This window comes from Copadichromis virginalis, linkage group LG16, assembly GCF_057382275.1.
Source record: "Copadichromis virginalis isolate Kocher_CV1m ecotype Utaka linkage group LG16, C_Virginalis_male_GT1.1, whole genome shotgun sequence".
Taxonomy (NCBI): domain Eukaryota; kingdom Metazoa; phylum Chordata; class Actinopteri; order Cichliformes; family Cichlidae; genus Copadichromis; species Copadichromis virginalis.
This window is the reverse complement of record NC_140633.1, coordinates 30,332,203-30,592,876: the sequence shown is the minus strand read 5'-3', so window position 1 is coordinate 30,592,876 and position 260,674 is coordinate 30,332,203. Positions and strand designations below refer to the sequence as shown.

The window sequence follows — 260,674 nt, the reverse complement described above, 5'->3', positions numbered from 1 at the left end:
CTCACTCACTCCCTCACTCATTCATTCATTTATTCAATTGGTATAGTCAGTCCGTCTTCTCATGTTCTGTTCATCCTGGCTTCACAACAAACATCATCCACATCCTTCACCAGCCTGCGAGTCCTGAGTTTGAGTCCTCTCTTCCTTCCACACATCACATTGTGTCACATATATAGAGACTGTTTATACATAGGGCCCAGAATTCTGTGCTAACATGAACCTTGTACAATCTGTGGTGCCAACTCATAAACAAAAACACACTTGCTGTGTATATAGTACTGTCAGGCCTTTATTTTTTAACAGCAGCTCTGTGGAAAGAAGGTAGTTTTAAAGCAGCATGAATCTATAACCTACTAAGCAATCACTTCTTTCTTCCCCTGTCTTTGAATTAATTTGCAAACTGTGAAACTGATATTCTGTTAAATATAGACATCATCATGTCAGTTATATTTTCTGAATTAGCCTTGTGATATAAGTGTACAATGAGCGAGACTACAGAGGCACCCGAAAAACTGGCTAAACTTTGAGCCACAGTAAACACGTCACTCTTGAGACTCAAACATTTTATGCTTGAAAAAAGGATATAAATATGAGTCTGTTACTTGAGAAACATAAACCTATTTACTGTAAATGACAATAAATTGAACAATTTACATCTCAATGGAACGTGTTAGAGATATGGCATTATGACACCTTAAGTTCAAACGATAAGATGACCTGGATTAAACCTAAAACCAGAAGTGGAAATGCATTTTAGTTTACATCTGAAAAAATGTAAAAAACAAGAAACAATAATAATACATTTTTAAAAGGTAAAATATGTGTTAGTTGTCTTTAGATCTTTGATAGTCTAAAGGTCAAATTTAAGTAAACAATAATGCTTTTTACTGAGACTTGGTTGCCTTAGTGCATTTATAGTTAATGTTATGAGGCTTTCATTTGCTGTCATGTACAAGAGAATAATGTACATTTTTGAAATTTTATTTTGCTCTATTTTTATTTGGTGAACAAGAAACTCTTAATTTTGAAGTTCTTTTATCCAAATCCAAATTCTAAAAAGCCAATGACACAGATAAACAATAAGTGTTACATTTGCACTGATGTTTTTTCTAAAGGTGTCAACATCAGGACGAGCAAGTTTAATTATTAACCAGTTTAGATACAAGACTCTCTGAATGTTTATATCACACAACTTGAGTCTTGATGTCAGCAGGACATTGATGGAGAAAAGGCAGAAAGGTGTTAGCCAGGAGAAACACACCAGCTGAGAGAGCCTCCTTCCTAGTTAAGGCGAGGAAGGAGTAGAAGAGAAGGGAGTTACTGTTGAAATACTATTATTGCATTGATTTTTGTTGGGTTTTTTTTATGCTATGGGATTGAAAAACTTCAAAAAACAACAGCACAATTTTATGCTTGATATGCTAAACAAAACTTTAATTTTTAAAGTAGTAAATACTACAGTATGTCAAGCAATGGGGATATTTGATCAGATTTTAAAAATTCAGAATTATGGTGTCATTAATGTACAGAGAGAAATTTACATATAAATTTAAAAACAAAAAAAAAAGCCAAATAAAAGTAGGTAACAGTTCAATTACTATTACTATTTTTCCAAAATAATAATAATAAAAAACCCTATATAAATACATAAATACTACTGAAAAAATACAACCTAATAACACTGATCCTTATATTTATACATGTAATGTGTTTATTGAAAAAAAGAAACATTAAGCATTGTTAACTGACCTTTGTGATAAACTGAGATGTAACACACAGGGATGCCTGCACTAACCAGCCCTTTACAACAGAATATTTCATACAATATTTTGTTTACTTTAAACCTAAAACACTTTGAAATAAACCTGTTTAATCAACTTGCACATATATCAGCTAATATACCTTGAACATCAAGACACAGCAAGGCAAAGAAATGAAAAGTCAATTTGTGATGATTTCTGAATGGTATATAGATGAATTTTACAACAGTACTTAAAAACTCATGCAGAATCCTTTTTCCTTAGACAAGGCAAACATGACTAAATGTTTCTGAATCAAGTGCCTTCAGAAAGACTTGTATTTATATTGCTGCATCTGTTTTGAATATTTTTGAATTATTTTAAATAAGGAAATCTAACCTTAATGGAAATCATTTCCCTTTCAAATAAATTAAACTCAAGATTCTGTTTCGTATTTTGGTGAGTTTAAATCCATACATGAGAGGATTCATAACTGGAGGGATGATGAGAAATTCAAGAGCGATGAAGTTTTTGAGGCTTTGGGATAAATCTCTGGAGCCAAAGCGCAAGTACATCGCATCAAAAGCCAGTACAGTGGCATTTATGATCACAGAAGTCAGATGGGGCACACAGGTCTGCGTAAACTTTACTCTGTCCTCTCTGGACCTCACACATGTTTTAATAATATATATGTAAGTGCAAATTATGAAAAGCCAATGAAAATGATAAATGACAATTATCACATATGCACTGATGTTATTTGAAAAAGTGTCAGCTTCAGGACAAGCAAGTTGAACAATTAACCAGTTTAGACATAAGGCTCTCTGAATCTTTATACCACATAACTTGAGTCTTGCTGTAAGCAGGACATTAATGGCAAAAACACAGAAAGGTGTCAGCCAGGAGAAACACACCAGCTGTGAAAGCCTCCTCTTAGTCATGAAAGAGTGGTAGTGCAGAGGTCGACATATAGCCAGATACCTGTCAAAGGCCATGACAGTTAAAATAGACAAATCACAGCAAGCAAATGAATACATGACAAAACCTTGTAAAAGGCACCCTTCATAGGAGATTCTGTGAGAAGATGACAGTAAATCTGAAAGGAATTTTGGGTAGAAACCTGTGGTCCCATAAAGTGCATTAATGCAAAGGCTACTCACGAAAATGTACATAGGTTCATGGAGGCTTTCATCCAAGACAATGAGCAGCACAAGAGAAATATTGAAGAACAAAATCCCACAGTAATACAGTAAAGTAACTGAGAAGAGGGGTACTGTGAAATTCATCGTTTCATTAAATCCTGACAGAATGAAACTTCTTTCATTAGACTGATTATCCATGATCAGAGGGCACATCTACCTTTTTAAAATAACAACATAACAGAGCACTGAGCTGCTGCGTCTGTACCTGACTAATGTCTGCTGTCCCTCTTCACCTCCCATTAATTATAGAATAAAATAAAATACTATATACAGTACAATAAATAGAATAAAATATACAATAGGATAGAAATAGAATGCAAATGCTTTATACAACTGAGTAAAAATACAACTTTGTCAGAAAAAGAGTATTGCACTCAGTGTGTGTGGATGTGTGTGTTTGATCAGTTAAAGTCTTTGTTGTGGAGTCTGACAGCAGTGAGGAGGAAAGACCTGCGAAATCTCTCCGTCCCACACCGTGTGTGCCGCAGCCTGCCACTGAAGGAGCTGCTCAGTGCTGTCACAGTCTCCTGCATGGGGTGGGAGATGTTGTCCAGCAGGGATGAGTGTATGTTTCTGTTCTGTGTCCTGTTTGTTTCTATATGTGTCTTTCTGGCTGCTGTTACAAGCAAATTTCCCCTTGTGGGACAATTAAAGGATTATTCTATTCTATTCTAATGCTGTTTCTATCAAACTATTTTTCTCCTACAGTTACACAGAGGCCTGACAACAATATTATACATTCACATTATAATGCAGCAACCTAATGTCATCACATCATATCACAACTCCACACTGTGTATTTAAGCCCTCAGTTCCCAGTCTTGTCATTCCGTCCATTCCTCATGTGTGTTTTCAGTTCAGTCCATCCAGTCAGCCAGCCAACCATTAATTTATTAATTCACTCACTCCCTCACTCATTCATTCATTTATTCAATTGGTATAGTCAGTCCGTCTTCTCATGTTCTGTTCATCCTGGCTTCACAACAAACATCATCCACATCCTTCACCAGCCTGCGAGTCCTGAGTTTGAGTCCTCTCTTCCTTCCACACATTACATTGTGTCACATATATAGAGACTTTTTATACATAGGGCCCAGAATTCTGTGCTAACATGAACCTTGTACAATCTGTGGTGCCAACTCATAAACAAAAACACACATGCTGTGTATATAGTACTGTCAGGCCTTTATTTTTTAACAGCAGCTCTGTGGAAAGAAGGTAGTTTTAAAGCAGCATGAATCTATAACCTACTAAGCAATCACTTCTTTCTTCCCCTGTCTTTGAATTAATTTGCAAACTGTGAAACTGATATTCTGTTAAATATAGACATCATCATGTCAGTTATATTTTCTGAATTAGCCTTGTGATATAAGTGTACAATGAGCGAGACTACAGAGGCACCCGAAAAACTGGCTAAACTTTGAGCCAAAGTAAACACGTCACTCATGAGACTCAAACATTTTATGCTTGAAAAAAGGATATAAATATGAGTCTGTTACTTGAGAAACATAAACCTATTTACTGTAAATGACAATAAATTTACCAATTTACATCTTAATGGAACGTGTTAGAGATATGGCATTATGAAACCTTAAGTTCAAACGATAAGATGACCTGGATTAAACCTAAAACCAGAAGTGGAAATGCATTTTAGTTTACATCTGAAAAAATGTAAAAAACAAAAAACAATAATGATAGATTTTTAAAAGGTAAAATATGTGTTAGTTGTCTTTAGATCTTTGATAGTCTAAAGGTCAAATTTAAGTAAACAATAATGCTTTTTACTGAGACTTGGTTGTCTTGGTGCATTTATAGTTAATGTTATGAGACCTTCATTTGCTGTCATGTACAAGAGAATAATGTACATTTTTGAAATTTTATTTTGCTCCATTTTTATTTGGTGAACAAGAAACTCTTAATTTTGAAGTTCTTTTAAAATAAAATAAACCCAATATCCTGTTTCGTATTTTGGTGAGTTTAAATCCATATATGAGAGGATTCATAACTGGATGGATGATGAGAAATTCAATAGTGATGAAGTTTTGGAGGCTTTGAGGTAAACGTGTAGAGCCAGATATCATGTACACTGGATCAAGAAAAAACAGGAAAGTCATCAAAGAGATCAGGTGGGGCACACAGGTCTGCGTAAACTTTAACCTGTCCTCTCTGGACCTCGCACATGTTTTAATAAGATATATGTAAATCCAAATTATAAAAAGCCAATGACACAGATAAACAATAAGTGTTACATTTGCACTGATGTTTTTTCTAAAGGTGTCAACATCAGGACAAGCAAGTTTAATTATTAACCAGTTTAGATACAAGACTCTCTGAATGTGTCATGGTCCTGGGTCGGTGACCCAGCGCTTTTAGTTTATTATGATGATGATTATTATTGTTCGAGTTCTATGTGTTATATCCGGTCTGTGTCTCTGTCTGTCTATGGTGTCACCCCGTCTTTATGCGAATCTGTCTGTTTAGTTCTGTGTCTTGTTTGGTTCCCTGTGTCTGAGTTTCCTGTCTCATTGTGAAGGTCTCTGTCTGATGTGAGTGTGTTCAGTTTACGTTTCCTCTGTCCCATCAGCTCTGATTTCTCCCAGCTGTGTTGCCCTTCTGTCTCTCATCCCCTGATTACTGGTGTGTGTATTTAAGCCCTGTGTGTTCTCCTGCCTGTTGCTGGTTCGTCTGCGTTACGCCGTGTCAGTCTGCGTTACGCCGTGTCAGTCTGCGTTACGCCGTGTCAGTCTGCGTTACGCCGTGTCAGTCTGCGTTACTCTGTGGTCCACGGTGTCCTGTTCCTCGTCCGTGTCTCTCTGCCTCTCACCCCATTCTGGTACCCTCTCAGGTTTGTCATTTAGCTTTCCCAGTTTAGGTCTTTAGTTTTGTCTTCCCTCTTGCCTGTTTTGTCATCTCACCACTGTGTAAATATAACATCACCAGCATTATCATCTACTGCCTGCGATTTGGGTCCTTTCTCCCGTCAATACCACACGGCTCGCCTCGGCAGCCGTGACAGTACGAACCGGCCAAACATGGACCCAGCGGCATTCGCACCTTCCAAGGAGCTTCGGGAGGAATTAACCGATTCAGTTTCAAGATGGACTAATCTGTGGCTAGAGCATGAGGGGGAGGAACTTCGTCATGCTCTGGAGGCCCGACTACAGCGGCTAGTTTCCAATCACCCCTGGCTGCTGGATTCACTTCACCCACTCGTACAGGACTTCATCCTCAACACACTTCATCTTCACCCCCCAACTGCGACAGCTGACCTGCCTGGCTTACTGGAAGATCCTCTCCCCAGTCCACCAGAGGACTCTCAGCCGGACAAAATGCCGCCCGTTCAGTCGGCTTCTCCCTCCTTCCGGGCAAAACGGCGGTCACGCCGCCGTCATCCTTCGCTCGCCAAGCAAGCCCTCGGGGTCAGTGAGAGTGACTGTTTCATTTACATGCAGCCCCCCAGTGGCCAGCTCACACCAGCCCAGGCTTTTTACAAAGCACTGGGAATCATCCTCATTCCACCCAGCCTATCCACCCCACAGCAGGAGCAGCCACTTCAGAGCTGGCTCATATCACCGCCCGCTTCCCCTGCCGCTCTTGCCCCTTCTCCCAGGTGGAAGCGACGTCCACGCGGCCGTCAGTTACCGGCAGATTCTGTGAGTCAGGAACACAGTGTTTTTTCTGTTCCATCTGAGCTTGCATTCATGATCACTCTGTCAGTTGATCCTGAGTCTAGTAATTCAATGCCAGTCAACTCAGGTTTATTCAAATGTGAAAAGATTAATTCAGAAACGGTTAATTCTTTGTCAGATACTCCAAGGTCCGTTAACACATGCTCTGAGGATTTAAAGGACTGCTTTCATTCTGCCTCTTCCGAGTCCTGTGTTATGCTAACCAGGACTTTTAATCCGGAATCTGAAAATAAAAAAGACTATCTACTAGAAGCTCGGTTAGCCGCCCGGCCAGAAGCTCAGTCGCCACCTCCACCACATTCAGCCTCACCACCCATAGCTCAGTTACAGTCACAGCCAGACTTACTGCAAACTATGTTGCAATCCCTAGCCCAGTCAGTAGCCCAGTTGGCAGAAGAATCATCAGCCTTATCATCCATTCAGTCTCCCACTCCACCACCATTGTCATCACAACCATTATGTCAGTCACCCTCAGTTCAGCCTCCTGTTCAGCAGCCACCAGCCCTGCATCCTGTGTCAGTTTCTCCACCTGTACAACAATACAAGTCAATTCAACCTGAAAAACACTGTTCTTCGCCCATCCATTCCAAGCAGAGAGACAAATCTAATAATGTCAACATTCCTCAAAGGCTGGCCAGTTCTGAGACTGAGATGCACTCCAGGGCCTCCATTGAGGCTGGGTTTCAGCCCCCAGCTGACTCTGGACCCCTGGAGGTTAAGAAGCCAGCTGAGGACTGCACCCGGGTGTTGCTGCCTGAGCAGAGTCAATGCTCTGTGCAGCTGCAGCCTGCTATGTGCCTGCCAGAGGCCCATGCGCCTGCTGGTCCTGTTCTGTGCCTGCCAGGGGCCCGTGTGCCTGCTGGTTCTGTTCTGTCCCTGCCAGGGGCCCGTGCACCTGCTGGTCCTGTTCTGTGCCTGCCAGAGGCCCGTGCGCCTGCTGGTTCTGTTCTGTCCCTGCCAGGGGCCCGTGCACCTGCTGGTTCTGTTCTGTGCCTGCCAGAGGTCCCTGTGCCCACTGGTCCTGAGACTGTTCTCGCTGGAGGGCCCGAGGAGCCCATCCAACCTCCTGCCTCGTCAGCTGGAGGGCCCGAGGAGCCCGTCCAGCCTCCTGCCTCGTCAGCTGGGGGGCCCGAGGAGCATCGTCAGCGTCGCCAGCTCCGGCTTCATCCTCCGCTTCAGCTGCTTCATCCTCGTCTGGCCCAGCCTCCGCTTCGCCTTCGTCTGGCCCAGCCTCCGCTTCAGCTGCTTCATCCTCGTCTGGCCCAGCCTCCGTGTCTTCGCCTTCGGCGTCGCCTGGTCCAGCCTCGTCTGGGTCTGTGGTTTATTGGCCACCTTCCAGGCCACTGGTCGGGCGTCATCTCCGTCGTGGACGGCCCCCAGACCCCCTTCGCCTGAATCGCCGCCGCTGCATTCCGCACGGCCGGCCTCCGGACCCCTTTCGCCTGAGTCGCCGCCGCTGCCTTCCGCTGCCTTCCGCTGCCTTCCGCTGCCTTCCGCACGGCCGGCCCCCGGATCGCCGCCGCTGCCTTCCGCACAGCCGGCCCCCTGAACTGTTTCCACGTCGCCGCCGTTGCCGTCCGCACGGCCGGCCCCCTGAACTGTTTCCACGTCGCCGCCGTTGCCGTCCGCACGGCCGGCCCCCTGAACTGTTCTTTTTTGGACTCCTCTTTTGTTTTGGGGCTTTCTTGTGCTTCGGTGTTTTGTTTCGAGCCCTCCTTCCTGGACCCCCGCTGCCCGCCCTGTTCGGGTTGTTTTCTGTTTTGGGCGGTTTTTGTGTTTTTCTTTCATTTTCTTGTGTTGGGCTGTCTGGTGCCAGCCCTTGAGGGGGGGTACTGTCATGGTCCTGGGTCGGTGACCCAGCGCTTTTAGTTTATTATTATGATGATTATTATTGTTCGAGTTCTATGTGTTATATTCGGTCTGTCTGTCTATGGTGTCACCCCGTCTGTTTGCGAATCTGTCTGTTTAGTTCTGTCTCTTGTTTGGTTCCCTGTGTCTGAGTTTCCTGTCTTATTGTGAAGGTCTCTGTCTGATGTGAGTGTGTTCAGTTTACGTTTCCTCTGTCCCGTCAGCTCTGATTTCTCCCAGCTGTGTTGCCCTTCTGTCTCTCATCCCCTGATTACTGGTGTGTGTATTTAAGCCCTGTGTGTTCTCCTGCCTGTTGCTGGTTCGTCTGCGTTACGCCGTGTCAGTCTGCGTTACTCTGTGGTCCACGGTGTCCTGTCCCTCGTCCGTGTCTCTCTGCCTCTCACCCCATTCTGGTACCCTCTCAGGTTTGTCATTTAGCTTTCCCAGTTTAGGTCTTTAGTTTTGTCTTCCCTCTTGCCTGTTTTGTCATCTCACCACTGTGTAAATATAACATCACCAGCATTATCATCTACTGCCTGCGATTTGGGTCCTTTCTCCCGTCAATACCACATGGCTCGCCTCGACAGCCGTGACAGAATGTTTATATCACACAACTTGATGTTAGCAGGACATTGATGGAGAAAAAGCAGAAAGGTGTTAGCCTGGAGAAACACACCAGCTGAGAGAGCCTCCTTCCTAGTTAAGGCGAGGAAGGAGTAGAAGAGAAGGGAGTTACTGTTGAAATACTATTATTGCATTGTTTTTTTGTTGGGTTTTTTTTTTTATGCTATGGGATTGAAAAACTTCAAACAACAACAGCACAATTTTATGCTTGATATGCTAAACAAAACTTTAATTCTTAAAGTAGTAAATACTACAGTATGTCAAGCAATGGGGATATATGATCAGATTTCAAAAAGTACAGAATTATGGTGTCATTAATTAATGTACAGAGAGAAATTTACATATAAATTTAAAAACAAAAAAAATGCAAAATAAAAGTAGGTAACAGTTCAATTACTATTTTTCCAAAATAATAATAAAAAAACCTTTATATATAAATAAATAAATACTACTGAAAAAATACAACCTAATAACACTGATCCTTATATTTATATATGGAACGTGTTTATAGGAAAAAAAAAAAGAAACATTAAGCGTTGTTAACTGACCTTTGTGATAAACTGAGATGTAACACACAGGGATTCCTGCACTAACCAGCCCTTTACAACAGAATATTTCATACAATATTTTGTTTACTTTAAACCTAAAACACTTTGAAATAAACCTGTTTAATCAACTTGCACATATATCAGCTAATATACCTTGAACATCAAGACACAGCAAGGCAAAGAAATGAAAAGTCAATTTGTGATGATTTCTGAATGGTATATAGATGAATTTTACAACAGTACTTAAAAACTCATGCAGAATCCTTTTTAAAATGAAATTCTTAGTCAAAAACATGAAAAAAATGTTGTTTTCATTTAACATTCGTGCTGGATTGAGCAAATATGTCATATATGACAAATATGTGTCATATTATGATAAATATAACAAAGAATATTAGTAAAATTAGTCTAGTCCAAATATATGTTTGCCTTAGACAAGGCAAACATGACTAAATGTTTCTGAATCAAGTGCCTTCAGAAAGACTTGTATTTATATTGCTGCATCTGTTTTGAATATTTTTGAATTGTTTTAAATAAGGAAATCTAACCTTAATGGAAATCATTTCCCTTTCAAATAAATTAAACTCAAGATTCTGTTTCGTATTTTGCTGAGTTTAAATCCATACATGAGAGGATTCATAACTGGAGGGATGATGAGAAATTCAAGAGTGATGAAGTTTTGGAGGCTTTGGTGTAAATCTCTGGAGCCAAAGCGCAAGTACATCAAATCAACAGCCATTACAGTGACATTTATGATCACAGAAGTCAGATGGGCCACACAGGTCTGCATAAACATTACTCTGTCCTCTCTGGACCTCACACATGTTTTAATAAGATATATGTAAGTCCAAATTATGAAAACATAATGAAAATAACAAATGGCAAATATCACATATGCACTGATGTTATTTGGAAAAGTGTCAGCTTCAGGACAAGCAAGTTTAAAAATTAACCAGTTTAGACATAAGGCTCTCTGAATGTTTATACCACATAACTTGAGTCTTGCTGTAAACAGGACATTAATGGAAAAAAGACAGAAAGGTGTCAGCCAGGAGAAACACACCAGCTGTGAAAGCCTCCTCTTAGTCATGAAAGAGTGGTAGTGCAGAGGTCGACATATAGCCAGATACCTGTCAAAGGCCATGACAGTTAAAATAGACAAATCACAAAAAGAAAATGAATACGCAATAAAAGCTTGTAAAAGGCACCCTTCATAGGAGATTCTGTGAGAAGACGACAGTAAATCTGAAAGGAATTTGGGGTAGAAACCTGTGGTTCCATAAAGTGCATTAATGCAAAGGCTACTCAGGAAAATGTACATAGGTTCATGGAGGCTTTCATCCAAGACAATGAGCAGCACAAGAGAAATATTGAAGAACAAAATCACACAGTAATACAGTAAAGTAACTGAGAAGAGGGGTACTGTGAAATTCATCGTCTCATTAAATCCTGACAGAATGAAACTTCTTTCATTAGACTGATTATCCATGATCAGAGGGCACATCTACCTTTTTAAAATAACAACATAACAGAGCACTGAGCTGCTGCGTCTGTACCTGACTAATGTCTGCTGTCCCTCTTCACCTCCCATTAATTATAGAATAAAATAAAATACTATATACAGTACAATAAATAGAATAAAATATACAATAGGATAGAAATAGAATGCAAATGCTTTATACAACTGAGTAAAAATACAACTTTGTCAGAAAAAGAGTATTGCACTCAGTGTGTGTGGATGTGTGTGTTTGATCAGTTAAAGTCTTTGTTGTGGAGTCTGACAGCAGTGAGGAGGAAAGACCTGCGAAATCTCTCCGTCCCACACCGTGTGTGCCGCAGCCTGCCACTGAAGGAGCTGCTCAGTGCTGTCACAGTCTCCTGCATGGGGTGGGAGATGTTGTCCAACAGGGATGAGTGTATGTTTCTGTTCTGTGTCCTGTTTGTTTCTATATGTGTCTTTCTGGCTGCTGTTACAACCAAATTTCCCCTTGTGGGACAATTAAAGGATTATTCTATTCTAATGCTGTTTCTATCAAACTATTTTTCTCCTACAGTTACACAGAGGCCTGACAACAATATCATACATTCACATTATAATGCAGCCACCTAATGTTATCACATCATATCACAACTCCACACTGTGTATCTAAGCCCTCAGTTCCCAGTCTTGTCATTCCGTCCATTCCTCATGTGTGTTTTCAGTTCAGTCCATCCAGTCAGCCAGCCAACCATTAATTTATTAATTCACTCACTCACTCACTCACTCACTCACTCACTCACTCACTCACTCACTCACTCATTCATTCATTTATTCAATTGGTATAGTCAGTCCGTCTTCTCATGTTCTGTTCATCCTGGCTTCACAACAAACATCATCCACATCCTTCACCAGCCTGCGAGTCCTGAGTTTGAGTCCTCTCTTCCTTCCACACATTACATTGTGTCACATATATAGAGACTGTTTATACATAGGGCCCAGAATTCTGTGCTAACATGAACCTTGTACAATCTGTGGTGCCAACTCATAAACAAAAACACACTTGCTGTGTATATAGTACTGTCAGGCCTTTATTTTTTAACAGCAGCTCTGTGGAAAGAAGGTAGTTTTAAAGCAGCATGAATCTATAACCTACTAAGCAATCACTTCTTTCTTCCCCTGTCTTTGAATTAATTTGCAAACTGTGAAACTGATATTCTCTTAAATATAGACATCATCATGTCAGTTATATTTTCTGAATTAGCCTTGTGATATAAGTGTACAATGAGCGAGACTACAGAGGCACCCGAAAAACTGGCTAAACTTTGAGCCACAGTAAACACGTCACTCATGAGACTCAAACATTTTATGCTTGAAAAAAGGATATAAATATGAGTCTGTTATTTGAGAAACAAAAACCTATTTACTGTAAATGACAATAAATTGAACAATTTACATCTCAATGGAACGTGTTAGAGATATGGCATTATGACACCTTAAGTTCAAACGATAAGATGACCTGGATTAAACCTAAAACCAGAAGTGGAAATGCATTTTAGTTTACATCTGAAAAAATGTAAAAAACAAAAAACAATAATAATAAATTTTTAAAAGGTAAAATATGTGTTAGTTGTCTTTAGATCTTTGATAGTCTAAAGGTCAAATTTAAGTAAACAATAATGCTTTTTACTGAGACTTGGTTGTCTTGGTGCATTTATAGTTAATGTTATGAGGCCTTCATTTGCTGTCATGTACAAGAGAATAATGTACATTTTTGTGTTGTGAAGTAGTGGACCCTTTAACGTAGTCCAGCTCTATACCGCCATAATAATCCAAACACTCATCAGATTTACCTGTTTCGCTGCGTTTGGTTCGCTCCGCCGTGGCCTGTGAAGGGGGTATCCCTGGAGTGGACTCAGATCTGTCTCTGGGCAATTCACTTTCAAGAAAAATCACAATTACAATTACAACAGTTATCACTCCTAACACTACCATTGCTCTCCACTTTCCCCATAACCCCAATTTGGTTATTTCTGTCATCGCTTTTTATCCAATTTAATTTCACTTGTTCTTTTGTTCTTTTGCTTTTTTATTTACTTTAGTTTTTTGTTGTTATTGTTGTTATTGTTTTAACCCTTTATCTTCTGAGTCGGGTGATTCTCTCTTTCTCTTCTTTCTTCAACTTCCGGGGTAGACTACCCTTCAGTCGTTGCATGGATCAGGGATTTATTCTGTCCCTGGGCTGGGATCCATGTGGGGGGTCTCAGCCGAGTTCCCCCTCTTTTCCTTTGCAGAGAGCCTTTCCGACCTCTTAGGCTCTTCCGCTACAGCACACTGGCTCCAGTGGTACCAGGTTTCGCCTTTCCCTTTCAGTCGGACCGCGTGTGAGGTCCTGGTTTCCACCTCGAATGGACCTGTCCACCTGGGCTCGTTCCACTTTCGTTTGTAGACCTTCAGTCACACTCACTTTGCCTCTGGCACCGTCTGCTCCTGTCCTTGGCCTGCAGTCACCGGTGATGTAAAACTTAAGACAAGAGCTTTCAGTGTTTTAAATTGCTTTAAATGTTCAAATGTAGGCATTTCTTGTCTTAAAGCTGGCACCCCTGCAGTGGGGCCAGGAAATTGTCTCCCAGTGAACAACTCATAAGGAGTAAACCTGGTGGACTGATTTACTGAGCATCTAATGCTCGTGAGCGCTATTGGTAATGCATCAACCCAATCCATTTTAGTCTGTGCACAGATCTTAGCCAATTTATTTTTTACATTTTGATTCATTCGCTCAACCTTACCTTGAGACTGTGGATGATAAACTGTCCCAAACCTGTGTTGCAACCCTAACATGGATTCCACTTCCTGCAAATGTTTATTCTTAAAATGTGTCCCATTATCTGATCTAATTCTCTCTGGGAATCCATGCCAGGGAACATAATTATTTACCAAACACTTAATGACTGTTGTGCTGTCTTCTCTCCGGGCTGGCCACGCCTCTGGCCACCCTGTCAAACTATCCACACATACCAGCAGGTATCTAAAACCCCTCACTGGTGTCACCATGTCTGTGTAGACAATCACTATTTCCTGACCCGGCCTCTGTGTCAGGGGAAACTTACCCATCTCTGGTTTCACTGTAGGTTTAGGATTGTGTTGGCCACAGATAAGGCAGGTTCGCACATGTTCCCTCAACATGTCCTTCAGGAATGGGTGCCACCAATGAAAGAGATTCCTCTCCATCTGGGCGACACCCACATGCCCAAGGCCATGAGCCTCTCTGATCTTTTTCTCTGCCAAATCTGCAGTCAGCACTGGTCTTCCATCTGGCCCCCTCCAAATGTTGCTTACCTTTATGGCTCCTCTCTCCTTCCAGAGTGACTTTTCTTCTGGAGAGGCCTTCTCTTGTTCTTTTATGATCTCTTCGCGTTCCAGCCCTGGATTTTCTTCCCAATCCATTCCCACACTTACCATTTGTCTGATCCCCGTGTAGCCAACCACCTTTTTGGCTGCTTCATCCGCTGCTCGATTACCCCGAGCAACCCAAGTGGCTGAATCATCGTGTCCCTTGCACTTTATGATTGCTACCTCCAGGGGTCCTTCCAGGGCTTCTTCCAGGGCCTTCATCTCCTTCTCATGTTTGATTGGTTGTTGATTGGTAGTGAGGAATCCCGCTCTCTTCCACTGACTCAGCTCCACATGTGCAGCTCCAAAGGCATAGGCTGAATCAGTGTAAATGTTTATCCTTTTTCCTTGAGCATATTTCAGAGCTTCAATCAGTGCAACCACCTCTGCTCTCTGCGCTGACTGCTGCCCTTCCAGCTTTGCTGCTTTGATCACCTCCAGCTGCTCCCCTCTCTTACTTACCACTGCATAGCCTGCCTTGAGCCCCTCCTTCTCATCCCTAAAGCAGCAGCCATCTGTGAAGAGATCCTCTGCTCCTTCCATGGCTTCCGCTTTGAGATCTGGTCTCGTTTTCTCTTCTCTCCAGACCGCCTGGGCGCAATCATGCGGTTCCCCTGACCCCATTTGGTCTGCCATGTTTATCCCTTCATGTATGAAAGTCAATTTTGGAGCCTCCAGCACTTTGCTGAGCCTCTGTTGTCTAAGTGGGGTCATGGTGAAGGCCTGTGAGTTAACATAAGCCACCACGGCTTATGTTAACAACACAGTTTTAACAACTGTGTGTTGTTAAAACTCTCAGTGGGTGTCCTCTGACTATATGTGCTACTTTCTGGATGGCCTTTGCCACTCCAGCTACATGCTGAGTGCATGTAGGGTGCCTTTTCTCCATGTTGTCTAAACATACACTAATGTACATTAAAACCTGTCTGCCTCCCCCTTTTTTCTGAAACAAAACGCCATTCACCACCCCTTTTGTTTCAGAAACATCTAAGAAGAAGTCCCTGTTGTAATCTGGCACAGCTAAATCTACTGCACGAGAAAGGTCCTGTTTCAAAGAAATGAAGCATTGTTCAGCTTCAGTAGTCCAGTTCAACTTAGCAGTCAGGTCCCTCATGCCATGCTGCTTCACCAAATCACGCAAAGGCTTAGTACGGCCCACATAGTCTGGAATGTACTGCCGGCTGTAGCCTGTGAGACCTAAAAAAGAAAGCATCTCTTTCACAGTCTCCGGTCGCGAGAGGGAGAGAATGGCACTTCTATGAGCAGCCATCAACCCCACCATATGCTGTTTCACCTCTCTCCCTAAAAAAGTCACCTGTGGTCTCACCAACTGTAATTTGTCTTTACTCACTTTAAAACCCGCCTCCGCCAGTCTCCTGAGCACGGACATGGTGGCCTGAAAGCAAGCATCTGCCGTGGGAGCGGCAATCAGGAGGTCGTCCACATATTGAACCAGAGTGCAGCCAGCCGGCATCACACACGGTTCCAACATCTGCTTCAACACTTGGTTAAAAATCCCCGGTGACAGAGCAAATCCCTGTGGCAACCGAGTATACCTTAACTGTTGACCCCTGTAAGAAAAAGAAAACACATCACGCAGAGAGTGGTGCAAAGGTAAACAAAAAAAGGCATTTGCCAGGTCAATGCATGTAAACCAACGCTGCTATGGGGAGAGATTAGTCAATGCAGTAAATGGATTAGGAACTGCCACAGTTTTAGTTTTCAAAATTGCATTAATAGCCCACAAATCATGAGCCATACGGTATTTACCTGTGCCATGCTTTTCCACTGGCAAAATGGGCGTGTTCCATTGAGACGTGGAAGGCTCCAACACCCCCACCTTTAACAGCCCTTCAATAGTCTCTGCAATGCCTTCCTCTGCCTGTGGTGAATGTCGGTACTGCGGACGCCATATTGGAATGTCAGATTTAAGTTCAAAGGTCACAGGCGAACAGGTGGTTAAGCCAACATCCGTAGGCCCCTGTGACCACAGTGTGTGAGGCAACTGTGAAAGGCCTTTAACCGCCTCTGGATGATCTGTCAGTTCCCTGCCATGTGTCCTACGTATGTGACGATGTTCCAATATAGTGTCATCTGTGTGGGATGTTGAAATTCTGTAAGTTTTAGTACTTGGGGAGAAGGAAACATCAGGAATCTGTGTGAGTTGCCAATCAATTGCTCGTGAAGCTACACGTATCATGGGACCCAAGTCCTTTGCTTGATGTCCAGAATGAACCGCTAGAGACACATGAGGCACAGATTCATCACCCATTCGGAACCAGCTCTTTTGTTCCTCCGCCAAGTGGACCAGGGCTGCTACCCCCTGCGGTCCAACATAAATACCCCTGGTAGAGACCTGCCATTGTTTCCCTTCCAGGAATTCATGGAACAGGTCTTCGTACCACTCAGTATTTTCGCGATCGTAAAAAAGTGTCACGTGGTATGGGTCAATAGGTGGAGCATACACGTCCAGGGCCATGATCCAGGGCCGCCAGAGCTGGAAGTGTGCCAGGATGCCGTCAGAGGTCGTCAGCCGGGCCCAGTAAATTTCTGCTGTACGATCAATGTCCTCAGACAGCAGCCACTGTCCTCTCGTACTTGTGGCCACACAAGGAAGCTGTGTGCCATCCTTCAAAGTCATTGTTAAACCATCGGGCCCACAAATGATCACAGCTCCCAGTTTGATGAGCAGGTCTCGCCCCATCAAGTTCACAGGCACCTGCGCTGAAATAACATATGGATGAGCCACTGCTTGCTTTCCAATTTCAGTCTTTAACGGAACAGTCACTGGCAATGTCATTGGAACCCCAGAGAAGCCAACCACGCTGACCTCGTCCCCAGATAGTTTAATGTTCTCAGGAACTTCTTGGATGGTTGAATAAGTAGCTCCTGTATCAACAAGGAATGGCAGAGTCAGTCCATTCACCGTCAGTGAGAGTAAGGGGTCTGCCTTTCCCCCCTCTCCTCGGCATCCCTGTGGGGTGTGTCACTGCTGCCAGTCCTGGCTGCCCCAGCCGGCCCCCCAGGTCGGCATTTGAGGTCTTGATCCGGGGACCATGTGTGGGTTTGGAGCCTGATAGTATGGACCACCCCTTCCTGCTTGAGGCGGGCCCATTTGCTGCTGTATTTGTGGCTGCTGTGGACAGTCTCTGGCCCAGTGCCCAGGCTGACAACACACCCAATAGACACCTCTAGGCCCACGACCCGCTCCAGGTGCTCCCCTTCCATACCCCAGGGTGCCTCTCACACCCACCGAGCCACCACGACCTCTTGCCCTTCCTCTACCGGCCCACACATTACCTCCCCAGCTGGCCATGGGTGCACTCTGCAAACCATCATAATATGTCCAGGGATTCATTGGATAAATATTTGGGTTAAAAATCCCCCAGGGCGAGCTGTGTGCCTGATGTCACTCTATCAAGTTATCTCAGCCAACCCGCGCCTCCATCAATGATGGGTGGGAGCATCTGCCCCAGGGATGTAACATCCCCTACCCCGTATGGTTTATATCTTCTTTCACCTCCTGTTGCAACCACTAGGGGCATTCCTAATGCAGAACTGGGGTGTCGCAGGACTTCCCCCTGGGGATTTTCTGCCGCTTTCATTTGACTTCTTCTCCACATCGGATGACCTCCAAGCTCTCCTCCACTGCGAAGCCATTGGTCCTCCATCTCCTCTCATTCTCTTCGAGATCCAAATGCGGGCCATCCTCTTGAGTCATCTTCATCCCCTCCTGCACTCTGAATCACACTATACTCATCTATATCCTCTTCCAGAGTGCCCTGTATCCATCCATCCCAGGTGTCAACAGCTCTTACCTTAGGTGTTTGCGCCTTAAAATACACCTTCTTCCTCACATCTGGACCTAAAACACCACTCCCTTTAGCTTTTACCTTTTGCTTCTTAAATTTTTCCCAAAATTGTTCTTCATCGAACCGTGTACTCACCATGTCCACCAGTTTCTCTACCTCTTCAGGTAATAATTCCAGAGGAGTCCTAGCTGTTGCTCCGGCTGCACCAGGCTGTTCTTCCTCTCCTTCTTCGTCCTCCCCATCTTTTTGTTCCAAGTTGGTCTGAGTATGACCAGCAGGTAGCACTGTCTTTGTAGGTCCTATTACTATATTTTGTTGCTGCGGCTTAGGGCGGTGCTGGTCCTCATAATCACACTCCGCCTGCCCTCCAGTTAGGCGCAGCACCGTTCCCTCTTCATTCTCCATCCTGCCATCCTCAATACTCAATGTTGGATAATTACCACAATATGGTGGAGGACGTGCTGAAAAAAGAGGGGATGTGGGGTGAGGGTGTGGAAGACCACCAGGTCTCAACTTACCTTCCTCTTCCACAGGTTCCCTCATCCAGTGCTCCAGTCCTTGGCAGCTGATTCCCCATACAGCCAGCCTGGCTCGTTTCTCCTCCTCCTCTTTTATTTGTTTCTTAACTCCCCTCTTCTCCAAAGTATGTGCTCCATCCAACTCTCTCCTGAGTTTCTCCTCCTTCTCCTCGGATGCCTTGGCCGCTTCCAATAAAGCCTTTGCGAGAGAACATCGCATATCACCTTTTATTCCAGCTTGATCACATACACTCATTATTTCCTTCCCCATTTCCAGTATTTTATCATTCTTACCTGTCAGATGTCCAGTCATGGTGATCTTCAATGCTTCCCCTAATTTCTCTTTTTGCTTATCAACAGTTTTCCATTGCATTTCTCCCTCTGTTGGACTCCTCACTCCTTCTCTAATTGTCGCGCTGACCTAGTAGGTGTGGCTGTTATTCCTCTTTTCCTCCTCCTGCCCTCTACCTGTTCGGTGCTGCTGCTTACCCATGGCCGCTGATTAGACCTTGGGTGCAATCAACAACTAAGCACGGCCTGGTGTGCGCCGCCCTGCCAGGTGAGCCACATTAGAGCAATCAAGGGTGGGCGTGCCGAGTAAACCTTTAAATGCATGCAGCAGTCATTTGACCCGGGTGCAACATACTGAGAGGACGGCAAACAAAGCACTTTTCCACTGTGAGGAAGACTTTGAACAAGACAGGCTATCGGTAAGCTCTTGAGTTCACATTTTGCTTTTGCAGATGTATCTGGGACTATGGAAGCTCAGTTGTGCAAATGTTTTACGCTTAGGGAAATAGTTGCTGCATTTAAGTTTAATTATATTGACAAAAATGAATGTTTAAGTTTGAATAAATTGTTTGTGCAGTTAGTGTTCCCACATATTTATGTTAATTAATATTAAAAATAGTTACCCCAAATCCTTGGGTGGATTGTAAAACTAGTGAATAAATGTTTGGTTTTGATTTAAAGAAAATAATTCTTTGTAAAGAAAATCCTTAGTTAAAGTCTATTAAAATGTTTGTGAACTCTAAAATGTATACTTTAAAATACAATTGTTTATAAAAAAGTGTTAAATGCAAAGAAGACACATTGTGTATATTTATTTAAGAACCACAGTTAAATTAACACAGTTAACCACATGGTAAATGGCTTTACTGAAGTGTATTTTGTTATTTCATCTGTCTTCTGTGTAATTTATCTGAATGGTTAATGAAATGTTCTTTATTTTTGTGTTGAAAGGTTTTTTTACCTGCTGCTACCTACCAGCTATCAAACTAGTTGGTCTAAATAAAGTTGAGTGAAATTCAAAGTCTGGTCTTTTTCAAGTGTGGACACCTCACAGTCAGAGGAACACTTGACACTAATAATCTCCTTTTGTTCAGCCATTATTTTTAACTCACCTGGAATTCCGTTACTTACCACCAGATGTCGTCGTTTGTTTTCATCGGGACCCTCCGAGCTCCTCCTTACTACTCCTCCTTCGTTTCACCTACGAGCCCACCCCTTAAGGCTGGCACTCACACACCTTCTACTTCTCACAGTCCAGTTCTCAACTCACAGCAGGACACTTCCTCCTCTGCTTATTCCGGACAACGCCCTAAGCGGTACACAGAGCGGGTGCCGTCCGCTCTTGTACACCTCACAAATTATTCAAATTGCGCCACGGACTTGATACCGCAGTTTCTCTTCCCCTAAAAAATATAAAACCAAATTAAACCCCCCAATTGACTTCACAGTTTGCAACAATTCGCGACACGGCCTCCTGCCGCGATTTCTGCACACCACAAACACACACTTTTAGACACGAATTCTTTTTGTTACTTTAATTGACTCCCGTACTTCAGACGAGACGCCGACTCTAACGGCGCTTTCACACAACTACAGTCTACACACACTGCAGTCAGTGGGCTGAGCCAAGCAGTCGTTCTCTCACTAACAAAGCAACTTGCCCCCACTCTCATGCATGTTATCAACCGTGACTAGGATCCAACACCTAGCTTTAGTTATTTAGGGCGCCCCCGGTGCCCAGGTCACCAACCCGGCAAATCCCAAGGACGCGTCCGACCAAGGGTGGAGTTGCCAAACTCGGAGCGCACATGGCCCTTAGCCGGCGACAAAGCCTTTCAGCCCCGCTTTCTAACTAATAGTAACACAAGTTTCCTGCTTTAACGCACGAGGACGAGCACAGCACCGCCACTTTTTTCCTAATAACTAAGACGGATCAGACACCGCCATGGATGAAACACAGATTCTATTAATCCGTAACAAACGTCTCCTGCTTTAACGCACCGAGATGTCCTTACGGGGCGCTAAACATCAACCTGAGTTCTTAGCAAAAGTCTCTTGCTTTAACGCACTGAGGCGGACGCTAGCCGCCTTTTTTTCTACTGAGTGAATTTACACTGTGATACGTTCAACTTAGCGAACAGATAATTTAGAATTTATTCAATATGCACACTTCAAAAATAAACAGGTGGTGCTTACCTTTTAGATGATTGAGCCGGCTCTCTGTTCGCCTCGTTTCACGACCTCAGCACTGCCAATTCGTCCTCTCTGAACCTCGAGCGAATCCCGGGTTTCGGCACCAAAACTGTTACTTTTTCACAGTTTCACCCGGTTCGTAGATTCCTCAGGCCTCCAGAAAGAACACTGGGGACTCAGTAGTCAATTCACAACACTTATTAATTCACACTCATTGACCACACTTATTGATTATACCTATTGATTACACCTTCTAGAAGGGAGATGTACAGGACCCTGGAACTCCTCTGCAGATCTCAACTCCTTTGTCTGTTACATGCAGTTTTGTATCAGTGACCCCCCTTCTAAACCCTCTACAAGGTGCCATAAAACTAAGTACTATGTTTACATACTTTCACTTGTGTGTGTGTGTGTGCGAGCCTGTGAATGCCTACATGTGCGCGTTCCCGCGTGCCTATATGAGTGCTCGTGTGTGACTGTGTACGCATACCTGTGTGTATGTGTGAGTGCACACGAGTGAGTGTGCGTGTGGATGTGTGTGCGTGACAGTTAAAACACTGTGGGTGTAGGTAACTCCCTAGAGGTCATAAAACCCCTCTCCCTTCCAGACCACAGTTACCCAGTTATAAATGTTGAGACCCCCACCCTAAAACATCCTCTGGGGAATTTCCACTCAGTGGGGGAGAGGCCTCCTACAATCTACTCCTAAGTTCACAACACAGTGAGGCCTTTATTACTTTAAATTCAAATTCAAATTCAAATTTTATTTGTCACACACACACAACCATACACAGTATGACATGGGGGTGAAATGCTTGTAGCTGTACAATGCCCGACCATTAAATGACAGAAGAAAAGTTTTACAATATTTACAATTTACAGTTTACTACAAAAATTTACAAATTAACTTAGGAATTTACAGTAAAGAATGTGCAAATAGCAGAAGAGATTATAAAGATAAGGATGATAAATTATAGGAATTATAGGATTATAGGAAATGTGTGGTGGTGCGTGTGGTGACGTGTGTGAGAGTCCAGTCTTATAGTGACGTGTTTGGGAGAGTCCAGTCCTACACCTGGTTCAGGCCCCGAATAGCCTGGGGGAAGAAGCTCCTCCCCTTTAAGGGCAGTATCAATGTCTCTACAATAGTTCTACATTCTATGATAACACATTTCTAAACTCTAAAATAAGCTAAACATTCTACACTATGTACAAGTCTAACACATTGAACATACACAAATAAAACCATTTTCAGCATGTAAACCAGAATAACAACAAACTTCATTTTTACATAAACTAATCACCCTGTCCTTAACACCCGCTTACTCTCTGAGCTTATTTTATATCTATGTGAAAGCGCTATATAAATGCAATCCATTATTATTATTATTGACAAACACCTTAATGAACACTTAAGCTTGGGGTAATAAGGCCTTGATCTATAAAAAATGAGGACACAATTAGACAACTCAGTCACTGAGAGGAAGATTTCCTATATTCATGCAATTTATTATTTTTGAATAATCGTGTGAATTTTTGTATTGATGTACTTGTCTTGATTTCATCTGTACAGGTGTTCCACACACTAACTCTGACTGCAATGCTCTGATATTTTACATTTGTCCTTACTACTGGCTTGCTGAACATAAGGATTTCTCTCAGGTCATGAGTATTTGGTCTTATTTGGAACAGGTTCTGAATGTTGTGGGGCAAAGATTTATTCGCTTCTTTGTACATTGTTTCCGCAGTTCTGAGGTCAACCAAATCTTTAAATTTGAGAATATTTAATTTGATAAAAAGTGGATTTTAATGGTTCTCTTGAAGTAGCTTTATTTATTATCCTTCTTGCTCTTTTTTGCAGAATGTATATTGGATGGGTGTGTTGTTATTTTCTGTTAAGATAAACTGAAGTCAGGATTCTGTTTCGTATTTTGGTGAGTTTGAATCCATATATGAGAGGATTCATAACTGGAAGACTAGTGAGAAGCTCAATAGCAATCAAATTTTGGAAGATTCGAGATGAATCTGTGGAGTCAAATCGCCCATATATCGACTGAAAAACCATTACAAAGAGAAATATGATCAAAGAGGTCAGATGGGGCACACATGTCTGCATAAACTTTACCCTGTCTTCACTGGACCTCATGCATGTTTTAATAAGATGCGTGTAAATCCAAATTATGAAAAAGCCATGAAATATATAAACAATAAGTGTTGCATATGGACCAGTATTTTTTTTTAAAAAGGTTTTCAGAATCAGAATCAGAATCAGAATCAGAAAGGGTTTTATTGCCAAATGTTGAGCAGGTTTACAACATTAGGAAATTGCTTTTGACTTCAGGACAAGCAAGTTTAACAATTAACCAGTCTGGACATAAGACTCTCTGAATGTTTATACCACATAACTTGATTCTTGATGTTATTGGGATATTGATGGAGAAAATGCAGAAAGGTGTCAGCCAGGAGAAACACACCAGCTGAGAGAGCCTCCTCATAGTCATGAAAGAGTGGTAGTGCAGAGGTCGACATATAGCCAGATACCTGTCAAAGGCCATGACAGCTAAAATGGACAAATCACAGGAGGAAAATGAGTACATGATAAAAGCTTGTAGCATGCATCCTTCATATGAGATGTGATGAAAAGATGACAGTAAGTCTGAAAGGAATTTTGGGTAGAAACCTGTGGACCCATAAAGTGCATTAATGCAAAAGCTACTAAGAAAAATGTACATAGGTTCATGGAGACTTTCATCCAAGACAATGAGCAGCACAAGAGAGATATTGAAAAACAGAATCACACAATAATGCAGTAAAGTTATTATGAAGAGGGGTACTCTGAAATTCATCGTGTCATTAAATCCTAATAGAACAAAACTTTTTACATTAGACACATTATCCATGATCAGAGAACTCAAATGCCTTATCATTTTAAAAATATGTGTGTGTGATTATATGTGAGTGTACAGAAAATAGAGCTACTGCATCTACATCTCTATCATTATCTGCTGTGCCTCTACACCTCCTCTTAATTATTGCCTTTTGTTCAACAACAAAACACACCTGGGAATTCAACCTCTGTTGATCTATTTAAAAAAAATCCCCTGAAAATCAACAAAGCAATACTCTGGTAAGTGACTATAGTAAAAGTACCTTTTGAATTTACAGAAATAAATAATAATAAATGTGTTTTGGGTGTCTTAAAGGAAAATAAATGTAAACAGAAGGCAAGATCTATGCTTCCGGCATGATGGCGCCTGTGTTTGGCTTCGCCGCTGCCGGGTGTAGTTGGTCTCGCTCTATTGTCGTGTTTTTTCTTTCTACTCTGCTGTTTTTTTAACTGTTTTAATGATGTACTGGCTGCCTTGGTCTACGATCGTCTGACGCTGTTATCCATCCGTTCGTCAATGACGGCCAAAGATGTTTTTTCTCCTTCCTTTTGTGGGACTTTCCATTCTCCACACTTTTCTCCGCACTCCTTTGGTACCTTCCACCCTTTGCCTGTGACTGGATCTTCGGCCAGCGCTTTCAGCGTTCCCCGTAGACTACGGAGAAGAAGAGGAAAGAGATCGGGCATCCAGGTGAAGCTTAGGCTCCTCTGGCGGCGGGGACGAATTGGAAAGCGATGTCGGGCGTTTTCCGTTGCCTACGCACATGACAGCTATATGGAGAGGAATCTGTCTCCCAAGGCCCTACTTGGATATAGGGGGCCCGGCTCTCCAAGGCCGTATTATCTCAGAAGGGTTCATCCAGACTCTCCTGCCGACTGGCTCTTCATCCCCTCGGTGAGTGGAATATATGAACGTGAAGGGTCTGGTCCCGAGAATTTACGCCCTTTAATTCGAGAAACTCTAGCTTCTTCCAACAACAATGTTTTCACCCCGCTGTCTATGGCGCTCTTTAATGCCCGATCTTTGACGAATAAATCGTTTGTGCTTAACGATTTTATTGTTTCTAAAAATCTGGACTTCCTGTTCTTGACTGAGACCTGGCAACGGGGGTCGGATTATTCGTCTACTATTGAAATGTGCCCAAATGGCTTCTCTGTCATTAGCCAGCCTCGAGGATCTGGTCGTGGAGGAGGCCTCGCGGTGGCATATCGGAGCCGTTTTAACTGCCGTTCAGTGAAAGTTGGACACTTTCTGTCTTTTGAACTGCAGCTCATCAAAATTGGAAAGAAGGATCCTTTTTACTGTGCGTTGGTCTATCGCCCTCCTGGCCCAAACAACTCGTTTTTAGCCGAGTTTAGTGATTTTCTGTCCTCTACTATGAGGTTGTCTAAATTGCTTCTTTTGGGAGATTTTAATATGCATATTGATGATGAGTCCGACCTCTTTGCTAGGAGTTTTACCAGTATCATGGACTCTTTTCATTTTATCCAACATGTATCTGGCCCCACACATAACAAAGGCCATACACTGGACCTTGTTTTTTCTTTGGGTCTGAATATTGATTATATCTGTTCTAAGGACATTTTTATTTCTGACCATTATTGTGTCTTTTTTAATATGTCTTTTTATGAGCCTATGTCTCCTGTTCATCGGACAGTTATTTCCCGCACTTTAGACTCCTCCACAGCACAGAAGTTCTCTGATGTTTTTAATTTAACATTATCCCCACAAAACGATGTTGATTTTTCTATAGATCTATTCAATTATCATTGTCTTTCGATCTTAGATGAAATCTGTCCGATTAAAATGAGACCTGTGCCTGTTTCCAAGTCTGTACCCTGGTTAAATGACAACATTCGTCTTATAAAACGTAATTGTCGTAAAACTGAGCGGTTATGGAGGAAAACTCACTTAAATGTTCATCTCCTCTATTTAAAGGATCTTTTAGCCTCCTTTAACAATGCTATTAGAGTTGCGAGGGCTGCTTACTTTTCTCAGTTGGTTGCAAGGAGCAGAGGTAATCCTAAAGTTTTATTTGATACTATTACTAATATTATTACTCCTGCTCCACCTGCTGCTATTATTTCTTCTGTTGAAGATTGTGAAACTTTTCTTGCTTTCTTTTTAGAAAAAATTAGCAACATAAGGAAAAACCTGTCTTTTTCAGCGTCTGCGCTGTCTGCTCCCACGCCAGCTCGGCCTGTTGTTTTAGAAGGTTTTTCACTTGTTTCACTACCAGAGCTGGGAAAAATAGTTAGTGCAACAAAATTATCCTCTTGCTCTCTTGATTTTTTACCTGCATCATTATTTAAAAATGTCTTTTACTCTACTGGTCCCTGTATTCTTACTATAATTAATACCTCCTTGGCCTCGGGCATAGTCCCTGCCTATTTCAAAACTGCTGTTATACATCCCTTGTTAAAAGAGCCTATGCTGGACCCATCTCTCACTAGCAATTATAGACCGATCTCAAAAATTCCGTTAATTGCTAAGATTCTAGAGAAGATCGTGGCTAAGCAGCTTACAGCAGTTTTAGATAAATATAGTATTTTCGACAAATTTCAATCTGGCTTTCGTAAAGTTCATTCCACTGAAACAGCCCTTCTTAGAGTTTCTAATGACATTTTGTTACAAAGCAATGCAGGTAAATGTTCTGTTCTCTTAATGTTGGATCTTACGTCGGCCTTTGATACTGTTGACCACTATATTTTACTTAACAGGCTGAAACACTGGGTCGGTGTCTCTGGGACTGCATTGAAATGGTTCTCCTCGTATCTCTCTGAACGATATTCTTCTGTGGCAGTTTCTAAGTATAGATCATCTTCTGCGTCCCTGTCTTTTGGTGTGCCACAAGGCTCTGTGCTAGGGCCATTACTGTTTTTAGTTTATTTACTCCCTCTTCAGCACATTTTGAGCCCTTTTGAGGATATTTGTTACCATTGTTATGCAGACGATATCCAACTCTATATATCTTTTAAACCGGAAGAGGCTTCTAAGCTGCGGCTTTTAAATGTGTGCTTGGAAACCATTAAAGGCTGGATGGCTGAAAACTTCCTCCAACTAAATGACAGTAAAACCGAAGTCCTCTTATGTGCCCCAGATAGACATATACCCAGTATAATAAATGCTCTTGGTCCTCTTTCAACGTTTGTAAAACCATCTGTCAGGAACTTAGGGATTATCCTTGATCCTGCTCTTACGTTAGATAGTCATGTTAAATCTCTTGTTCGGTCTTGCTTTTATCATTTAAGAAATATTTCTAAATTGAGCTCTATTATATCCTATACCGAACTGGAGATTGTTATTCATGCTTTTATCTCTTCACGACTGGACTATTGCAATTCCCTGTTTACTTGTTTAAATAAAGGTTCTTTGGAGCGTCTGCAGATCGTTCAGAATGCTGCAGCAAGACTTTTGACGAAAGCTTCTAAATTTTCACATATAACACCGTTGCTCATGCAGTTACATTGGCTTCCTGTTGAATTTAGAGTCCAGTTTAAGATTTTGGTTTTAACTTTCAAGGCTCTTCAACAACAAGCACCACCATATATCATTGAACTTTTACAGCCCTATGCCCCTAGTAGGTCTCTGAGGTCGAGTAGTCAGGGCCTACTTGTCATTCAGTATACGAGACTGAAAACTAGGGGTGATAGAGCTTTTGCTACTGTGGCCGCCAGACTGTGGAATTCCCTTCCTCAGGACTTACGATCCGCTGATTCATTGATTACTTTTAAAAAACAGCTAAAAACACATCTTTTTAAAACTGCCTTTTGCTAACTTTGTTTGTATTTTGTCTTTTTAATCTGTTATATCTTGTAAAGCACTTTGTGATCTCTATCTAGAAATGTGCTATATAAATAAAATTGTACTTACTTACTTACTTACTTACTATTACAGTTTGCAGGGGTAGGGTACAGCTGCTGTTGTAAATAGCATGACATTTTTATTTTTAAATTGCATTGAAGACCCACAACTTATGCTTGGCTGCTTTTGTTGATTTTTGCTCTGCATTTGGGACTATCCAGCCTTTTGTTTTTCATTTATTTGTTTATTTTTATTCAAAAGCAAATGAAATTGAGTGGCGACGTTTCAAATAAATGGTATCATTTGTACAAACAGAACTCATTGCTATCAGCTGGAACAGTATTACTAATTTTAATTGCTTAAGTACCAGCGCTCCTTTAAGATCGTCCCAGGCACAGGTCAGGTTACTCCTTTTCACAATTTGCTTCACAAGGAAGAGAACATAAGCATTTGCTTTTTTGATATACAGTGGTTTGTAGCCTGGTGTGATGACAGCCACTTAATTTGGGATGTAAAGAAAACCCAAAAGACTGATTTCAGAGTAAAGGTGTGCAGAGGCCTAGGTCAGAGAGTTTTTCAACTCCCACCTCTGGCAGAGCTTTAGTAGCATTTTGATAATTACCTGAGAATAAAATTTTAGACCCAAGGGTATTATAGTTAAGTGTAACTAAACTAGGTGAGAAAAAACATGTTAGTCAACCAGAAAAAGAAGATAGTCGTCAGAAAAAGATGTAACGAAATTAAACCCCTTTTAAAATGCAAGACAGAAATGAATAATGTACAGGAAATGTGTTTAATTTCAGTGTGTGTGTGTGTGTGTGTGTGTGTGTGTGTGTGTGTGTGTGTTTTTAATTTAGACATGTACAAACCAAAAGAAAATTCTACTTATATTTCAATTAATGAAGACAGTCTGGTAATATGTATATTGATTAACACTATACTGTACATATGTAAACAGATTTTTTGCCCCTCTCTGCAGAAACACTCATGACTTTAATCTCAAAGCTAAACTTTTACCACATATAAAATTCAAAACTCTTTTTCTTATTTTTGTTAGTTTCAGTCCATACATGAGGGGATTCATGATTGGTGGGATAAGGAGAAACTCCATTGCCATGAAATTCTCAACATTTTGTGCTATTTCTTTTGAGCCAAATCGCATGTATAACATATCAAAAAGAAAAGACAGAACAACAACCGTTAAAGAGAATAAATGTGGTACACATGTCTGCATGAATTTGTTCCAGTTTTCTTTGGATGACTGACATGTTTTGATCAGATGTACATAAGACCAGAAGATAAAAACGGCATGACCAAAATAAAAGGTGTAATTAAAAGCAGGAATAATAACTTTAGCTACAGAGGCAGAGCAAGCCAGATTAGAAATTAACCAGTTTATACAGTAGATCCTTTGTATGTGTGAGCCACATAACCTTGATGTTGCTGTTGTTATCGTGCTCATTAAAAGAAGGTAAAAGGGAATAAGCCAAGCAAAAAATACAAAAATACAAACTCTTTGTTTAGTCATCAGAGAGTGGTACACAAGAGGTCGACATATAGCCACGTATCTGTCATAGGCCATGAGAGCTAGGAGAGAGAAGTCAGCAGCAACTGAAGAGTGCAATACAAAACCCTGTAAAAGGCATCCTGCATAAGAGATGACATGAGTGGTGGACAGAAGATCGTAGAGAAACTTGGGATAAAATGCAGCAGTCCCATAGAGTCCATTGAAGCACAGATTGCAGAGGAAGATGTACATGGGTTCATGAAGGCTTTTATCCACAATGACTGTGACAATTATCGTCAAATTTACCAGCCAAATCACACAGTAACACAGTAAAGTGAGAACAAAGAGAATGACCCTGTAGTTTGCAATATCACTTAAACCTGAGAGAGTAAAAACAGTAATTACTGAAACATTATCCATAATAAAATATTAGTTTACCTTACTAGGTGTCATTTCAAACTGAGAGCAAATGACATTTTTACAAGTTAAAGCCAGGGTGTAATTAAGTCTGTCTGTGTACTGTCTCCCTGACAAAGTATGTCACCAGAGGTTTATATACACTTCTTGTCAGCCACATTTATGTAGTTAGTATGATGTAAGCGATGCTTTCACTCCTTGAGTTGAGTTAAAAATTAATTTCTTTGTATTTTATGTAACTATTGAGATCTGGGAAATGACTACAAACAGGTTTGAGCAAACGATGAGCAGTGAGATAAATTAATGCATTTAGTTTAAGAAGAAGAGCTTGCAAGAAGAGCTTTAGCAGCATCCCGAGGAATTTTAGGGGGTGATTCATGAGTTTCAAGCTTGTTGTTACAATCTATTCAAGCTCTCTATATGCAACAAGACCTTAATTTTCAGTGTAAAAGACAACACAGTGATTAAGTCTATTATACATTTGATAAGCAACGCATTCTTCCCTTCCCTCAAGAAAACATAATACAGCTGGGTTATATTGAGTCTTGCTTTTCTTTTTAGATTGTAAAAGAAATGAATCCAGTGAAACATATTTTGTAAATGAAAATGTATTTTACCCTAACAACCAGGCCTCTTTATAATGTTTAAACCTGAAAAGAAGCAGAAAAAAACATACTTACTGCCTGAAATTTTCAACAATAACCTCAGAATACTTTTGAATACTGTTTACACAGTGTAAAACAGCGACTTTGGACTGAGAGTATTATAGGTAACTACAAGTAAACTAGATGCAACAAAACTTTTCAGTTTTCAAAAGGAGATATTAAACTTAATGTTTGCATTTACAAAACAAACAAACAAAAATAATAATGTGCAGGAAATGTGCTTAGTTTCACTCATTTTTTTTATTTAATTGTGTAAAAACCATTGAGTCTGTGATGTCTATATGATTTTAAGTGTTTATAGTTTAATATACGTAATGAATTTATGCAAACTAATGAAAGGTAACACTTTATAACATGATCTGCCACTATGGCGGAAGTACCCTGTACAAGTGCAATTTGAGGACACCAAAGGTAGGTTTTTGCAAGAAACAGCGAAACAAGAACACCGTAAGTACACTGTACTTTCTGGGGCGTGGGTCTTGTTAAGGTGCAGTACCGTGTACTTGCGGGCATTTTTCAGGCAACAAGTCGGGTTTTTTGCAAGAGACAATGAAACAAGTAAGTACTAGTAATGTGTGGATCGATACTGAAATATTGATTCCTCTGATGCCAGTCATTTATGTTCTAGAATCGATTCTCATATTAAAATATCGATATTTTAGTAATTTAGGGTAGATTTGTAGTTTATCATTAACAGGAACACAGTGGAAAGAAACTATATCATTAGGACTGTCTACATTGGAAGGAACTACTTCCTCTTCTGCCTTTTTATAGTCATGTGCAAATGTGGTTGTATAAATGTGTCTGCATGCAGACAGGAAGCTGAGACAGCGTACTTGCGTCGTCTCAGCTTCCTGTCTCTGCTGAGAGTTCAGGCAAGCCATCTCAGCTGTCTACGGCGGCCTCCACTTGAAGCTCTATCAAACCATCTTAGCCTTCTGTCTCCACTGAGATCTCGGGCGAGCCACCCCCATCCTCTGCTGGAAGCTCCGGTGAGTTCATTGAGCCAACTGAGGACTAGTGATGCGCAAATCATGAACAAATCACTTTACTGACTCATGAATCATTCACAAGCCCAACTGACTCACTGACTCATCCCTGTTGCTGTTAGCAGCAATATATCTAGCTTCTAATTAAAATTGTGAAGAAAAACACAACATCCAGTATCTGAACAAAAAAATTTCTGCTCTGAACTGGAAGAAAAAACCCTGAGTAGAAGCTCACATCAAGAAAATAGCTCCTCGGTTCACAGTAGCATCGCTCTGCTAACATGCTAACAGCACATTCGAGCTACTCACCCCCTCCCTTCTTGTGTTGAATCGTAAGCGAAAGCGAATCACTCAGGACTCGCTCACCCCCTCCTTCCTCTGCTGAATCATAGAGCTAACGAATCACTCACTCACTCACTCACTCACTCACTAACCCCCTTGCTTAATTGCTTAATTTTAGAAATGTTTTTGCTCTTTTTTGCTCTATAAAATAGTTGTTTTCTTTTAGAATCATTCATCTTAGCAGTAGGATTTACATGAAAAGAGAAACAAATTAAGTTTGAGTGAAAATGTAAATTTTTTGCACTTTGGTGAGTGACTCATTAAAACTCGATTCAGTAAAAAGAATCAAATTTACCATCACTACTGAGGACTGCACCCTGCTGTCGCTGCCTGAGCAGAGCCAATCCCCTTCACAGCTGGTGAAGGGGATTGGCCTGGTGTTAGTGTTCCCCTGTCTCGTCAGGTTAATCAGGTCCAGCTGTGTCTCCCACCTGTGTGTGATTTCCCAGTGTCCCTCTGTGTATTTATAGTGTGTGTCTGCCTGTGTTCCTTGTCGCGTCATCTGTTTCTTGATAATTCCAGCATCTCTCTGCCCTTTATTCCAGCTCTCCATTCTCTGCTCGTCATCCCTGGTGTCACCTCCTTATGTTTTTCCCTGTGCGTTATTCCATGAGTTATGGTTTCAGGTTTTGTTTGCTATTAGTTTCCCCATTTTAGGTTAATGTTTAGTTCTGTCCTGGCTTTTCTTATTTTCACTGTCCACAAGAAAGCTCCCATGTATCACAGCAAGTGCCAGCATTTTGGGTCCTTCTTGACAACACCACACGACTGCTGCCCCAGCCGTGACTGTTGTGCCGTCGACCTTGGGTTGCCACCCTGAAATGCATTGTTTCAGCCGGTGTTCTCGCAACTAACCTCCTGAACTGTAGAGGAGCAGCCACTCTACTATCAGCCCCTCCCGGATGGCTGAACTTCTCACCCTATCTCTAAGGGAGGAAACCCATTTCCACTGCTTGTATCAGTTTCAGTCACTACCCATAGCTCATGACCATAGGATGAGGGTAGGAACGTATATCGATCGATAAACTGACAACTTCGCTTTTACATTCAGCTCTCTCTTCACCACGATGGAGTGGTGCAACATCCGCATCACTGCTGCTGCAGCACCAATGCATCTGTTGATCTACCACTCTCTTCTCCCATCATTCGCGAACAAGACCCCGAGATACTTAAACTCCTCCACTTGGGGCAGGAACTTATCCCTGACCCAGAGTGGGCACTCCACTGTTTTCTGGCTAAGGACCATTGCCTCCGATTTGGAGGTGCTGATTCTCACTCCTACCGCTTCACACTCAGCTGTCAAGGTACAAGGTTCAAGGTTCTTTATTTGTCACATGCATAGTTATACAAGTATAACACACAGTGAAATGTAGCCTGACACGCTCCTCGACATGTGCAAAAAAATTGGGGGGGGGGGGGTGTAGAGGAAAAACATTATATATATATATATATATATATATACACACACATATAGTATATACATTGGGTGAATGTGCAGCAGTAGCAGCAAGCAGGTGAATTCTGTACATTAATATGAATAGACATCTGACTATTTTACAGGATAGACAATATAAACATATTTAAAATTAAAGGAATTGAAATGTACATTGTGCCTTGGTTTAGTGTCTGGAAGAATCCTGTCTCAGTCAGTTATAGATGATGTGAGAGGGCGGGTGTGTGTGTTTAGGGCACGGATGGCTTGGGGATAGAAGCTCCTCTTGAGTCTCTCTGTCCTTGCATCTCCTGGTGTAGGTGTCCTGAAGCGGGGGGAGAGCAATCCTGCAGCAGCGTTCTGCTGTACGGATCACTCTCTGGAGAGCTTTTTGGTCCTTCACACAGCTGTTCCCAAACCACGATGTCATGTTCTGTGTGAGGATGCTCTCCACAGCGCCTGTATAGAAAATCCTGAGGATCTTTGGAGAGACCCTGAACTTCCTCAGTTGTCGTAGGTGATACAGGCGCTGCCTAGCCTTTTTGGTCTGGACCTGAATGTGGGCAGCCCATGTCAACCATTCCATTGTGAGCTGGAGCCAATAACCTGATGAAGCCAACAAAACCACATCATCTGAAAAAGCAGAGATGAGATTCTGAGACCACCCAAGTGTAAGGCTCTGTCACTTGGCTATGCTTCCTCCGCGAAATGTTACCTTGTTTGGTTGAAATAGTTAAATGCTGTCATTGCTTTACTTAAATTTGTAAGTCTTAGTTCAAGCTTTAGGATAAAAGACATTGTTCTGTTTCTGTTCCCCTCCCCAGCCTGTTGAATGGTGAGGGGGGGGCTATAGTGTAACTGTAGGAACATCCTATGTGCAGTGTTGGGAAGGTTACTTTTAAAATGTATTCCATTACAGAATACAGAATACATGCCCCAAAATGTATTCTGTAACGTATTCCGTTACGTTACTCAATGACAGTAACGTATTCTGAATACTTTGGATTACTTAATATATTATCATGCTTTTTACAACAACGTGAATGTACTATTGCTGTGTGATTTATTACTATTACTGAAGGTCCACGACTCCGAACTGTAGTAAAGGGACCTCTGACTAATACAGCGGGGTCCCTGTCGGCTTGTAGCCGAAAAATAGCTTTACTTTGTTGTGTGGGTCAACTTTTCTTGCGAGAGACAGAGAGAGGCGTTGAAAGGCTGCTCCAACGGAACTTATTGTTTTCGGAGGAAAACACGAACACGGTGTACAGTCGAGTCTTAATAGCTTACTTACAACTGGGCTCGTCAGACACTCTTCTTGGCTGAAGTGGTTATTATTATATTTACATGCTTCCAGCTCCCGTTTTTGCTCGATGACAACTCGTACCTTTCCACTCCCCTTTTTCTCCCTCCTCGCACTCACAGACCCATAACGTGTATGGCAGTCCATTCTCCCTGCAACACGGACTACACTGCCCATGATGCTACATTCTTTAGAGCTATGCTTGTAGCATTCTGCCTGTTAGCTTAGCACAACAACAACAACAACAACGAAAAGGCACTCTCTCACCCAGGAAACACACAGTCGCAGAGAGAAAGAGAGCGTCACCCTGTAACCATGGCAACCGTAACGCTGCCGCCTGGAACGACAGAACGTAGCTGTCAAACAAAACCCAAACAGTCCTGACCCGCGACGAAATGAAACAGGAAAGTACCGCAGTGTAATCCATTTATTTCAACAACGTAACTGTATTCGGAATACCACCTTTTTAAACGGTAACTGTAACGGAATACAGTTACTCATATTTTGTATTTTAAATACATAACGGCGGTACATGTATTCCGTTACTCCCCAACACTGCCTATGTGTGTTCTGCTTTGTTATTTAGTGGGGATGTTTTAGTTCTTACTCTTTATCCCCTCACCTGCGTTTCTGTATGGTAGACCGTTACAGGAATTGAGCCATATACATCGTAAGGGGAGATGACCCTTTTGTGAGCAGGAAGTCCAACAGAAACACCCACATTCACACACACTCACTCACTCACTCACTCACGTGCACACACTCATTCACGTGCACATACACACACACACACACACACACACAAACATACACTGAATGCCTTTGTTTTATGATGCACCATAGGGGGGGTTTTACAGTGGGTTATGTGTGACCACTGAGTTAATAAAAGAGCTGCGAGAGGGGGCCGAGGTTTTTGGAGCTGTCTGGGATCAGGTGAGGAGCTTGCAGCTCCAAGACCCTGGTCTGATAAGCTCCCCTTGCAAGTTAAAATGGATCGAGCTCTGTCTTGCTTTGTTCACGGGAAAGCAAGACAGAGTCTCTAAACCAGCTGGGCCTGCAAAGCGCAGACCCAACAACCTTATCGTGGTGGAGGGGTTTGTGTGTCCCAAGAATCACAGGGCTATGTTGTCCAGGGGCTTTTGCCCCCTGGTAGGCTCTCCCATGGCATACTGGTCCTGGGTGAGGGACCAGACAAAGAGCAATTTAGAAGAGCCCTATAAGTACAAGACCAAGGGAACAGTTCACCCTGCCCGGAATAGGGTTACCGGAGCCCGCCTTGCATTTTCTGCACAATAAGGCGCACTTAAAATCCTTTAATTTTCTCAAAAATTGACAGTGCGCCTTATAATCCAGTGCACTTTATGGTTTGTATCTGGGGGTGCTTACTGACCTCAAACCGATTTTATGTGGTACACAGTGCTCAAAAATCTATAAAAAATGTTTTTTGTACAACTTTGGTAAGCTACAGTCAGAGCATTACTGCTGCCATTGTCAGGAGCCTCACTGAGTAATGGTAAATGGGCTGCATTTGTACAGCGCTTTTCTAGTCCCTATGGACCCCAAAGCGCTTCACACTACATTCAGTCATTCACCCATTCACACACACATTCCCACACTGGCGATGGCAAGCTACATTGTAGCCACAGCTGCCCTGGGGCGCACTGACAGAGACGAGGCTGCCGGACACTGGCGCCACCAGGCCCTCTGACCACCACCAGAATCAGAATCAGAATCAGAATCAGAATCAGAAAGGGGTTTATTGCCAAATGTTGAGCAGGTTTACAACATTAGGAAATTGCTGCGGTGCTTCAGTGCAAACATAGTGTCATAAATAGCACTTAAATAGACATGAAAAAAATAAAAGTAGGGATAAGAATTAAAAGTGCTACGTAGAAAGATATGTGCATGAGCTATACATGAGATATATACATGAGAATAAGAATTAAGAGTGCTACGTTGAAAGATATATACATGAGTGCAGGTGGTGATCAGTGCCAATCATGGAATGATGCAGTGAACACAGCGTAGGGTCATGTGTTAGTAGCGGGAACAGTCATATGGTTATTGTTCATGTGTCCAGCAGCAGAGGGGAAGAAACTGTTCTTATGGCGAGAGGTTCTGGTGCGAATGGACCGGAGCCTCCTGCCTGAGGGGAGCAGGTCAAACAGACTGTGTCCAGGGTGAGAAGGGTCAGCTGAGATCCGAGCTGCACGCCGCAATGTCCTGGAGGTGTACAGGTCCTGCAAAGATGGGAGTCTGCAGCCAATCACCTTCTCAGCAGAGCGCACAACACGCTGCAGTCTCTGTTTGTCCCTGATAGTGGCTCCAGCGTACCACACGGTGATGGAGGAGGTGAGGATGGACTCGATGATTGCAGTGTAGAACTGCATCATCGTCCGTGTTGGCAGGTTGAATTTCTTCAGCTGCCTCAGGAAGTACATCCTCTGCTGGGCTTTCTTAATGACGGAGGTGATGGTGGGCTCCCACTTCAGGTCCTGGGTGATGGTGGTACCCAGGAGGCGGAATGAGTCCACAGAGGTGATGGGGGTGTCAGTCAGGATGATGGGGGGGAGTGGGGCTGTGTGCTTCCTGAAGTCCACAATAATCTCCACTGTCTTCTGGGCATTCAGCACCAGGTTGTTGTGGCTGCACCAGGACACCAGACGTTCAACCAGTAGGCAAACGTGGGGTTAGTATCTTGCCCAAGGATATTTGGTATGCAGCCAGGAGGCAGCCTGGGATTGAACCACCGACCTTCTGATTAGTGGCTGACCTGCTCTGCCACCTGAGCTACAGCCACCCCGGGTAATCCGGGTCCACACTCCGCTTCGGGTCCCAAAGTCAAACCAACACTGCAGCATCACTAAGAGTTACTGTCATGGCTGTGTGCAGGCAGGCAGTAGAAGGATCCAATATGCAGGACCTTCAAAAGCAAATAGTGCACTTTAAACAGAAAGTCCACAAGAGACGCTGGAGCTCAAATCCGATCAAGTCAGATCAAGTCCAAATCCAAATGCTCACCAATGATGCCGGGGCTCAAAAACAATTTAGGAGGCCAACACGGAGGTTGACATCACAGGAACCCATGGCAGAAAAGTTCAGGGGGACAACCCCGAGGTCGACAACACAACAGTCCATTACTGAGCCAGTCCGGAGGCTGGCCGCGTGGAAGACAGCGGTAGCGACACAGGCGACGCAAATCTGGAGGACGACCATGCGGAAGGCAGTGGCGGCGACACAGTTCAAGAGGCCGCACATGACAGCGATGATGTCCAGCCAGCGGCCTGGAAAGTGGCCGGTGATGTTGAGGTGGCAAACGTGGACAAGCTGGCCGTGCTAGACGTGGACAAGCCAGCCGTGCTAGACGTGGACATGCTCTCCGAACAGGACGTGCCTGGATAGCAGCGAGGCAGCTGCAGGACTAGACGAGGCAGGACCAGACGGGGCAACCACAGGCGACAGAACTGGCCCAGACAGTGACTTGGCAGCCGCAACCAATGGAGCAGGTGGTGGCGCTGCAGGTGACAGTCTGGAAACCGTAGGTGTTGGTGCTGGAGGCGACGGTGTGGAAGCCACCGGCGATGGAGCAGGTGGTGGCGCTGCAGGCTGGATGGACTCCGTGGAGCCTCCAACAGGAACGGATGACTAAACGGGCCCCTCAGACCCTCCAGCCAAAGGCAGAGGATGGCTGGAACGGCTCCTTCAACCCTCCAGTGAAGACGGACAATGGCTGGCGCAGTTCTCCAGAACCCCCAGTGGGAACAGAAGCAGAATCAGCAGCCACAGAGTCCTCTGGCAGACACGAAGTAGAACCAGCAGGCGCAGAGTACTCTGGCAGAGACAAAACAGAACCAGCGGACACGGAGTCCTCTGGCAGAGATGAAGCAGATGGCTGGAATGGTTCTCCTGAACCACCAGTGGAGACGAGAAACGGCTGGAGCGGTTCTTCTGAACTCCCAGCACAGAAGAAAAATGGCTGGAGCAGTTCTCCAGACCCCCAGTTGATGAGACACTCCGTGGTATGGGAGCCGCAGAGTGCTGGAATTGCTCACCTGAGCCACCAGCAGGAGCAGATGCAGGCCAGAAAGTGCGAAGACCCCTGGCTGAGACGAAGCCGGGGTTACCAGCTTCGGTAGGTAGCTGAGCAGGTGGTGGAGCAGATGACAAAGCTAATGGCTGAGCTGCAGGAAGAGTTGGTAACTGAACTAGAGACAGAGCTAGAGACTGAACAGGAGACAAAACAGATAGCTGAACTGTTGACCAAACAGATGGCTGAGTTGAAGACTGAACTGGTAACTGAACAGATCCTTGAGCTACGAACTGAGCTAATGACTGAAGTATTGGTTGTAGTAGTGATTGTGGTGGTTCTCCCGAGCCTCCAGAGTGTTACCTAATGAAAATTATATAAAACTATTAATCCACTATAAACTAGTTTTGACTGTGCTATGATAGATGGTGGGCATCTGGTCTTGTATGCTCATGTTCTCCTGAATTTCCTCACAGAGATTCAGATTTTTTAAGATAGAAATATAGAAATAAACTTGATAAATATGTTTTGAGAAACCAAGTATAATGTGTCTGAAAGGCCACAACTATGAAAATACTAGAAGTCCGATTTTAACTAAGTAACTTACTTAAAATCAGATTTAGAAATTTTAACTACGAAAAACACAAAATATTATTGTAAATTTTCTTTTTTTGTGTTCCAAGTTACATAATGCATCTTCTATCTATAAACTATAGAGCAGGGGTTTTAAACTCAAATACAAAGTGAGCCAAAATTCAAAACTGGAACAAAGTCGTGGGCTAACATTTATATTCATTGAAAAAAAAATCTTCCTCCAGATATAAGAATGAATCTTTTCTTATGGACTCAAACACGTTTTGCTGAAAAACTGAATATGGAACAACCAAAGCTTAATACTAAACAATATATATATTAGCTGTATAATACCAGTAGGCCAGCTTTGATAATAATTTGGTATGGCTTCGCGGGCCAAATGTAATTAGGCTGTGGGCCAAATTTGGCCCGCGGGCCAGAGTTTGACACCTATGCTATAGAGGTCATGTACATGTTACACTGTCTATTGATTAACAATGTAATTCAAATTTCTCTTAAATTAAATATGTACATATATGAACACTTTTTCCCCTCTGTGCAGACACACCTATGACTTTAATCTAAAAGTTGAACTTTTACCACATATAAAATTCAAAACTCTTTTTCTTATTTTTGTTAGTTTCAGTCCATACATGAGGGGATTCATGATTGGTGGGATAAGGAGAAACTCCATTGCCATGAAATTCTCAACATTTTGTGCTATTTCTTTTGAGCCAAATCGCATGTATAACATATCAAAAAGAAAAGACACAACAACAACTGTTAAAGAGAATAAATGTGGTACACATGTCTGCATGAATTTGTTCCAGTTTTCTTTGGATGATTGACATGTTTTGATCAGATATACATAAGACCAGAAAACAAAAACAACATGGCCAACATAAAAGGTGTAATTAAAAGCAGGAATAACAATTCTAGCTACAGAGGCAGAGCAAGCTAGATTAGCAATTAACCAGTTTACACAGTAGATTCTTGGTATGTGTGAGCCACATAACCTCGATGTTGCTGTTGTTATCGTGCTCATTAAGAGAAGGTAAAAGGGAATAAGCCAAGCAAAAAATACAAAAATAGAAATTTTTTGTGTAGTCATCAGAGAGTGGTACACAAGAGGTCGACATATAGCCACGTATCTGTCATAGGCCATGAGAGCTAGGAGAGAGAAGTCAGCAGCAACTGCAGAGTGCAATACAAAACCCTGCAAAAGGCATCCTGCATAAGAGATGACATGAGTGGTGGACAGAAGATCATAGAGAAACTTGGGATAAAATGCAGCTGTCCCATAGAGTCCATTGACACACAGATTGCAGAGGAAGATGTACATGGGTTCATGAAGTTTTTTATCCACAATGACTGTCACAATTATCGTCACATTTACCAGCCAAATCACACAGTAACACAGTAAAGTGAGAACAAAGAGAATGACCCTGTAGTTTGCAATATCACGTAAACCTGAGAGAGTAAAAACAGCAATTACTGAAACATTATCCATAATAAAATTCCAGACTGAGAGCAAATGACATTTAAACAAGTTAAAGTCAGGGTGAAATGAAGTCTGTCTGTGTACTGTCTCCCTGACAAAGTATGTCACCAGAGGTTTATATACTCTTCTTGTCAGCAACAATGAACTGGTTAGCATGATGTAATCGGTGCTTTCACTCCTTGAGTCGAATAACTCAGTTTTACTTTTAAAATACAAGCTCTTTGTAGTCATTTCCCAGATCTCAGCAGTTGCATAAAATACAAACAGGTGTGAGGAAATGATGAGGAGTAAGATAAATTAATAAATTTAGTTTAAGGAGAAGGGCTTGCAAGAACAGCTTCAGCAGCATCCCGAGGAATTTTGGGGGGTGATTCATGGGGTATTGAGTTTGTTGGTACAGTCTATTCAAACTCTCTACACATGCATTAAGACCTTCATTTTCGGTGCAAAACAGCAACACAGTGGCTAAGGTTGTTACAGTTAAGTACAAGTAAACATTGTACTTAAACATATGAAGGTAAACTTCAGAAAAAAAACTAACTGAAACCTTTTTTTCACTTACAAAACAAAATCAAGTAAAATTAGTATTTTTGATTCACAAATGTAAAAACCAAAAGGAAGCTCTGATACTTGTATTTCAATCAGTGCAATATCTGCAAACTAATGAAGTGCATCTAGCCATATAACATACAGGTCACAGTGTTTGTTTATCAACAACAATGAGATATGCACATACACAAAAACATTTTTTTTGTGTGCAGAGAAATTCATGACTTTAATCTAAAAGCTGGTTTGTCATGGTATGGGTTCTGGGACCCAGTTGTTTTTGTAATTCTGGGTTTTGTATATTCTTTGATTGAGTGTTTTTCTTTAAGTTCTTTTGCATTTAGTGTTTTCTTATTCCCAGGTTTTATTCATGTGCCTCCTCCTGTGTTCCATGTGTCATGTCTAGTTGAGTTTTCATGTCTGCTCTTCCCCAGTTTCAGCGTCTAGTCCACGTTTCTGTCTTTCTCTCATGTTTCCTGTTTTAATTTGATAGTTCCCCATCTTGCGTTCAGTTTTGCTTCCTCACAGTTTCATGTGTGTTTGTGTAATTAGCCCCAGCTTTGCTTCCCTCCTGGTTCTCATCCCCTTGTTATCCTTTGAGTATTTAGTCCTTTGTCTTCCTTTACCTGTTTGTGTGCGTTTTCTCCATGTTTTTCCTAAAGTTCCAAGGTTTTTCAAGTGTTCCAGATTTTGTTTTTATTTGCTTGGTTTCCCCAGTTTAGGGATTCTCATGTTTAGTTTGAGAGCTCTTCAGTTGGAGTGGTGGTAGTTCGTAAGAGATTAAAGGATGACCCCAACCTCAGCAACAGGACCAGTCTCAGCACCGACCAAGTGTGTTTGCTTTTGTAACTGTGTCTTAATTCCACCTATTTCATATACAAGGGTCAGTACTACAGGCAGAACGATGGGTGTGCCATGGGTTCCCCAGTTTCTCCTATACTGGCCAATTAGATGGAAGAAGTGGAAAAGATGGCTTTGTTATCCTACCCTGGAACACCACCAAGTCATTGGTTCAGATATGTGGATGACACCTGGGTGAAAATTAAATCTCAGGACGCACTGGGGCGGACCACCAGGTGGCTCCACCCACACCCAGGGTTAGGGGAAGTGAGGGGATGAAGGTTTTGGCGCTTTCTATGTTCAGTTGTGTAAACGCTGCCTCACCTCACAGTCTAATGCTTCAAGCTGCCTTCAGCCTTCTGTTGCTACTCCTTCAAATACTTATCAATGATGTTGTGACACACTAATGTGTGATCCCATCAGAAGTAGTACTTAAAAGAAAGAGAGATTTGTCACTGAAGTGAACTATGTTTAATGAGGTAGTTGCACCCCCCCCAGCCTCCGGGTGGCGCATTGTTCAGTGAGACAGAATAGCGAGGTCATAGGTCCTCCTCTCCAATATGGCAGAAGCGAGGCAAAGAGAAACTTCACCAGTCGTCTCTGTCTCATCATTTTCCTGTTTTGCAGGTTTGTAACCGGTAAAACTATATTAAAACGGTTGTAAAATATTGATAAGAAACACAGCTAAATGTGAGGGTATAAATCAGCGGGTAAACCCTGTTATTTGTTACGTTTTATGAAGTAGAAGGACTGGAAAAAAATGCCAAAGCCTAGCCAGCCGCGGGCGCCATTTTGGTTTCCTTTCTCCACTTATTTCAGGTCGTTTTAGCTGAATAAGCTCCTTGTCGTGTCCTGATTTTGTGAATATGAATGTTAATCTGCTGTTGGCAGTGAAGAACGACTGTTTACTGGTTCTGAAAAGTGATTTTGAGAATGTTAAAGCTAAAGCTAAGCCTGCCAGCATACACATGACTCTTTCATGTATTTGTGAGCTACTAAGCTAAATTGGTTTAAGACCAAGCACTGGTATGTTGGTTAAAACAATCAGAATACATAGGTATTTGGGTTAAGAGTTAAATCGAGGTAAAAATGTATTTGAACATGCATTTCATATTGTTTTGAATTGTCATTCAGAGAGAATAGCCGAGTAAATGATTTGAAGGTCACTACACGTGAAGTACTCTTGTTTCCCATGAAAAGATCGTGGTATTGCAGCTTGAACATACAGACGGTTTTATTGTTATTTCTGTTGTATATAGAGAATGGTGATGCTGCAAGTGTCACGGCTGGCGGAGGGAGCCGTGTGGTGTGGAGGAAAAGGAGGACCCAAGATGCAGCAAACTGATGATACGAGTGATGTTTTATTTACAAAGGTGGTGGTGACAAAAACAGGCAACGAGGTATGAGTACTTTACAAACGGAAACCTAAACTGGGAGAAACTAAGTGACAAACCTGAGACCATACAAAAGGGGTGCGGGGCAGAGAGACGCAGAGACAGGAACACCATAGAACGCAGAGGTAGACGGATGAATGCAGACGAGCCGACAACAGGCAGGAGAACACACAGGGCTTAAATACACACCAGTAATCAGGGGATGAGGGACAGGAGGGCAACACAGCTGGGAGAAATCAGAACTGACGGGACAGGGGAAATGTAAACTGAACACACTCACATCAGACAGAGACCTTCACAATAAAACAGGAAACTCAGACACGGGGAACCAAACAAGACACAGATCTAAACAGACAGCTTCACAAACAGATGGGGTGACACCATAGACAGACAGATACAGACGCAGACTCAGAGGCAGACCGAATATAACACAGAACTAAAACAATCATCATCATCATCATCATCTGGAAAATGATAACAAACTAAAAGCGCTGGGTCACCGACCCAGGACCATGACAGTACCCCCCCCGCAAGGGCTGGCCCCAGACAGCCCAAAACAAAAACAGACGACCAACCCAGGGCGGGCGGCGGGGGACCAGGACGGAGGGACCAACACCAAACAAAAAAAAACTCCAGTGACCCAAAAGAATTGACCAAAACACAACACACACTGGAGTCCCCGAACAGGGTCCCAAAATATAGTTCAGGAGGCCGGCCCGGAGGCTGACAACTCAGGAGCCTAGAATAGTTCATCTCCGGGGGCCGACCATGCGGAAGGCAGTGGCGGCGACGGGGAAACCGTTCAGGCGGCCGACCGTGTGGACAGCAACGGCGGCGACGGGGAAACCGTTCAGGCGGCCGACCGTGCGGACAGCAACGGCGGCGACGGGGAAACAGTTCAGGCGGCCGACCGTGCGGACAGCAACGGCGGCGACGGGGAAACAGTTCAGGGGGCCGACTGTGCGGACGGCAACGGCGGCGCGAATGCAGGTCCGGGGGCCGACCGTGCAGACGGCAACGGCGGCGTGTAGGAGGTCGTCCACGCAGCAGGCGGGGGTGGCAACAGAAGTCCGGAGGGCGGCCACGGTGGTGATGATGCCCAACAAGCGGCCTGGCAGACGACCAACGATGTGAAGGTGGTAGTAGGGGACCCGAAGGCTGCGTGGCCCCTGCAGCCCCAGGCGAAGCGGAGGTTGGACCAGACGAGGCTGAAGCCGATGCGGAGGCTGGTCCAGGCGAGGCTGAAGCCGATGCGGAGGCTGGTCCAGGCGACGGCGTAGGTGAAGCAGTAGCTGGACCAGGTGATGCTGATGAGGATGCTGAAGCAGAAGCTGGACCAGGCGATGCTGGACCAGGCGATGCTGATGCTGGACCAGGCGATGCTGATGCTGGACCAGGCGATGCTGATGCTGGACCAGGCGAGACTGAGGTTGAAGCGGAGGCCGGACCAGACGAGACTGAGGTTGAAGCGGAGGCCGGACCAGACGAGACTGAGGTTGAAGCGGAGGCCGGACCAGACGAGACTGAGGTGGAGGCTGGACCAGACGAGACTGAGGTTGAAGCGGAGGCCGGACCAGACGAGACTGAGGTTGAAGCGGAGGCCGGACCAGACGAGACTGAGGTGGAGGCTGGACCAGGCGAGGATGAAGACACGGAGGCCGGACCAGGCGTGGATGACGGCAGCGGGACGGCTGCAAAACCTGACGGCAGCGATGCTGCAGGAGGTGATGTGGAGATGTGCTGGCTGGGTCCTCCAGGACCGTCAGCAGGTGTGAGGATGTGCTGGCTGGGTCCTCCAGGACCGTCAGCTAACGAGGCGTGGTGCTGGGTGGGCTCCTCGGGCCCTCCAGCAGACGGCACTTGAGGCTGGCTGGGTTCTCCTAAACCCCCAGCAGAAGACACTTGAGGCTGGCTGGGTTCTCCAGAACCCCCAGCAGACGAAACTTGAGGCTGGACGGGCTCCTCGGGCCCCCCAGCTGACGAGGAAGCGGAAGGAGGCTGGACGGGCTCCTCGGGCCCTCCAGCTGACGAGGCGGGAGGCTGGACGGGCTCTTCGGGCCCTCCAGCTGACGAGGCGGGAGGCTGGACGGGCTCCTCGGGCCCTCCAGCGAGAACAGTCTCAGGACCAGTGGGCACAGGGGCCCCTGGAACACACGGGACAAAACCAGCAGGCGCACGGGCCTCTGGCAGGCACAGGACAGAACCAGCAGGCGTACGGGCCTCTGGCACAGACAGAACAGAACCAGCAGGCGCGGGGACCTCTGGCACAGACAGAACAGAACCAGCAGGTGCGGGGACCTCTGGCAGGAATAGATCAGAACCAGCAGGCACACGGGCCTCTGGCATGAACGCAACAGAACCAGCAGGCACACGGGCCTCTGGCAGGAACGCAACAGAACCAGCAGGCACACGGGCCTCTGGCAGGAACAGGTCAGAACCCGCAGGTGCACGGGCCTCTGGCAGGAACAAGACAGAACCAGCAGGCACGGGGACCTCTGGCAGAGACAGAGCAGAACCAGCAGGCGCACGGGCCTCTGGCGAACACAAAGCGGACTGCGGCTGCACAGAGCAGTGACTCAGCTCAGGCAGCGACAGCCGGATGCAGTCCTCAGCTGGCTTCTTGACCTCCAGGGGTCCAGAGTCGGCTGGGGGCTGGAACCCAGCCTCTGGGGAGGCCCTGGAGTGCGTCACAGTCTCTGTACTGGCCAGCTGTTGGGGACTGATTACTGCGTTATGTGGCGTGTCTCTCTGCTGGACATGAACAGGTGAAAAACAGTGCTTTTTGGGTTGGATGGACTCTACCAACTGAGCTATCGACTGGGCTATGGACTGTAACATAGTGTCTAATGAATCTGACTGTGACTGTAACTGGGCTATGGGTAGTGAGGCTGAATGTGATGGAGGTGGCGACTGAGCGGCTAACTGAGCTAGTGGCTGCTGGGCAGCTAACTGAGCTACTGGCGGGGCAGCTGACTCAAAAAACACAGCCCCGGAACAAACAGTCACACAGTCCAAAACAGAAAAAGGGTCCTTCTCACTCACCACAGCCGGCAGTTCCGAAGTCCTAATCTCCGGCTGTGGGGTGACGCGCCGACGGCGCGATCGTCGCTTCCTCCCGGGCAAAACCTCCGGCGGGCCGGGCAAAACCTCCGGCGGGCCGGGCAAAACCTCCGGCGGGCCAGGCAAAACCTCCGGCGGGCCGGGCAAAACCTTCACCGCCGGGCTGGGTTGGGAAGCGGTAGCGGCTGGTGGGTGAAGGTGCAGCTCGTGAAGAAGGAAGTCTTGTGCTAGCGGGTGAAGCGAGTCCAGCAGCCAGGAGTGGGCAGAGATTAGCTGCTGTAGCCTGGCTTCTACCGCGCGGTGAAACCCTTCCCCCTCGTGCTCGAGCCACAAGTTGACCAACCTTGAAACAGTGTCAATTAATTCCTCCCGAAACTCCTGGGAAGGTGCGGATGCTGCTGGGTCCATGTTGGTCGGCTCGTACTGTCACGGCTGGCGGAGGGAGCCGTGTGGTGTGGAGGAAAAGGAGGACCCAAGATGCAGCAAACTGATGATACGAGTGATGTTTTATTTACAAAGGTGGTGGTGACAAAAACAGGCAACGAGGTATGAGTACTTTACAAACGGAAACCTAAACTGGGAGAAACTAAGTGACAAACCTGAGACCATACAAAAGGGGTGCGGGGCAGAGAGACGCAGAGACAGGAACACCATAGAACGCAGAGGTAGACGGATGAATGCAGACGAGCCGACAACAGGCAGGAGAACACACAGGGCTTAAATACACACCAGTAATCAGGGGATGAGGGACAGGAGGGCAACACAGCTGGGAGAAATCAGAACTGACGGGACAGGGGAAATGTAAACTGAACACACTCACATCAGACAGAGACCTTCACAATAAAACAGGAAACTCAGACACGGGGAACCAAACAAGACACAGATCTAAACAGACAGCTTCACAAACAGATGGGGTGACACCATAGACAGACAGATACAGACGCAGACTCAGAGGCAGACCGAATATAACACAGAACTAAAACAATCATCATCATCATCATCATCTGGAAAATGATAACAAACTAAAAGCGCTGGGTCACCGACCCAGGACCATGACAGCAAGTTAAAAATACATGTGATTGTATAAATAAATATGGCAGAAGCGAGGCAAAGAGAAACTTCACCAGTCGTCTCTGTCTCATCATTTTCCTGTTTTGCAGGAACATTTAATCTGTTTTACCGGCCCATACTCTGGGTCGGTTACAGATTCTTGGTGGCCCGTACGGGGATTGGTTCCACATCATCAATGGAGCTGATCCTCACACATCCATAAGACCTGCTGCGGAGCTGATGGTCCAAGGAGAGTTGGTGTAAAGCGGAGGAGCTGCTGTCCACTACAGAGGGAAGATCCAGTTTAGAATTACCCATCGCAGAGCAACGAGGAGGACATCATGGCTGACGGTGTAAGGAAGAGCCTGGTGTGGGACATCAGGAAGGGCCTTTTCGCACTGATGCCGGATCAGCTTTTTGAGATTGCTGCAAAGGTGGGTCCAGTACCAGGCAAGGATCTGTCAGAGCTGTCAAGTGATGATGCAGAAGGAAGCTTCGAGTACATCAACTCCTTCATCTACAGCGAGGCAATGTTAGAAGCTGAGGACAGTGGGATGGGGGAATTGTTAGCGCTAAAGGACATGGTAGATGAACTTCTGAATCCTACCAACAACCAGACCAGTGCCGTGGAGACAGATGTGGAAACACGGACGTCAGAGCATGCACCCCACCCTACCTCAGAGCCCAGCCAGTTCAATGCAGCTCAAGTAAACATGGATCAGTCTGACTCTAGCCTTAACATCCCACAAGAAGAACTCCTTAAAATGATTTCGGACTATGAGAAGGTTGGTAGGACATTGCAAGGTTTAGTAAAAACTCCTGCACTACAGCAAGCTCAACTCACCTCACAAAGTAATGTTAGACCTCCCCCAGGCCCTGTAGTTTCCCTCAAAGACCTACCTTATCTTCCGAGACGTGAGTTCAAGGTTCAGGGAGGCCAAGTAGGGGATCACATGTCAGACATCAGCTACAACAGTGTGTGTAGGCAGATAGAGGAGGGTCTAAAAGAGAATTTTACAGAATCTGAGATTGTTAGAGGGGTGTTAAAAATAATTAAACCAGGCAGTTTCAAGGACATGTTAGTTAATAAAGATGACATGACAGTTGCCGGGTTAAAAGGATTCCTGCAGTCCCATCTTGGAGAAAGGAGTAGTACAGAGCTGTTCTAGGAACTGATTTGTGCCAAACAGAGAGAAAATGAAACAACACAACAATTTCTCTACCGCATAATTGGCTTAAAACAAAGAGTTCTTTTTGAGTCCAAAAAGACTGATTCTGAGATTAAATATACCCCAGAAACAGTTCAAGGTGTCTTCTTGCACACAGTTTATCAGGGGATCGGACATAAGGACAATGATATTAGAAGAGAGCTGAAGCCCTTGCTGGCGAATCAGTCAGTGACAGATGAGATGATTCTGAAACATGCAATGAAAGTGACCAGTGAAGAATCTGAGCGTCACCGGAGATTAGGTTCCACACCCCGAGCAAAACAGTTCAGTGCTCATGTTGCCCATGTGGATGAAGGGAAAGTCAAACTAACAAAGAGAGAGGTTGCAGATCAAAAGTCAACAGCCGACACAGTAAAGCAACTGGAAGAGAAGATTGATGCACTCACTAGAGTAGTAGATTCACTCGCAGAAAAAATGAAGAAAGAGTCTTCTAGCAGTACAGCTAGACCAGCTGCAACAAAGACTGAGAGACTTTATGCATGTTCTACATGTTCACAGGTGGGCTCTAAAAATTGTAACCACTGCTTCTCATGCGGCGAAGAAGGCCATAGAGCGATTGGGTGCCTCAAACGTCCAAAGCAGCCGGGAAACGAGGGCCGGTTGCTGCGGAGGGACCAGCTGTGACCGGGGCAACATCTGAGTCCCACCTTGACACAGAGACTGAATCATGTGACAACACCAAAGTGCACCAAGCTAAACTCAAGACACAGAAATCCAAGAAGAGCAAAAATGAGCCACTAAAAACCACTGTAAGCAACAGAGAGCCAATAGTAAGACTAATAGGAAAAAAAGCAACAACAAAATGCCTTCTTAATGGGTTAACGGTGACCGCTCTTGTAGATACAGGGGCTCAGGTTAGCTTGATAGACCGAGCTTGGAAAAATAAATACATTCCAGATGTCAATGTTCGTCCGATAGCAGAGCTCATAGAGTTAACTGACTATGGGAAAGTGCCAAAGATTTATGCAGTTAATGGGGAATCTCTTCCATTTGATGGGTGGGTAGTATTAACTGTAAATTTGCCAGGCAATGAAGACCCAGAGCTTTCCATGAATGTGCCGTTTCTAATTAGCTCAGTGCCCTTAGACACACCACTCATAGGGTTCAATGTGGTGGAAGTGTTAATCCAGGGAAGCCCAGCACAGGCTGCTTCTAACTTAGCTAAACTACTTGGGGGTGCACTGTCTATTCCAGTCGATGAAGCACAGGGAATGGTACATTTCATCCAGACACATCAGGAGAACACAGCTCAGGGGCGCTTGAGGGTGGGTTACAGAGACACAGTAATTCCTGCTGGCAGCACAACCTGGGTAAAGTGTAAAGTCCCACCACAGCTTGACCCAAGTGAACGTTTAGTCTTGTTTGAGCCTGAAGAGAGTTCTGTCCAGTTGCAGCAGTTAGGATTAGGAGAGGGACTCTTAGAGATCCAGCCCGGCAAACTACCTTATGTAGCTGTGCCTGTAGAAAACCACACTAGACATGACATTGTTCTAACAAGAAAGACTGCTATTGGTAGCGTCCAGGCAATTAAGAAGGTGATAGAGACAGATTCACCCATTGAAAACGACGCTAAAGTAGAGGCAACTACTGTTTGTCAGGCAGAGACAGGTTCCCCTAGAACTTTGTGGCAGCCACCAGTAGATCTAGGCCATCTTGAGAAACAGCAGCAAGACATTGTGGAAAAGATGTTATGGGAGGAGTCAGGCGCTTTCGCTAAAGATGCTCATGACATTGGTTGTATTCCTAGTTTGCACATGTCACTCAACCTCAAAGATGACGTCCCAGTGCAGAGGGCCTACTCCTCTGTCCCAAAGCCTTTGTTCTCCGAAGTGAAGGAGTACATTCAGGACCTCCTGGCCAAGGGGTGGATTGTTAAATCCAGGTCACCGTATGCTGCTCCAGTCGTCTGTGTCCGAAAAAAAGACGGCTCGTTACGCCTTTGTATAGACTACCGTCTGCTGAATCAGAAGACCATTCCGGATAAACACCCTCTTCCTCGGATCCAAGACCTGACCGACACTCTGGGGGGGCATTCATGGTTCAGTATCCTTGATCAGGGAAAGGCGTACCACCAGGGCTTCATGGCGGAGGGCTCACGCCACCTCACAGCCTTCGTCACCCCCTGGGGCCTTTATGAGTGGGTACGAATACCCTTCGGCCTCTCCAATGCACCTGCGGCTTTTCAAAGAAGCATGGAGGAGATGTTAGATTCGCTCAGAGACAATTGCTGTATCCCATACCTGGACGACATCTTATGCTATGCACCAACATTTGAAGAGCATGTTGAGGGTGTGAGACAAGTTTTAAGAGCACTCCAGAGGCACGGAGTAAAACTAAGACCCGAAAAATGCGAACTGTTTTGCAAAGAAGTAAGGTATGTTGGCCGCCTTGTATCTGCCTTGTATCAATCCTTACCCCCTTAGAAGGGGTAAGGATTGATCCAAAAGACTTAGAGGCAGTAGAATCCCTAAAAACGAAGACACCTCAAACAGTTGGTGATATAAGGCGTCTACTTGGCTTCTTAAGCTACTACAGAAGCTACGTCCAAGACTTTTCGAGGATTGCAAAACCTATCTATGAACTGTTAAAAGTAAAACCGGACATGCCAACCTTCCCATCGCGCCAACTGAAGACTAAAGGTCCCCAGTTGTCATCCAAGGCCCCCGTTGCATGGACTAGTGAACACCAGCATGTACTTGAACAGCTAATTACCATGCTTACGAGTCCCCCAGTTTTGGCCTACCCAGATTTTAACTCACCGTTCTGCCTCCACACAGATGCCTCAGAACAGGGCCTCGGTGCTGTTCTCTACCAGCGCCAGGATGGAAAATTACGGGTAATAGCGTATGGGTCCAGGACATTGTCACCAGCAGAAAAGAATTATTGTCTCCATAGCGGCAAGCTAGAATTTCTGGCACTTAAATGGGCAGTGTGTGAGCGTTTTAGAGACTATCTGTACTATGCTCCACACTTTACCATCTATACAGATAATAATCCATTGACCTACGTTATGAGTACTGCCAAGCTTAATGCCGTGGGCCATCGCTGGGTCGGGGAACTGTCAGACTTTCACTTTGAGATCAGATACAGGCCTGGCCGGGCCAATGTTGATGCTGACACATTGTCCCGTCTCCCTCTTAACATTGACATGTATGTGGGTGAGTGCACTGAAGAGTTATCACCTGAGGTGGTCCAAGCAGCCTGGGGTGGAGCTAGAGCAGCTCGAGAAAGTGATGTTGCATGGATTGCTGCCCTAACTATCGCTGAAAATGCAGCCCGGGAGCCACATCCAGTTTTCCCTGCAATCGACCAAGATGAGCTAGCTCAAGCACAAAGAGAAGACAAAACGGTTGGAGAAATAATGAGGCTAAAGGAGAAAATGACAGTCTTAACAAATGACATCAGAAACACAGTGACTAAAACAACGAGGAAAATGTTGCAGGAGTGGGACAAATTACATTTCAAAAACGGACTGATGTATAGACAGACAGGTGACAGGCAACAACTAATCCTCCCCGCAAAGTACAAAGAGACGGTGTTAAAGCACCTGCATGATAACATGGGACATATCGGCACAGAGAGAGTACTGGCACTGGTGAGAGAGAGGTTCTACTGGCCGTACATGAAACGGGACATAGAAAGCTATGTTACCAGGAAGTGCCAATGTATCATTAGCAAGAAGCCAACAACCCAAGTACGTGCTCCAATGGGCACCATCACATCCACCTCGCCTTTGGACCTGGTCTGCATCGACTATCTCCACCTGGAGCCCAGCCGGGGGGGATATGAATACATTCTTGTCGTCGTGGACCACTTCACCAGGTTTGCCCAGGCGTACCCCACCAAAAACAAGTCTGGGAAGACAGCAGCTGAGCGAATCTTTGGAGAGTTCATTCCGCGCTTTGGGTACCCAGCACGACTTCACCACGACCAAGGGCGCGAGTTTGAAAATGAACTTTTCAAGACACTGAGGGAGAAATCAGGTACTGGACACTCGAGAACATCCCCATATCATCCTCAAGGTAATCCTGCCGAGAGGTTTAACAGGACACTTTTACAAATGTTAAGAACGCTAGGTGAAAAAGAAAAGGAGAATTGGAAGGATCATTTGCCACACATAGTTCACGCTTACAACTGTACGCGCCATGAATCCACAGGTTTTTCCCCCCATTTTCTACTGTTTGGGCATCACCCGCGCCTTCCGGTAGACATTTTATTTGGTCTAGTTGGGGAGAAGCAGATAATGTCACACAAAAGCTACACAGACAGGTGGGCGAAAAGAATGACAGAAGCGTACAGGATAGCCAGTGAAAAAAGTAGGTTGTCTAGTATCAAAAACAAGTCTTTCTATGATAAAAAGCTGAGGGGTGTAGTGTTACAGCCTGGTGATAGGGTCCTCGTAAGGAACTGCAGGGAACATGGGGGACCAGGGAAGCTGCGATCTTACTGGGAGAAAACCATTTATTTGGTTAAAGGGCAAATAGGTGATAATCCAGTTTATGCAGTCTATTCGGAGGGCAGTGATGGAAGTAAAACCAGGGTCCTACACCGTAACCTCCTATTACTGGTTAACGACCTCCCAGTTGAGGCTCCGCCTCCGAGATCTGAGCAGGCACCTAACAAACCGATTAGACAGAGAGAAGCGGAGTTAAGTGAACAAAACAGACAGAAAAGCGATTCTAGTGACTCAGAATCTGATGAGGATGCAGGAGGGTACTGGTTTAGGTTCCCCAGAGAGGCTAGACATGTTGAAAGAGACGTCCATTATAGTCAATCTGGCGTACCCCCAACAAGCCAAAGCCCTGAGGACCAAAGGAACCGCTTCCGGTTACCAACTAGAGACAGTGAAAGAGAAAGAACCTCCAGCGAACATGAACAGACAGGAAGGGACAGTCAGATGCCCCCTGTCCCTGAGGTACAGGCACAGCCAAATTGTCTGGAAGAAAAATGTGAAAGGTCCACTTTACCTGGGCAAGCGCTACCACAGATACCAGCAGGTGACCCACAGACTGAGTTAAGAAGGTCAGCCCGAGAAAGGAGACCTAGACAAGTGTTTACTTATGAGTTACTGGGAGAACCGGCTCTACAGCCACAGGCCATAGTATCTGCACTAGCTGCGCCATTCTTTCCATACCAGCCATGGACACTAACACCTTTTGTACCATTTAGCCCAGGGTTTGCATCTTGTGTGCCTTATCCAGTTGGGCCATATACTTACCCTGCACATATGCCATGTTGAGTATTTGACTGTATTACTTTTGAAAATGTTTGTATTTTTGAATGTCAGGAGCCATTTCCATTTGTCAGGGAGCGTGTGACACACTAATGTGTGATCCCATCAGAAGTAGTACTTAAAAGAAAGAGAGATTTGTCACCGAAGTGAACTATGTTTAATGAGGTAGTTGCACCCCCCCCAGCCTCCGGGTGGCGCATTGTTCAGTGAGACAGAATAGCGAGGTCATAGGTCCTCCTCTCCAATATGGCAGAAGCGAGGCAAAGAGAAACTTCACCAGTCGTCTCTGTCTCATCATTTTCCTGTTTTGCAGGTTTGTAACCGGTAAAACTATATTAAAACGGTTGTAAAATATTGATAAGAAACACAGCTAAATGTGAGGGTATAAATCAGCGGGTAAACCCTGTTATTTGTTACGTTTTATGAAGTAGAAGGACTGGAAAAAAATGCCAAAGCCTAGCCAGCCGCGGGCGCCATTTTGGTTTCCTTTCTCCACTTATTTCAGGTCGTTTTAGCTGAATAAGCTCCTTGTCGTGTCCTGATTTTGTGAATATGAATGTTAATCTGCTGTTGGCAGTGAAGAACGACTGTTTACTGGTTCTGAAAAGTGATTTTGAGAATGTTAAAGCTAAAGCTAAGCCTGCCAGCATACACATGACTCTTTCATGTATTTGTGAGCTACTAAGCTAAATTGGTTTAAGACCAAGCACTGGTATGTTGGTTAAAACAATCAGAATACATAGGTATTTGGGTTAAGAGTTAAATCGAGGTAAAAATGTATTTGAACATGCATTTCATATTGTTTTGAATTGTCATTCAGAGAGAATAGCCGAGTAAATGATTTGAAGGTCACTACACGTGAAGTACTCTTGTTTCCCATGAAAAGATCGTGGTATTGCAGCTTGAACATACAGACGGTTTTATTGTTATTTCTGTTGTATATAGAGAATGGTGATGCTGCAAGTTAAAAGTACATGTGATTGTATAAATAAATATGGCAGAAGCGAGGCAAAGAGAAACTTCACCAGTCGTCTCTGTCTCATCATTTTCCTGTTTTGCAGGAACATTTAATCTGTTTTACCGGCCCATACTCTGGGTCGGTTACAATGTTCGCTCGCTCTACGGTAGAGTATCACTTCCTGTTCCTGCTCAAACACAGTGGTGTTTCTGAGTAGCTTATTTGCTTAGCAATTTAATTCACAGCCTTTAAATACATTCTTCTTTCATAGTATAATCTTCACGTGCTTCATCCAAAGCACACTTTCTGTGTACTCACTACCTAAGTTATAGCCAAAGTATTCACTCACTGTCTCTGTACTGTTTCGCTAGCTTAGCTTAGCTCGTAGCCAACTCGTTAGCACCATGGCTACTTCACCTGTCCCTCCTGCACTTTCTTGCTCATTGTGTCAGATGTTTAGTTACTCCTCGGCCTCCTTTAGCAGTAATGATATCTGTAACAAATGTAGCATATTTGCAGCTCTGGAGGCCAGGATTACTGAATTGGAGACTCGGCTTCGCACCCTTCATTCACCCGTAGCTAGCCAGGCCCCTGTAGCTGGTGCAGCCGAAGATAGCATAGGCCCCGCTAGCTGTTCCCCGGCAGACCCCAAACAGCTGGGGAAAGAGGGCAGCTGGGTCACGGTGAGGAGGAAGCATAGTCCTAAACAGAAGCCCCAGGTACACCACCAACCCGTTCATGTGTCTAACCGTTTTTCCCCACTCGGCGACGCACCCGCCGGGGGTCAAACTCTGGTAATTGGCGATTCTGTTCTCAGACATGTGAAGCTAGAGACACCGGCAACCATAGTCAATTGTCTTCCAGGGGCCAGAGCAGGCGACATTGAAGGAAATTTAAAACTGCTGGCTAAGGGTAAACGTAAATTCAGTAAAATCATAATTTACGTCAGCAGTAATGACACCCGGTTACGCCAATCGGAGGTCACTAAAATCAATATTGAATCGGTGTGCAACTTTGCCAAAATAATGTCGGACTCTGTAGTTTTCTCTGGTCCCCTCCCCAATCAGACCAGGAGTGACATGTTTAGCCGCATGTTCTCCTTAAATTGCTGGCTGTCTGAGTGGTGTCCCAGAAATGATGTGGGCTTCATAGATAATTGGCAAACCTTCTGGAGGAAACCTGGTCTTGTTAGGAGAGACGGCATCCATCCCACTTTGGATGGAGCAGCTCTCATTTCTAGAAATATGGACAAATTTATTAAACCCCCCAAAATATGACTATCCAGAGTTGGGACTAGGGATGGGTATCGTTTAGGTTTTATCCGATACCGGTGCCAAATCGGTACTTTTGAAACGGTGCCGGTGCTCAAACGGTGCTCAAACCGGTGCTTAAAGAATGGAGAACACAAAATTGGTCCAAAAACCTCTCATGTTCAGCTGTTTTTTGTAAAAATATAACAATGTTAGCCTTTTCTGCAGCTATGGGGCATATATGGTATCACTCTTGGCTGGAAGCAGTGCTTAAACAATGGAAAAAACACAAACTTTGTCCTAAACCTCTCATGTTTAACTGTTTTCTACTTTTTCTTTGGTCATTTTAGCCTTTTTAGCCAGGGTGAAGGGAGTATCTGCCATCAAACAAGAAGACAGCAGCATGTAGCTATGATGATGTTTGCTAGTTCACCTTACATGCATTAATGTAATAACGTGGTTAGCCTACTCACGCAGAGAAGAACGGCTGCTGCTGCCATCATCATCCGTCATCATTTCTGCTACACTGGCAGGGCTAGGGGCCAGGACTCTCCTCTTCGTGTTTTTGGGGGATGTTGCATAACAGGCAACCCACCCGCAGTAGATGTGCTCGGTGTGAGGTCTCGCAGCAAGCTATCAAATACGGCGCATTTCTGGGCTTTTAAAAAAAACGCTATGCGTCGCCAGGTGTTTCATCGGATTTGAGGTGTTACCTCCTTTGACAGTATCACAGTATCAGCTTAAAGCACTTGTTGCAGGCTGCTGAGTTTGCATATTTTGCTATGAAGTACAGCCAGACTTTTAACCGCTTCGCCTTGGACATTTTTAATCTGTAGCTCTGCTTTAACAGAACGTACGTATGTACCTGGCCCCGCCTACTATCCTCGGAAACGTAAAATGATTGGCTAGAATCTAAAGTGTATCACAGCTCAGGAAAAAAAAGCACCGAAATAAAGCACCGAAATGTGCGCTGCTTTTCGGTCTGGTTACTACCGTTTATGTCAGAACCGGTGCCATCATGGCACCGGACACCGGTACCCATCCCTAGTTGGGACCAGGAAGCAGAGTTGCAGTCTTACACGCCTCTCTGCAGCTTCTCTCCTCCTGCTACCCCCCCAAAAACGCATCTCCATAGAGACTGTGTCAGCTTCCAAAAAGACAAATAATAAACTAAAAACCAGCAACAAACAACTTAAACATAAACAATTACAAAGAAAGAACAATACAGTATCCACATCTGAACCAAAGAGTAAAACAGTGAAATGTGGATTATTAAATATTAGGTCTCTCTCCTCCAAGTCTCTGTAAGTACATGACTTAATAACATGCCTCAACATGGCATTTAATCTGTTATTAGACTCAATTGGTTTCTCTCAAAATGTAAAAGAACCCACCCACCACTTTTATCACACTCTACACCTTGTTTTAACATATGGCATAGAAACTGAACATTTAACAGTGTTTCCTGAAAACCCTCTCCTGCCTGATCATTTCCTGATAACATTTACATTTACAATAATTGATTACACAGCGGTGGAGAGTAGACTTTATCAAAGTAGATGTCTTTCTGAAAACGCTGTAACTAAGTTTAAGAATATAATCCACCCACTGTTATCATCTTCAATGCCCTGTACCAACACAGAGCAGAGCAGCTATCTGAACGCTACCCTAACAGAGGTCGATTATCTCGCACACAAGAATTTCACTCACATGTGCTGTACCAATGTACCTGCACATGTGATGTGACAATAAAAGTGATTTGATTTGATTTGATTTGATTTGATTTGTTAATAATTTCACCTCCTCACTACGTACGACTCTGGATACTGTAGCTCCAGTGAAAACTAAGGTCTCTAATCAGAAGTACCTGACTCCGTGGTATAATTCTCAAACACGTAGCCTAAAGCAGATGACTCGTAATCTGGAGAGGAAATGGCGTGTTATAAATTTAGAGGATTATCATTTAGCCTGGAGAAATAGTTTGCTGCTTTATAAGAAAGCCCTCCGCAAAGCCAGAACATCTTACTATTCATCACTGATTGAAGAAAATAAGAACAACCCCAGGTTTCTCTTCAGCACTGTAGCCAGGCTGACAAAAAGTCAGAGCTCTTTTGAGTCAACCATCCCTTTAACGTTAACTAGTAATGACTTCATGAACTTTCATCATTAGAGAAAAAATTACCAGTAATCATCCCACAGATGTAATATTATCTACAGCTACTCTTAGTACCACTGATGTTAAGTTAGACTCTTTTTCTCCAATTGATCTTTCTGAGTTAACTTCAATAATTACTTCCTCCAAACCATCAACGTGTCTTTTAGACCCCATTCCTACAAAACTGCTCAAAGAAGTCCTGCCATTAATTAATTCTTTGATCTTAAATATGATCAACCTATCTCTAATGATCGGCTATTGCTTTGCTAATCCGTCCACCTCGCTTCGGTAGGCCCTCTCGTCATTCCCGGAGATGAGTCCTACCACCACTGTGTCGTCAGCGAACTTCACAATGGAGTTAGTGGGGTATCTGGCCGTGCAGTCCGCGGTGTAGAGGAAATAAAGAAGAGGGCTAAGCACACATCCCTGGGGGGCCCCTATGTTCAGTGAAAGGGTATGAGAGTACACATCCCCTATTCTCACCGACTGTGGTCTCGCAGTCAAAAAGCTGTGAATCCACCTGCACAAGGATGTGCTGAATCCCAGATCCCGGAGCTTATCCGTAAGGATGTGGGGCACTATGGTGTTGAACGCTGAGCTGTAGTCTATAAACAGCATTCTCACATAGTTCCCACGTCCCTCATCTAGATGGCTCAGTGTGGTGTGCAGGACCTGTGCTACAGCATCTCCAGTGGATCTATTTGTCCGGTATGCAAACTGCAATGAGTCCAAGTCGGGAGGGAGGAAAGAACTAATAAAGGGTTTCATGAGCCTCTCAAAACATTTCATCACTACAGATGTTAGGGCCACTGGGCGATAATCATTTAGGCTGGCTGGGCGGGTGTCCTTAGGGATCGGAACAATCACTGATGTTTTAAAGCAGGTGGGGACTACCTGCCAGGGAGGCATTGAAGATGTTAGTGAAAACTGTAGTTAGCTGATCTGCACATACTCTTAGCACACGTCCCGGTATGCTATCTTGGTTGCCCTCAGAGCTCTCCTCACGTCATGCTCAGAGAGTATCAGTGGTGCTGGTTCAGCAGCGGGGGCGGGTGCAGGGCTCTGAGATTGAAACTGAGGCGCCTCAAAACGCGCAAAAAAAGCATTGAGTTCATCAGCTAACTCCGGTTTCGTACATCTCACCGTGCTGGGTTTATAAAGAAGAAGAAGAAAGTTATACGAATAATTCATAATGTTAAATATAGAGAACATACAAATAAATTATTTATAGAATCAAAATTATTAAAATTGGGAGATTTAGTGAAATTACGGACATTATTAATTATGTTTAAGGCTAAAAATAATATTTTGCCTTTTAAGTTACAAAGAGTATTTTTGATGTGTTCAAGGGGAGAAGAGAATAGAAGGAAATTTTATTTTAAACATCAGTTAGCCAGGACTACACAAAGATTAATGAGCACAACGGTTAGGGGTATAAGACTGTGGAATTCACTTCATTATAATTTAAAGAATTGTATAAATTTACAATGTTTTAAAAAGTGTTATATGTTTAAAATGATAACTCAGTATGAAGAATGCGAATGAATGTGATGTTGGTTTGGGATTCGACCGGAGAGAAATGTCATTATTAGTTTGTTCCTGATTTTTGGTGCCCACCGGTGATATAAGTTCGATGGTAGATAGGGGGCAGGGTTTAATAAGAATATTTTCTTCTTCCTGCTCCTTTTCACACATGGTTGTTGTGTTTTGTGGACAGAAGATGTGGTTGTTTTGTTTGATTGTAGTACCAAGTGTGAAATAAATAAAAATGAAATGAAATGAAATGAAATGAAATAATCTGTGATTGTTCGTAGCCCGTCCCATATACGTCGGGAGTCGCCATATTGGAAATGCGACTCCACCTTGTCCTTGTAACGCCTTTTAGCCGCTTTCACAGTCTTCCTTAAACCATAAGAAGCTGCTTTATAGTTGGTCATATCGCCCGATGTGAGCCCCATATTGTAGGCCGTGGTCCGTGCTTTGAGAGCTCTCCTGACAGTAGAGTCAACCCAAGGTTTTTGATTGGGAAAGGTCCGAATTGTAGTCGAGGGGATGATGGTATCCACTAGCATTCCAATGAAGCTAATCGCTGTGTCCGCAAACTCGTCAATGTTTGCGGAAGTATCCTGGAATACGTCCCAGTCTACATCACCGAGTACGTCCTGCAGCGTCGCCTCTGATTGGACAGTCCAACGTTTGACCTCTCGCGTCACCGGAGCTTCCTGATGAAGCCTTTGTTTATATTCCGGGGCGAGTAAAATGGCGGCGTGGTCCGATTTCCCAAAAGCCGGTAGGGAGATGGCTTTGTAGCCGCCTTTAAATGGACTGTAGCAGTGGTCCAGTGTGTTGTTTCCCCTGGTGGGACAGGTAACATGCTGGTGAAAATTAGGCATATGGCGGCCGATGTAGTGACAAATTTATCACAATGGACTCTGGAATATTAACATACCTAAAACCTGGTGATGAAGTCATGGCAGATAGAGGTTTTACAATTAAAGACTTACTCTTTGAGAGAAAAGTTAGATTAGTAATACCCGCTTTCACAAAAAAACGTAGACCGCTAACTGAGGAACAGGTAACATACACACGTCGGATTGCAAATGTAAGAATCCATGTTGAAAGAGCAATCAGACGCTTGAAAGTCTACAAAATACTTTCACAAATTGTTCCTATAAGCATGGCTCCTAAAGTAGACAAGATACTGAGAATATGTGCTGCTCTAGTGAACTTAAGAGAGGATCTCATTCGTGATACACAATAATTGTGTATGTTATGAACAATTGTGGACTCGGGGATATTAAGATGGTCACTCAGGACATAAAGTTGTGTAGTGTAATGTAATTATTTTAAAATTTGATGTACATATATGTAGAGAGTAAATAATTCCAGGTCTCACTTTTTATCTTGTGTTCTAGATGAAAGGTTATGTGATACAGTGTGTGTGTGCGTATGTATGTATGTATGTGTATATATAAAACAATTGCAATCAATCAATTGAACAATTATTACTTTTTTATTCAACCACAATGTGATAAATTTCTTAAATGAAAAAAAAATTTTTTCTCAAATCTACAATAATTAGTTGTGCATTCTTGACATTTTTTTGTGTTGGAAGATTACAGAAATACAGAACTATTCACAACATTTAATGTTGTCAGTTTGTCATTCATTTCCCACCATATGTTACAACTACGTACATTTTAGTTGTATTGAAATATTTAACAGATTTCATATTGAATGTCTCCTTTCATTCACAAGACAGAGACCAAACTCTGCAGACATGTTGGTGTCTGACTGTCCCATTTATAGTTGTAACATGTATTAAACCTTGCCCATTATCTTCAAGTATCTCTCATTTAACTGAAACCGTCCTGCTGCATACTCCTCTACAAGTCGAGGTAAGAAATATGAGAAGTAAAACCCTCTCAAGCGTTTTACTTGTTCCTTTACAAATGCTTCATCATATTGCACTGTAAATGAAACATGCTCAGTAGGTGTCCAGATCACAAGTGTGGCAGTCTTGAGCCCTGTGCAAAACATTGTAAGTTGCACTTGCATGTAATAGCCTCTGCTGCCAGTTTTCTGCAGCTGCAGTTCTCCATCTACCAGTTTGATATCGCTGCATTTCTGGGTAAGCTGCTCCGTGAGTGAAGGATAAGTCTGCACAGGACATTTTATTTCTAGAAGCACATCTGAGTCAATGACCCGTCAGGACTCGCAGAGAGCCATGGCTCCTGGATGCTAATAACACTACCCATGTGAAGGATGTTCATACCCTGTTCTTTCAGCTGATGACAAGCTTTAACTTCATTTTCTTTACCATAGTTTGTTTCATAATTCCCACAAAAGGAAGGGTACATGTGCTCAGATAAAAATTTGTCATTTTTTGTGGTGGCACGTACTGGAACTTTTTTAGCGGAGCTTGCTGTAAGTCTGATTTTCCTGCAGTTGTGCCACAAATCAGATGCACTTTGCTCTTTTGTTTCTTCTTGTAATTGTTCTGCTTGCTCTTCAGAAACTTGAATGTATACCTGGTAGAATGCCCTGCATGGATTACAGCTTAGTTTGTAACTGTGTGCTTGGTGTGGCTGAAAAAATTGCTCATCAACTTTACTGTTGCGGTGAGGACCTGCAGATGGCGAGGCATTGTAACACTTTCCAATTAATGTGTTCTTGAGGAGGAAAAGTGGCTTCACTGGTGCTTTGCTAACACTGTCAATAAAGTCTTGATGTGTAAGGTGATATGGTGTGTTAGGGAGAGATTGTGTCACTGCAGTCCGGGAGTTCACATCGTACTGCTGCTCTGCCCTGTGATGTCTGAAGTTTATCTGGCTTAGACGTTTAGGTTCAAGGTTCTTTGCTGTCCCTGCATTCCACCTGCGCTGCTCGTCTGTACACGCAAGCCCTGTCTTTCCACTGATCGCAGCATTCTGCACCTGTAACAAACATTAATAGTTTTTTCTCACTGTCAATACTCAAGATTTAACATAATGAGGAAGTTTACACTAACAAAAGCAGTACACGGTTGGTGTCCTGCATGTTATAGATATGACCCTGGGTCAATACACCTGAATCATATCCAAAACAGATATAAACACTGGCAAAGTCACCCATATTATCCATTTCATATTAATAGTCAGTTACTTTTTGATGCAGAAATATACATCCACAGTCTAATTTTTTTCAAAGTAGTGTGTGTGTACAAATATACATATATATAAACAAACATGTATTATACTACTCTGTGTCACTTCTTATAACTATAGTTGTTCTTGTCTTGTAAATTTGACCTTAATGTGCAGTCTTTTATTTTTTTTATATTTTATCTTCATGTGATTGTACAGCATACAGCCCACACAAAGTTAACGAGTGGCTTTCACATGTAAACAGTGCTCCACGTAATACTTGGCTAGATGGCAGTAGCGTGACTCCTTAATCACAGCCTTTGACCAGTCCAGTGTTTCTGTTTCAGGTAATTAATAATGTCGATGTAGCTGACATCGGGCCATAGTTTCATGTCATCTACCCACTCCGTGAGAAGTGACGGGTGAGGCACTGCAACTGAACTGTCCTCGCTGCTTTTTAAAACATCTCTACTGTGTATCCACCTTCGATGTGTTGCCATTTACTCCAGGTAAAACAAACTGCAGTGAGAGAAATCTTTATCAACAGTGAAGGTGTAACCCCGCAACTGTCAACAACAGCGCAAGCGGAAGTAAAAAACCGGCTTCCGCTATGAATCGGGGTAATGGCGCGAAATCAGAAATACTGTGGATAGGAGACACGGCACGGAGGAGATTGATTGACAATGGTCTACAGCCGATCAGGACGAAGAACACAATGCGCTGTAAACCCCCCCCCAAAGAAAAATCGCGAAACAGTGAGGCCGCGGAAAGTGAACCGCGTTATAGCGAGGGATCACTGTAGCGTGTTCAGTTTTGCTTCCTCAACATCTTGTGTGTGATTAGCCCCAGCTGTGTATTTAATCCTTTGTCTTCCTTGTCTTGTTGTCATTGCATCTGTGTTTCCTCCGTGTCTTCCCCGATACTCCAAGGTTTCTCTAGTGTTCCGCTTTTTGTGTTTATATACTTAGTTCAGTGTCTTGTACTTCTAGCTTCCTTAGTTCTTTTGTATTTAGTGATTTCTTGTTCCCAGGTTTTATTCCTGTGCCTCCTCCTGTGTTCCATGTATCATGTCTAGTTAAGTTTTCATGTCTGCTTTTCCCCGGTTCCAGCATCTAGTCCACGTTTCTGTTTTTCTCTCATCTTTACTGTTTTAGTTTGATAGTTCCTTGTCTTGTATACAGTATAGTGTATTCAGGTTTTCCTCCTGGTCTCATGTGTGGATGTGTGTGTGTAAGATTAGCCCCAGCTGTGTTTCCCTCCTTGTTGCCGCCCCCTCATTATCCTTTGTGTATTTAGTCCTTTGTCTTCCTTTACCTGTTGTTATTGCGTTTGTAATTCCTCCATGTTTTTTCCCGAGGTTCCAAGGTTTTTCTAGTGTTCTGATTTTGGGTGTATTTGCATAGTTTTCCCCAGGTCAGGCATTGCTCTGTTTAGTTATAGAGCCATGTTTTTCCCTGTTTTGTTTTTCTGCCTAAATAAATGACATGCCTTTAGTGTAAATTCAGATTCCGCTTCCATCATGTGCTCTTGGTTCCACATTCTCCTCTCTCCACACTGTGACATTGTTATCTATCTATCTATAAATAAAGTGGGATGCAAAAGTTTGGGCAACCTTGTTAATAGTCATTATTTCCCTGTATAAATCGTTGGTTGTTACAATAAAAAAAATGAACAAAATCAGGCAGGTGCATTAATTTTGGGAACCACAAAAAAAAGAAATGAAATCAATATTTAGTAGAGCCGCCTTTTGCAGAAATTACAGCCTCTAAACGCTTCCTGTAGGTTCCAATGAGAGTCTGGATTGTGGTTGAAGGTATTTTGGACCATTCCTCTTTACAAAACATCTCTAGCTCATTCAGGTTTGATGGCTTCCGAGCATGGACAGCTCTCTTTAACTCACACCACAGATTTTCAACAATATTCAGGTCTGGGAACTGAGATGGCCATTCCAGAATGTTGTACTTGTTCCTCTGCATGAATGCCTTAGTGGATTTTGAGCAGTGTTTCGGGTCGTTGTCTTGTTGAAAGATCCAACCCTGGTGCAGCTTCAGCTTTGTCACTAATTCCTGGACATTGGTCTCCAGAATCTGCTGATACTGAGTGGAATCCATGTGTCCCTCAACTTTGACAAGATTCCCAGTCCCTGCACTGGCCACACAGCCCCACAGCATGATGGAACCACCACCATATTTTACTGTAGGCAGCATGTTTTTCTTGGAATGCTGTGTTCTTTTTCCTCCATGCATAACGCCCCTTGTTATGCCCAAATAACTAAATTTTAGTTTCATCAGTCCGCAGCACCTTATTCCAGAATGAAGCTGGCTTGGCCAAATGTGCTTTAGCAAACCTTAAGCGGCTCTATTTGTGCTGTGGGCGGAGAAAAGGCTTCCTCTGCATCACTCTCGCATACATAAATGCGCCGAATGGTTGAATGATGCACAGTGACTCCATCTGCTGCAAGATGATGTTGTAGGTAGGGCTGTTCGATATAACGATATATATCGGATGACGATATAAAAACATCTATCGTTTAATTTTACGCTATCGCAAAATAAACTGTTTACGGCAATATTTTTTCATGGTTTTGATGGTCACTCTAGTGGCTATATTCATTTCTTAAAGTTCTCTCTTTCTCTTATATTTAATATAACCACACTACAGACGGACAAGCGCCTGTTTTATGCGTTGTGGTTATATATATATATATATATATATATATATAACCCTGAAAAGAAGCAGTAAGAACTGACTAACTGCTTGAAAATTTCAACAATAACCTCACCGTACATTTGAATACTGTTAACACAGTGTAAAACACCAACTTTGGATTAAGGGTATTATAGGTAAATACAGGTAAACTAGTTGCAACAAAATATTGCTGTTAATCAAAAGTAGAAATTAAATTTAAATGTTTTAAATAAAATTGAAAATTGATTTTGTATTTGCAAAACAAAAATAAATACATTTAAAAAATGTTCACTTTTTTTTATTAAACGTGGAAAAACCAGATGAACACTCTGATGCAAATGCTTATTGAGAAAGTGTTGTCTATATGATAAAAGTGGTTGTAGTCAATATATGTAACAAATTTATATATTTTTTAATTTTTTTGCAACATTTGCAAACTAATAAGAAATGTATAAACATATAAATCCACTGGTTAACTAGTTTTGACACTGCTGTAATAGATGGTGGACATCTGGTCTTGTATGCTCATGGTTTCCTGAATCTCCTCACAGAGATTCAGATCTTTTAAGATAAAAGCATAACAAGAAATAAACTGTTCACGAATATAGTTTTAGATACATTTGAAGAAACTAAATGTAATGTATGGTACTCATGTGTGGAAGGCCACAGTTGTGACAATACTTGAAGTCTGATTTTAACTAAGAAACTTAGATAAAAGTAGCGTTAAAATGCAAACTAAGAAAAACACGAAATATTATTTTAAATTGCCTTTATTTGTGTTCCAAGTTAAATAATGCATCCTATATCTCGAGACTAGAAAGATTATGTACATGTTACACTTTCTATTGATTAACAATACAGTTCACATTTCTCTTGAATTACATATGTACATTATAAACAGTTTTTTCCCCCTCTCTGCAGAAACACTCATGACTTAAATCTAAAAGCTGAACTTTTACCACATATAAAATTCAAAACTCTTTTTCTAATTTTTGTTAATTTAAATCCATACATGAGGGGATTCATGATTGGTGGGATAAGGAGAAACTCCATTGCCATAAAATTCTGAACACTTTGTGCTATTTGTTTTGAGCCAAATCGCATGTATAACAAATCAAAAAGCAACGACACAACAACAACTGTTAAAGAGAATAAATGTGGTACACATGTCTGCATGAATTTGCCCATGTTTTCTTTGGATGACTGACATGTTTTGATCAGATGTACATAAGACCAGAAAACAAAACAGACATTGCCAAAGCAAAAGGTGTAACTAAAAGCAGGAATAACAATTTTAGCTACAGAGGCAGAGCAAGCTAGATTAGCAATTAACCAGTTTATACAGTAGATCTTTGGTATGTGTGAGCCACATAACCTCAATATTGCTGTTGTTATTGTGCTCATAAGCAGAAAATAAAAGGCAATAATCCAAGCAAAAAATATCAAGATACAAACTCTTTGTTTAGTCATTATAGAGTGGTACACAAGAGGTCGGCATATAGCCACGTATCTGTCATAGGCCATGAGAGCTAGGAGAGAGAAGTCAGCAGCAACTGAAGAGTGCAATACAAAACCCTGCAAAAAGCATCCTGCATAAGAAATAACATGAGTGGTGGACAGAAGATCGTAGAGAAACTTGGGATAAAATGCAGCTGTCCCATAGAGTCCATTGAAACACAGACTGCAGAGGAAGATGTACATGGGTTCATGAAGTTTTTTATCCACAATGACTGTGACAATTATCGTCACATTTACCAGCCAAATCACACAGTAACACAGTAAAGTGAGAACAAAGAGAATGACCCTGTAGTTTGCAATATCACTTAAACCTGAGAGAGTAAAAACAGTAATTATTGAAACATTATCCATAGTAAAATATTAGTTTACCTTACTAGGTGTCATTTCAGACCTGCATAAGTAAATTAAATTTTTACAAATTAATGTTAGACGGGAAAAGAAGACTGTCTTGCACATACCTTGCAGGGTTTGGACCCAGGGTTGATATAGTGTTTGTGGCAGGAACAGTTGCATAGTTAACATGATGTAAGTGCTGTTTTAACTCCTTGAGTGAAATAATTAATGAGCCTAGGGGACCCTAGGGTCTAAGGTCCTCAGACTCAGTGTCACAGCCCTCCTGCTGAATGCTATTGAAGCTCTGACAGAGGTGGGAATTGAAGATCTCTTGAACCAAGGACTACGGCAGATATGTCCAGTGAAGTTAAGAAAAAAAGAAAACAACCTTAGGTTTCTTGTCAGCACTGTAGCCAGGGTGACAAAAAAGTCCTAGCATAATATTAATTAGCAATGACTTCATGGATTTCTTCACAAATCTTTACCTTTAGAGAATAAAATTACTGAAAGACTATATTTCATGATATAATCATATTATATAATTATTATTTCAATGCTATTGATAGTTATTTAGAGTCTGTCTCGCCAATTGATTTTTCTGAGTTAATGTCAGTGATTACTTCCTCCAAACCACCAACTTGTCTTCCTACAAGACTACTCTACGAAGTCCTACCAATTATTAATGTTTCAATCTTAAATATGATCAGCCTATCTTTATTAATCAGTTATGCATTAGTTATTATTAACGTTATTATTTGTCTTTGACTTGTCTTACTCCCATCACCCCCAATCGGTCACAACAGTTGGCTACCCCTCCCTGAGCCTTTTCTTGGCATTTCTTCCTGTTAAAAGTTTCTCCTTCCAACTGTCGCCAACTGCTTGCTCATAGGGGGTTATCTGAATGTTTGAGTTTAGTGTAGGGTTTTTACCTTACAATAAAGCACCTTGAGGGAACTGTTCTTTTGATTTGGCAGTACCTTTTCGCCATCTTACAATGCTGTGATTGCAGCCAGTACCCAACTCTCTGTGAATGGTACTCATGGCCATTGATCAGTGGGTTTTGGTCAGTGGTTGTTGATCAATGGTCATGAGAATTTGAATAATTATGATTAAGGAACTGACCTCCCAGCCCATTGTTCCTTCAGTGGGCTGGTTTCAGTCATTATCAGTGTTGGGTAAGTTACTTTAAAATAGTAACTTAGTTACATTACTAGTTACTTCTCTCAAAAGTAACTCAGTTACTTCAAGTTACTCGTTACTTTCAAAGTAACTAGTTACCAGGGAAAGTAACTTTGGTTTTACTCAGAATTCTCTTGTTAATGTGTTGCTTCCATAACTTTGCCAGTCTTCTAGCTTGCTTACTTGCCACAAGTGCACTGTGCCACCTACCAATAGAAAGGAAAAGATAATGTGCATATTTCCACGAGAGAAATCCCACGCCTGGACTGTCATTGACTGCTGCCATGATTCTAGCCTACGTCACAGCGTCATGTGCGCCTTTTACATCCAACACAAAAACTGCAGTCGTGGTGCTTTCGATTGTACTCAGAACTCGGAAATTCTGCCTTCTGAATAGGAAGATGTAGGCAACACCAGACTGCAGATGAGCTGCATACATGGCTGGACTGGGACAGAAAATTGGCCCGGGCATTTTGACTAGAGACCGGCCGCCATTATAGGAAAAATCATAAAGCCTTTGAATGAAAATAAACACTGTTGTGACAGTGATGTACACTGTTTTGATGGTATATATGCATCAATCTATCAATTGTTTGTTGTAAGATTCAGATAATTATTTTTTAAAAGCTAGACATTTTAAATGAGAATAAGAAAGAAAAGTATTTCTTTGTGCCCCCCTCTCCCTGTTAATGCCCTACCTGGCCCCCTGGCAAAACTTTGCTAGATCCGCACCTGCACAGTTACCAGCTGTCAGCTACCTAAAAAAGGATCCTGGTGTTATTTATCTCTCAGAAACAGTTCATAACTTCCCTTCAACTCATTCATGTCACCTAAAAGGTAAACCTGTTTCTCCATCACCTGTTCAGCTCTGATGATTCAGTAAGGACATCTCCTGGTTTCCTCTTCATGTTTCCCTCTCACCACATATCCAAACCGATATCATGACCAGCAGCTTTTTTGCAGCTGTGGCTCCAGCAAACATCAGCTGATACTAGAAATTAATATTAAATAAATTCTAACAACAGCTGATCAAGCTTAAACGTGCTGCTGTTGTTTAGCGCAACATCCGCTGGTTTCCTCTTTCGGCGCAAAGTGGGCGATAAACAAACAAGAGAGCCGATCAGCTGATCATTGATCAGTTTTCATGATTGAAGTAGAAATGGGAGAGGGAGGGGGGAGAATGAAAGAAGAAGAGGCGGCTGTGCAGCAAAGACACAGAATAAATCCAGCTTTGTGCCTTTTTCATTGTAGCTGAATTACGGGACAAACTGTTCCTTTTCACCTCAATAAGAAACACGTAATATTTTCTCTGAATACCAGACGGGACGGTTGGCAACTCTAATAACTTATGAACAAAATAAAGTTCAGCATCATTAACTTCATAGCACCCACCCAGCTGTATAGAAACTCTGTCATGCTAGCTAGCACGCAGTACGGAAAAAGTCAGCATAACGAAAATAAACTCCACCTAAACTTGGTTCATATCTGATCCAGAGAGACTGCAGGTCATAACTTCTTACCTGAAGTTCAGTTCACACTTGGACCGGCAGCCGCCTCGGGTCTTTTTTCCTTCTGCGTCCCTTTTCCTTCATCCACCTGCTGGCCTCCACCACTTTGTAATGTTACTGAATCTGTGGAAGCTCCGCGATAGCCACCACACGAAGTAACGAGTAACGACCCTATCTAAATCCCAGTAACGACTAACGCGTTCCTGATTTTGGCATAATAACTAGTTACCGTGCTCGTTACCACAATAATAACGTAGTTACTGTAACGCGTTACTTAATAACGCGTTAGTCCCAACACTGGTCATTATGCAAATTTACTGTTTATAAGATTTGGGGAAACCTGCAGTCAGCTGAGACTGAAGAAGTCACTTGGATGAGTGACGAAACGTTTCTCCCACAAAACGCTACGTCCAGATGAACAGAATCAACTTTTGGAGATATGGGGCAATTACTTTTTCCACGTAGGGCCAGGAAGGTTTTGAAAGCTTTATCATCAATATTAAATTAAGGAAAAAATTTGTCATTTCAAAACGTTGGGTTACTTAATGTAATCCCTGGTTCTTTGATAAGAGAGTGAGGTGTTTCACTATGGGAATCGTCTCGACGTGACCAACTACGGAAGCTCCAATGACACCACGTCTGTCTATGACAGACCTGTCGAGCCGTGCTCAGGGCTCCGCCCCCTCATACTAACACAGCCGACCAGCTCCTCCTAACTCATTCCAAGCAGATTTCTTTCTGTGCCTAAGCAAGGAGGGATGTGTTGGTGAAACACCTCACTCTGTTATCAAAGAACCAGGGATTACGTTAAGTAACCCAACGTTCTTTTTCTAACTTCGCTCGGTGTTTCCCTATGGGAGATATGGCCCACTCCCGGATTGCGCCAGCTCCCGAAGCTACTTTCCAGTGCTACTCCAGGATCTCAGGTCGAACCTGAGGCACCCGAATTCAGCACCGTCTGAGCCAGGGATGACTGTCATGGTCCTGAGTCTGAGGACTCAGTGTTTTGTGTTTCCTTATGCTTTTGTTCATTCCGAGTGTGTATTCTGTTGTGATTTTGCCATTTGTTAGGTTTCTGTTCTTTGCCTGCCTGCTCCCACTTCTCGGTGTTCCCTCTGTCTGTCCATGGTGTTATTGTGTCTGCTCATGAGTCTGCCTGTCAAGTTCAGTGTCCTGTCTGGTTCTCTGTGTCTGTTAGTTTCCTGTTTTATTCTGAAAGTTCATGTCTCATGTCAGTGTGTTCAGTTTTACCTCTCCCCTGTCTCGTTAGCCTTATTGCTCCCAGCTGTGTCTCCCTCCTGTGGCCCATTCCCTGATTACTCCCCGTGTATTTAAGCCCTGTGTTTTCCTGTGCTCTCTGTCGCGTCGTCTGTTTAGTTCCATGTCAGTCTGCATTATTCTGTTACCTGGTATTCATTCTGCGTCTCTCTGCCATCTCTCTTTGTGCATTTCGCTCCTCCTCCCGTGAGTGTCTGGTTTAAGTTTTGTTCTTTAGTTTTCCCAGTTTAGGTTTGTTTACTCCCCGCTCTGCTCTTCCTGTTTTGTCACCTTCTCACCGCTGTAAATAAACACTCACTCGCACCCCAGCCGGTACCTGCATTTTGGATCCTTTTTTTCAATACACCACACGACTGCTGTGCAGCCGTAACAATGACTGTGCAACATCCAGCCGATAAAACCGGACAAACGTGTGCGGCGTAGCCCAGCTTGCTGCCGCACAAATATCCTGGACTGATACTCCTCTGAACAACGCCCAGGATGTGGCCACACCCCTAGTGGAGTGTGCTCGGAGTCCCGGGGGGGGCCTGCAAGCCCTTACAGCTATAAGCCAGAGCTAAGGCCTCTACAATCCAATGAGCTAGCCTCTGGCGTGATACGGGCCTGCCCTTGTGAGGGGAGGCCCAGGAAACAAACAGCTGATCCGACTTCCTGAATCCAGCTGTTCTGTCAACATAAGTCCCCAAGGCCCGGACAGGGCACAAAGTGTTCAGCCTCTGCTCCCTCTCTGAAGCGAATGGAGGGGGTGAAAAGCTAGGAGCTCTACTGTAGAGCACCTGTATGACGTTTCCAACACTTTAGGGACAAAGGCTGGGTTAGGCCTCAGGAGTGCTTTAGTGAGTCCCGGGGCCAACTGTAGACCAGAGGGGTGAATAGACAGAGCCTGTAATTCACTAACTCGCTTGGCTGTGGTTAGAGCCAACAGCAGAGTGGTTTTAAGAGAGAGAAACTTCAACCCCACTGCCCCAATAGGCTCAAAGGGGTGGTGGGAGAGGGCGTCTAAAACGACTGACAGATCCCATAAAGGGACCAGTGGTCCATCTTTCACGGGCCAGGCCCAGAGAGCAACCTGGTCTGGATGGGGATGGTATATCTCCCCCCTGCGCCTGAGACAGAAGGTCCCTGCGGATGGGGAGTGGCCATGGCTCGTTCACCAGAAGCTGGATGATTTCTGCTATCCAGTGTTTGGATGGCCACCGTGGAGCTATTAAAATCAGAGACAGCCCCTAATCCCTCACTCTGATCAGTGTTGGGGAGATCAGGCTGAGGGGAGGGAAAGCATACAGCAGAGTTTTCGGCCATGGATGGGCCAGCGCATTCACACCCAGTGGCGCGTGTGTGTCTGGCAGGGAGAAAAACAGAGGGCACTGTGTGTTTTCTCGCAAGGCGAAGAGATCTACGGCAGCCCGGCCGTATCTCTGCCAAATCTGCTCCACCCCCTGTGGGTGAAGCCTCCATTCTCTGAACAGTGGATTTCCTCTGGACAGGAGGTCCGCCCCCCTGTTCAGAATTCCTGGCACGTGAGTTGCCCGAAGGGAGAGGAGCCGAGTGCTGCTCCACATAATTATTTCCCTGGCTAACCTGTGTAGCTGCCGGGAACGGGTGCCGCCCTGGCGGTTGATATAAGCAACTACAGTGGAGTTGTCTGTTTTCACTAAAACATGTTGACCCCGGAGATACGGCAGAAAATGCCGTAAGGCTAGGAGCACCGCGTGGAGCTCCAGCACATTTATGTGATTCAGAGCGAGTCTCTGTGACCAAACGCCATTCACTGCTCTGCCCATCATAGTTGCACCCCAACCTGACAGGAATGCATCTGTTGTCAGCATCACCCTGGATGATACTGCCCCGAGCGGTACCCCCGCCGCGAGAGCTGTCGGGCTCCTCCAAGGCCAGAGAGCCGCGATACACGGCTGCGTTATTTTTACACCACAACTGAGATGTCGGTGAGGGCACAGCTGCAGAGAAGCGACCCACCGCTGAAAATCTCTCATCATAAGCAGCCCCAAATGTACCACCGATATCACCGAGGCCATGAGGCCAAGGAGGCGGAGACAGAGTCGGAACTGCACGACTTTCCCCAGCTGAAAACGGGAAAGACAGTGAGTGAAGGATGCGATCCTCCGCTCTGAAAGTGCGATACGATAAGAGATGGAGTCTATTCTGAGCCCCATACTCTGTAAACTGTGCGGGTTCCAAGTGGCTCTTTTCCAGGTTGATTGTGAACCCAAGCTCCGTGAGGTGATTCACTACCACCTCGGAGTCTTTGATCGCCTGCTCGCGCGATCGTGAGCATATTACATTACATATTACATATTCTATGTAAGAGAATATTCTGATGCCGCTGTTCCTTAACGGAGACAGCGCTGCCTCCACACATTTGCTGAACACCCTTGGAGCTAAGGATAGCCTGAATGGGATAGTTTGAAACTCGTATGCTACGCTCTGATAAGCGAACCTGAGATATTTCCTGATAAATGGCGATGTGAAAATATGCGTCTGATAGGTCGATTGTAACAAACCAATCGCCTGTGTGAATTGAGCGGCAAAGCGTCTTGTGTGTGAGCATTCTGAACGTGTACTTTCTCAAATGCTTGTTTAACACACGCAGATCCAGAATAGGACGGAGCGACGTTCCGTCCTTTTTCGGGATGAGGAAATAGCGGGAGTAAAAGCCCTGCTGAGCTTCTTCGCTCGGAACCGCTCCAATCGCCTGTTTGTGTAACAGGGAGGATATTTCCTCCTCCAGCACATTGGCTGAATCACGACTGGCCACAGAAGCCAACACTCCACCAAATCTCGGTGGTTTTGCCGCAAACTGTAGTCTGTAACCATGGGAAATGGTTGACAAGACTCAGGGATGAACTGCGCATGCGCGCCACCGCTCCAGCCGCGCTGCGAGTGGGCCTCTGAAGACGCGGTAGCGTGACGTCACCCCTGTCTCCCGGAAGGAGTTGGGGCTCTCCCCCTCGGGAAGAGCGTGAGCTCCCCCCGCTGGGAACAAAGACAAATTGCAGTGATTTTCTTTTGTTTTTATTTCAAGGTTCAAGGTTCAAGGTTCTTTATTTGTCACATGCATAGTTATACAAGTATAACACACAGTGAAATGTAGCCTGACACGCTCCTCGACATGTGCAAAAATTGGGGGGGGGGGGTGTAGAGGAAGAACATTATATATATATATATATATATATATATATATATATACACACATACAGTATATACACTGGGTGAATAATGTGCAGTAGTAGCAGCAAGCAGGTGAATTCTGTACATTAATATGAATAGACATCTGACTATTTTACAGGATAGACAATATAAACATATTTAAAATTAAAGGAATTGAAATGTACATTGTGCCTTGGTTTAGAGTGTCTGGAAGAGAGTCCTGTCTCAGTCAATTATAGATGATGTGAGAGGGCGTGTGTGTGTGTTTAGGGCACGGATGGCTTGGGGATAGAAGCTCCTCTTGAGTCTCTCTGTCCTTGCCCGGAAGATGCGGAACCTTCTACCAGATTGCAGAAGTTGGAACAGTTTGTTGCCTGGATGGGACGGGTCCTTCAGTATCTGCGCTGCTCTAGTCCGGCATCTCCTGGTGTAGGTGTCCTGAAGCGGGGGGAGAGCAATCCTGCAGCAGCGTTCTGCTGTACGGATCACTCTCTGGAGAGCTTTTTGGTCCTTCACACAGCTGTTCCCAAACCACGATGTCATGTTCTGTGTGAGGATGCTCTCCACAGCGCCTGTATAGAAAATCCTGAGGATCTTTGGAGAGACCCTGAACTTCCTCAGTTGTCGTAGGTGATACAGGCGCTGCCTAGCCTTTTTGGTCTGGACCTGAATGTGGGCAGCCCATGTCAGGTCTGAGGAGATGTGGACACCAAGATACTTGAAGGACTGCACCCTCTCCACTGGAGCTCCATTGATGATGATGGGCTTGTAGTCTCTGTGCTGACCCCTTCTGAAGTCCACCACCAGCTCCTTGGTCTTGCTGACGTTCAGCTGGAGGTGGTTGTCCTGGCACCACGATGCCAGATTCTTCACTTCATCCATGTAGGCCGCCTCATCGTTGTTGGAGATGGCACCCAACACCACTGTGTCGTCAGCAAACTTCACAATGGTGTTGGAGCCATGGGTGGCCACACAGTCTGAAGTGTAGAGGGAGTAGAGCAGTGGCGAGAGGACACATCCCTGAGGTGCTCCTGTGTTGATGGTGATGCTGTTGGAGAAGCACCTGCCCACCCTCACCACCTGAGTTCTGCCAGTGAGGAAGTCCAACACCCATGCACACAGACGGCTGTTAAGTCCCAGATCCCTGAGCTTTGTGAACAGTCTGCAGGGCACTATTGTGTTAAACGCTGAACTGTAATCAACAAACAGCATTCGCACATAGTTACCCTGTTTCTTGTCCACGTGGCTGAGAGTGGTGTGTAGGACGTGGGCGATGGCATCCTCTGTGGATCTGTTGGATCTGTAGGCGAACTGCAGCGGATCTGTGGTGTCTGGGATGGAGGAGGAGATGATGTTCTTCAGCAGCCTCTCAAACACCTTCATTACTACCGAGGTCAGTGCAACTGGCCGGTAATCGTTCAGGGATGAGGGTTTGCTGTTCTTGGGCACAGGGATGATGGTGGATCTTTTGAAGCATGTGGGGACCACAGACTTCGCCAGGGACTCGTTGAAGATGTAAGTGAACACACCTGCTAGCTGGTCAGCACAGCAGCGCAGCAGACGGCCGGTGATGCCGTCTGGCCCCGCCGCTTTCCTTGTGTTCACTCTCCTCAGTGCCGCTCGGACGTCATGCTCCGCGATGCTGGTCACCGGTTTCTCGCTGATGACGTCACTGTCCCTTATTTTGAAACTTGGGGGACATTCTGCCCTTGGCAAACTGCCTGGCTGCAGAAATGCACGTTTTATTTATTTTGTTACCCCCAAACCACAGTGAAGTGTCTGATGACTCTGGGCAGTGCTTGGTGACACAGACAGAGTGCTTAGAAGTGTTTGGTGACACTGCGCCATTTGTCCACAAGTCTGTCCTCCCTGAACTGCAGGAGGAGACTGAGAGGGTGCTCCTGGTGAACTGGAAACTTCCGGAGACCCTGAACTTTGGAGTGATTTGGTTACTCCTTCTAAAACCTTCCTTCTCTTTGGGGAAGAAAAGAGGGGTGACACAGAATGCTGCAGGTGTGCTAGGCTGACCGCTTCTTTTTCCCCTCTCCGGGGTGTGACGGCTTGTTCTTTGCAGCAACTGCTGCAAAGGAATGCTTGCCCCAAGGTTCTCTACCTTGGCCTGGTGGGCACCCTGCTGGCCTCCTGCTCCTCTCTGCATTCTGACCCCACTCTGTCTCCCTCTCACAGTTGCTGCTGTTGCTGCAAAGCCAGCTCTTGGCACCTGCTGGGGCTGAGAGTTAGGTTTTCTGGGTAAGCAGAGGTTGAATACTTCTCCCTCCTGCTTTCTGCGGGTGCTTGTTTCTCTCATTCTCTCCAGGGCTGGGCCAAAGAGACCCTTGGTTGGGTCATAGGCTGCATCCATGACCTCAGCCTTCTGAGCATCACCTAGGCCTGACAGGTTTAGCCACAAGGCTCTCTCACCCGAGACTGCAAGGCCCATAACGCGGCCACACCCTTGGACTGCTCCCCTGGAGGAGCGAAGAATGAGATCATTAACCATGCAGATTTCATCCTAGAGGGCTGGGTTCGGGGAACCCGAGTCAAGGCCCATGTCTTCCAGAATTTCTGCCTGATATGCTGATAGCAGTGTGACTGCATTAAGCGAGCATACTGACTGTGCAACATATTTGTACGTCCTTTGATAAATAGATGCCGTGAGGCGATCTATCTTGTTGGGCAAAGAAATGCTAGAAGAAGCTGAAATTGCCCTGCGGTTAGGGTGAAGGTGATACGCCACTGAAGGCTCCACTGCTGGGGGTTCGGTCAGCCCCAGTTCACCCATCCAGCTGAAAGTAAAGACTGGTTCCATCAGTACCATCATTTGTACTAAAATGTTTTCAGAAGTGTGTTTTGGGTGTCTTAAGGGAAATGTAAATAGAAGACAAGATTCATTATACACTGAATAAAAATATAAATGCAACACTTTTGTTTTTGCTCCCATTTCTTATGAGCTGAACTCAAAGATCTGAAACATTTTCTTCATGCACAGAAGACCAATTACTCTCAAATATTGTTCACAAATCTGTCTAAATCTTTGTGAGCAATTTTTGTAGTTTGCAAGGATAAGGTTCAGTTGATACTATAAATAGTATAATGTTTGGTTTTAATTAGAGATGGCACGATACCACTTTATGTCTGATACCGATATCATAAATTTGGATATCTGCCGATACCGATATGAATCCGATATAGTGTGTTTTTTAATCAATAAAACTGTTTATTAATATCTTGCTGCATTTTGTATGAGTTCATACTCACGTTTAAATAAACAACAACACTAAATCTATTCTGTTATACCTGTATGTAAAAAATACACTGCACCCAAAATATTTCATAGTTCAGCAATATCAATCTAATAAACTTAAACCTACTCCATCCTTCCTATTCTGGTATTTTACAGAGTACTTAGCAGAAATATTAAGCAACCTAACTAATAGGGTTGCAAACTCCCAGCAAAAAAAAAAAAGGGGCCCACCCTCATGATGCTTAATCGACGTAATCAACTTTAATTTGATGCAGTGTGAAAAAAAATGCACAGAATTAAATTACTTTTCAAGAATAATTAAATAGATTCAACATCTTTGCAGACTTGCAGACTGCACAGATGGTGTCTTCCCAAAGGAAAAAGTACTAGCTCACTAGGGTATATTAGACTTAACAGTTACTATATACAGTAATGGACTTCTATACATTTTACATCAGATTAAAACTTTGGTTTAAGATTCAGATAATTATTTATTAAAAGCTAGACATTTTAAATGAGAATAAGAAAGAAAAATATGTCTTTGTGTCCCCCTTTTCCCTGTTCATGCCGTATTGGCCCCCCTGGCTAAACTTTGCTAGATCCGCCCCTGCGCAGTTACCAGCTGTCAGCTATGTAGAAAAGGATCTTGGTATAGAAAGTAATATTAAATAAATTCTAACAACAGCTTATCAAGCTTAAACGTGCTGCTGTTGTTCAGCCGCTGGTTTCCTCTTTCTGGTGCAAAGTGGGCCAAAAACAAAGACAGACGGACTCGCGACAGAAAAGCCGATCAGCTGATCATTAATCAGTTTCGTGATTGAAGTAGCAGCAGGAGAGGGAGGGAGAGAGAAGAGGCAGTCGCTCCATATATCGGTTGTTAAGCTTAACGTGGGAATGCTTTACAAACATTCAGAGACGAACTTACACACTTGCTTTACTTCTCTCTGGGATAACTTCCTCGGAGATGAAATGCTGGTTTGGTAGGGCAGCTACAAATACACACAGCTGCTCTATCATGTGAGCACACTGCTCCAACGTGCTACAGTTATGAGCCGAGTTACGGTGTGTCGCAAGTTTTGTGAGGTGCTTTTTTGATATTTAATGGATCGGATTATATTTTTTATTTCCCTCCAATATCCGATCCAGTCATTTATGTCAGTATCTGACCGATACCGATACGTAATATCGGATCGGTCCATCTCTAGTTTTAATACCCCCACAATGTATGCTTAGCTGCTTTATATTGATTTTTATCTCGGTGTTTAATACTATTTAGCCTTTTTATTTTAATTCAAAAGCTAAAGCAAGTCTGTACACTCCTCGAATAAAGTGTGTCATTCTGTTTTAATAAAGACAACTCACTGGGTTAAAAATCAATAACACTCGGTTCCAGTTAGTTGCTTTCAACTGTTGGTGCCAGTTCATTAATCCTTTTCACAATTCATACAAATGATTGATCAACTAACTACTGGTGATGGCCAGAGGGGCCGATGGCGCGATATGGCAGCCTCACTTCTGTCTGCCCCAGGGGAGCTGTGGCTGTAGCTTGCCTCCACCAGTGTGTGAATGTGAGAGTGAATGAATAGTGGAATTGTAAAGCGCTTTGGGTGCCTTGAAAGCGCTATATAAATCCAATTATTACTTAATTTTATATGTAAAGAAAAAGACTATTTTCAGACTTAAGGTATGGAGAGGCCTAGTTCAGGAAGGTTTTTAACTTGACAGAGCTTCAGCAGCATCACAAGTGTGGCTGGGGTCATTAAGCCTGAATGGATTGTGTTTCTCACCTCTGTTGCTGAGGTAAGGAACATGTACTGATCTGTGGCCTGTACAGTTGTAAGGGCCTGTTGTGGTGGCAACCCTGAACAGTGAACCCCAGGTGTGAAGTGAACCATCAAGCTCAAAAAGAGACTGAAAGAAAAAAACAACACTATTATTTTAGTAAATAAATTAGTGGCTGAGATTTTCAGTAATTACCCGACAATGCAATTCTGGACCAAAGGTAGGTATGTATAACTATAGGTGAAAGAAAACATCTCAGTCAACCAGAAAAAGAAGCTGGACTTCAAAGTAAGATGTAACTAAATAAAACTCATTATTTTATTAGAAAAGAAAAAAGTGTAAATAAATGAATGTACAGGAAATGTGTTTAGTTTATATGTTCAAACCCAAAGGGAGGTCTGATGCTTATATTTCAATTAATGAAGACAACCTAGAAATAATATGCATATGTCACAGTGTCTATTAATTAACAATGTAGTTCACATTTCTCTTGAATTAAATATGTACAAATATAAACAGACACACTCATGACTTTAATATAAAAGCTGAACTTTTACCACATATAAAATTCAAAACTCTGTTTCTAATTTGTGTCAGTTTGAATCCATACATGAGGGGATTAATAATTGGTGGAATGAAGAGAATCTCCATTGCCATGAAATTCTCAAAACTTTGTGGTATTTCCTTTGAGCCAAATCGCATGTATAACATATCAAAAAGAAAAGACACAACAACGACTGCTAAAGAGAATAAATGTGGTACACATGTCTGCATGAATTTGTTCCAGTTTTCTTTGGATGACTGACACGTTTTGATCAAATGTACATAAGACCAGAAAACAAAAACGGCATGACCAAAATAAAAGGTGTAATTAAAAGCAGGAATAATAATTGTAGCTACAGAGGCAGAGCAAGCTAGATTAGAAATTAACCAGTTTATACAGTAAATTCTTGGTATGTGTGAGCCACATAACCTCGATGTTGCTGTTGTTATTGTACTCATTAATATCAGGTAAAAGGGAGTAATCCAAGCAAAAAATACAAAGATACAAACTCTTTGTGTAGTCATCAGAGAGTGGTACACAAGAGGTCGACATATAGCCACGTATCTGTCATATGCCATGAGAGCTAGAAGAGAGAAGTCCGTACAAATTGAAGAGTGCACCATTAAACCCTGTAAAAGGCATCCTGCATAAGAGATGACATGAGTGGTGGACAGAAGATCGTAGAGAAACTTGGGATAAAATGCAGCTGTCCCATAGAGTCCATTGAAGCACAGATTGCAGAGGAAGATGTACATGGGTTCATGAAGGCTTTTATCCACAATGACTGTCACAATTATCGTCAAATTTACCAGCCAAATCACACAGTAACACAGTAAAGTAAAAATAAAGATAGTGATCTTGTAGTTTGCTATACCACTTAAACCTGAGAGAGTAAAAACAGTAACCACTGACACATTATCCATAATAAAATAGTTTACCTTTTTAAGGTGTCATTTCACACTTCCAACAAGAGAACATTACATTTGTAGAAATTAGTGTCACAGTAAAAAGAAGACTGTCTGTCGACTGTCTCCCTCAAAGAGTATGTCACCAGAGATTTATATACGCTTTGGGTTAACGGCATATGTGTAAAATATGTGTACACACACACACACACACACACACACACACACACACACACACACACACACACACGTAGAAAAATATTTAGTATACACATCCAGAAATGCATATACTATTATATATTGTACATATATTTATTAGTTTCAGATGTAGCCATTCTTGTATTTTGCTTGTTTACATTATTGTATTTTGCACAACTCTGTTGCTTGTGAAGCTCGCACACAAGAATTTCACTCACATGTGCTGTACCAATGTACCTGCACATGTGACGTGACAATAAAAGTGATTTGATTTGATTTGATTTAAAAGACACCTGTCCACAGCCTCAAACAGTCAGACTCCAAACTCCGCCATGGCCAAGACCAAAGAGCTTTCGAAGGACACCAGGAAAAGTATTGTAGACCTGCACCAGACTGGGAAGAGTGAATCTACAATAGGCAAGCAGCTTGGTGTGAAAAAATCAACTGTGGGAGCAATCATCAGAAAATGGAAGACATACAAGACCACTGATAATCTCCCTCGATCTGGGGCTCCACGCAAGATCTCACCCCGTGGGGTCAAAATGATCATGAGAACGGTGAGCAAAGATCCCAGAACCACACGGGGGGACCTGGTGAATGACCTGCAGAGAGCTGGGACCAAAGTAACAAAGGTCACCATCAGTAACACACTACAACGGCAGGGAATCAAATCCCGCAGTGCCAGACGTGTTCCGCTGCTGAAGCCAGTGCATGTCCAGGCCCGTCTGAAGTTTGCCAGAGAGCACATGGATGATACAGCAGAGGATTGGGAGAATGTCATGTGGTCAGATGAAACCAAAGTAGAACTTTTTGGTATAAACTCAACTCGTCGTGTTTGGAGGACGAAGAATACTGAGTTGCATCCCAAGAACACCATACCTACTGTGAAGCATGGGGGTGGAAACATCATGCTATGGGGCTGTTTTTCTGCCAAGGGGACAGGACGACTGATCCGTGTTAAGGACAGAATGAATGGGGCCATGTATCGTGAGATTTTGAGCCAAAACCTCCTTCCATCAGTGAGAACTTTGAAGATGAAACGAGGCTGGGTCTTCCAACATGACAATGATCCAAAACACACCGCCCGGGCAACAAAGGAGTGGCTCCGTAAGAAGCATTTGAAAGTCCTGGAGTGGCCTAGCCAGTCTCCAGACCTCAACCCCATAGAAAATCTGTGGCGGGAGTTGAAAGTCCGTGTTGCTCGGCGACAGCCCCAAAACATCACTGCTCTCGAGAAGATCTGCATGGAGGAATGGGCCAAAATACCAGCTACTGTGTGTGCAAACCTGGTAAAGACCTATAGTAAACGTTTGACCTCTGTTATTGCCAACAAAGGTTATGTTACAAAGTATTGAGTTGTATTTTTGTTATTGACCAAATACTTATTTTCCACCCTGATTTACGAATAAATTCTTTACAAATCCTACCATGTGGATTCATGGATTTTTTTTTCACATTCTGTCTCTCACAGTTGAAGTGTACCTCTGGTGCAAATTACTGACCTCTGTCATCATTTTAGGTGGGGGAACTTGCACAATCGGTGGCTGACTAAATACTTTTTTGCCCCACTGTATAATCCAGTTTTGAGTTCCCTCCCCAGACACCTTAACGCCCACTAACATCCTGGGCCATCTGACCTCAGGAAATCACATGATAAGGTGGGGTCAGGTTTCACAATGAGCTCACCCGAAATTCTGGCTGATTGGGACCCACACCCGTTTTCACACCTTGGCTCATGTGATTAGAGCAGGGGTAGGCAACTCCAGGCCTCGAGTGCCGGTGTCCTGGAGGTTTTAGATGTGTCCATGATCCATCACAGCTGATTTAAAGGGCTAAATGACTCCTCAGCATTTCTTGAAGTTCTCCAGAGGCCTGGTAAGGAACTAATCATTTGATTCAGGTGTGTTAACCCATTGTGCGATCTAAAACCTGCAGGACACCGGCACTTGAGGCCTGGAGTTGCCTACCCCTGGATTAGAGGATAGGGGTCCTTTTGAATAGAATAGAATAGAATAGAATAGAATATCTCTTTGGGGGGATACTCCCACTGGGTTTAAATCTGGGACTCTCCCCCATTTGACCTTAGAACTGAAGAAGCTTCTCAGATGAGAGGTAAGACGTCATCTAGCAACTTAAAGAAGTCCAGACGCTTTTCTTTGCAAGCTCCTTAGACTACGATGACCTGGATGACTGAGAACCTTCACAGACATACAATGCATAAACTCAAGCTGTATTCCACAGATGTAAGACATACATTCTAGGTTAACTAGTGACTTTAAATTTGCTCTAGGTGCAAATTTGGATGTGTCTGTGTGTTTTCTGTATTTGAACAGAAAAGACTACTGCTCCCACCCAGACCCTGAGCTAGATAAGCAGAAAGAGCTGAATGGACGGACAAATTATGCGTGAAAATCTGTGACACGTATGACTCAAACTTGGGTCTCTGGTGTGAGCAGTAAAATATCAATTTCATTCCATGAAACAACTTCCACAAGTTTTGCTTTTTAAAATTCAATTCACTTCTATTTATGCAGCGTCAAATAACAACAGTCACCTCAAGGCACTTTATATTGTAAGGTAGACCCTACAATGATACAATAGAGATAACCCCAACAATTATATGACCCCCTATGAGCAAGCGCTTTGGCAACAGTGGAAAGGAAAAATTCCCCTTTAACATGAAGGAACCAGGCTCAGGGAGGGACAACCATCTACTGCAACCAGTTGGGGTGAGGGTAGGAAAATACTGATATGTGCACGTGGACGTGAATCCATAGTTATATGACTGGACAGATTAAGAATTGTTTTCAGGAGCATGAAGAAATCGTTAAATTTACATCCAAAAAGACAAATCAACAGATGAAAAGGCCATGACTACTTCACAAACTGATGTGAGAGTGCATTGCACCATGGTAACACAGGCTCATTTTAAATGACCAAATAATTACTACCAAGTTCAAATAATATATTTTCCTTAGCACAGTCAAACCTTATGTTTAAAGACTACTGACGGGCTATTAAATTCTTCATTTAAAATACATGATTAATTATTTAAAACAAATTGGTTTGGTTTGGGGAAAGTCAGGGTTCAAATACAATAGTTGTCACTTTTTTCAAAAACTGTGGATAACATATATGGCACTGACATGAAATAGAAAATACCTTATTGAAAAGTTTAAGGTTTCAGTTGATGCTGTGGTATAGTGGCTAAAGGGCTTGTTTGTGTGGCTCTCCAGAGTGGTGTTGCTCTCTTAATTGCTCTCTAAGGGGAATGAAGTTAATGACCTGTTGACCTCTCATAACATAATTGCTGTTATTCCTTGGGAAGAGCAACACTAGAATCCTCTGAAGAGCTCATTAATAAAGTTTAACTCTTATCCAACATTGGTCTCAACAGGTAAAAAGTTACTGTTTGTGTTTTGACAGCTATCCCATGAGGCCAACAGACCTTGACCACTGGATCATAATTAGCTGGCTCTAACCATTTTCCCTGAGGCCTACTGTTTTCCAGCAAGGGACCCAATGGAGGTCATGCTGGAAATTTGTAATTATGGCACTTGTATTTCATCATTGTGACTGTAAGTTCCTAAACTTTAATTTCACAAAGATGTCACATACACACAAGCACACACATCTTTGACACATTTACTATGTACTTTCATTTCACAGAAGAACAATAGTTTGCGGTCAGGTGATTTACTTTCAGAATAAAAATATTACTTGTTAAATTATTTGACCTAAATAAATTATCTCATAATTACCAGTTAAAATATAAAACTTGGGTTAAATGCCCGCACATTCAAGGTGTGTACACTGTGTGTACAGACTGTAAGCAATCACTTCCAGTACATAGGGTTAAAGCTGAAAACTGGTTCAAAAAGCACTCCACTGAAAAATGAAAATGAAACAGGTGCAGATTGAAATGAATACTACAAGTCTGACCCCTTATCACTGATTTCTGTTACCTGCTGAAAATAAAGCTCAGGCTGGACTGAGGTCAGCATATATTCATTTTTTTACATCATGCTGCCGTTGTGTTAGCATGTGTTAGGATGCCTGGGTCGTTGACCCAGGGTTATGAGTTTATATATTATTTATCATTTCTATGCTTTGGTTTCTTTGTTAGAGTTATTTCTTATGGTTTGACTCTGTGTAATCCTTAGTTGCTGTCTCCCCTGTCCGCTATATCCCCGTGTCCAGTCAGTGTCTGTGTCTGCCCTGGTCCCACGTCTCTGGTCCCTCTGTTGTAGTGCCTGCATGTGAGTCTGTGTCTTTTGTTCAGTCTGTGTTATGTGTTTCCTGTTTTACTTTGAAGGTCCTTGTCTTATCTCAGTGTGTTCATTTTACGCTCCCTTGTCTCGTTAGTTGTGATTTCCCCCAGCTGTGCTCTCCTTCTGTGTCTCATTCCCCTCGTTACTTCCCAGTGTATTTAAACCCTGTGTTTCTCTGAGTCAGTGTCATGTCGTCCCTCATGCTGTGTGGATCTCCCTGTGAGTTTTGTTTATGAGTTTCCAGTTTAATTTAGTTTGCTTTTTATGACTTTCCCCTGCCAGAAAATAAAGCTGAGGTTTTTTTGTGTTTAAACCTCATGCCTGAGTGCCTGCATTTTGGGTCCAACTCCTGCCTGCCACACAGCGACTCATGACAGCATGTTGTCTTTGCAGATACTTAGTAAAGTGCAAATTGACCAAAATAACTGCTGACTACATAAAAATCAATCCACATACGACTCTTAGGCCTATCTCTAGTGACCCCGAGGGACTTTGACAAAAAAAAAACAACTAGAAGAATGTGAATACTCTTCTTCTACTGGAACAAGAAGGCATAAGAGATGAGAACAGGCTGCTGTTGAAATGCTACTACGCAAGTAACCCCAGTGCAAAGGGTTACATGAAGAGGATGTAGAACCTATGAAATCTTCAATACCCAAAGGAGCACTACAGACAATCCCTAAGCTGACCATCACTGAACCCAACCAGCTGATCTACAGCATGAGAAGACTAGATCAAGGTGGCACAGAGGGAAGTTAGCCAATTATCAGAGTTGCAGAAAGCTGTGATGAAAAAGGTGCCTAAGAAGTACAGAAAGCTGCCCATACCTGAGGTTTTGGAAACTGCAAAGCAAAAACTCACAGCCAGCCTTGGCCAGTGTATATATATGTATATGTGTATGTGTGTGCGCGCGCACACACACACACACACACACACACACACACACACACACACACACACACACACACACACACACACACACACACACACACACACACACACACACACACACACAGGGGCAAAAAAGTATTTAGTCAGCCACCTAAAATGATGACAGAGGTCAGTAATTTGCACCAGAGGTACACTTCAACTGTGAGAGACAGAATGTGAAAAAAAATCCATGAATTCACATGGTAGGATTTGTAAAGAATTTATTCGTAAATTAGGGTGGAAAATAAGTATTTGGTCACCTCAAACAAGGAAAATCTCTGGCTCTCACAGACCTGTAACGTCTTCTGTAAGAAGCTTTTCTGTCCCCCACTCGTTACCTGTATGAATGGCACCTGTTTGAACTCATCATCTGTATAAAAGACACCTGTCCACAGCCTCAAACAGTCAGACTCCAAACTCACCAAAGAGCTTTCGAAGGACACCAGGAAAAGTATTGTAGACCTGCACCAGACTGGGAAGAGTGAATCTACAATAGGCAAGCAGCTTGGTGTGAAAAAATCAACTGTGGGAGCAATCATCAGAAAATGGAAGACATACAAGACCACTGATAATCTCCCTCGATCTGGGGCTCCACGCAAGATCTCATCCCGTGGGGTCAAAATGATCATGAGAACGGTGAGCAAAGATCCCAGAACCACACGGGGGGACCTGGTGAATGACCTGCAGAGAGCTGGGACCAAAGTAACAAAGGTCACCATCAGTAACACACTACAACGGCAGGGAATCAAATCCCGCAGTGCCAGACGTGTCCCGCTGCTGAAGCCAGTGCATGTCCAGGCCCGTCTGAAGTTTGCCAGAGAGCACATGGATGATACAGCAGAGGATTGGGAGAATGTCATGTGGTCAGATGAAACCAAAGTAGAACTTTTTGGTATAAACTCAACTCGTCGTGTTTGGAGGAAGAAGAATACTGAGTTGTATCCCAAGAACACCATACCTACTGTGAAGCATGGGGGTGGAAACATCATGCTATGGGGCTGTTTTTCTGCCAAGGGGACAGGACGACTGATCCGTGTTAAGGACAGAATGAATGGGGCCATGTATCGTGAGATTTTGAGCCAAAACCTCCTTCCATCAGTGAGAACTTTGAAGATGAAATGAGGCTGGGTCTTCCAACATGACAATGATCCAAAACACACCACCCGGGCAACAAAGGAGTGGCTGCGTAAGAAGCATTTGAAAGTCCTGGAGTGGCCTAGCCAGTCTCCAGACCTCAACCCCATAGAAAATCTGTGGCGGGAGTTGAAAGTCCGTGTTGCTCGGCGACAGCCCCAAAACATCACTGCTCTCGAGAAGATCTGCATGGAGGAATGGGCCAAAATACCAGCTACTGTGTGTGCAAACCTGGTAAAGACCTATAGTAAACGTTTGACCTCTATTATTGCCAACAAAGGTTATGTTACAAAGTATTGAGTTGTATTTTTGTTATTGACCAAATACTTATTTTCCACCCTGATTTACGAATAAATTCTTTACAAATCCTACCATGTGGATTCATGGATTTTTTTTTTTTCACATTCTGTCTCTCACAGTTGAAGTGTACCTCTGGTGCAAATTACTGACCTCTGTCATCATTTTAGGTGGGGGAACTTGCACAATCGGTGGCTGACTAAATACTTTTTTGCCCCACTGTACGTGCTGTTCGGCGTCCTGCATTTGAGTCCTGTCACATTTTGAAGCGGCCTCGGCCGTGACAGGGGCTGCATTTCAGTCAGTGGTGATGGGGCTCTTGCCCATTCCCTCTTGGAATTAGGAATCTAGAAAAGTATCAGAGGATTTTGATCCCAAATACACGGTCAATGTAGTAAAAGCATACATGGATAGAAAAACAAACAAACAATGAAATCAGTCATGGACTGGGCCTAATAATTATTGAAGTGTTGTGGGATCATCTTCACAGAAAACAGAACAAAAGACAGCTAACATCCAAAGAAGAGCTTTGAATGTCTATCAAGAAGCCTGGAGAAGTATTCCTGCTACTACTTTGAATACTTTAAAAAATACTTATCTCAGACTGTGTTGAAGAATAAATGTGATCATAAAACAGAGCTCGTTAGAATTTTCTGAACAAAATCTAAAGAAATGAGGGGGTTACTCTAGACTAGTACTGCAACTGGTCCTTAATCATTTGTCATAGGAACACTTTTCAAACAACAATGCGACAACTTTGTTTAAAAATGAATGTATCTAATTTATCAAACTGTTGTTTGGTTTCCTTGTGCAATAAGGTTACAGTAATAATAAAATGACACAAAAAATTTTTCTAAAAGAGACTTTTTTCTCAATAAATGTTCATTTTCTTTCTTAGAGAAAATCGTTAAGTTGGACCCTGCAAAAATATTGTGGACTAAAAACATGATGAGATTGTTTTTTATTTCATCATGGTAGAAAAGATAGATATAGAAATATAGAATTCCTAAAATATATTAAATTCAAACATTTGAACTGTCAGCAAATCACACGGCAGCAATGTAGAAGGAGGAGTCTTCTCCAACATCCTGCCTTAAATTTTGTAGCTTTCTAAAGCAAGTGCACTTACAGTAAAGGTGCCAATATTATAGTTAATGATGTTTTTACATATCAAGATAGCAAAATGAATACGTCTAGTATAGTTGTGTTTTCTCTGACTGGTTTCAGTGCAACTGTGAACTACAGAGTCACACTTTTCTCTCTCACTTTGCTGTGTTATTTTCTCATTTTGATGGTAAACATATCTCTTATTTTAACTATAATATCAGATCAAAACCTACATGAACCCATGTATATATTTTTGTGTTCCTTGTGTATTAATGGACTTTATGGGACTGCTGGGTTTTTTCCCAGATTTGCCTTTGATCTGTTGTCTGACACACATCTAATCTCATATGTTGGATGCCTTTTGCAAGTGTTTGTTATATATTCAAATGCAAAGGTTGACTACTCTACTTTAGTCCTAATGGCTTATGACAGATATTTGGCCATATGTAGACCACTGGAGTATCACTCTGTAATGTCTGTACGAAGGACTGTGGTGTTAGTCACTCTGTCCTGGCTTGTTCCTCTCTGCTTTGAGACTCTCGTCATAAGCTTAACGTCAACACTTAAATTATGTGGCTCCAACATAAACAAGCTTTACTGTGAGAACTGGTCAATTGTCAAACTTGCTTGTGGTTCAACAAAAGTGAATGACATTGTCGGGCTGATTTTCATCACCTTTTATTGTTGTCATGTTGTCTGCATTGCATGTTCATATGTGCAGCTTGTTAATGTAGCTTTAAAATCTCGAGCAGGTAGGAAAAAGTTCACACAGACTTGTGCGCCACATTTATTTTGTCTGCTGAATGTCACGACTGCTTTGCTTTTTGATCTCATGTTCTCGAGGTATGGATCAGCATCTCTGCCACAGCATTTAAAGAACTTCATGGCCATTGAATTCCTCATCATCCCTCCTATTTTAAATCCAGTTTGTTACGGTTGGGTCCTGACTAAAATTCGAAGGCGAATGATATTTTTGTGTAGGCTAGCATATCAAAGATTCGGTGTAAAAAGCCAATAGTATTAAAAGATTGACACTGATATTCAGATAAAAAAGGAAAGTATGATACATGTTACTAGTATGATAACATTTAACGATGGATGAATGATTGATTTGATTAATGGCCACATAATGTCTCATGTTTCCATTTCATTATAATTAGAGTTCTAAAAGTTCAGTATGGAGTTATGTGATGTAAAAGTATCAAATGTAAATTTATGTAAAACCATGTCTTATTTTTAGCTATGATTTGAGCATTGTGATGAGAGACAGATGCTTAATTTCTTGGATTCTGGTGAATTCTTAAGCACTACTTTATTATGTGTCAATGTAAAGTACAATATGCACATAATAATTCTTATTTTTATCTAAAAGTAAAGCAATTATTCTCAACTTTTCTCATTTAATATAATTCCTGCAGAGTCAGAACACATACACACATTCTGTTTGGACACGAAAGGTGTGACAAGTTGATTCCGTTTGATATCGGGGGGAGGATAACCTGCCTAAATGTGCATGTGTCATCTATTCATGAATTCATTTATTAAATGCTGGACATTAGCTCACATGTGCATCAGCAACATTTGTTCAAAAGATATCTGTCTGTGTACAAAGAATCAAGCACATCTCAGCTACCGTACTTTCTCAGCTACAGTCACACTGTAAAAAACTGTGGCTGGAGACAGTGACACAACCAAAACGATGTACAAATAGTTTGTAATGTCTCCACTTTTTAAGTGGTCGGCTTGAACAGTCGTAACAATAGGGACCAGGTCCGAAACCAATACCGGTCAGTTTCCGTCTTTAAAGCACTTTGATGAATAAAGGCGGTGATAAAATGAGGATTAAACAGCAAAAACAGAGAGTCTGCTATTGGTTTCACATTTAACATATCAAGATGGCATTTGTGATAAATATGGAACGCCAGGACTGCCATAATGAATTAATTAAATACACCATTAAATAATTAATTAAATGTGGCAATAATTAATTAAAATTGGAATTAATTAATTAAATAAATAGTTATGACACATGTAATTAATTAATTATTGACACATTTAATTAATTATTTATGTATTTCACATTTTAATTAATTATTGACACATTTAATTAATTAATTATTGACACATTTAATTAATTATTTATGTATTTCACATTTTAATTAATTATTGACACATTTAATTAATTATTGACACATTTAATTAATTATTTAATGATATATTTATTTATTTCATTTTGGCAGTCCTGACGCCTGGCTCTCATCATGAAATAATTTTATCTGTCAGCCTCACCCATCAAACTCAGGGGGCGGGGTTAACGCTGACCGAGTCAAAACCATTGCTTTGGCCTGGTGGCCATTGTTTCTAGCACACAACAACCGGCATGTGGAAGCTAACAGAACTGAGCTTTGAAAAACCCTGTTTGTGTGTTACCAAATACCGTTTTAATATTTTTTTAGCCGAGAATGTAGTGGTTTAATCTTCATGTGTCTGGTCGGTTTGTCAAGATACAGCCTCTTTGCAAAAGTGTTTCGATGATTTCGGAGATGTCGTCCCAGTCTCACGGCAAAGCGTGGGATAGACCCGCTCGCCTCGCAAGCAATCCCACCGACAAAGCGCAGGCCCCGGTACACAGCTGTAGTAACCCCCGCTGACTTCTTTTACTGAGGTTATATTTATCGATGTTTTATTTCCTGATGTTCTTATGTGTCCTACGTGTTTCAGTCGCCAATTCTGAATTATAACTAACATTAAAAACATGTTTAAGGAGGAGAGAGAGCAAATAAATCTGTTTAACATCTGATCTTTGGGTTTTTGTTCAGTAATCAGCGTGACCTGTGTATAAACACATAAAAGAGATAACATTGGTGTTTCCGTCATGTAGTAACTGCTGGCTTTAACTGTACAAAGGTTGTTCGACACTATGAAACACATACAGACTTCATGATGTTCGGCTAATATTTTTATTGTGAATATTAATCATGCTGACCTCGCTCTGTACACCACGCAGCGAGGTCAGCATATCCACGATATCCTCAGCTCCATGAGTTAACACAAAGTTTCCCAGCTGACTATCTAACTGCCAACTATTCCAGAGACGTGAAAATATACAGCATAAAGAAAAGTGTAAGAGACTCAGCAGCAGATTAGAATAACAGTTATACATTTAATAAATCACCAAATGAATCCAAGAAACGAGCAAACCTGTTCCGACAATTTGAATTTGTATTCCCTCAGCTGCAGACTCGCTGCTGTTTAAATGTTTGAAAAGGAAGATTAGATATAAAAAACGTCAAACATAGACTCAGTCTGCCTTCACATTTGATATGAGGCCAGCACGTATAGTGGCCTCAGCAGGCTATTACTGAAATACACGTGCTATATCATAAACTATGATATAAATAGGGAGGTCCTATTAACATGTTTAGTTTTACAGGACACCTTCCTGCCTTTAGTCTCCTTCATGAGCAGTATTAGTTTTCTTCTAACATCCAGAAGTCTGCACAATGTGTTTCATAGTTTGTAACAAGCCTTTGACAGGTAAACATAACATGACCGAAAAAGCAAAAAAAAAAAAAAAGAGAGAGAGAGAGTGTTGACATAAGAAGAGAAAATGCTCTCAATTATGGAGACAGACAAATGGTTCATTTATGTTTGATGTGTGTTTATTCCTCCCTAAATATCGTCGCTGAAGTTTGCCATGCATGTCAGATTTTCCTGCGCATTTTTATACCTCTGCCAACAGAGAGAGAAAAAAAATCACATTCTAACAGACAGCTGGTGCTTAGAATACAGTTGAATAACTATTAAAAAACAGATGATATTTAGATGATAGTTCAGTCTAACACATGTGCCAGTGAACCATTAAACGTCTGTGAAACTATGCAGTTATGAAACGTAACTTTAACCTCAGCCAAACCGATTTGCTCAGTTGTAAATAAAACAGCGAAGTAAACGTGACCCGACAGACAGAACCTGAGTGAATGAAGTCCAGCGTTTAACCACTGAGAGCTAAAACTCAGCTGAGGTTTCAAAGCTGTGTGCCGGTGATTGGACATCAGCCGCTGATAAAGCTGTTCGCCTATAAAGTGCTCTGTAAGGAAACGAGCTCCAGCAGCTCTGCGCTCGGGGAAAACACTATATTTACTTATCTTGTGCAGAAAAATGCGCTGACATTGCTTTATATTGAGCACCAGCTGCCCAGTTAAACTGTGACTATCACCAGGTAACGTAGGCGTGTTTCTTGAATTAGCAGCAGGTGTTAAACAGCTGACAGATGAGGAGGAGGATGCATGCAGGTAAACTGAGGGTCTGTTGAGCTGATCGCTGGTTTCGTGAGAAAAATGTCAGCTCGTTCTTTATGTTACAGAAGCACAGAGACACAAGACCAGGCGGAAAGAGACGATCGTTCGGTGAAAATGAGAATCTGCGAATGCAACATGTGGAACACGGAGAGTGGAATATGTAAACAAACCGGTTAACGTACCCCCTGGGTGCACTCTGCATGCTAACTGTTAGCAGAGCTAGTGAAATCTCTGAAAACATCTGAGCACTTTTGCAAACATGTTCTATGTTGACAACCTGACCAGACATACGGCGCGACATTCGCGGCTAAAACACTGTTAAAAGTGTAGCTGGTGACAGAAAAACGGGGTATTTTAAAACTACACCACCACCATTGCTGCCTGTGATTTGATCTGCATTCTGGGATACCTGGCTGCCCCAAGTCTACACAAGCAATCGATTTTCTAGGATCACCTGTTTTGACTTACTTTGCACGGCAACCAATCAAATGTTAGAGAAGCTGCATGGGCAGCGTTAACCCCGCCCCCTGAGTTTGATGGGTGAGGCTGACAGATAAAATTATTTCATGACGAGAGCCAGGCGTCAGGACTGCCAAAATGAAATAAATAAATATATCATTAAATAATTAATTAAATGTGTCAATAATTAATTAAATGTGTCAATAATTAATTAAAATGTGAAATACATAAATAATTGATTAAATGTGTCAATAATTAATTAATTACATGTGTCAATAATTAATTAAAATGTGAAATACATAAATAATTAATTAAATGTGTCAATAATTAATTAATTACATGTGTCATAACTATTTATTTAATTAATTCCAATTTTAATTAATTATTGCCACATTTAATTAATTATTTAATGGTGTATTTAATTAATTCATTATGGCAGTCCTGGCGTTCCATAGATAAAGATATAATATGTTGCCTTTCTTGAAAATCCGTTGCTAACTGCATCAGATATGTAGTACTATAGGGCCGGACTCACAATGTTGGACAACACAGAATTCACACATCACACAACTCTTTTGGACACAACAGGGTCAAATCTAAACAAGGACCATTTATAATTTGTAGATTTATAACCAAACAGATGCAAATAGTTTATTTTAGCTTTCTACTGACAACAGCATGAATCTGTCACTGAAAGGGCATGGGTAATGTAGTCACAAAAAAGGCAGATTACAGTACTTTTGCTTTTTCTCAGTCTCTCTGAATCTCAGGTGGAGGTTTGCAGGAGAAAAATTGCCGAGTAATAATCAAGCTCCCTCGTGCTCCTGAAAACGGCTCATGTGCTCCTTCTGCTAATGTTGCTTTTCTCTCTGCCTTGAAGTCACCTTGGTAGTTATCTGAAGACTTCCTAACATGTTCAGTACCTTAAGAATCTCCTGGATTCATGGAACATTCCTAACATTGCAACCTCCCCACTGCTGCCTTCATGTAAAATTTGGATGCAGCTTCTGGGTCTGAATAGTTAAGTGCTTTAAATCTGCATTATTTTTAATAATGGCCACCAGGAGGTGATACCTGTGGTTGCAAAAAGACATTTACATGCATGTGGGGAAAAAAGCTCCTCAGACTTGACTCTAAACACTTCCCTGCTTAGCTTAGAGTCTTAGTCATTGATTTTTGGGTCATGTTGAATAAAATTAAATAAACTTTGTATATCCCCTGTTTCAGAAAGAAGGGATATTTGGGCTATTCTCAGTCAGAGTCAGGCCTGTTCCTATCTTATCACATCTGGTTTCAAAACCAAGGTAGTGATTGGACTGGTGATGGGGGAAATGTTAATCCCAAGGCTTTAAAATGGGACTGACGAATGGTAAATGTTAGCTGTATCCATCTTTTATTCTGCTTGTTGACACTGGTATTTTAAAATTTTAAAATTTTAAATTTTCTTCATAACTAAAAAATGTTTTCATGTAGCCATTTTGTCACATCTCATTAGTGCTTTCTAAGTAAATTGCAGCCAGTTTTAGTTAGAGATGGCACGATACCACTTTTTTATGTCCGATACCGATATCATGAATTTGGATATCTGCCGATACCGATATGAATCCGATATAGTGTTTTTTAATCAACAAAACTGTTTTTTTTTTTTTAAATATCTTGCTGCATTTTGTATAAGTTCATACTCAAGTTTAAAACAAAAACTACACTAAAGCTATTCTGTTATACCTGTATGCAAAAAAAAAAAAAATTCATAGTTCAGCAATACTGATCAATCTAATAAACTTAAACCTACACCATCCTCCCTATTCTGGTATTTTAAAGAGTACTTAGCGTAAATATTAAGCAACCTAACTAATAGGGTTCCAACTCCCAGCAACAACAAAAATAAATAAAAAATAGGGAACCACCCCTCACACTCCACCTCATGATGCTTAATCAACGTAATCAACCTTAATTTGATGCAGTGTGAAAAAAAAAAGAAGCACAGAAATCAATTATTTTTCAAGAAATATTAAATAGATTCAACATCTTTCTTCAACAAAATTGCAGACTGCACAGATGGTACCTTCCCAAAGGAAAAAGTACTATAGCTTACTAGGGTATATATATTAGACTTAATAGTCACTATATACAGTAATTGACTTCTATTCATTTTACATCAAATTAAAACTTTGTGTGTAAGATTCGGATAATTATTTATTAAAAGCTAGACATTTTAAATGAGAATAAGAAAGAAAAGTATGTCTTTGTGCCCCCTTTTCCCTGTTAATGCCCTATCGGCCCCCCTGGCTAAACTTTGCTAGATCCACCCCTGCACAGTTACCAGCCGTCAGCTACGTAGAAAAAGATCCTCGAGTAGAAAGTAATAATAAATAAATTCTAACAACAGCTGATCAAGCTTAAACGTGCTGCTGTTGTTCAGCCGCTGGTTTCCTCTTTCTGGTGCAAAGTGGGCCAAAAACAAACCAGAGAGACAGACTCGCGACAGAAAAGCCGATCAGCTGATCATTAAGCAGTTTCATGATTGAAGTAGCAGCAAGAAGAGGCAGTCGCTTGTTAAGCTTAACGCAGGAATGCTTTACAAACATTCAGAGATGGACTTACACACTTGCTTTACTTCTCTCGGGGATAACTTTGTCGGAGATGAAATGCCGGGTTGCTAGCGAAGCTCCACATGCTATCCAGACCACTGACAGGTCCCGCATGCCACAGCCGCTCTATCACGTGATGCATACTGCTCCGACGTGCTAACGTTCTGAGGTGAGTTACGGCGTGTTGCAAGTTTTGTGAGGTGCTTTCGTGATATTTAATGGATCGGATTACATTTTTTATTTTTCTCCGATATCCGATCCAGTAATTTAGGTCAGTATCGGACCGATACCGATACGTAATATCGGATCGGTCCATCTCTAGTTTTAGTACAGTGGGAGTGAACGCTGGTCTGTAGGTAGGCCCTAGTGTGGCGGTAGCTGGTGAAATGAAACTGTACTCCTAAGGTTGTCTATTTAATGTTTTTTCTCTTTGCTGGTCTCAACGTTTCGCTCATATAATACACAAAACCTATTTAAAAGATTAATTTGTTATATTGTATTCAGTGGTAACGACTAGGTTATGTATTTGAGGCCATTATTCTTTGACAATGGGACTGTGTGTGCAGTCTAAGTCCATTGCAACTAACATGGTGGTAAGTAGACAAGTAGAGGCTGCCCACCTAGTCAGAAGTTTGTTTTTTGTGTTGATTTCGCAATAACTCAATAAAATCCTAAATATCTACATTTTTGTTGCTCTTTAGTTTCTTTATCAGGGAAACCTCACCTGTCCTTTCTTTGATTTTTGGCCCAGTTTATTCTGTACTAGAGAAAGGTTACATGAGACTGGGATGCATTTTTTTCATTCCTCCATTATTAAGGAGATATTTCTCCATTAAATACTATTACCTCTCTCTTGCTTCCTCAAAGGAAAACACTTTAAGGTCTTGTAATTAGTCAGTGACAAACATTTGTCTATTTCAGTGTTACTGGCTGTTTACAAGCTGAGAATATTTTCATTTATGAAATAAACTCTAGTAAACATTATTTTTGACTGTTATTTTCAGTAGAGATGATTCTTGTACACACTGTCCTGAGGTTTATTTCAATAAAAATAAATTTACAAATAAGAAAATATTTTTATTTGTTCCTTGGTGTTAATATTACTGGACTTGTAGCAGAGAGTTTGGCCCACAGCTACATCAGCCTGGAGACTGCTGCTCCCTAAGCATCACACACACTTAATGTCCTGGGGATAAAAGAGTGCCCTGGACTAATGGTCATTAGTCCAGTAATCATCATGTTTACTTGATAATCTTTTATTATATTATTATTGTCTGTTAGTAATAGCATGCTAATCACGTTTGCAGGGAGTTGTCTCAAAAGAAAGGTCTCCAGAGAAGTTTTTTTTCTTTCAACAAAAACACACAACTCAGTCATGCATGATGTTTGCTTTACTTTTATTACATACTTGCATTACATACCATTTTAATAGTACAATCATTTAAAATAATTCACCAAAACAAAGAATATTGTAACCATAAATATACATTAATTAGTGTGAAAATGTATCTTTCAACATATTCATAAACGCTTATAAGCTCTGAATTGATACATTAAAAATATACAGGAGTGAGCACTGTTTTGTGGAGGCCACAAATCGACCAGATGGAGTTTGCCATTTTGCAAAATAACATTTTATGTATATGGCTAAAAACCGGCCGCATATGTAGTAGACTAAAGATGGAGCAGATGTCATAGGTTCCTGAGGTGTGATTTTATTTCATGCTTGCACCTTCAGACCTAAGATGTGGAGGATCATACCTATGTTTGAGAAGGGTTCCCTTTCACCAAAGAAGCAAAAACATGCAGGAAACATGCCACACTACAGTCATCTTAATAAAATGTCATCTTCGTCTTCTTCACCTCATTCGTCATCTCATGAATGGAATCAGGGCTCTGACACACAAAAATGTGAATAAATGTGCTACTTTATTTCTGATATTGTCATTATTATTGATTCTTAGCCAATTAAACATGCGACCTTTCAGAATTCTGGCAACAAGCCAGATAAACAAAAATAACTGGGCTTTACTTGAGTGAGCAAAAGGTGTCCCACAGGGTTCTATTTTGGGATCTGCTTTATTTTCTGTTTTATACATGATTTGAGTAAAAGCTTTCTAGAAAAAATAAATCTTTATGCTGATGACACTGTCATATAAACATTTGCACCTTCTGTAGAGCAAGCAGTGAATGCATTTCACTTATTACAATCCATTTTTCTGCATTTAAAATTGGTTTTAAATGTTCATAAAACAGAATTTATCGTGTTCTCGAAAGCTCACCCACGGATGTTTGATGATCTTAGCATTGGTACAGATGTTGGCAAAACCATTGAAATGGTACATGCCTACAAATATTTGGGTATAAAGTTTGATGACAAGTTTCTCTCTAATGTACACATTGCTAGTCTTATTATGAAAATTAAAGGGAAAATGTTTTTTACTTTAGAAATAAATCTTTTTACCCTTTTGCCTGTAATTGATTATGGTGACACACTGTATGTTTCCTCTTCAGTTCTCAGTAGTCTTCATGTAGTCTATAATGCATCACTATGTTTTATCATAAAGTCTCTGTCATGGTCCCTGTGCCTGCCCAGCCGGCCTCACAAGTATAGCCTTGTGAGGCCGGCTGGGCAGGCACAGGGACCATGACAGTCTCTGACTTACCACTGCGTTCTTTATAATTTGGTGGGTTAGCCATCACTGACCATTCGAAGAAAACAGCACTGGTATTTTTCTTCATAAAGCTGTTTTAGGTAATCTTACAGTCTCCCTGTCCCACTACCAAAAGTTACCAGCTATACTCTTCGAAAGGGTTGCTTCCTGATGTACCTAGAGTTCTGACAGATATGTCAAACATTCTATGCACCTTAGACAAGGAATATAGAGAAAAATCTAAATTTACTTTAATTATTATGCTTTAAAAAATGTAAAAGCATAATAAGGAATAAAGTGAAGGAGACTTATTGATGTTTACTTTAAGAAGCCACTCTGTGTTCTAATGTTTTACATCAGCAGGCCCAACCCCGTACCGGTCCATGAGTTTGGTACCGTGTCGCAAGAGTTCAGGCTCGAGTGTGTTAGGATGCCTGGGTCGTTGACCCAGGGTTTTGAGTTTATATATTATCTATCATTTCTATGCTTTGGTTTCTTTGTTAGAGTTATGTTTTGTCTCTGTGTAATCCTTAGTTGCTGTCTCCCCTGTCCGCTATATCCCTGTGTCCAGTCAGTGTCTGCCCTGGTCCCACGTCTCTGTTCCCTCTGTTGTAGTGCCTGCATGTGAGTCTGTGTCTTTTGTTCAGTCTGTGTTATGTGTTTCCCGTTTTACTTTGAAAGTCCATGTCTGATGTTAATGTGTCTGATTTTGCTTCCCCTTGTCTCGTTAGGCCTGATTTGCCCCAGCTGTGTTTCCCTCATGTTACCCTTGCTCCCTCTGTGTATTTAAGCCCTGTGTTTCCTTGGGTCTGTGTTGCAATCTACCTATATCGTCACCTATTTTTGATGAGCCAGTTTTCAGTGAGCCTGCTCCTTTGCTTTCCTGTGCTCCTCCACCCAGGGAAGCTGCAGTCCAGCCATCTCCTGCACCTGTATCAGTTCCTCGGGTGAGGGGGGCTAGGTTGTTGGCCTCAAACTTGGCTAGCGATTTTTGTGCTTCCTGCGTTTGTCGTTATAACTTCTTGCTCCGGTTTCCAGGTCAGCTGACCCTCCGCTCCTGCTGGAGGGTCCTGCAGCGCCGTCGCCTGCAGCGCCACCACCTGCGGCTCCCACGCCATCGCCTGCAGCGCCACCCTCGTCTGGTCCAGCCTCCGAGTCTGCGCCCTCGTCTGGTCTAGCCTCCGAGTCTGCGCCCTCGTCTGGTCCAGCCTCCGAGTCTTCAGCTTCGTCTGGTCCAACCTCCGTGTCTTCGCCTTCGGCGTCGCCTGGCCCAGCTTCCGTGTCTTCGCCTTTGGCGTCGCCTGGTCCTGCCTCACTCCGTCTAGCTTCGTCTGCGCCTGAGGTCTCTATGCCGTCTGGTCCTGCACGTCCTGTCCGGCCACTTTCCAGGCCGATGACACAGGAAACACCAGTGTGAATTTCATAGTTTTCAGGGTTTTTAAATCTGTTTTTAGTGTTATTTTTTCTATCGTTTTTATCATTAACTCGGTGTCCCTGGGTCTTTTCCCATGTGTTATGAATAAATCTTCTCGTTTTGGTACCTGTACTGGTTTTATTTTGTTGTATTTATCCGTGACACCTTAAAGGCCAGTCCGTGAAAATAACGTTGTGGATAAACTTGTCTGCTGGGAATAAAAAAAGTTGGGGACCGCTGTTTTATATTGTTTTTTGTTTTGTTTTTTAAAACTGTTTGTTGTGGTTTTATACTTATACTTGTAGTATTTTTTAGATGTTTTGTATGGCTGCTAACTTGACCACGTCTGGCTTATAAAAGAGAAGTTGGGCAATAAAGTCTCATGATCAGTACTATTCCAAGTAATCCAAGTGTTTGGAGTGGAACTGGGGTGAGCTTAGTGCAGGCTTTTTGATAACAAAATTTGCTAGCACCACAGTGCTTTTTATTTAAACCAGGAGTCATTTTACATTATTGACCACATACAACATAATTCCATCTTAAGTGAGCAGAATCAGTTCTTATTTCTCAATAACCTATAAAAACCACAAAATTGTTCCTCTTTTATAAAGCTATAAAACATAAATTACACATTTACACAAACTACACTAGGACTTCCTCTTAACACATTTAAGCAGCTTGTCTGCTCCCTTTTTCATAAGGGAGATAAGAAAAGGTGTCCTGCCCACAGTTGTAGGTCCACATATTTGATTTAGCAGATGTTTATGCTGGATGTCTTTTCTGATGAAAACTCTACACAACAGAACCACTAAACAAAGGGCCCAAATCATTTTGCATATTATTGCATTTTTTTAATTTACAATTTGGACTGGATCCCAACTTTATTTTTAAACACAGTATAGATTATACCATTCAAAAGATTCTGCAGAAAACCAACCAATCCATCCATCCATTTTCTGCTGCTTAACCTGTTAAAGCTGTACTGTGTTGTGTTGATTTTATGAATTTAGAATGCATGATTTTAAAAAAAGTCAGATATATCTGTTAAAGAAGAATGCCATTTTCTATTGCCATTATTGTCATTGGCCCTCAAGTACACTCCCACTTTATTGCTCCTCCTCTGTGCTGCAGCTATAAATGTTAGCAGATTCTTTGGTCTCATTCAGTTGGGATGAAAGGAGCTAATTTCTGAGCTTTGGTCTTGTAAAGTATAAAACTACTCTTTGTTCTTTGCTTACTGATGCGCGCATTGTGTAACAGGTATAACAGCTGTTGAGAAGGAACATATCATAATGAGGTAGCATGCATGTCTAAAACAGATTTGAACAGAATAATAGAAACTTTGCTAAACCATCGGGATTGGGTACTCTTATTCATATCGAAAAGAATCAGAATCAAAATACTTTCATAATCCCTAAGGAAATTGGACCATTCATATCATTATTACTGATCAAACTTGTTCACTGTGCAAATTATGCAGAAAATGGGAAACTCAAGTGAGACTGTATCATTTGTGCTGGCTGCTTATGGAAATGTTGGAGCTTTAAAATACATGTATTTTAGTATAATATTGTTCTGGTATGTCTCTATATGTGTGGCCAACACAGTCCTTATTGTGGTCATACATGTGGACAGAAGACTGCATGAGCCAATGTATATACTGCTTAGCAATTTATGTATGAACGAAATAAATGGCAGCACATCGATGTATCCTCTTTTGCTCTCACAGATGTTTTCAGACAGCCATGAAGTGACCTTGCCGTGGTGTTTTCTCCAGATGTGTTGTATGTACACAACTGCTTCTGCTGAGTTTTGCAGTTTAGCAGCAATGGCCTATGACAGATATATCTCAATCTGTCATCCATTACGCTATAATGTGATTATGAACACAGAGAGAGTGTTTATTATAATTCTACTTGTGTGGGTTTATTCATTTCTTATTTTTATATTCTCATTTTCATTCATCTTCAGTTTGACGTTCTGTGGAAATGTTGTTAATAATGTGTATTGTGACCACAAATTAATAATTCGACTTTCATGTTCAGTTTCAGTCCACAGCTTTATATCTGACATATTCTTTCTGTTACTGAGTATTTTCATACCATTCAGTCTCATTTCAGTCTCTTACATGAAGATTTTGGCAGTTTGTCGAAAAACATCCACAGAAAACAAGCAGAAAGCCGTGACTACTTGCACCCCTCAGATCGTCTCTGTGTCAAACCTGTTTGTCGGGTGTATTTTTCACGCTATCGATTCCAGTGTTTTAGCTGCTCATGTGCCAGGTGAAGTCCGTATAATTTTATCTATATATCTCCTTATTTGTCAACCAATGCTCACCCCATTTATGTATGGATTTAATTTGCCAAAGATAAGGCAATCATGTACAATGCTTGTGTTTAAGAGAAAATCAATGTCTTTGTTTAAAAAGAGACTGTTTTAGAGCATCTGTGGTGGAATAGCATTCATCAAACATATTATGGTTTGTACACATGAAGAAAATAAAATCTGATTATGTCATGTATTTACCTTTATAAAAGGCCCATTTCATTAATTCAGTTCATTTTGTTTTGTTTTGTAAAAGCTACTGTGCAACCTCTAATTTCCACTGAATTCCTGACATAATCTGCAATGGTTGATGTTACCCTCAGACAGGAAACCAAAATTTTGTTTATTACATTGTCCTTAGAATAGTTTTAGGTGCTTCTCTGCTTCAACAAAAATTATTCAAGCAATCATATAGTTATCAGGAAGTTTCAGCAGTAAATGCTGAGTTGCTCATTTGAATCAGTGAATCTGTGTTGACCCCATGCTCTACCATAAAATTATACCAACTTACAGGAAATGAGTACAAGAATTTCTTACTGGAGGAAAGAATGTGATTGTACTGTTTGGGTCATCCCCTCAGAAATGTAACCAGAGAGAAGAAGATCAAATCAGGAATAAAATAACTACATCATTTTAAACTCACTCATCAAATAGGAATTAAGAAGTGTTAATCTGAGTATTGTTAAATCTGAGTATTAATGAGTGAGACATTTAGTGGATTCATTTGTATCTGATTGCTGATGGGGTCTGTATACAGAAATCATTACACTGGTTCAGTTAATCAGAATCAGAACACTTTCTTAATCCCAGGAGAATTTATGCGGTCACAGTTGCTCCAAGACAATACGAACAGTAACTAACTAAACTAAATGAAATGATACGATATAATACAAGTTACAAAATAACACAGTCACAAAATAGCTCAATAAATACAAATAGCTCTAATTATAAATATCCTGGTATAGTAGACAAAATTACATATATGTGGCGGACACTGAGTTGCCCCTATTACTATATTGACTTTGCAATTTTCTCTGTAAACGATGTGATATTAAGGGTGTGCGACTATCGTAGTGTGTAGTGTGTTGCAGATCAGTTTGAGTCTGTTATATCTGCAACCCTCAACCTTCTGCCCCATCATGCAACAGCATAGAGAATTGTTCTGAAATACTCAGTGTAAACATAAGTGTACTTCCATGTCTGTGCTTCCTTGCCCTCCCTAACACTAAGGCAAAGAATGGCTCCACCTGGGGAGAGCAATTGGCACAAATCCATAGTCTCCTTCTCTCTGGATATTCTTTTTATAATGAAACGAGTAAAAATGAAATGAAAGCAGGGAAGCTGCTGCTGTGTGTGGATGAACAGCAACCCTGAGTATAAATAAAAGATGCTGAAATGCAGAAAAATGTCATCAGGTCTGCCATGGTCATTTACAAATACCAATTAGTGTCTCCGATAGGACATGAATTGTCTGGCATTTTGGCTAAACTAAACTCCTACTGGGAGAGTTCATTGCTGAAATTGGCACAATCAGTGACAGCTTCTTGGGGTACGATTATGAAGAAAAGTCTGGCTGATCTGAACCCGAGGGGTATTCTGTTCTTGGACTCCTTTGCAAACTACAGCTTGTCTATAACAAACATAATGCTTAAAAATAAGGGTATTCATAGATGAGCATGGCACCAGGACACATTAGGCCATAGGTTGATGATCGATTTTGTAATAGTTTCACCAAATTTGCAGCTGGATGTTCTACACTCTGGAGAACAAGATGATAAAAGATAATTAACAAGACCGACGAGTGTCAACCACCTCCTCTACATGGATGACATCAAGCTGTATGGCAGGAATTATCCATACCACTAGGATCAACATGAACGATATCAGAATGTTGTTTCGACTTGGAAAGTGTAGTTGATTTTTTTTATATGAAAAGTTGAGAATGTGGAAATTCAAATCCAATTTTGGACCACTTAAGAAACATTTGAATTTCCCTTGAGAAGAATAAAAAGGTTATTATCCTCTACAATTCTGAAAACCTGTGGAATTTATGGTAGTTAAAACAAACAAAAAACTCTGCCAAAGAGGAAGAATGCCATTGTCTCTAACTCTGTCTGGACCTCAAATTTAGCCGCGCCCACCTCATTCTCCTCCTCAGTGCTGCAGCCATAAATACTAGCAAAAGAGGTTGTCTTGTTTAGTTGGGAGATGAAGCTGAACTTATTGTTATGTATTCTTAGCATGTGAAGAATCTCTGGAATTGAATCTTGTAAAAGTATAAACCTGTTTGCTTTTTGTTTTGTGATTCCTGATGTTTGATTATTATTAGTTTGTCTTGTTCATTGTGTGACATTATGCAGAAAATAGGAAACTCAAGTGAGAGTGTATCATTTGTGCTGGCTGCTTATGGAAATGTTGGAGCTTTCAAATACCCATATTTTATCATAATATTGTTTTGGTATGTCTCTATATGTGTGGCCAACACAGTCCTTATTGTGGTTATACATGTGGACAGAAGACTGCATGAGCCAATGTATATTCTGCTCAGCAACTTATGTGTGAACGAAATAAATGCCAGCACAGCACTTTATCCTCTTTTGCTCTCACAGATGTTCTCAGATAGCCATGAAGTGACCCTGCCGTGGTGTTTTCTGCAGATGTGTTGTATGTACATAAGTGGGCCTGCTGAGTTTTGCAGTTTAACAGCTATGGCATATGACAGATATATTGCAATCTGCCATCCATTTAGCTATAATGTTATTATGAACACAGAAAGAGTGGGTATGTTGATTCTGCTTGTGTGGATTTTTTCATTTGTTAGTTTTTTACTCTCATTTTCATTCATCTTTGGTTTAAGGTTTTGTGGAAATATTATTGATAATGTATATTGTGACCACCAATTAATAATTAGACTTTCATGTTCAGTTCCAATCCAAAGCTCTATATCTATGATATTCTTTACGTTATTGAGTATTTTCATGCCATTCAGTCTTATTTCAATTTCTTACCTGAAGATTTTACGAGTTTGCCGTAAAACATCCACAGAAAACAAGCAGAAAGCCGTGACTACTTGCACCCCTCAGATCGTCTCTGTGTCAAACCTATTTGTCGGGTGCATTTTTCACTCTATTGATTTCAGCCTTCTAGCCCCTCAGATACCAGATGAAGTCCGTATAATTTTGCCTATGTATCTCCTCATTTGTCAACCAATGCTCACCCCATTTATGTATGGATTTAATTTGCCAAAGATAAGGCAAGCCTGTAAGATGCTTCTGTTTAAGAGAAAATAAATCTTTGTTCAGTAAGAGACTATCTCTCTATCGACAGCATCTCTGCCGTGTAGGAAAGTAACATTCAGCAATCTTCCTATAATTTGGAGATAAGCTGATTTTATTTTCTTAATGTATTTGAATTTACAAAAGACCTATGATATTCAAATTATTTTCTTTATTTTGCTAAAGCTACTTTGCAACATCTAATTTCCTCTAAACTCCAGGGCTCCAGAGTCTCAGCTTTCAGTGCTAATAGTATTAGTCTGGCAAGCAAAGCAATTAAATATACAAAGTTATATCTACATTATTTTCAAGCTGGAAACCACAGTTGACCTAACCTGTCAACTGATTCGCAATTGGTGGCATGTACAATCTCGTGGCAAAGCAAGATTCTTGGGCTCATGTCATATCCATTTCAGTCAGTTAAAATCTAAAATTTTTATCTTTGAGACATTAGTTAATTTAATCAGACTGACCTAAGATACAATGACTTTCCCCTCAAAGAAGATTTTCCCACAGTCATCAACACCATCAGAAAAATGGCAGTTAGGCTCTTTGATACATATTTAATCACTACACTGGTGAGGAGGAGAGAGGCCAGGAAACTACATTTACAATTTACATCACATACCACCTCTTACCTGATTCAGGGTTATAAGAAATAATTTTATTTAATTTTATTCTTTTTTATTTATTTTTTTGCTGTTGTTTAATATTTCATTTGTCCATTCTGAACTAACAACTGAACCGGAACAATTTAGAAATGTACAATGAAATTCGATAAACTACCTAAAAATAAAACTTAGTTAGCACACTTATTCATCAAAACATACACTTGCGTAAACAGTAAAAAAAACTGTCAAATTAGTTCTTTCAAAAATAAAGCACTTATATAAGAAAATTGTGTAAGAAGTACTTTGTAATATATCTTGCACTGAAACCTTTGTCTAATAAAAAAGACTTTTAAAAGAAAGAAAATTGTGCAGAAAAAGAAACACTAAGTTGTCTTGCACTAGATTTGTTATTAATGTATAGAATGTCTGAGTTCAGAGGAGAGTTCAGTGTGAATCTGGGATAAAAGCACTTTTCTTCTACATCATGTAGTGGTTGCTTCAATGGACCTTTAACATTTGTTGGCATTCATACAGCTGATGGGCAAGGTGAGGTGGGTCCTTTAGCATGTGGCATACTTTCTGCAGACCGTGGTCATAAGGTCAACACAGATGTAGCAAACTTGTCCACTTAAACTACGAGTTTCCTTCTTTGACAGTAACTTGTTAGATTTATTCTGAAACCAGAGTAAAACGCTAAACATCAAAATTGGTCAAATGAAATTACAAATATTAGACTTTGATATTTTTGTGTAGGCTGGCATATGAAATATTACAAACCATTCATCTTTGAATTTTAGTCAGGATCAAACCATAACAAACTGGATTCAAAATAGGAGGGATGATGAGGAATTTAATGGCCATGAAGTTCTTTAAATGCTGTGGTAGAGATGCTGAGCCAAACCTCGAGTACATGAGATCAAAAAGCAAAGCAATCGAGATATTAAGAAGACAAAATAAATGTGACACAAAAGTCTGTGTGAACTTTTTCCTGCTTGCTATGAACATGCAATGCATTCACTTTTGTTGAACCACAAGCAAGTTTGACAATTGACAAGTTCACACAGTAAAGCTTGTTTATGTTGGATACAAATAATTTAAGTGATGCTAAGCTTATAATGAGAATCTCAAAGCAGAGAGGAAGGACAGGACAGAGTGACTAACACAGCAGTCCTTTGTACAAAGATTAGAGAGTGATACTCCAGTGGTCTACATATGGTCACATATCTTTCATAAGACATTAGGAGTAAAATAGTCTGCTTTTGTGTTTAAATTTAAAACAAAATCTAGAAAAAGGCATCACACATATGAGATTAGATGATTGTCAAAAGCAAATCTGGGGGGGAACCCAGCAGTCGCATAGAGTTAATACACCAAGAACACAAAAATATATACATGGGTTCATGTAGGGTTTGACCTTATAGTTAAAATAAGAGTGTTTACCATCAAAATGAAATAATAACACAATAATGTGAGAGAGAAAAGTTTGACTCTGTAGTTCACTGATGTACTGAAACCAGTCAGAGAAAACACAATTATACTAGACGTATTCATTTTGTTATCTTGATATGTAAAAACATCATTAACTATAATATTGGCACCTTTACTGTAAGTTCACTTGTTTTAGAGAGATGCAAAATTTAAGGCAGGATGTTGGAGAAAACTCCTCCTTCTACAGGGTGGGCCATTTATATGGATACACCGTAATAAAATGGGAATGGTTGGTGATATTAAAGTCCTGTTTGTGGCACATTAGTATATGTGAGGGGGCAAACTCCTCAAGATGGGTGGCGACCATGGTGGCTATTTAGAAGTCGGACATCTTGGATACAACTTTTGTTTTTTCAATAGGAAGAGGGCAAAACTTGCTACAGTGTAGCACTCGCCGCATGTCACTGGAGAGTGGCATTAGTCGAACATCCCTTCGGCGGATATTAGCTACTCACAAATGGCACCCTTACAAACTCCAGCTACTGCAGCATCTCAACGAGGATGACCCAGAATTTGCAGAATGGGCAAAACAAAAATTGGAACAGGACCCTCAGTTCACACAGAAGATTTTGTTCAGTGATGAGGCAAACTTTTATGTGAATGGTGAAGTTAACAAACAAAACCACCGCTATTGGTCTGACACTAACCCACATTGGATGGATCCCTTCAAGACTGTTGGAACAACAAAAGTGATGGTTTGGTGTGGTATATGGTGTACAACGATAGTGGGTCCATTCTTCATCAATGGAAACCTCAAGGCCACTGGATATTTGAAATTGCTACATGATGATGTGTTTCCTTCTTTATGCACTGAAGCTGGCACGTTCCCTGAGTTTTTCCAGCAAGATGGTGGACCATCACATTATGGGTGAAAGGTCCGAGCATTCCTAGATGAACAGTTTCCTGGAAAGTGGATTGGTCGTCATGGGCCAGTTGAATGGCCCCCAAGGTCTCCCGATCTGACCCCCTTAGACTTTTATCTTTGGGGTCATCTGAAGGCAATTGTCCACGGTGTGAAGATACGAGATGTGCACCACCTGAAACTATGGATACTGCATGCCTGTGCTGGCATTTCTCCTGGAGTGTTGGTATCAGTGTGTGAAGAGTGGGAGAAGAGGGTTGCATTGACAATCCAACACAATGGGCAACACATTGAACACATTTTATAAGTGGTGAGAAACTTGTAAATAACTCATGAAAGAATAAAGTTAGGTTGAAACCAAGCACACCGTTGTTTTTCTTGTGACATTACCAATACGTTTGATGTGTCACATGACCCTCTTCCTATTGAAAAAAAAAACCAAATTTGTATCCAAGATGGCCGACTTCTAAATGGCCACCATGGTCACCACCCATCTTGAGGAGTTTGCCCCCTCAGATATACTAATGTGCCACAAACAGGACTTTAATACCACCAACCATTCCCATTTTATTACGGTGTATCCATATAACTGGCCCACCCTGTACAGGGAGTGCAGAATTATTAGGCAAGTTGTATTTTTGAGGAATAATTTTATTATTGAACAACAACCATGTTCTCAATTAACCCAAAAAACTCATTAATATCAAAGCTGAATGTTTTTGAAAGTAGTTTTTAGTTTGTTTTTAGTTTTAGCTATTTTAGGGGGATATCTGTGTGTGCAGGTGACTATTACTGTGCATAATTATTAGGCAACTTAACAAAAAACAAATATATACCCATTTCAATTATTTATTTTTACCAGTGAAACCAATATAACATCTCCACATTCACAAATATACATTTCTGACATTCAAAAACAAAACAAAAACAAATCAGCGACCAATATAGCCACCTTTCTTTGCAAGGACACTCAAAAGCCTGCCATCCATGGATTCTGTCAGTGTTTTGATCTGTTCACCATCAACATTGCGTGCAGCAGCAACCACAGCCTCCCAGACACTGTTCAGAAAGGTGTACTGTTTTCCCTCCTTGTAAATCTCACATTTGATGATGGACCACAAGTTCTCAATGGGGTTCAGATCAGGTGAACAAGGAGGCCATGTCATTAGTTTTTCTTCTTTTATACCCTTTCTGTGGAGTACTGTGGAGGACGCGTTTTTCTTGAAGGATGCAGACTTCTTCCTGTACCACTGCTTGAAGAAGGTGTCTTCCAGAAACTGGCAGTAGGACTGGGAGTTGAGCTTGACTCCATCCTCAACCTGAAAAGGCCCCACAAGCTCATCTTTGATGATACCAGCCCAAACCAGTACTCCACCTCCACCTTGCTGGCGTCTGAGTCGGACTGGAGCTCTCTGCCCTTTACCAATCCAGCCACGGGCCCATCCATCTGGCCCATCAAGACTCACTCTCATTTCATCAGTCCATAAAACCTTAGAAAAACCAGTCTTCAGATATTTCTTGGCCCAGTCTTGACGTTTCAGCTTGTGTGTCTTGTTCAGTGGTGGTCGTCTTTCAGCCTTTCTTACCTTGGCCATGTCTCTGAGTATTGCACACCTTGTGCTTTTGGGCACTCCAGTGATGTTGCAGCTCTGAAATATGGCCAAACTGGTGGCAAGTGGCATCTTGGCAGCTGCACGCTTGACTTTTCTCAGTTCATGGGCAGTTATTTTGCGCCTTGGTTTTTCCACACGCTTCTTGCGACGCTGTTGACTATTTTGAATGAAAGGCTTGATTGTTCGATGATCACGCTTTAGAAGCTTTGCAATTTTGAGACTGCTGCATCCCTCTGCAAGATATCTCACTATTTTTGACTTTTCTGAGCCTGTCAAGTCCTTCTTTTGCCAAAGGAAAGGACGTTGCCTAATAATTATGCACACCTGATATAGGGTGTTGATGTCATTAGACCACACCCCTTCTCATTACAGAGATGCACATCACCTAATATGCTTAATTGGTAGTAGGCTTTCGAGCCTATACAAGTAAGCCTATACAAGTAAGACAACATGCATGAAGAGGATGATGTGGACAAAATACTAATTTGCCTAATAATTCTGCACTCCCTGTATATTGCTGCCATGTCACTAGCTGACAGTTCAAAGGTTTTAAAATTCATACAGTTTAGGAATTCTATATTTCTATTTCTTTATTTTCTACCACAGTCAAAGGAAAGCAATCTTATCCTGTCTTTAGCCTACAATACTTTTGAAGGAGCAAATTAATGTTTCTCTCTGAGAAAGAAAATTAACAACATTTATCGAGAATAAAAAGTCTCTTTTTTAAAAAAATGGGAAAAGTGTGCCATTTTAATAATTGTTCATTAAGGGATGGATTCTTACATGAGGAAATCAGACAACAGTTTGATAAATATATTACATTAATTTTATAAAAAGAATTTGCATTTTTGTTTAAAAAATGTCCCTTTGAAAAATTATTTCAAATGATAAAATGCTTTTACTACTTTAGCAATGTATTTGGGATCCTTGTTTTACTGAAAAATGAAGATGTTGCCAAACATTCCCTGTGCAACCTCCCCACTGATGCCCCACAGACTTTATGTAAACGTTTGACAGCTTCTGGGTCTGAAAGTGAAGTGCCTTAAACCTGTATTCTTTTAAATGGCCCCTGGAGGATGACGTCAAGGTCAAGTTCGTGCCCATCAAGTTTCAACATTGTAGCAACATTTACCCGTAATGAAACTCTTAGACTCGTGTTCCCCAACCCTGCATGAACATATAGTTTACAGGTATTTTTAAAAACAACAACAACAACAACAACAATAATAATAATAATAATAATAATAATAATAATAATAATAATAATAATAATAATACTTATAATAGTATTAAAATGTAATAAAATAATAAAAGTGTTAAAATGTTAAGAGAATTTAAAACAAATAGTTTAGTATTTACAGTTTGTGTAAAACTGTGCAGTGAGGATTTAAGTGGTTTGAAGTGACAGTGTGTAGAGTCCAGCAGTTGTAGTGAGTGTGTGATGGTGTGTGCAGAATGTCAGCAAGCCTGATGGCTTGTGTGTAGAAACTGTCTCTATGTCTGCTAGTGTTTCTGAATGCTCCTGAACTGACTGCCGGATGGCAGGAGTGTGAAAAGTCTGGGGCTGGGGTGGCTGGGATCAGAGAGAATCTGTTGCATCTTCCTCATGCATTGCTATCTATAGAGATCCTGCATGGCTGGCCGTTCAGTCCTGGCGATCCACTGAGCTGATCTCACCACCCTCTGCAGAGCTTTGCGGTCCAGAGCGTTACAGCTGCCATACCAGGTGGTGATGCAGCTAGTCAGAATACTTTCAATGGTGCAACAGTAGACGTTTGAGTATTCTGGAGTTCATTCTGAGTCTTCTCAGGCGCCGTAGAAAACATCTTGCTTTTGTGATAACACCTCGCTGATGTTGATGCCTAGGAATCTGAAGCAGCTGACTCTCTCCATCTCTCCTCCTCTCTCCATGTCTGTGGTTCCAAAAAGACAGCTGGTAAAACTAAAATGTAGTGCTAAGGTTGCCCATTTGATGTTTTGCTCTATGCTGGCCTCTCTCTCATATAATAATAATAATAATAATAATAATATTAATGGATTACATTTATATAGCGCTTTTCAAGACCCTCAAAGCACTTTACAATTCCACTATTCATTCACGCTCACATTCACACACTGGTGGAGGCCAGCTACAGTTGTAGCCACAGCTGCCCTGGGGCAGACTGACAGAAGACTGGCGAGGCTGCCATATCGCGCCATCGCCAGTCAGAACTTTTTTTGTGTTGATTTGCATTAACTCAAAAAACTTTTTATAGTAACTATATTTTATGATGCTCTTTAGTTTTGTAGTTGTTTTATCAATGAATTATCAATCATTTCTTTGCTTTTTGGTCTACTTTATTCTGTAAAAGTTACATAAGATTGGGGAACTTTTTTCATTAAATATCTCCGGTAAGGAGATATTTCTCCATTATAGACTATTATCTCTCACTTGGGTCCTCACATGTAAGCATCTTAAGGTTTTCTAATTAGTCAGTGACAAATATTTGTCTATTTCAATGTTACTGGCTGTTTACAAGGTGGGAATAATTTCATTTATGAAATAAGCTCTAGTATACATAGTTTTGACTGTTATTTTCAGTAAATATGAGTGTTGTACACATTGACCTGAGGTCTATTTGAATACAAATATATTTAAAAATAACAAATGCCCACAGAAAATATTTTTCTTTGTTCCTTAGTGCCTGATGTTAGTGGACTTCGAGCAGAGAGTTTAGCCCACAGTTACATCAGCCTGGAGACTGCTGCTCCCTGAGCATCACAAACACAATTAATGTCCTGGGGATAAAGGAGTGCCCTGGACTAATGACCCTGAGGCCTAATCAACATGTTTACTTGATAATCTTTTAGTATATTTTTATCTTCTGTTAGAAATAACATGCTAATCACATGTGCATGGAGTTGTTGTGAAAGAAAGGTCTCCAGAAAGATTGTTTGTTTTATTTCAACATATACACACAAATCAGTCATGCATGATGTTTACATCTTTAACTGAAGTCAGGGCTCTGACAGACAAAAATTTACATAAATGTGGTCATTTATTCTTGATATTATCATTGTTATTAATACTCAGGGGATTAAACATGCAACATTTCAGATTGGACATGCAACCTCTAATTTCCTCTGACCGTGGTTCAGGGGGTTGGGAAGCTCATCTGTAACCGGAAGGTTGCCGGTTTGATCCCCAGCTCCCTCTGTCCTGGTCGTTGTGCCCCTGGGCAAGACACTTTACCCTACCGCCTACTGGTATTGGCCAGAGAGGCTAATGGCGCAAAATGGCAGCCTCTCTTCTGTCAGTCTGCCCCAGGGCAGCTGTGGCCACAACTGTCGTTTGCCTGCACCAGTGTGTGAATGTGAGAGTGAATGAACAGTGGAATTGTACAGCGCTTTGGGTGCCTAGAAAAGTGCTATATAAATGCAATCCATTATTATTATTACTCGTTACTTCAGTAATGAGTAATCTAACTAATTACTATTTCTATTGTTACAACGCTGTTACCTTTACTAACAAGAGACCTGCAGGTATCAGGCTTGGGATGTTCTCCTTTATAGTGGACAGAAATTATTTTTTGGAGTGGCACAAATCATTTGTGTGGCATCTTATTTAATGAAGAACACCTGATTGTTATGTAAATAGTTTGAAATGATTATAAAAAAAAAGGTAGAAGGTAAATGGCTGCAAATAACTTTGTTTGCAAAAATTGTGCATAGGATTTTAAAATTTACAGTTTATATTTACATTTAAAGTTATGAAATATGATTCATTAAACATGTTTGTAGTTGTTAGAGTAAAAAGTATAACTTTTTCTATTCTGAGTTTATGTTTTTTTCTGATTTTAGATCAGTTGTGCTAATACAGTATGTCAAACTGAAAACATAAATGGAATTTATGTTTTCGCGAGGTTGTGCTGAAAAGAATGATACCAAACAAGGGAAAGTAAATAGTTTTTAAAGGTGAAATGTAGAGGGAAAATCAAAAGTAGTCATTGGTGGTTCAGGCCGAGCTGGATCGGATAGCGGTGTAGAGGTGGCAGAGGCTGGACCAGGCGAGGATGGTGCTGGACCAGACGGCGGCGTGGCAGCTGTGGATGGTGACGCTGCAGGTGACTGTGTGAAAGCTGCAGGCGATGGAGCAGGTGTTGGCACTGAAGGCAAGGGTGTTGTAGCAGTTGCCGGAAGAACTGCAGGCGACGATGAGGAAACCGTAGGTGATGGAGCAGTTGGTGGCACTGCAGGCAACGCTGATGGCTGGACGGGCTCCTCGGACCCTCCAGCAAAAGCAGGCTGGTGAACGAGCCCCTCGGACCCTCCAGCATAGGCAGACACAGGGCCTGGCAGACACAAAACAGAACCAGCAGGTTTAGGGGACCCCTGGCAGGGACAGAACAGTACCAACAGGTGCGCAGGTCTCTGGCGGGGACAAAACAGAATCAGCAGGTGCGCAGGGAGCTCTGGCAGGTTTGATGCTGACTGGAGCTGAGTAGCACATTGGTTTGGCTCAGGCAGCGACAGCAGGGTGCAGTCCTCTGCTGGCTGAAACAGTTTTCCAACACACCCAACAGAGGATGAAGGTGGATGAGTGAACTCACTAGAGCTCTCAGCGAGTGCTGACGGCTGAGACTGCTCAGTTGAGTTCCCAGGTGAAGCTGCTAGCGTCTTAACCTCTAGGGGTCCAGAGTTGGCTGGTGGCTGACACCCAGCCCTGGAGGAAGTAACTGTCTCTATGAAGGCCAGCTTTAGAGAACCAGCAGATGTTATTGTATAGAGTGTTCCCTGCTTAGGATGAGATGGTGAGGATGGTGGCTGAATCAATGAGTGGGCTGACAGCTGAGCTAGCCGCAACTGAACAGGGGACTGAGGCAGCAGCAGCTGAACAGGGGACTGAGCCAGCGGCAATTGAAGTAATGGTTGAGGTGAAAATGGTGGTGGAGTTAGCGACTGAGCTACAGGTAGCGGGGCTGAAGACTGAGATACAGAGAGCAGAGCTAAGGGCTGACCTACAGGGAGCAGAGAGGATTGTGGTGGAGGTGTAACAGGAGGTGGAGTGGCTGACTGGATGGGTGACAACACTGGAGGCCGAACTGGTGGTAGCTGAGCAGGTGAGACTGCAGACTGAGCTAGTGGCAGCTGAACAGGAGGTTTGGGAGACTGAGCTGAGGGTAGCTGAGCTGATTAGGTGATAAATCAATCCCATGTCTTTTGCTGTACAAAACACAACCCCAATAAGTAATCAGTCCTACAGTTCAAATCAGAAATATTGTCCGTCCTACTCACCACAGCCAGCCGCTCTGAAATCCCGGGATCCGACTGTGGCGAGGGGCGTCTTCCTGTTCGAAAGCTGGGGCGACGGGCCCGGCAGAATATCCTCCGTCGGGCCAAGTAGCAAAACATTAGTTGCTAGACGAGAAGTGGGGGCGGGGAAACAAGGTGAAGCTTGTCCAGAAAGAAACCCTGTGCGAGCGGGTGAAGTAAGTAAGTAAGTAAAGTTTATTTATTAAGTGCTTTTCACAGACAGGCAGTCACAAACCACTGTACACAAATATTAAAATAAACAATACAATCAATAGACATTATACACCATGTAAAAGGTTAAATGTATGATGCAAAAAAATATAAATAAAGTAGATCAACAAAAGGCTTGTTTGAACAGAAAAGTTTTTAACTTCTTTTTAAAAGAATCAAGAAAACTTAATTGTAGTAGTAAACTGTTCCACAGCCTTGGTGCAACAGGCTGAAAGTGTCATGATCCTTGGTCTTTTGACACAGCGTTTTGTGTTTTCTATTGTTGTGTTGTATTTTGGTTCTGGTTTTCTATTTCTTTAGGTTTTGTTCTTCCTCAGTTTAGTGTTTAGTCTTTTCTGCCTGTGTATTCCTGTGTCAAGTCCGCGTTTCTTAGTCTGTGTTTTTGCATGTGTGAGTTTCTGTTTTATTTTGTAGGTCTGTGTCCCTCGTCAGTGTTTCTAGGTTCACTCCCCTTGTCTCGTTATGTCCAATTACTCCCAGCCGTGCCTCCCTCCTTTTTCCCATTCCCTGATTGCCCTGTGTGTATTTAAGCCCTGTGTTTTCTTGTGTGCGTTGCTGGTTCGTCTGGGTATCTCCCTCCGTCATCGCTGGTTGTCTTTCTATGTCTCCCTGCGTCTCTAAGTTTCAGGTTTGTTTTCTATGCTTAGTTTTTCCCAGTTTAGGTTTTACTCAGTTCTGTTTTTCCGCCACCCTCACCTTTGTTTGTACATTACTCTCCTTAAATAAACCTAGATCCCACCAGCAAGTGCCTGCATCTTGGGCCCTTCATTAAGCGTGACAGAAAGGCTCTGTCCCCTTTTGTCTTCAGTCGTGTACGGGGAACAACCAACAGACTCTGAGTCTGTGAGCGGAGATGACGAGCATTAGTGTATTTTATAAGAAGCTTTGATAAATAATCTGGGGCCTGGCCATTTAGTGCTCTGTATGTTAAAACAAGAATTTTAAAGTGAATTCTAAACTCTATTGGGAGCCAATGTAAAGACTATAAGATGGGAGTAATGTGAGCACGTTTGGTAGAACGAGTTAGTAGTCTGGCTGCTGCATTTTGTATTGCCTGGAGGCGAGAGAGAGAGATTTATCCAAGTGTGGTAGCACGAGGTGGGAATAAAATAAATACTCTTCACAGTTTGAGAGACAACGACACCCTGGGAATTTCACCCAGAAAATACTAGAAGTAACACTAATCATCAGAAAGGCGCTTAGGTTTGTTTATATTCAGTGCAGAGATGAGGTTCAATGATAAAACAGTTTAACAATTTATTTATAATTATTTAAAACAGCATATAAAAGCACAATAATAAATATAAATATACAAACATTCTAAAAAAAGAACATTCAGAGCCGAGGCTTACCAGTGGAGGGGCCGGGATACCATGCACCAACTCAAAAAAAGAAAAGAAAACCCACCCATACACCATTGCAGCAGACTATCACCCACTCACACTAATAAACTAAAAAAAAGACAGGTGTGTAACACTCAAAAGATCCCGCCACCAAGGCACCCCCAGTCTCCTACACGTCAGGCCCTCCGCATCTGAATAAAAGAAAAAAAGAAAATTATAATATATTACAACAAAACCAATATGCAGCACTTGGGGATAACCCAACTGCAGGACCACACTGGTGATCCGCAGCTAGAAAAAGGGCCTCCCACCAGTGGCGTAACAAAAACCCAAACTACAAATCAAAACAACTGAAAAACAAACATACAACCTAAATAAAACTTTGGACGGAATCGCCGTATTGCTCCAACTTGCCGTCTGCCCGACTATAAGTTAATCATCCAGTCAATCAATGTGCACGCCAGCCGACTCCCGTAGCCGGCATGCATGTGGCCGCTGTCCACGCCGACGTCCAGTAAGGCTACTGGTCCCTCACTAAGGCCCACACTTCCAAGTAAACAGCGTCACGAATCATGAACGGAGTGGCTCATAGGAGGCTTCTACAGCTATGACCAGCCGCGATGAAGGCTTCAGAAGGGTAATCCGCAAATGATCTCTGTAACACCAAGGGAAGTCAGGTGACCAAAAAGGAGATTACAGGTAAGCGATTCAGGAATGCTCAAATGGCCACTAATTATACTAGTGCCCCCCTAATGCGCCAGGCCGAAAGTGGGTTGAACCAAGACATAACATTCATCCTGCCACACAAGCTAGTGAACAGGGAATTACAGTAATCTAAGCGTGATGATACAAATGCATGAATGAGTTTTACCAGTTCAGCTGAAGACACCTTATGTCGCAGTTTAGAGATGTTTCTTAAATGATAGAAACAGGAATGAGACAAAGATTTTACATGAGAGTCAACGCCCAGAGAAGAGTCAAATATTACTCCAAGATTTCGATTATTTGACTTGACAGAAGGACAGAAAGTGGCAAGAACCTGACTAATTTTAAAATGTAGCTCAGGAGGAGCTATGATCATGGTCTCGGTCTTGTTAGTATTTAGAACGAGGTAGTTGCTTGAAAGCCAATCAGAAACTTGAGTTAAGCACTGGACTAAGGTGGACAGCCTATCCAGCTGATGAGGCTTAAAGGACATATGCAGCTGAATGTCATCAGCATAAAAATGATAGGTCGCATATAAAAAGAAAATAATAATGGACATAAAACTTAACCCTGTGGAACCCCACAGGTCTGTGCAGCAATGTCAGAGGTGAACCTGTCAGTCCTAACAGAAAAGGGCCTATCTGATAAATAGGAAGAAAACCAGTCTAGGGCAGAGCCAGATATACGAGCCAAAACCTTAAGCCTGTTAAGTAGCATTTTGTGGTCAATGGTATCAAAGGCTGCGCTAAGATCAAGCAAAATGATCCCAGAACAATACCCTGCATCAGATGCCATTAATAGATCATTATAGACTTTTAAGAGAGCGGTCTCTGTAGAGTGCTGCTTTTGAAAGCCAGACTGACAAGCAGTGTTGGGTAAGTTACTTTAAAATAGTAACTTAGTTACATTACTAGTTACTTCTCTCAAAAGTAACTCAGTTACTCCAAGTTACTCTTTCAAAGTAACTAGTTACTAGGGAAAGTAACTTTGGTTTTACTCAGAATTCTCTTGTTAATGTGTTGCTTCCATAACTTTGCCAGTCTTCTAGCTTGTTTACTTGCCACAAGTGCACTGTGCCACCTACCAATAGACAGGAAAAGATAATGTGCATATTTCCACGAGAGAAATCCCATGCCTGGACCGTCGTTGACCGCCGCCATGATTCTAGCCTATGTCACAGTGTCATGTGCGCCTTTTACATCCAACACAAAAACTGCAGTCGTGGTGCTTTCGATTGTACTCAGAACTCGGAAATTCTGCCTTCTGAATAGGAAGATGTTGGTAACACCAGACTGCAGATGAGCTGCATACAGGGCTGGACTGGGACAGAAAATTGGCCCGGACATTTTGACTAGATTTCCCACCATTATAGGAAAAATTATAAAGCCTTTGAATGAAAACAAACGCTGTTGTGACAGTGATGTACACTGTTTTGATGGTATATATGTATCAATCGTTTGTTGTAAGACTCAGATAATTATTTTTTAAAAGCTAGACATTTTAAATGAGAATAAGATAGAAAAGTATTTCTTTGTGCCCCCCTCTCCCTGTTAATGCCCTACCTGGCCCCCCTGGCAAAACTTTGCTAGACCCGCCCCTGCACAGTTACCAGCTGTCAGCTACCTAAAAAAGGATCCTGGTGTTATTTGTCTCTCAGAAACAGTTCATAACTTCCCTTCAACTCATTCATGTTAACTAAAAGGTAAACCTGTTTCTCCATCACCTGTTCAGCTCTGATGATTCAGTAAGGACATCTCCTGGTTTCATCTTCATGTTTCCCTCTCACCAGATAACCAAACCATATCATGACCAGCAGCTTTTTTGCAGCTGTGGCTCCAGCAAACATCAGCTGATACTAGAAATTAATATTAAATAAATTCTAACAACAGCTGATCAAGCTTAAACGTGCTGCTGTTGTTTAGCGCGACATCCGCTGGTTTCCTCTTTCGGTGCAAAGTGGGCGATAAACAAACAAGAGAGCCGATCAGCTGATCAGTTTTCATGATTGAAGTAGAAACGGGAGAGGGAGGGGGAGAGGATGAGAGAAGCAGAGGCAGCTGTGCAGCGTAAAGACAGAATAACTCCAGCTTTGTGCCTTTTTCATTGTAGCTGAATTACGGGACAAACTCTGTTCCTTTTCACCTCAATAAGAAACGCGTAATATTTTCTCTGAATACCAGACGGGACGGTTGACAACTCTAATAACTTATGAACAAAATAAAGTTCAACATCATTAACTTCATAGCACCCACCCAGCTGACAGAAAAAGTCAGCATAACGAAAATAAACTCCACCTAAACTTCGTTTATATCTGACCCAGAGAGACTGCAGGTCATAACTTCTTACCTGAAGTTCAGTACACACTTGGACCGGCGGCCGCCTCGGGTCTCTTTTCCTTCTGCGTCCCCTTTCTCCAGCCCGAGAACGTGTTGCTTTCTCTCATCCACCTGCTAATGTTATTGAATCTGTGGAAGCTCCGCGATAGCCACCACACGAAGTAACGAGTAACGACCCTATCTAAATCCCAGTAACGACTAACGCGTTCCTGATTTTGGCATAATAACTAGTTACCGTGCTCGTTACCACAATAATAACGTAGTTACTGTAACGCGTTACTTAATAACGCGTTAGTCCCAACACTGCTGACAAGGGTCAAGAATGTGTAATTTACATAATAGGGACCTGAACTGATTTTCAACAATTTTTTCTAGTAATATACTTAAAAAATGGCCATTTTGAAACAGGTCAATAATTACTAGTGGAGCTAGGATCAAGATTCTGTTTCTTTTAATAGAATAATAGAAGTGAGCTGAATAACCAGAGGAGACCCAATACTAAGCGCTGTAGCCGATTAGCTATGGCTTGGCGAAATTCTTCCCCCTCGTGCTCCAGCCATAAGTTGATTAATCTATCCACCGAGTAAATGATATCCTCCCAGAGATTCTCGGGCGGGTCGAATGCTCCTGGGTCCATTGTGGCTGGTTCATACTGTCACATCCGCAGTGGCAGACGAGTGGAGGTTGGAAGTAGGATCCAAGATGCAAGCGCTGGCTTTGATGAGAGTGAGCTTTATTGAGATGGTGATAGAACAAACAACAAAGGAGGTAAACTGAACAAACTCACATAAGACATGGACCTTCAGAATAAAACAGGAAACTAAAAGACACAGGACCAGACAAGACACACGAGCAGACACAGTGACACCATGTACAGACAGAGGGAACATAGGCAGGCATAAAACAAAACTCTTAACACATAGCAAACCTAAACAAAAGACATAGCAGAATATTTTGTAGGTCTGTGTCCCTCGTCGGTGTTTCTAGTTTCACTCCCCTTGTCTCGTTATGTCCAATTACTCCCAGCCGTGCCTCCCTCCTGTTTCCCATTCCCTGATTGACCTGTGTGTATTTAAGCCCTGTGTTTTCTCGTGTGCATTGCTGGTTCGTCTGGGTATCTCCCTCCGTCATCTCTGGTTGTCTTTCTATGTCTCCCTGCATCTCCATGCGTCTCTAAGTTTCAGGTTTGTTCTGAGTCGTCATATATATCTATATCTATCTATCGATCTATCGATATATCTATATATATATCGATATATCTATATATATCTCTCTCTGATCCATCTCATTGACTGTATGATATTAAGCAGAAAATAGGAAAGTCAAGTTAGATTTTTTTTTTCATTTGTGCTGGCTGCTTGGAAAATGTTGCAGCTTTAAAATACATGTATTTTGTAATAATACTGTTCTGGTACCTCTTGATATGTGTGGCCAACACAGTCCTTATTGTGGTCATACATGTGGACAGAAGACTGCATGAGCCAATGTATATACTGCTCAGCAATTTATGCGAGAATGAAATAAATGGCAGCACATCACTGTATCCTTTTCTGCTCTCACAGATGTTTTCAGACAGTCATGAAGTGACCCTGCCATGGTGTTTTCTGCAGATGTGTTGTTTATACACAGGTGCACCTGCTGAGTTTAACAGCCATGGCCAATGACAGATATGTCTCAATCTGTCATCCATTACACTATAATGTCATTATGAAGACAGAGATCATTCTGCTTGTGTGGGTTTTTTCATTTCTTATTTTCATACTCTCATTTTCATTCATCTTTAGTTTGAAGTTTTGTGGAAATATTGTTGATAATGTGTATTGTGACCACAAATTAATATATAAACTTTCATGTTCAGCTTCAGTCCAAGGCTTTATATCTATCATATTCTTTGTCATAATTTCATACCTTTCAGTCTCTTATGTGAAGATTTTGAGAGTTTGTCGAAAAACAATTCAAGAAAACAAGCAGAAAGCTGTGACTACTTGCACCCATCAGATCGTCTCTGTGTCAAACCTGTTTGTTGGGTGTATTTGTTACTCTATTGACTTCAGGTTTTTAGTTTCTCTGGTACCAGATGAAGTCCGTACAATCTTGGCTATATACCTCCTCATTTGTCAACCAATGCTCACCCCATTTATGTATGGATTTAATTTGCCAAAGATAAGGCAATCATGTAAACGTTTTCTGTTTCTGAGAAAATAAATGTCTTTGTTCAGTAAAATACAGTCTCTGTTGTCTGGTGCAGAAACATAAAGCAACTGATTTCAGTGTCTACACACACACACTTAACACCTGATGTTCGGCCCCGGGCTGCTTTACTAATTGTGACATGAAATTATTTCATTGGTCAGTGTACATTACCTTTGGAACACCAGATGTGATATGAAAGTGGTAAGAGATTTCATCACTAAGTTTTAATTGAGGACAATGGAAATGTTGCAAGATAGTAAGTAGCACATTACATTCAGCATGCAATTATTCTCAGCTTTGCTCTTTGGCAATGGACAACATGGCAGCAATGCCACTATGTGACATGCTCAACACAAGCTCTCTAAATTTTGAGGGGACCACTAAATCAGGAGCACTGTCTACTTGTACCCCTTTAACTACACAGGCCCACTTCCTCAACAGCATACTAGGGTGTCCTGGTGCCACATGCACCCTATGGACAAATGGTGGTTTGCACAGAAGTCCATGAGCAGAACACAGTTCAGGTTCAGGTCGGGCAGGCTGTTTCTCCCATTCACACCCTTCCAAGTCACACTGTCTTTGCCAATATGAACATTGAAATCTCCCAGTTGGACAACAGATTCACCAGGTGAAGCACACACAAGGACCCCACCCAGGGACTCAAAGAAGGCCAGGTACTCTGTGTCAAGGAACAGGTTGTCCCCGACCTGAATGACAGTTCAAAGGCACACGGAACAAACCCAGCTATCCTTAGCTGCCACCCGGCATGCAGAACAACTGATACCTATGGTGCATCGTGGTATTGGGCCTACAGGAGGGTGATCCCATGTCCTTCTTCGGGCTGCACCTGGTGAAAGAGCTAAGGCTAAGGCACCTTCCCCAGGCCTGGTTCCAGTGAGGGGCCCTGGTAACTCTATCCTGGCCAGGTTAAACTGTTCTCTTGATGTTGTGCTCATAGGGGTTCCCCGCCCAACAACATAGCTCCTGAGATCCCTGGGACACACAAACCTCTCCACCACGATAAGATAGTGATTAACAGAGGGGGCTACTGTTATCTTTTGATAAGTGTTTTTCTACTACATGTTGACAACATTTTGACTCGCTTTAGCAATTTACAATTTCAACATTTATCATAATTTTTTGACAATGTCATAAATGGTTGTTGTTTTTTTAAACACACGGCAACAACTTGAAAATGACAAAGTAAATTGAGACTTTGATGAAATATACACTGTAAGCACAGGTGTACTGTGCTGATTGTCAGTTTTGCTCTCCCCGACTATGGCAAAGAATGACTCTACTTTGAGAAGGTACAAATCTCTGGATTTTATTTTTCTAATGAAATCATGCAAAATTATACACCTGGGTTGGGAAAAATAAGTGTATTTGATAGCTCCAGAACTGTCCAGCATTTTTACCTAAACTAAACTCAAACATGTTTTAAAGACAACTGGAATGAAGAGTGGCACAGATGTATAGTGAGGGTGCACTGGGAGTGTCTGGTAAAGGCCCCAACCTTTGAGATCTTCAATTTGACTTTGATGGTGTCAGGATCTCAACTTAAATGATATGGTTTTGTTGGCTTGTATATTTGACAGTTGAGTTCAGTGGGTCATAGTATAACGTAAAATTAGACTGCTGGACTGTTCAAAAAATTTTATGGTGAAATTTTAAATTTTCCTTAAGAACAAGAAAAAGGTATCTTGATTTCTTTGATGTAATAATTTTACAATGTATATTATTTAACACAAAAAAAAGTGAGAAATAACTTTCAAAAGAAAAGAATGCCATTAATTGGATCTCCCCCTCCAACTCCTCCTCCTCTGTGTTGCAGCTATAAATATTAGCAGAAGCTTATTTTTGTCTTGTTCAACCTGGAAGGAAGCAGCTGAGTTTATTGTTATGTGTTCTTAATATGTAAGAATCTGTGTAATTGAATCTTAAATCGTTTAAAGTATAAAACTACTTGCTGTTTGTTTTTGATTGCTAATGTGGACATTGTACAACAGGTGCAACAGCTGCTGAGAAGGATCGTGCCTTAATCAGGTAACACGTGTGAGTAAAACAGCATTTGAACATCATAGTAGAAACGTTTCTCAGCTATATTGATGTCTGGTATTTCTTTCCATATATCTAATGAATATAACATATAATTATTACTGATCTATCTTATTCACACTGTCATATTATGGAGAAAATGGGAAACTCAAGTGAGACTGTATCATTTGTGCTGGCTGCTTATGGAAATGTGGGAGAGTTAAAACACCTTTATTTCATTATAATACTGATATGGTATTTCTCAATATGTGTGGCCAACACAGTTCTTATTGTGGTCATACGTCTGGACAGAAGACTGCATGAGCCAATGTATATACTACTTTGTAATTTATGTTTGAGTGAAATAAATGGCAGCACATCACTGTATCCTCTTTTGCTCTCACAGATGTTTTCAGACAGCCACGAGGTGACTGTGCCGTGGTGTTTTCTGCAGATGTTTTGTTTGTACACAAGTGCTTCTGTTGAGATTTGTAGTTTAGCAGCCATGGCCTATGACAGATATATCTCAATCTGTAATCCATTCACCTATAATGTTATTATGAACACAGACAGAGTTTTTTTGATGATTCTGCTTGTGTGGGTGTATTCATTTCTTAGTGTTATTTTCTCATATTCATTCATCTTCAGTTTGAAGTTTTGTGGAAATATTATTCACAGCGTGTATTGTGACCACCAATTAATAATTAGACTTTCATGTGCAGTTCCAATCCAAAGCTTTATTTCTGACATATCCTTTGCCATTGTGAGTGCTTTCATACCCTTCAGTCTCATTTCATTTTCTTACCTGAGGATTTTGAGAGTTTGTCAAAAAACATCAAAAGAAAACAAGCAGAAAGCTGTGACTACTTGCACTCCTCAGATCATCTCTGTGTCAAACCTGTGTGTCGGGTGCATTTGTTACTTTATTGACTTCAGGTTTTTAGTTTCTCGGGTACCAGATGAAGTTCGTATAATTTTGCCTATGTATGTCCTCATTTTTCAACCTATGCTCACCCCATTTATGTATGGATTTAATTTGCCAAAGATAAGGCAATCATATCAAAGGTTTCTGTTTGAGAGAAAATAAATGTCTTTGTTTAAAATGAGGCTCTTTCAGAGCATCTTTGCTCTGTAGGAGAATAACATTCAGCAGATATATTTGAATTTTAAAAAACATGCAATACTTTAAAGTAAAATTTCAAAAGCTACTTTGCAACATGTAATTCTAAACAAAGCAATTTATTAAACACTCCAAAATTGTGTCTTTTTTTTAATTTATTTTAACTACCAGGCTCAGGTCACAGTGTAACCCTCTATAGTATTGTATTGCTCTTAATCAGGAAACAAAATACTCCAAAGGCCAAAGATGTGATATTCAACCCCTTTTCATGAAGTTCCACATAGAACACAGGAACACATAGGCCTACAATCACAATACAGATTAACTCATGCATGAACATACAAACAGAACCCCAGTTATTTTGTAATGAGAAAATCAAAGAACTGGATTTCTTTGCCTAGTGCCAATTCCACACCCGCGATAATGTGGCAGCTGCACGAGGCTCTAGTTCCAAAGTGGTTGCTGCCTGTAGTAATGGTAATCCCTGAATGAGATAGTGGGCACTAAATTTCACTATATGTTTAGATTAGTTTTGGTAGGACAAGCATAGTGCAGTTATAAAATCAGCTAAAGCAAAGACTGAGGTGTGGGAGGCCATGGAATAAGACGTAGGGCCTACTGGGTGCAATCTTTGCAAAATTTAAGTTCACTCAGGAGAAGAAAACAGTCCTCTACTCAGACAGAGAATAGTGCTGGTCGGGTGCCACTTACTTTAAATTAAGATACCAAGATAGCAACAGACTCTGTGAGGGCCAATCTGCTCCACTGTGTCACTCAATTCTGGCCACACGGACAGGATTTGACCAACCTGCAGACAGCACATCATCAAACAGTGGACCGACTGTTTAGCAAACACTTCCTTTTCTTGATCTCCAAATTTTAAGAGTGGCTCTTACACAGAAAGTACTGAACTGGACAATAGCATTTTCCCCAAAAGAAAAATATGTCAAAAAATATGTCTTGTCATATATGCTTCATTCATGGTGTTACCTGTTCTGTGAATTTATACTGGTAGGGGATAATGATGGTAATTCCTTCCTTTGCCATTTTATAAATGTGAGATTGTGTCGAGCTGACACAATAGCATGAGCTGTTTATAGCATGACAGACACCAACCAGCAACAACCTTACAGCCACAGAGTTGCAGTCTTACACGCCTCTCTGCAGCTTCTCCCCTCCTGTTAACCCCCCCCCCAAAGAAAAAAAATTTCCATTGAGACTGTGTCAGCTCCCAAACAGACAAAAAACAAACTAAAAACCAGCAATAAACAACTTAAACATAAAAAATCAAAAAGAAGAACAATATAGTATCCACATCTGAACCAAAGAGTAAAACAGTTAAATGTGGATTATTATATATTAGGTCTCTCTCCTCCAAGTCTCTGTTAGTGATGCGCGAATCATGAACAAATCGTTCAATACTCGAGAATCACTTTACTGACTCACGATTCACAAGCCCAACTGACTCACTGACTCATCCCTGTTGCTGTTAGCAAACTAATTTCATTAGTAGAAATATATCTAGCTTGTAATTAAAATTGTGGAGAAAAACACCACATCCAGTATCTTAACAAAAACATTTCTGCTCTGAACTGGAAGAAAGAACCCTGAGTAGAAGCTCACATCAAGACAATAGCTCCTTGGTTCACAGTAGCATCGCTCTGCTAACATGCTAACAGCTCATTTGAGCTACTCACTCCCTCCTTTCCTGAGCTGAATCTTAGCGTAAGCGAATCACTCAGGATTCACTCACCCCTTCCCTTCCCTTGCTGAATCATAGCGCAAACGACTCACGCAGGACTCACTCACCCCCTCCCTTCCTGTGCTGAACCATAGCGCGAACAATGGGCCTTTCTCAATATGCGTATTTGTGCATACTTGCGTTTTCGTGTACTCGTGATACGTCATCAGTCGGAGACCAAGTACTGTTCCAATTCAAAGTACGCATCAAGCTGAGAACGCGAAAAAGTCACGGATGTGTTCTCGCTCTGCCCGTTTTATCGAGCATGCATCAGTGGTGACTTGTGTGGACTTGGTACAGCTAAATATCCCAGAATGCATTTCATCCAAAACTCAAACGCGGCAATGGCGGACGAGCGGGGCTAAAAACTTTTAAATATTACTCTTTCTGGGTCACAAAATAAACTTAAGTTCTTTTCAAGTGAGAATGTAGCTGTGTAAACTTCAAATACCTGCTCGATTTATCAAGATATCATATATTTCCAAATGCGCTCCGACGTTTTCGGAGACGTCTGTGACCTGCCAGCTCCATAGCAGATAGCGAGGATTATTACAGCCGGCGAGAACAGCGGATTCCCGGCACATCGTTTTCCACCCCCCTGCGGTCTTTTCGCTACTCAGGTTAAACAAACACCAAACCCCAGTAGCTGTCTATTGTATTGAGTGTCCACTAAAATAAAAATAAAAGCGTTCCAACATCTCACCTGCTTGTTTTTATTAAGGTATGTACACGTATGTACATGTACTGTCAGGGCTCTGTGTGCAGGCGGATGGAGAGGAGGATCCAAATGCGAGACTCTGAGACTGAATTGAAACTGAGAACCTTAGCTTTATTGCTGGTGCTAAACGACAACGTGAACTGAACAATGACACTGAGAACTGAACACACAGGCATAATTCTGAGGGTACGACACGACACCAAGCATGGGAAAACACAGGGCTTAAATACACAGGGTAGTAATGAGGGAATGGGCCACAGAAGGGAGACACAGCTGGGGGAGATCAGAGCTAACGAGACAGGGGGAACAAAGCTGCACACACTAACCTAAGACAAAGACTTTCACAATAAAACATAAAACATGAAACACTAATAATAAACATCACTACAACAAGAGAATGAGAAAACAATCCAAAACACCAAGATAACTGAAACACAAAGTACCAGAGAAACAAAGAATAATCCATGATGCAAAAGTAAACCAAAACATAAACTCAATTGCTGGGTCCAACGGACCCAGAACCGTGACATGTACACTATTTTTATTAATAGAGATTTCATTACTGAGGTTAAACATGATATACAAGTCACTTAGATCACTTCTAAATGTTAATGTTTGGTTTATTTCAGTGTTTTATTTGTTCCTGAGTAAACCGGTTTGGCTGTGATTAAAGTTAAGCTTCATAACATATTACTCATAGTTAAATTAAGAGGGGACGGCAGTAAAAACTCCGGACCTGTGACATCATCAAGTACGCTGGTGTTCCAATTGTACAAATCGCGAGTCCGTGCTCGTGTTCTCGGCGAGTCCGTACTCTCAATACTCAATACTTGAGAATTGAGAAAGGGCCAATCACTCACTCACTCACTCACCCCCTTCCTCCTCCTGGCTCACAGCTTCTTCTTCTTGCTTGCCAACCAATGTTAAGGCGCATTACCGCCCCCTGGCTCACAGCTCAGTGGACATTTAGATAAGAAAATATATATTTGACACATTTAAGGAAAATACTAATAAAATAAAAATAAACAAAATAAATGTTCCCTTTAGAATTTTTTTTTTTGCTTTTTTTTTGCTCTATAAAATAGTTATTTTCTTTTAGAATCACTCATCTTAGAATCAGAATCAGAATCAGAATGGGTTTATTGCCAGATGTTGAGGTTTACAACATTAGGAAATTGCTGCATTAGGAAATATGCATGAAAAGAGAAACAAATTAAGTTTGAGTGAAAATGTACATTTTTTGCACTCTCTGGTCAACTGACTCAGTGACTCAAATGATCATATTACAAATGATCTTCTTATGGCCTCTGACAGTGGACTCATCTCTGTGCTTGTCCTGCTAGACCTCAGTGCAACATTCGATGCTGTTGACCATAATATCCTATTAGAGTGATTAGAACATGCTGTAGGTATTACAGGTACTGCACTGCAGTGGCTTGTATCATATCTATCTAATAGACTCCAATTTGTGCATGTAAATGGAGAGTCCTCTCCACACACTGAGGTCAAATATGGTGTTCCACAGGGTTCACTGCTAGGACCAATTCTGTTTACGTTATACATGCTTCCCTTAGGCAGTATCATTAGAAGACATAGCATAAATTTTCACTGCTATGCTGATGACACCCAGCTCTATCTATCCATGAAGCCAGATAACACACACCAATTAGTTAAACTGCAGGAATGTCTTAAAGACATAAAGACCTTGATGGCTGCTATCTTTCTGCTTCTTAATTCAGATAAAACTGAGGTTATTGTACTCGGCCCTGAAAATCTTAGAAATATGGTAACTAACCAGATTCTTACTCTGGATGGCATTGCCTTGGCCTCCAAGTAACGCTGTGAGGAATCTTGGAGTCATTTTTGACAAAGACATGTCCTTCAACGCACATATTAAACAAATATGTAAGACTGCGTTCTTCCATTTGCGCAACATCTCTAAAATTAGAAATATCCTGTCTCAGAGTGATGCTGAAAAACTAGTTCATGCATTTATTACTTCCAGGCTGGACCACTGTAATTCATTATTATCAGGATGTCCTAAAAGCAACATCCTGGGACTAGAAAGAGAGAGCATATTTCTCCTGTTTTGGCTTCCCTTCATTGGCTCCATTTGTTAAATCCAGAATTGAATTCGAAATCCTGCTCCTCACATACAAGGTCTTAAATAATCAGGCCCCATCTTATCTTAATGACCTTGTAGTACCGTATCACCCTATTAGAGCACTTCGCTCTCGCTCTGCAGGCCTACTTGTTCCTAGAGTATTTAAAAGTAGAATGGGAGGGAGAGCCTTCAGTTTTCAGGCCCCTCTTCTGTGGAACCAGCTTCCAGTTTGCATTCGGGAGACAAACACTATCTCTACTTTCAAGATTAGGCTTAAAACTTTCCTTTTTGCTAAAGCATATAGTTAGGGCTGGACCAGGTGACCCTGAATCCTCCCTTAGTTATGCTGCAATAGACATAGGCTGCCGGGGAATTCCCATGATGCATTGAGTTTTTCCTTTCCAGTCACCTTTCTCACTCACTATGTATTAATAGACCTCTCTGCATTGAATCATATCTGTTATTAACCTCTGTCTCTCTTCCACAGCATGTCTTTATCCTGCCTTCCTTCTCTCACCCCAACCGGTCCCAGCAGATGGCCGCCCCTCCCTGAGCCTGATTCTGCCGGAGGTTTCTTCCTGTTAAAAGGGAGTTTTCCTTCCCACTGTCGCCAAAGTGTTTGCTCATAGGGGGTCATATGATTGTTGGGTTGATGGTAGCATAAACACTCTGCTGTCTCACCAGCAAGTCCTGCCAAAAAGTTCTCCAGCACAATGGCATCCAGCAACCGATCCTCCTCTCTCATCAGACCAAGCTCCAGCCACCTAGCTGTAGCATCCCAGAGCTGACAGTTATACTTGCCTTCATCCAGCTAACCAGGAACAAACGGCAGTGTACCTCCAGAGAGGCCCAGCCAGTCTAGGATCGCTGTACTTAACATTATTAATATATATATATATATATATATATATATATATATATATATATATATATTATAAAGATTTTAGAACAATGAAATGTCCCAAGTACGGCTGGGCTATATCACACCGTTCACGGTAATACTGGTGTAATTTTGGGAAACGACAGGAAAATGAAATATCGTGATAGAATATGGGTAAAACGCGCATGCGCAGTGCCTATGTTTACATACGCACATGGCGGCGACGCAGAATAAGAAGAGCGAAAGTGGAACGTTAAATTAAACAGATGAACCAGAATTGGTTTGTAAAAATGCTGCAACTTCAGTGATGTGGAACTGGCGCTCGAAAATCTGTCAAATGTTTTAGTACAACTTTGCTAAGCTACGAAGCCGCACCGCTTGATGGATTGTCGGAGCATTACGGCTATATTAGGCAGGCGCCTTGCAGAGTGAGGAGCCAATTTCCACTGGAAATGCCTTTTGGTTAAACTGTCAGCAAGGAATTTGCAATCGCACTGTTACATTTTTATATAACTTTAATGGACATAAAAAAACAGCTGCTTGATTAAGTGAAAATACATTGATGGGTTTTTTTTGCACTAATAAAGTTGTGGAGTTGTAAAGTATTTTGTGTAGTGTCAATTATATCGTCAGTTATATCATCAGTTATATTGTTATCGCAAATTTTCAAATGTATATCGTGATAAATATTTTTGGTCATATCACCCTGCTCTAGTCCCAAGTACTGATTAACGAAAGGGAATACTGATACCTTCGGTTAAAATGTTTTTTGAATACATGTTGACAACATTTCGGCTCACCTTTGCATTATTACAATTTGAACAGTTCTCATAATTTTTTTGACAATGTCATAAAACAGAAGCACACAGCAACACCTTAATCAAAAATGACAAAGTAAATTGAAACTTTGATCAAATATCCACTCTAAGCAAAAATGTACTTTGATGATAGTCATGTTTTGCTCTTCCCGACTAGGGCAAAAAATGGCCTTGGCAAGGTACAAATCCACAATCGCCTTATCTCTGGATTTTCTTTTTCCAATTAAATCCTACAAAATTATACACCTGGCTTGGCACAAATCAATGTATTTGATAGCACCGGAATTGTCCAGCATTTTGACTAAACTAAAATCAAAGATGTTCAAAAGATGACTGGAGTGCAGAGGGGCACAGATGTATAGTGAGGGTGCACTATGAGTGTCTGGCAAAGGCCCCAACCTGTGAGATCTTCAATTCCCAAAACTAGCAAGGAAGGAAGGTAGTCTCATTTTTCCTCCTGGAAGAGGCTGGGAAGATCAAATCTGAATTGACTATGTTTCTCACCTCCATTGTTCAGGCAGCTGCACACATTTGTAGTTTCAAGGTAGCTGTTGCCTGTTGACACAGAAATACACAAACCAGAGGTGGACATGAGGTGTCAGTCCCATTGCTACTAGCCATTTGATGCACTTAGCACTAGCCACAACAACACTGATCGCAAGATGTGTGACTTGTTCCTGGTGGGACTTCACCAGGCCTCCACATTTTTATTGTTTATGTTCATTGTTTTTATGGATAGAATTTCTTGGCAGATTCAAATGCAGGATGCTTCAACTTTGGTGGTGTCAGGATCTCAACTTAAATGATATGGTTTTGTTGGCTTGTATATTTGATAGTTGAGTTCATTTGGTCATAGTACAACATAAATGACAACTGGATTTGAATGTGTAAGCTTAAGTTAAGTTTTGGACTACTTAACCCTCTGGGGTCGACGGACACGCCAGTGCGTCAAAATCAGGTGACAAATTTACGACGACACAGCAAAAAGATGCAGCGACCCAGAGTCTCCATTTCAACTTGGGTCGCAAGTGTGGACTTCGAGCTATACACCAGTTTTTAAACTGCGTTGATAGGCCACGTAAAAACAGAGTTATGATAAAAAAAATACATGCCATGTGTTTTTTCTGAATAAAACAGTGGTGTTAACAGCGGGAAGAAACGGTAAAAACAGCATTTTCTACAGATACTGCTAGCAAACACTCTCTGCTTGCGAGTGAAAAAAAAAAAGATGAATGTCATAGTTGCTCCAAAAAAGGTACCAAAGGCAGATTCCAGTGTAAAATCTGTCTCCACACGGAAAACAGGAATGATACACCTCCTGCTGTCAGACCTTCAGGGTTTAGGCCTCTGTTGTCATCCTACAATGTAAAGAAACTATATTTTGGAGTGGCACAAATCGTTTGTGTGCCTTCCTATTTGATGCAGAACACCTGATTGTTCTGTAAGTAGCTTTGAATGGTTATATAAAAAACGCCTGAGGCCTTGGCTGCATTTTTAGGTAAATAGTACCATATAACTTTGTTGTGTACAAAAAACTGTGCATAATTTGTAGACATGTATAATTTCTATTTGCATTTAAAAACATTGATGGAGAAATTTTAATTTCTCTTAAGACTAAGAAAAATGTATCTTGTTCCTCTACAATACTAAAGACTTGTAATATCTGATGTGTTGATGTAATAATGTTACAGTGTATCTTATTTAAAACAAACAAAAAAGTCAGACACGACTGTCAATAGAAAAGAATGCCACCGTTTGGCCCTCCTGCTCCTCCTCCTCTGCGTTGCAGCTATAAATATTAGCAGAAGCTTATTTTTGTCTTGTTCAACCTGGAGGGAAGCAGCTGATTTTAATGTTATGAGTTCTTAATATCTAAGAATCTGTGTAATTGAATCTTAAACTGTTTGTTTTTGATTGCTAATGTGGACATTGTACAACAGGTGCAACAGCTGCTGAGAAGGATCGTGCCTTAATCAGGTAACGTGTGTGTAAAACAGCATTTGAACGGTATCATAGTAGAAACGTTGCTCAGCTATATTGATGTCTGGTATTTCTTTCTAATGAATATAATATATCATTATTACTGATCTATCTTATCCACTGTAACATATTATGGAGAAAATGGAAAACTCAAGTGAGATTGTTTCATTTGTGCTGGCTGCTTATGGAAATATTGGAGGGTTGAAATACCTTTATTTCATTATAATACTGGTCTGGTACCTCTCTATATGTGTGGCAAACACAGTCCTTATTGTGGTCATACGTGTGGACAGAAGACTGCATGAGCCAATGTATATACTACTTTGTAATTTATGTGTGAACGAAATAAATGGCAGCACATCACTGTATCCTCTTTTGCTCTCACAGATGTTTTCAGACAGCCACGAGGTGACTGTGCCGTGGTGTTTTCTGCAGATGTTTTGTTTGTACACAAGTGCACCTGCTGAATTTTGCAGTTTAGCAGCCATGGCCTATGACAGATATATCTCAATCTGTCATCCATTACGCTATAATGTCATTATGAACACAGAGAGAGTGTTTTTGTTGATTCTGCTGGTGTGGGTGTATTCATTTCTTAGTTTTATTTTCTCATTTTCATTCATCTTCAGTTTGAAGTTTTGTGGAAATATTATTCACAATGCGTATTGTGACCACCAATTAATAATTAGACTTTCATGTGCAGTTCCAATCCAAAGCTTTATTTCTAACATATCCTTTCTCTTATTGAGTGCTTTCATACCCTTCAGTCTCATTTCAGTCACTTACATGAAGATTTTGAGAGTTTGTCGAAAAACATCAAAAGAAAACAAGCAGAAAGCTGTGACTACTTGCACCCCTCAGATCATCTCTGTGTCAAATCTGTTTGTCGGGTGTATTTTTTACTTTATTGACTTCAAGTTTTTAGTATCTCAGGTACCAGATGAAGTTCATATAATTTTGCCTATGTATTTCCTCATTTTTCAACCTATGCTCACCCCATTTATGTATGGATGTAAGTTGCCAAAGATAAGGCAATCATATCAAAGGTTTCTGTTTGAGAGAAAATAAATATCTTTGTTCAGAATGAGATTATCCTAGAGCATCTTTGCTCTGTAGGAGAATAAAGGAATTTGCTGCATTTCTAACTGAAGTCACGATAAAATATGACTCCTTTCTTATTGTCGGGGATTTTAATATTCATGTGTGCTGTCCAGAAAAGCCCATGATTAAAGAATTTTTTAATCTTACTGATTCTTTTAATTTAGTTCGATGTGTGTCTGCACCCACGCAACATTGTGGTCACAGTCTCGATCTGGTTTTAGCGCAGTGATTGCCTGTTTTTAATCTGAAAGTCTCTGACCCTTTTTTCTCTGATCATATGCCGGTTCTGTTTGACATTTCTTTATCTAGAAATGAATTCAGGAGGCATGTCCTTGCTAAGACAACTCGTTTGTTAAATTCTCTCACTGCAGCTCGGTTCTCCACCTACTATAATCAGTTCTCCATTCCTGACACACTCCAATACGTAGAGGAACTACGGTTTCATACCAGTTGTCAGACTGCCTTGGATATTGTTGCCCCTCTAAAAATTAGGCATCCTAAGACTAAGTTTGAACCCTGGTTGAATGATGAAACTCGTTCTGCGAAGCGTGAATGTCGTAGGGCTGAGCGGAGATGGAAAAAAAGATAACTTACAGGTCCCTTCACAAAATTTAAGAGAGCGCTGGGCCTTATATCAGCTTACAATAAAAGAAGCAAAGCGGAAATACTTTGCAAACATTATTATGGTGAATTATCAGAAACCACATATATTGTTTAAGTTAACTGAGACTATTTTAAGCCCTCCCTCTGCTCTTAGTTTTGAGCCTTCACATGAAATGTGTGAAAAGTTTCTGCACTTCTTTATGAACAAGGTAGCCTCGGCTAGGGCGTGGATTATTTTGCCCACATCTGACCCCTCTGATCTTCCAATTTGCTCAGCTGTCTTTCAACAGTTTGAGTCGGTTACTCTTGCTCAGCTACAGGAGGTGGGGGATCATTTAAAGCCTGTAGGCTCACCTTATGATGCTACCCCTCCCCGTTTTCTGAAAGAAGTTTTTTCTACCATAGGTCCAACTATTTTAACCATTTTAAATAGCAGCCTTACCTCAGGTGTGGTTCCAAAGAATTTCAAAGATGCAATTGTGCAACCACTTCTTAAGAAACCTGGGCTAGATACAGGCTAAACTTTCTTTGCTTTGACAATTCTAAAACTGAAGTAATGGTGTTTAAACCTGCCTCCACTGCTGTTCCGTGTGTTGATTTGCAATCCCTGAAATCATTCTGTAAAACAGAGATTGTTAATCTGGGTTTTAAAATGGATCCTGAGCTTAAGCTTGAAAGCCAGTTCAGGTCGGTTGTAAGGTCTAGTTTCTTTCATCTCAGGCAGCTGGCCAAAATTAAGCACTTTCTTGCGAGACAGCAATTTGAAACAGTAATCCATGCTTTTGTAACCATTCAGCAGGATTACTGTGATTCTCTTTATTTTGGGGTGAGTCGATCTTCTGTTTTTTGACTGCAGCTAGTTCAGTTTCAGTTTGACTGCATGCCTTTTAACTGGGACTCGTAGATGCGAGCATATCACCCCAGTTTTATATTCACTTAATTGGCTGCCCGTGCATTTTAGGATCCATTTTAAGCTGCTTTTATTTGTTTTTAAATGTTTGTCCAATGCTGCCCCTCTGTACCTCTCTGAGCTTCTTCATCCATGCATACCTTCCCGATCCCTCAGGTCGGAAGACCAGCTCCACCTGAGTGTGCCTAGTGTGCATTATAAATAATAATAATCTTTATAAATAAAGATGCTATGCTATGCTTATAACATTCAGCAATCATATTATGGTTCAGAGATATATTTGAAATTCCAAAAGACCCATGCAACTCTTTCTTTTTAAAATAATTTGGCAAAAGCTACTTTGCAACATGTAATATTCTCTGAACTGTAAACAAAGAAACGTATTAAATACTTTAAATATGTGTCTTTAAATGAATTTATTTAAAATTAACTATCAGGCTCTTGTCACCAGTGTTGGTCAAGTTACTTGAAAGTAATCTTGTTACATTACTGATTACTTATTTTCAAAAGTAATTAATTACTTAGTTACTTAGTTACTTTTTAAAAACACAATTTACAACCTGAATAGGTGATAAAGTGATAGATCTTTCAGCCCAATTCTACTTTTTCTGCATAATCAATCATACAAAATGTAATCAAATGGAAAAGTCTCTTTTTAAAATTTATTTTTATTAGTTTTAATCTTTTAACTTTATGCATCAAGCAAAAATTAAATTATATGCAACATTCTCTGACTGGAGGAAATTTGTTTAATATTTAACCCTATTTTCTGCACATTCCAGCACATAAAATAAAATTATTATTTTTTGCTTAGACTCAGTTTTTCAAATAAATGCAAGTGAAACACAGCAGAAAATAAATAAATCAAAGACTCAGCAGTCCTGTTGCTCTATTTTCATCTGTATAGCAGGCGGATGTTTGCCCTGGTGCAGATGTGCCCTATGAAATAGCATAAAGGGTGGCACTGGCCACAACAGACTCGCAAAGAATCCTGAGCATTGTCTGACAAATGTTGAAAGACCTCAGTCGCCTTAGAAAGTAGACATGCATTCCTAGAAGGGTCATTTAGAAGGGATTCAAGTGGAGAAGGGTTCCACTTTGGTGGTTCAAGGTTCAAGGTTCTTTATTTGTCACATGCATAGTTATACAAGTATAACACACAGTGAAATGTAGCCTTACATGCTCCTCGACATGTGCAAAAATTTGGGGGGGGGGGGTGTAGAGGAAGAACATTATATATATATATAGTATATACACTGGGTGAATGTGCAGTAGTAGCAGCAAGCAGGTGAATTCTGTACATTAATATGAATAGACATCTGACTATTTTACAGGATCGACAATATAAACATATTTAAAATTAAAGGAATTTGGAATGTACATTGTGCCTTGGTTTAGAGTGTCTGGAAGAGAGTCCTGTCTCAGTCAATTATAGATGATGTGAGAGGGCGGGTGTGTGTGTTTAGGGCACAGATGGCTTGGGGATAGAAGCTCCTCTTGAGTCTCTCTGTCCTTGCCCGGATGATGCGGAACCTTCTACCAGATTGCAGAAGTTGGAACAGTTTGTTGCCTGGATGGGACGGGTCCTTCAGTATCTGCGCTGCTCTAGTCCGGCATCTCCTGGTGTAGGTGTCCTGAAGCGGGGGGAGAGCAATCCTGCAGCAGCGTTCTGCTGTACGGATCACTCTCTGGCGAGCTTTTTGGTCCTTCACACAGCTGTTCCCAAACCACGATGTCATGTTCTGTGTGAGGATGCTCTCCACAGCGCCTGTATAGAAAATCCTGAGGATCTTTGGAGAGACTCTGAACTTCCTCAGTTGTCGTAGGTGATACAGGCGCTGCCTAGCCTTTTTGGTCTGGACCTGAATGTGGGCAGCCCATGTCAGGTCTGAGGAGATGTGGACACCAAGATACTTGAAGGACTGCACCCTCTCCACTGGAGCTCCATTGATGATAATGGGCTTGTAGTCTCTGTGCTGACCCCTTCTGAAGTCCACCACCAGCTCCTTGGTCTTGCAGACGTTCAGCTGGAGGTGGTTGTCCTGGCACCACAATGCCAGATTCTTCACTTCATCCATGTAGGCCGCCTCATCGTTGTTGGAGATGGCACCCAACACCACTGTGTCGTCAGCAAACTTCACAATGGTGTTGGAGCCATGGGTGGCCACACAGTCTGAAGTATAGAGGGAGTAGAGCAGTGGCGAGAGGACACATCCCTGAGGTGCTCCTGTGTTGATGGTGATGCTGTTGGAGAAGCACCTGCCCACCCTCACCACCTGAGTTCTGCCAGTGAGGAAGTCCAACACCCATGCACACAGACGGCTGTTAAGTCCCAGATCCCTGAGCTTTGTGAACAGTCTGCAGGGCACTATTGTGTTAAACGCTGAACTGTAATCAACAAACAGCATTCGCACATATTTACCCTGTTTCTTGTCCACGTGGCTGAGAGTGGTGTGTAGGACGTGGGCGATGGCATCCTCTGTGGATCTGTTGGATCTGTAGGTGAACTGCAGCGGATCTGTGGTGTCTGGGATGGAGGAGGAGATGATGTTCTTCAGCAGCCTCTCAAACACCTTCATTACTACCGAGGTCAGTGCAACTGGCCGGTAATCGTTCAGGGATGAGGGTTTGCTGTTCTTGGGCACAGGGATGATGGTGGATCTTTTGAAGCATGTGGGGACCACAGACTTCGCCAGGGACTCGTTGAAGATGTAAGTGAAAACACCTGCTAGCTGGTCAGCACAGCAGCGCAGCAGACGGCCGGTGATGCCGTCTGGCCCCGCCGCTTTCCTTGTGTTCACTCTCCTCAGTGCCGCTCGGACGTCATGCTCCGCGATGCTGGTCACCGGTCTCTCGCTGATGACGTCACTATCCTCGGTAGTCAGGCGGTAGATAGCATTAGCCGCCTGGCTAACCTCGGTGTCAGGATCTCAACTTAAATGATATGGTTTTGTTGGCTCTATTACTACTTTGGGGGAAATCAGCTTTTAGTTCGTATCCCAACCATAGGGCCTTTGTTTGCAGTGGACCAAGACGACTTGGAAGGGAAACACCAGCTGAATAGTGTGATCTCTTAGCAGAGATCAAAAGGGGGATTGTGAGAAAGTATTTGAGCAGGTGGCATGTTTCAGTTCCCTTATGATGTGCAGAGATAAGGAGTAGGTTGTAAAGAAGAACAGAAAAGCAGGAAACTACAGAGGAACAGTTGGGGAGTGTACCCTTCTATGTGAATGTTTGGGGGTGTGTCCTTGGGTGTGGTTGATAAGGAAACAACATGTATTCTTTTTATGACTTGTTTTGCTGACTGTAGCGAGCATGAGGGTGGGCTCACCTGTAGTCCCTGTGACTGAGCATGTAAGCTAAAGGTTGCAAGATGCTTGTGTTACTACTAGATAACTATAGGGGCAGTCCCTTAAGGAAGCGCCCAGAGCCTTTATAATGAACAGACTGAGGAGTTGCTGCTCAGATCCACTGCTGTGGCTGCATGTAGTGTGATCTCTCAATGCGCATTGGTAATAAAGCTTTGATGAAAGGATACTTCAGCCTCATCTGACTCTTCTTCTCCAGCTGCATTATTAAAGGATCGGTGAGGTCGAGAATTGAACCTCAGCAACCTCATCCTCCTCTGTGTTGCAGCTATAAATATTAGCAGAAGCTTATTTTTGTCTTGTTCAACCTGGAGGGAAGCAGCTGAGTTTATTGTTATGAGTTCTTAATATGTAAGAATCTGTGTAATTGAATCTTAAATCTTTTAAAGTATAAAACTACTTGCTGTTTGTTTTTGATTGCTAATGTGGACATTGTACAACAGGTGCAACAGCTGTTGAGAAGGAACGTGACATAATCAGGTAACATGTGTGTGTAAAACAGCATTTGAACGGTATCATAGTAGAAACATTTCTTGGCAATTTATACCTGGTCGTTGTATTGCTGTCTAGCAAATGTAATATATATTATTGCTGACCTATCTTTGTCACTGTGGGATATTATGGAGAAAATGGAAAACTCAAGTGAGATTGTGTCATTTGTGCTGTCTGCTTTTGAAAATGTTGGAGAGTTAAAATACCTTTATTTTGTAATAATACTGGTCTGGTATGTCTCTATATGTGTGGCAAACACACTCCTTATTTTGGTCATACGTGTGGACAGAAGGCTGCATGAGCCAATGTATATACTTCTTTGTAATTTATGTGTGAATGAAATAAATGCCAGCACATCACTGTATCCTCTTTTGCTCTCACAGATGTTTTCAGACAGCCATGAGGTGACTGTGCCGTGGTGTTTTCTGCAGATGTGTTGTTTGTACACAAGTGCTTCTGTTGAGCTTTGTAGTTTAGCAGCCATGGCCTATGACAGATATATCTCAATCTGTCATCCATTACGCTATAATGTCATTATGAAGGCAGAGAGAGTGTTTTTGTTTATTCTGCTTGTGTGGGTGTATTCATTTCTTAGTTTTATTTTCTCATTTTCATTCATCTTCAGTTTGAAGTTTTGTGAAAATATTATTCACAATGTGTATTGTGACCACTGATAGGTTTGTAGCATAAACCTATTCGCTGGAACGTTAAGACAATATAATTACACTGCAAGCAAGACGCAAGTAGGCAAACTTCTTCATGTTACTCGTGCACGGGAGAGAACCGGACAACCGCTTGACTCCAGTTGGTCTCGTCCGTTCTCCCATACACTGTCCTTTTATTGAGGTTACATGAATATGCATAGGTTCATTAACATACGACGTCTACATACAAACAAAGAGTACCTTGCCTGTGTGTGTGTGTGTGTGTGTGTGTGTGTGGGGACTGCTGATCAAAGGGTCAAACATCCTTGGTCAGGAAGAGGGTAGCCTCCCCCTCACCCTAGATGGTTCATCCTAGATAACACGGTGAGGAAGTCCTGCAGTTCATCTAAACAAAGAGCACCTAGACTAGAACAGACGTAGCTACGTTAATCCTACCATAAAACAATAAGACACGGTATGACCTCTCATGCTCCCAAAGTGCTGTCTAATACACACAAAGTTTGCAGACTATCAAGGATCAAAACCTCTACCAATCTACAACTAATTACAAAACTCTAAGCATATATAAGTAAATATTTCTAAGCATAAATGACAATCAACAATACAAATCTAACATTTCCCCCCTTTTTGACCTTTATGCCTGAAAAGTTCCCAGGTATGAATACCTCATGTCTGACAGTTTCAATGCAAACCTTTTTATACTCAGCATATGTCAAATCACCCTAAATTACTGTAAAAGTTACACAGTTTAATAAATGTATTAGCAGTTACCCCATTCATTGAGCTCATCTCATGGCAAACTGCATCTTACGAGCAACCAAAGAAATTGTTACTTTAATAGTGAAACTAAAAAAGTAACATTTTCAAAAACATCTCAGCTTGGTAATGCTTCCTCCGGGTGTGCACATCACATGTCTCTCTGCAGAGTGGTTTAAGCTCTGCAGGGCATCATGAATGTCTCTTCCAGTTGTTTCCATCACTGTCCATAGGACCAGAGTCCAAATGTATGTAGAATAGACATTCAAACATACTAGTTGGTTTTGTGGTTCGTCAACATGGGTCTCAGCTATTTCCAAGCTGCAGACCTCTCAGCACTCTAGTTTTATGGCCTCTTACCAGCCCCCATCACCTGACTTCAGACCTTCGTCTTGTGAGGGGGATTTATGACTCCTTAATTGTCCACGCTCTGCAGAAAAAGCTCTCTGTGGAAAGGGTGCTGGGTTCCGTCATCTTACTGCTGTTATGATCCCAGCAGCCTTCAGAGTGTCATCGTATGCACAGTACAGTGGCACAGCGTTAGGTGATGTTCATAGGAAACTGCTGTTATCACCACCATAGCTTCTGGTTCCTGTGCTTTCACAGAATCATGATGTCATCCTCGAACTCCTTCTGCGCTGTCGATGGAGCTTGGCACGCTCCCCTCATCCCACGAGTTTTCATGTTCCAACGCTGCTGAAGGTTTAAGGCAGAGCACGTCGTACACCTTAGTTGTCTTCCTCAGCGTCAATATTGAATCTTTCATTTTATTTAAAATCTTGCTGTGGGAAGTCTCCTCTTGATTTCCTGGAAGCTTAGTAGCACAGCTCTCTGTGTGATGTCTGCTGTGCTGAAGATGATCTCTGATCCTCCTGAAGCCTCTCTCCCATCTTGTGGACGATCCTCTCCTCTATTTTGCAGGCAGTTTCATGGTCCTTGCTGTGGCTCCAAGGTCTGATTTCATGATGGGCCCCAACCAGCTTGATCTTTGACCTCAACCACTGCCTGGCTGTCAGCTATGCCTGGAATGGTTCACGCTTCTCACTGGGCCTCTGAAGATTTCTCAGGAGATTACTGCTGCGCCTGTATTTCCTTGCTAAGAAGAAAAACTTCTATTTGGAGAGCATGTCAACAATCATCAAACCACATTCTTTAGTTCAGTGAACTTCACTTATAGGCCATCAAAGCCTCATCTGAACATGGATGCACCACTTGCATAGGTTTAATATTTGTAAATAAACGGCTATCACACAAATCACTGCAACAATAATAAAAAACATTGTTTAATGTTAATCCTTGGACCCCTCCTCTTGACGCATGGACACACCCATGCGTCAACTCACCAAACCTGGATTCCAGTCTTAAAGAAAAAGATTAGCTAGATCATATCCCAGGCAACATCAGGGCATCTCCTCCCCTGGAGCAGCACCACCCTGGACCTATAATCCTGCAATGAAAATGTTAGTGTGCTTCGCATATTAAGTTTGCCTAACACCTGGCTCTCCCAGGAGCCTGCATACACACCATCATGGCCTGGAAAACAAAATCTGGAAGTAAAATCAAACTCCATACCTGTAAACAATTGTATCATAAGGACAAAAAGCATTCAACATCAGCAAGACAAGTGTCATGTGCAGGTTTTCTCAAATCAGTAAACTACAATTATTTTCATAAGTCGCCTCAGACATGGATCATCCCATGTACTCAGGCAACATTAATGTAATCGGTGACTGCTCTTAAGCAAAGTCACTCCACTTATATATTACTATGGGCTCAAAAGTGGCCAGCTAATGAGCCCATATCAAACTATCCCAGAAACACTGTATCTCTTATTTGTTTTACACATGTCACTTGTCCGTTTCAGTTGAATCTTCCACAGCATTCTCAAAGAAACTAACATTAGCAATACACATTGACTGTAGTCAGACAGAGGTCAGACACAGGTCAACAGGTTCCAGAGGTGCCATAAAAACACCATAAAGTCAACCCTAGCTGTGGAAAGAAGTAACACCAGTTCTCAACACAGGAAATTTCACACAGGTTATTCACATTATCAAAGTAACCTTCACATTTTCCCATCAACACAATGCAACAGCATCACCACTCATAACCTGTAAACACAGTTTTCCTCACACATAAACCCAGAAATCCTGTAGTAGGAAAAAACATCAACCAGTTGTCCTGGTATAAATCGCATCATCAATTCACATGAAGAACTGGCATGCTGTAAGAAAAGAAAATGAAAATATTAGCGCTTGCGCAGGCGTATGCATACTTTGTCACAGATATCTCTGTGAGCAACTCAAGCCTATGAATAACACACCTGATAAATGCACAGACACAGAAAATGGCATTTAAAAGGTTAAATCATCATGCAACCTCGAGTGTTGCTGTCATCTTTCTGCTCCTGTAAAAGGAAACACATGGGTTCATCCGCACCTTTGTCAGGTGGGGGTTAGCTTCACATAATCATGTTCAGTCAGTCAGTCAGATATTTTAAAATTCTTACTCATTCACTCAGTGGTTCCTTCTTTTGCTAATTGTGGAAATTATCATCGCATTCGTTTCCACGCTCAGCAAAACGACGTTATTTCAAAAAGAAAAATAATTTAGACTGGATTTCCTCGTTGAATCCTTTTTGGGGGGGACTCTCATTTCCTAATTGTCCCAAATAAGTGGCTTTCTCCTGAACCCATTTTAAATGTGGAGAAACTCACTTGCAACAATTTTCTTGACGACGTGTAACGCTTTTAATTCCCGACTTGCAGATCTGCTCAAAGAAAAGAAATTCACAAGCAAAAATCAGTGCTTGTTCAAAAATGAAAAATAAAAAATAACAGAGATTATCAAACCAAACTCTCAGTGCACTGTGAAAGTATCAAAATAAAAAGGCCTTGTTAAGTCATGACACAAGCTCCTCATCTCAGGAGGGTAAATCATACCATTAGCATGGTTTATCATACCATCATACTAATCGGCAGGCTCAACTTCACAACAAAAGAAAAATCATCAGCTAGATTCACTCCAAATCAACCATCAGCTGCACAACACACAACATAACCCTAATGTCATATTAGCTATGAGTTTAATCACCCGGTCTGTGCTCTTCACTCATTTAAGCCACAGATCTATTTTATTCAATTTTTCCTTTTTCCCTTCATCATAAAACATGTGACATGCTGTCATGCACTTCACAAAACAGTCTGTTCTGACGTATTCAGAGTTGTGTATCTAAATACAGGATTCACTCGCACATCAAAGCAGGAAACTCAGTGTTTTAGAGTCTCTACTCAACACACAACAAACTCCAACACATCTCATTCACTCGTGCTAGAATTCAATCACCTTTCATTAATCTAAAACCGATCAACTAATTTGCATATCAGCTATTAACCCACTAAGTTGACAGGACGACAGAAAAGCATGTTCAAAATAGTATCACAAAAGACAATTTCCCTCATACAGTAAATTACTTATGCTGCCTCAATCAAGCAGGAAGCTTCTCCCAATTTACCATTTTAACAACTAAATTTATTGTCTGATCACTGGTTGGTCAAACCAGGATCTTTTTTTTTTTTCCCACAAAAGTTAAATTGTTGTCCTGTAACTTGTAGAGTCAATTTTTTTTCTTTAGGATAAATTCAGTATTTGATAACAAGTGTCTGCTAAATTGACACTATTGTAACACTGATGAAAGATAACAAGCTAATTTTCATTGCATGGGTTTGTGTTATTAGGCAGGTCTAATGCATGTCTGTGGAGCTGGATCTCCAGCAGAGCATGTTCTTAAAGCTGCCTTTCCTACACATTTCTCTGCTATTATTTAATCATTTCTTAACTAATGTGCTATGAGTCTTCATGAGTCATTTTGTGTTTGGAATTGTTAGTAGGGTTAATGCATGTTCTGCTTGTGTGTGTGTGATTTTGTATATGTTTCTATTTTCGCAATGTTTCAGACTCCGTCTCAATTTTCCAACTTAAGCAGTCAGTTTTCTTTTCCCCAGGTTTGCTAACCCAAATTTTGATTTCCCACATTAAATAATTCCTATGTGTTCTCACCTAGTCTTCTCACTCTGTTGTCCTCTCACTCTTTTGTCCTCTCCCTCTTCAACAGTCCTGGCAGTTCTCCTTCAGCTTTGTCCTGTCTAGTAGCTGAAGTGCTGCTGCTGCCTTCTTGGGCGACTTCTTAGCAGCTGCTGCCGATTTCTTGGCTTTGGCCGCGGCGGGCTTCTTGGCTTTGCTCTCAGTAGCCTTGTTCATCTTGAAGGATCCGGAGGTCCTGGTGCCCTTGGTCTGCACCAGAGTGCCCTTCGCCACCAGGCTCTTGATGGCGGTCTTGACACGGGCCTTGTTCTTGTCCACATCGTAGCCTCCGGCAGCCAGAGCCTTCTTGAGGGCGGCCACGGACAGGCCGTTGCGCTCCTTGGAAGCGGCCACGGCTTTCACAATCAGCTCGCCCACGCTGAGGCCGACCTTCTTGGGCTTGGAAGTCACCGTCTTCTTCTTCTTGGCCTGAACCTCGGTGCAGGGCGTGTTTATGATGGAGCCTTTCCCACCACAGCGCTGGCACGTTGAACGCATCATGAAGGGTCCATTTCTTTCATGTCGCTAGCCAGCATGCTAGCTGCATGTGGCTTGCCCAAGTCACTCAGTCCTTTTTGAGCATTTCAACATGCTGCCACCGCCATCTTGCTCGCCCCTCCGTGGAATTCATCCAATCAGACAGGAAGATGGGTTTGCTTTCTTCTGCTGTTGCTGTTTATCCACATTGCTGCTGCTTTGCTGGGACTTTTTGTGCTCAGGACTTGCTGCTGTCTCTTTATCATGGAGCTGCATTCCTTATCTTCAGGGAGGAGTGAGCTCGCTTGTGAGGTTGAGAAACACATGGCACTGTAAATAAGTCAGCCAGAAACTTGGCCTGCATGTTTCCAATGATGTTAAACTATAACTTTCTTCCGACCGCTGCATGTGGAAAATTGATTCAGGTCTGCTTTTCACCTGAAAGTGACAAACTAAGACATTTCATTATTATCATCACTGCTTAATCAACACACATCTCTCTCTCTCTCTCTCTCTGTCTGTGTTTGTGTGAACAATCCTTTCTTAAAAGCAGAAAATGACATTGTAGTTGTTTTTCGGCTGATCAACACAAAACCTTTTTCCTATGATTATTTCTCTTCGTCTACAATGTAGTAATTTGTCTCTTTTTCACTCTTTTTTTTTTTCTTCACAATAGCTGGTGGTCTGCAAAATCACCGCTCTCACTCACAATCAGAGGCAATCACTTTTGCACAGTGCACAAAAACACTGTGATGTCAGACACATTCACACTCACTTTTTCATCTGCATAAATAAACCATATGGCTGGAGATATGTGCCATGGTGATCCATAAGCATGATCACCAGTTTATTTAATTATTTTTAATCCAACAAAACAAATAAACAAAAACATGATGCTGATGCTACACACACACACGAGTCAAGGTGCAGAAAAACTGCTCATGGAAACGCTGCACACTCTCTGTTTCCCTCTCTTTGAGTAGTTCTCAGACAGCTCTTGATCTGATAATGTGTAGCTTGCTCATCAGCTCAAAAAACAAAAACAAAACTGCAACGCGACATCACACAGTAGTTGCATGCTCTGCCCACAGTGGCAAAGTCTTACACTTACATATTCAACACAGCTTCTCCATCATGTATTTTTAGATGTTTCATACAGGGTTGAGCATATTAGTTGTTTTCACAGATGTGCTCTATATCTCAACAATGGCTCATAATAAGACGACAGTCTTCCACACAGGTCAAGTGCCTCTATGCACTTCATGAGTTTAAATACTTATCTATATCACTTCACCTCACATGTCATTGTACTGAATTTAAGCAACCACAAGCTTAATGTAGATTACTTTTAACAACCATCCACCTCAATTAAATCTATGGTCTGGCACACAGGCTGCTGTCGATCAGGGCAAGCTAAAGAATAAACATTGTGTCAGCAAGGGGTGGGGGGAAAGCCATTCACCAGAGCATATCTTAAGTGCTGCTGATGTGGGCTGGCCTTCTCCACAGCTCTCCAAGGCTGGTGTGTTTTCTGAAAACTTCTAACATTTGAATCTCTTCCATTTATAAGCCTGTGATTAACCGCACGGCTCAGGTCCGCGTGACCGCGCTCGCGTGAACCCGCGCAGCTGTGGAGCCGTCGCTCTCTCTCTTTTTTACATAAATACTTTGTGCTGCCAGGAGCAAAGTCCAGCACAAACGTCTGTCTCCCTCCGACTCACTCTTGGTTGCTTAGAAACCCATGATAACAACAACAGTCGGTGTCACAGACCACATGTTCTGCTCCGCACACACAACAACAACAACAACGACGACGACAATGACAACAACACAAAATAGGCCTACTGTCCAGCACAATCTGGACCCCGCGGAACTTCTCAACACCCCACTGAGCGGTGGAGAACTCACTACAGTACCCCACACAGCGGTCTGTATTTCGCCCCACTAAGACGGCGAACCAAAAAAAGTTCGAACTGCGCAACTCTGCGACTTAATGCTTCTGTACAAAAAACCCCACTGAGCGGCCTTGTACATCGCCCCACTTAGACGGCGAATTTTAGCCCCACTAAGCGGCCACGGACAACGCCCCACTGAGCGGCGAAGACGTACAGTTATAGAGTTGGACTCTAAACTTACTCGGTGTTGCTTAGCGTGTAATATCAGCCTCGAATCCCGCCAATCGCCATTCATCGAGGAGAAAAGACATACAGCGAATCCACAGGAACTTCCTGGCTGACGTCAGTCTTTCAGCGTGTCCCTCGTCCCCTCGGTGAATGCGATTCCAGGGCTCTGGCATCGAAGGACCAATTAATGATAGGTTTGTAGCATAAACCTATTCGCTGGAACGTTAAGACAATATAATTACACTGCAAGCAAGACGCAAGTAGGCAAACTTCTTCATGTTACTCGTGCACGGGAGAGAACCGGACAACCGCTTGACTCCAGTTGGTCTCGTCCGTTCTCCCATACACTGTCCTTTTATTGAGGTTACATGAATATGCATAGGTTCATTAACATACGACGTCTACATACAAACAAAGAGTACCTTGCCTGTGTGTGTGTGTGTGTGTGTGTGTGTGTGGGGACTGCTGATCAAAGGGTCAAACATCCTTGGTCAGGAAGAGGGTAGCCTCCCCCTCACCCTAGATGGTTCATCCTAGATAACACGGTGAGGAAGTCCTGCAGTTCATCTAAACAAAGAGCACCTAGACTAGAACAGACGTAGCTACGTTAATCCTACCATAAAACAATAAGACACGGTATGACCTCTCATGCTCCCAAAGTGCTGTCTAATACACACAAAGTTTGCAGACTATCAAGGATCAAAACCTCTACCAATCTACAACTAATTACAAAACTCTAAGCATATATAAGTAAATATTTCTAAGCATAAATGACAATCAACAATACAAATCTAACAACCACCAATTAATAATTAGACTTTCGTGTTCAGTTTCAATCCAAAGCTTTATTTCTGATATATCCTTCGCAACTGTGAGTGTTTTCATACCCTTCAGTCTCATTTTAGTCTCTTACATGAAGATTTTGAGAGTTTGTCGAAAAACATCGAAAGAAAACAAGCAGAAGGCTGTGACTACTTGCACCCCTCAGATCATCTCTGTGTCAAACCTGTTTGTCGGGTATATATTTTACTTTATTGACTTCAGGTCTGTAGTTTCTCAGGTATTAGATGAAGTTCATATAATTTTGCCTATGTATGTCCTCATTTTTCAACCAATGCTCACCCCATTTATGTATGGATTTAATTTACCAAAGATAAGGCAATCATATCAAAGGTTTCTCTTAAAGAGAAAATAAATGTCTTTGTTCAGCAGATTTACTTATATTCACAAAATAACCATGCAATTAATTTTTTTAAGTTCTTTGCAAAGAACTACTTGGCAACATGTAATTTTTCTAAATTCTAAACACAGCAATTTATTAAAAAGTCCAAAATTGTGTCTTTTTTTGAATTTATTTAAAATAAACTAACAGGCTCATGTAACCCTCTATAGTATTGTATTGCTCTTAAGCAGGAAACCAAATTTTGGTTCTTACACTGTCCTTAACATCGTCACCCCAGAACAGTGAGAGAGGGAATATATATGCAGACAGATCATGCTCATGATACCATATACCAACGTACAGCAAATGCACACAAGATCTTTTCCCTGGATGCAATGTTACTCCAAAGGCCAAACAACATAATTGTGATATTCAATCCCTTTTCATGAAGTTCCACATAGAACACAGGAACACATAGGCCTACAATCACAAATGCAGACTAACTCATGCATGAACACACACACAAAAAGAACCCCAGTTATTTTGTAATGAGAAAATCAAGGAACCGGGTTTCTTTGCCTAGTGCCAGTTCCAGAATTGGGTGACACAGTGGAGCGGATTTGCCCTCGAGTCAGTACATCCATTCCACTGTATCACAGAGTCTGTTGCTATCTTGGTATTTTAAATTAAAGTAAGTGGCACTGCCTCCTCGTGCAGGTGCCGCATTCACCTGCAATAATGCTGTAATTCCAAAGTGGTTGCTGCCTGTAGTAATGGTAATCCCTGAATGAGATAGTGGGCACTACATTTCACTATATATTTAGACTAGGTCTAGTAGGACAAGCATAATGCAGTTATAAAATCAGCTAAAGAAAATGTTCCGCTCTTCTCCCCTCTGCTCTTGTTCCCTTTTCTGAGAGGCAGTGGGGAGGAAGAGCATACAGCCTGATCCGGTGGGGAGGTGTGGGAAGCCAGATCGGGCGCTCCCCTTCCAGCTCTCCTTCTTGCTCCCTCCTAACTTACCTTACTTACTTGTTTTACTTCTCTCTAACACCTTTTCTGTCCCTTTGAAGAAATAAGGCTCCATGAATGTTAAAGAGGTAAGTATTTCTCAGTTGCAGTGAATAGAATAAACTGTAGAAAACTAAACAGCAGAAAGAAGAAGAGAAATAACAATTTTAACAGTGTAGGGGATAATGAAGGTAATTCCTTCCACAACCAGTCCAGACAATCTTCTATACTAAAGAGGAGACATCCGTTCCTTCAGTTGTTTTTAAGTTTTTTATAAGTGCTCAGTTTATTCACCAAGTTCAAAGGTCTGCATCTCTAATGGGGGCACTAATGTTTATGAAATTGTGGAACTCATCAGGAATGTTATTATTCATGATTAAAGGTGTAATGATACCTTTGGTGATAAAGGTTTTAGAATGAATGAATGGTATGTGCATCTACAGATGAGAATTTGCATGTGTGTAAAAAAGATTTGTGTTTGTAAAAAAAATATTTACACGAGTTACAACTTTTTTTTGTTAAGGTCTGGTTACAGATACAAAGAAAAAATAAAAAACTCTGCGCTCAGATTCTTGGCTGTGTGTGGATTTCAACTTACAAGTACAAATTTAGACCCGAATTTTCTTCCTTTCAGCTGATTGATCAATGTCATGTCAATCACAAATTTAGCACTCCTTCAACAGCCAAACACATCTGTTCGCTGATTGGATTGTTACATTTGTGATTGATATGACATTGGCCAATCAGCTGAAAGGAAGAAAAATCGGGTCAAAATTTGCAATGTGTGAGCTGTCAGTAAATGAGATATCTTGTGTGAGATAAGAGCACCTTTGTAAATAGTTGTTTAAACATTGCTTGTAATTGTGTATTCACTGTATATATTGAGCACTGCAGCAGATTTAGTAGGAGTGAGAAGCCCTTTTTTGTTGAACCCTTTTTCTCATGTTTTTGACAAGGGAGTGTAGGTTAGAAAATTGTCTTTTGTTCGCATTTGTTTTAAAAGGAAAGCTTAAGGAACATTAGAAATCTTTCTGTTTGTTATTTTGGGCACAGCTCATGTCCGAAGTAAATAAATTGCTGCTAGCACCTTCATGCGCCTTTGCTGACCTTTCTCAGGAGTGGTTGGAGCGCGGAGTTGCACCTTCATGTTGGGTCCCGGTTACTCCTAGGCCGGGACATAACACCATGCGGGACGCGTCCCTAGAAATGCTATTAAAGTCTGCCAGAAGTGAGAGTCTAGGATCTCGCTGACTGGGCCTCTGCTAGACATTCCCAGTGCACCCTTACTATACACTTGAGTGTGCCTGGTCTGTCCAGCATCCTCCCCCTCGCCACCTGATCCAACTCACCACCAGATGGCAATCAGTTGATAGCTTAGTGCCAATCTTCACTCAAGTGTACAGAACATACAGAACTGAAGATACAATTACAAAATCAATCATCCTGGTCCCATGTGCACCCTATGGACAAATGGTGGTTTGCACATTCATCCAGTAACCGAACACTGTTCAGGTTCAGGTCAGGCAAGTTTTAGGCTGTTTCAAAACATTTGTGGAGAAATTTGAATTCCCTTAATAATAAGAAAAAAGTTATCTTCTACAATACTAAAGACTTGTAATAACTGATGTGTTGATGTAATGATTTTACAGTGTATCTGTCATGATCCAGAGTTTGTGACTCCGTGTTTATGTTTTAGTAGTTATTATTATTCTGGGTTTTGTTTTCATGTTCCTATGTGTTCCCCAGTCTGTGTGAAGTTTGTGTGTTGTGTCATTGCGTGTATGTCTTTCGATCGTGGCTCAAGAGTTAGGAGTTCGCCTTGTAATCGGAAGGTTGCCGGTTCGAGCCCTGGCTTGGACAGTCTCGGTCGTTGTGTCCTTGGGCAAGACACTTCACCTGTTGCCTACTGGTGGTGGTCAGAGGGCCCGGTGGCGCCAGTGTCCGGCAGCCTCGCCTCTGTCAGTGCGCCCCAGGGTGGCTGTGGTTACAATGTAGCTTGCCATCACCAGTGTGCGAATGTGTGTGTGAATGGGTGGATGACTGGATATGTAAAGCGCTTTGGGGTCCTTAGGGACTAGTAAAAGCGCTATATAAATACAGGCCATTTACCATTTCCTGTTTTATTTTGAAGGTCTGCGTCTTATGTGAGTGTTTTCAGTTTGCCTCCCGAGTCTCGTCACGTTAATCACTCCCAGCTGTGTCCCCCACCTGTGTGTGATCTCCCTGTGTTCTCTGAGTGTTTTTAAGTCTTGTCTTCTGTCTTAGTCGTTGCTGGTTCGTCTATGTTGTTTCCCCTTGGTCTCCCTGTGTCTCTCAGTATGTATTTCCCCGGACCTCCCTGCATCTTCGTTTCTGGTTTGTTTTGTTAGTTTTACCCAGTTTAGGTTTTCCAGTTTCATGTTCACCCACCATTGCTGTTTGTACCCACTCCTGTAAATAAATACTCACCTGCACCAGAGCTGCCGCCTTTTGGGTCCTTTCTACAACTCCACACGTCTGCCACACCGGACGTGACAGTATCTTATTTAAAACAAACAAAAACTCAGGAATATCTGTCAAAAGAAAAGAATGCCACCGTTTGTCCCTCCTCCTCCTCCTCCTCCTCCTCCTCTGTGTTGCAGCTATAAATATTAGCAGAAGCTTATTTTTGTCTTGTTCAACCTGGAGGGAAGCAGCTGAGTTTATTGTTATGAGTTCTTAATATGTAAGAATCTGTGTAATTGAATCTTAAATCTTTTAAAGTATAAAACTACTTGCTGTTTGTTTTTGATTGCTAATGTGGACATTGTACAACAGGTGCAACAGCTGCTGAGAAGGAATGTGCCATAATCAGGTAACGTGTGTGTAAAACAGTATTTGAATGATATCATAGAAACTTTGCTCAGCTATATTGATGTCTGGTATTTCTTTCTAATGAATATAATATATCATTATTACTGATCTATCTTATCCACTGTAACATATTATAGAGAAAATGGGAAACTCAAGTGAGATTGTTTCATTTGTGCTGTCTGCTTATGGAAATATTGGAGAGTTGAAATACCTTTATTTCATAATAATACTCGTCTGGTACCTCTCTATATGTGTGGCAAACACAGTCCTTATTGTGGTCATACGTGTGGACAGAAGGCTGCATGAGCCAATGTATATACTGCTCAGCAACTTATGTGTGAATGAAATAAATGGCAGCACATCACTGTATCCTCTTTTGCTCTCACAGATGTTTTCAGACAGCCATGAGGTGACCGTGCCGTGGTGTTTTCTGCAGATGTGTTTTATGTACATAAGTGCACCTGCTGAGTTTTGGGGTTTAGCAGCCATGGCATATGACAGATATATCTCAATTTGCCATCCATTATGCTATAATGTCATTATGAATACAAAGAGAGTGTTTTTATTGATTCTGCTTGTGTGGATTTTTTCACTTGTTAGTTTTATACTCTCATTTTCTTTCATCTTTGGTTTGAAGTTTTGCAGAAATATTGTTGAAAATGTTTATTGTGACCACCAATTAATGATAAGACTTTCATGTTCAGTTTCAACCCAGAGCTATATATCTGAAATATTCTTTGCCATTGTGAGTATTTTCATCCCATTCACTCTCATTTCAGTCTCTTACTTTAAGATTTTGGCAGTTTGTCGAAAAACATCAATAGAAAACAAGCAGAAAGCCGTGACTACTTGCACTCCTCAGATTGTCTCTGTGTCCAACCTGTTTGTTGGCGGCATTTTTCACTCTATTGACTTTAGGTTTTTAATAGCTCGGGTACCGGACGAGGTCCGTATAATTTTACCTATGTATGTCCTCATTTGTCAACCAATGCTCACCCCGTTCCTGTATGGATTTAATTTGCCAAAGATAAGGCACTCATTTAAAAGGCTACTTTTTAAAAGAAAATAAATCACTTTCTTTAGCAAGAGACTGTTTTAGAGAACCTCTACTCTGTGGGAGAGTGATATTTAGCAATGATCTCATAGACATATTTTATTCATTTATTGATACATACAGCAAAAGCTCTTTACAGACTCAAATTTCCTCTTAACTCCTTTGGTGAAATGTTAATGGCACTATTCTTGCAAACAAAACATTTATGGGTATGCAAACAATGGGTTTGTTAAAATGAGAATTTATTTTGAAAATTTAGAAAAGGTAATCATGTAAAGGACTTCTGTTTACCAGAAAATACATCTCCTTGTTCAATATCTTTCCTGTGTGGTAGAATAACATTCAGCAATTATCTTATTGTTTGTGGACATGGCATGAAGAAAATAAAGCCTGCTGACTTCATATATTTGCATTAACATGATCTATTGTTTCATTTAGATTTTTTTTTTAAAATCAACTTTTAACATGTAATATCCTCTTTTCTAGTGAGATTATCTATTTTTTCAGTGAAAGCAAATGTTATTATTCTTGCAAACAAAATATTATATTAAACACATATGAGTATAAATAGATGTTTTAAAATATTGTCCTCTATGGAATTCCGATGTCATTGCTGTATATCATGGTGGTGTGGATCAGTGAATCGATGTCTCGTTCACTTTTGGCACACAGCTTGATGTCATCCACTTGATGTCAACTCTGCTTCCTTGTCCCAACTCTGGTTAGCTGCTGACAGTCATTGTTTGGACATCACTCAGGTAGCCAGCAATTTAAGGAGAACATACAACTAAACATGTTGCTCCTGCTCCGATTGGGGGGGCAGAAAATGCTGGAATCCAACATTGTTTTGCAAAGTTACACATCGATTCAATATTAATTTAGGTGATATCCAACTGCTGTAACCAGGTGTCATTACTACTGTAGTGAATTATAATTTTACGTTGGCTACACTACCTTCATCTGCACTGTCTGGCTAGCTATGGGTTTTCGAGAGTGTGAAGCCCGTGATCCTGGCCTGAGGGGCCGCAAACAGGCTATGTTTATTACAAATATTGTTAATACTAAAGGAGGCTGAGGAGTAACAAAACATCTGAGACAAATGAGCAGAAAGGTGCAGGAGGGACAGGTGAGGAGGCCATACTGCTAGCAAGTTGGCTACAAACTATGCTAAGCTAGCAAATCCCTAAAGCCACAGTAAATGAATACTGTGAAAATAACAGAGCATGTGCTTTCGATGAAGCACGTAATATTACACCATGAAATTACAGGCTATCTATTAGTTTTTAATTAAATTGGCTACACAAAAAACACCACTGTGTATTGTAACAGGAACAGGAAGTGATACTCTATGACAGAGAGCCAACAAACTTGACAGCACCGCCCAAAAGTCCAAGGTTTGCCCAAAGGTTGCATCATGCGCAGAGCAAAGTGACGTCAGAAGAGCAGCAGCCCTTGATGTTTTCAAAGGAAATAATGACCTCTCTAACCATGACTATCGAATTCAGCCCCACCCACTTCATTTCTTCTCCTGTGTGCCGCAGATATAAATGTTAACAGAGGCTTTTAGCTGGGAGGGAAGCAGCAGTATAATGTTATGTGTTATTGAAAGCTGATGAATCTATACATTTAAGTTTTAAACTGTTTGGTGTTTTTGATTTTTAATGTGCACATTTCAACACAGGTGGAACAGCTGCTGAAAAGGAATATGTCATGATGTGGTAACATGTATTTGTAAAACAGACCCTAAAGCAAAGATCATAAAATTTGCTCAGGTACTCTTTTTTTCATTTCTAAAAGGATCATACATAAGATTACAGATCTATCTTGCTTAATATATGATATGCAGAAAATGGAAAACTCCAGTGAGATTGTGTCATTTGTGTTGTCTGCTTATGGAAATGTTGGGGAGTTAAAATACCTGTATTTTGTAATAATATTGTTTTGGTACCTGTCATGGTCCTGGGCCATGTGGGCCCAGTATTCTTAGTTCCTTGTATTTTTGTATTTCGTTCCTTATTTAGGCCATGTTTTCTGAGTTGCCCTGTTGTGTTGTTCCCTAAGTGTTTTCCCTTCATGGCTTTTACCCCCTGTGTGCCCCTCTGTGTATTTATGAGCCCTCGTCTCCCTTTGTGGTTGTTTCATGTTTCCCCAGCCCGTTATGTCTGTGTTTTCCCCGTGCTCTCTCTCCTCCTGTCTGAACCTCTGTGCCTGTACATGTCATGTTCAGTTCACCCCGCCCTGTCTCGTTATGATTATCAGTGTCACCTGTGTTCCCCGTGTGTGCCCACTTTCCTCTGTGTATTTCTGTCTGAGTCTCCCTCTGTTCGGCGTCGCGTTCGGCGTCGCGTTCTCCCTCATGTTGCGTTCTCCCTCATGTCGCGTTCTCCCTCATGTTGTGTGTAATTCTCCCCGTGGTTCGGTTCCTTGTACAGCTCATGCTTTAGTTTTCCCAGTTTTAGGTTATTTTGTATTACTTCTCGTGGCCAGCAATAAAGCTGTGTTTTTTGAGTTTATCCCCGTGTCTGTGAGTCTGCATCTTGGGTCCTTCTCCTGCCTGCCACACAGCAAACCATGACAGTACCTTTCTATATGTGTGGCCAACACAGTCCTTATTTTGGTCATACGTGTGGACAGACAGCTACATGAGCCAATGTATATACTGCTTTGTAATTTATGTGTGAATGAGATAAACATCAGCACATCACTGTATCCTCTTTTGCTCTCACAGATGTTTTCAGACAGGCATGAAGTGACCGTGCCGTGGTGTTTTCTGCAGATGTGTTTTATGTACACAAGTGCACCTGCTGAGTTTTGTAGTTTAGCAGCCATGTCTTATGACAGATATATCTCAATCTGTCATCCATTACGCTATAATGTCATTATGAACACAGAGAGAGTGTTTTTCATGATTCTGCTTGTGTGGATATATTCATTCCTGAGTGTAATACTATCATTCTCATTCGTCTTCAGTTTGAAGTTTTGTGGAAATAATATTGAAAATGTGTATTGTGACCACCAATTACTAATTCGACTTTCATGTTCACTTTCATTCCACAGCTTTATATCTGACATATTCTTTGTCTTTGTGAGTATTTTCATACCATTCAATCTTATTTCAGTCTCTTATGTGAAGATTTTGGCAATTTGTCGAAAAACATCCAGAGAAAACAAGCAGAAAGCCGTGACTACTTGCACCCCTCAGCTCGTCTCAGTGTCAAACCTGTTTGTCGGATGCATCTTTCAGTCTATTGATTCCAGCGTTATTGTTGCTCAGTTACCACATGAAGTCAATATCATTTTATCTATATATCTTTTCATTTGTCAGCCGATGCTGACCCCGTTTTTGTATGGATTTAATTTGCCAAAGATAAGGCAATCATGTAAAAGGTTTGTTTTTAAAAAGAAATAAATCACTTTGTTCACCAAAAAGGCTCTTTTAGAGCAGTGGTCCCCAACCCCCGGGCCACGGACCAGTACCGGTCCATGAGTCATTTGGTACTGGGCCGAGAGAGTTGAGGCTCAGGTGTGAAATGTATGGTTTTCAGGGTTTTTATCGGTTTTCAGCGTTATTTTGTTATCGTTTTTATCGTTAACTCGGTTTTCCTGCGTCTTTTCACGTGTGTTATGAATAAATCTTCTTTTTTTCGGTACCGGTACTAGTTTTATTTTGTTGTATTTATCCGCGACACCTTAAAGGCCGGTCCGTGGCGCAAAAAAGGTTGGAGACCGCTGTTTTAGAGCATCTCTGCTCTGTGGGAAAGTAATATTCACCAATCATCTGAAAGATTTAAAATGTAAAGAAAATAAAATCTGCTCACATCATATCATGTCATTTACGCAGTTTATATTGTAATTATTGCATTTTTAAAATTTGTTTTGCTGTAAGGCAAGGCAAGGCAAGTTTATTTGTATAGCACAATTCAACAACAAGGTGATTCAAAGTGCTTTACAGAGACATTAGAAACAAGAACAAATAAAAAGCAGTAGCAGCATTTCAACATCTATTTTCTTTGTTACTCCTACACTCTAAAAAGTAATTCAGAGGCTTAGTAAATATCACTATAAATATAAATTAGATGAGCCTGATAAAATCTATGAATATCCTTTTAGTAATTATTTGAGTTTGATAAGTTGAAATAAATGTCTAAAATGTTAACGTATGTGTTTGTGTTAAATTAAGGTATTCATTTACATTTATCTCAGACAAAAAAATTCAGTATGCAGTTCACAGAATACCTTCTTTGCATGAACTTAATATTTTTGTTTAAAATTGAATCAAAATATTTGACAAATAGGTATCTATACTCATCAGTATCCTGTACTAAAATCATTAATTATTCAAATCAATATTATTTATTGTCAGCAACTACAACTGAAAAGTTTAAGTAAAACACAATAATATAGAGTAATTGAGTACCATGAGCCTTTTACATTGTTCTGTTCATTTTGTTTTTTAAATACTCTGAGCTTTTGTGTTTGCTGTCCTGGTTTGCCATTTATCCTTCAAGTATGTAAGGCTTTGAGCTAAAAGGGGAAAGGCTCTTGTCTTTTTAGTGCTTGTTTATTTCGAGTTATTGCCATGTTTATGAAAATTAAACTTTCATTTGGAAAAATGTTTAACATGTGGTAATTTTCATACATAATTCCACAACTACATATTAGTTTGTTTGGTTTTTAGACTACCAGTGGCTCAAAACAGTCTCAGTCACCTACTGCCTACTGGTGGTGGTCAGAGGGCCTGGTGGCGCCAGTGTTCGGCAGCCTCTGTCAGTGCGCCCCAGGGTGGCTGTGGCTGCAATGTAGCTTGCCATCACCAGTGTGTGAATGACTGAATGATTCACACACACATTCAGGATGACTGAAAGTAGTGTAAAGCGCTTTTCAGTCCATAGGGACTAAGCAAAGGGCTATACAAATACAGGCCATTTACCATATTTAATATTAAGTACAATTTTGATTACATTCAGTTTACAATATTAAGTAAATGGAACAAAATTTTGAATTAACCGACCATCTATATTTCAGTTACATTGACCAAGAATGTCAGTGTTCTTTACTCAATTTTTTCATGTTTGTGTAACAACTACAATTACTCATTTCAACTTAATATGTTTAAGCTTTAGTTATTCAATTGATCAAGTATATTGAACAGATTTTTAAGTGTAAAAGTGTTGCCTCAAAAATTTTAAGTAAATGTCAGTTTTAGTTTTTAGGGTGTAGGATGATCAGCTTTCAGCAGAATGCTAAGAGTATTATTCTGCACTGACAAAACAATGCATGACACTAAAGGTATTGATGGATTAATGGATTGTATAAATCAACCCAGTGCGCTCATTTCACAGCTTAACCCTCTATTCCATTACCAAGAGGCAGTAAACCATATTTCTGGTTATCATACTGTCCTTAAAGTTATATATTTTTTAAGAGATTTTAATACATGGTTATATGAAAATAATTAGAAATAATTTAAATATGAGGATACATAAATGAATTTATGAAGATGTATATGCATTTTTGAAAACAGCTATCTATGCATCTACCTACCTGTCTTTCCACACACACACACACACACACACACACACACACACACACACACACACACACACACACACATATAATTCCAAATCTTTGGATTCATGTGGTCCAATCACTTCCATGGCCGCAGGTGTATAAAATCAAGCACATAGGCATGCAGTCTGCTTCTAGAAACATTTGTGAAAGAATGGGTCACTCTTGGGAGCTGAATTCCAGCATAGTACCTTGATAGGATGTGCAAAAGGTCCAGTTGTGACATTTTGTCGCTACTAAATATTCTAAAATTAGCTGTTAATGATATCATAACAAAGCAGAAACAGTTGGAACCCAATATAGTAAGAATGGGATGTCACTCAAGTTCATATATGTGTGAAGGCAGACAAGCAAATATTTTTGGAAACATTGTGGATATAGATATACTATATAGGTAGACCGCAGGGTGTGGTCCAACTCTAGGAGGAATTACACTTGGCATCACTGAAAAGGTCTTTGCCAGAATACTGGTGATAAGAGGCTGTCTGTTAGTTTAACCTTATATTCAGGACAAACAATGTCAGTTTCTTTCTGGTCCTAAAATACTGTTTTCCTCTCAATGATAAAATACTGTTTTCCTCTCAATGATATTTGATCAGTGTAGTTTGGAGTTGACATAGCCAACATTTTTTTGCTGAATTTTTGTGGCATTTGAATAACTCCCTCTGGGGATCTTCTGGGCTCTGTAGGATGTTGGACTTCATCTTGGGTGAACTCGTCACTGATTTTTTTTTTTTTTTTTCAGAATTTTAAACAGTATTTCTAGTGCCAGTCAAATGGTAGAAGGCTTCCACTTTGGTGGTCTCAGGATTTCATCTCTTCTTATTGCAGATGATGATGTTGTTTTTGTTGACTTCCAGCTCCAGTGTTAGTGGTACTCTGCCCAGCATAAACTGGAAGGAATGCATGAGAGCCTCTTAGGCTGTGGTTCACAGGTGGGAATAGGTGACGTACCTGGTCTCCGTTATGTATGAAACGCTATCCCAAGTGAATGAGTTTACCTGTCTTGGGGTTTTGTTCATGGTGGTGCAGCGGGTTCAGAGGCAGTGCCACGGGAGGCTGGCCAGTGGAGCTGGAGATTATTATCAGGTCATATCTGTGCGATTTGAGCAGCACGCTGGGATCTAGAGGGGAAGAGTAGCTGAGAGAGAACAGTAGTGTGTAACAAAACACAAACAAAAACGCTGAGTGTGCCAATTGGTAACAGCCTGTAAAGGCAACAGTGAGAATGAAGAACTGTCCACTAAAACACTCGGCTTGGCAATAAAGCACAAGCGTGTGTTACAGCCCCCTTCTTAAAATCAACAGTCATCACCTTGATCTCACTGGTGTTTATATTCAAATGTGTGCCACACCACTTTCAAAAATCATGCCTTTCAGGTCCATGATTCTGTTTACCATCCGGAAGCAGACTTAGGACAAATGTATCATGTCCAGCATTTAAATTTATTTATGTATTTGTTTCTACAATCATTAGAAACAAATGCAAATGCACAGAGCAGATGGGGCTCACAGTAAATGAAAGGCAGTGGAGGAAAAAAAAAACGCAGCCCTGAGGAAAGCGAGCTGGGCCTATACAGCCCATATTATGCTCTGACAAACTCACATTTTCAGTTCAGTTTTTCTATTTACTTATTTTTATATCTTTATTTATATAGCACAAAATCACCACTACGGCCACCTCAAAGGGGCACTATATTGTAAGACAAAGACAATAATACAAAGAAAACCCAACAACAATGGTGATAAGGGTGGAAAAACTCCCTTTTAACAGAAAGAAACCTCTGGCAGAACCAGGCTCAAGAAAGGGTAGCCATCTGCCATGACCAGTTGGAAGTGAGTAAAGGGAGACAGAACAAAAGACACACAATGGAAGAGCACCAAAGATGAATAATAATTAATGATTAAGTGGTGTATAAACAGAGAGTAAAAAAAAAGCCCAGTGTGTCATGCACTCAAAAAAATGAATGAGGTGGATTGTTCAGTGTATATTAATTATTTATTTTCATTTTACTTAAAATATATGTTTTTGTTAAGTTAACATATGTTTTTCTAATCAAGTCTACGTAATTGTGTCTATTATTCAACGTACATAATACTAATGTGTTACTTGATCGCATAACATTTAAGTTAAGTCAATGAGGATCGATATACCTTGTATATCCACAAGGTGGCAGTAATGCAAAAACAGTTGTAATGAAACCGCGCAGAACAAGAAGGTTTCACGGCTTGTGCCTGCTCATGCGCAAATTTAACTGAAAAAGGCTGTTTTGGCGCCAAGCTGCTGTTTCTTTGAGAGGTAAGACCACTTTTTTCTTTGACTATGTTGTGTAGTATCTATATGTCCAGCATGGTTATATTTTGCGTTTGTCTTACAAGACATGTTATATCGTTTGCGTGTGCTTGTTTTACATTAGTTTTACTGGGTCCTGGACATGCTTATTTTGTGGACTGTGTAAGAAACATTTTTATTGTTTTTTGTTTTATTAAGGGATTAGCTACAGGGGTTCATGGGGTTATTCTTTCAAGGGGTTATTTTTCCATTTGCTTTCTTGGGATTCCTTTTCTGTAATCCGAGAGTCGGAAATATCGAATAGGATAGCAAGGATAGCATAAAGTGACATTTAAAATCCAAAAAGTCAAGGGCGAAAGCCACTGTGACACCATTGTTCTGCTCTATCAGTAATCTGTATTATGTAAAAATGGTCTGTAAATACAGCATGTTTCCTAGCGGAGTTATACATATCAATGTAGTTATAAATTACAGTTTGTGAAAGTACACACTTAATTTTTTTTAATAAAATTATTCAAGACATATGAGTGGACAGACAATGGAGGTCGACAGACCTGGTGATAATTGCTTCTATAGAAAGTTAGCACATGGCAGTGTCAATCTCTTGCTTTTCTTCTGAGTAGTATTTTATTTAGTTGTAATTCAAACAATAATTTGCTTCTTGAAATTAAGTAATGAATTTCTTGTTTTACTTTATAAATCTCAGATCCTGCCTTTACCTGCTCCCTCCTATACTGATGTGGTGTATGTGGTACTGCTGAGCTTGTATGTGGTATGTGAACTGTTATACTTTTAAAAACAAAACTGTTTTATAAGTTAAGTTTTCTTTTGTGACCCATCCCATGCCCCTGTTATTTCGTCTCCACATCTGAACCATGGTAAAGGTTGCAGTTCAAGGGCCTGAGGCATGAAATTCTTTTCAGATCAGCTGTGATCAATATTTTTTGGAACTTGATAAATAACAATAAAAGCTGTAATGGCTCCATTAGCATTTTGTGTAAATGTTTGTGTTAAAATTATAGCTTTAATGAGGTCTTTCTACATTAGTTTTAGTTTGTATATGTGTACATATAGTATGTATATTTACAGTACAGTATGTTGTGTTTGTTGACATATTTTCAGGTGGAAGCAGAATATGTGAGGATTACTACTGCTGCACATGTTCCAAGGCTTTTTACACAACTTGACCAATACACTGACCAGCTCATAAAAGTCTTCAAGAAAAAAGGAGGCGTTGCAGGGAAGAAAATTAGACAAACTTTGGCCCCAGCCACACAGGTGTGTTATTCTGTTGGTAGCAAAATATTATGGCTAATAAGATCATTTTCAAATTTAAACAGCTAGTGTATGGTAGCTGCACAGTGCACTTACATTTATATTAAGCAAGACAAAGTTTGGTACTCAAAACGTTGGAAAATTTAAATTACCTAAACATATGTAAAATCTGATCCCTTGATTTAGGTTAAACCAGAAGTGAATGTTTTTATGTTATGTTTTGAATGCAAAAAAGATGATGTATTAGTTTGTCTTTACCTCCATTATGGACATATATAATGTGGTGGAAACCCTGCCCAACAGGTTAACTATTCATGTCCATGTGATGATTAGTTGGTCTTGTGTACATGTCTATCTGTGCAGTGGATATGTCATTCATTTTGCGTATAATGTGAGTTACTGTCATCCTAAAGTATTTCTGTTTTCTCTTCCTGTATCTCTGCCACTCTCTACAGAAGGAAACCATTGAAAAGGGGAGGGAGTGTGTCCTCAGGGCACTACCTTTTTACCTGAATGAAGACCCAAGCATCCTCTTCAAAGAATAATTGGTTGGTAATTTTAGTTTAGTTTTTTATCTGTATTAAACCAAATTTTGAATAACTAATGTTGTTGCATGTTGTAATGTTGTTGTTGTTGTAATTTGCATGGAACCTGTTTAAATGTTTTGGGAAATCTTCTTGTATACCCAAACTATTTATATTTATCGTTGAATCTGTAGTCTGAAATAGTGGCGCACTGGGGTGCATGTTCCTAATATTGTGTTTACGTCATTAAAGGGTAGCTTTGGCCCTTTTTCTTTCTTTTTTTTAAAACTGGATGCCATTTTTCTATGTTTTTGTGTCTAAGCTACAGCTGTTCAGAGGGAGCTGGAACAAATTACCCTTGCTATCTTTACCATCGAAAGAGCTGATGCCAGCACTCCTCCAGCCGATGTGGGTATAACCATCTAGTGTGTCCTGCATGACCTGGAAGACCTGGCCTCTGCATGTGCACTCTTAATGGGTGGGATATATGCACTGAATCTCAGTTAACCTCAAGACTGAAAGCTAAGAGACAATCAAAAGTATTGAGATTTAAAGGATTTAATTGAGAGATGATACTGCACCAGAAATGTTGAAGGGTGGTGTGTATATTAGCGTTCAAGGCATATTGTTATGAGGTGGAAATATGTTCATATTCAGTTTGTGTTACATTGTGTGCATTGTAAAGGTAATTGCAATACATACTAAAAATAAGGGTAAGTTAGGAGGTTGATCTGATATCCCCGTGTTGGTGTTGTTCCCAGATCATCATACTAAATGTTGTTCCAGGATCAACATTGCAAGTGACCAATCCGAATGTTGTGACGTCATACTTTTGCGACTTCGGGAAAAACCGGCGTAAAACAAAAAACTGTACTTAAGCTGCGTGAAACCGCCTCTGTCCGCCGATCAACTGACCCTAACCCTAACCCTAACCCTTTAATAAACAGTAAGCAGAATTGATATTGTCCTTGCAACATTGGAATTTCATAAATGCACAAATGGCTTGGAATAGAATAACGTCACAACAATGTGATTGGTCACTTGCAATGTTGAACCTGGAACAACATTTTCATGATGGTCTGGGAACAACACCAACACGAGGATATCAGATCATCCAAGTTGGGAATGCAGGATGAATGTATATTTTGTGGACTTTTAAAGACGAACAATTGTTTCCATGTTAAAATGTTTACATCTGAAGTTTTTTGCCCAAACACTGGTAAAATAAATGTTGACAGTGGCAAGTGTTAAATGGTTACTGCTGTGCTGTTGCAAAAAAACTGAACGCTGACAAGCTGTTTTATTGTTAGACCATAATGTTGGCATGTTTTGTTAAAGTTTTATTTGGGATGGTGATGTAATTTTCTTTGATTGCTAATATCAGTGGACTATTTATTATTATTATTATTATTATTATTATTATTATTATTATTGTTGTTGTTGTTGTTGTTGTTGTTGTTGTTGTTACATAATTTTTTTTTTTTTAAATTGTGGCTGTTGAGGTGGACACTTCACTTTGCATTGTTAAAGGAAAGCACTTCATTGGCATTGTGTTACTGGACTGACCCTAAGCAATCATTGCAAATAGCAACTTTGCTATCCATTTTAGCCACTAAAAGAAAAAAAACACTCACAGACCTTACTAGCATCACATGTGCATAACTCAAGTGTCATCTTATCAATGTGTTATGTGATCTTCAATGCGTTTTTTTTTTTTTTTTCTTCTATTTCTGGTAGATACAGACATTTAATTTAAAGTCTTGATGTTGCATCTGTCTACATACTGTTAATTACTAACCCTAATGAGCTGTTGTGTTTTATTTTGGACTGGGTTTACACAAATGCTCACTGAATGTGTTGGCAATAAAATAAATTTAAAAAAATAAGTTGGATGTACTTAATTCATTTGTGTGGAACCTGTTGACAAAATAGATTTATGTAAAACTAATTAATAAAGCACAAGGTGGCTGAAAATATAATATTTGAATTAATCTAACTTAAATTTAACATTTTACTGCCACAAATAAGAAATGTGTTGAAGTAACTAATCTAAACTATCTAACCTGAAAATATATCATCTATGTTCATATAACATAACTTGATTTAGTTAGTCTTAAATATGTCTTGTTAATCTTAAGTAGTTTTTTTTAATTAGATGAACTAAAGATTTTTGCTTTAAACTAACATAATTCAATTTCGTGGAACCTGTTGACAAAATAATTTTAATTAAAGTCAACGTTTCATTTTTTTGAGTGTGGGAAGCCCCCAGGAGACTAGCTCTATTGCAGTGAGAGGTTTCAAGGTAAACTGATTCAGCCCTTTATTTAAGCCTTATCAAAAAGGACAGATTTAAGCCTAATCATAAAAGAAGAGAGGGTGTCTGGCAGGAGCCTGTGGAAACAGAGGCAGCTTACGGGGACGGCTGTCCATAGAGGTCGCGATCGGAACCATGGGAGCTTTGCAACAAAGGGAGAAGCAATTACTGACAGGTAAAGGAGCAGGTGAGTAGGTGCTGTTGGCTTACATGCAGGACAGACTGGGAAGCTTCAGGGAGGGTTTCTGTGGGAGAAACAATTCTCTGAGTTGCCAAGAGTGTCTTGGAGGACAGGCAGGCAAAGCGACAGGTTGACGATTTCCCTAGTGAGCAGATTACCGAGGTGGAACAAGGAAGCCAGCGCTGGAGAGCATACAACAGGTGGTGAGTCCAAGTAAAGTAAGGGATTACTATTGCAAAAATGGTAATTAGATTACTTTCCCGTAGGAACGCTGCCTCACTGCGATACTAAAACCGTGATTTTTTTTGCGAGAATGTCTCATGACAGTGACGTAAGCGAGTGCGACGTTCGTGACAACAGCTGTGTGCAGATCAACAGTGGCTAATATGTCTGTGAAGGTTCTCAGTCATCCAGGTCATTGTAGTCAAAGGAGCTTGCAAAGAAAAGCGTCTGGACTTCTTTAAGTTACTTGAAGACGTTTCACCTCTCATCCGAGAAGCTTCTTCAGTTCTAAGGTCAAATGGTGGAGAGTCCCAGATATAAACCTAGTGGGAGTATCCCCCCACAGAGGGACAAAAGGACCCCCTGATGATCCTCTAATCGCCTGAGACAAGGTGTGAAACTAGGTGTGGGTCCCAATCAGCCAGAGTTTCGGGTGAGTTCATTGTGAAACCTGGCCCCACCTTATCATGCGAATTCCTGAGATCAGATATCCCAGGATGTGAGTGGGCGTTAAGGCGTCTGGGAAGGGATCTCAAAACTGGATTATAGATGGCAGAGAGTTGGTGTCGTAAACCCCCGCCTCTGTTCAAAGATGGTCGCTCACAGTGGACATAGATGGCTTCTTTCACTCCTCTTTCAAACCATCTGTCCTCTCTGTCCAAAATGTGAACATTGGCATCCTCGAAAGAGTGTCCTTTATCCTTAAGCTGCAGATGGACAGCTGAGTCTTGTCCTGTGGAGGTGGCTCTTCTGTGTTGTGCCATGCGCTTGTGAAGTGGCTGTTTGGTCTCTCCGATGTAGAGGTCTGGGCACTCCTCGCTGCACTGTACAGCATACACCACATTGTTAAGTCTGTGTTTTGGCGTTTTGTCTTTCGGATGAACCAGTTTTTGTCTGAGCGTGTTAACACGCTCAGACAAAAACTGGCAGGAGCCTGTTTTTGTCCGAGAAGCTTCTCATCCGAGAAGTTTCACCGAGAAGCTTCTCGGTGAAACGTCTTGAAGTAACTTAAAGAAGTCCAGACGCTTTTCTTTGCAAGCTCCTTTGACAATGGCTAATATATCGAGTGCAGAAGAGAGAGTATGAGCGTGGGAAGAAAACTTCTTTTTACAGCGGAAAAAAATCCCTAAACTTCCAAGCAGGCTCCGAGTGCGCTACGACGTAATGTGAAATTCACAGAGAAACTCGCGGATTCTTCAACTGACCACTGCGGCACACCTGCACCAGGGCAAACCTCTGCCTACCCCACTCCTGCTTTACAGGTGAAAATAGAGCAACAGGACCGCTAGTCTTTGATTTTATTTATTTTCTGCTGTGTTTTACTTGCATCTATTTGAAAGAGTGAGTGTAAACACAAAAAAATATCTTATTTTATGTGCTGGAATGTGCAGAAAATAGGTTTAAATGTTAAACAAATTTCTTCCAGTCAGAGAATGTTGCATATAATTAAATATTTGCTTGATGCACAAAGTTAAAAGATTAAAATTAATAAAACAAGTTTTTAAAAGAGACTTTTCCATTTGATTACATTTTGTATGATGGATTATGCAGAAAAAGTAGAATTGGGCTGAAAGATCTATCGCTTTATCACCTATTCAGGTTGTAAATTGTGTTTTTAAAAACTAACTAAGTAACTAAGTAATTAATTACTTTTGAAAATAAGTAATCAGTAAAGTAACAGGATTATTTTTGGGGGGAAGTAATCAGTAATTAGTTACTTTTTTTTTTTTTTTTGCAAGGAGCCATCCTAATGACAAATACAATACCCCTCAGCTGCTCCCACGAACAATGACAAAACTGTTGAATTTTTTTTTTTCTGCATCCATTTTTACATAAGACAAATTGAACAATATGCCGTTTTCTTTTTGAAGAACATAAAACAATATCAAACATACACTCCCACCTCATAATTATAGGAGTACCAGTGGGTGTACAAAAAGAAAAAAGAATGGGTCTAAAAAAAACTGTTGAAATTGATCCTGCCAAAAATGAATTCTTCATAAAATCAATCTGAAATTCAAATTACTACGTTTAATGTTTTATTACTATGTTTGATATTTTACCCAAATAAATTTAAATTCAGTTCTGAAACCTTTAACAAACGTTTTGTGGGGAAATTTGAATTTCACAAAGGTTATCTTACTCTACAGTTCTGAAAAGTTGTGGTACCTGATGAAATGTGTATCTTGATTTTTATTATTTTTTGATGCAGAATTCTTAAACAAAACTGTCAGAAATGTTTGTCAAAGAAAAGAATTTCATTAACTCTAACCTAATCCTCAAGTTCAGCCCCACCCCACTTCATTTCTCCTCCTTTTTGCAGCAGCTATAAGTATTAACACATGCTTTTGTATCATTTAGCTTGGAGGGAAGCAGTTGAGTATAATGTTATGTGTTTACATCTGATGAAAAATTAGGTTTTAAAGTTGTATAAAACTGGTTGCTGTTTGTTCTTTGATCACTAATGTGCTCATTTATTAACAGGTGACTGAGACAAAAATATGTGATAATGAGGTAACATCCATCTGTAAAACAGTTTTTAAAGAATAGAATTAAAGGAAACCTGAAATACTCTACAAGGATCATTCTTAACATTATTACTGAACTATAATTTTTACCATGGGATATTGTAAAATTGTTTGTTAATTGCTGATGTGCACATTCTATTAGAAGTGACACACATTCTAAGAAGACATGTGTCATAATGATGTAACAATTATTTGTAATACGGTATTTAAACAGTATAACAGAGAATTTGCTCAGCTGGTTTTCGTTCTTATATATTAAAAGACTATTGATAAAAATATTATCAATTAAGGATCATCCATAACATTATTATTAAATTGTCTTGTTCACTGTGGGATATTGTGTAGAAAATGGAAAACTCCAGTGAGATAGTGTCATTTGTGCTGGCTGCTTATGAAAATGTTGGGGAGTTAAAGTACCTGTCATGGTCCTGGGTCGGTGACCCAGCGCTTTTAGTTTGTTATCATTTTCTAGATGATGATTGTTTAAGTTCTGTGTTATTTTCGATCTGCCTCTAAGTCTGCGTCTGTACCTGTCTGTCTATGGTGTCTCCCCATCTGTTTGTGAATCTGTCTGTTTAGTTCAATGTCTTGTCTGGTTCCATGTATCTGAGTTTCCTGTTTTATTGTGAAGGTCCGTGTCATATGTGAGTGTGATCAGTTTACGTTTCCCCTGTCCCGTCAGCCCAGATTCCTCCCAGCTGTGTTGCCCTCCTGTCTCTCATCCCCTGATTACTGGTGTGTGTATTTAAGCTCTGTGTGTTCTCCTGCCTGTTGCCGGTTCGTCTGTATTACTCAGTGTCAGTCTGTGTATCCACCGTGTCTTCTCCCTGCTGTTCATCGTCATCCTCCTCTGCTCATTTTCATTCAGGTTTGTGCTCTGTAGTTTAGTTGTTTCCCAGTTTAGTTTAGTTTGTGCCCCGTTTGCTGTTTGTCCACATTCTTTTGTGTTCAATAAATCACCTTCACTCCTCTACGACTGCCTGCGCTTGGATCCTCATTTATTCCACACGGCTCGCCTCGGCAGCCGTGACAGTACGAACCGGCCACTATGGACCCAGCAGCAGTCAACCCGCCCGAGGAGCTCCGGGAGGACATTATTTACTCGGTGGACAGATTAATTAACTTATGGCTCGAGCATGAGGGGAGAGAATTCCGCCAAGGCATAGCTGTTCGGCTACAGCGCTTAGTTTCTGGTCTCCCCTGGTTGCTCAGCTCACTTCACCCGCTCACACAGAATTTCGTTCTGAACGAGCTTCATCTTCTCCCCCCTGCTACCACCCACTCTGCAACTCATGCTTCACTCCCTGACCCGACGGAGAGTGTCCTGCCCGGCCCGTCGGTCCAGCCTTCAAATGGGAAACGGCACTCACGCCGTCGACGCCCCTCGCCACAGTCGGACCCCAGGATATCAGAGCGGCCGACTGTGGTGAGTAAAAAGGATAACGGCTCCAATCTGAACTGTAAGACTTTTTCTTTTGGGGTTGTTCGGGGTGTGTCAGTGGGAGCTAATTCACAAAGCTTACCCTTCGTGATAACCGATCTCTCCCAGGTTGGCATTTTTAAGACTTCAGCGAAAGCAAAGGGCTGTTGTTCTTCTGAACCTGTTAAACCCATGTCAGCTAACCCAGGGTCTGCTAAAACTGTGGCATATATCCCAGAGACAATTAACACCAGCTCTGATAATACCAGGACTGTTTATTCTTTTGAACTGCAACCGGATGCTCAGTTAGCCGCCCGGCCTCAAGCTCAGTTAGCCGCCCGGCCTCAAGCTCAGTTAGCCGCCCGGCCTCAAGCTCAGTTAGCCGCCCGGCCTCAAGCTCAGTTAGCCGCCCGGCCTCAAGCTCAGTTAGCCGCCCGGCCTCAAGCTCAGTTAGCCGCCCGGCCTCAAGCTCAGTTAGCCGCCCGGCCTCAAGCTCAGTTAGCCGCCCGGCCTCAAGCTCAGTCTCCAATTCCACCACCACCGTCACCCCAACCATTGTTTCAGTCACCCTCAGTTCATCCTCCTGTTCAGCAGCCACTAGCCCTGCACCCTGTGTCACTTGCTACTCCGGTACAACAAGCCCAGTCAAATCAATCTAAAAGGAACTGGGTTTCATCCGTTTGTTCTAAGCAGAGCGTCAAACCTAATGATAATGTCAACATTCCTCAAAGGCTGGCCAGTTCTGAGACTGAGATGCACTCCAGGGCCTCCCCAGAGGCTGGGTTTCAGCCCCCATCAGACTCTGGACCCCTGGAGTTTAAGAAGCCAGCTGAGGACTGCACCCGGCTGTCGCTGCCTGAGCAGGGTCAATGCTCTGCGCAGCTGCAGGCCGCTATGTGTTTGCCAGAGGCCCGTGCGCCCGCTGGTCCTGTTGCGTTCCTGCCAGAGGTCTCCACACCTGCTGGTTCTGTTCTGTGTGTGCCAGGGGCTCCAGTGCCCACTGGTTCTGTGACTGTTTTTGCTGGGGGGCCGGAGGAGCCCGTCCAGCGTCCTGCCTCGTCAGCTGGGGGGCCCGAGGAGCCCGTCCAGCCATCAGCTGCAGTCTCATCACCAGCTGCAGTCTCATCACCAGCTGCAGTCTCATCACCAGCTGCAGTCTCATCACCAGCTGCAGTCTCATCACCAGCTGCAGTCTCATCACCAGCTGCAGTCTCATCCGCCTCGCCTGGTCCGGCTCCAGCATCCTCGTCTTCATCCGCCTCGCCTGGTCCGGCTCCAGCATCCTCGTCTTCATCCGCCTCGTCTGGTCCGGCCTCAGCTTCCGCCTCGCCTGGGGCTGCAGGGGCCACGCAGCCTTCAGGTCCCCTACTACCACCTCCACATCGTCGGTCATCTGCCAGGCCGCTTGTTGGGCATCTTCGCCACCGTGGACTCCCTCCTGAACGCCGCCGTTGCCGTCCGCACGGTCGGCCCCCAGAACTGTTTCCACGCCGCCGTTGCCGTCCGCACGGTCGGCCCCCAGAACTGTTTCCACGCCACTGCCTACTGCGTGGCCGGCATCCGGACCTGCCCCGTTGCCATTCGCATGGTCGGCCTCCTGAACTTGACCATCTGGGCCCTTTTGGACTCTGTCCCTCCGTCCTGGGCCCCCTCCGCCCGCCCTGGTCGGGTTGTTTTCTGTTTTATTTTGGTCCGTTTTTTCGTTTCTGCTGGGCTGTCTGGTGCCAGCCCTTGAGGGGGGGGTACTGTCATGGTCCTGGGTCGGTGACCCAGCGCTTTTAGTTTGTTATCATTTTCTAGATGATGATTGTTTAAGTTCTGTGTTATTTTCGATCTGCCTCTAAGTCTGCGTCTGTACCTGTCTGTCTATGGTGTCTCCCAATCTGTTTGTGAATCTGTCTGTTTAGTTCAATGTCTTGTCTGGTTCCATGTATCTGAGTTTCCTGTTTTATTGTGAAGGTCCATGTCATATGTGAGTGTGATCAGTTTACGTTTCCCCTGTCCCGTCAGCCCAGATTCCTCCCAGCTGTGTTGCCCTCCTGTCTCTCATCCCCTGATTACTGGTGTGTGTATTTAAGCTCTGTGTGTTCTCCTGCCTGTTGCCGGTTCGTCTGTATTACTCAGTGTCGGTCTGTGTATCCACCGTGTCTTCTCCCTGCTGTTCATCGTCATCCTCCTCTGCTCGTTTTCATTCAGGTTTGTGCTCTGTAGTTTAGTTGTTTCCCAGTTTAGTTTAGTTCGTGCCCCGTTTGCTGTTTGTCCACATTCTTTTGTGTTCAATAAATCACCTTCACTCCTCTACGACTGCCTGCGCTTGGATCCTCATTTATTCCACACGGCTCGCCTCGGCAGCCGTGACAGTACCTGTATTTTGTAATAATATTGTTCTGGTACCTCTCTATATGTGTAGCCAACACAGTCCTTATTGTGGTCATACGTGTAGACAAAAGGCTCCATGAACCAATGTGTGTGTATATACTGCTTTGTAACTTATGTGTGAACCAGATAAATGTCAGCACATCGCTATATCCTCTTTTGCTCTCACAGATGTTTTCAGACAGCCATGAAGTGACATTGCCGTGGTGTTTTCTGCAGATGTCTTCCATGTACATAAGTGGGCCTGCTGAGTTTTGCAGTTTAGCAGCCATGGCCTATGACAGATATATCTCAATCTGTCATCCATTACGCTATAATGTCATTATGAACACAGAGAGAGTGTTTTTCATGATTCTCTTCGTGTGGATATATTCATTCCTTAGTGTAATACTATCATTCTCATTTATCTTCAGTTTGAAGTTTTGTGGAACTATTATTGAAAATGTGTATTGTAACCACAGATTAATACTTAGACTTTCATGTTTCGTTTCAGTCCATAGCTTTCTATCTGATATATTCTTTCTCTTTGTGAGCATTTTCATACCATTCACTCTCATCTCAGTGTCTTATGTGAAGATTTTGGCAGTTTGTCAAAAAACATCCACAGAAAACAAGCAGAAAGCCGTGACTACTTGCGTCCCTCAGATCGTCTCTGTGTCAAACCTGTTTGTTGGCTCAGTTTTTCAGTCTATTGATTCCAGCGTTATAGTTGCTCGTGTACAAATCCATATAATTTTATCTATATATATTTTCATCTGTCAACCAATGCTGACTCCATTTCTCTATGGATTTAATTTGCCCAAGATAAGGCAATCATGTAAAAAGCTTTTGTTTAAGAAAAAACAATAGCTTTGTTCACCAAGAGACTTTTCTAGGGAATCGCTGCTCTGTGGGAGAGTAACTATCCACAATCATCTTATAGTCTGTAAACATAAAGAAAAGAAAATCTGTTGATGTCATATATTTCTATTTACAGTAGGCCTTTGTCATTTGGTGCATCTCATGTTTCCACACTTTACTGGGCTGAGTGTTATGCTTGCAAGCAAAATACTGTATTAAATGCATGGGTGTTAATACAATGATTTTTTCCTCATTTCAATTTATTTGTAATAAATTTATTTAGACCAATTTCCCAGTTTAACCCTCTACGCCCTTGACAAGTAAGGTAAGAAGCATTTTTCCATTGCAAAGCTTGGAGGTTTTCATTTCACAATAGCTTTTGATCCTCTTTACAAATAATCTCTAAGTTTACGAATGTTGAAAAAAATTTATACGGTTAAAAGCTTGATATAGACATAACAATATGTAAGCAGTATCCCCATAAGGCACACAACTTTAACACGAACACTGCGCTTGTGTGTCGGGCGTGGGTTGTGGATTTGGGATCTAATCACATCAGCTCAACAGTGACACAAAAATATGTCAAAATGATGTTAAAATGACCTGGTCAGCAACAAAAGCGAAGCCACAGTTACACAAAGGCATAAGATGTATGTCCGCAAGTATTAACTAAACATTTCTATATGCTACAACATGGACATAATGGTAAATGTGCTTATGTGAAATTGGCCTTTCAGTCACTTTACCACTGTAGTTTGTTAACTAGAAAATTTGTCTATGCTTGTTAGCTAACGAGCGCTCTTGCCTTTAGCAACCTCAATCAGAGGCTAATATTAATATTTTTCAGCATTAGTCAAAAAGGTCTGAGGTTAAAACGAAGATTAAAAGTAAAGGTATCTGTAAAAGACAAGTTGTTATTATAAAACTAATTAGAGTCCCAAATTATTCTTTTCTGTCTATACTTTAGTACAGTGGTTCTCAAACTTTTCACAGTAAGTACCACCTCATAAATGATATGGCTCTTGAAGTACCACCCTTGTGACCGACATTAAAGTACAGTAGTATAGGCCTATTAAACACCACATACAGTTTACACAGACAATTTTATTTCTTATATGATTGTTATTTACTGTACTGCATTAAAACATTCACAGCAGGTTAGATATCCAATCTTTAAGCGATGACCTGTTGAAACCTGCTTCCGGGTCCAAACTACTCAGCATTTATTAAGGCCGTTGTGTTTTTAACATGTTTTAATGCTTTGTATTTTGTTCTATTTAATCTGAACAAGCCCCTAAAAAGGTCAGTGATCGCTGTCGACCTCTCGGTTTTTATCATCACTATTCATTTTAAAGCTCGGTTTTTAAAACCTGACAATGTAACTACAGCCCAGCCCATGCAGCAGTATATTAATGACTAACCTTATACTGCAGTTGTTCTCCTGACTGAAGTTTGGCCCGTTAACAGCATCCTGCCATGTGATTACATTTGTCCCTAACCATCGGTAACCCTCATTGAGTGGAAAAAAGTTAGCGTCCATCCTCCAGCGTCACAGTGTTTATATTATGCTAACCATAGCTGTGTAGCTAGCCACCACACAGCAACAAATGCCACTGCTGTTTAGTTTTCTGTCTTCATTTTTGTCTGAAGTGATAGCAGAGTTGTACGTTTTTATTTTTGCTGTGGCAGTTAAGCTGCAGGATTTTTGGCATCACGACCCTCCTTTGTGCACATCGAAGCTCAGTTTGCTCTTCGTGGCGTTTCAGATGACGAAACAAAATACCATCATGTGGTGGCCTTGTTGGATCCGTTGTCCACTCACCATGTGATGACTCTCCTCCGGGATCCCCCCACCCAAAGGAAATGCACCGCTCTCAAGAAACTCCTCTCTCTCTCGGGTCTGGGTGATGGTACCGCTCGCGAGGTCATTGAGAGCACGCTGTCCTTGCTAGGAACACATGATGGCAGATTCCTCTTCCCCTGACAGTTGCCGGTGCGAGCTGGCCTTGCCAACTCCCCGCTGTTGGACGCGAAGAATTAACACTCACTTGCAGAAGAAGCGGATCGCATTCTCCTGGCTACCAGGAGCTTCAGCATCCAGGCGATAGTTCCCGATCATCAACGGCATCTCCCGCGCCCCCACCGTTTCTCCCGGGGGCCTCCAATTCATCCATGGTGGCTGGGATCGCAGCACGGCAGCACCATGTAAAAGGGCTGTGTTTTTACCATCAGCGTGACAGCGCCGTGCCGCCTTTGCAGGGAAACGAGCCCGCCAGTTGCTCCATAGCGGCCGCGGCCGCTGGCGATAAGGAAAGGCTACTCTTTATAGAGGACTCACGCTTTTCTCTTTTACTCCGGCTCCCAGAAGAGCCTCAGGATCTCTCATGTTGTCTTTGCATACCTCCACAATGGTATATTATTTAATCTTTTAAAAAAATTGGAGATTTCCTGCGTACCACCAGAGAGAGCCCAAGTACCACTAGTGGTACGTGTACCACAGTTTGGGAAACACTAGTCTAATGTGAACATCATATGAGTTTGTGAGATCTGCAAATCATTGCACTCTATTTTTATTTACATTTTACAGTGTCCAAAGAGGGCTGAAATTTATTCTGCCAACAATTCTGCTGTGTTCAACAGTTTGCCACTCCAAAACTGACTATCATTAAATTCAAATTCAGTTCTGAAACGGTTAAGAAATGTTGTAATTTCTGAATCAAGCATACATAAATAAACCAAAAAAAGTCAGACATGTTTGTCAAAGGAGAGAATTTCATTGTCCCTAACCTAAAGCTCAAGTTCAGCCCCACTCCACTTCATGTCTCCTCCTTTATGCTGCAGCTATAAATATTTACAGATCGTCTCGTTCAGCTGAGAGGAAAGCAGCTGAGTAAAATGTTATGTGTAATATATTAACATCTAATGAAAGTCTGAATATTGTATAAAAGTGCTTGCTGTTTGTTCCTTGATTAATCTGCTCATTTATTAACAGGTGGCTGAGAAAGAATATGTCACAATCAGGTAACATGTATTTGTAAAACAGTATTTAAAGAACTGAAATTTCTTTAATCTGGTCAAATACTCTTTTTCATATCGAAAAGGATCATCCATAACATTATTATTAAATTGTCTTGTTCACTGTGGGATATTGTGTAGAAAATGGAAAACTCCAGTGAGATAGTGTCATTTGTGCTGGCTGCTTATGGAAATGTTGGGGAGTTAAAGTACCTGTACTTTGTAATAATATTGTTCTGGTACCTCTCTATATGTGTGGCCAACACAGTCCTTATTGTGGTCATACGTGTGGACATACAGCTGCATGAACCAATGTATATACTGCTTTGTAACTTATGTGTGAACCAGATAAATGTCAGCACATCGCTATATCCTCTTTTGCTCTCACAGATGTTTTCAGACAGCCATGAAGTGACATTGCCGTGGTGTTTTCTGCACATGTCTTCCATGTACATAAGTGGGCCTGCTGAGTTTTGCAGTTTAGCAGCCATGGCCTATGACAGATATATCTCAATCTGTCATCCATTACGCTATAATGTCATTATGAACACAGAGAGAGTGTTTTTCATGATTCTCTTCGTGTGGATATATTCATTCCTTAGTGTAATACTATCATTCTCATTTATCTTTAGTTTGAAGTTTTGTGGAACTATTATTGAAAATGTGTATTGTAACCACAGATTAATACTTAGACTTTCATGTTTCGTTTCAGTCCATAACTTTTTATCTGATATATTCTTTCTCTTTGTAAGCTTTTTCATACCATTCACTCTCATTTCAGTGTCTTATGTGAAGATTTTGGCAGTTTGTCGAAAAACATCCACAGAAAACAAGCAGAAAGCCGTGACTACTTGTGTCCCTCAGATCGTCTCTTTGTCAAACCTGTTTGTTGGCTCAATTTTTCAGTGTATCGATTCCAGTGTTATAGTTGCTCGTCTACCAGTCCGTATAATTTTATCTATTTATCTTTTCATCTGTCAACCAATGCTGACTCCATTTCTCTATGGATTTAATTTGCCTAAGATAAGGCAATCATGTAAAAAGCTTTTGTTTAAGAAAAAACAATAGCTTTGTTCACCAAGAGACTTTTCTAGGGAATCGCTGCTCTGTGGGAGAGTAACTATCCACAATCATCTTATAGTCTGTAAACATAAAGAAAAGAAAATCTGTTGATGTGATATTTATTTACAATAGACCAGTGTCATTTGGTGCATGTGATGGGGGGGTGGGGGGGGGGGGGGGGGGGGGGTTTCTCTTTTGGGGAGGGGTGACACTTTCCACTTTGCTCCTGGGATGTGTGTGATGCTCTCAAACAAAACAATGTATTAAACATATGGGTATGAATACAGTGATTTTTTTCTTAAGAAGAATTTATTTAGAATAAACCATCAGACTAATTTCACAGCTTAACCCTCTGTTCTATACGGTTACCCTTGACAATTAAGATAATGAACATTTTTCTTTTGCAGGGTTTTTTCATTTGGGAATAGCTTTTGATCCTCTTTACAAATAATCTCTAAGGTTATGAATGTTGAATAACTACATAAAAATATTTCTGCTTATTGTAAGCTTGATATAGACATATGTCTTATGGGGACACAGTTTATACTGTATATGATCTTTCATATCTTGAGTCTGAAAGTGCAGGCACCAATTTAAATGATGCAAACAACTTCTCCTCCTCCTTCGGCATGCTACATATGTCACTGGCAGGGCTGGACTGGGACAAAAAAATGGCCCAGTGACCACCTCCACAAACCGCAAACTCACTCTTATGTAGTTTTTAAGAATTATAAGTTTTCAGAATGCATTTGTTTGCTGGAAGGTGTACTTAGACATTACTGCATCTATATTTATGAGTACAGTGTCCTTTTTCTCTGGAAAAAAAAAATCAAAAATTACTGACTGTACCTTTAAAATAAAACATGTCAACAAACTGTATGTATAATTCTACTGACTACTCATAGATGCATTCAGCAGCTGTGGCCACCAGAGGTCAGTACTACACCTGGCATTGGAAACCTGAGTACTGGGATAGAGGTAGTTCCTCTGAGATGCCTGCTGGATAGTTTGAGAACGGCTCCTCAGGAGGTAAATCAAACCGTACTCACAACATTTGCAGTACTGTGGCATTTTTAATATACAAGAGTCGACCATTTATTTTCTGCTTAATGGCATCACAGTGTTGCCTGTACATCTCTGTTAGTGTTTGTAAAGTTATGCCCATGCAAGAAAAGTATTTTCACTGTCAGGCCTAAGTGTCTACATGATAAGTGAATGTAATAAAAGCTGAGCTGGCTGCTGGGCAGTTTAAGGATTGCTGAAATAGGGAGTAAATCACTGCATCGCATAGGACAGTGTTTGTTCTTGTTGAATTTTTAATATACAGGGTGGGCCATTTATATGGATACACCATAATAAAATGGGAATGTTTGTTGATATTAAAGTCCTGTTTCTACCACATTAGTATATGTGACGGGGCAAACTCCTCAAGATGGGTGGTGACCATGGTGGCTATTTAGAAGTCGGCCGTCTTAGATACAACTTTTGTTTTTCCAATAGGAAGAGGGCCATGTGACACATCAAACTTATTGGTAATGTCACAAGAAAAACAATGGTGTACTTGGTTTCAACTTAACTTTTAAACCATTCCCATTTTATTATGGTGTATCCATATAAATGGCCCACCCTGTATACTATTACAAGTCTGGATCTTTAAAGTCCTGTTTAATAGCTTCACATATTAACTGTTTATGTTTGATAATGTTCTGAAAGTAAGAACCATGCACTAAAGGCCTCTTTCAGGAATTTTATGATTTATTTTAAAAAAAAAAACAACACAGCATAATTCTAATAATTTCTTTCTAAATTTTTTTTCTTGTTTGTTTGTTTGTTTTTTTGTTTTTGTTTTTAATTCTGTGGTAGCTGGGATACAAACACCAAAATCACCATTTGCCATTTCACCACACAAGGGAAGTTTTGTGTTTCTGCAGCAATATAAAGAGTAAAAATAGTTCCAAAAGATAATTTTTAGTGGCTGAATTTTATGTTTAATTCATTTCTGACTCCAGTGTGAAGTCCAGTGTGCCGGCTCAAATCTGAGTATCAAGCATGAATTTTGTTTGGTATTTGTCTAACAATATAAGTTTTAGCTATAAACAAGTTTTTAATAGATTTCTAAAAATATTTGTCTCTTTTTGCTTTTATAACAGGTGGTCTGATAAATATGTTGAGAACTGTACCTTACTTTATTGCATCTTCAGTCACTTTCAAACAGACCAGCAAACAGTTCTGCTGCATCAAGTTTAGATGCATTTTTTCATATGAAGGGCATTTTTCTCTCGATGTTGATACTTGCATTCCCAGTGTTTGTTTAGTCTGCAGATCATTATGTTAGCATCAGCCATGTTATGTTAGCTTTTCCCATTATATGACACTCCTGGGCTGAGACTACTGATGCAGTGAATGAATGACCTGATGCAGTATATAATATATGCTTTCCACAAACCCTAAGACCCAACGCTTAGCCTTCTCATTTGAGAACCACTGACTAATATAATGCTTTCTGTCCCTGAAAGGGTTTCGAGATGACTGGGAGACATGATTCCCATTACAACCTTACTGATATCAGCAGATATCTCTCCCCGTCTTGCCTGAGAATGAACCATTGTGTCCTTCTGTTTGTCTGCATGAAGAGTAAACACAAATTAATACAGATTGTTTAGAAATTCAGGATGTAAGAATATTTATATTTGGTCAGAAAGTTCTGTTGTTCTGTTTGAGAGTCTGGACTGTTGCCATGCACATACAAACAATTCATGCACCAAGTTCAACAAAAATTGAGTGTAAGCACACTCAATTAGAATAACTTTCTCTTGTATGATTAAAGCAGCTAACTCTACCTCAGTGCTGTATTTAGGATATTTTTTTTAATTATCATTAATCTTTGTAACTTTTGTTGCCCACTAGTTCACCAGATTCCTCATGTATATGTTTCCTAATCTACATAAACTAATGCCCATACAGCTAACTTTATTGTGGCACTTTAGTATTTAAGTTAGTGAAGGCATGCCTTGGCTGGGGTGATCAAAAATGACTTAAAAATATCCACATAAAGTGTGAAAACCTTCTACTTGTGCTGCTGACATTTGTTTAACAATACACGTGACTCACAGTTTGACAAAACAACCCAAACTCAAGCCCAACTTTGACTGATTTCCAGGGTCAAAGACTGTAAGAGCTACTACATGCCCTTATTTGGTAAAATATGTTGTCATAACATGTTATGAACATTGACTGATTTAAGTATATTATTGTGTCATGCATACACAATACGTCCAGCCTGAAAAGGCTTACAGCAACATAAAACCAGAGCCAGACTAGCACCATAACTTACAAATACTGAACAAATAATCCAACCTGAGATCTTTCCCAAGCTTCAGAAACAAAGGCCGCTGACTTATAAACACCAAAATTATTAAACAAACATTTCATTCAGTACATCAAAATATTTCTGGGGACTTTAACAGACACCTCGCGGATTATATATGTTCTTTTCTCATTATAATAACAAGACAGAATAAAATGTAATTTGTTTGTTCACTTAAAGACCTTTGACTTATGGATCGCTTTGAAGTCACAGATTGTAGTGCTGTACTTTTATTTTACACTAAATAAACTTTCTGTTTGTAGATGTGAGATATTGAATATATTTTACATCACCATTTTGGGGAAGTGTTTGCCTCGAGGCCTGTGCAGCAGTAAATCCTGCTTCTCCAGTGTGGGGTAGCCATAGTTAAGAGTTAAACACTACAATACAGTGACTGCAAATGCTATAAAAAAGGGGTTTCATTATTCCAACAACAGTGGCCAAGTCCTGTAAGAAAAAAAACTATGGAAAAAGTCATGATAGGAATTCTTCTGATGCAAACAAACTTCACTAGGTTTGAGTCACTGAAAGTGAAAATGACAAAATTGTTAGTTGGCTCTATTTTTCATGATATGCTATTAGGTCAGTTCTAATACCACAAGTTTTTAATTTAAACCAGAAATGAATAAAATACATTTTGACTCTTTTAGCAGCAAGAAATGTGCAATGCAAAGATCCTGGTACCCTACAGTGTTAAATATTTTAACAGGTTTGGTTGTGGCCAGAACTCTTTTAGGAATTCTTACATGTAAATTCTTTAAGTAGTCTTTAATAATAGTTCTCCAGGCTACTTGAAGAACTCAAAGTTCTTAGTAAAAAGATTTAAAGAAACCATATTGAGTAGTATATTAAACAAAAGGGCACTGAGATAGCTGTACCACACAATTTTTATTTTTTTCAATGCGATGCCCTATGACATCACATAAGCCATAACAAGCTTATGTCATCATATTGTAATAAAAACAGGCTGAAGTCAGCATGTTATAATAAAAACATCACGAAACATCAGTTTTACTATAGTCCTTGCCTTCTGGAGAGTTGCGCTCTTTAAATGTTCTTTTCCATCAGTTTTGGCATGAAGCTGAAATGCAGCCCCAAACTGTGACAGAGCATCCACCGTCTTTAATAAGATGGCCGCAGACACTCACTGTCATCCCTCTTTACTGAACTCCTCTGCACATACAGAGTGATAAACCCAAATTTGAAATTTTGGGTTCAAATCATCACTCCATAACTACCATCGCTGCTTATTTTCAGTCCAGCTCTTGTGTAATGTACCACATTTCAGTCCTTTCTCCCTGCTTCTGTTTCTAAAGAGTGGCTTCTTGACAACCATCTTTTCACAGAGACCATTTAATGAGCCTTTAGAAAACAGTAGCTGAACCAGCTTTGGCATTATATTTGTATATTCAACTAAAGAGGTGGAAACAAATGATGTGCTTTTATGACAGGATCCTAGTAACAAAGTGTCTGACGATACAATTAAATGTTGATTCTCTGGCAAGTTTTCTTGTTATGGGTAAACACATCACTGCTTCGACCCTTGAGTTAGGCGTCTTTTTTGAGTGATTCATTGTTTTAAATGGCTAAACAAACTGAAAGAACATTGCTCTGAAAAATGAGTGAAAACACAGACAATGTCCAAAGAAAAACTTCACAAAACCTGGAGAACTAAAACCACCCAAATGCACTTTAAAAAATGACACAAAAAAAACAGTCTGGCTTCTTGGAAGAAAAATGAAGAAATGAGCAATGGCTTAAGACTTTTGCAAATGTGGTAAAATTCTGATAAATAACTGATAAAACTCAACATCCCACCTATACTGATATCTGTCTCTAAATGAAAGACCTCTTTATAGACTATTTTTCTGATTCTAAAATTGTTACATGATGACAAAAGGTGAACTATCACTAAAAACCATTAAATAAATTACAAAATTTAAGCTCACAATGTGTGATTAAAATCTATCTAATATGTTTACATAGCTGTAACATGTAAAAAGAAAAAAAGAAAATATATTGGAAGAAGTTGCTAATCAGCTTCTTTAAGGGTCCAATTTGGATTCATCACATCAGAATAAGAAATAACAAATTTTATCTCCAAAGCAGAGACACATAAAGCAGATGTCATGAAAACACGACACAGTCACTTGAAGGTTAACACTATAGACACAATTTGTAGTTTAGGACAAGTATGCAGGATTTTGATGGTTGAATACACACAGAAGCATGACTTCCACAAATAATTAAAGATTGAGTCTTTTTTACCACACTTTACAGACATCTGTGCATTTTCCTTTTATTTTTGGGCCTTCTTTAACAAACTGATTCGGCTCTCCTGCCACAAGGGCAGCTATAGGAAATCTTTGATACCAGACAATGTCTCCATTTATAACTTTTATTACCTATTTATTTCAGGTTGAAAGCCATCATTAATTTCATAAAGGTTCTAGTGGAAAACAGATTTTTGTTAGTTATGTTTGTTTTTATGCAGGTCGCATGGTAATACAGATTTGGCCTGTGATTCTTGTGACATGCTGGCGTTAGAATGATAAGTCAGCAATGACTCGAGCTGAGGTGTAAGTTTGGATCACCTGCCGTATCTCTGGATTTAATGCTTGAAGCATTGCCAATAAGACAGATTCATTAAAAATATGAGTGGCAAGAACAAATCACAGAGGTCAACAGATTACAAACTTTATCGCTTTTTATTCAAACTGTACACATACATAAGGCTTATCTCATTTTAAAAAACAAGTAAAAAAAAAAAAGAAGACACAAATATGAGTACCCCCCATAAATACATTATGCTTTTTAAAAAATCAGTCTGTTTACTTGGTACCTTGCATATGTTGTGATAAAAACACTCGTATTCCTTCTGAAAACACAAACAGTGCAGTCAGCCTGGTAACACAGACCTGCTCTGTATTGTTAGGTGATGAGTGAAGTGAAACGTTTCCTAACTCAGTCCTACAAACAAATTGTACCCAGGCTTTGAGGTATGTGGTAAATTCACATGGGAACATTGGCATTTCCTATATACACACTGCTTTAACATATAATATGAAGACTGGTACAAAGTACGCAGTTTTAGTATTATTATTATAACACAAGGATTCAGGACACAGTACCAATAACAGCTCTGTAATACGAGTCATCCCTCATTGCTGGAGCGTTCCCGTTCATTACTTATGTGTATGCATGTGTGTGACCTATGCAGAGAAAATGTACTGCATGGAAAGAAACAAAAGCTTCAGGCACTCGTCTGCTGCCTAACGGCTGACTCAGGGTGAAAACGTGTTTTTCTGCTTCCCCACAATGACTCCAACTGATTTCATTACTCAAGTCTGAGAGGTCATTTTCTCATTTGACCAATGCTCTGCGAGGAATAGCGGCCTGGGAAGCAGAACAAATCACTGATAACTTGATTGCTATTGTCACCAATTACAGAGGCGCCAGCAGCTGTAATCCTTTCACTATCTTGCAAATACAATTCAGAGAACTGCAGTGTCTGTCTCTCATCTTAGCTGCATCAGCATTTATGTGATGTGAAACCTGGTAATTGGTGTTAATGTCACACAGAAATAACGTTTTCTTTTTTATTAAACCTGTGCGGTGTGATCTGAGTTCTACTGGCACCACTTACTAAAAGGCTTTACATTTCAACACTATAAAATGCTCTGTCCTGAAAATGTTTTATTTCAACAGTAATTAAGTTTCCCTACTATTGTATGAAAAGACTGCAAGTTATTTTAAAATATATATATTAACTTGTTTTACTGCCCTTAGATTCAACACTGCTGAACTCCCACCTGGCTTTGACCTTTTGACTCTCTGCTACCTTCCAGATAAAAACCTCAAGTTTCTCTGTGTTTTGAGGAGTTTCGTGAGGCAGCATAGACACTAAAATCATAACAATTTAACAAAAGTTCCAACATGTTCAGTCTACTTGGGAAAAAGAGAAACCTTTAAACACTTCAAGTGAAATTACAAGAAAACCGGCATGAGTGTGTACAGTCATCTTAATCCAGGATGAAACAAAAACCCATAGCAGCCATTCGAATTAAATCTGGATGGGTTGAAATGGTGCTTTGGATGTCTTAAAGGATCAAACAAACAAAAAAAAAAAAAGAAGAAAAAAGTCTTTTAGATAGGAGACCACACACAGAGACAAACAATGAGTTGGTGTGTCTTAATTACAGAGAGTGGAGGTGTATGTGTGTGTGTGTGGTCTCTCTAAGTGTTAGATCCAGGTCAATCTGTGGTGTAAATCATATTTTTTTTTAACACTTAGCATAAATGTGCAAACAAATACATAAAAACTTCATTCACCTTCGGAGTGAACATTCAATACAGGAAAAAATATTTAAGAAAAAAAAAGGAAGCAAAAGTTTTGATTTGTGGGCAGCCACTTGGCACATAATGGCAGAGCTGGTGTATAAAACAAAAACAAACAGATTGTACTCTGCAAAATCTAACATGTGTATTAAAGCTTTTCAGTCTTTAGCTAAAAGCAGAGTAACTTACAACGCCCCAAGTATTGAATTCACAGTCAGAGGGGGTGTGGCTGTTGGAGGGATCTGAACTTTGACCTTTTCTTGCAGTTTGCAGTCTTTTTGTGACAAATTCTTAAAAGAGCTGAGAGGAAGTACATTCAAATAGTAATACAAGGATATAATGGATAATATGTGGGAAGTTTCATAACAAGTCTGGCATTACAGTCCAGTAATCATTATGATCATTTAGGCTAAAATCCAACTTTTTTAAAAATGCAAAAGCAAAGATTGTGGGCAGAAAAAAGAGAGAAGTATAATGAAATTTAAGCCAGCTTTTGGGGCACTTGTTAAAAGTTTTGGTTGTGTTCAAAGGCCTGTATTTGCGCCACAACCTTGTAACAGAAAAAAACTGATCAAAAAATACATCCATAAGTGTGGTAAAATGAAAGCTATTCGACCTCATTCTCAGGTAACGGGAGCTCCAAACTTCACACCGTCGTCTCTCCGTGGCTGCCGTTACTGAGCCGCTTGTAGAACCGCCGCCACGACTGAAGCGTTTTCCCGGACCAGACCCAGAAACCGGAGGTGATCCCGACTATCATGGTCATCAGGTATTTGATCATGAACACGGTGAAGTCCGGGGTCATGGGGGCGAAGTTGTGCACCGGGCACGGCACGGCGAAGCGCTTGCAGGTCTGCATGTGCCAGGTGCGCTCCCAGTGCTCCCTGAAGGCTTGCTCATAGAAGTAACAGGCGATCACGATGGTGGCCGGTACCGTGTAGAGGACGCTGAAGACGCCAATCCGCACCATCAGCTTCTCCAACTTCTCTGTCTTGGTGCCGTCGTGCTTCATGATGGTGCGGATCCGGAATAGAGATACGAAGCCGGCCAGGAGGAAGGACGTGCCGATGAACAGGTAGACGAAAAGGGGGGCCAGGACAAAACCGCGGAGGGCGTCCACGTTGAAGATCCCCACGAAACACACCCCCGTAAGGACGTCCCCGTCCACCTGGCCCATGGCGAGGATAGTGATGGTTTTGATGGCCGGGACAGCCCACGCGGCTAGGTGGAAGTACTGGGAGTTGGCTTCAATCGCTTCGTGGCCCCATTTCATCCCGGCAGAAAGGAACCAAGTCAGAGACAAAATCACCCACCAGATGGAGCTGGCCATGCCGAAAAAGTATAACACCATGAAAAGGATTGTGCAGCCCTCCTTTTTGGTCCCCTGAGCCACTGTCCTGTAGCCGTCCGGCTTGAATTTATCCACGCAGACTACTTGGTCTTCTAGGAAAAACCCGGCAGCATAGGCTACCGCCACCATAAAATAACAGCCAGACAGAAAGATGATGGGCCGCTCGGGGTATCGGAACCGTCTCATGTCCACTAGATAGGTGAGCACCGTGAACAAGGTACTCACACAGCATAGGATGGACCAGATCCCGACCCAAAGCCGGCCGAACTTTGCCTCATCCTCTCGGAAGTACATGATCCCGGTTGGTTTGGTAGGTTCGCAGGGGGCTCCGCAGTCTTTGACCCCCATGAATCTGTAGCCCAGGTAGGAGGGCACTTCCAGCTGCAGCGGGCAGGAGAACTGGTGGTACTGGTTTGGTTGTGAAGGGTGCTGGTTCGGTCTTGCCATTTTGGGAGGGGGAGTAATTGGGTCCGGTGCAAAGGGAGAAGAAGAGGAGGGCGGGGTGCCCGGTTCCGACGTATTCTGGCCGACGCAGATCTCCCCGGCTCCGTGGACGGGGAAAGCCTCGCAGCGCAGCCGTTCTGGCCACTGGAAGCCGAATTTATTCATCAGGGCTTCACATCCCTGCCGTGCCCGCTCACACAGGGACCGACACGGGGGGATGGCCTGCTCCAGCACGGTGCACACGGGAGCATACATTGAGCAGAGGAAAAACTTCAGATCCGCAGAGCATTGGACCTTAACGAGTGGGTAGAACTGGTGCACCTCAAGTCCGGCGTCCTCCTGGTTCGTGTGGCCCAGGAGGTTCGGCATGATGGTCTGGTTGTAGGCGATGTCGGTGCAGAGCGGGATGGAGATGGGCTGACAGAAGCCGTGTTCCGGGATGGATATTCCACTCTCACTGTTGTAATGCTGGGCAGAAGCGGGTGAGAAAAAGGAGAGCCCGCACAGCAGCCACATGATCCGCAGAAACACGGAGCCAGTGGTGAACCTGGCCGCCGCCATAGTTGAGGAGGAGGGGGGAGGGAAGGAAAAACTTTGATCCAAGTAGTGCGACTCAAAAATGGTGGAAAATGGAAAGAATTTTTCAATAAATGTCCCAATACTTAACTAGAAGTCCAAGTAATTTCAGTTAAAATGATTGTAATCGACTTTTCTCCCGTGTGTAATGAAGATAAATCCAAGAGAAACACTCGTCATGTCATGACTTCTTAATGGTCTTTGTAAGTGACTCCAAGCAGTCCACTCTGACTCCCGGTCCGTTTAAAAGTCCCGTTTTCTCCAAACAATGCAATTTCACCTTAGTCCAGCTTACTGAACTTTTACAACTACTTACTTTAGCGCTAAACAATGTAGGATAAAGGCGTAAATGCCTAGTATTTCCACTGTTTGTCGACTTTAGTTCGCGCAGCGAGTCGCTTCACATGCTGGGCGGTTGGAAGTCCGGAGGCTCGCGCTCCTCACTCTGTGCAGATTCCACCGGTTTCCAGGCGCCCATTCCATTCACTGGACCCCCTCCCCTCCGGCCGAGCGCGAGGCGCCTTGAAACCGCCGCAGTGTCTCGGCCAATCACCGTGTTTGTTTTCCTACAGCAATCGTTCCTGATTGGCCGTTGGACCCCCACCACAGGAAAATATGTTACAGTAATTACATTACACCAGAGATTTTAACAAATATTACCCAATTAATCATTTTTTTCTGTATCATACCATTTCGCCAATAATTGTGTGTTTGTAACACTTGGAATTAATGGTCCAAGTTTGGGTTTAGTTCTGAAAAACAAAACAAGTATGTAGGTTAATCCTAAACATAAGAAATACCTCATATTCTCTTTTTGTAGATACACACACATACGTATTGTTTCTTTACTGGGCTGTAAAGCAGAATAAGAAAAATGAGATATGCATTTTTATTTGCCCCAAAAAAGTTGTAAAATTACTTTGTTTCAGCAGCCATAACTTTAAGCACATCAATAAAAAAGGTTAAAGAATTTAGATCAGCACAGTAAAATAAATGCATTAGCTCAATGCCGTAAAAAGGCAGGAGCACAAAAGTGAAGCAAAATACAAATGATTTGTATTAATAAAAATCTAGATATAATACAATAAGCAAAAATCTAAACAAAATAAACAGAAATGAAGTCCAGTTGCCCACTTTTGTGTATGACAACTCTCCAGCTCTAATTGTGTACTAAAGGACTTGATTTTTCTTTTTCATGTTTTATCAAACACACCTTTTAATGCAGTTTTCTCTGTTCAGTGTGCAGCTTTAAAACTGAGTTCTCCCCATCGCCCCACACAGTCGCTACACACAGCCACTCAATGTGTGCAGGACATGTAAACACTCTGCAGCACAGTGAGCAAACCATGAAAAAAAGAGAAAAAATTCACGAAAAAAACTAGTCTTAACCACTCAACCACAGAAAGTACCTGTTGCTGTTTAAGGGTTTTATGGCAAGCACTCAGATGCAGCTCTTGAGCTGATATTCAGTATTGTATGGAGGAACAACAGCCAAAGGAAGAGTAATTTGGACTGGCAGCATGATCGATCTGCTCAAAGGCAGTGTGGGAGGTGCAGGCGGTTCCTGGGGGCCTTGCTGCATTTGGTGTCTTTCTACCCTGAGTGGGATAAAAGAGGGTGGGGGTAGGCTTGCAGTGGGGGAAGGGACAGGAAGAAGAGAGAAGGTCGAAGAGGGCAGGGGGAGAAGGAAAAGGAGACAGAGAAGGAAGAGAAGCTGAACCAAAAGGAAAAGGTTTAGAGCTCTGTGCTGTAATCTGCAAAGAAAACTCAGTATAGATTTCTGACTGACCACACAGAGATTCAGCACCAAGTTCTCAAGCGTGCTTGTGCTTCATGTGATACAGTTGACCATAATACTACAAAAAAGACTGAAAAAGTGTTTTAGTCCTCAAGGGAAGGAGATACTTTTTCACATTTACCAACCAAGTTCTTTCCCAAAGGCTCAGCTCATTGCTTGCTAGACAGTTGTAATCTCCCCAAACAGTCATCCTCAGTTCGTCCAGAGCGCTACAGCTATTGTCATAACAAAGACGAAGAAAAATGAACCAGGTGGATGAGACCAGGTTCAGTCTTATGTGTTTTTGTTTTTAGTTTGTGCTGAATTCTCAGTTTTATCTACTTCTTTAAAGTTCTTTTATAACCCTTTCTATTTTTCACATGTTGTGCATTTTCAGTTGCCTTCTGTGCATGCATGTGCTGCAACCGTTACTCTGCATTTAACAATCAAAGCTGCCCACTGGCATGCCAAGGCAAGTTTATTTTTGCCTGAATCGTTATCTGTCTACCTAAAAGGCCCGTGATCAGGGTGTAGCCCACCTCTCTGGGACAGAATATATTTGGCTGGATTACACATTCCTTACAACGGGAAGTGAGAAAATGATTTACTCTTGAGTGTCCATATTTTTATTTTCACCACTGTCTACAGATTAAATCTGGCTGGTGATACGTCCCCACATGTCACCACCTTATGTTTCTGCATGTCGTTCCCATTTGCGTATTTGATTAAGTTACAAATAAAGGACAGCTCAAACAAAAACAACAAAAAAGCTATAAAATTCAGCAGCAGAACCTATTCAATCCTTCCCCAAAGTGGATTCAGTAACATCTTTTAAAAAAGTTGTAAAAGGCAGAGGAATGTTATGGTTTTGTTGATAAAAATCAGTTTAAAACCTTGTTGATAATGTGCTGCCTTTGTTTCTGATCTAATCAATACACACTGACCCTAATGTTATCTTACCAGGCAATACACTGATTACTGAAAAAGCAGGTTTTATTGATGGTACAAGAGGAAGAGGGGGAAAAACTAAACTGCAAAATTTACCAGGATACTCAAAAAAAGACATTAATATGATTTGGCAAGGGTCACTCATTGTTTGCATAATGTTAGAAATAAGCAATTAGATTAAAGTGTGAGATATTTAGGCTAATAGGGTTATTAAAGGACAGCCCAATCAGTGTTTCCAGCAGGAAAGCTAGTTTCACTAATGCAGAGGTGTAATAATCAAAAACTCCAGCTATTAAAGCTATTGATTTTGAAAGTAAACTTTGATTTCTCAGGAGTGTAGTTTGTCAGACAGCATCTGATTAGTGTTACAGACACGGTGATGTTATACACTAGAGTGAATGAATAAATGGACTGAAGCAATAAATCAATCCATCACGATCACACAATGGTCATCGGGGCATCTGGACTCTAATGAAATATAACAAAAACCATTTAACTACCAGTAGTTTAATCTGGCATATGTATATAATTCAAATTAAAACACACGTGAAAAAGTAACATAAAAGGCTTTTCCATTGCAAAAATTGTAATTTCAAATTCAATTACAATTATGAAAGAAAAAAGATCATGGAGATAAAACAATTAATTTGCTGCATTCCTTTTCGCTGCGGTGCTCTTGTTTTGTCTTTCCTTTACATCAGTGCACTTTCACCTCTCTCTGAAACTCCAACCTCACTCCCTGACATGTGAGAGGTTTAGTCCAGCTTGAGGCAAAATGATAGAAAGACAGACTTTAGTCAACAAAAACAGCAAAACCAATTCAGCTGAATCACTTTGGTTCCAAAGAGTCAAATGGGAAACACCAGTTAAAAAGATAATTGATAAACAAAGACACATTAAACAATGACCTTTTTTGACAAAGAAAGTCGAGTTCTTACATTAAATAACGGTGACTAAATTTGACATTGATGGGCAGCAGCATCTTAAAATGCAATTTATTTATGAAAGTGTCTCCATCACATTTTTCCTTTGCATTTGAGTAAAGTAAACAAACGTAACTGGAACACCCCCACATAAAAATCCCTGACAACAGTATCTTCCTCCCAGCTGGCAATGTGCCACACCACAAAAACTATCCAGGTGTACTCAAGGAAAACAAAAAAATACAAGGTTTTGACCCAGGCTCTAAACTGATCCCACTCTGATCTAGGCCTTGTGGGATCCATCAGTAGACACTTAATCCATGTAGGCCCTCCTACACAGCAAACCATAGGACACAAAGCATCTTCTCCCAATGTCCAAGTGCTAGACTCTACAGGATGCTCCCAGAGTTGCACATATGCGATATTAGTGGAAAAAAACAAAAAAACAGAAAACAAAATGTTATTAGTGGCAGGTCTGTGAGTATTAATGTCAGTGTGGTACTCCAAGAACATTACCTAACGCCAACATTGCAATTGGTCATAATTTTTACAAAGTTGTACCATGAACATCAACCATCAACTCTGTGGTCAAAAAAAATTAAAATAAAATTTATAGAACTACATGATAAATAAATAAGTCAAACCACCGAAGGCCATCATATTCATCATATTCACTGGAAAAAACAAAAAAGATAATGTTGACCATTTCCATAACCATGCTTTTAAACTGATTTATATTTGTACATTTTTTACAAATCCCCATCCATAATATTTTGCAGATTCACTCCACATACTAATATGTACATTCTCCTCATTCTTCTCATTATTTTATTTATTTATTTATTTATTTATTTATTTAGTTAGTTATTTTGATTTAGCTCAAAATTTATTTTTTGTAATGTAGCTATGGTGTTGCATTCTTATCAAATGTATCAACATTTTTATAGTTTAAATGTAATAATTACAATGTTGTTTTGTAATGTTGCTGGTCTTTACATTTATTTATACTACCAAGTATTGCATAAGGGAATAATATAGGATATTACTACACTGCCCTATCCAAGCTCTTTTTTTAAACACAAGGGGAGAAAAATCAAAAGGATAGCTGACTTTATTCAGGAATCTGATCATTTTGATTGACTTAAGACAGGCTTAAAGGACACAGATAACTTGCTTTAATTTAATGATAACAGCTCTTAGACTATACAGGCCATAGAACGTCTAAAATGCCATTCAAGTCTGCAGACAGATATAAACATGTAAAAACATAAGCTTTATATAAATTTGTACCCAGTAAGATGATAGTTGTATTTTAAATGAGTTCTTCCTGCCCCTCCCTCACACAGTGGCTCTGTCTGAGGTGTAAAACACAGCAGTTAGTAGCCACACCACACACTTCATCATGTCTAACTGTAGCTGTTTGTGTGTGTGCGTATGTTTGTGGATAGTGTCTGCAGTGGTCAAACAGATGTGGGCAGTCCAGCGGGTTTCCAGACAGCCAGTCACTGTTTAGACAGCGGTCTGCTGCAGCTGGACATTTCCTGGAGAAGAAAAAAAGAAGAAGAAAAAGAGAGAAGGGAGAAAAGCAAAACAGTGGTAGAAAAGTGGGCTAGACAAACAAAAAGTACATTTACAGTAGAGTAAGGTGAGAGTTAATGATCCAAAAATGATTTGGATGGTTTGCGCTGTGTTTGCTCCGTTCTAGTGGCTGTAATGCAAAGTATTTGTGCCACCACGTGAAACCCAACACTGAGCTACTATTTAGATGTTCAGCTGAGGTGCACAAACACAGTTAGGTTTGGTTTGAGGAGGTTTTCTAATCTGAGGACAACTTAAATGAAATGTTGGCTGACCAAATTGGTCTAACCAGCATGTTAAGTGTTTCTGAGGAGTCCATATATTAGACCATGGGCAATTACCGTGTGAGTCATTGTGAAATAGTTGTAAAAGTTGTATATTTAAGTGTTTTTTAAATTGTAGGTACACTCATTATAGTTGCCAAAAATCTTGAAATTATTCATTCCCATTCATGTTTTCTTTCAAACATTTACTGAAAGAATAAAAGAGGTCACACGTGGATGAACACGGTCAAAAAGTTTGATTTGCTCAGTTTTATTTCTATGTTTTCGTATGCAGTAACATATACAGAGAGAGAGAACAGAAAAGTTTTTGTTTGCTGATCCTACCATGTTTATGTCACCATGAAACTGCTAAGACTTAGCCTGCTTACTTTGACCGTTTTTCTTAACCTCTTGATAATGTGATTAAAATTAAAGTAATTATCATTAAAACTGCAATTAAAATTTAATTATAAGTGATTGCAACTACTTTTATGTGAAACGTGTTGCTCGCAATTATAAATGGAAAATTCTCATCTGACAGCAATTCAGCTTTTGCTTCTTGTTTTAATTTCACCAGTTTAACTTCATCTTTTTGATTCACGTTGTCTTTACTTGTAGTAGTTAGCTCTATTCGGTGAAACCCATGCGCTGAACAACAGTCGGTCAAAGTTCAGAGTATCCAGCTTGTGAACATAGTGAAGCATTTAGCAACCACAACCCAATACTTCCCTTAGGAATTAGTAGAGAGCAAGACAGAGCTAACAGGACAGCGTATGTTGGATTCACAGTCATCTGGTGGACAGAAACACAACTCCAAATGAATAATGACACTACTACATGACTGCTGGATGTGTAAATAGGCATCCATCTGTTGACAAATTTTCCCTCTTAACTTAAAGGGTGATAATGTATTAATGTGTTTACAGCTCTTGCAGTTTCCACAACACTAAAGAGGGGAAAAAATCTGTTAGTGAGGTTTTAACCTCAAAATAAACACACACACACAACCCCCAAGTAGAGTCTATACCAATGTTAACAACAACAGAGCAAAGCAGAATTAAACCAAACAAGTGAAGGCAAGTTTCTAAAGACATAGTGGAAAAAGATCTGATTGGCTGAGAAGGTGGAGCTATTGTACCTCAAACTCGAGAGATGAGGACGAGTTTAGAAAGCAGCTCTTAAGGTGTAAAAAGGAACAAATTATGTTCTGCTCTAGACGATTTATTTTACTTTTATCGTCCGAGGTGTCTCTTGCCTCGTTTCTATGTTATGGCTGAGTATATATAGCATGACAGAAGTATGTGTGGAGACTCATCTGAGCGGGGGGAGGGGAGATCAACCATAAGAAGTCAGCAGAGAGAGAGAGAGCGAGGGTGGGGGGCAGAGAGGAATGCGGGCAGCTGGTTTGTGTCTGTCAATGCAACACAGAGGGCCTACAGTACTGGACTACACACACGCACATACACACACATACACACACACTGTGATGAAAGAACGATTTATTTGGACCAACAGAGTGTGTGCTCGGACCGTGGTAGGCAGCAGGAAGCTCACTGGCTGACATCTCAACTACTACTCGGACAAAAACTACAGATTATGTGGCCATAAAAATCGGAGCCATTCACATGTATAGAAATAAGAGTGAAATTCGGTCAAATGAAATACAGTCAGTGCGAGAATGGTTCGGTGTAAAAATGTACTATAAGTTATAAACCCTGGGCAGGTCTTGTTTATATAGCGTCACTCTTGCCATTACTCTAAACGGCTGGGAACACAAACATACTGTACAGCGCAGTTAAAAAGCATTAAGACAGTGACAGCTTTCTTCTTCAGTGTTTGGGTTTGGAAATCTGAACTCTGATTTGAATGAAAACAATGGGGTTCGGCTTCAAATGTTTATTGTTCAACTTTAAACCATTATTAGTCACCTTTTTTTGTCCTATAAATCACAATGACACTCTCATTTACCAACTTGTAAATATGTGTCTTTATTTAAATATGCTGGGGACGTCATTGGTTTTGTAGGTATTTGGTGATACATTTAAATACTGGACAAACTACAGGGCGGGGTCACCAAAGTTATTCTTATTCATGTTGCAGGGGCTTAAATGTGTGTACAAAAATTCACGGTAATCCATCCAACAGTTGTTGAGACTTGGCTCTTAAAGCCACAAATGTCAGCTTCATGATGGTGCCAGAGGAAAATGTGGAGCTCCCCACAGTCAGCAGGATTCTTCATCTGTCAGTTAAGACTGTTTGTAAAATATTCACTCATAATCCTTCTACTGCATGTTGGGATATTTTAGACTGGACCATAGTAATGGACCACCACACTAAACACATGTTGAAAACAAATCTGATGATTAAACATATAAGAGCACATTTAATCATCAATATTATGAATGATTTGGCTGATGAAGTCACAGGGGCACTTCAGTAATCAATGCCAGATGAGTCTAAGTGACCCAGTGCAAGTCTTCATGGAGCCTGGAGATAGGAAAATGTCACTGAGCCTGCAGGTTTGAGATATGACACTGACACCATCTGCCAGATGGCAGAGGGGTAAACAGTTTGTTCATTGGGTGGCATAGATCATCATATGGGCCTTCCACTCTGACAACGAATGTGGTGTCAAAAATGACAGGGTGCTCTCTGCCAGTGGTTTGCTCTACTGTTCTGGAGAGTCTTGTGGTTGTGAGCACAGTGTTGCCAAATCAGGAGTTAAAAGATTTTGGAGCATAGCTGGGTACATGCAACACTTTGTCTTTAAAAGAAGCATTTTAACCATGTCTGCATGAACAGTCCCGTCAGGACACCAAAGATAGTCAGACTTCTAACCCTCCCAGCAGGGATGTGGTGTCTCCTGCAGCTTCCTGTAGTCCACTATCATCTCTTTGGTCTTGTTGATGTTGAGTTGGGGGGTTTTGTTGTCATTACACCTACTCACTGGCCCTTGGAAAACAGTCTTAAGTCCACATCACTCACTGTCAGTGGTGAGGAGGTGGGGTTGGGTTTTTTCTCAGCACTCAAGCCCTTTTTCCTTCAGGAAGTCAAAGATCCAGGTGCACGGCGAGGTGCAAAGCCCGAAGCCTGTGACTTCAGAGCTGTTTTCACAAATGCACTAACGCCCTGAGCTTCCAATACAAAGACATGCATGTTAGGTTAACTGGTGATTTTAAGCTGGATGTAGGTGTGGACAGACAGATAAAGAGCTTAAAATGAATACAATAAAGTACTGTATGAATGTCTGTGAGGAAAAGCAAAACAAAAATAGACTCCTTACTTCATTGTTCAGTTTCAGTTTAGTTAGGTTTCGTTAACAAAGCTATGTGATTAGAAAGACCCACCGTTTAGCTTATAAAAGAAAGTCAAAATAGTTAACAGTGTAAAGGGTCGCGTTTAAACCCAAAGTCATATATTTTTCCTGAAGACAACAAAATAATTTTAATGATTAAACCTGGCAAGATGGTGACAGAAGAATAAATTAAAAATATATATATAATTTGCAAATCTTCACCCCATATTTTATTAACGGCAAAAATATATCAAATGTTTAAACTAAGAGATTTTACCAAAAACATTTAAACTAGCTTATTTTGAATTTGATGACACAGAGACAACAAAAGCCTGGAAAAGAAAGTAGTACTAAAGAAAAACAGCTGGAGGAACATTTTGCAACTAATTAGATTAACTGGCTGCTGGTCAGTAACATGACTGACCAGCGAAAAAAGACCATCCTAGAGACACAGATTTCCTGAGAAGTAAAAATGGGGAGAGGTTCACCAGTCTGCAAAATACAAATTTTGAAACTATTTCAGAATAATGTTCCTCAACATTAAATTGTGAAGACTTTAAATATCTCGTCATCTGCAGTACAAAAGCAGCGAGAATCCTCTATCAGACAAGAATGGGACAACATTCCTCTGCCAAAAGTCCAGCAGCTGATCTCATCAGCTCACAGACATTTATGGAGCGTTGTTAAAAGAAGGGACGCTACACAGGTGTTTTTTTTTCTTAAATTGGTGCATTTTCTCATTTTAACCAGATGTTAAGTTTTTGAATGTTGTAATCATTAAAATATGGATTTATGAGATTTGCAAATCATTGCATTCTGTTTGTATTTAGATTGTTGTTGGTGTTGAACAGCCACCTACCAAAATAAGCATTCAGCTAGCCAACCTTACAGCTAAGCTGAGAGAGTATGCCATTAAGTTTTAAAACCTGTCACGCTGTCACTAAAATAATCCTCTCACCAGCGGTCATCATTTTTGGAAAGGATAATTCTGCAGAGTATTTCAAATGTACCACTCAAAACCACTACATTTGGGGTGAGCTTCCTCTTCCCCTGCTGTCTCTTTACAACGTCTGTGTGATGTCACATTGCACTCCTGCAGATAGGAGCATGTGCGATGAATTCACCCTGAGCCAGAATGCGTGCAGTGTGAGGCCTCCCGCTTACTCCGCTTAGACAGCACTCGTGTCTAAATCAAATATAGTATTTTCAGTGGTGTCTGAAGTGGGCTATTTCATACTGTGTGCTAGATGTGAGAAAGAGCAGCTGTGGAAAATTATCCTTACTTTACTATCCTCACATTGTCTAGGGATCAGATGTGAACACAGCCCAAAACTGCATAAATCAGTTCATTGCAGTTAGCTGGGGATTCTACCCTAGAATAGAATCACTTTTACATTTTGCCATCACAAGATCTGACAAATCTGTCAATCTGTATGTCAAAACAGTGGCATCTGATAGTATGATCACTCCACCGACAGACATTTGAACTGGTTTAACTAGTTTGAACTGCAAAAATGGAGACACAATCAGCCCTTCAAAAGGCACAGTGGGAGAAACTTGCATAGCAGTGGTCCAGTGTGTGTTCACCTTGAATAGGTATGTTAAATACTGGCCCCGTTGAATTTGAAAGCTGCCTCAGCATGTGCATTCCCAAAGCACTGATACCATCACAGTCCATTATGTTAGCTCTTTCTGCTCGTGGTTGAATGTAAACTACAACAGAGCTGCACTTTAAGCAAGTGAAGTAAAGTAAAGCCTTGAGAACTTAGGATAAGAACCACGTCATGAGTTAAGCATGTAGCAGAGTTCTGTCGAAGCAGTCTAGGTGCAAAAACACCAGTTGAGCAAATCCAGGTTATGCAATGCTGCACTCACTTTTTCTAACTTGTTGTCAGTGCACTTAATACTGATCGCATTGTCGACAAAATACCACAAAGGTCAATAAATCCACACAAAAGCCATGCAACAACACTGAGAAAATATACCCAGACTACAGACAGCTTTAAGTGAAGCATACATGGAAACAGACAGCAACATTAAATTAAGCGTCACAGCAACAGTACATGTCTCCCTGACAGCTGTTGTTATACTGGGTTGAGATTAAATTAAGTAGCCTGTTAGATCTCTGTTATTTAAGTGAGTATACACAATTGTCCTGGCTCTTTACTTACCCTCCCCCACAGAACACACACACACACGCGCACACACACGCGCACACAAAAGTCTTGGAGGTGACGTGCTAATTGATGCAAAGTAATGGAGGAGGTGAATCACAATGGTTGCCCCACTAAGCTTCACACAGAGCTCTTTTCCAGCTTGTGTGGCTTGTATTACTGAAGTTCTCTGCTCTAAAAGTGTGTTTTTGGCTGATGAAGAGAAATAAACCAAAATGAGAGGAAAAGGGGGAAATTATAGGAGCTGAAAGAGGGAGACGGGTACTTGGTAGAGTAACAGGATTAAGACGGGGGAGGCCTCCTGTGGGTTTGAGGTCCTGACACCCAGCTGTGTTCATCACCTTGCTCTGCGAGGAACACACACACACATGCACACACTGCTGCGGTCATCACTCAGTGGGAGTTTGACCTGAGCCAGATGGTCACCGCTCTCTCTTTTTATTGCTCTCTTTTTCTGTCATGTCCACACTAAACCAACGTTTTTCACACCAAAAAAAATGGGAGTGTTGTCAATACACGTTCCAGAGTGGAGGCTTTTTATACCACTAGTCTTGCATTATAGTGTGAAACAATTAAACAAGGCCAAATTAAGGATCTATAAATAACATGCTCATTGTGAAACCTAGGGATTTAACAGCCAGAGAATACAAACTCTAACTGCAAGTAACAATATTATGTCTGGGTTCTGAAACAAAGTAAAATATTTTATTTTAGCATTTTGCTCAAAATTTCATAATTATACCATTTAATTTAATTATAATTATAAGTAATTGTATCGCAGTTTGGGGGCTTTTTTCACTCATGCACTCAAATATTTTCCACCATTGTGCTGCCAGTTGGAGCCAGTTTGGTGTCTTTTGAGAAGCAGCAGGTTTGAGAACTGATACTACGTAATGTTACGAGCAAAACTTCTTCTTCTATAGAAAGAAAAGTTATCTGCCAGGTGTCTATGACTTTCATGCATTAACCCTTTGGCAATTTTAACGTGACATGCTGATGACAGGTTTTTGGCCTTGGCATCAGTTTTTGTTTGGCTGGGCTCACACTGTGTCGGTCCATGCAGATGTATCCAGCGGCGAAAGAGTGCATGACAGATTAAAGGCATTCAAATTAATTCATATTATTATTTTTGTTGGCAACAAACACACTGAGGGATAATTAAATCTATTTACTTAAATTTGCTCAGCTTTAAAATTACATAATATATTTTTTACTGTGAAACTTTAAAAACTGATTCTTCAAATGCTTTTTCAAAACATTCTTTGTATAAAGCCTGTGATCACTGCAGTGGTTCATTTACTTTATTTTATGTTGTTTCTAAAAATGATTGTGTAAAATTTTAGCTCATGAGCTCTGATTATCACTTAATCTGACATCTCTTCAGGGTGAGATTGTATAGATCTGTATGGTGTTTGACGCTGTCTCCCTCTGCTGTCTCCTCGTTCCTCCCACTGACCTTACAGCTCTGGCTGCAAGAAAAAATGTTTCCATTCATATTTTCAAATCAAGTCAAACAATCATCATTTTGCATTTTTTATAAATAATTTTGTGTCCTTTATCCAAGGATTTTCAGTCAGACAGTAGGCAAAATGCATATTAATGGTGGATGCATAGGCTCCAGACTATTTTGGACAATTGCTTTACATTTTTAAGTCTAAGAGACTGCATAATCAACTCTCAATTGTAATGGAAATTGTAAAATCTGACATTTCGGCAGTTTCCTTCAATTAAATTTACAGTTTTATTTATCCAGCATCAAATCACAACAACAGTCAACTCAAGGTGCTTTATATTGTAAGGTAGACCCTATAATAATCCATACAGACAAAAAACCCAACAATCATATGACCTCCTATGAGCAAGCATTGTGGCAAAAGCGGGAAGGAAAAACTCCCTTTTAACAGGAAGTTCTAAAATCACATGTTAAGCCATCTGACAGATAAAGCTTGGTCATGCAACAGAACAATGATTCAAAAGCAGTATATCTACAACATGTGGCTGAAAAAGAAAGGAATCAAAGTGCTGACCCACTCAAAGTTCAGATCAACCACACTGCAATGGTGTGACCCTAAGAGAGCTGTGTGTATAAGAAGATCTGCAAACTCAATGAACCTAAATGACACTGCAAAGAAGAGTGGGCCAAAATTCTTCCACAATGATGTAAGAGACTTTTAAAGTCGTAGAGAAAATGATTACTCCAAGTTAATGCTGATAGAGGCGGCTCTATGAGCTACAGCTACTGAATCATGGTGTGTGCTTAGTTTTTCAAAGGACATTCACAAGGTGTAGCATTCAGATTACTCTAGGAATCAACTGATATTGATCTAAGGTAAACAAAGTACTCATCAAAACAGTTAATGTTACTATATTCTCACATTTTGATGCTTTTAGTACTCCAAATTAAGACAGAGAGGGAAACGGCTATATTATCTTCTTTTTAGATGTGTGAAGGTCTTTGTTTAGTTTTTATTTTCTTAATCATAAAGTTCACCAGGTTCCCACAGTTACAGTTAACATGAAGTCACAGTAACAGGTCTGTATTTTTCTATATGAGAACATGTTTAAATTGATCTAGTGCATGTTATACTGAAGATCTTCACAGCGTATCTGATGAAGATATTTTATATGTTATTTTTCATGAGGTCAAACTTCTTCCATCCAAGCCAGCCCGTCGGTAAACTTGTATGTGTGTGTGTGTGTGTGTGTGTGTGTGTGTGTGTGTGTGTGTGTGTGTGTGTGTGTGTGTGTGTGTGTGCGTGTGCACAGATCATGCCAAATTACCCACTGCCTAAAATATTCTTTATCAAGCTCCAGACATGTGTTTTCAATGTTCTTTAAATATACTGCCTACAAACACACACACGCACAGCACTTCCAGTGCCAGATAGTTAAAACGAAACCCCTCCCATGTTGTCTCTGAAACAAAGTTCAATTTATCCTTGAAAAAAACATTTACACAACTTAACTTTAGGAGATTCACCTGTTGAGGAAACACCAGAGCAGCAGTCAAATCATTTCAACCTAAAATCTGCATTTTAATACTAGATGTCAACTAGATTTACATTTTACTTTCTGAAAAAGATCCTCTAAAAAACAAACTACAGTGTCAAAGAGAGAATAAACAGAGAATAAATGTGAAAGAACGCTTTTTATAATATGTTTAAAATTTACATTAAACATGACCGGTGTTACCTGATTTTCCCTAAGACTGCTGTGTGTGTGTGTGTGTGTGTGTGTGTGTGTGTGTGTGTGTGTGTGTGTGTGTGTGTGTGTGTGTGTGTGTGTGTGTGTGTTTGTGTGTGTGTATGTTACTTACTCCTCACGACATTGCGGTCAGTAAAACTCGCCTTTCTTGCTGTGTTTCTGTGGCCTGGCTGCAACCCTGCATGGTTCTACCCACATACACACACACACGTGCACAAACACATACAAACACACACACATACAGCTTCTGCAGTCTTGTAAACCCAGGTTGTGTTGTTTCCAGCAGCAGTAATATTTTATGAGGGTTTGGTGAGGGAATTACAGGCTGCTCGGGTCACGAAATCAGGTTACCGACTGTTTGTCAGTGATGTGAACAGATTTTGTGTTTGAAATTACAGGTTACATAGATTTACATGAACTACAACCAGACATTTTATTAGGTACACCTTGCTAGGATGTGGGTGTAACCACTCTTCCCTTCACAACTGCCTTTATTCTTGATGGCACAGGTTCAAAAAGGTGCTGGAACCATTCCTCACAGATTTTGATCCATATTGACATGGCAGCATAAATAAGTTGTTAAGGTGGTTGTGTGCAAAGAAACCAGTGATACAAGCCAGGATGAATCCACGCTTTCATGTTTTTTACAACAAATTTTGAACCTACCATCTGAATGTTGTAGCAGAAGTTGAGGCTCATCAGATCAAGTAACATTTTCACAAACTTTTGCCCAATTCTGGTGAGCCTGTGCAAATTGAAGCCACAGTTTCCTGTTCTTAGCTGACAGGAGTGGCACCCAGTGTGGTCTTCTGCTGCTGTAGCCCATTAGCTTCAAGGTTCAGCATATTATGTGGTTTCTCTCAGGGAACTGCCGCTCAGTGGATACTTTCTCTTTTTCAGACCATTCTATGGAAACCCTAGAGATGGTTGTGTGGGTGAAACCCAGCAGATCAGCAGTTTCTGTAATAATAAGATCCAGCCTGCCTGGCATCAACGACCATGCCACATTCAAAGTGACTTAAATCTTCATTCTTACCAATTCGTCACCATGTCTGTGTTCCTAAATCTACTAAGCTGCTACCATTTGGTTGGCTGATTGCATATTTATGTCTGGTGACTGTACTTGCAAGCACCTTTGCCGTCCTCAGTATTTTCTTGTGTGATAAGTGCAGCCTCCATTTATACTAAAAGTACTGCATCCTTGCTTTCACGAGTTAGCTTGCCACGTTTCCCTTTTCTTCTGATCAACCAGAGATTCTTCTACTTTGTTCAGAGTTTGAGAATTACAACAATGTAAACTTGTTCAGGAAAAGATTGCAGTAATTTTGTCACACCGTTTTAGATTAACATTGGAAAAGACATTGATTTTAAAAGTTTGATGTCATGAAAAACAGCGATTTCCAAACAGAAGCCATTTTAATTTAACAAGATTTAAGATTTACCTTAATGGTAAGAGGCTCATTCATTAACTTTAAAGATGAATGTTAGCAAATTGTGTCCTTAAAGCACTTTTTTGCCATTTATTAAGCACTTAGCTTAGCTATGTGAAATCCAGACTTTTAAAAAATTATTTTTAGGCAAATATTGATGAGAAAAAGAGCTATACTATTATTCGGCTACGCATGAACTTGAAGTAATCCGGTCCCATGGTGATGACTTGACGAGCATATGAAATCATGAGAACAGCAGCGACTTGAGCAATGTGTCTCCTTAGATGAGCTAGATTTCACAGCAGTGAGACGTTTGTGTGATGGAAACTGAAAATTAGACTGCCAACAAAAAGCGCACATCAGAAGCTACTGCCAGCAGCTGTGATCCTTTAATGTCTCATGTTCAGCTCCAAGAAGGCAAAATATTAGATTTTCTCCCTCTGAATTCACTGCCCTTTCTTCCTTTCTTCCCCCTGTTTTATGAGAGGCTGTAAAAGTCTGAGCCAAAACCTGCTGGATGCTTTTATATAGAAAACACTAAAAAGGCAAACGAGAGCTGATCACGAACATGGCTGAAAGGAAAGGAAAGGAAGGAAGGAAAGGAAAGGGTGTTATGCTACTTAAATTGTTTATAAAAAAAAAGTGTCTACAGCTAAAAATGATTGAGCACTGTTTTGAGTATTCGTAACAGACTTCTTATGACTCATCATGCTAGGATTTTAAAAAAAAACGTAGCTATGAAGATCCCCGTGGAAAGGAAAGGAAAGGAAAGCAAAGGAAATGAAAGGAAGGAAAGGGAAGGGAAAAGCCACAATTAAGCGATTAGGTCACTCGTATGCGTCACAGTGTTTTAAAGTAACACGCTGGCAACACTGTTGCCTGTGAGTGTAAGTGAGAAAGGGAGGCATGCTGTTACATAGCCTACAAGTTGAAAGTTTTAAAATACAAACACAAAACACCACAGTTAAGTTAAGGATTTGTTACAGAATGACTCGTGAGGAACCACAGTTGTGAAGCAACATATTTGTCATAAATTCTGTATGAGGGGTTTTAAATGAACTGAAGGAAAGGCTCAAAAAAGCCTCCTCTGGAGGGCACTGCATCAAACAGGATTGAGGTACAATACAAACAGATACTGTGTAACAAATGACCACTTACCAAAACAAATGTGTAATTTTAATTTAGCTAAAGCATGGGGTTATTCCAGGTGATTGTAAATATGCAGCTTGCAGTAAAGTTGTACCTCCAGTTGAGAGGTTGATGTATTTGCAGCTCAAAGACCTCTGTTTTTTGAAAGCCCACATGAGGAGCAACACAGAGCATTGAGGCCTGCACTTACATCCATATGCATTAGTCTTGCTATTTAATTATATTAAATTCACCCGAGGAACAACTTATAGTTATCTTTTTTGATCAGTTTTTGGAATCGCGTCATCAGACCTGAACATTAATTGTTTTCCAACAGCCTCTTCATGCAGTTAGATGGCTAAAACTTATTCTGTTGTATGTTTAGGTGATGTGTCGCACCTAAATGTGCCTGATGTGTTTTATAATCAAATGTTGTATTTTTCTTTGATAAATATGCCACTTTAATCTAGACATCCTGTGTTTGCATTCTTTCAATAGTACCGCTTCCCCTTGCAAAACTGCTTTCATGGTTGGTGTTCATGTTTTTAACCTATAATGGCACTAATTGCCATCATATCCGTGTTCTATATTTTCCCAGTGTTTATTCCAGGAAACTATTTAAAAGGGACAAGAGCATTTCCAGGATTCTTTAATTTGGGATGGCATGGCAAAAACAAGGCAGGGGAAATCCACAGGAAACCAGAAAAATGTAACCAGACATTAAAAAGCAGAGTAGAAATACTACACAACACAAGAGTTTAAAAATTATATGGAATAGCTGTTTTACAAAGTGGTGAAAGAAATATTTACACTCTTGAGTAGCCTAATAATAGAAAAAAAAAACTAGCATCAAACTATTCCTAAAGTAAAATCATACGTTATCCAGAGTCATCTATATTATATATCATGAGACTATAAGTATTGATTCATTATTATGAATTATTTTGCACCTGATATGATTATAATTGTTTATACACTCCTGGTATCTATAATACATCAAATCCTTTTCTTATTCACTCACCCAGTTCAGGGTCTTAGGAAGCCTCGCACCTATCCAGTTGTTGTCTCAAGAGGAGAAGTACATCCTGGACAGATTTTCAGTCTACCAACAGGGACAACAATGAGAAACAGACATCTATTTAACCATTTACATCTAAAGGCAATTTTGAAATCACCAACTAAGCTAACATGCATGTCTTTGGACTGTGGGCAGAGAGAACCCATGCAAACACAGGGAGACTCCACACAGACTTCCCTGTGTAACCTAGCATTATATCATATACACATAATAGAGTTAGAGGTAGATTTACTAATGCACTGCACCAGAACAAACTGGATTTTAGTGCAAAAAAAGTACTATTTTTAAAGAGAGCGAAGTGACGAGATTGCGTGTAAGATCTGATCCTGTTGCAAGTTGAGTTTCACTGTCTCAAAGTGCAAAATATAAGAAGGAAAATATTTAAATCAAGAGTACAAACTGGTTTACTAATGTCAGCAACAAGCAACTTACTGCTAATTGTCCTAATATAAATGCTGAAAAAAGCATGTCCTACCTGAACTTGATATTATACCTGCGATGTCATGGTCCTGGGCCATGTTGGCCCAGTATTCTTAGTTTTCATGTATTTCTGTATTTTGTTCCTTATTTAGGCCATGTTTCCTGAGTTGCCCTGGTGTGTTGTTCCCCAAGTGTGTTCCCTTCGTGACTCTTACCCCCTGTGTGCCCCTCTGTGTATTCATGAGCCCTCGTCTCTCTTTGTGTTTATTCTGTTTTCCCCAGCCCGTTATGTCTGTGTTTTCCCCGTGCTCTCTCTCCTCCTGTCTGAACCTCTGTACTTCCTGTTTTACTTTGCCCATCTCCCGTCAGTGTGGTGTTCACTCCTGCCGTGTCTTGTTATGATTATCAGTGTCACCTGTGTTCCCCGTGTGCTCCCACTTCCCTCGTTAACCCTCCGTGTATTTATGTCTGCGTCTCCCTCAGTTCTGTGTCGCGTTCTCCCTCATGTTGTGTGTGTTCTTCCCTGTGTTTCTTGGCGAGCTTTGTATTTAGTTTTCCCAGTTTAGTTTTGTATTTCCTACGTTCTGCCTCTCCAGCATTAAAGCTGTAATTTTTGAGTTCATCCCCGTGTCTGTGAGTTTTGCATTTTGGGTCCTCCTCCTGCCTGCCACACAGCGATCCATGACATGCGATAAGAAAATAGTACAGCTTTTTGAAACACCCGTAAAACTAACCACACCTATTGGAACTATTTGGGGATCATGCTCACATGCTATTTTATTCTGTTTAGCAACTCTGGCCCTTATTCTATTATCTTAAAGCGTTAGTTACTTAGCATGTCATTTGATTATCAATCAAGTACACAGGAAGAAAAAAAATGCTGTTTGATGGGAGCTTTTTCATTTCTATCCATCCAGCATGCAGATAACTGAAGACCTTTTTGTTAACACAAGTTATAACATAATTCTAATGTAATTACTGAATTTAGTGCATTAACGAATTACCGTCCATCCCTAGTCTGTTTGAAAATGTAAGCAGTAAAAGTAAAAGCTTGTCAGAAAAAACAAATACTCAAAGTGCAAATACCTGAATATTCAATATAAATGCTTCCAGTTAAGAGAACTGGTTATACATCAGGTGGGACCAGTAGCAACCCAAGCCCAGATTCTAGACATGCCTAGGCAACTCAATAGTGGAGGGCCCAGAGTGCCAAAATGAATTAAAGAATTAAAGAATTAATTATATATTTAATAATTAATTAAATAGCTATTCATTTAATTTAAAAGATTTAATAAAATACTTGTTTACTTATTTAACATTTCAATGAATTGATGTCACGTTTAATTAATTATTTAATCTGTATTTCTATAATTCATTTTGGCACTCATGAGTCTCCACATAAAACAGATAACTGGATTTGAAAAAGATGATACGCCATTCAGACTGCATTCTGGAAACAGAGCTACAGTAGACCCTATTTTTCTTTCTGTATACTAGAGCTTCTTTCGCGTGCTGCAGCAACAGGTGAGTCGCCGCTGTAAAGTTTGTCCCTGCACGGATGCCATCGCAGAGTTTCCTCCCAACAACAACCACACCACTTCTGCTTTCACTGCGCTGCACTGATTTGAATAAATAACAATCGAAAAAGAAATGCCGTAGCTCGGTGCCCCTCCTGTGGCACCTGGACACAGTTCCGGATTTATTCACAGTGACCGGAGCACAAATCTCCGCAGCCTTCCGCCGACTTCAAACGGGCGCTCGGTGAGTTTAGTTAGCTTCTTTAGCAGCTGTAGCATCGAGCTAGCCAACTTCTTTATTCGCTTTTCTCTCGTATTGTTAGATAGTGTAGGAAATTCTGTCAGGGGAATAAAAAAAAAAAAATGAAGATGATCACAGTTGTTTCTGTCTTTACTCTGTGACAGAAGAAGCATGGCTGTCAGTCTGTGAAAGTAAACAGCTTCCGAGATTAGATAGCTATTAGACAGATTAGATATGGGTTTTGTTGCCGCCACTGTTTTGTAAATAGAGCTAAAAAACAAACAAACAAACAAACAAACACGTAGTCATATTAAACTGACCTTTAATGTAAAAGCATCGATTTTAGTTAACGATGATCACATTACAACGTTGTAATGTGTTTGTATTTCGTATATAAGTGATTTAATCGCCGTGAAGAACCAAAGGTGAAATGTTTGGCAAATTTTGAGAAAGAAATTACTAAGAAGTCGAGCTAAAGTTAATGTTAAAAGCAGAGTTACTTATGTTCATAAGTCACCGTCACATTTTTTAAAATATAATATTAAGAGGCTCTCTCTTTTAATATAAAAGTGGGGGATTTCGCGCAGAATTTGGATGAAAATGTGTTTGTCCATAATAGGCATTAATAACTGTAATACCATTCACCTGATCTGGACTGTTTTAAAGAATATTATGTCCTCTGGATATCAGAAGCTGTAAATATAATATCATTGCTCTACCTGCCAAACTGTGCTTTTTACAGACCTCCACAAGTTCTGTCAGAGATCAGACATCCAACTATTTTAGGGACTCAAAGCATGGGTCATTGTATGTTAGCTTGAGCTTCACTCCCGAGAGTCCATAGTGATAGAGCCATATTACCAGATACCAGATATACCCATAAAAGTGCAAAGCAGCCAGCTCAGGTAGTTTTCTTTAGGACTTTATTATCTAGAAAATGGCAATGATGATAGAACATAATAAATAGGATGGATATAGGGCATGTTCTGTTTGCCCATCAATCTTTTTATGCTTATCCAGTTTGTGGCTGTGGGGGGGCTGGAGTCCCCATTGTCATAGGGGAACAACCTTCTCATGGCTACCACATAGACTCAGTCAGCAAATCTTGGCTGGCCTAATGAGGCCTAATGAAACAGGTGCCTTTCTCTTTACTCTGGATTCACTCAGTGGATTCAAACCAAGGACCTTCTTTCTGTGAGGCTACAATGATTAATATTTAAAAGTTAACTTTTAAAGACAAAGTGTCAAGGACAGGATACTTTAAGCATGTCAGTACTCTGAGACCACAGTAAAGGAACCTGGATAAACTGTGATTACATCAAAAACATCAAGTCTGTTAACAACCTGATCAATGGAAACTATGTTTACATCAAAGAGTATATCTCCTGTAAACTGAAGAACAGGATTTATGTGATACATGATCTATGTAAATATCGCTTCCTTCACCATGTCACTTTTCATGTAATAAAGTGATGTATTAGGGTACAGGGTGCTGCACAAGAGGCTGAAAATCAGTGTTAATGTTTTCTAATATATTTTACCCTGTTCTGTGTTACAGATTTGGTTATTGTCCCTTTATGTGCAGCCACATAAAGGGCCATAAACAAAAAATAAATTAAAAACTTACACCTGAATAGTGGACAATTGTAAATAAATGCCTTGGAAAACAGCTCTTGACCACATTTCAGTCATATGCAAACATTGGGACAAATGTTATTGCATGTTATTACATCTGAACCAGAGAAAACCAACTGACATAATGACTTAAGTGTTTTTGGTACATGCCAGAGTTGCATCAAGTGATAAACTGAATGTGTCTTTGTGGTTGTTGTACCAAATAAGCCCCTGGAGCCTGATAAACCAACGAGGCACTGCAGCAGGACAGAGGATTCACTTTGTTCCTATCAGCTGAGTCATTCAGAGGGAAAACAAAGAAGAGCTTTGAAGAAATGAACATACAAGTGTCATAAGTGTACTGAGGAATGGGGAGCCTGAAGTGATGGAGATTCCAGAGGCAAGGTAAGCACATAGGAGCGCTTTCAGCAGACCTTGGCTTTATAATCTCTGAGAAACTTGTTTTAAGTGGAAACATGTTGAACATAAAAGCAAGATCCTTTATACCTTTAGCCTTCATTTAATCTTGGACAATCTCTCAAGCAGTGTGTTAAACTTTTATTTATGTACATTAAAACACAAAGTTCATACCATTAATCTAAGAGAAACTGCTTTGCAACTTACAAGTTTTTTTGTGTGTTTTATTAAGCTCTCATTAGCTCCATATATTCACAAATGGGCATATATCGACATTCACAAATACAGAAATATAAACAAGCATGCTCTTCTCATAGGGATATTGAAAGTCATAGAAGAGAACATAAGAAAAAATCACTGTTGGTGGACATTTACTCAAAAACAATAACAATTAAAGTTTAATTAAACCTTACTTATTGAACCTTTTCTGTTCAGTAAATAAGTATTCCAGTAAACATTAGTTCTTCTATAATTTCATTTCCACTACAGCTCAAGCGAAACTTTTATGCTAATGGTTATAACTACAGTACTGTGCAAAAGTCTTGAGTCATTCCTCATTTCTTTATATTAATTAAATAAAATTTTATTGAGTGACTGTGTCTTCTTTTGAACTGAGAGAATTGCTCTTCAATTTTCTCATCTGATTCTGATATTTCTGATAATAGAGGAAAACAAGCTCTGAACAAGGTTTTACTGATGATTACAGGCATCAACATTCATAACTGTAAGTAAATGATGGGCATCCTTGTTTTCTGATGCTGTCTATTATTATAGACTACCTAAATTAAAATGTAGAAATGAAAAATTAAATTAATTTAACCTTGTAACTTTTTCAGAAGCTGCACACTATTGTTACAGACTAAACAATATTTTTTACCTGGGATGTTTTTAACCAGCTCCTCAAAGCCCTGCTCTTCCACCCTGTAAACCACACCAGTAATTTCCATCCATCATTTCCTCTTCCTGTCTCATGGAGTGTAGCTAGTGATTCCTCCAATGTTTTTGTAGAGTCAAATAAAGAAACTGGAACAAATGATGTGTTTTGTGCCAGGCTGCTTGTAATAGAGTATATAAAGATAGAAATTTAAGAATTGCTTCTTTGGCAAGTTTCACTGTTATGTGTTTACCCTAACCATGGTTCATCTCTTGAGTTAGGTGCCTTTTTAATACTTTAGTGATTCATAGGGTAAGTTTAACAACCAAACCAAATAAGCATTAATCTTAAAATGGCCGGATACAGGGACTGGAATGACCAAAGAAAAAGAATTCAGAGATCTCCAGAAAGCTTGAAGAACTATTGCTTAAGACTACTTTAAAAAATGTAGAAGTCTGACTTATTGAAAGCAAAATATGAAGAAATGAGGGGTTATTCAAAAGTTTCCCACAGTGGTGTGTGCATTTCATAATCACACAGAAAATACACATTACCAGAAGTACATTTTTTAATAATGTGAGAGTTTTGGTTTGGTTTTGTACTGTATAAAAAGAATAGTCAGAGCTTCTAGGTCTGAAAAGTAATGCCAGTGCTGAAGTGCCTTAAAGCTGATGGTGAGCAGGGGGAGATACCTTTGTCTGTGCTCCCTTGACCGTGCCCTCAGTAAATACAATCTTGATCAATTTAGAGTTTCAGTCAGTAAATTCCACTGTTATTGAATACTACATGATGTCTATTTTGTGAATTATGTTCCCCATTAAAGTGCAGAGAAACAATAAATTCTATTGTAACATACTCAGAAATCCTGTATCTGTAACATTTTCAGCTTTGATTACATACAAACAGGAATATCAGAACCTTACTAGGTGTGCCTATACTCAGTTGTTTATTTATTGTTTATTGGTACAGGAACATGTGTATATATCATAAACACGTGCCACATGCCACAAGTTCTATACCCTAAGCTAATTTTTAGTCCCAATCCTGTCATATATTTGTGTCTAGTTCAGTATGAGGGCTGTGTAAGCTGCACAGACTTGTTCGCCGGCAGACATTGAGCAAATAATTATTGTTTGACAGATGGATGTGATGGAATATAATCCATCTGTCACTCAAAGTTGTGTCACTAAACCACATCTAATCTCTGCAGTAGTGGTTTCCAGGTGCAGAATTTGGAGAATCTGTTCAGGTTGATCACATCTGAATGCACAGACTTATTAAGACTTGCTTATTTAATCTTTCACGCTTCATTGCAGCCTCGCAGATGAGCAGGCTCCCACATCTCCAGACCGAGGACTCCTCCATGTTTGGCATTCAGCGGGCCACAGCAGGCAGCTCTGTCCAGATAGGGTGCTGCTGTCCAGGCCCGTGCTGCAGGTCTCCCTGGGGGAACACCACGGCCTCCTGCTCGCACAGGGTAAGTTTGATTGTAGTAAAGAAGGCCCCACTTTCATTTATGCTTCATCACTGCATTTCTTCTCAGATGTTACTGTCTTTCAGGTGGTCAGGTGTATTCATTTGGAGAGCTTTTATGGAGGGATCTGAGCGTCCCCGTGTCTGCTCCGGTGCCAGAGGTCTCTCTGCTGGGAAAGACGGTGGTCCGTGTGGCTGCTGGCGGCTTCCACTGCGGTGCACTGAGCGAGCAGGGTAGCGTCTACATGTGGGGGGAGAATACTGCAGGACAGTGTGGGCAAACAGAGAAGGGTACAGTCACAAACATCACCGGTTAGTTAACACCTTTCTTCTGAATGTTCCTAACTTTTACCCTTGTGTTCAGCCTCTGCTCTCCATTGTAACTTCCCTCCTTCCTCACTACCTCCGTCAGCTTCTTTCTCGCTTATCTTTTACTTCTGTTCTTTGTCAGAGATTCAACACTTTCTTTTCTCATTACTTTTATCCATTGTTGTGAAACTTCCATTTTCTGTCAGTGCTTCCTCCCATTTTTTGCAACATGGTTTATTTTTTTATTTACGTTCTTTATAAATGCTGATATTAATTTACCAGCTACGTGTTTATGAGGCCTTAAAACTGATTTTTAAAGCACCAATGGTGATAGTAGATATGAGGTTGACAAATAAAAACTTGTTAAATTAGATGAAACAGTTAAAAAGAGGCATTTATTTACTTCTATGTCAGGCTTAATATGATTTAAATGAAACAGAAACTTACCCCACAGTTCCAGAGCCTTGTCCTGTCATCGTGGTGGACGGTGAGGTCGTTCCTCCAGTGGTGGTTCGAATTGTGGACCTTGCCTGTGGACGGGAACACAGCCTGGCTCTGTCAGCTCAGAACGAGCTGTGGGCGTGGGGTAGTGGCTGCCAACTCGGCCTGGTCACCAACACCTTCCCTGTGGGGAAACCACAGAAGGTAATACTACAACTCTTTTCCTGTTATAGATATGAATGAAGATTTAAAAAACCTTCCCTGTTAAATGTAGTTGTAAGTTGTTAATGAATTAAATGACATGAAGTACTGCTGTAGCAATAGTTAAACAAGTGTCACTACTAATTTATTTATACAGCTCATACAAATATCACAAAACAGGAAAATAGGTGCTCGAGTGTAAATGGTTAAACCGTTTTCTCAGTACATGTTAATAATATTAGACATTTTAAAGTATTAGTTAATTTATGAAATGGTTCATTTACTCTTGTGTTCTTTATCCTCTGTGTCCAAAGGTGGAACACTTGGCAGGCAGACATGTGATTCAGGTAAAATCTAATTTCATTGCCATGTTAAACCTCCAAAGCTGTGATGTTCTGTTTTAGCTTTACTGGCTGTATTTCTTCCTGCAGGTGGCCTGCGGTGCATACCACAGCCTGGCTCTTGTCCGCAGGTTACCTCCTCAGGACTATAATACCCAGCATGCCCCTAAGAAGAAGGAGCGAGGCCAGTCACCCCACTACTCGGTGACAGAAAGGGAGGAGCTCTCAGCAGTTGAGGATTCTCATTACTGCCCACTCGGAGTGGAGTTAACTGAAGTGATGAAAGGAGAGGTAAATAAAAATACAAACAGGAATAAGTAAAAGAACAATAATGAAAAGGGGACTACACAAATTGTAAAATAACTGCCAGTACTTACAACAGTAGAGCAAATTATTGTGAATACTCTAGAATAAGATGAATGCAGCTATTAATTCCATATAGGAGTTTTAAGTACAGGAGAAACGCATTTTGAAGTCTTTAAAAACAAATGTGAGCACTTTACAATTATCACAATCTCAAGCCAAAATATAATTTTTGTTCAGCTTTTTTCTATAACTGTCTTGGAGCATCAATATTAAAGGATACATCACAGTTTCTGTCGAAAAATGTAGAGAAAAAGAAACAAGCATCAGTGCCCTGTATGTTTAAATTCTGATAATACACGGGGTGAACTTTAAAGAGTCACACCATCATGTGGCATGGGTGGTCAAAACAAGTTCTAGCATATGAAAGCTCTTCTTTATAACTACATTTTAATTTGAGGCTCATCTTCTATCTGTGATTCTTTCTGTGTCCAAATCCGCTAATTTTGACCAGGTCAAGTGGGAAGCATGGAATAAAACTCTAAACAGTGAGAGTTATTCTGGCATACATTCCACAAGTATACTGATGTTCAGTTTTACTTGTGTAATGAGGCCAAAAAGGATATGGTTGTAGGTAATTTCTTGAATTTTATTTATTTATTTTTTGTAAAAAAATGTAAAAAAATAAAAAAATAAAAATGTAGCTTTAAAAAAAAAGGTACGGCACAGCTAATCAGAGCTGCCAGTCAGGAAGTGTGAAGGAAACTGACCGGTCATAAAAAGGCCACTTCCTCCCTCCCTTGCAGCAGAGTTATTTGAATGGGTCACTACTGAATGTGTCACCACCTAACACACTGTTGGTCGCTATTGGTGACATGTAAATGACCAACAGTGTGTTAGGCGGTGCAATCATGATGTTTTATCGCATTAGTGAGTGTATATAAAGCCTCAACATCCTGTTAATCTGAATAATGTCCAGTTCCAACATTTTACAGGTGTGTAATTGTTGAAAATTGACTAAAAACAAGTAATTTACATAATCAGGAACCATAGCTTTCTCAACAATGTGTGATACCCCTTGTCATTTTGTGTTCACAGACGTCTTTCCAAGTTCGAGGACCCAGACGAAGGCTCCGGGCTGGAGCAACATCAGCAAGCAGCAGTCCTGGTTCTGATGACAGCAAATCTAACACTAAACAGTACGTTACTACATAACTCACTTAATTTTAAAAATAATTCCTAACTCTCATAGTTGTCTTTCCTTGCCTTTCCTCCACTGGAAAACTTTAGCCCAACCCTTGAATCTCAGGGTCAAACTGACAGTGTAACAGAGACTGACGGCAGCCCAAAAGTGCACTTGCTGTCAGGCTGGAGAACCAACAAGAACTTCTCTGAAGACCTGGAGTTGCAAAATCTCCTTGAGGAACTCTCTGATCAGTCATTAGATAAACAAGACACTGACTCACTGAGCAGCCACACCTCAGGTTTGTGATATTCGTCTCTTCGATGTTTTGAAATTTATCATTTAATGTAACAATTAATATAATTGACTGTTTTTCTCTTCTTGATTCATCCTTCACTCATTCCTTTGTTTTCAATTGCTGTTTTTTGCTGCTTTCTGTAATGTTTTCTCTTCTCTTATCTGTTCTATCCAGACGACAGCTGCATTTCCTCAACTCCTTCCTCTGACCTGCTGACTTCCAGTTACAAAGATGACTTAAATACAAAGAGACAAATGCACAAGTAAGACTGTGTTTCAAAACCGTGTCCCAGAACTGCAAAGCATGAATAATAATCGTCGACTAATGCAGATACACGCCCTGCCAGGATGTCTGTTATCTTCAGGGTATTAGCAGCTTAACATTTGACCTTCTGTTCCACAGTAACAGTGGACTGTCTGGGTCACACTCCTCTTCCCCAGTGTGTCTGAATGAAGTTCGACTCTGTCTGGAGAAGGAAAAGCCGTCCCTGCAGGGACTGAAGAGCTCTAGTCTCACAAACATACACCAGAAGGGGAAAACGGCAACGAGCAGGAGAAGCTCGCTTCCTGGAACACCCACCCACGGTAGGAATGATAGGGTGTGAACAGCTTAACTGTACATTTGGGAAATGAGCTTATTTACTTTACTTTCAAGAGTGAGATGAGAAGATTCCCCAAACTCAAAATATGGAGCCAGGAGACTGTTAGCATAGCTTTTCATCAAGACACTGAGAAGCTATTAACAAAAAAACAGACACACCATTTGATTCTGTGTAAAACCACAGCTGTTAGTTTTTTGCATCTGTACTTGTATTTGAAATGAACAAACAAGAGGTAATTCCTGTAGTTCTAGCTTTGGAACTACAGGAACTGCTGTTAGGATTGTGTTTGATTATGAATTTTAACTTTTTACATTAGTAATTAGTGAAATATAGCAGTATGGACTGAACACGTTTATACGCTATCTGGCACTTTTGTCGATTACCTGCAACAGAACACACAGCGCAGTTCCTGCCTGTGTTTGCATTTCACTTTGACGCATTTAAGACCAACATATCTTTTAAAACTTGAGCTTATGTGTTCAATAAACTGATAAGTCAATCAAGGTTATTCTTGCTTTCTGAATATATCTTTTTTCATTATTAAAGCATTTCTCAATCTCTATAAAAAATGACATTCAAGTAGCCTGAAAATGTCATTTGGTCTCACCAATAAGTTGAGAAATCTCTCTGTACATCTACCTGTTTTGTGCTTATCTTGACAACTGCTTGTCCAGTCCAGTCAGTGTTGGCCCTTGCATTACTGGGGACATGTGTAAGTGCTTTGCAGAGTATGAGATTATTTGGGTTATCCGTTCTCATACTTTGGGTCACTTTCATTTACAAGTGGCCCTCTGCCTGATCCACTCTGTGTACGGGGAGGAGGGGCAAAGAAAGTTTTCACAGGACTGTTTGCAGCCATCTTAAAAATTAAGGGCACTTCATGATTCAGTAGCTTGTAAAACCTCCTTTAGGAGCAATAACTTGAAGTAACTATTTTCTGTATGACTGGATCAGTCTCTCACATCATTGTGGAGGAATTTTGGACCGCTCTTCATGAACGCAATATTTTAACATGCTAACTGAGGCCTAACTTATCTGAGCATTGCATAGTCTGACCTTTGGGTGAATTCCTTGGGACGTCCACTCATGGGAAGATTGTGGGATTGTGTTAACACACAACTGAATGCTCCAGACCAGAAAATTGCCAAAACTTCTGCATTTGTAGAGGTGGTGACAGCTGCTGATGATCAGTTTATCACATACATTCGATGAGCAGCACCCACACAATTTCTAATTTTGTTTGGCTGTCTTTGTGAAGATATAATAATGCATTACTAATCATCTTACTTTTAATATTACCTTTAAGTTTAATCATCACTAGTAAGTGCCACACTCTCGCGTAACCTAATTCAACCAAGTCTTTAGCCCTCAACTCTTGAAAGAACTTTGTGAGAATTTTATTGTAATAAGTCATGAAATGTTGTAAAGCTTGCTGGACATCTAATTTTACATTTGGTGTCCTGTAATAAATTACCTCCTTTGTTTTGTTTGGATCAGAGGATCTTAGGAAAGCTGTTTTGGAATATGATAAGAATATTTTAACAGGCATTTTATCAGATTTTAATTAAAACGTTACCTTCTAGCCTCTATTAAAACAACACAATCGAGATGAATGGATTATTGTGCCACATACTTTTGCTTCTCCAATTTCACTACCTGATAGAATAAGAAGTAAACCCGCAATGGGTTTATTTCAGTTCACTTTTTCATGTTGCATTTTCAGTGGAATTAGACCTAGAGTTCTTCATTTTTTTAGGATTCAAGTTTACACAGTTTTCCCATTTTAGCAAACACCTTATACTCTCTCTATATAACTCTATCCCAATACTAGTACTGGTAATTTCTGATGACTGTGCTAATGATTTCAAATAACTTTACTTAATAAGGGTTGTATGAAATACATTGATTGTGCCATACAAGGGCCGGCAGACTCTCAGTTTCTGGTTTTCCAGGAGTTTCAGGAGCGTAAAAATGAAAGTGTCTCGTCAGCCGACGCAGAAATGAAAACCACGTTGACATTTTAGGTTTTTGCTGAAAAGCCTTGTTTAAAAAAATAATAATATATTAGATATATTGAATAGCAGAATGTTTTTATTGATGTTGTGACTTTCTGCTCTGTGCCTGCTTATCCTGGTTCAACAGCTTGACTCAGCTCCCGGTTAGTTTAAGTATTTTGTAGGTACAAGGTGGCACATGTTGATTCCAGTGAAGTAGTGAAGCTCTGTGAGTCGTTAGGGTGTGTTCATGCAAACCCTTGTGGGTGCGGTTTGTTTGCGTTTGCTCATGTAGCATGGTCAATAACACTGCACTGAACTCTGATGCAGTTTGTTTGCAGAGAAGACATAAACACTGAATTTTCTGAATTAATGACATCTCTTAAAATCTCAGAAGAGCCACGAAAGTTTGTTTTCACAAGCAATAACGATCCCCTTCCTTAGTTTATGCTCAAAATATTGGGAGATACTGGCGTCTTTATCTGTTGAGTCGCCCCTTGGCCAGTCTGAATTCATTTTCAATGGATCATCCTGAAGCTATGTTGATTCAGCTGATTGTGGGAAACACTGCAGATTGTATTCTGTAGCAATAACATTCATATTACTCAAAGATTGCTCAAGTCCATCTAGGCTTTTTTAGGATTTCAAGATCATTCTGAAACATTGACAAAAAACATTTTGTACTAGAGTTATGTAATTTTAATGAAAAACTCAATTTACAATATAGATAAATGCTCAAATATGACAATTATGTGAGGATTCAGTTATTTGAATGTCCTCACCTAGTGTATTTTTTCTTTTATTCAGTCAATGCTTTCTTATTCTGTGATTTGCTGGTGTGGTAGTCTTAATGTAACGACAAACCATCATATTGAATCCCAAGCATCTTTTATACATGGACTACTCTCTGCAAAGCAGGTTCCCCCACAGGGACATTAAAGTTTTACTCTACTCTGCTCGTGTATTTTTCCGTTAGGGTCTCCTCGGAGGCGACACCCTTGTGCTTGCAGGCCGTCCTCAGCTGGTGGGGCTCCGGCTGGAGCACCAGAGGAGGCAGAAGATGGCCTGCCATTTCTGGAGACAGAGATTTGGAGCTGGGGCCGTGGCTCTGAGGGACAACTTGGTCATGGAGATCAGCTCGCCAGGTGGGGACCAAAAATAAAGTGTAACAGTGATATTTAAAATTAAAATGTCTATATTGTATTTACGATATGTCTATGATGATGTAATAAGCATAATTATTATTTAAAGGTGAATTGAACAGAATTACATTAAAAGACAATTAGATACAACCTTTTGGGATGAAATGCTCAATTGAATTAGTTGGAAATGTGTAAAGAAAGAAATTATAACCACAAGATTCGAGTGAACTGTGTTTGTGTGTCCAGACTCCAGCCTCTATGCATCAAGTCTTTAACAGGTGAAGAAGTGATCAAAGTTGCTGCAGGCTCACACCATTCACTGGCTCTCACTGCTCAGTGCCAGGTAACAAAAACGGCACACACTTAGCATGATTAGACAAACAGGTGCCATTTCTAAGTACCCCCTTTGACATTAAATGCTCCCAAGCTCTGGAGACCTTACCCTACTAAATATTGCTACTTGTACTTGCATGCTGAGATGAGCTTAACATTTCTGTATGTTTTAATGAGAAGTCCAGAAAGATGAGTTATGCTTTAACAAAATGCTAATAGACATCCTAATTAAACATCAACATTTGTGACTCAATCTTAAAAATAAGATGTAATTAACTGTCTTATGATACTTTAATCATGTTATTTTTCAAGGTCTCAAGTTTCAAGCATTACTTGTATGTAAGTGCATGCTCACCCCCTATTTCATCTCTTCTGTGCTGTAGGTGTACTCATGGGGCAGCAACATGTGTGGACAACTCGGCCACGTGAACAGCCCCGTCACTGTCCCTCAGCAGGCGAAGGTACAGAAATCTCATCCCATTTTTTAAAATTTAATTCACACATTTCACACTTCTAGCCAAAGATTTAGTCATTCACATAGATTATTATTTTCGCTAATGTAGGAAAACATAGCAACACCATCCATTTCCTAATATTACTCTGTTTCGTTGTGGGTGGACCACCATAGCTGTCTGATGGGCTTCGTGTTTGGGACTTGTCAGCCGGTCAGAGCCACACCCTGCTCCTGGCTGATGGAGACTGTGTGCAGCCAGTCCTGTTGTACTGCGGCCAACAGAAGGAGCCAGTGCAAACTGAGAGGCTAAACCAGAGTGAAAGCTCAAGCAAGAGGTCACCCAACAGAGTGGAGCGTTATACAGTCATGCCCACCCTGCTGCCCTTCTGCATTGAGGTTTGTAGGTCCAAAGCGCAACTTAACACAGACAGTAAGGAAAATGATGGGTGGAGCATTTTTTCCGCTAAAGCACGAACATATTTATGAGATGGAAGTTCTTACTCACACCAGCCTAACTCTAACTGTAATTGTAACCTAAATGTTACCCTCTTGTTTTTGCTGTGTGTGTGTAGATGGGTTACGTTAGCAGTGTGTGCAGTGGAGGTCAGAGCTGTGCGGTGCTGGCAGACCACAATGTCATGGGTTTTATTTCGGCTATCCACGAGCTGGCCTCCAGAGAGAGGCACTTGTACTGTTGGTGCAGCAGCGTCAGGAAGATCCTCCTCACCCCTCTGCGTAAAAGAGGTCAGAGAGCATCTACTGCCTCGTTCTGCCTAATTAAAACATTTATTAAAATTTGTGTTTGTGTGTGTGTGTGTGTGTGTTTTCTCATCTGCAGAAAGTTTGTGTCCAGTGTTGGGTGAGCAGTGCTCTCATCTCTTCTTCTCTCTCTGTGAGAGTTTTGTTCAGCTGAGCACCCTGATTGGCCAACATGCCACAGCACTCACCTACTTCCTGCATAACGTGCAGGGCTGTGATGTCACTACCCTTCCCCTGCTGACACACACAGAGTATTTCATTGACACATACAAAAGGTGAGTTGGGTTTTTTTTGTCTCACCAAACAAAAGTCCCATCATGTGATTCCCTCAAAGAAAACATGAACAGACATACTCATGTTTATGTCAGTAATCCCTGTGATGCCTTTTTATCCCCTTTTCTCCATTTTTTTTTTCAGTTTTTACACTCACTGGTGACTGTATTAGTTACCTTACTTGTAGCAGGTTGCCTTCAGAACTGCCTTAATTATTTGCGGCATAGATTCAACAAGATGCTGGAAAAATATCTCAGAGATTTTGATCCATGTTGTCATGATCGCATCACACAGTTGTTGCTGATTTGTCAGCTGCACATTCATGATGCTTTGTTTATTCATGCATTACAAAGCAGTTATAGTGCTGTGGCTAGAATTACTTTACATACAAGCAAACCCTCCTGAAATTCGGGATCACACATACTTACGCTGTGATCAGGTTAGGTTTCATCACATCTTGTTTAAGCTTATAGATAGTTAAAAGAAACAAGCCAGGAAGACAAACATATTTCAAATTATCTTTAATAGTACAAATGCCTCTAATTTGAGATGGAGGGTTTAAGCTCTTGCAAGTTCACTTGACTTTGTAAAGGTGTATCTTGTGTGTCACTGAGGGGTAAAATCTAAGTTAAAATCACTCTGTCTGACTCTAGGTTTTTTTCTTCACTTGGTGATTTCCAAGTAATGGGCGGATTCCAACCACTTCACAAACTCTCGCTGTAAGCACTTTTATTTTTCTTAAGTGCTCACTGTAGGAGTGCAGCTCTCTTCATTTGCAAATACATGTTCTTGTATGTTTTCTTCTTTTGTGACTAAACTAAAAGCATAAAACTTATCCCAGTCACTTGACAGACGTGTTATTCTAAGAGTGTATCTGTCTCTGCCTGTCTCTGTTCCTGCCCAGTGAGAGTTTAGGCTTTCGGCAGACTTTGCTCACTCAGCTGTCCGTATCAGATCAGTCAGCCAGTGGTGATGTTGATCTGGTTTCAATGTTGTACTGGCCTCTGCAGCAGCTCCACCAGTACAGCCGAGCCCTGCTCAAACTGGCGGCCTGCTATGATGTGGTGAGAAAATCTCTCTTCTCTCTTTTTGTCTCAAGCACTTTTTTGACCTTCCCCCTTCTTTTTCTTCTCTCTTTCCCTTGCTCTGTTCCCTCACTTTCTGTTTCGTTCCCATGACTGAGCAACATTAGAACAAGTGGTTGTTAATGTCACTATATTGACTTCAAGTCTTTTATATGTTCAGGTGTACAAAATTCTCTGTCGTGCTGTCTTTCCTTTTCTCCCCAGTTAACTGTGGAGTATAAGTCCCTTGATCAGGGTCATAAAGATTGCGAGTCCCTGTCTTCATCACTGCTAAGAAGGAAGAAGGAGGCTGAAACCACCTTCCTGTTCTGGAAGACCCACTCTGGCAAAACTACTGTGAGCACAACTCTGTTTTATGTGCCTGCATCCTGTAATTTTTTTCTAGTCTATACACATTAGTCACTATGCTTTCCTTTGAGGTTTTAACCCATGACAACAAGTGTGCTTCTAAATTTTATTTCACTCCCTAGAGCCACTAGCCTTCCTGGCAGCACTCTCTAAGTGCTCCTTTTCAAACTGAGCTGATTCCCAGAGTATTAACTTGCCCTGAACAGCCCTGCCCTGCATTTCATTGGCTAAAGTAATAGGGTAGTTCTCACTGATGGGTGTAGCATGCTGTTCAAAGACAAAACAAATAGGTACAGTTTTGAATACTTTCAGTTGGATGTCAGTCTCTTTTCTGCACCTCCTTTCTTCAGTTGTTAAAGAACTATAATAGATCTGTAGAGCAACTGGTGTGTAAAAACACACACCTGAGGTGTCTGCTTGCACAGAAACCTGTTTCCAAGGGTTTCCTCTTGTAAATTCATCAAATTCCCAGACAAATATAAATCACCGTATATTTAAATTTGTTGCACTTTGATCAAGGTGTCTGCAAGAGCATCTGAACTGCACGCTGCTCTGCAAAGCAGAAACCCATCATTGTGCAGTACAGTCTGTTGAAAGTAATGGTTTTCAGAGTGCAGCCTCTTCCACATCCTGTGTGAAAACACATTAAGTTATGAGACATGTGTTGCAGCTTATGAGCTACCAGAGTACTCCGGGTTTTATTAAGGAAATTTATGTGTGTGATTTTGTTCTTCAGGAGTGCCTGCGTCTTCCTAGGCGTCGTGTGGTCTGTGAAAGCAGCAACCGATCTCTGACTCCGCAGAACGCCGGGCGGTTCTCAAATCACTGGTTCATATTGTTCAATGACGCCCTGGTGCACACACAGGTACTCAGAATAAGTCAGTATGAAATCAGATATATTAAAGTGCTTTTCTTTTTTATGTTAGTAGCATAAATTCATGTTGGGGGAAGCAGTGTATAAAGGAGCCTTTAAGTCTTTTAAAATTGTCGTTATTTCATTTTTTTTGTTAACAACAACAACACTCACTGTACACCAGAGAAAACCCAAAGGATCTCTGCTGACAGTGATTTCTGGTCATCTGCATTGATTTACAGCTGAAGCTTACATATGAACATTGTGTCTTTTATTCAGGGTACAATTCCCTCTCAGAGCTTCGTGAGTATCCCTTCCACCAGTTTACCTCCAATAACAGACATAACTGTAACTGAGCTTGAGCTTGAGCTGCAGCAGCATACTGTAGGTGGGCCGGCATCTGTTCAGTGCTTCCACTCTGACAGGATCAACTAGGATTTGAATGCAGCTATATAAATGTTAATACAGGACAGGTATTACAGGTGCTTAAAGATCTGGGGCTTTATATACTTTCAGAAGCAAGTTCTTCTGTTAGTTCAAAGATCTGAGGTGATTTTTTTCCCCTGCAGAAATAGGAGCTCTGCAAATATCATATAGGCCGAATAATTAACTGGCTCACCAGTGAGTCTCTCATCCTGTGGACATGCTCCAGCTCCATCTTCTTGAGTAGCACTTGGCGACACTAGTCTATGCTCTGCTTTGCAGCCTTGTTGAGCTTGGGTTGGCAGCACACAAACCTATTCACCTCTAGTTGGAGTAGCCCTCCAGCTTGCACCAAATCTTCACAGCAGAATAAGATGGTGGAGTTGAAGTTGGTCTACCTGAGAGACAAGAGTCTCACTGGTGGGATCACATCTATGGCAACTGGTCAGTCCTTTGATAGTAAATGAAAAGACAGAACAAACTATCGACTGATCTACAACTAAACTAAGAATTCGTTGTCTGTTTGTATAATGATGAACGATGGCTTGCGTTGTTCATAAATTAATTTTTCCTTTGATGTCAGAATTGCTGGCCATTATGTTCCCTAATACTCTGTTTTTAATATTTTGTCCACTCAGTTAACATGAATGAGGCTAAAACAAACAGTGATCATTGGCCTTTGTAATATTCCAGCATTACAGATGTCCTGTGTTAACATTTATTCTGTGCATGTGGTCCTGATGGCTGATTCTGTCCAGCTGCTGCTCAGCAGGCTGCTGTGTGTGGATTCATTTGTGTTTAGAAGATTTTCCAACATTAGTTAGTGGTGAAAGTAGATGAGGTCATAGCTGCAGTAGTTCAGAGCTTGGAAGGGTGATGGTGAAAGGATGCATCTCTCACTGCTGTGGTCTAGCTTTAAACAAGGAGACTGTCACTGATTTCTTCCAGATGATGGCTTCTTTATTCTTACACTTACTGTCAGCTTGTCCTCTCTGGCTACTTTTTTTGGTTTTAGAGCAGTTTCTTCCTGAGACTCTGTTTCCTGTTTGATGTGGTGTGGTGTGTTGGGCTCATGTCACGTGTTGTGAGTTAAAACTTTGAGCAACCGTTGATGTATTAAAAGTCATTTTGTGCATCATAAATAAGTCTTATAATTGTAAAATGTGGTTGGTATGCAATGTGCACTAAGAAATGTTAATTCTTCCCATGACAATCAAAAATTAAAGCTGGTCAGTTCCCCTTCAAGGTCTTCACCTTATCCATCCATCTGTCTGTCCGTCTACCCATCCGGCCATCCACCAACTCAATTCTGCTTATCTGCCATCAGGTTATGCAGGATATTGTAGACATCTTTCTCCCCAGCATCTCTTTCCTGTTCCTCCTGAGTGATCATGAGGAATTCCCAGGCCCAATGAGATATAAAATCTCTCAGTGAGTTCTGGATCTTTCACTCTTAGATGTTAGATGTGCCCAAAAACCCTCCATTCATGAGTCATCCATGAGCAGATGCTTCACCATCTCTGCTAGCTTCTTTTTTCACACAAAGGCGCAAAGGCTTCAAATTCCTTCTGGATGTCTGAGTTTCCCTAAGAATTAGCCCAGAAGATCTTCAGGTGATTTTACTTGTTTGGTTTTTAGATCTCCTTACCATAGGTGAGAGTTGGAACTCTCGCTTTACTATCCAGTCATTCAAGAGAAAACGAATTTGTCATGACAATCCAGTCACACGCTGCACCACTCTGCTGGTCTACCTCTATCTTCTCAGTACTGGCAAAGAAGATGATGAGAGTTCTTCACTTGGGGCAGCGTCTCTTCCCAGATCCAGAGGGAGCACTCCACTGTTTTACAGCGCTCAGACTTTGAGCTGCTGATTGTCATCGCAGCCATTTCACACTTGGCTACAAAATCGAAGGTCACGCACCACTAAAGACAACAGAACTACATCTGCAAAAAGCAGAAATGCTATTCCGAGGGTCAAAAAATGGACCCCTGCTTATCCCTTAAAATCCTGTTCATGGATCAAAGACAAGGGTGAAACCCTGACAGGTCCAACACTCACTTCTGTGTGTCCACGTCCAGCATGGTTGTCATTTCTATGCTTCTGTTTTCAGCTCACATGTTCAAATGGTCAGAACAAGACTTCTACAGATAGACCTAAAAGCAGCAGAAGTCCTTGAAGGAGAAGTCATCCAAATTTAAATCAGGATTATATTGTAGGAGTCACACAACTTAATGGTTACATCTCATGTAGTTAAAAAAACAAGCTTTTATGGACCTTTAACTGTAATTGATATAAAAAGGAATTTAAAACAGTCAATTACTTTGAATATTAAAACACAAGTCATGTTGAAAACAACTGAAACATCATAAAAGGTCATAAGTTTATAGAGGAAACTGCCTTATTAATGTAGGGTAGTGTAGCTGAACTCAAAAGACGTTGGACTTCCCCAATTTACCAGCACACAGTCAGGAAACCACAGACAGTTATAAAGGCATATCTTTTGGTCATCTATCCTCTTCTCTCCCTCTCTAACATACACACACACACACACACAGAGTAAGATTTGATCATTTCTAAAGTTTTGTAATCTCAGACAGCGCGTTGTTACCTAATATGTGAGAATTACAGAAAAAGTGCTGCTCTCCCTCTTTGTGTGCAGTTCTCCACTCATCACGTCTACCCTCTGACCTGTTTGTGGGTGAAACCGGTCACTGAAAACGGCAGCGGACTGTGAGTTTGTTGTTGTAGAAATCAATCTACATGCTGACTAATGCGAAGTAAAGGAATGTTAGTCGCTCTGATAAAAACATTTATGCAACACTATAGCCTCAACAGCAACATGGGAGCAGTGAGATCCATGCGGGGATCTTTTTTTAATCTTTTAATTTACTTTGTATTCATTGGATAGGCAACAAGCAGCAAAACATTAAGCCATGGTTATGGTTAACTTCCCATGAAACCTACTGCTCTTTAAATCATCTACTTTTAAAAGTACTGGTACATTTGTCACCTTTGTTTGCTAGCTGAGACCCCAGAATAGCCAGTAGAGTCCCGTTCAACCCCCAGACTAATAAGATGGTAATAAGCACTTCATGTACTTATAAGGATGTCATTTATGCTTTTTATTTATGAGTCAGATTTTAAAATCTGAGCAGCTGGGATCAGTGGAGTGAGCTCTGACTTATTCCAGCTTGCAGAGCATTGCATGACCTTATGAAAATCAGCAGACAAGAGTGATCTAATTCTAGAAATATTTTTAAGTTGGACCTCCAGCCTACAAAGCGTTTAGGGAGTGGAAGTTGGATGTCATTTGTAATACAATATTTAAAAGATCCACCTCCTTGTTTTTTTTGTACCAATTAAGTTAATTATTGCTCTTGTGCTGCATATTTTCAGTCATGCCCTCAAAATAACATGTCCAGAGGAGAGTTTCACCCTGGTGGCCTCAACACCGCAGGAAAAGGTACATTTATGGTTTAAACCATTACTGTTGCTCAGTTTTTCAAAATCAGTTTGTAAAAAAAGTTTTTTTTGAGATCGAATTCCGTCTTAAAGCATCACCTTCGGTTCTGTGCTTCTTTCTCTGCAGAACAAGTGGTTACGATCTCTTAACCAGACAGTGGATCAGATACTGGGCGGCGGAGGTCAGGGGTCGTCACCAGCAATGACTCGCACGGCCTCCTACACGTTCACGGCAGACGAACGGTTCAAAGATGCTCAGTACACCGGGAGCTGGTTGGCAGGACGGGTTCATGGCAGGTTAGAAAACATGTTTGTATGTTTTTGGCATTCTCTTTAAGGGCCCCTGAAGGCATCATTTAGGAGAACATTAAAAATGTTCCTCATTTAATACACCTGTAAAATCAAACAATAATAACAGGATTTAATGGAACTGTATTATTTTGTCACGCATAAATGCATAAAACAATGTGCCCAACTCAATAGGTTTCCAATACAACTTGAATACCAAAAAACAGCCAGTTAGCAATACAGTGGTCCCTCGTTTATCGCGGGAGTTATGTTCTAAAAATAACCCACGATAGGTGTAATCCGCGAAGTATCCAACTTTATTTTTTACAATTATTATAGATGTTTTAAGGCTGTAAAACCCCTTACTACTCTCTTGTTTAAACACTCTCAAAGTTAAAAACTTCAAAGAAAAAAAAAAAGTCCAGTATTATAGAATGAAACCAAAAGCACCCGCTGTTGCCTTTGACAGTGCAAAACGCCTCGTCGACGTTGTTGTGTTTGTCGGGGAGAAAACTTACAAACATACAGTACAGCACTTCAGTGTCACACTGTTAGCGATTGAAGATTTGTGTAAATTTGTCAAGCTGAACGCATTCTTTAGTGTACAGGAGACACGGCACGAGATTGATTGACAGTGGTCTACAGCCAATCAGGGTGCAGAACACAATGCGTTGTAAGAAAAAAAAAAAACATGCAAAATTGGACATAAAAAATCAGCGAAACAGCGAGGCCGCGAACTGCGTTATAGCAAGGGACCACTGTACAAAACAAATAATCTAACTTTATGTCTTTGGAATCTCTTAGAAACAATGATTAATGTAAAATATGTTTATATATATTTAAAAAGCAGAGCCACTTCTTCAATACGCAGGTTTGAAGTCATTATGTTTTTAGGTCAAAGAGGAGCAATGTGCATGAATGAGGAATCAAATCACTAGAAACCAATAAGTGAAGTCAGCATGAATGAAGAAAAGACTGTTTCCAGCCTTCTTGTGTAAATTCCTTCTTTGTGTGGGGAGCCTAATTGATGACGCTGGCTAAATGGTTTAAGCAGAAGCTATATTTTCCTTCACAGAGGAACCATGAAGTGGCCGGATGGGCGACTGTACAAGGGGAACTTCAAGAATGGACTGGAGGATGGGTCAGTACAGTAACCTGGTCTTATACAGAGGTGGTTACTGGATATGTTGTTCATTTCCAGTAAGAAACCTCTGCTCTTCCTGCCTTTGGTCATGTGATAAAAAAGAAACAGAAATAGTGATGTAATTGCCCTACACTTCACCTCCGGCATGTTTTAAATATCCACGTCGCAGATTCTGATCTTTGCTAACTGTTACTTTTTTTTCCCAGCTATGGAGATTGTGTGATCCCTAATAAACTACTGAATAAAACCGACACCTACCAAGGACAGTGGAGAGAGGGCAAGATCCATGGTTTTGGCAAGTACAAGTCAGTACACATTTTCTACCAACTTTCTGGTGTGAGATAGCACAAATTGTACGTGTTGCCTTAGTCAGGTGTTAAGTAGCAGCGCTGGACGTCCATATACAGATATAAAAGCTTTTTAAGTTTTAAAGACATCGGCTCTTATTAACAAATGTCTTGGGTCAGCAAATGTGGAACTAAAATAAAACATCATGTCTCCACAGTGTTTTTTTTTTTTTTTTTTGAAGTGGCCACAGCTGTGGGCTCTGCACACTAACACAGAAGGCTGCTGTATATGTGTCATACTCAGGTATGCAAGTGGCGAGGTGTACGAGGGCTGTTTCTGCGATGGGCAGCGGCACGGTTACGGCATGCTGAGCTCTGGGAAACTGGCGAGGAATTCCTCCAGTGTTTTCATCGGGCAGTGGGTCCACGACAAGAAGACAGGATATGGCGTCTACGATGACATCACAAGGTCTGAATAACCCCAAGAAAACTGCTATTTTAGAAATATGGAAACTCAGAAGTGTTAAATGTGGAACGCATCTCCTTAGGTAGGACGGAGCAAGGTTTCGTCTAATGGTCGGTTCACAGTAGTTGATATCGGTCCTGGTTTCTAGAGATGGCCTATCATTGAATGAATTTTGTATCAAAGACATGCTCCTGTCAGCAGTCCCTGATCTCATTTTCCCCCCAGAGGTGAGAAGTACATGGGCATGTGGCTGGATGACCAGCGGCATGGTAGTGCGGTCGTCATCACGCAGCACAGTGTGTACTTTGAAGGAACTTTCAGAGAGAACAAAATGAGCGTAAGTACACCCTGAAATATGTATCTGCTTACATATGTGCTTACAAATTTGTTAGCTGATGAGTGAGTTTGAGTACATTTTAATAAGTGGTTTTTTGCTGGTTTATTTAAATACATGTGCAGAAAAAAAAAAACTAGTTTGAACATTTACAAATGCATTTTTGTCTTTATTCATCCTATGTGTTAGTTCTAAAAAAGCTTTTAGTTTATAATAAGCATATACAAACCCCTGCACCTGAAATAACAGATAAGTTGGGAGACATGCGGTGTAACAAGGCTTGAATTGTTGGTGCTGACAGGTAGTAGCTGCAGGCCTGTGGTGTGTTGATAAAATACCAAATGCATTTTACACAATGCATCCTACATGCGGCAGGTAATAATTAAATAACTTATCCTGCTTATCATCAAAAAGGATTCTCTTTGATGTCACTGAAGCACATACCAGAAGGGGTCCTGGGATGGTGGAGAGGGGTGCAGAGCGCTCAGAGCTCATGCTTTTCCTTCTTCAAACAGCAGAATTTAAAATATGCTAACCCCACTGCTGCTCCCATTAGTAGACTCTAAACATGCCAGCAAAGGACATCAGGCTCATCTCAGCCAAACAACATATACAAACCCCAGTATTACCCAAGCATGCTTTTTTAAAATACATGGTCATTTTAATCCTTTTATGGTTATGTAGATGTAAATTCTGTCTCAGTTGTTGCGAGATGATCACACCTATCACTTCTCTGCCCTCCAGTATCAGCGTTACAGTGGTTAGCCCTGTTGCCTCACAGCAAGAGAGTCCTGGGTTTGAATCCACCAGCCAGTCAGAGGCCCTCTGTGTGCATGTTCTCCTTCTGTGGGTTTCCTCCGGGCACTCCATTCTTTCTCCACAGTCTAAAGCAGGGGTGGGCAACTCCAGGCCTCGAGGGCCGGTGTCCCTGCAGGTTTTAGATGTGTCCTTGAACCAACACAGCTGATTTAAATGGCTAAATTAGCTCCTGCAGTTCTCCAGAGGCCTGGTAACGAACTAATCATGTGATTCAGGTGTGTTGACCCAAGGTGAGATCTAAAACCTGCAGGATACAGGCCCTCGGGGCCTGGAATTGCCCACCCCTGGTCTAAAGGAGTGCATGTTGGGTTAATTGGTGATTCTAAATTTCCCGTAGGTGTGAATTTCTCTGTGTTAGCCCTGCAGTCTGCCAACCTGTTGAGGCCATGTCCTGCCTTTTGCCTTTTAAGAGAAACAGATGGATGACACAGACACCTCAGTGTGTGAATCAGTTTGATAAAATGAGTTTATCATGCTCTAGTTGATAAGATAATATTGTAAATTAATTACTAAACACAAACATCCCTTTCCAGAGAGTACAGGAAGAGCGTCCAGCAGACTCTTGTTAATTAGGTTGGGTTTGTCAAAAAACATCAAAATGATGTTTTTCAACTGCAAAATGTTTTCTGGGATGTTCTTAGCTTGAGTCAGACATTTTAACAAAAAAAACAACAACTTTGTATTTACTTAAATTTTAACTATAGATGTCTCTTGTTTTGCAACTGTTTATATTGCACAAAGCACATAAAAGACACAAGGGTTTCACTCAGGATCGATACATTTCTAATCTTATCCATGACATGTGACTGGACTGCAGTTTGTAGTGCATGTTGTAGAACTGGTGCACCTGTGCACCTCACGCCTTTGAATTCTGAACTAGTAAAATGTCCTGCCTGCCTTTAAATCTGACCTGATGATGAAATGTAAATAAATATAATGTGGTGATGAAATCTTAATCGTATTGGTGACACATTTGATGCTGTGTGCTTTCTGACAGGGTCCGGGTTTGCTGATGTCAGACGATGACACAGTTTTTCATGGGGAGTTCACTGACGACTGGACCATCAGTGGGAAGGTAGAAGTGATTTCTGCTCTTTGTTTAGGACTTGGTGTCTGCAAAGGTCTTATTTTGATAGTCTTCAAAACTTTAATCTACCTTTTTTTCCTTTTTACCACGGTTGTTACTAATAATACTCTAAAACAAGTTTCATTCTTCACTCCTCCTTCAGGGGATTTTAACCATGCCTAATGGTGACAGTCTGGACGGCCAGTTCAGTGGAGAGTGGAGCTCAGGGCTGAAGGTGGTTGGAACGTACACAAAGCCAGGCATTGTTGAACCTCCAAACAAGGAGAAGAACGGCCTGAGGTGAGTATTTATTGCACTTTAGTGAGCTGGTTTTATAATAATGCATGTAAATGTGCTCCTGATTTGTGCAGGCTTTTATTTGTCAACTTCTTGTCTGTTACGAGGGTATAATCGTATAATGCCGTGTCATTTAAAACTTTGAAAATGTTGCACATGTGCAGCAGACTGGGTCAGTACGCCGTGCCGGCAGATCAGAGGTGGATCTGTGTGTTTGATGAATGTTGGAGTCGGCTTGGCTGCGACGCTGCTGGGAAAGGAGAGAGGACGACGGCCTGGGAGAACATCGCTGTTACAATAACAACTGCACGACGGCAGAGGTAGACACATAAAGGACGCAACATCAAAGCCTCAGATTTCATTTGTGTTAGTTTAGACTGCAGATTTCAAATAAAAGATTGATGTAGCCAAGTTGAGGTCACACATTGGTTGATGAAATCCAGTTTTAAAGGCTCACTTTCAACATTTTAATAGTCAGTAGCCTGATTTTTTTTTAATCAGGTTTCAATAATAAACTTCTTTATTGTACATTTTACCTCAAATAGCACCATAATTACGAAAATGAATATCATATTAAGACTTAAATCTAAAACTGAGAACATAAATTCATCAGAAAGGTGTTTACTGCCATCATAAATTCTGTGAGAAGTCGGGTCATTTTCCCCTAGACTTCTATAAAACTGACAGGAAACAGCTGATGACTTAAAGCACCACATCATCCATCCAACACAGCGGTGGTTCTGTCATGCTTCGGCACGTTTGGCTGACAGTGTAACTGCCACAGTGGCATTAATAAAACACTGTATCTGTTAAAGTGAAAGCTCTGCCGCACAGTTTTTATAATGATGTAAACCTACACATTTTAAAGATGAGACATTAATGCAGTATTTATCATTTTACTTTAAACTAAATGTGCTGAAGCTCCTGCAGAAGAAATATGTAACTTTCCAAACTACTTAATGGGCCGCACAGTGTGATAATAATTCATCGTGTCTTACGTATACAGTTGTCAACTTAAATAAGTGGATGTGTCTGTGTGCTGTATGTTTGTAGCCCAGACCTCAGCAGGTCTCAGACCAAAGTCCTGGAGTGTCTGGAGTTTATTCCTCAGTATGAAGAACCTGTCACTGCAGCAAACTACGACAACATACGAAGATACCTCACCAAGGTATAGTGATCATACATTTAAATAAACAGATTTATCCTTCATTAAGGCGCAGACGCAAATGGTTTTGGAAAGACAGAGTTAATGATAGGACTGTGTGTACGGGGTGTGATCAAAAACTTGGATGTCCACCCAACTTGATCAGTGGAGATCCAGCGTGCATGGCAGAGGTAAAGGTGCAAAGTGGATGAATTAGCAGGGAGGCGGGCCTTGAGAGGAGGTTGTGTGTCTGCACACAGTTGCATGCTAGACAGATTAGCCTGTGATAGAATGGCCAACAACAGTTCAAGTCCATTTTAAAATCTCCAGTTAACCGAACAGGCATCTGTTTGGACTGTGGGGAGAAGCCAGAGTAAGTGCAGAAATCCCATAAATAAACAATAGAAAACATAAATTAAAATGTACATTTTAGGAGCTTTTCAGATTACATAGAATAAATAAATTAGAACTCACATTTTTGAAGAAGAAAAAAAGGAAAGCTACCTGAAACGCTAAAACGCAAATAATAAAAATATAGGTGGTTTCCTTATATTTTATCTGTCACGTTGGTCACACTTCGATACTTAATTGCCAAGATTACGTATCAGCTGCCTTTAAAAAGCGTTGCATTTGTATTTAGTACTCATTATGAACTTCTAAATCTCACTACTGACACATATTTTAGGAATTTAAGACTAAAGCTAATAACTAAACAGAAATGTGGAAATTCACTCTTTGAACAGCTGAAACTAATCTGAATTCAAAACAAAATAAAATAAACCAAAATAGAAACTGTAATAGCTGTGGCAACTGGAGACCCAGCCCCGATCAGCCGCGATGATCCATCACGTGATGTTTGAACGCATTGGAAGCCGTCCAGGCTCAAAGAAGATCTTGAGGGGATATTACCAAGTTTAAGTTAGGTGCGGTTTGATTATCATGAGCTGTTTTCCTGCGTCAAAAAAGTCTTCTGGTTTTGGTTATTTGTAGTTTTGTTTTTGTTAATAGATGTTTGTGTATGTGTGTGCATCAGGCATGTGAGACCCCCCACCACCCTCTAGGCTGGCTGGTGGAGACGTTGGTGACAGCGTACAGAATGACGTACGTCGGTGTGGGATCAAACCGCAGGCTGCTCAGGCAGGCAGTCCAAGAGGTCCTGGCCTACCTCACGCATTTCTACGGCGTCATCAGGTAGATTCATCTGTTTGCTGGGCCCTCAGGAAAGAGTTTCTATACACGGGTCTGAGACTGGAGAAACTTCCAGGACTGTGCTCTGAAAATTAGGACATTTTGCTGTTTCCCTGTTTAAGGTCATCTTAGTGCAGCTTTCTGTGCCATTGCTACATTTCAGTCACTACCTTGAAATCCTGTTCTGACCACCTGCACTTGTGCATATGATTTCACCATGGACCTGTGCAGAGATTTTCCAGGTCAGATTTAACCGACTTTATGTCGAGGATCTGAAAATTTCATGTGGGTTTTTCGTGCACTTAAGTTGTAAGAGTTCCACAATTTTGGAAAAAAATAAGACAACCTCTCCCCTGTGACTCTGAGGGCTTTTAACTCTGAGAGTAAACATGACATGTCTTCATATTAAAGTTATTGTACCAAAAATAAATCAATCAGCTGATTGTGAGGGAGTCAGGACTGTGGTTTAAGATTTGGTTTACAGGGACTGAGCCCTTATTAGATTTAAAAACTGAAGGTGAAACCAACTTAAATAAAACTCTTGTATACAATAAATTTTACTATATATGTATATGTGGTATAATGTCTGTCACCTGACTAAATATGGGTGTAATATTCTGTCTGCAGGTTTTTATTCCCAGGATTACCGGACGATGGCAGCGTCCTCCCAGATGCCCCCACCTCTCCATCTAAGAGCAGACGCAACTCTTACACAACAGGGCATGGGTGAGTGACACACACACACACACACACACACACACACACACACACACACACACAGGACACATGAAGTTTTCCTGACTCTTCATCTGTGTTTTTCTCCTCTTCTTCCTCCACCACGTTATTCTCCAGCTGTGTTATGGTGGTGAGCTCCTCCTCTCTCCTCCTCCCTCTGCTGCTCCCTCGACTCTATCCTCCTCTCTTTACTCTGTACTCCCTGCAGGAGGAGCAGGAGGAAACTGAGTACTGGGAGCGCATCCTCCGACTCAACAAACAGCCTGACCAATCGCTGCTCAGCTTCCTGGAAGTGCAGGAGTGAGTACAAAACACACAAAATAAGTAAAAATATAAAAGGTTTTCTTCTTTAGAAAAAAACATTTTGTTTGTTTGTTTTGTGTCATTTGAATTTTTCCACTTTAGGAAGTTCTGGCCGCTGTGGATGTCAATTCTTGGGGAGAAAAAGCAGGTGAGGCAGTTTTTTTTTTTTCTTTCTGTAATTTTCAGTCTAAATGTGCAGCTTTTATTTACAGCTGCAGCTCTCGTTTCATTGTCTGTAACTGGATCTCTTTGCATGCATTACAGATTGTGTCCAGCAGCAAAGACGCCTGTTTTGTTTCTGCTGTAGAAACACTCCAGCAGATCAGGTAGCTGCCCTGTGATCACGCACAATGTCATTAGTGATGACTAGACACTAAAAATGAAAAATGGAGCTCTTATTCATGGTTTAGAGTTTTGTGTATCTATAAGAGTGATTCATTTGCAACTGAATTTACAGATGTCCTGGTTACAAACACACAAGCTTTTCAAAATGTAAATATTTCTTCACACAAGTAAAAAAACTCCTTAGAAGCAGATTTTATTAAAGCGGGATAAAGTTCATGGTTCACCTGTCGGCCATGAAGAAGAGCGTCACTACACTGAATGATGAGCTGTGCTCAGTTCAGAGTGATGGATGATGTTGTCGATCCTGACGTCCACCTTCACATCCTGAACCTGAGCGCACAGATGTTCAGCTCTTTGGTGGGCGGAGCTTCCTGACTGCGATGGAGGGTCTCCTCGAGGGTGCTCAGTATTTTGCACTCTCCTGCTGACCTCAGAGCCGCCAGCAGCTCTCTGTGTGAACTGAGTAAGCGGTTAAAAAGAAGGATAGTCGGATGGGTGATCACTTGAATGGGATGTCGCTATTGTCTCCTTTTCCTTCATCAAGGATGCTCAGCTATATCCTCTCCTAAAGGAAGCATTAAACACCTTTCCTAAGCATTTAGAGAATTTGCCCAGTTCTTGTGAAGACTGCCACACAGATACTTTCAGGTCATTTCACTCAGTTAGCAGCTGATTATTCAAGCACACACTGGGACTCCTTCACTCAGCTGGTTTTTTAATAGATGTTGTGATGCTTGATCACAAACTATTGAGACTTTGGTAAAGGGATACACACCCACGCACTAATAAAAATGTCACAATGTCATGAGTTTATAATGTAAATTCACGAGTTGAGTATTAAAATTCAACCCTTCATATTTACACAGCACCAGATTCACTCCGTCAGACAAGCTGATGGTGATCCAGAAGTCGTTTGAGGAGCTGACCCTGGAGGTGAAACCTCTGCTGCATGGTGACTTCCTCTGGTGCATGGATGATCTGTTCCCACTCTTCCTTTATGTGGTGCTCAGAGCCAGGTATCCTATCACACATTCATGCATTTGCATGTAGTAAGAGGTGTCTGTATTGCCTTATTGGTGGTATTTGAGGTCTGTGTTGGTTACCCTAACCTTGTGCTTTTATTGAAGTCTTGACAATCAGGGAACAAAAACAGTCATCAGTCTACCTGATATTTTTCAAAAATACTTAGATTTTTCCCAAAAAAGTACTTTTAGCTTGTCTCCAAATACAAAGGAGTAGGATTCAGGGTTGATGTCAGCCTAGCCGGTGAGTTAGACCTCACAGTGTTAAATTTGTGTCCCCTCTTTAGAGATTCAGGTGTAGGAACTATAGCCTCAAAGTTTTTTAAACACGTGATATTTATAATGATTAAAAAAACGGAACATTTTATAAGTGATAGCTGGCAGAATTTATATCTGTAAGAGAATGAAGGGCATTTTCCATCCTGAGCTATTTTCTTGAGTATTTTATAAAGTACTGTGTTTTGTTGGAGGTTGTCTAAGTAGCTGTACAAGAAGTGAAAACCAAACTAAGCAAGTCAAAGAGGACCAAACCAGTCCTGATGGTTTTCAAGTTCGCAGTCTTGTTATTTTTACTATCCCACCTCTTTGAAAGTAGTTTTATAAACATCCAATTAATCCATTACACATTATTCTGCTGCTCAGGATCCGAAACCTGGGAGCTGAAATCAGCCTCATAGAAGATATGATGGATCCCAACATTCAGCACGGAGAGCTGGGACTGATGTTCACAACACTAAAGGTGAGAGCAGCCGACTCCCAGACACATTTACATAAAAGGTGTAAAAGTACCTGTTTCAACATAATTTTATGGACCCTTTGTGTTTTCTTCTGGATCTGAAGCAGCGTAATTAAAAAAACCTTTTCAACAAATTCCTAGTTTTGTGTCAGTTTACAATAAGAAAGGTCTATAAGCACTTTCCTGACTCCATAGTTCCTCAAAGGAAACAAAAAATCTTTGTAAAACTTCAGGAAATCTCCAAATTGCTGTTTTTGTTTCAGCTGTGACTCCAATCACAGTTATTCTTCGTCCATCATGCGTGCAGGATTTTAAACCATGTCTCTGCCACAGGCCTGTTACATCCAGATCCAGCGGGAGACGAACACGTAGGAGACAGGAGGATGCCACGCGCTGACAGGAAGTGCCATAACCAAACCGAAGCTGCATCGAGGCTGCAGACGTGCACAGCAAAGGGAATGTGGGAGCTAAACCTCTGAGCAGGAGGAGGTCTGACCCCTCTCATTAACTCCACTTTTTTCTATCCAACAACCTCATCAGGCCTATAAACAGTGGGAGCGTAGCGCCCTCTTCTGGACAGGCTGCGACACTGCACCTTCATTTTCAAATGCACTTTGACATACGTGTCAGTTTAACTTCCATTTGAGTTTCAGAACTATTTAATGAAAATTTTATTTTACAGTGTTTCCCTGACTGCTGAATAGGGCTGCCACAAACGATTATTTTGATAGTCGACTAGTCACCGATTATTTTTGCGATTAGTCGACTAATCAGATCATCATCCATTGGACGTAAAACTACAGCTTATTGCACCAGCAGCATCTGCTCTTATATAACTATCATTAGCTTACAGCTTTAAGTGTTTAAGGTCTGTGCTAACTAAAAATAAAGACAAGATAGTTTATTAAATTTTAATGAAATTTGCAGATTGTTTCGGTGAAGTTTAATGAACTCCTTGCTATCTAAAATATAACAGGACACTGGAGTATATTCTGGAGCATCTCACACTTCTGATAATCAGTTGTCTGCTTGACGTTTATTCAGCTGTGTAAAAACTATAACTTTAATCTCAGACAAACTGATTTACTCAGGAACAAATAAAATACTAAAAAAAAAGCCAAACAATAACATTTTAAGTTATCTAAGTGACTCATATATATTTAACCTGAGTAGCGAAAGATGGCGGTGGGTTTGAAAATGATTTGCGGGGAGTCCGGTGTTCTCACGGCGCTAGTGAGCCTAGCCCCCGGCTCGCTAACGAGCTAGTGGGTAACAGATGTCTCCGAAAACGTCGGAGCGCTTTTGAAAATATGTGGTGTCCTGATAAACTGAGCAGATATTTGAGGTTTACACAGCTACATTCTCGCCTGAAAATATGTTAAACGTTTATTTTGTGACCCAGAAAGAATAATAAGAGTAACATTAAAACTAACTAGCTGCCGCCATTGTTGGAAACTGCGCTGGGCCGCGCTATGAGTTCTGGGACACAGCTGCTTCTTCTTCTTCTTCTTCTTCTTCTTCTTCGGGGTTTAACGGTAGCTGACATCCTTGTACATGCAATGCTGCCATCTTCTGTTTCAGTCCGTTATTACACTCTTAAATCCTGCCACTTATTCCTGCGTCTTTTGTGATCTTACAAAGCTTCAAACGACGCGTCGACTATTAAATCAGTCGTCGACGATTTTGATAGTCGACGTAATCGTGACTAGTCGACAAATCGTGGCAGCCCTACTGCTGAATATACAGTGTATATTATACCGATTTCATCTGCTCTTTGCATCAACTGGATGCAAAAAGCGCTAACTACATCATAGATGATAAACATAACTGTGTTTTAAAGGGAAAAGTCGGTGCTAATAACTGCAATAACGATGTAAATATTTTTCTATGGGTGAAAGAGTTTTCAAAAGGGATCTTTAAGGCTGTTAATGCTACGATCGTTGTTTTTATTTAGCTGAATTTGAATGCAGTGGAAAACCAGGGAGAGAGATGACGAGTGTGTTCTTGGTAGCAGATTTTGGATGAATACACTGTTGAAGGCTAATGTGGGCTACAGTGCAGGTACTTACTGAACGTGCAGCATGTGTCAGCTGCAGTTAAAGTTAAAGTGTGGCTCTAAACCAGAATTAGGTGCTGCTGCTGCTTTGTGAGGCTGAACGATTTTTCTCCGTTTTAGCTCAATTTTATTTTGAGTGTGAGTGACGCGCTCACTTTTCACTGAGCAGCCGAATGAGACAGAGCTCGATCAAACTGGGCATCCCGCCGATGCCGATGCACATTAACAAACTAAAACTGTAACTCTGACACACAAACATAACTCTGATCTCCTACAGCTCTGATATTTTTAACCAGGATAAAGTGACCAGCAGGATTACTGATTTTGGTCCTTCGCTGAACAGGATGAACAAGCTCAGCATAAAGGAAACTTTCATTCTTTTAATCTGAGTGCTTCTTCTCTTATTCTGTGTTCTTGTTTAAGAATATCATCTTCAGATCCAGGAACGCCGAGTTTTCTGGGCTTTAGTTTACTTCCACGTTCAGCCGGCGAAAGTCTGCAAAAGGAATCTGCATCTGTCATCTGTCATGTTTTTGTATCAAGCTGCATGAAAGGAACATTTCAGGGTTTTTCTTTTGTTTTTGGGTTTCTGTTTGTGTGTTTTATTTTGTTTTATGTTATTAAGAAAAGCAACTTTGCAACATTTCCAAAAAGTTTGACAGCAAAGTTCATGAACATCTCAGTTCAGAGAAAATGGTGCGCACATTCACGTCATAATTGTTACTGTGTGTGTTTTAATGCAGATCCAGATTTTTTTTAAAACACATTTGTCCAGCTAGTTAATGAAACTTTTAGGTTGTTTTGATCCCTTGAAGCTGACTCAGAATAATATTTTTTTTAATGTTGTGTCCTTGTGTGTTCAAGGAAAAAAATAAGACATGAGGGAGTTTTGTCACTTTAAAATGATTTTCTTATTTATTTATGATTGGAATACAGTTTAAATTAATGATATTGATTATAAATTATGAAGACTTACCACAAACCTGCACAGGATCCATCTAAATTTGAGTGAGCTGAGGACTGTGATGCTTTTGTATCATCGAGACTGACGACGACTTGTAATTTCAGTGTTACTGAAAGCTGCACTGTATTCACTGCCACCTCCACCATGTTTTTATTTTTGGCAGAGTCACTTAAACCTGTGTTCTGATTTAGTTTTTTAAAAATACTACAAGCAATGGAGTGAGAGTTGCTGAGAGTTCATGGTGTAAAGCCTGAGCCGTGAAATAATTGACCCTTTTTGAAACTGGTGTGTTTATTGAATCTATTGCTTTAAAAAAATTAAATAGCAGTTTATAAATGATTTGTGTGATTGTCAGTCACACTGATTATGTACAGATCTCATGTATCTCATGTATGTATCAAATATGATACAGTCTGTGTTACAGGGTTAAATCTTTGGACCTATCAGGTTCAAGGAGAGAGAGCCTCAGCCAAATATCAACACTGTCTTCAGCTCTCAGACTGACTTTTGTTGATTTGAGATAAATGAAAAGTTTCTCTGAGAATCGTAATGCACTGTACAGCAGCTCTCCGGCTTCATGCATTTCATAAAGAGAAGCCAGTGTCTGCCTAGATGGAAGAAACCATTAGAGGAAAATAAAGTAATTAAAACTGATGAGCTAACATGTAAAACATGTTTCAGACTAGGAAGCATCTTTGAGGTGATTATTTTTTTCTAACTGGGTGTATATTTTTGTAACCTTGTAGAAAGAGTTGATTTGGGGGGAAATGATTGATGAATGTCGAGTAAAGACTGATTTCAGATGTTTATTTTTAAAAAAGGCAATAAATTTATTTTAACTCTGGAAAGGTCTCCTCGTTTTGTTAAAATCACGACTGTTTGAAAAATGATCAGCACTCCTTCGAAGCACAGAGTGTTTGCAAACGGACTGATTCTTATACAGGACCTTTCTACTCTCCCAGAGCTCTTTATACCCACACTTATTCATACAAGTGCTTTCTATCTAACATTCAAACTCCATCGGAGCGCAACTTGGGGTTAGTATCTTGCCCACAGATATTTGGCATGCAACCCAGGAGCAAACCAGGTTAGTAGATGACCTGCTCTAACTTCTGAGCTACAGACACCTGGAAACAGCTCCAAATATTTGAAGGAATAGGTGTGGTCTGAGGGTTATTTAGTTCTTTTGCACATGTAGGTGAAAGATTTAGACTCTGGATTTTGAGGTTTGTGAGGCTGACATAAGGGGGAAGCGATGTGTAGAGCTGAGCAGGATGATGGAGGGTTTTTCGGAGAGTTTGTTTATAAGTACCAGTCTCTGATGGAAGTGAGAAGACTTCATACGCACGCGCACACACACACACACACACACACACACATTGAAGACAATAAAAGGCGTTTAAAATTAATATACACCACGAGTTTAGTCTATAATTCAGCAGGCTCCAAGGGAGGAACTCACACATTACAGTCATTTGATTTATTGATAATATGAGAAATATTGACTAGTAAAGTGTTTTATGAGTCATGAAATACAAAATATCTGTTAGTTTTAACACACATGAAGAAACTACAGAGATGCGAAGCAGTCCTTTTTTTCCTGGGTCGACTGAGAGGCCAGCAGGCATTTTAACAATTATAAGGAATATATGAAGAATATCTGAGTGAAGTCCGTAACCTCTCACACTTTTCTTAACATAGGAGCAGACTGAGAGAATAGCCCTGTAAAAAGGTTTACCAGTGGTACAGAGCAGAAAGCTGACCAGGACTATTCAGGATTGTAATACATCTAAGGGCCCCATTATAAACAGTATATCCAGTACATGTAAGCACTGGAAAAAGACAGATTTCAGGACAAGCGTAGCTCATATTTCGTTTTTTTCCTTTCTTTTTTTAGCCTAGTTGTAGTTCAATTCTGGGGACAAACATTTATAAAATGTTGTGAGAGTGAAGTCTACACTGATTATAACTGTTTTACACATGCAGAGATATAAGAGGAAACCATACAAAGCAGGTATTTGCATTTAAAAAAAAAACAATAGGAAACAGTGATGTGGTTTCCACAACCAGTAAAAAAAAAAAAACACAATAGATTCATTCAGCCTCTTTAGGATCATAAAGAGCAGATCAACATAATCCACTAAATGTAAAGGATCCAGAACTATAAACGGTATAAAAGATGGTCTTTTTAATGGCCACCAGGGGGCACCCTTGTTGTTAGAAAGTGAGTTCTGGTCAAATAGGAGTCAATGGGAAAAGCTCTTTTCAGCTCTTTTTCTCATGGACCTCAGCAAACACTTTCCTGTTGAATTTATTGTCTCAAGCACTATTTTACAGGAGAATAAAGGAGGTTTTCCCAGTTTGACAAGTCCGCTCTTCACTCTCCACAAATAATTGCAATCACAAAATTAATAAACTTGAGGTTTTCACTTACCAGTAGGTCACATCACATTGGCAGTGTCCATCTTTTAGGCCGCCTGTGGCGTGTACACAAGCTTTAACCATGCCTAAACACTAACACGTTGTGACCATTTCATATTCAGGCCCAGGAGCGGCCGTGAGGGATCAGATGTTGACTCTCTGACATTCGATTCAACCTGATGTCGCAGCTACCTGTGGAGTGTGATCTTAGGTTAACACCTGTGTGTTGGAGCAGGCTCAGGTGTCCGTTTCATTAATGATGGATGATTGTTTCTTCCTGACATCACCTGGATTTCTAACAAAAAAAGAAAGTATTTGTACCTCATTCTCGTCTGCTCTGCTGAAGGTAATCCAGTCAGTGGCTTCAAGTTTTACATCAGGAGTTTGTCATTAGTTTGGTTTCTTTAAAAAGAAACAAAAAACATTTTTTTAAAAAGGAAACACAGAGTTAGACACCAACTCTGTAAAATCCTCATTGTTGTCTGAAAAGAAAAACTAATTATACCAGCTAAAACATTTTATTCAGGCAGCTGACTGTGAGTCACCCTGGGCTGCTCTCTCTTGTAAAGTACGTGCTCATGATTAAAAACATGTGATTTTATCTTCATGCAGCCAGTTGTCTTATTAAACTGTCAGCCAGCCTCCTTTAACTGTTTAGTTTTGACTGTTTTTAATGTTTGATCGTCCAGCTGAAACGTGCTGGCTGGTCCATTGATGAAACTTCACTGCATTACTTTTCAGTAAAGCGGTCGGATAACAGCTGATGAACAGCGACATAAAAAATATTCCTTCCTCCCAGCCTCGCTGACCTGTAACCAGGGGTCAGAAAAACAGGAACCGCAGAGTGTTTTAAAAATATCGGACACTGCTGGCTTTTGTTTTGGAAAGAGCTAAATGGACCTTGAAAAGAAGCTCTTAAAGGTCAGGTATATAAAGGTATATACCTGACCTTTAAGAGCTGTTCTGCAGATCTCTCACACACACACGTACATATATGTACACAAGATGCCTGGAGGTTTAGAGGTTTCATCTGCATAAGCCAAGAGGATGCATACATGTCTTTAAAGTCAAGATTACAGGAATTGTAATTCCTACCATCCATCCATATTCATCCATTAACCCTTAGCAAACAATTTTATTTCCTAAAATAAAATAATTTCCAGTGTTAAATATAGAACTTCAATTATTTTATTTTAAAATAAAATGTAACTATATTGAGTTGCAAATACTTACAGGTAGGTAGACTAAGAATAGAATAAATGAGTAATAATTGGGTTTTCGCAAGAACAAAAAATAAATACACTGTCGGGAAATTTAAATAATGTGTAAGTAACTTTAGGTAGTGCGTGAGTAATTCAAAGTATTGCATAACTTCGGGTATGTTATAGGAACGGAGACAGTCCTTTCCTGAAATTCCATTAAAGTACAAGTGAATTAACGTCTCAGATGTGGGCTGTATTATAAAGTGTTACCCAATTTTTAACCGATAGTCTGAGATTACAAATTGAATTACAGAATTACAAAACACCTGGTCATAAAAAAAAGACCTCCGAAATCTCATTGTGTGTTTAGTTAAAATGCAGAAATGATTGTGCGTATGTTTTACCGGATGCTAAATAATGTAGTGTAAGCCAGAGCCACTCTCCTTATCTTTCATCCCTGATTTCTCTGTTTTTACTGCAGCTAGTGTTCTTTTCACTGTGCTGTTGAAAGAAGGTTTGCCAATTCTCCCAGCATAGACTGTGGAGGAGATACCAGGAGATGGGTTACCGCAAAACGTGAGCAGGACAGGACCACTAGAAGGGCATCAGCCCCTGCAGCAGGACTGCTCCTTTGTGTGAGGAGCCGGAGGAGTGCGTCCAGAGCTGGATAAAGTGACCTCCAGCAGGAGAGTTTTGTGCATGTTTCTGTCCAAACTTTTAGCAGACTATTAGGGTTGCATAACGCCCTGACTTCATTTAGTGAGATCTGTGCTCACAGACCAGCATCATGCATTATCCAGAGAACAAGGGAACCAGCAGATCCACCAGTGAGCTCCATTCTCTGTACGTGTGACACATGAGGAAGAGAACTTTACGCCTCCTGCAGCCTCCATCAGCACGACTGGACGGCTGACTGGCAGAACATCCGGAACGGTATACATCAGTGCATCCGATGCTGCCAAATAGCCCGACAGACCTTAAAGTCATTGATCTAGGTGTGGGAGGAGATCCATAGGACACCATCTACCGTCTCACCTAAAGCATCCCCCGTTGTCAGGAGGCATGTGGGGGCCAAAAATACGATTGATCCACATGTAACACCCGGATCAGGTTTTTTTCGAGTAGTTATTGTTTATCTTCAAAATAAATTCAAAATGTGGAGATTAAATGTTCAGTTTCAAGTCTTCCACGGCTGTTAAACTGTCTACGTTCCAATGCGATTGAAGAGACGCTGTATCTGGTCAGAAGTTAAAACCACACAAACTCATAAGAGTTGGCCAGGATGTTGATGGCTGCACCCTTGTGCAGTAAAGAGGGGATATGTTGTATTGCCAGACACAATGAGTCAGCTGGTCAAGTTATTTCACTTACCCATCTACACAAGGCATTATGCAGAGAGGTTATAGGAGCCATGGCAGAGATCCACATTTCAACTTTAATCTCAAAATAAACAATAAATGAAAAAAAAAAGTGCTATTTTTTGTCTTAATGTGCCCGTCATAAAAGAAATGGCACATTTATTCAATTATTTATTTACTGTTTTCCAGGGTGGTGTATTCCAAATGGGCTGCTATGTTTGCTTAAACATATTAACTTAAATTTCAGATCGACTTTGCCCTCAAAATTTAAGTCAGCAGACGATCCCGGGGCTGGTGTGACTCACGTGTCAGCAGATTTCCTGGAATGAATTCAGTACCTGCACTGAAAGCAGCACGCAAACACGATCGCTGAGACAGAATGTCATCACAAATAAAGAATATTTACGAATGCCTGCAGGTCATAATGAACAGGATCAAGCATCAACAATCACCCACAGCTTTTACATGAAGTTTGTTTACATTAATAGATATGCAGTAATCGTGTGCTTGAAATCTAGCATTTGTCTGCATGAGAGAGGGAGACAGAGACCGTTATTCTTTTCATCTTGACCCAGATGATGTAAAATGAGACACTTTTTTTGGATCAGCTGATTCAGATCAGTTCTGGTCTCATTCATAATTGTTCCTCCTGTAAGTGCTGACGTGCAGCCCATCTGCAGGGCGAGCGGTGAGCTGAGGCCCCGACAAAACTGCAGGTCAGACGGTTCGGATTGGCAGAGCTTCCACACACACACACACACACACACACACACACACACACACACACACACACACACACACACACACACACACACACACACACACAGACTTTGATTGTGTGCCTGCATCTCAGCTGTGTTTGTGTCTGCAAAGGATGAAAGAAAGTGAGGATAGAGAGCAAGCCAAGAGCTAGGAAAGAGCCTGGTCAGGTTAACCCTCTTAACCCTCAGGGCATCAAGACAGTCACATTAGGTGTTTATGTGACCTCTGACTTAAGACCTCCTCATTACTGTTATGAGAAATCATGCAAATGCCTAAGTCCCCTTTTAATGTTGAAAATCAAAAGTTCAAATAAGTTCAAATAACGTCAACATTAAAGGATGAAAATTCCTTTCAGTGATTTCCTGAAGCCTCTGTTGCTTATTTGTGTCTCCTCTCTGATGATGGTGCAGCTTCATCACATAAACAACCTTCTAACAGACTGAAAAAGGTTGATTGCATTTAGTTTTTTACAGCCAGGAGAGGAAAAGTCTGACATGCACATCCACACAGCTGCTCCTCCGGTTAATATGCTGCAAAATGTTTCTGAATTCAAATTATACCAGCAAAGACTTCAAAGAAAAAAAATAGAGATGCTGAAAGCCATCTGATACACGAGAAGGGATAATTTGTCCCTGTGCTGTTTCTGTCCCTCGTCCTGTCCTACTGATCCAGTAAAAGGGAATAAATGAAGGAGCATTGAAGGAGGACACAGGAGGGATTATGGGCTCTTGACCCAGTTACCTCCCGTGACTAAATACTGGCATAGCCGGCACACTGGCCTGGACTGGCCTTCAGCGCATAAGGACAGCTAGAAGCAGCATTTATTCACTCACCCATAAACACACATGCGGACAAGCAAAGCTTTTCCTTTAAGCTAAACTTGCACGTATCAAAAAAGTACTGAGTAAATCTGTGTTTTTAAAGCATTGATCCTGAATATTTTGTGCACTAAAGCTGACAGCAAGGTCAGATATGCCCATATACAGTGTGTGCAGATTCTTTCTTGAATGCAGCAACTCTCTTTGATTAAAAGCTCATCATTTTGAAGTAGAATAAGTGGGACTGTGAATGAGGCTTGAGTAAAATAGTGCTGTTAAGTACCATGTGGTTTACCATACTGACCAGTTTTTCAAACTCTTCAGTATGAGTCTGAACTTTTTGTCAGATTTTCTTGGTCCTTTTTTCCATTCTTAAATATTGCACTGATTTTGTGTATTGTTGGCCAGGATGAAGTTATGTCAGCAGACCTGCTTTTGATTGTGGTACAGACACACTCCCAGACACACAGCAAATTAGGACACCAAGTCTTATGTGCAGACTGAGAATGCACACACCTGCCAAGGCTGAAAAATCCCTCCACATCCACGTGTGTAGAGCCCAGGAGGAAATAGAGAGCCAGGTTAAAGTGTTTGAGACAGTGACAACCAAAGTTGAGATGTTTCCCTTCCTCTCAGTGGAACATAGTGCTTCCAGAAATTGGATCCAGATGTGAATCCAGAGATCATCAAGACGCTGGCTCCCAATTCTGCCTGTTTCATTTTCATGTATATTTCTATTACTAGATAAGATGCTAGACACAGAATGTCCAATTCTTCTCCCTGTTGCAACAGTAAATACTTCAAACCTAAAAGTCTAAGGTGGGTCGCTCCCACCTCTGGCAAAACTCACGCATATCCCTCTGGCAGCTGGGATTGGCTCCAGCCTCCTCAAGCCCGAGTGACCGACCAGATGGATGTTTCTAACCAGGCAGCTCTACACCCCTGCAAATTTTTAACAGAATTTATTCAAAACTTTGAGCCGTCACGTTTACAAAGAAAATAACACATACACACATTCACACACCCTAGCAATAACATAACCTCTTTGGTGTGGATTTAAAAAAAAGGCCAAAAGGCAAATTTATTTGTACAACCTTGCTTAGAAGAGCACAGTAAAAGTGAAAACTTGAAAAACTTACTAACCTCTTGTAGGTATAGTTTGTTCCAAGAAAAACCAAATATCTTGTAGCTTAAAAATTTTTGCATGGAAGATAACTGACAATAATGCAAAGCACAAACCAGTTGTTAAACTGCTAAAAGGAGAAATAATAACTGCTGAATTTATCCACCATCCCCGTGGTGCTGTGAAGGCACTGTCACCTTTATTTGAAGACACTGGACCTCTATCACCAAGTGTGAAAACGTTATTAACCTGCAACAAACAAAAAACCCATGTGCGCCAGTCAGTTCTGCAGCTCACTAACATGCATGTGTTAATGGATCCGACTCATCCCAGATAATAGGGTTCAGCTCATTGTTTGCAGAATGTCTGTTATATGCAAACGTTTAGCTCAAGGTGATGTGGAAAGAGCAGTGATTTAAAAGAAGCCTGCAAAAAAGCAGGAGACATGCATTTTTGCAGGAAAAACCTAAATAGTAAGGTCTGAGGTGGAAGCCAGAAAATGCACAGAAGACATGACCATTTGAAAAAATTAATAAATACTAGTTTTAAAAAAAATCAAGAAAGCTGATAATAGAGGCAGTGTAGCTCAAGTTTAAAATAATAAATAAGATAAAGTTTCTAAGACAGCCAGACCCTCAAAATATTCATAAATCACTCATTTGTGCACTGTGTTTGCAAATGAGGCCAAATGTTTCAGAGTCCAAATATTTGGAAATACTTTCTTTAGGTTCACATTACTAAGGCAAGAAATAAATCAGTGATTTTGATTACTGGCCAGTTGCTGCAGTTGTTCCATATTTTCTTGATGTAAGGGTCAGTCACAGCCAACTAAGATAACACAGCTCTGCCAGAGTCAGATTTACTAAACCGACACATGTCAACGAAATTTCAGCGTTGTAATGATAAACATAAATACAGAACTTGTTTTGGTCACATAGATAGAAGGATTTCTGCTTTGAGGACTCCTCTTGCAACTTTCTCCATCTGGGTGGAAAACCTTTGTTGACTTTGGTTCCAGGCACAGTTTGAACAGCAAACACAGCCCTAAGGAAAAACTTCAAATTCACAGCCCTGCTTCTCACAAAATTACCCCAGCTCTGGTATTGCTGGGCATCCTCAAATGAACTGCTCGAGGTCCTTCCACAGTATTTAGTATCAGTATCTGACCTTCACTGTTTAAAAGTAAATCTTTGGCAGAGTTGCCGGTGCTCAAGGTGCAAAAAAAAAAAAAAAACATTTAAAAACTAGCGTTTGTAAAAAAATCTAACTGAAAAAAACATTATGTGGGAAAAATCTTCAGTTTTAGTCTTTGAATGTGGTCAAAGCTGTCAGCCCAACCAGTCTCAGCAGGCTTTGTTGCTTATTTCTATGACTGTGATGTCTGTTACTGTGTCAGGTGTCTGCTCCGAACCCATTAAATCTCAGTAATAACCAACCACAGTGTAAGATAAAACACAAAGACTGAGACTGAAGATTGTAATGAAAAATCCACATCCATGCACTCAAGTTATAGGCTTTAGTTAGCTATAAATTTCCAGTTATATTTCCTGGAACAATGTTTTATTCATCGTTCCATTGTTGATTGTTGGAAGTTCATGGTAGCCCTTATGAGCCCTTATAAATGCTGTGTTTCTCAATTTCAGGCAAAAAATTCTATTTTGATCTCACATCCATAAACACAGCCTCCCACCAACTTTCTGGTTTCTCTTTGGTGAATTTCTTAGATGGTGTTGGCCTCCTTGTTGCTTTACTGCCACGCAAGCCGTTCACCTTCAATTTTTTCTTTGAAAGCAAACTCATCAATATTAACCTTGGCATGTCCAAATGTTTCTGTTGCAGTACTCCTTTCATGCACTGGCAGCTTAAAGAAAGGAGCCACACTGCAAAGGACATTTGTCAGCTGGTCCATGTGTTAATTAGGTGTTCCCATGCCATGTATTCATTGCTACTGGAGTCAGCGATCACTCGGGGTGTTGTGTTTCACTCCCCAAGGACTCGTGTACATCCAAGTGTGCACGCGATATTGGATAGTTGTGTTTGTGAGAACTGTCATCTACATGACAGTCTGCAGCCACAATAGCTCTTTGTCTGCCAAGAGAAACTGAAGCAGCTAAATATCTCACACAAGATAAACTCAGCATGAGCGTTGACACATTTTTTAGACTCTCGCTCAGCATTTTGAAAAGCGAACATGTGTTTTTAAATAGCTATTTGTGCTTTGCATTTCAGTTTGTTTAGTTTCTTGTTTTCGTGATAATGTCGGAGTGAAGTTTAGCACAATAATTCCATTTAACAATCCAGTTAGTCTGTCTCACACATATTGTTAGTTTTTTAAGTCCACAACATGGTCTCAGTTAATTTTATTTTGTCTTTAACACTAGTTTATTGTATCTAAGTTAACTTAAACTTTTGCACATCTGGTTTAATTAAGTTCACTATACCTTTAATGTGGAAAACAGGTAAACTACAGCATGTATTTTTCTTCAAATAAAAGCAGAAAGGTAAAATTGGTATTTATGAAGTGCTTTACTCTTGAGTACCTGATGCACTTTTCCACGGTAAAGTCACATTTGGAAGCATTCATACTGTGCACTTTAAATTGTTTTGATTCATTTTACAGACAGGGGCAATTTAGTACCTTGCTCAAGGACACCTTGGCGTGCAGACTGGAGGAGCTGCCAACCTTCCCACAGGTGAAAGCTCATTTACACAGAGCACAAAATAAACAGGACAATATGGAAAGGTTGGCAGCAGACTGACGTATCATGAATTTTACACCCACTTTTCCAAGTGCATGCATCTATTTATGAGAACACAGTAATGTCCTGTTGTGTATCTGACAGCCATACAGCTGCTTATTGTGAACTGTTACGGGAGTCACTAAAATGATTGTTGTACTTCTGTGTGCCACTTTCTATTTTTTATTTAGGCATGTTAAAACAGCATTTAATATCACTACAATGACTTTTGTGCAAACCATCAAAGAAAGAAAAAAATTCAGAGAAAGATATATTAAACCTAATCAATGAAATAAACTGTACAGAGCTTTTTGAATTTGGTCAAGTCAAGTGGCTTTATTGTCATTCCAACCATGTGCAGTGGTACAGTACATAGTGAAACGAGACAGCACTCCACCAAGACCATGATGCTACATAACAGACGATCAACACAGGACTACATAAGTGCAATGCGCAAAGATTGCAAACAAAACAAAGACAGTGCAACACCAGGCAGAACAGAACAATACAGACACAAGACAGTGCAGACACAACAGTGCAATAGAAGCCATCAGCCATCTCAAGTGAACTTTTAAGTTTCCATGTTAAGTCCTCGTTCAGTACCTTGGAATTGTTAATCGTACCAACTTAATCTGTTGCTACATTAAACTGTGCCTGTATGCATATTCGTGCAACTTCTGACTTTCTTGTTCCATCTGAATGCATCACTTGAACTGCTCAAATGACAACTACCTGTACATTTAAGGATAACATGTTCATATGCTGCACATCTCTGTAAACAATGTCCTTGTAGTCATCAGTAATTTTTTCTTTTATTACTTTCTACCTCGTACATTTTCAAAACGAACTCGTTACTTTTGGTTTAGCCTGTGTGCATATTGTTGCACAGTTGCTGCTAGCTAAAGATCCAGCTGCTGTATTTCACAGGGAGAGAAAAGAAAGAGCTAACTTCACTCAGAGATGGAGAAAGACACGAAAGACAGGACACTAGAGGAAGAAGAGAAGTTATATTTAAAGGTAAGGACTGCTCAGTGACGCTTGATGAACTGCAAATTTAAAGCTTACATGTAATAATTTTAATCACATATTGGATTTGTATATGTTGGGTTTTAATAAATTAGGTATTTTCATTTTGTGAAACGTCTTGCAAAACAAACTAAGCTATTCTAGCTTTGTTATTCAAATGTTGCATGAAAGTATGGTTTGGGTTTTCCAGAATAAACAGGTTAGTTTGCAGTACTGTGGTGAATTCACAGTAAAGTTAGACTCATCAGTGACTGCGGTGCTGCTGATGGTCAGATTTAGGTTACATCAAGGTAGCAGATATGAATTTCAATTTAAGCTGAGGGTGCTTGGGTTTATTAATTGAATTCCAACTTTATACTGTCTAGTGTAAACAGTATAGTGTCAGTGTAGGAAATGGATCGATGGGGTGTGTTTGAGGTGTGGTCCTGCTCCTGAAATTCAGATAAATTATCTTGTGCTCTCATGTTTCCCTCCTCTTATCTTCCTTTGTTCTTAGCCAACAGTACCATAGCTTTCATTGGCACCCTATTGGCCAACAGCAGCGTTAACCTAGGCCACACTCTTTACATTACATGTAAGACCAAGACTTTAAAACAGCTAGCTGCAAAAATATGATCATAAACTAAAATTTTGGGGATGTAACATTTCAACGAAAGATTGTCAGCTGAAATGCAAGAGTGAGTCTACTAGGTAGACAGTTGTTTTGTCCACGTTTGTGCAATGAGTGCAGAGATGATGTGTGCCACAGTGCTCCCACTGAGAGCTAACTGCCTGATGAGTCACCCTCTTCCGAGAAATGGAGGCTCCAGTCCCTGGGGCACTGTTCTTAGAAATAATTAAATGTAGTGTTTTCCGAACTTCAGGCCCAGTTTCCATAGAAGCTGGCATGTTGTGTAAAAAAAAAAAAAGGACAGAGTTTGATTTGCAAATCATTTAAACTCTAAATTTAGCTGAATCTAATATAAATAAAACATTACATGGAATCTGGGACATCTGCAGTGCACATTTTGAACACATTTAAAAGATGTCAAGACATAGGAAGTTTACTGGGGTATTGTATTACCCTCAGGATATATTGCTATAGTTTTTTGGGGAAAAAAAATATACCATCCCTTCTCATATGATTTTAGCTACTCAACAGTTTGAGGCTTTCTTAAGAGTATTTTTGTTGTTGTTGTTGTTTTATAATCCTAGAGCTGTTTTCACTGGGTGACAGGCCACTTTAACAACTTTGCTCGACTTTATATTTCAGTGGGTTAAAACTGCAGAAGGTGCACGCATTTTTCTTTCTTGCTGAGATTAGATGTTTCCTGAAAAAGATGTCCGCATGGAGGACACGTTATAAGCAATTACATTAAAATTAAAAAACAATTTAAAAAATTGTTCTATGTCAACTTTCTGCTATTTTAAATGAAATACAATGCATAAAGTTAATTACATTTTATACAGAGTCCTAACTTGCTTTAAAAAAAAGGTAAGTTTGAAGCCACTTAACTACAAACCTTAAACGAAACAGGCAACAAATGCCTGTGATAACCTTCTCATCTCCACCCAGTTTTATTGCCAAAACCAAATCAAAACTTTGGAAACAGGAAAAAGCATTGACTGCCGATGGAGATAAACAAGAAGCTCTCATCTTTAAACTCAAGTAGGAGGGTTAAAGAATATTGTAGAGATGAAATATTGACCCTGGGGGAAAAGGCTTTTTAAAAATCGACTGGACCTGAGATTATATACACAATCACAGGTTCAGTCAATAAATTTCTGCTTAGTAATACTGAGTTGATTTCAGTGAAAACGGACAGCTGAGTATTTCCAGGAAAGCGTAACACATCCGGAAAGCACTCGTGAATTAATTAAAAACATGAGTCGCCGTGTCGAGCTGAGGCCTGAGCCAGGCAAGAGGCAACAGGAGAAGTTTACATTCCTGTGCAGAGTCATCACCTCAACCAACACACAAGACAGCATACAGTTGCATCACTGGCGGAGGTCCGACACATCCCTATGAGGAATTCTTCACTTACCCATTGTAGATACAACGACACACACACACACAGATAGAAAAGCCAAATATTACGTCAGAGGTGCTGCTGTTACGAATGAGGCTGACGGTAAAGGAGCGCCGGCCAGCTGAATTACTCATTACACCATCACTCTTGAGAAGTGATAATTAAACCTTAGCTAACAAAGAACCGGGACAGAAAAGTAGTTTTCATCGCATTTCATTGCACGCTGCATCTGATTATGTAGGTACATACTGCATGGATATGCTGTTGAGTATTACAAGTACTGTTTTGAGCACATATAGTGAGGCTGCTCTTCAAAGGAAATGTCAGTTATATTAATTAATTTCAAGTGAGGTACGCTGCCACGCAGGGTACATTTGACAGAGAAAAGAGAACAGGCCGGTGAGTCCGTTTGAGATCACATGAAGGAGAGATTTCCACCATGTGATTCCATTTCAGTACTGTAACTGCAGACGCACATGTGTTATTTTACCTATGAGGCATGCAAGAGATGCAACACGTCACTGAAATATAAATAATGTCAGGAAGAACAGTCTGCAAAATAAATATTCCTTTGTTGTTGTTTTGGTTATTTTAAGCTGATCAACCTTTTTGCCCTTCCTTTCTGTTTGTGACTGTGATATGTCACATTTGACCATGTTGTGAATTTATTTAACCTTCAAGAGACCAAATGAAGTCAAACTACTTTTCTTTTTTTTTTTACTCTTCACATTTCCATTTTTTTAAAAAAAAAAAAAGAAAGATTTGTCACATTTATTTGAACAATATGGACTTTCTGTTCATTGTGCTACTGAACTGATTTGTTTTGTAGAAGTAAAAGAAAAAATTTAAAATAAAAGTAATTTTGTTTGTATGATTTGTATTTTAACTCCTTTTTGCTTAAAAATTATTCAAAACCATATTTAATTATTTTAGAACCATTAGAATATTATTCATAGATAAAGCACTCTTGAACAACTTAACTGAAAGTTATGATTTGATGCAATTTGCAGCTTAATTAAAGGATTTCAAAGAAGCAAGAAATCTCCTCTCACAGCATGGCTTATAAATTTTTCATTTACTTAAAACATCAATTTTCTCAGAAGCAGTACACTCGGGCATAAAGTTTGCCTGAAGCAGAAGAAGTTTTTACTAAATTTATATCCCCTGCGTCTCACTTTTATTTCAGTCTGTGAGATGACAAGCACTCATATCAACAGTTAATTTCATTACATTTGCGAGCTCCCTTGTCATGCTGAGGCATCACAGTGCAGAATTAATGAAAAGTCTGGGTCTGGTTACATAAAAGGAGCAGACTTTGTGATTTCTATCAAGTGTCGTGACTCACTTAGCGACCAATTCTGGGTCAAGTTGACCTGTTGCCACTTTATGAGAGATTTTTTTTCCTCTTTCCTCTCTGCAGCGGTTGTCTGCTCATCTGCAGGAGTGGCCACAGGTGTGTTAGTCAACCAGCTGCAGCCAGTTCCATAATCAAGACCTCTATATATACAGCAGACCTTTCACTTCCACCCTGCTGCTCAGTTGTGTAAGGTTGGGTGAGCAGCTGGTGGTTTATGTGAAATGTTTTTAATAACCCCCCCCCCCCCCCCCCCAAAAAAAGAAACCCTATCCTGTTTTTCTGTAATATGTAGCAGCTCAACTCCTCCTTAATCAACATGTTACTCCCAGGTATTAAGCCAACTAGCTCCCACTTGCCTAGCGGAAATTCCCTAAGCCCTACCTTTTCCCAGAACTCACAAATGTATGAGAAGTGAACCTGGCAGCCTTAGTGTTGCCCATGTGGTGTGGTGTTTTTTGTTTGTTGTTTGTGTTTTTTTTTTTTTTTTGTTTTTTTTAATTATTTTTGGAAGCCTGATCCTTGCTCTACTCAAATTACCACTGTTTGGGGTTTTTGAGCCAGAAACTGCCACTTAGACAAGGTGAAGGTGGCTGGTGCTAAACTGACTATGCTAGACTTCCTCCCAGCAAAACTAAAGCACAGACCCAGCCCAGCTTAAATCTGGCTATGTCATGAAAATATGGGCTTTTAAAAAATGCCAGACTTGATTTCTCTTTATAAAAGGAGGGGAAACTTTCCATAAAAGCCAAGTGTCTTGAACAAGGTAAACACATTTCTGAAGTTGGGCGTGTGTTTGGGGTTTTGTTTCATATTAATAAACAAGTCTTGAATCACTTGAAGCCAAATAAGTCATAAGAACTGCTGGATTTTAGATCTTGGACGCTGGATCAACTTTGCTGTGTTCCTCCATGGCATGGGAAACAGCAGGAGAAGTCTTTCAGGCACTGACGCTATCAAGATGCACTGTTTCCTCTGGCTTCTCACTGACTACCCAACATCAACACACCCATGTCTGAGGTTCCTGACATGTCACCATCTAGGGGGAGGGGGAAAATGGAATAGCAGCCTCATCACTCCCAGTTCCATTTTCTACAGCAATGCTGTTGCTAGTGCTGACACATGGTGTTTCACTTATCCACAATTTCATTGTACAATCAAGGGCTATGCTATTTGACAGCAGGAAGACTAGCACTACAGTAAACTTCATAATTGTAGTACTTGGTGTTGAAACTAGTACACATATATATTCCTGAATGAAGCACATAAGCCCTAAACTGATAAGAATGGCGTTTTGGACTTTCTCTCTCCCCTTTGTTATCTAAAAGGTTTTGAGGGTGCGGCATTTTAGTTTAAGGTTAACGTTCGGGTAAATGAAGTAGGCACTCTCAAAGGTCTAGATCTGCATGTGTGGGTTCATGTCCTTGGCCTGCCAGGTGCTGACCCAGTTTCCCCTACTGTGCGTTGGCATCACCGCCAAGCACCAGCCGGTTGCACAAGGAGTCATTCACCCACCTGCAAACACGCAAACAAAGAAGAAATGTGACTGTGTTTGAATCCATACATGGATGAGTGAGGTACCATAGAAACCTACTGGGAGCAGTGTTTGTTGACCTTGGCTCTCTGAATGTGAGGCTCTGCATTGAAACGGTTTTGGAGTTGCTGTGGCACTCACAGGCACAAGTCTACAGGAAGAGGACATTTTCCAGCATGTTTATCCAAAACATAAACTACTTTGGTTTCTCAAGACGAAAAGCATAAATGCAACTGCTGATTGACTCTTAAATAACCATATGCTAAGTCAGACTGAGACTTACTTCTGTAAGGAAGTTCAGCTCTTCTGTTTTAATCAAAATGCCAGTTGGACAAATATTTGGGGCTTGGCTCTAAACCTTCAGGGCAGGAAAACAGCCAAAATATCAGCACTTTAATAACAGCTTGATGTGATCTGCACATGCTAATCCTGCAGTGACTGACACTGCACCCATTTAGCTAATCCCAAAAGTTCTAGACATTTGGAAACCTGTCCATAGTCTCTGAGATGGTGCAGTGCCTGCTTAATCTTAAATATGACATCAGCCAGTAATGTGTGGAAAACTGAGGTGGCACTCAGAGCCTCAATTTATGGAAGCAGTATGAAAGGTGCATAGTGATGCGTATCTTTCTACAAGATACAGGGTCATACTCTTAAAATGCTTAACCGAAGCCTTAAATTCTAATGTGCTTGATATAAAACAAAACCACACAACCTCAAAACAGGGAACCACTGAATTTGTCACTTAAGAGCATCCATAAAGTGTGTGTGTGTGTGTGTGTGTGTGTGTGTGTGTGTGTGTGTGTGAGAGACAGGCCAGTCAGTCACTGAAAACAAGCAAAAACAGAACAACACTGTAGCAACAACACAATGGGGCCTGGGCCCTATCCGGATGAGGACAATTTTCTTGGCAATGCATAGGACAGTGAAAACAATGTGGGCTGTGTTCATTTCTGTAGTAACATCATCCAAGTTGCCCAACAAACACACTAAAGGGAGGCTAGAAATTTACATTTCAGACACTTTGGTTCTGTCCAGCAGTTAAAGAAGTTTTGGCGCAGGATATGTGAAGACTTATCATAGAGTGTGGATGTAATTGTCTATTGTATTGCCTTGACAGTGTGAGCAGTTGCTGTAAAGCTGGGCTTATGCCGGCCTTACACTGCAATATTTTATTTTATTTATTTATTTTTAATTTTTTGGCCCATTTTGAGTCGTGCGACCGTTTTGGTGATCGGCCCGATTTTGGCCTTCATCATGGCGTCGTGTACTATACGTGGGGTAACGAGAAGCGATTAACACCTCACGACCAGCTCCCGATCATCAATTGCTTGGTTGTGAGGGTGTCACCGCAGCCGCTCACACTGCGCACACGCAAACCCATAAATGTCAGCGAAAAAGATGGAGCAGTGCAGCGTGTGATCTGGACACAAGCGCTGGAGGCACAACTTGTAGAACTTTGGAAAGCTCATCCAAGCCTTTTCGACGTGGCCTCACAAAATTCACGACCACAACCGTGAAAATGGTTGGATTTACTTTGCTGCTCAATCACAGCTGCCTGATCAATGTTTTTCATTAGCAATTTATCAAAGGTGGTGTGAATGAAAGACGGTTAGGGAGAGTGAGCAACAGATTTTCTGTTATAACCTTCATTTTATGGACGCACAGTGTGAGCACTTAGATTGCATCTAACCCCTGCGAGTCAATTGTGCAGTTTGAGCAGAAGCTGAGTAACGCGACTGGAAGAAAAATCGCAGTGTATGCCCAGCATTAAAGGGTCATGCGCAGCAGGGTGCTCACTGCTTTGTGAAAGTGTATTTTGAGATTTAATCAGTGATATTTGGCTTTAACGTAGCTAAAACCAGGTTTAGTGATAAACATGGGTCCCTTACATCCTGTCGTCCTCCATTATTCAGTCAGAAAAATGTAAAGCAAGAATGGGGCAGGACAAAAGCCAACATGTTCTTATTTCAACAATTCAATTTTATTTATATAGCGCCAAATCACAAGTCTCCTCAAGGCGCTTCATAGATACAGAGAAAAACCCAACAATCATATGACCCCCTATGAGCAAGCACTTTGGCGACAGTGGGAGGGAAAAACTCCCTTTTAACAGGAAAAAACCTCGGGCAGAACCAGGCTCAGGGAGGGGCGGGGCCATCTGCTGCAACCGGTTGGGGTGAGAGAAGGAAGACGGGATAGAAGACATGCTGTGGAAGAGAGGCAGAGGTTAATAACAGATATGATTCAATGCAGAGAGGTCTATTAATACATAGTGAGTGAGAAAGGTGACTGGAAAGGAGAAACTCAATGCATCATGGGAATCCCCTGGCAGCCTACGTCTATTGCAGCATAAGGGAGGATTCAGGGTCACCTGCTCCAGCCCTGACTATATGCTTTAGCAAAAAGGAAAGTTTTAAGCCTAATCTTGAAAGTAGAGATAGTGTTTGTCTCCCGAATGCAAACTGGAAGCTGGTTCCACAGAAGAGGGGCCTGAAAACTGAAGGCTCCCCCTCCCATTCTACTTTTAAATACTCTAGGAACAAGTAGGTTGCAGAGCGAGAGCGAAGTGCTCTATTGGGTGATATGGTACTACAAGGTCATTAAGATAAGATGGGGCCTGATTATTTAAGACCTTGTATGTGAGGAGCAGGATTTTGAATTCAATTCTGGATTTAACAGGAAGCCAATGAAGGGAAGCCAAAACAGGAGAAATATGCTCTCTTTCTAGTCCCTGTCAGGACTCTTGCTGCAGCACGTTGGATTAGCTGAAGGCTTTTCAGTGAGTTTTTTTGGACATCCTGATAGTAATGAATTACAGTAGTCCAGCCTGGAAGTAATAAATGCATGAACTAGTTTTTCAGCGTCACTCTGAGACAGGATTTTCTAATTTTAGAGATGTTGTGCAAATGGAACAACGCAGTCTTACATATTTGTTTAATATGTGCATTGAAGGACATGTCTTTGTCAAAAATGACTCCAAGGTTCCTCACAGCATTACTGGAGGCCAAGGCAATGCCATCCAGAGTAAGAATCTGGTTAGATACCATATTTCTAAGATTTTCAGGGCCGAGTAAAATAACCTCAGTTTTATCTGAATTAGATCATTTGTAACCTTCACTAAAGCTGTTTCTGTGCTGTGATGAGCTCTGAAACTCTTCAATAAGCCATTCCTCTGCAGATGATCTATTAGCTGTTTGACAAATACTCAAAGTGGGGCGATCGTGGCTCAAGAGTTGGGAGTTCGCCTTGTAATCGGAAGGTTGCCGGTTTGAGCCCCGGCTTGGACAGTCTCGGTCGTTGTGTCCTTGGGCAAGACACTTCACCCGTTGCCTACTGGTGGTGGTCA

General features: G+C 41.0%; 18 protein-coding genes, 1 long non-coding RNA gene and 2 pseudogenes across 24 annotated transcripts; 12 read left to right on the top strand and 9 right to left on the bottom strand.

The window, feature by feature from the left end:
* Positions 1-2,149: 2,149 nt before the first annotated feature.
* LOC146691078 (olfactory receptor 6N1-like) lies at positions 2,150-3,094 on the bottom strand. The gene has a single exon (XM_085435315.1). It carries the CDS (start codon positions 3,092-3,094, stop codon positions 2,150-2,152), a length of 945 nt encoding a protein of 314 aa, XP_085291441.1.
* A 7,115-nt stretch (positions 3,095-10,209) lies between these two features.
* Positions 10,210-11,154, bottom strand: LOC146691077 (olfactory receptor 4B13-like). Its single transcript, XM_085435314.1, has one exon. It carries the CDS (start codon positions 11,152-11,154, stop codon positions 10,210-10,212), a length of 945 nt encoding a protein of 314 aa, XP_085291440.1.
* Positions 11,155-23,219: 12,065 nt separating this feature from the next.
* Positions 23,220-24,318, bottom strand: LOC146691076 (olfactory receptor 4B13-like). 2 transcript variants are annotated; one of them, XM_085435423.1, is made up of 3 exons: positions 24,299-24,318; positions 23,663-24,253; positions 23,220-23,577 (listed from the first exon to the last, which is right to left on the bottom strand). In XM_085435423.1, the coding sequence occupies exons 2-3, from the start codon at positions 24,232-24,234 to the stop codon at positions 23,220-23,222; spliced, it is 930 nt and encodes a 309-aa protein (XP_085291549.1). In that variant the 5' UTR covers positions 24,235-24,253; positions 24,299-24,318. The 2 variants fall into 2 exon arrangements, with proteins under 2 accessions (XP_085291549.1, XP_085291550.1); XM_085435424.1 differs by lacking the exon at positions 24,299-24,318 and having other exon boundaries at positions 23,220-23,578; positions 23,664-24,243.
* A 4,693-nt stretch (positions 24,319-29,011) lies between these two features.
* LOC146691075 (olfactory receptor 5F1-like) lies at positions 29,012-29,953 on the bottom strand. Its single transcript, XM_085435313.1, has one exon. It carries the CDS (start codon positions 29,951-29,953, stop codon positions 29,012-29,014), a length of 942 nt encoding a protein of 313 aa, XP_085291439.1.
* Positions 29,954-39,849: 9,896 nt separating this feature from the next.
* Positions 39,850-40,791, bottom strand: LOC146691074 (olfactory receptor 6C1-like). Its single transcript, XM_085434368.1, has one exon. The coding sequence runs from the start codon at positions 40,789-40,791 to the stop codon at positions 39,850-39,852; it is 942 nt and encodes a 313-aa protein (XP_085290494.1).
* A 25,946-nt stretch (positions 40,792-66,737) lies between these two features.
* Positions 66,738-67,679, bottom strand: LOC146691073 (olfactory receptor 11A1-like). The gene has a single exon (XM_085435312.1). It carries the CDS (start codon positions 67,677-67,679, stop codon positions 66,738-66,740), a length of 942 nt encoding a protein of 313 aa, XP_085291438.1.
* A 12,666-nt stretch (positions 67,680-80,345) lies between these two features.
* Positions 80,346-81,287, bottom strand: LOC146691072 (olfactory receptor 6C4-like). Its single transcript, XM_085435311.1, has one exon. It carries the CDS (start codon positions 81,285-81,287, stop codon positions 80,346-80,348), a length of 942 nt encoding a protein of 313 aa, XP_085291437.1.
* A 7,995-nt stretch (positions 81,288-89,282) lies between these two features.
* LOC146691071 (olfactory receptor 6N1-like) lies at positions 89,283-90,224 on the top strand. Its single transcript, XM_085435105.1, has one exon. It carries the CDS (start codon positions 89,283-89,285, stop codon positions 90,222-90,224), a length of 942 nt encoding a protein of 313 aa, XP_085291231.1.
* Positions 90,225-102,108: 11,884 nt separating this feature from the next.
* On the top strand, positions 102,109-103,065 carry LOC146691070 (olfactory receptor 9A4-like). Its single transcript, XM_085435104.1, has one exon. It carries the CDS (start codon positions 102,109-102,111, stop codon positions 103,063-103,065), a length of 957 nt encoding a protein of 318 aa, XP_085291230.1.
* Positions 103,066-105,304: 2,239 nt separating this feature from the next.
* On the top strand, positions 105,305-106,240 carry LOC146691069 (olfactory receptor 4D1-like). The gene has a single exon (XM_085435103.1). It carries the CDS (start codon positions 105,305-105,307, stop codon positions 106,238-106,240), a length of 936 nt encoding a protein of 311 aa, XP_085291229.1.
* A 15,053-nt stretch (positions 106,241-121,293) lies between these two features.
* Positions 121,294-122,911, top strand: LOC146691068 (putative olfactory receptor 4A4; annotated as a pseudogene).
* A 2,185-nt stretch (positions 122,912-125,096) lies between these two features.
* On the top strand, positions 125,097-126,023 carry LOC146691067 (olfactory receptor 5M5-like). The gene has a single exon (XM_085435308.1). The coding sequence runs from the start codon at positions 125,097-125,099 to the stop codon at positions 126,021-126,023; it is 927 nt and encodes a 308-aa protein (XP_085291434.1).
* An 8,415-nt stretch (positions 126,024-134,438) lies between these two features.
* LOC146691066 (olfactory receptor 4D1-like) lies at positions 134,439-135,365 on the top strand. Its single transcript, XM_085435307.1, has one exon. The coding sequence runs from the start codon at positions 134,439-134,441 to the stop codon at positions 135,363-135,365; it is 927 nt and encodes a 308-aa protein (XP_085291433.1).
* A 5,543-nt stretch (positions 135,366-140,908) lies between these two features.
* On the top strand, positions 140,909-150,070 carry LOC146691064 (olfactory receptor 11A1-like). Its single transcript, XM_085434367.1, has 2 exons — positions 140,909-141,435; positions 149,671-150,070. The coding sequence occupies exons 1-2, from the start codon at positions 140,909-140,911 to the stop codon at positions 150,068-150,070; spliced, it is 927 nt and encodes a 308-aa protein (XP_085290493.1).
* On the bottom strand, positions 144,647-148,020 carry LOC146691065 (histone H1 pseudogene; annotated as a pseudogene).
* Positions 150,071-154,022: 3,952 nt separating the features above from the next.
* LOC146691063 (olfactory receptor 8G17-like) lies at positions 154,023-154,949 on the top strand. Its single transcript, XM_085435306.1, has one exon. It carries the CDS (start codon positions 154,023-154,025, stop codon positions 154,947-154,949), a length of 927 nt encoding a protein of 308 aa, XP_085291432.1.
* Positions 154,950-156,783: 1,834 nt separating this feature from the next.
* On the top strand, positions 156,784-158,343 carry LOC146691062 (olfactory receptor 8I2-like). The gene is made up of 2 exons (XM_085435305.1): positions 156,784-156,897; positions 157,513-158,343. The coding sequence occupies exons 1-2, from the start codon at positions 156,784-156,786 to the stop codon at positions 158,341-158,343; spliced, it is 945 nt and encodes a 314-aa protein (XP_085291431.1).
* Positions 158,344-162,748: 4,405 nt separating this feature from the next.
* Positions 162,749-166,150, top strand: LOC146691061 (uncharacterized). 4 transcript variants are annotated; one of them, XR_014915524.1, is made up of 5 exons: positions 162,749-162,801; positions 163,502-163,567; positions 163,918-164,073; positions 164,526-164,618; positions 164,917-166,150. It is a non-coding gene; the product is annotated as an uncharacterized LOC146691061 (long non-coding RNA). The 4 variants fall into 4 exon arrangements; XR_014915525.1 differs by having other exon boundaries at positions 162,755-162,957; XR_014915526.1 differs by having other exon boundaries at positions 162,755-163,546.
* An 11,484-nt stretch (positions 166,151-177,634) lies between these two features.
* Positions 177,635-178,558, top strand: LOC146691060 (olfactory receptor 10A6-like). The gene has a single exon (XM_085435102.1). The coding sequence runs from the start codon at positions 177,635-177,637 to the stop codon at positions 178,556-178,558; it is 924 nt and encodes a 307-aa protein (XP_085291228.1).
* Positions 178,559-184,608: 6,050 nt separating this feature from the next.
* On the bottom strand, positions 184,609-189,074 carry LOC146691059 (frizzled-7-A-like). Its single transcript, XM_085434366.1, has one exon. It carries the CDS (start codon positions 188,611-188,613, stop codon positions 186,904-186,906), a length of 1,710 nt encoding a protein of 569 aa, XP_085290492.1. The 5' UTR covers positions 188,614-189,074; the 3' UTR covers positions 184,609-186,903.
* Positions 189,075-208,408: 19,334 nt separating this feature from the next.
* Positions 208,409-241,828, top strand: LOC146691058 (alsin-like). Of its 2 annotated transcripts, XM_085434364.1 has the most exons (41): positions 208,409-208,607; positions 210,447-210,623; positions 212,826-212,986; positions 213,070-213,294; positions 213,746-213,936; positions 214,248-214,280; positions 214,365-214,565; positions 215,676-215,776; positions 215,868-216,061; positions 216,233-216,320; positions 216,461-216,642; positions 219,630-219,798; positions 220,042-220,138; positions 220,512-220,589; positions 220,757-220,978; positions 221,155-221,326; positions 221,421-221,616; positions 222,268-222,333; positions 222,519-222,678; positions 222,904-223,035; positions 223,784-223,912; positions 224,180-224,203; positions 226,984-227,054; positions 227,721-227,787; positions 227,914-228,083; positions 229,150-229,215; positions 229,425-229,523; positions 229,810-229,974; positions 230,197-230,308; positions 232,122-232,199; positions 232,354-232,490; positions 232,652-232,807; positions 233,541-233,655; positions 234,665-234,822; positions 235,447-235,545; positions 235,672-235,854; positions 235,960-236,005; positions 236,122-236,183; positions 237,069-237,218; positions 237,867-237,963; positions 238,294-241,828. In XM_085434364.1, the coding sequence occupies exons 2-41, from the start codon at positions 210,604-210,606 to the stop codon at positions 238,330-238,332; spliced, it is 4,911 nt and encodes a 1,636-aa protein (XP_085290490.1). In that variant the 5' UTR covers positions 208,409-208,607; positions 210,447-210,603; the 3' UTR covers positions 238,333-241,828. The 2 variants fall into 2 exon arrangements, with proteins under 2 accessions (XP_085290490.1, XP_085290491.1); XM_085434365.1 differs by lacking the exon at positions 224,180-224,203.
* Positions 241,829-260,674: the final 18,846 nt, after the last annotated feature.

Coding starts and splice junctions, on each gene's coding strand:
- LOC146691077 (XM_085435314.1), bottom strand. CDS start 11,154: ATGTGCCCTCTGATCATGGATAATCAGTCTAATGAAAGAAGTTTCATT.
- LOC146691069 (XM_085435103.1), top strand. CDS start 105,305: ATGCAGAAAATAGGAAACTCAAGTGAGAGTGTATCATTTGTGCTGGCT.
- LOC146691059 (XM_085434366.1), bottom strand. CDS start 188,613: ATGGCGGCGGCCAGGTTCACCACTGGCTCCGTGTTTCTGCGGATCATG.
- LOC146691064 (XM_085434367.1), top strand. CDS start 140,909: ATGGAAAACTCAAGTGAGATTGTGTCATTTGTGCTGTCTGCTTTTGAA. Junction 141,436..149,670: donor ATTATTCACAATGTGTATTG/TGACCACTGATA, acceptor ATACAAATCTAA/CAACCACCAATTAATAATTA.
- LOC146691067 (XM_085435308.1), top strand. CDS start 125,097: ATGGGAAACTCAAGTGAGACTGTATCATTTGTGCTGGCTGCTTATGGA.
- LOC146691062 (XM_085435305.1), top strand. CDS start 156,784: ATGGAAAACTCCAGTGAGATTGTGTCATTTGTGTTGTCTGCTTATGGA. Junction 156,898..157,512: donor GGTACCTGTCATGGTCCTGG/GCCATGTGGGCC, acceptor AAACCATGACAG/TACCTTTCTATATGTGTGGC.
- LOC146691058 (XM_085434364.1), top strand. CDS start 210,604: ATGGAGATTCCAGAGGCAAG. Junction 220,139..220,511: donor CTCTCACTGCTCAGTGCCAG/GTAACAAAAACG, acceptor TCTGTGCTGTAG/GTGTACTCATGGGGCAGCAA. Junction 234,823..235,446: donor CATTTCTACGGCGTCATCAG/GTAGATTCATCT, acceptor TTCTGTCTGCAG/GTTTTTATTCCCAGGATTAC.
- LOC146691063 (XM_085435306.1), top strand. CDS start 154,023: ATGGGAAACTCAAGTGAGATTGTTTCATTTGTGCTGTCTGCTTATGGA.
- LOC146691078 (XM_085435315.1), bottom strand. CDS start 3,094: ATGTGCCCTCTGATCATGGATAATCAGTCTAATGAAAGAAGTTTCATT.
- LOC146691073 (XM_085435312.1), bottom strand. CDS start 67,679: ATGGATAATGTTTCAATAATTACTGTTTTTACTCTCTCAGGTTTAAGT.
- LOC146691074 (XM_085434368.1), bottom strand. CDS start 40,791: ATGGATAATGTTTCAGTAATTGCTGTTTTTACTCTCTCAGGTTTACGT.
- LOC146691066 (XM_085435307.1), top strand. CDS start 134,439: ATGGAAAACTCAAGTGAGATTGTTTCATTTGTGCTGGCTGCTTATGGA.
- LOC146691070 (XM_085435104.1), top strand. CDS start 102,109: ATGGGAAACTCAAGTGAGACTGTATCATTTGTGCTGGCTGCTTATGGA.
- LOC146691071 (XM_085435105.1), top strand. CDS start 89,283: ATGAATACGTCTAGTATAGTTGTGTTTTCTCTGACTGGTTTCAGTGCA.
- LOC146691060 (XM_085435102.1), top strand. CDS start 177,635: ATGGAAAACTCCAGTGAGATAGTGTCATTTGTGCTGGCTGCTTATGGA.
- LOC146691072 (XM_085435311.1), bottom strand. CDS start 81,287: ATGGATAATGTGTCAGTGGTTACTGTTTTTACTCTCTCAGGTTTAAGT.
- LOC146691075 (XM_085435313.1), bottom strand. CDS start 29,953: ATGGATAATGTTTCAGTAATTACTGTTTTTACTCTCTCAGGTTTAAGT.
- LOC146691076 (XM_085435423.1), bottom strand. CDS start 24,234: ATGGATAATGTGTCTAATGTAAAAAGTTTTGTTCTATTAGGATTTAAT. Junction 23,578..23,662: donor GCTTGTCCTGAAGTCAAAAG/CAATTTCCTAAT, acceptor TCTGAAAACCTT/TTTAAAAAAAAATACTGGTC.